This window comes from Lissotriton vulgaris, chromosome 9, assembly GCF_964263255.1.
Source record: "Lissotriton vulgaris chromosome 9, aLisVul1.2, whole genome shotgun sequence".
Classification (NCBI taxonomy): Eukaryota; Metazoa; Chordata; class Amphibia; order Caudata; family Salamandridae; genus Lissotriton; species Lissotriton vulgaris.
In genome coordinates this window covers 196,941,009-197,229,366 of record NC_141697.1, presented here as the reverse complement: position 1 = coordinate 197,229,366, position 288,358 = coordinate 196,941,009, and positions in this window count along the sequence as shown.

The following is a 288,358-nucleotide window of genomic DNA, read 5'->3' as shown; positions in this document are numbered from 1 at the left end:
AGATGTGGATGGAGAACTGTGGGTTGATGGATCGTGTTTGAGGCTGCCAGATGGCACGACTTCTGCAGCATATGCGATCACGACACTTAAGACAGTGGTAGAAACAGCACGAATACCCCAGAAATCAGCCCAAGCAGCGGAGCTGATAGCCTTGACAAGAGCCTGCGAACTGAGTGCTGGCCTATGTGTGAATATCTACACAGACAGCCGGTACGCCTTCGGAGTAGCGCATGATTTCGGCTTACTCTGGAAAGAGCGTGGGTTTTTGACTTCTCATGGAGTACACATTATGCACGGAGAACTAGTGCGTGATCTCCTAAACGCGTTGCTTTGCCCAAAGAGAGTAGCGATAATTAAATGCAGTGCACATAAAAAGGTCACTGACAAAGTGGGACAAGGCAATGCCTTTGCAGACAGTATAGCACGACAAACAGCTATGTCTCGGAATGACTCCCCCATGTATGTAGCGAAGTCGCAGGCCGAGCGATGGCATGATGCTAGAGCAGAGATACTAGACATCCAAAAATCAGCGACTGAAGCAGAACTTGTAACATGGGCAGCAGAAGGGGTATTGGATGACGAGGGTTGCTGGAGGAGTACGGACATGGAGAGATGGAAATTGCCTGCAGCTTACTTGCCGGCGATGGTCCAGATGACACATGGGTTGGCACATGTGGGGGCTCTTGCAATTACTCGATTGTTAACACGAGTTTGGGAGCATCCTGAGATTGCCAATACTGCTAAGAGAGTAGTGCAGACCTGTTTGATATGTTTACAGCACAATCCTGCAAAAGGGACGCATACTCCGAAAGGAGGTTTTGTTCCACCTTCCGCACCATTCGAGGTACTTCAAATGGATTACATCCAGCTTGAGCGTTGCAATAACCTTAAGTATGTCTTAGTGGTGGTGTGTGCCTTTAGCAAATGGGTTGAGGCCTTCCCCACGAAAGATAATACAGCTTTGACAACAGCAAAGGTTCTGCTCAAAGAGTACTTCCCTCGATTTGGAGTTTGCAAATTTTTGTGGAGCGATAATGGTCCTCATTTTGTTGGGAAAATTGTGGAGTATGTGCTAAAGGGACTGGGGATCCAGCAGAAGTTTCATGCTGTGCTTCACCCTCAGTCAGCAGGTCTTGTCGAGCGGTACAATGCCATGTTGAAACTAAAACTGGCTAAGATTGTGGCGTCCACGTCATTGAAGTGGCCGGATGCCTTACCGCTAGCATTACTCTCTCTTAGATCAGTGCCCCACTCTCGAACTGGCCTCACACCATATGAAGTGGTGTTTGGAAGGCCTATGAACATATGGGGAGTTCCTAAGCCGCGATTGTTACATGATGTACCTTGTATAATGATGAACGATTATTTGGCACAATTAACAAATGATTTGCTTTCTATTCATCAACAGGTTCGAGAAGCGCTCCCTGACAATTCCATTGGAGAGGCCCATAGTCTCCGTCCTGGGGACTATGTGATGGTGAAATCGTTTGAGAGGGCGAACAGCTTGGAACCGAGGTGGCGTGGCCCCGAGCAGGTCCTCTTGGCGACTCGAACGGCTGTGCGAGTGACCAACAGAAAGCGGTGGGTGCATTCAACTCACTGCCGTCGCGTCTCTCCGGACCTGGTGAGTCCTACTGTGTTGTCCGACTACAAAGAGATCCTGGATAAAGAAAAGAGCCCAGCTGTGACATCGGCCGAATCTGAGGGAGCCTTCCCGGACCACACTGTTTCTGGACGACAGCGCTACGATCTGCGGCCAAGATTTTTTTTGTGCGAGACTGGTTGGTTACCGCTCTGGGGTTTGTGAAACGGAAGCCGGGAATCTCAAGGGGGGGGATCAGTTCTGCAAAGAGTAGCGACACCCGTCTTGACCCCGGAGAAGAAAACAGCGGCTACCTCGGAGCTCAGCACCATATTTTTTAATTTTTTCTAGGTATATACATCTGAGACATTGTGAACTCTTTGAACTATGGCGTCCTCTGCATCACGAGACAAGAGAATTCTTGGTGCTATCTTGTTTGTACTGACAATTGTGGTGATAGCAGTGATAGCCTGGGTAGTAGAACTTGTGGTGCCTGTACGAGAACATTTGCTGCCGACTACCCCGGCCCCATCTGAACATTTTCATTTTACCTTACCCTACCATGAAGAACGGCACCGACAGACTTATTTGAACAACCGCTTCATTCAAATTCTGCATCATACTCATAATATGACGAACACTTCTAACTGTTGGGCATGTGGGATGTTGCCTGGACATCAAAAGAAAGGAGGCACACCGCTTATCCCACTTCCGTTTTCTCATAATGGATCCTGTAATGCCTGGTATACTCTTTTATTCACTCTACGGTGGCCAACAAAAGGGGGGGGTGCTTTTCCGTTTGAACAAGATATGTTATCATGACCGGGATGGTTATCCACGAGCTGAGGGTACTCGATTTGAATGGGAAGAGTACCGCCCCGATAATGTGTCTGCACCCCGAATTTACAGCAATCAAAGAAACATTAATATGTATAGTTCACACGTCATTAATGTTATAAATACCAAGGCCGATCTCTGTATACGTAATAAAGGTACAATCCCGGTTGGAAAAAGTGAATGTAACACCACACTTACATTTGACAGTCCGAATGGCATATCATTTGTGGCATCCCGAAATACATACTTTATCTGTGGTAATAAAGGCTATCATCAGCTCCCTTTAGGATGGTTAGGTACATGCTATGTATCTTTTGTATTGCCCCCTGTATTCATTGCCCCACCAATGTATCCCAATGACTATGTGCTCTACCACGATTTTGTGTTAAATCGAGTTAAACGTACTGTGGTCTTGGACGATATTGACCAGACCGATACTGCTTTACAACAATATGTAGACTTTAATTTGGGATTGTTTTCTTTTGTGGGGGCTGCGTTGAACAGTCGGAAAATATGACGACTGACTCGTGTTGTCGAGGCTGTAGCTAATGACACTGCTATTGCACTAGGGAATATAACGGAAGAACTTCAAATTTCTAGAATTGTTATGCTCCAGAATCGCATGGTTCTTGATGTGGTTCTAGCTGATCGGGGGGGGCATGGAGAATCATCGGAAGTAGCTGCTGCGTTTACGTGCCAGATAATTCGCCATCTGTTTATGATGCAATTTCCAAACTTCACAAAATCGCTGCTGAAATACACCCGGACAATGGTACATGGACGCTCTCAGGGTGGTTCTGGTCAATGCTTAGCACTTGGGGCTGGAAGCTGCTGACGATTTTATGTATTATAGTTGGGATGCTATTCTTTGTATGTTTATGTATACAATGTGGCCCTGCCTTATGTTCTATGTGTTTATCAGCTTGTATTCCATCTAGACGAGCTTTTGCCCAAAATGAATTGATGCTTCATAAAGAAGTAGCTCAAATAATGTTAATTGATATCGAAGATGAGTATCCCGACTACGTCCACTATGAGGTAGCTTCAGCTAAACGCTAAAAGGGTCGTCTGTCGTAATTTGACAATGGCCGGGTTAGCGCTTAGCTTTTGCTACACGTTATTTCCCTTAACTTAGCCTTACTCGAAAACGCCATTTTGTATGTACGGCGGCCATTTTAGGGAATGAGCGGCCTCGTGGTCAGCATGCCCTTTAGTCCTTTGTCCGTGCCGCTGACCACTCGAGTTTGCCCAGCAACAGGCTATTTTTAGTAACGGTCAAGCCTGTACATGCGCAGTCCTAACTGACCAGTCACCCCTCAGGAATGTTCCGCCAAACTGACCAGTGGAGTTGTAACCCCTCCCATGAGTTGGCTGTGCTCCAAAAATGACCATATATGTACATAAACTCTGTAATCTTGTACCGCCTAAACTTTTTATTACCTGTAAAGTGTGCTGTAGGAATGTACCACCACCCCATGGGGTCTTAATAAACTTGTCTTTTGTACTTTTCAGTTTCCATGCCAACAGTTCTTTTGGTGTAAGTGGGTATTTCTGCGGAGCATGTAGGCCTTGGGAACACAATACCACAATAAGATGGAGCATCGACTAGCCAAAGAGCACCCTGTTTGCATAGGAAAGCCGTCTGGTAGTTCCTGAATGAGGGAATGCCCAGGCCGCCTTTCTCTTTTGCTAGCTGCAACTTTTTTAATGATATCCTGGCTTTTTTCCCTCGCCACAGGAACTCTCCAAATAAATTATCCACTTTCTTGACGAATTTGTCTGTAAAAGTCATTGGTAGCATACTAGCTAAGTAATTAACCAGTACTGTGCACATCATTTTAAGGGTCTCAGCCCTACCCCACCAGGACAGAAACTTGGGTGACCAGCCATCCAATAATGTGGATATCTTTTTTAAAGTTAGATCCTCATTCACCTTCAAGGTTGATATTAAATCTTTCTTGAAATCCAGACCCAGGTATTTAAATGCTTGTGGTTGCCAAGTGAGGCCAGATGTGCCAAGTATTTCTTTATTTCCAACATTATTTAGAAGCTTGACCTCCGTCTTGTCCTTATTCAGTTTGTAGCCTGAAACCTTAGAGTACTCATCAATTGTAGTCATTAGCGCCGGGATAGCCTCGTCAGCCCTTTCCGTCATGATGAGCACATCATCTGCGTACACAGTTAATTTTACAGTGTATCCACTAAACGGCACCCCGGCAATGGCTTCATTATTCCTTATATGATATAGAAACGGTTCAATTGATAGCAAAAACAAGGATGGGGAGAGAGGACATCCTTGTCTCGTTCCTTGTTTCAGACAGAAGGATGAGGAGAAGGAGCCACCTGCTCAAACCCTAGCAGTGGGACAGGCGTACAAGGCCATTACGAGTTTAGTGAATGTTGTTCCTAAGTTGAATTTGTGTAAAACTGCCTCCAGAAAGGCCCAATCTACCTTATCAAAGGCTTTCTCGGCGTCCAACGTGATTGCCGCTGTGGGGTATGTAGAAGCTTTGCTTTCTCTAATTCGTGGGCTAATACTCTGGTGTTATCGCTGCACAGTCTATGTTTTAGAAATCCAGCTTGAGATGAGTGTATCAGGTTAGGGAGGAATCGCTGTAGCCGAGCTGATAGAATCATAGCTAGCAACTTACAATCTAGATTAATCAAGGAAATCGGCCTATAAGTTTTTTGGCAGTGATGGATCTTTGCCTTCCTTAGGGAGTACCGCAATAATCGCCTCCGCTAAAGTGCCTTTTATCTCACCTGTGTCCGTGATTTCCTGGAAAAGGTGTAGAAGAGGGTCTATTAGATCCGATGCAAAACTTTTGTAAAAATGTAGCCGTAAAGCCATCAGGGCCAGGCGCTTTTCCACACTTCAGACCTTTGATCGCCTTCTCCACCTCACTAGTCGTGATCGGGTCATTTAGACTCCGTTGTTCCTTTGTTGATAATTTTGGTAAGTCGCATTCTTGCAAGTAACCCTGAATCTTACCCTCATCAACCAATTCGTTTTTAGCATATAGGCCCTCATAAAAGTCTTTAAAGACTTCAGTTATTTCGTGGGGGTCAGAGTGGCTTACTCCTGCAGAGTCTCGTATAACATTAATAGAGTTTTTCTGAACCTTGAATTTTAGATAGGCGGCCAGGCTTTTGCCCGCCTTATTAGATTCGCAAAGTTTAAATTTCAGCCTTCTGTCCAGCCATGCTCCCGCCCTTTCACTCCCCAACTTGTTGTACTCGTATTTCCTATTAGTCATAGTGTTAATTGTCTCCCCATCCCTATTCATCTGGTGTCTGCTTTCTAAGTCGGCTATCTCTCTTTCTAGTGTTTCTAATTTTGCATTGTAGTCTTTGTTCATTGCAGAACGAATCTTGATGCACACTCCCCTCAGCGTGCTTTTCAAGGCTTCCCAGCGAACAAGGTCTGAAGTGTCCCCTCTCACATTTATTTCCAGATATGACCGGATGGCTGTTTGAATGGCAATTCTATGCTGTTCTTTGTTTAAGATTTCTTCATTAAGTCTCCATGACGTTTGTCTAGGGGAGGGCTTAATGTTGCTGATGGAAAGGGAAATGCACGAGTGGTCTGATAGGACTCTCGGCTTTATGGATGTGTCCTCTATCCTTGGTACCCCATTTTGTGTGACGAAGATGTAATCAATACGTGAGTATGAATCATGTGGGGAAGAGTAAAGTGTGTAATCCCTATCAGTGGGATTTTGTATTCTCCATGTGTCAACTAGATTAAAACGCTGGCGCAATTTAATGAATGCGCTATGTGATTTGTTTGGCTTGAAAGTGCACTTCGAATCTCTGTCTAGGGCAGGATCTAAAGGGAGGTTAAAATCCCCTCCTAGTATGTGAACTGCCGTGTCAGGGATAGTTTCAATATGTTTCACCAGTTCCTGCCAAAAGTTTAGGTCACTAGTATTAGGTGCATAAATATTTGTGACAAAAAAATTCTGTGTTTTTCCCTGGCGAATTTAGCTGTGACCCAGCGTCCTTTTTCGTCAGCTGATGAGGACAATAACTCTATCTTGGATTTTTTTTACTAACAGTATCAATACCCCGTTCTTTTTGCCTAATGCATTTGAACCCACCACCTCCGAATAGAACTTATTACGCAGCGTGTAGAATTGTTTTGTGTCTAGCTTGGTCTCTGACAATGTCGCCTTTCTGTCTGCGTGCATAGTCCAATACCTTCATGGCTTCTATAATATTTTTGAACAATGTACGTCATGGCCGCTCTGGTTAAAAAAACAGCATTTGGGGAGAGCATGTCCTGCCTGCAACCGCAGGCAGGAGACAGTAATGTAAGAAAATGGTGCTAATAGACCGAAATTAAAACCTCTAGAATTACAACACATGTAAAAGGGGCAGTCCTCATGAGAGGTTACAACAGGAGAAAAGGAGGTACTAACGAGGGTCTATTAAACCTATTCACCAATGAAAAGCCACCATTTACAAAGGAAAGTAACAGGAGCCGATTAAAAAGATGTGTGGAAAGTGGGCGTGGGCTTAATTCTCATATCCTGAATACAGCATGTCTCAAAAAGACAAAGCAACCTCTGCCCAGGCGAGATTTAACAAAGCTCTTGAAGCTGCTGCCGATGTCCCTACATGCTTTCACGCCTCGTAATGCAGAACCTTAATACAATTAGATGGAAACCTACTCTCTGCAGGGGTTTCCAGTGAATTGTTTGCATACCATGTCATATCGTCTCTTCACCGATGGCCGTGTCAAGGGAGCCAATATCGTCTGACACACGGTGGTGCGGTCTGAGTTGGCAGGTCTATAACTCTTGTTCTGGGATTGAGATAATCAAGGAAGATGATGCATCCAAAGGCAATTCTGGAGTCTTCAGTGTGTATGGTGGTCTAGCATTCTTGTGTCAGAAATAAGCATAGGAAGAGACACTAACCTCAGAAAGACTCTCACCAGCCATGAATCAACGCAGGAACCAGGGTTTAATCAAACTTCTCTTTTTGCATGAGTGCTGGTGATGCCCACACTACTGCAAAAGGTGGGTTGGTACAATTATAATTGTCACTTGTTATTGGTAAATGAGCAGGCTACAAATGTGCACCAATCACGAATGAGAGCCTCTCTATGTACTACATTGTTTTGTGCCCAAAGGTTGGCGACATCATGGAGATCTCGTCTCCCCAAGAAGAGTTGTCTTGTGTAGACAGTGTAGACCTGCCCTCCTGAAACTCCAAATGTTAGAAGATGAAATGTCAATCAATCAATCAATCAATCAATCAAGACATTTATAGAGCGCACTACTTACCCGTAGGGTCTCAAGGCGCTTGGGGGCGGGGGGTGCCGTTACTGCTCGAACAGCCAGGTCTTGAGCTTCTTCCTGAAGGTGAGGTGGTCTCGGGTCAGGCGCAGGTCGGTCGGGAGGGAGTTCCAGGTCTTGGCGGCCAGGTAGGAGAAGGACCTTCCTCCTGTTGTCGCTCTTCGGATGCGGGGGACGGCGGCAAGGGCGTGGCTGGCTGAACGGAGGTGGCGTTTGGGAGCGTAGAAGTTGATTCGGTTGTTGAGGTAGCTCGGGCCTTGATCGTGTAGGGCTTTGTGTGCGTGGGTGAGGAGACGGAAGGTGATTCTTTTGTTGACGGGGAGCCAATGCAGGTCTCTCAGATGTCCGGAGATGTGGCTGTTTCGTGGGATGTCGAGGATGAGTCTGGCTGAGGCGTTCTGGATCCGCTGGAGTCTCTTCTGGAGCTTGGCGGTGGTTCCGGCGTAGAGGGCGTTGCCGTAGTCAAGTCGGCTGGTGACGAGGGCCTGGGTGACAGTCTTCCTGGTCTCGGTGGGGATCCATCAGAAAATCTTCTGTAGCATGCGCAGGATGTTGAAGCACGACGAGGAGACGGCGTTGTCTTGTCTGGTCATGGAGAGGGAGGAGTCCAGGATGAAGCCCAGGTTGCGTGCGTGGTCCGTCGGTTTGGGTGTGGTGCCCAGGGCGGGGGGCCACCAGGAGTCGTCCCAGGCGGAAGGCGAGGAGCCCAGGATGAGGACCTCCGTCTTGTCTGAGTTCAGTTTCAGGCGGCTGGGCGTCATCCACTCGGCTACATCTTTCATCCCTTCGTGCAGGTTGGCTCTGGCGGCGGCGGGGTCGTTGGTCAGGGAGAGGATCAGCTGGGTGTCGTCAGCGTAGGAGATTTTGTTGAGGTTGTGTGGGCGTGCGATGGCCGCGAGGGGGCTCATGTAGACGTTGAAGAGGGTGGGGCTCAGCGAGGATCCTTGAGGGACGCCGCAGATGACTTTGGTGGCCTCTGACTTGTACGGTGGTAGGCGGACTCTCTGTGTTCTTCCGTCGAGGAAGGAGAAGATCCATTCCAGTGCCTTCTCCTGGATTCCGACATTACTGAGGCGCTGCACTAGGGTGCGGTGGCAGACAGTGTCGAATGCCGCGGAGAGGTCTAGGAGGATGAGGGCCGCTGTTTCTCCGTTGTCCATCAGGGCTCGGATGTCGTCGGTGGCAGCGATGAGGGCCGTCTCGGTGCTGTGGTTGGCTCGGAAGCCAGACTGTGAGGGGTTGAGGGATCCATTTGTCTCGAGGAAGGCGGCCAGCTGTTTGTTGACGGTCTTCTCGATGACTTTGGCTGGAAACGGGAGGAGCGAGATGGGGCGGTAATTCTTGAGTTCGGTGGGGTCCGCTGTAGGTTTCTTGAGTAGAGCGCTGAGTTCGGCGTGTTTCCAGCTCTCCGGGAAGGTGGCGGTGTCGAAGGAGGTGTTGATAATGTCCCGCAGGTGGGGTGCGATGACAGGGTCGGCCTTGTTGAAGACGTGGTGAGGGCAGGGGTCGGTCGGAGAACCGGAGTGGATGGAGTTCATCATGCGGACGGTGTCTTCGGTGCTGATCGGAGTCCAGGCGCGGAGGGTGGTGGTGGGCGGCGTTGCTGCGGTCGTGGCGTGCGTCGGTTGAATGCTGAAGCTGTTGTGTATGTCCGCGATCTTGTTGTGGAAGTAGGAGGCGAGGGAGTTGCAGAGGTCTTGCGATGGGGTGATGTCGTTGTTTCCGGCGTTGGGGTTGGAGAGCTCTTTCACGATGTTGAAGAGTTCCTTGCAGTTGTGTGCATTGTTGTCCAGCCGGTCCTTGAATGCAGTTTTCTTGGTGGCGCGGATCAGTTGGTGGTGCTTCCGGGTGGCGAGCTTGAGGGTGGTCATGTTGTCCGGTGTTGGTTCCCTTCTCCAGACTTTCTCGAGGGCTCGGCAGTTCTTCTTGGAGCTCTTGAGTTCGTCGGTGAACCATGGTGCTTTCTTGCTGCCGGGTCTGCTGGGCGGGGTCGTCAGAGGGGCGAGTTCGTCCGCGCAGTTGCTGATCCACTTCGTGAGGTTGTCGGCGGCCTGGCTGGGGTTCGCTGAGCTGGCAGGAGGGTGCTGGCTCAGGGAAGCGGCGAGCTGGTCGGCTGTGATCTTGTTCCAGCTTCTTCGGGCAACCTGTTGCTGGTGGTGGTGGATCGTCGTTCTCCTGAAGGTGAAATGGACGCAGCTGTGGTCCGTCCAGTGGAGTCCTGTGGCGTGGCTGAAGGCGATGTCTTTGCTGGATGAGAAGACGGCGTCATGTGTGTGTCTGGCGAGGTGGGTGGGGGTGGACACCAGCTGCTTGAGTCCGAGGTTGGCGAGGTTGTCGAGCAGGGTGATGGTGTTGCGGTCGCTGTTGTTCTCCAGGTGGAAGTTGAGGTCCCCCAGGAGGATGTAGTCAGCGGAGGGGAGGGCATGCGGGCTGACGAAGTCGGCGATGTCCTCGCTGAATTGTGTGCGTGGACCCGGGGGTCGGTAGATCAGGATGCCTCTGAGGGTGGTCTTCGGGTCGGTGTGGATCTGGAAGTGCAGGTGTTCGGCGGTGGTCAGGGTGTCGTCGGTGTTGGTCGTGATGCGGACGGTGTCCCTGTGGATGATGGCGATGCCTCCTCCCATCTGGTTGGCGGTGCGGTCCCTCCGGGTGATCTTGTAGCCCTCTGGGATGGCGATGGTGATGTCGGGCGCTGAAGAGTCGTTCATCCAGGTTTCCGTAAGGAAGGCAACGCCAGGGGCTGTGGTGTCGAGGAGGTTCCAGAGTTCCATGGCGTGTCTGTGGACGGAGCGGATGTTGAGCAGGATGCACTTGAGGTGTTTGCTGCTGGTGTTCGGCTTGGCGGGTGCTGGGGGGGGCAGGTCCGGATGCAGGTGAACTTGCAGGCGTGGCAGCTGAAGGGTCCGTGGGTGCGTCTCGGGGTGGCTCGGCAGCATCCTGGGATTCGGCCGGTGTTGAGTCCGTTGAGGGTGGCGGCTGTGTACATCAGGCGGGTGGGCAGGGGTCCTCGAGGGCCAGGGGTCCTGGCGCTGGGCGCGGTCCAGGCGCGGAAGGGCGTAGACGGGCTTACCTTCGGCGCGCCTTCGGCGCACAATCGGCGCGCCCGCTGCGCGTGACCGCTGCGCGTTCGCCCGGTCGCCATATATGGCGAAGTGCGAGGGGGGCGGAGCAGCTGGGAGTGGGAGCGGGGAGGGTACAGAAGGAAAAAAGGGGCGGGGTTAGCGGCGGTGGCGGGAAGCGGGGAGCGGGGAGGCAAGAGACGATGGGCCACAACACAGGCAAACAGGCACTACAAAAATGTAAAAATAAAAACACACAATGCAAATTAATACAAGACAGTAAAAACAGGGGCACAGGGCAAGAAGCGGCGCCCAGGAGCCTGCAGGTCAGGCGAGCACGGACTACGCCGCTCGGAGGCAGGGGGCGTGGTCACGCGGCGGCAGCCGGGGCAGCGAGGCAGTCAGGCGGGGAGGCACACGCAGCAGCTGGTGGCCGCGCGGCGCGGGGGTGTCCTAAGCTAGGTCACACTCACCTGCGTCGCACGGTCGCCATATATGGCCAAGTGCGAGGGGGGGCGGAGCAGCTGGGAGGCGGGAGCGGGGAGGGTACAGAAGGAAAAAAGGGGCGGGGTTAGCGGCGGTGGCGGGAAGCGGGGAGCGGGGAGGGAAGAGACGATGGGCAACAACACAGGCAAACAGGCACTACAAAAATGTTAAAATAAAAACACACAATGCAAATTAATACAAGACAGTAAAAACAGGGGCACAGGGCAAGAAGCGGCGCCCAGGAGCCTGCAGGTCAGGCGAGCACGGACCACGTCAATGTTTTTAGTACCTATGTTTTAAAAGTGTTATTCGATGCAGATTAACAATGCATTGAACTCTAAAGAGAACTGCATTTCATATTGCTCTGTACAAATGGATCTTACATTTTTATCTTTTTCTTGTGTATTTTATTGTCTTTTTGTGATTTTAAATTGAAATCGAATAAAGCTATCTTTGACTTTGACTTTGAAGTTGTCTTGTGTAGCTGTGTCCTTCCTGGACTGGACATGGTTGGCATGATTGGTCATCCTAATGCCCTCATGAGTGTTCAGCCACTCAACCGAGTCTGAATTTCCAATGTGAGCTAAAGTGTCCAAGGACATTTCCTTAGCGGTGTCACCCAGAACATTGATAGGTTCTCCTCTAAAGGCTACTGGGAATCATACTGATTTACCTTTTACTGACAGATTTTGAGGATTTCCACATAGCATAACTTTACATGCAATTAATCTAAATTGAACTAATCTACATAGTAATGGTTATCACGAGAATCTGTATGCCTATACTTGTCCTTGACTTGCAGTGGGCACCCATGGCCTAGACAACAGTCACAACAAAGAGTATTACCCATGCTTGTTTTAAATATAACCAATGTATTTTTATTTATCCCTGCATCCTGCAGCACCACTGGTAAAGTTAAGTTTAATGTGCACTAAAAATAGTGCATGAGTGGTATTTCACCTCCATTAGCCCGCAGGCTGCTGGATTTGAATGTTGGGGCAAAATGAAAGTAAGCATGGTAAGTCTCTATCCACAATACTAATCCTGCTGTAACATCCAAGAGTTCAGTTGCTGCATTTTGAAGGTTTTTATCTTTCTCTTTAGCAGTGCTTGAAATGGACAATATCCTGCCAGTGCCAGGCATCCTTGCTGGAAGGGACCTTTGCAAAGATGGCCTAGTGATAAATCTCACAGCTTGATAGGAAGTCAGACAGGCTAACAAACAAAGTGGGTTCCTCTCGAAGTGGAAATCAGAACTCACACAGGCATAAGGAGATGAAGAGGACAAACACTGACTTCACCTTGAAACTTGCACTTCCTAAAATGTCCATGCAACTGTAGTAAAATGGCTGTTTGTCACACTCCAGGTGGAGCACGGTAGATTGGATAGTGATAAATACATGCACGTTCACCTCTAAGCCTAGTTTGCTCTAATGAAAGGATGGGTGTGTAGTTGACTGATAGTAGAGACAAGCCCAGATGATTGTAGACTTCCACTCATAGAGACTGTTCCTCAGGGAGACAGTAAGACTGGGTCAGTATGTCAGGAGGGAAAGGGGGAAATGCAGGGTAATCCTGCAGTGATGAGGTGTAACACAATGAATCTGTAACTGTTCCCTTGAGTTCAGATGCCTTTAACCTGCGGAAGGAGGGTCACAACACTGACCTAAGGTGCATCTCAGTGTTACCTGAGTTAAAGTCAGCTGCATGTCCAACTCAGGAGAAAATCTACTGCATGTGGGTGCCTTACATTGAAAGCCAGGACAGTCTGCATTTCAAGAAAAAGGTCCATATTAAAGCTAACAATGCAGCAAGATACTAAAAGGTTTGTAGAGCCCCAGTGCTCAATGACACATGATATTCCTGATGAAAGGATGAAATCAGGTTATGTCGGCTGTCACCCTAGGATGAACAGGACTGCTAAAAGACTCACAAGCAATTGGTAATGCGTACAAAAAATAAATTAGGTACATTGTATAGCTTGTGTGACTTGCCCAGAAAGTGAGGATTCCTGCATAAGGTTCTCCTAGTACCACTATCCCTGGAGAGGACACATTTAATGAAGGCAATTTTCTCTGATCAGACTTCAAAACATCTGCCCAAGCCTGGCCCATTCTCTGCTGAACAGGGTAAATGCCACACTTTCTGGTGCCCATGCACCACGCATGATCGTCGTTCACGCCACTGCCCGATGGATCAAGCCACTAGTACATTTGATAGATTTTCATGTGTCCTCAAAGTCCTCCATTTGCTCCCTCTACCAGGTTGCTCCATGTTCATAATCTGCTGAATCACATATAAAACTAAAAACTGTTGGCGACACACTTGAACGATATCTTGGAGAATAATGGGAGGGCCATGATCAGTCTGCAGTTGTCCAGTATATTGGTGCCAGCACTGGTTTCTTGAGAATTGGGCGAACGTGGCCCATTTTTATAAAATATTAGAATCAGCCATGATTCAGCGAGGAGTATATGCTGTATAGTAAAGGGAAAATTCCAACACTGTCGACATGTACGGATGGGCTTTCTGGATAAAAATGAGCAATAAATCTAGACACATACTGATACAAAGAGGTTCAAGGAAAGGCCTCTAATGAGACAAATTTGTCTTTACACCTTTTTAATTTTACACCCCAACTCACAAAAAATGCCTCTTTTTGTAATTTCAAAATTGTTAGTGGTCTGTAATAGGAGATAAAAGAGCTCTGGCGATCAGTGGTGGCTGGTTGCATTTGAAAATGGTGAGGCGCTAAAACCGTTGATGTGCGTTGCATCACAAGTAAGCTAGGCTTGTGGGCACGACCGTCACAATGGGAGTTCAGGGGACTCTCCCCTGAGAAAACTCTGAAAAAAGAGTGGGAAAATCATAGACCCCAAAGCAAACTTGATGACCACAAAGCAATAGTGGTGGCATGGACCCGAAATATATCAAGACATGATAAAACTCCACATTTTGCAGAATAAAAATTGCCCAGTTACTATAGTGTGCAAATTCTGCAGTGCCACAAGCTAGGACTTAACTATCTCACCTGCACAGTTAACGCACACTGTCCTGTCTGTCCACTCTCTGCAAAGCACCTGCCTGACACCCTCCTCCTACAGTCTTGCCATGATGACATCCAATGAAAACGACGTAGCTGCTCCATTATGCAACTTCCCAATGGACAACAGTGCTTTGTACCTCATACATTTCTTCATTCACTCATTCCCAATGCCTGCTCCACAAACCCCAAAGACATATCCCACAATCCAAACCACCAAACTTCCCTTCATGCGATCCATCGGACCTGCAAGGTTTGGGCTGTGAGTGGGTCAGAACTGAGTCAGAAGCGATGGAAAAAGGGGGAGGGAAGAACAGCGAGGAGCTTCAGCCCCAGGGAGGCACCGAGGCCAGACCCCATCCGATCTGTTATCAAGCTGAAGAAACACTACAACGCACGGAACACAATACAATTGAAATGAGACACCTGGGTTGAGAACAAAAGAAATAATCGGTCCCTGGCATTGCAACCTCAGCCCTGCTCGTTTAGTGACCCCTGTACAGAGCCCAGAACATCCATCTTGATGTAAGTCCTCTCATGCTGCGACGAGCAGGTGAAAGGAACGGAAACATGCAGGTGCGCCGCCCATAGTACGCAGACACAAGGCACTCTGCAAACGATTGACACAGGAACAATGCATTGCACCTGCTATCTGCCAAAGAGTCCCTCCAACCAGTTCGCAATCGTGGAGTTTGAGCAAACCTGCAGCTGCAACACTTCAACAACTAGCAACAGCCAAAGGAAACGAAAGGTGCAGGCAAGCAGCCCACCTCTCTTTCCTTCTTTCATTTGGTGGCTTCCCTGTGAAATGGATCCAAAAAAGAAGAAGCCCGTGAGTGGTGCGCGCGCGCTTGCCACAGTGAGACATGTGGTTTCAAATATTGCGCCCCTTTCTGGGCACGATAATTGAAACCACATGGCAGCGGTGCGCGTAATAGACACCAATAGGCCATGGGAGGAGCAATGCGCCCGCCTTTGGCCAATTGCATGCTGTCTTTGATAAAAAGACGCACGCAAAGGCCAATAGCGTGGGCCAAAAGGAAAAGCACACGCACAAGCGTGTGCGATTTCTGGGGCCGTTTTCAAACCCCCTACATGAAGTCTCTCACTGCGCGAGCAATGCTGTGCACTGCAATGCTAGGCGCAGACCTAAAAAGGAACATCAATGCAATAGGTATTTTGTTATAAAATTGCTTATAATACCTTTTTATAATGTGCTTCATACCCCACATCTGGCTTTTTTAAACGACCTAGTAAAGAACAGATATTGCCACTGAACATATACCGGTTTATTTACAAGTCTCTTGTGCCACGTTTGCATCATTGTTAACATTGGAAAAGTGACGTAAGGGTGGCACAAGAGGCTTGAAAATAAGCCCAATAGTATTCTTTAGGTATTTCTTTCTTATACCTTGCTGTGCTAAATGTCTGTACAACAATGTTTATTTTCTTAGCTCTATGATTTCCCTTCAGGCTGTTTCTTTTTATTTATGGCACTATGGGTTTGTTTCCCTTTCGCTGCACCTTCCGAGTTTTCTATTGAAACATTTTTTAAAGAGGGGTGACCTTTCTCTCACAATTGTTATTTATCAGTACAAATTGCACTCATTCCGTTGATTACAATGAGACATTTAACCCTGTTTTAGTGAGGACAGTTACATATTTTTATCTTTTTTATTTTCTGCGTCATTAAAGACTTTGGTATAATCTGACAAGCAATCCAAATGTGCCTTTCTGTGCTTTTAAAATAAACCACAGACACATTGATCTACTCGGAAGAGCAGTGACTTCTGTTGCAATACTACACAAATGCCAGTAATGAACTGACTTTAGATTGTTTTACTCTGAAAGCATGCGTGTAAAGGCCATTCAAAGGATATGTCAGGAACATTAAACTCTTTGTAGGTCAATGAATGAACTCTAGCACAAGCAGATCAGATTTCCATCAAGTGCAGCTTAGCATCCAAAGCAAACCCTCTTTCTCTGTCAATACTGAAGGCAGTATTTTAGTGGGTGATTTTTACGAAACAAATTAAGTTGTTTACTCGATTAATCCTTAATTCTTTTCATCACAAGGACAGGCAAGGACGATGATTTGAAGAAAAAGCACTTCTCCCTGACATGTTTCCTAATGCGTTCTAAATGTATGCCTTGCCATGTGCAGGATTTAGAAATTACGTTTATGCACTAAAACTGAACGAATCAGAACATTGACGCATACACCAGAATGTAATTTTCTTTAATATATTGATTTAATTATCAAGATCTATCATCAAGACTCATTTTTTGCTTGTAGTATCAGAAAAGAAAAATGGTGTTCTATTTAATTTTGCTCAGCCTCCCATCCTTCATCAAATCCAATTAACTAGATAATGTTACTGCTACAAATTCATACTGAGAGCCCATTACCTCAACAACTGTATTGTCTTTGAAATGCTTACCATGTCAGAACATGATTTGCTAGAAAGAAAATATTAGAAGAAGACTTCAATGTAATGCAGTTAAAGTAGGCTCAATCGAGTTTCAAGTGCTATTGGCAAGGTGGATAATATTGTTACGCTTCTATTAAAAAGAACAATGCAAGCATATTTATGAACGTATTCTATATATATTAAAATTAATTATGAATGATTGACTCTCGCCATTTTAATTGCGTTTGGTGTGTAAAATTGAGTGACATGGCATTGCTGAATTGACTTTGCTGTGAATATAAATCCAGTATGCTTTTGCGGTGACTGTGAGTCTGATGACATAGCGTACACATGAATAGGTGCAATATTGAATCGACACTTACACCAACGTTTTCACCAACCAGTGGAAGATGTTCCACTTACATTGATAAATCGGTGCAAATGTAACTATCAATGCAAAAATGTGGTGGCACCAGTGCAATCCAGATAAATCCAAATTGCAAAATGTGCGTAGCACAGAAAAATGATCAAATACTTTTTGGTTTTGCTGCTTGTGTATTCGAGCATGTACCAAACAGGGCTTGCACAATGCAGTCATGAAGGAAAATAATTGTATTTTTTTTTTCGAGCTTTAGTATCAGGTATCAGAGCGCTTTACATGTGCAGCAGTTACCTTACACAAAGACACATTAATTTTTATTAGGCAGGGAGAGATTAGGTGATTTGCTCAGAATCACAGGATGTTGAGCATCATTGCCGAGACTTGAACCGGTTCCCCAGATTTGAGATCGACATCTCTAGCCCATTCTGCCACATCCTCTCCACTGAATTGTTAAAATGTAGCACCACTTGTTCCCCACTTCCGATCCGAACAACTTGAAAGGGCTGAAAATGATCAGTGTTTTTATGAGCCCCAATGTACCCCAATATATCCCTAGGCAGTTGCACAACCTTTTACCTACATTGGTCCTACCTTGCTTTACATAACAGCTCCGGTGCTGACCTTTTACCTAGTTAGGTGCTGAATAAATGTTGCATGGTTTTCATAGAAAACTATCCTCATTTATGCATGAGGATTCTTAGTATCACAGAAGGATTACCATCTTCTGCATAATAACTTTGTACAAAAGTCACCACTATCATCAATCTTGGCCGACAGGCCAACAGTACCTTGACACATCTAGGTAGAACTCCTGAGGGTACCTTTCGGGTATATTAGTACCACATCTTTGCTGGGCAAACAAGAGGAAAAGCTTCCATGCTGACACGAGACGCTGAAGTCCCTGTACGCAGACACTCCAGGACACAATGGTCTGACATCCTTTGCAGGGGGTTCAACTCGAGATCAAAATGGGGTCCTTTGTTCTCTCTCATCAGGTAATGGGGTTGGCTCTTTCCTGTGAGGATTCTTGGCTATACACCTACGTACATGCTAGGTACACTTAGGAACATCTACTTAGGGTTTGATTCTAAGGAGTACTCATGATTACTACCATGTATCTGATCCCTGCATATATTTATTGCTTTTGCACCATAGTAGAATTCTACATTTTATTTACTCTGCTGCAGCACGTGCATTTTATACTAGAATGACGCTGGTACGCTGGTTCAAAAAACGTCCCCTCCGTTTATTCTGTATATTTCTATGAGAACAAGTGAGTGCGAGTGACTGAGTGAAAATCACTGTACTGTTTCCATGATCCCTGAGGGGTCTGGGCTGTCTTGTTCAATAGGTGCCAAAAAAATAATCATTCCTTTGTAAGGGTGTGGGGCTTATAGTGGCACTGTGAGCTAGCTAGTCTACAGATTAACATATCCATTGGGGTGTCTGGAACCAGTCTGGATACCAATCCCTTAGTTTATGTTGTCTAAATGAGCAGATCCTATATAGATTTGTAGAAACTACACGACATGGTGTTGCCAACGTTAGATTGATTCTTACTTACCGGTCAAATCTGAGTAGATTAGTTGTGCTTCTCAGAGACCCCTACTCACATTTACCCAGAGATGTCTGTAGTGGGGAGGGAAAATCTGTTGCAGCTGAGTAGGTATACCCTATGCATTGGCTGTAGGCTTATTAAAGCTTGAAGGATTATAGTTTCCTATATTGTGCATTAACCTCATCTCTATTTTCGTTGAAACTCCTTTTGCAAAGTCTGTTCAACATGATGCTGCAGCTGCATTAAATGCAGCAGGGGAAGGAGACCAGGAAGGTGCTATAAATATTTCAGAAAATTGCAGAAATGCATTTACTATAAAATAAGCAGGTTTTGGTCCCTCATCAATAGGCAGGCTGTTACCTTTGCGATTGAGGCACACCAGACATACAGAACGGAGGTGTTCAGTATGTCTGGTGATGTCTGCAGATGCACACACACACACACACACACAAACATTTCATTATTACACTCTGGGTGATCCATCTGAAGAATATTCTCCATACGAGGACATGGAATTCCCGTTCACTGTCAACAGGAGAGCTGAGTGTTCTTCTTCCACGACTTGCACAGGAACAGTTGGCTGCTCTTTTCCCAACTACCTCTCTAGGACACCCAGAGTCAGTATTTCTGCAACGTTACCCTCGAGAGTCCCTGAGGGGGAATGGATAAAATAATAAACGAAGAAGAGACTTCTCAGGATCTGTTCTTCTCTGCTTCTTGCTACTTATTTTGTAGTTTTGAAGCTTCAGGAGTTCTAATGCCCACAACAAGATTATTAGCTTCCTCCCTACTCTCTGTATCTATTTCTAATGCTCTTAAAGTAAATCCTTACCAAACAGTTCTGAGACTAAGCTACTCTTCTGTCTTTTCTTGTTCAATATTTCTTTCTATCTAGCTCTTGGAGTTTACCTACAAAACACAATAACATAATAATAATAATAATAATAATAATAATAATAATAATAATAATAATAATAATCTTTATTTAGATATAAAACATATCTTTAAAAGAATTTGCAAATTCACAACCTGACCAAGTATAAAGATAAAAACTTCTAAGAAATAACCACACAATATAAATATAAAAACACAATCCATTGGCAATCTTTAAAAAAACAGGAATTTGTGTCTCATGGTGTACTTTAAAATCACAAAAATTGAAACAGGGCACTAGCTTGGATTGAGTATCACCAGATTATGTCTAACATTACTGAAAATAATGCCAGTTGTTACTCATTTCGGTGTGAGAGAAAGGAAAATTAGGCACTTTAGCATGGTCTCCTTAAATTAAAGATGTAATATGCTCGCTGAACAAATTTAGTACATTTTATGTTTAGCACTATGTTTTCCGGGTTTAAGGCTGCCATGATGGCTTGCCTGCAGGTCCGAACGCCCAGCCTATTCCATTCTAATTTTAGTCCGGACCTGCGTTCTGTATTAATGGCTGGGCAGAGGCAACTTACATGCAACATGGTTTCCGCTGTTTTCCCACACCCTCTACAGGAGAGATCTTCCGATGTACGTCACCATGATGGTAAGTCCTGCAAGAAACGCCAGTCACCCAGTCTGATGGCAATAAAGCCACGTTTCAAGTATAATGGGTATGTGCTGGCCAAATAACTGACTGGGGCTGGGTGTCTGTAGGAATTTATCATGGCCCAGGCGTGGCTACGTTTCAGAAAAAGTGCTTTATCAGTGAGACAAGAAGTCATTCTCACACATTTTTTTATGGCTTTTTTAAAAGCTATCTGGCCAGGGTTTAGGGCCCACAGATCGCTTGCTGACATTTGCTTAATGGCGTCTGTAAAGAGTAGTCCGTACAAACCCCCCGGGTTAATCTGGCTGATTTCCTGCCAGACTAGGGTTTCTAAAGTTCCTGGCTCAGCTTGTCTTAACTTGTGACACAGGTTAAGGTACACCCCGGTGGCTGAGGCCTCGTAGTTTGTCAGCCCCATCTCCAACCTAAACTGTGCTGCAGAGGATGTCTTTGGCAGCCGAAGCACCTTTTTATAAATTTTAGTTGTCTGTTGGTTCAGGGTTGTGTTAATTTTACCACTGAAAATCTCAATCCCGTAGGATAAAGTGGGGCTACCTTTTGCTCTCATTACCTCCAAGAGAGGGGCTAAGGTTGGGCCGGAAAGATCTTTAGCAAGTTTGCCTAGTGACACCATTAGGGTCACTGCTTTGGCTCCGATCTCTCTGCGCTGTTTATCTAACATTAACCTTCCTTATTCTAAACTTGTATCTTTTCATATTTTGTCTTTCGTTTCTATTCTTACCTCCTAAAAGAGTCTTTTAAGATTTCTTTATTCCTTAAGGTCTATTCAATGTAGAAATTCTTAGTTCATTAATTTCTCTTCTTTTTGTCTTACAGGAGACAGTCCAGAAGCTCTAGGTGCGTGCTTAGGTAAGTATTTGATTCTTTCATCTAATGAATTTCCTCTATATTCCTCCTTGAGAAACTTTAACCTTTATTCTCTAACTCTCCTTTTCTTCCTAAGATTAAGCGTTCTTATTATTGAACTTTAATACATTCAAATCACACAGTAGTTCTTTAGTCTTTTCACTTATCTGAATCTTCCGCTAAATTCTTTCTTTGTATTCTGTCCTTGTAGAACGAGGAGTCGACTCGCTGAGTGAAGTCTTCCACAGCTGCTGAAGCTCCTGCCGGTGAGTTGGCTGAATGACGGTCAAATGATAATTGTGCTTTCGTGACTCAATTACTAGCGCGTCTCAAATCAAGATATCTCTATAATTACTTTTCTTTGTTTAAACTGTAACAGCTAGGGATTTCTAAAAAACAGATAGAGCACGCAATACTCCAACGGTCTTCCTCAAGAACTATAGTGAAGTGCGTAGTTGTTTGAACTTGCGCGCCTCACCAAAGCCGCCAATCTAAAAGGTAGCGAACGTCTAGACCGCCGACTCGTCTCCCAAGTCAGCGGCCATCTTGGAATTCCGCCTACACATTAACCAAGACCAACTATGACCTAAGGTTCTGTTTCTGGTTAAATGCCTCTTAGTCTCATTTTGGGCACTGCAAACTGCTATGTGGGCTTTTGTGTTGAGGGTTCTGACATTCACTTATAGAGAGCATATAAATTGGGTTAGAGGCACCCCCCCACATACCAAAGAAAGCGTGAGACTCGGCCCGCTCAGCAGAGACAAAACCACTTGCCGGTTCTAGATGCTTACACACCAGAAATTGACACATTGCCACCAGTAGACTTATGTCCAGTTCACAAAGAAATAACAAAGCTAAACAGACATCTTACACAGTTCATTTTGCAAACACTCACACTTCACCCCACAAGGGTAACTCAAACAGGTCAAATACAAGGGATCACAACTAAAATCACCCCATAATTGCTAAAAGCAATTATGGGAAGAATGCACACTATATGTGGGCAAATGTCATTCTGGTTAAACAGAAAATATCACAGCTTGAGGCAGTGTTTCTACACACAGGCATGCAAGAAAAACACAGGGGGATATTCTCAAGAACGTGTGATAACTATCGCAAAATTAGCTTAACGCAGCTTTTCACATCGCAGTCTATCACGGTAAAATAACGCTGTGTTAACGTTGTATCCTCAACACTTTGTTACCACGCAATAGTCTCACGATAACGCATCAAATGACTGCCTAAAAATTGTGAAACACGAATGTGAAAAAAGCGGCAATGTCCCAAACCGCGATACAAAAATCAGTGATAACAATCGACAGTCCTCCAATTTCCACTTGTCATGCAGGAAAATGCACCATAAAAGCAGAGAAAAAAACTGTGAGATGACAATGTACGAGTACAACCTCACATCTGTGATGTAGTACAAATGTCCACTGTCTCGTATAAAATAGGCATCTCCTCACAAACAGTCACAAGTACATTGTCATGCAGTCTGTATGTAATTTTTGCCAATGCGTAAACATACATTGAACACACTGTGAAACTGCATCTCCCCTTTACATTGCAGAGGGACAATCAACACCTCCTGCAGAGCAGACCCTATATCACGTCAGTGATGATGGAGACCACCCCCAGGACAACAACTAAGATGAACTCCAGTGGTTCATGGACAAACTCCAAACCCCACCTCCAATATCATCGTCAGGGTGAGCCCACCCCCTACACAGACCACACAGCAGGAAGTACCCACCACCACGTCTGGCTCCCAGCACCGCACCGAAGAACACAGGGCGTTCCAACACCGTGTGTTAGACCGCCAGAAGGAGCTGGCTGAACAAGTGCAGGTGGGGTTTGACCCCATGGCAGCCAAACTAGATGCCATACATGGGTGTCTTAGTCCCATCAGGGACCACGTCCACTCCTTAACGGACATCCACAGTCCACCTCCTGCCCTCCAACAATCCACGGCTGGCATTGCTGGAGTCATGACTCGGAGACAACAACAACTATCTAGGCAGAGTGGCTACAGCGATGTCATCTGTGATTAGGGAAACATAAAGCGGGTCATGGAGAACATGGTGCGGATGCAGGTACAAACAAAGGCTACCACCGCTGCAAACGAGAAAGCTGTAGATGGGATCTTTCATGCCCTACAGATTCTCATCATGGGAGTGATGCCACAAGACATTGCACAGATGAATACTGATGCTACTTCTACATCCACATCTCTGGCCCCTGATGTGTCAGTGAAGCACATGAAATGTCAGAGGACGAAGATTAGGATGAATCTGCCTTAGTGGTAAGAATGTGGCTTGTTTCTGCTTGGTTCTGCTCTCTGCATCATGCCCTGGAATAACACCCCCCACTGTCCCCCGATACACTCTGCAACACTAACCTTGGACCTCAACATGGAATGCCATATTTTATTTGCTTAACAATGACACACCAGTCATCCTGCGGACTGGGCCCTTCCCCTTCCGAGTAACTTGTCAACCCCTAAAGGACTCTGGCTGGCTCTCCACAGGGCAACATTGTAAAGTGTTGTCTGCATGACCCTGTAGTAAGACAGCTTCAACACTCCACTGAACGTGAATAATACATAATAATACACACAGACGTGTCATGTCTATGATTAATTAATTATGAAAGCATGGTTGAATGTAGAGGCAGTGATTCCCCCTCACGTCCATGTTGCGCATGTTGTGGGACTTGAGTCACAGGGTGCACACCTGCATCATGGTGGTACATATTTGACCCCAAAAGAAGGCAGGTTGTCATTTGTAGGTCACAAATGACAGCCTATATACAATGTTTTGGGACATATGTGAAATGCTGATGAGTGGGATTCTGTACTAACTTTGACACACAGAAATGGCATTTCGAATAAGTGACACCCTGAACAGCCTCTCTGTACAGAGGTGACACACCCACCATCTGTTTTCAAATAATGAGATTGTTAGCACTACATGTTGCACTTACACTTGTCAGAGTTATGTGCTTGTACAGAGGAGTGATATGCACTCAGGGAATGTGTGTTGTAATGAATATATTTACACATACTGTGCCTGTGGTCATTTTGTACTGTCCCATGATTGCTAAGGACTGTGGCAATGTGACATGCTCATGTGAAGAAGTTGTCAATTATGGTGTTCCTACGGCTGAAGCTACTTTGGGGTGTGGTTCACCTGCCACATCTTCCTCATCATCGTCTGGTCCATCTGGCACTTGTATCCATGGGGCATGGGTGCGTACACATATGTGATGCAACACACAGCATGCAACGATCATCTTGCACGCAATGTCTGGGCTGTAAAGGAGCCTTCCACCTGTGATGTCAGGCACCTGAAACGTGACTTCAACATGCCAAATGTGCCTGCAATGATGCCCCTGGTGCGTTTGTGGGCCGCACTGTACTGTCTCTGGGTCTGTGTCTCATCCAAGTTCAGAGTGCATATCCTTGATCACCTGTGACAGTGCAGAGAGACATGCGTCAATAGTTCGTTCTGCATGATGTGTTGGCAGACTCACTGGTTCATTGGTGTGTGATATGTGTGACTTACTGATTCCTGTTTGACATGTACTGCTTGTAGCAAATGAGCACTATCAATGTGTATTACGTAGCCTCACTGCTGCTCCTCCCTCCCCCGAGCCTATTTACTGGTGTGCGCAATGCAGTTGCAACACTTTCACTCCTTCAGCACACCATTGTCATGCCTGTCTGCGTATGTCCACAAGCCTGACAACAACAATGTGATGTTGTGCATTGAAGGTGGGCAGCCACGTGTGTGTAGGCCTATGGTAAGGATAGGGCGGACACACATGTAGAGTTCATGGCTGATTGAACTCGCAATGCGGTTGATGGTAGACCTTTGGCTTATGCTGTGGTAATAGCAACACACACAAATGTTGGCATGTATGATCACGGACCTAAAGCTGACTTCTGCTCCTTCATTGACCCCTTCGGTCATGTCCGCACTCTGGGGGCATGCTACATTGCAACATTGTCCATTGTGGGATGGGTGGCGCCAACACTACAACAGAGACCCACGCATTAGTTACTTCCTTGGCAAGGCTAAAACTTAACCACACTCAGAGCCCCGGGTTGTTTAACAACACCCTACGCTGTACTGTCATACGCCAGTCCACTCTGCTTATGCTTACAGGGGGTACCAGGTCTTTTCCACTGCCTAAGGTGACATGGTTGCTTCCACTGTACACAGCACAATGTAATGTGGTAGGGCCCGGGGCCCTCATTCATACATAATGACCACACGGACACACTTAGATCATTTGTGGAACTAGCTACGGGCACATGCGCCCGGCCCCTTTTATTGCCAGGGTCACATATTCAGTGACGCCTGTGCTGGAAGGGTGCGGGTGTTGTAAGCAAACCTCAGCCAGGCAAACTTAGTGCAAGGGTTTGCCCTTCTCTGCAATGAAACTGGAAATACAAAAGCAAAGTTTATTAAACCTTTAAAGGTGGTACTACAGCCCACACAACACCCTTCGGTATTGTATCAAGTAGCACACCGAACTAAAGCACATGGCCCCTTTTATACACAATGAGGGGGCTCAAGAAAAGGCGGTACAAAAGACAAGAGCAGATTTATGACCATACAAGGACATTTTGGAAGGCACAAACGATGAGTGGGCGGAGTTAACAGTCTCCGATAACTGGTAGGCACATTCCTGTCTGGAACCAATTCATAACAGTCACTGATCCTACTGAGCATGTCTGGGCATGCTGGAAGCGGAGACTACTAAAAATAGCCTGTTGCCGGGAAGACTCCAGGCGCAATGAACAAGGAGGTAGGACCAAGCACATGACGAGCACATGGCAATGCATGGCATATAAAATGGCCGCTACAAATTCAAGATGGAGTCAGCACATTTATAACGATAATGGTTAAAACCGAAGCATGTCTTCTGCTAATGCTTGGTCTAACCGCTGTTGATTTACAACAGACGACCCTTTCAGCATTAGCTGAAGACATTCGACTTCCTAGGAAAGGCCAGATATTCATCTCTTATATCAATGGCCATCATACTAGCTATTTCCTTTTTCAGATCATTCTGCATTTTGACTTCTGTAATATTATTTTTTGTTGGTATACAAGCATTGACACACATAGAACAAATCATTGGGGTGTATTGAATACAGACACAACAGGAAAAAATTATTACAATGATTATACATAGGACTGTTAATATTTTCCAGCCCCAAGCAGAGATCAAAGTTCAAAGCCATCCTGTAAAAGTCCATGTACCATTTTCTGTGTGAATGTCTGCAGCGATTTCATGAAGTTTATTAATTGCTTTATACACTGATGAGGTATGGTCAGGGATAAACATGCAGCAGCTACTACCAATAACATGGCATGCACCACCTCTATCTGCTAACATGACATCCAGAACCATTCGGTTCTGCAAAGCTACAATTCTTGCAATCTGCAATTCTTAATATTTCCTAAAGCTGCAGCTGTCTGTTCAGTAACACCTTCCACTACTCTAGTCAGTCGTCGTATTCTCCTGCTATTTAATGCAGCACCTACTAAAAAGAACAGTCCTAAATTGAAATCTATATACTGTTGAAGGCTAGTGTCAGACTGATCAACATCATCAGTACTCAACGTTCTCTTATACCTATTTACAGTAATATTATTGAACAATTTAAGATTTCGGTGATACATTCGAGGAGCTAAAAACTCAGGGGGTAACAGAAAAGAAACATAGCAAATACCAGTCCATCCGGCTGGCAATCGATAATATCCACGATTTCCGCACACAAAATAGGTATTGTGTGAAGCTAAAAAAGTACTGTTGTTTAAACCATCTATATTTAATACAGTGATACAATCGCTGATTCCCACAGGGATACGTCCAATGCTCTGTACACATAGTTCTGCTTGTGTCTGGGTAACAGAAATAACAAAATGCTCAGCCTCAAATGAGTCTCTCGTATTGGTGAAAATATATGGTGTTGAAACATTGTTCGGTCGATATTCTTCCCACTCCCATATAGTTCCATTCACTTGAGGATACCCATCTTTGTCCTGATGGCACTCCTATTTAACTGGAAAAGCAGTCCGCCCACTGTAGGCTTCTTAGTCGTAAAGAGCAAAGTATACCAGGCTCGACAAGAGCCATTATGCGAAAAAGGGAGAGGTATAAACGGTGTACCACCTTTCTTTTGGTGTGCAGGCATCATCCCACAAATCCAACAGTTTGTCCCATTAGTAGCGATGTGGGTCTGATGTAACATTTGAACAATTGTGTTATTCAGATAAGATTGTCGGTGTTTCAAATCTTGATATGGGAGCGTAAAGAAATAATCCTCCTCTGGTGCAGGTGTAGTAACAATGAACAACTCACGAGCAGGAGTTGTTTCCTCAACAGACCATGTTATTGCTGCCACAATCATCAAGGCAACAACAAACCCTATAACACAAAAAATCTTCTTCTTCTTCTCCATTCTCAGTCACGGCACAAAACAAATCTTCCTGTAACTAAAGTAGTTGTCAGAGCTCTTACCCCTGGGTAGCCGTTGATTTCTTCACCACGGGCCAAGACGGGTGTCACTACTCTAATGCAGGGCTGATCCCCCCCCTTGCCACATTAGCACTCTGTTTCACTGACCCAGGGAATGCTCAGACAACTTTCATAATGCTGCAGATTTCTCTCTCTGCCTCAAATTATATTTGGTTGCTCCAGGGACTGTCTGGTCCGGGAAGAACTCCTCAGATCCGTCAGGCGTCACAGCACAACCTTTTTATGCAGTCAGAACCTCTCGGTGGTCGGTCAATACAGCAGGCTCCACCAAAGTCAGGAGTACTCGGCGACAATGGTTCCCATGAACCCAGTTCTTCTGATTCGTGACACGAACTGCTGTTCTTGTAGCGAGTAACACCTGCTCCGGCCCACGCCACCTCGGTTCCAAACTGCTCGACCTCTCAAAGGATTTCAGTAGAACAAAATCACCAGGTCAGAGGTTATGGCCCTCTCCTGTGGATCTGTCGGGTAGTGCTTCTCGAACCTGTTGATGAATAGAAACCAAGTTATCAGTTAATTGTGCAAAATAGTCATTCATTAAGACACACGGTACATCATACACAGAGCTTGGTTTAGGAATTCCCCAGATATTCATTGGTCGGCCAAAAAGGACCTCATAAGGTGTGAGGCCCATTCGAGAATGAGGTACTGATCTGATTGACAACAATGCCAGTGGCAACACATCTGGCCAAGCCAGTGAAGTAAGAGCCTGTATTTTAGCCAGTTTCAGTTTCAGTGTTGCATTGTATCTTTCCACCAAACCTGCTGATTGTTGGTGGAATACTGCATGAAACTTCTGTTTGATCCCTAATCCTTTCAAGACATACTTTATAACATCCCCTACAAAATGAGGTCCGTTATCGCTCCACAAAAATCTGCAAACACCATAACGAGGGAAAAATTACTTCAAAATCACCTTTGATGTAATAATTGCAGTATTGTCCTTGGTAGGATACGCCTTTATCCATTTACTGAAGACACATACCACCACCAAGACGTACTTCAAATTATTACAGCGTTCAGGCTGGATATAATCCATTTGCAGAACCTCAAAAGGTGCAGTTGGTGTAGCAAATCCTCCTGCTGGAGTTCGTGTCCCTTTTCCAGGATTAAATCGTAAGCAAATCATACAGGACTGTACTACTCTCTTAGCTGTGCTAGCAATTTCTGGATGCTCCCAAACTTGTGTAAGCAATTTCACTATTGCTGAAGCTCCAACATGTGCTAGCCCATGTGCCATCTGAACCATAGGTTGTACAAAAGCTATAGGCAATTTCCATTTATCCATCTGTTTGTTTCGCCAACAACCTTCATCATCCAGCTCTCCATCTATGGACCATTGCTCCTGTTCTTTGTCAGAAGCGGTCCTTTGTATCTCTAGTACTTCTTTCCTGGCATTGTGCCACCGCTCAGCTTGTGATTTCACTACATACATGGAAGTAGTGTCAGGCTGCATCGCAGTCTCACGTGCCACTCGATCTACAAAGGCATTTCCTTGTCCCACCTTATCAGTCACTTTCTTATGTGCACTACATTTTACTATAGCTATTTTCTTTGGGTATGTTAATGCAGCCAAAATATTATGCACTAATTCTCCGTGCATTATCTGTATCCCATGTGATGTCATAAAGCCTCTTTCCTTCCAGAGCAGGCCAAAATCATGGGCCACTCCAAAAGCATAGCGGCTATCTGTATACATGTTCACACACAATCCTTTACTAAATTCACACGCTCGTGTCAAAGCTATCAGTTCTGCTGCTTGAGCTGACTTCTGTGGTATACGAGCTGTCTCTACTATCGTGTGAAGCGTAGTAATTGCATATGCGGCTGAAGTTGTACCATCCGGTAACTTCAGACTAGATCCGTCAACCCACAGTTCTCCATCCACATCTGGAAGGGGCGTATCTTGCAAATCAATACAACCCTTTGTCTGTTCCTCAGTCAGAAAAATACAATCGTGTGTTTCCTGCGCCTCAGGGTGAGTCGCCGGAAATGGCAACAACGTAGCTGGGTTTAACGTTGTACATCTCTTCAGTGTAATATGAGGAGCCAGCAGCGTCAACTCATATCCTGTCAGACGAGCACTGGTTAAATGCTGCATCTTTTTTTGATTCAAAAGAGCATCAACAGCATGAGGTACCAACACCCAAAGTTTATGTGATAAGACTATCCCTTCACTCTGGCGTATTGACACAGCTGTTGCTGCAACCGAGCAAAAACATCCAGGCAACGCTCGAGCAACAGGATCAAGTACTGCTGAAAAATATGCACAAGGACGTTGCTTATCGCCGTGTGTCTGTACTAAAACTGGCAATGCATATTCATCCCTCTCGTATACATACAATGTAAAAAGCTTTGTATAATCTGGAGTGCCTAACACTAGTGCTGAACAAAGGGCTTGCCGTAACTGTCGGAAAGCATTCTCACATTCATCTGTCCAGGGGAGGGGTACTGGAGTATCTTTTGCAATAGTGCTAACAAAGGTTTAGTCATGTGTGAAAATCCTAATATCCATTGCCTACAAAAAGAAGTAAGACCCAAAAATGCTCAAACCCCTTTCTGTGTAGAAGGTACTGATGTATCTAAAATTGCTTGAATGCGATCTGAGGTGAGCGCACGTCCATCCTTAGACAAAAGGTGACCTAGGTAGGTTACCTTTGGTCTACAATATTGCAGTTTTTTTCTGGAGGCTTTGTGGTGGTGCGAAGCAAGGAAAGAAAGCAAAGACAGCGTGCATTTCTCACATTGTTCGGGGGTATCAGCTGCTAACAGAATATCATCAACGTACTGAATGAGCGCCACACCCTCGGGTAGAACAAAAGAATCAAGTTGTCTTTTCAATGCTTGACTGTAAATACTAGGACTCTCAGTATAGCCTTGGGGAACTCTGCAAAATCTATACGATCGATTATTCAAAGTGAAACCAAACAAATATCGGCTATCAGGATGAATAGGGATCGAAATGGAAGCGTTCTTCAAGTCTATAACAGAGAACATTGTTGCAGTAGGAGGAACTAGGGTAAGGAGCGTTGTGATGTCAGAAACCACTGGATATTGTGGCACCACTATCTTGCTGACCTCCCACAAATCGATAATAAATCTGTAGATCCTTGTATCAGTATCTTTCTTCAAAATCAGGAGGATCGGACTGTTACAAATGTTAAATGGAACTTCCTCAACAACCCCAACTTCAATAAGATCTTGTACAATTCGTGTGAGTGCTTCCTCACCCTCCTGTGAAATTCGATATTGAGGCAGGCGTGGCAGCACAGCTCCCTCCTTGACACTAATATGTACTGGTGGAATAACCATCTGACCCACATCTGTATCTGAAGTGGCCCACAGAGTTTTAGGTAGGGAAGATAATACAGTATCTTCTTGAACAATGCAAACTCTGTCTGTTATTGGGTGATTGTCATTCAAAATCACACGCACTCCTTCAGGGGAACATCGTATTGTGGCTCTGAAATACTTGAGCATATCAAGACCCACAATATTATCTGGCGTGTTCGGGGAAAGCAGAAATGGGCATGGGGCAGTAAATTTATCAACATGAAATGCAAGTGGTTATGACAATAGGCTAAGGGAAGGAGTTTCATCGAACCCTGTCGATGTAATCGTTAATCCAGCAGGGGAGCCCTTGGAACCAATTGTTTAGACAAAGTGCTACGAGTAGCTCCTGTATCAACCAGAAACTGATCAGTAGAACCCAAAACATGTGCTGTAACATAAGGACCCCTCTGATCTACTGGACGTTCAACTTATTCCTACCCAATCCTACGCAATCCTATGCAAAAGCAGAATCATGCAACTCAGGCTGCACATAATCAGACATTTGGTATTGGTTACGCCTATCAAAAGCATTAGACCCATTATGCACTCGCACATTAGAATCAAGCCTAGCGCGATCATTCATAGCGCCTCTAAAACCTGAGTTCCCCGAGCGATTCCTCATGGATCCTCGCCCACGGGCATAGCGCTGTGAGCGCAACAATGGGCACTCATCTGCCCAGTGACCACATTTCTTACAATAAGCGCATTGATCACTAGCCAAAGAGTAACGAGTAGAGGAGGAGTTAGAAAATCCTCATCCGTCTCTATCATTACCTCAAAGAGGTCTACCATAGACCTGAGATAGCATGACTTTTGTTTTTAATTCCTTAGATTTCTTATCCTCATTGCCCTTCGCTTCAAGTTCCTGACGCTCGTAATATTGAGCCATTGTCAGGACGGATGCCAGAGAAGAAGTTGTCCAAGAGCTTTAGCTAGCTTTCAAGCTGTTAGCCACTCCTGGTAATAGATTCGTAATGTACTTGTCTACAAATAAATGACGGCCCGTGTCGTCCATTAGCGACTGGCCACTAAAATCATGAAAGGCCTCCTCAAAACGCGTAAAGAAATCTGAGACCGATTCATCTGTCTTTTGTTTACAGGATGCTAGAATAGTCCAATCAATCTTTTTAGGGGGAATAATCGTTTTTAATTTAGTCAATATTGCACCGGGGAGATCTAAAATCAATTGACATGGCTTTTACGCTGGTTCCCTATCCGTATCGTCCCTCTCTATCTCTTTTCATAACGCCCCATATGCTGCGCAGTCGGCGACTTTACGCACGGAGCGCCGCATATAGGGCGGCAATATGAGCCCGAAAAACAGATCGATATCAGCCAGCGTCATGGTACAAGAATTTAAGGCTCCCTCAACTTCTTCATAAAAGGCAGCAGGGTTTTTACGCGGGTCAGGCAATGCAGCTTTAAGTGACATAACATCTGCTCTATTCCAGGGAGTATATACCCAATTATAAATAAAATTCCCTTTTGCATCTGCAGAATATTTATCATCACTAGTACCTGCTACTTTAGGAGGAACATATAAAGGCGCGCTCTCACGCATAGGCTTTGCATGCACTATCGCGGTCTTATCTGTTTTGAAAATAGATTATTGTTTCCCGTCGATCAATCCCGTTCGGTCATCTGTTTTAGTATTTCGTTTCTCCTCCCGTAGCTGAAGCGCATCGTTTTGAAGTTTAACCAGTCGCCTGATTATATCAGTCACCTGGGAAAGAGGGAAAGAACCATTACTTAATTGCTTACAATCAGTTGCCACATCATCAGGTTCAAGAACATCAGATACTTTTCGAACCATTCCAACAACTTCATCTGCAAAATGTTCAGTAAAATACATCTGCTCTCTATCATGCCATCCCTTAAGAGCGTCTAAAAGCTCTAAAACAGTAACCGTATCCTTGAGTGACTTCCGAGCCAGGTTCCTAAGTTCAGCCGCCCGTTCGACCGAAGTCATGGGGCGGGTACTCGGTTTCGTTTGATCAGCATCAGAATCCTCATCATCGCCGGATGGGGCGGACGGAACGATATACGGAGGCGGAGGGTGATCTAACAAAGAAAAATCATCTTGCGGTTTATTAAGGATAGGATAAAGAGGTTGTCGAACAGCATATTGGCCAGATATCTGTAATCTACGCTCCTTTTCCTGCCTCTCTTCCTACTCTTTCGCCTCCTTTTTCCTCAGTTCGTGCGTTTTTTCATACACATTCTTCCGTTGCTCTTTCTCAATCAGTGCTTGTTCACGTTTCTCACGCTCAAGTACTTCTTTCACCCACATTCGCACACTTTCAAACATATCTTCTCTAGATTTTCGCTTAAACGGACACTGTTCCACATACTCAATTTTTCGCATATCAAAAGAACCATACTTAGGCCAACACAACTCAGGATCCTTTCGCTTGTATTTCCTCCACAACGTGCTGTACATTATAGAAGAAAGACCATATTTTACGTACATTTCTCGATGGGGCCTCCCTTCTGGGGGAGCCGGTTGCGATTCCTCAAGTTTTAACCGGTTATTCCCACAAAAGCAGCGCATTCTACTAAGTGCGCTAAAAACAGGCTTGCCAAAAATAATGCAGAATATGCAATATTATCATCAAAGTAGAACTTAAAGTATCTGTAATACGTTGTGCCGTTCAAATCAAAATCGTATTATGGAGAAAAATCTCTTCATTACCTGCCTATATGTATTGCAACACATATATTTCACATACACATACACATACACATCAGGGACTAGTCCTTCCAAAATTGCCACAGCAAGCGTATCCTAAAACTGCCTTGCCACTCACAGGCTTCCAAAACCCACAGCAAGTACCGTATAACGGTTCTTACCACTCACAGGGTGTCCAGTCTCCAACTGCCAAGTTCTAAATTTGAGCAAACGGCCACTGCACGGCAAGCCAACAGAAGAGATCTCAGTTGAGGACCGGTACCACCTGGATGGTCAGATCGGAAAAAAAGGAAAATACACCTTGGATACCGAGACTCGGGTCTCCTCTGGCATGCGTACGCTTCCGCAGCGAGATTCCAATGCTTTGTCACGACTGTTCCTTCGGGCATCCGAGTTGCCGATGAGCCGCACGTGTCGGGCGCCAATTTGTTGTAAGCAAACCTAAGCCAGGCCTACTTAGTGCAAGGGTTTGCCCTACTCTGCACAGAGTCCTCAGACCTTAGGAAGAAGTTGGCAATGAAACTGGAAATACAAAAGCAAAGTTTATTAAACCTTTAAAGGTGGTACTACAGCCCACACAACACCCTTCGGTATTGTATCGAGTAGCACACCAAACTAAAGCACATGGCCCCTTTTACACACACTGAGGGGGCTCAAGAAAAGGCGGTACAAAAGACAAGAGCAGATTTATGACCATACAAGGACATTTTGGAAGGCACAATTGATGAGTGGGTGGAGTTAACAGACTCCGATAACTGGCAGGCACATTCCTGTCTGGAACCAATTAATAACGGTCACTGATCCTACTGCGCATGTCTGGGCATGCTGGAAGCGGAGACTACTAAAAATAGCCTGTTGCCGGGCAGACTCCAGGCGCAATGAACAAGCAGGATGACCAAGCACATGACGAGCACATGGCAATGTATGGCATATAAAATGGCCGCTACAAATTCAAGATTGAGTCGGCACATTTATTATGATAATGGTTAAAACCGAAGCATGTCTTCTGTTAATGCTTAATCTAACCGCTGTTGATTTACAACACAGGGTGGGTGTAAGCCTGCCGTCAGGGAGGGGATGGTGCTGGTAACAACTACAACAGTGATCAGACAATCAGAAGTTCAAGTTTTAAACAGCAAAGGTCCATGACTTGAGCTGCACAGAGTTAGTGGTCCCGGATGCACTGCAGCCGGCAAAGGCACACCGCCACTGGACGGTGACTTGCAGTGCACTGAGGTAGGGCCACAAGAGCTTAGCGGGTCCTTGTCGATGTCGAAGCTGAATGTCACGGAGTGTTTTGGGGGACAGTGGAAAGTGTTCTTCCAGGACATGATGCAGAGGGCAGAACCAAAAAGAAACAGGCAATATTGACAAGATGAATGATACAGAAACATTTTTGCACCAAGTCAGTGTCAGCTACATGATGATGAAGACAACCCCCAGGCCATAGACTCAGACGCCACCAAAGTTCAACCTGAGAGTGTCTGTGAATTTTGGGGCACAGAGTTATTGGCACCAGAGGTGAAAGGGGATGCAATCTACAATATGGCCTGTACAATGGTATAAACTCTGCTACAAATAAATCAAGACTCAGTTCCAAATGTGCGACCTACTTGACCACAGTGTAGGCCGGAGGCAGCAGTCAGCAGGGGCCCGCAGCCACGTGTCATTGGCTAGCGATGCACAGAGTTAGTGGCACCAGAGCAGTTGTTGGTAGTGTTCGATCACCTCCATCACGATGATCCTATTTTCCTCCGGACTAAACCGAGTCTTGCTCTTACTCCTCTCCTTGCATACAATGATTTGAACTCGGCCATTGAAAAATCAAGACTCAGTTCCAAATGTGTGAGCTACTAGACCACAGTGAAGGCCAGACGCAGTGGTGGAGTATGTCAAAGCGAAAGGAGTGCTGGGGGCCTGTGTCGCGGAGGCCAGCGATGGGCTGAGGAGACTGCTTGGAGCTTGCACTGGCACATGGTGGGCCCTCTTTGACACTTGCTGGTGTCTGCAGGTGCGATATATAAGGGGGTGGTGATGGACGGAGCATCTGAATCAATCAAACACTCACACTCAGTCAAAAGATCTGGGTTTAATCCATCACCGTTCTTTAGCCCACTCTGCCACCCCAGTTCAGACATGGCTGTATTCAAATCAGTCTGACCCTGTGCCTCATGGGAACAGTCCAGCCCGAACTGCCAAGCCATGTCTTCCCTGGACCAGAAACAAGCTTCCGAGGACTGGTTTCTGGCATTCCAGCCGTCCTCAGCCCGGCTTGCTTGAATCCAGTGGCAAAGTGAGCAAGGGACTCACGTCTGAGCATACCCTGCCACACTTATGGCGGCCAAAAGCGATACAAAAGGGGGTGGTGATGGACGGAGCATCTGAATCAATCAAACACTCACACCCAGTCAAAAGATCTGGGTTTAATCCATCACCGTTCTTTAGCCCACTCTGCCACCCCAGTTCAGACATGGCTGTTTGCAAATCAGTCTGACCCTGTGCCTCATGGGAACAGTCCAGCCCGAACTGCCAAGCCATGTCTTCCCTGGACCGGAAACAAGCTTCCGAGGACTGGTTTCTGGCATTCCAGCCGTCCTCAGCCCGGCTTGCTTGAATCCAGTGGCAAAGTGAGCAAGGGACTCACGTCTGAGCATACCCTGCCACACTTATGGCAGCCAAAAGCGATACAAAAGGGGGTGGTGATGGACGGAGCATCTGAATCAATCAAACACTCACACCCAGTCAAAAGATCTGGGTTTAATCCATCACCGTTCTTTAGCCCACTCTGCCACCCCAGTTCAGACATGGCTGTTTTCAAATCAGTCTGACCCTGTGCCTCATGGGAACAGTCCAGCCCGAACTGCCAAGCCATGTCTTCCCTGGACCGGAAACAAGATTCCGAGGACCGGTTTCTAACATTCCAGCCGTCCTCAGCCCTGCTTGGTTGAATCCAGTGGCAAAGTGAGCAAGGGACTCACGTCTGAGCATACCCTGCCACACTTATGATCTGGGCTGGACTGTTCCCATGAGGCACAGGGTCAGACTGATTTGCATATAGCCATGTGTGAACTGGGGTGGCAGAGTGGGCTAAAGAACGGTGATGGATTAAACCCAGATCTTTTGACTGGGTGTGAGTGTTTGATTGATTCAGATGCTCCGTCCATCACCACCCCCTTTTGTACCGCTTTTGGCTGCCATAAGTGTGGCAGGGTATGCTCAAACTTGAGTCCCTTGCTCACTTTGCCACTGGATTCAAGCAAGCCGGGCTGAAGACGGCTGAAATGCCAGAAAACGGTCCTCGTAAGCTTGTTTCCGGTCCAGGGAATACATGGCTTGGCAGTTCGGGCTGGACTGTTCCAATGAGGCACAGGGTCAGACTGATTTGCATATAGCCATGTCTGAACTGGGGTGGCAGAGTGCGCTAAAGAACGGTGATGGATTAAACCCAGATCTTTTGACTGGGTGTGAGTGTTTGATTGATTCAGATGCTCCGTCCATCACCACCCCCTTTTGTACCGCTTTTGGCTGCCATAAGTGTGGCAGGGTATGCTCAGACGTGAGTCCCTTGATCACTTTGCCACTGGATTCAAGCAAGCTGGGCTGAAGACGGCTGGAATGACAGAAACCGGTCCTCGGAAGCTTGTTTCCGGTCCAAGGAAGACATGGCTTGGCAGTTCGGGCTGGACTGTTCCCATGAGGCACAGGGTCAGACTGATTTGCATATAGCCATGTCTGAACTGGGGTGGCAGAGTGGGATAAAGAACGGTGATGGATTAAACCCAGATCTTTTGACTGGGTGTGAGTGTTTGATTGATTCAGATGCTCCGTCCATCACCACCCCTTTTTGTACCGCTTTTGGCTGCCATAAGTGTGGCAGGGTATGCTCAGACGTGAGTTCTTGCTCACTTTGCCACTGAATTCAAGCAAGCCGGGCTGAAGACGGCTGGAATGCCAGAAACCGGTCCTCCGAAGCTTGTTTCCGGTCCAGGGGAGACATGGCTTGGCAGTTCAGGCTGGACTGTTCCTGTGAGGCACAGGGTCAGATTGATTTGCATATAGCCATGTCTGAACTGGGGTGGCAGAGTGGGCTAAAGAATGGTGATGGATTAAACCCAGATCTTTTGACTGGGTGCCAGTGTTTGATTGATTCAGATGCTCCGTCCATCACCACCCCCTTTTGTACCACTTTTGGCTGCCATAAGTGTGGCAGGGTATGCTCAGACGTGAGTCCCTTGCTTACTTTGCCACTGGATTCAAGCAAGCCAGGCTGAAGACGGCTGGAATGCCAGAAACCGGTCCTCGGAAGCTTGTTTCCGTTCCAGGGAAGACATGGCTTGGCAGTTCGGGCTGGACTGTTCCCATGAGGCACAGGGTCAGACTGATTTGCATATAGCCATGTCTGAACTGGGATGGCAGAGTGGGCTAAAGAACGGTGATGGATTAAACCCAGATCTTTTGACTGGGTGTGAGTGTTTGATTGATTCAGATGCTCCGTCCATCACCACCCCCTTTTGTACCGCTTTTGGCTGCCATAAGTGTGGCAGGGTATGCTCAGACGTGAGTCCTTTGCTCACTTTGCCACTGGATTCAAGTAAGCTGGGCTGAAGACGGCTGGAATGCCAGAAACCGGTCCTCGGAAGCTTGTTTCCGGTCCAGGGAAGACATGGCTTGGCAGTTCGGGCTGGACTGTTCCCATGAGGCACAGTGTCAGACTGATTTGCATATAGCCATGTCTGAACTGGGGTGGCAGAGTGGGCTGAAGAATGGTGATGGATTAAACCCAGATCTTTTGACTGGGTGTGAGTGTTTGATTGATTCAGATGCTCGGTCCATCACCACCCCCTTTTGTACCGGTGTCTGCAGGTGAGCAGTGAGGCCTGGTTGTGCAGGAGTGGCCAAGACAGATCTTGGGACCAGCGGCCTGGGGTGCAGCAGGCACACAGGAGCGCATGCACTACCGCTCACGGCATTGGCCTTGTGGTGCTGCCCTGGCAAACACATTAGCATTACGAAAGACAACCACACCCAGAGGAACTGGCATTTAATTCACACCCCTACGCTGGTCTGGCGTATGCCGGAACAGCCCACTCTGCTCGCGCTGACAGGGGGGGACGTAACAAGCTACATTTCTGTGATCTTCCCCACTGCATTGGATAACATGGTTGCGCCCACTTTTCACTGCACTCCAAACACCAGCAGTATATGTCGACATGGACATATCTGTGGTCTGCATACTGCAGTCTGGCTAGCACATCCACACCACACTTGGCATTGTGTGCATTCTTTTTCATGGGTTACTTACCTCCTTCGCACATGCCTGGTTCCCACCTCTCCCCACATTCTGCTATTGTCTGGTTGAGGTACCATGCTTTTGATTTGATGGCTTGTATACATGGCTAGCCCAGGTTACCACAATAAGTTGTGATGTTGAATTCCGAACGAGTACACAGTAGGACCTACCCTGGACTTAGGGATGAAATTGATAGGGAATTTTTCCCAATTATCTTCAATTATCTCTGCAAACATAAAAGAAGAGGCAGCAGCGTTGGATATATGTCTATGCTTGAGGAAATGCACTCCTGCACAACAGGAGCAAGTATTATTAAAAATTATCGAAGAAACCTATTCTTCAGGGAGGCAGACCTGTGAAACCCCAATTATTGGGTAATCCTGATAAGAATAACTCTAAGCAAGCACTTGATTCTTCTAAAAAAAAAAAAGCAGAAAACATCACAGTCACGTGATGGGTCTCCTCATTAGGAGCCCTCCAACCGGAAATATAATCTGAGACATTGTGATAATATTACAAAATCCTACAGGTATCAGTATACTTATACACTCTCCTCTTGTTCCATTCAGGGTTCATCAAAAAACTCACAGAGGGAAGGATGGACAGAATGCAGTTCAGAAGAGTGAGCAATGTGTTTCCCAGAGACACACATCTCACTTCAGACGTTATTATCAAAAAAGAAGATAAACCCTAAAGTAATCCTCAATTTAAAAATAAGAAGGTAGCTAGCCTTAAAATAAGAAATGCCCATGATACCGAGGACTTAACTTCTGAATGGGGAATAGGCTCTGTTGATGCTAGACAGTGCAGAAAAAGTAACAAGCTCATCCAAACCTGATGGAATTTTTGGTGACAGCACTGTTGAATGAACACATCACGATGGAAACACCTGATACTAGGGTATGTGTCCCGCATAGGTTATACAAAATAACACTCCAAATGGATGGGGACATATCCAGAAAAGTGAAAGGTCTCTTTGGGAAAAACCTGACATATGGATACAATATCCTATTGGCTGAAAAGGATTGGCCACCTGAATCTGTTATGCACTACCCAAAAGGAGAAGCTGTAACATTACCAGCCTTCTCCGACCTATTTCCGGAATCAATTAAACATTCATATATAAACATTCATAGCGATAGCTACAGCATTATACCGCAATCATGTAGGGTGGGATTCTGAGTCACTTCACCATGAAATTCCATTAAAAAGTTCTCCAACTCAACAGAGGCAATACCCAATAAAACATGATGCAAAACAACAAGTCAGGGAGATCTTAGATCAACTTGAATATCAAGGGGTGATTGAGAATTGTACCTCTTCTATGAATAATCCTCTGTTTACCACAATGAAACCCAACAATTCCTACTGTCTGGTTTTAGACTAGAGACATGTAAACACATGCACAAAACATTTGCAGCACAAAATGCAACGATTGCCGCAATAATGAATAACATTGTACGGAAAAAATACAAAACAACACTAGATATCTCAAATGGATTCTTTTGCCAAAATATAGCACCTGAAAGCAGATATTTGACAGCATTTTCAACCCTAGGCTCTCAACGCGAATTTTGTAGACTACCCAACGTTATAAGAATAGCCAGAGGTTATTCTCATCAAGAATATCGGAGCTGTGAAATTTTGATGAGGAGGCATCGTCCTATGTAGACGATATTAGGCTGATGGGCAATGAATTATTGGATCATATATTTCAGATAATGCAGAAAATAAGAATACTTTCATTGACTTAATCAGACCTGAGTTTTCAGTCTGACCTTGCACACAGAAATCCTCCGTTCCTTGCAAGCTGACATGATAGTTTCCAAACAATTACATACACATGTTAATACCATGAATTTGGTGATCCGTGTAATAACGGGTCAATCAGGATACACCTACCTCACCTTTAATGAAAGCAACACGGTACTAATTGCATACAACTCACATTTGCAAACAAAGGCTGAAATGTGTTTTGCATCCACAGAGAAAATACTGACAGTAGTGCAAACTGCTGTAGTGAGAGAAAGAGCATTAGCTCAGGAGAAACGGATAATTGTGGTAACACCATTACCAACTTAGAGGCTGTTGCAAAAGCAAGTGTTCCAAATGCAAAATCACTGCATCCACTATGGATACAATGGGCTAATTCTCTCACTACAACATATGTAGGCTACAAGTTTGACTCTACAATACATATACAAGCATTCCTGCAGTAAGAACAAGAATATCCTCTCCCGAATGAAATAATGCCTCTAGATCAGCATGAATACATAATTTACACTGACGGATCTGCTCAGGCTGCCTATGAAGTAAACAGTAATAAGCGCCACATGTACAATTGTAAAAGGATGGACGGAGGAGGGCAAGTTCCGTCCTAGCAATACGCGGATGCAGTGTCTAGGAGATTGCATGGCACAGTGGGCAGAGCTAAAAGCCCTGATACTAGCACTAAAAAATACAGATCGGGAATTACCTACACCTATCATGTGTGATTAATTTTACTGTGTGCAGTCATACAATGAATATCTACACTATTGGGGTCAGAATGGGATTAGAGATTCAAAAGGTTGCTTGATAAAGCAGAAGCTACTTTGGGAACAAGTGGCACACCTGAAAGAAGGCTTGCCACAGGCTTACATGATTCATACTCTGAGTCATCAGCATGTTGCGTGCAATGCTGAAGGGAATTAATTGGCTGATGAAGCCTCCAAGGAGACTGTGATAACTATTGCCGTTGCAGCAATCACTCATGCTAGCACAAGGATAGATGGACAGATAATGGTAGCTATCATCGCTACGTGTAATAACAGCTCAGCCTTGCCAAATGGTTTTCCACTCAAGTAGTACATGTTAGATGCTTAAAATATTCTGTATGCTCAAATTCCAGGAGTGGGGAATAGAGTAATACCAAACATGGATTTCAGATTAGATTTAATTCTAGCTGCCCGCTAAAGGGCACCTAATAACATGCCAAGAAGTTCCCTAGGAGGCCGTACTCCATATGAGGTCCTGTTTGGGACTAGAATATGGGTACCAGACCGCGATTGTGGAAACACAGTGGCGAATGAAAAAGCAATTGACATCAATGATCGTTTGGCAGTTTTAAAGGAACTCAAATGATTCCGGGCAGTCCAAACCAAAGTCTAAGTAAAATGCTCCATCACTGGGGAAGTGAAAGCAATTCCAGCAAGACCTGCCTGGATCCCAAAGAGCAGGGACCTGGTCAGAGAAAAGATTGTGGACAAAAATATGGTTGGGCCATCTTCCGGAGTGCTAGTACCTGTCCTGGTTGTCCAAGGAACAAGAACAGTACTTCTTCCACTTCTTGCTGGCAAGAAAGAAATGAAATCTTCATTGATCCGCTCAAACATCACTATGTGGATGATACTGAATAGCAGGCTGTGCGGAGTACTGGGTAGCCGTCGATCACCTCTCGCTTCCATACAGGAAGTTCAGAAAACAAGCACTGGCGTTGCCAATAGGTCTCGCATTAATTAAGTTTGAGCTATTGGCATTGCTAAATATTGCAACACCAATTGCAACAAAAGTCTATAAATTGTAGGCCAAAAAAAATGTGTATTTATTTTTGTAGCAATTTAATAATGCGAGACCTATTGCATTGCAAATGCTTTTTTTTGCTTCTAGTTAATCACGTAAAGTGACACTGCCCATAAATTGCTAAATTATCGGGTGTGTTTGCTTAGAATCTCTCAAGTAAAACAGCTGGTGTTTCCACAGCTTGAAATTAGCATGCTCGCAGCTTCTGAGAAACCAGGTAAGCCTGTTTCATAGCGTCAGCGCTTCTCGGAAGGCATGCTTGGTTTACACCTGCGGTGTTGGGTAAGCGGCGCGCACAAATGAAAACAAGTGCATTTTTTGTCACCCAGTCCCAGGAAATGTTAGTTGTTTTAGCACCTTCATGCTGCCACAATATTTAGAAATGGTTGTACATGGGGCTGCCAGCCCACCGATGATGTGAATCTGTAATTGAACATTAAAAACATGTTTTATGTGGAAATTATTTTATGACTCGCTAGGAAATGCCGTATTCTGATCCCTGGTTCTCAGAGCGGGCTAGTATATTTTAGTAAACAAGTCACTGTCTTCCAATTAGGAACTGTTCACAAAACAAGAGTTGTCATCGACACACACTTGAATGGTGACGGACGAGAAGCGGGAGCTTCAGGACCCTCAGTGTCTCTCCGGAGTCCATCCTCTCTCTGTACGGGATGAATGAATACATGTATAAATATAGGATTTGTAGAGCACGAAACTTGGCCCAAGAGCGTCAAGGCGCTATAAGTGGAGCATGAGGGTGCAGACAAAAAAACATGCTGGCGTCTGCTTGCTCTGGCCTTCCTTTCGCCTTTCCTGGCGGCGGTCTCATTAGTGTCCTCTGTTCAGGTTGGCGTCTGATTACTCTGGGCTTCCTCTCGCCTTTGCCGGAGCCGGACACACGGGGTCGCTGTGCTCTCGGTGACGGGACGCTCCTGCCCTTCCAACAAGACACTTTAACCAAGAGTCGCCTTCACTGAGTTCCTTGGGCCCTTCGTGTGCCTGGGGCACCCTGAGGTACGAGGCACCCACCACACCCCAGTGCCCCTCAACCTGCTGCTATATAGCTCTTTCCCTGCCAGTCACCCTGCTGGCACGGTGTCTGTGTGCACAGCGCCTGCCACACGCGGAGCTTGTGTAAAGTGTGAGGTACCCGTGGTGTGCCTAGAGCACCCTCATGTACGAGTCCCCCACCATTGCCCCCAACCACCTGCTATTGCCCTTTCCCTGGCATTGACCCTGCTGCGGGCGCTGTCTGTGTGCACCGCGCCTGCCACACGCGGAGCTTCTGTACAGGGCACTGAGCAGACACTTTCCCCTCTGCCCGCCTCGGGTGTCAAATAAACAAATAGTCGCTGCACACAAACAGTTCGAACCGAAGGCGATCAGAGGCCGGAAGCGTGAATAATGGATGGCCACCGCTTCCTGTGTCTGATTACACTTCTCCTGTATGCGGCCGACGGGCCCCACATAGTTCACAGGCTGGGCCGCTAGATAGCTCCTTTTCATACACTCCTGTGACTATAGGTGCTATTAATCCGTGCTCACGTTTCTATATGTAGCGCTCCGTCTGAAGGTCCACAGCGACACCAGCAGTAAGCCCTGGTTGATAATATCTAAGGTAGACGAGCCACAATGACAATTCACATATTAGGCATAGACACTGGAAATGAAACCAAATAATTTGGATGTGGGTTCATTAAATGTCCGTTCTCCGTGCCTGGCCCTGCTCCTTCAGTAGGGGACAAATACAACGTTTCTCATAACTCTAGCGCTTGCGGTGACATCACCCCTAGAACCCGGTTCACAGCGCTTGCCCCTAGGCGCAGATCTGTATTTCCGAAGGTGCGTTAAAATGCACGTGTGCTAAATGCTCCGATTTAAATCCAGATTGAAGACACAGACAAGATAACTTCTGGTTACATTCCTCTGTGTGGGGTCAAGGTCGCTGTGCATGGGTCTCTGCCCGTTCCCCTGAAATTCACTACAGTGGTAGTTTGAAGAGATCAGACCCGTTATAGATGAGGTATCCGAGCAAGTTTGTCAGGATTCCCCGGCCGCTGGTAAATCACTGCCTGCAGCTCGAATCTGTACCGAGCATGAAAACTACAATTCCCATGATTCCTAGCGCGGCGCGTAGGAATGACGATATGCGACCAGGAAATGGGATATCACGGCGCTAGTGGAGAGACGCCTTGCCGATTATTCCTTCCTGGCGAGCAAGAAGGATTGCTCGTGTGACTTGCTCTTCGTTGGTGCTGTCTTTGGTGGGCTTAGGTAAGCTCACACCGGATTGTACTTTGGACCCGTTGGAATACTAGGTGGGGCTTAGGAAGCGCCCGTATCGGTAGCTGGTATTCCGATTCTTGGAACTCCGTTTTCACCGCCTTGTGGATTACTTGGGAGGGGTTTAGGAAGCGCCCACATCGCGTTTGGCGAGCTACGTATTCAGGTTTCCCCGATCAGGGGGGTGCTTGTATTGTGCTGAATTATAAACTAATGTTTCCGTTATCTCCAACTTCGTTGGGTTCTATTTCCCGGTCGGATACTGAGGCTAAGTATCCTTGTACTTGTGGAGAAGTGTGGTTCCTGCTTTTCCTTGAAGAGACGTATCTGCAGGGGAGTTGAGTTCTTTACAACCTTTGATTTATGCTGGGCTGTTTTCTTTTGGTTCTTTGTTCTTTGAAAAGTACCCTACAGACTCCCATTCTAGGTGGTTGAGAAGACGCATAGGGTGCTCTGTGCACTTGCCTGTACTATATTTAACTCCACATCGGAGGGGATGTTGTTTTCTTTTCACTAGACTGAGTGATAGGTGATGTGAATTCTTATTGGCCTTCAGGTCCTCTTCCATTCTCAGTAGGGTAGGTGTTTAATGTCCTTCCTCATATAACTGTGCTTTTGAATCCTATCCATAGAGGCGGGCAGAAAGGGGCATATTTATGGTCTTCTTTATGTATTTAAGCAGGAAAGTCTGGGAATTGAGAAGACGCCTGTTCTGTCACTCTTCGTTCCAACATACCTGTATGATCTTTCAGGTGGGTGAAAAGCATAACAGATATGGTAGAGAGAATTTAGGTCTAGAGTGACTCTCCCATTTATCCCATGCTTTATATATCTTTCAGGTTTCCAGCTCCAGTCGCCCAGCTGTTCCCCTCCGGACTTCCCTATTTTTTCCCCCGCTTGATCTCCTTCATAGTCTGTGTTACTGATAGCCAGACTTGGGATGATCTAGAGGTGGGCCCCTTTTACAGCATCAATCCAATCCTGAGGAGCAACGACGACAGGCCTGACAGAATAATCGGCCCACGAATTCTTCTCCTCCTGGTTGTGTTGATTAAAGGGATGGCCACCTTAGACGATGTCCTGGCAGCGTTAGCTTTAGTGCAAACGGAATTAGCCACCTCACGTCAAGAGACCGCCGCACTGCAGGCTCGGTTTGATGCCGCACAGCGTAACCCTTTTGATGCAGGGGCCCCTGCCCCTCAACCTGCCTCAGTAGTGGTAGAAATGCCTTCCCCTGTTCCTTCGGCCCCCCCTGAACGATTTTTGGGTGATAGAAAAAAGGTACAAGTCTTCATGACCCAGGTATTGTTACACTTCACTTGTAAACCTAAGTGTTTCTTAACCAACCAAGCCAGGGTTTCTTTTCTGACTTCCTATCTGGGTGGAGATGCAGCTCAGTGGGCGGTCCCCATAGTGAAGAGTAATGACGCTATTCTTTATGATTGGGATCTGTTTAGAACAGAGTTCGAAAAGACCTTTGACCGGAGGGCTGAAACTTTTTCCGCTGATAAGGAATTACTTGTTCTGAAACAGGGCTCTTCCGACTTAGTCACATACCTGAACCATTTTAGGAGGTTGATAGCGGAAACTGATTGGCCTGAGGCAAAGCAAATGGTTCTGTTCTACCAGGGACTCACAGAAAACCTAAAAGATGTCATCGCTCAGGTTGAACCCCAACCTACGACATGTGCTGCCTTTATTGATTTGGCCTTACGTTTGGACCACAGATTACGTGAACGAAAAGGAGAACAAGGAAGAAAGGACAGACCACTACTTTTGGGTGAAAAACCGGCCACTGGGGAGAAGCATGAAGGAAAAGCAGAACCGATGGAAATCGGAGTGGTACGGGCATCCCTAACCCCGAGTGAAAGAGAACATCGCCGTTAATTCGGGCTCTGCCTTTATTGTGGAAAGAAAGGACACTTCTTAAGGGAATGCCCCGTGAAACCTAAGGGTGGTCGCTACCGTTCAGGACAGGTGGCAGTGTCCACAGTTGAAAAGGGGTCGGAAAACTTCAACGCTTGAGTTTACCAGAAGGGAGAAACTCGAGCACTCACTTCATACCTTCAGTGACAGAAGAGGACTACGTGGGAAACCACCTATTCTTTCTGGACATGGAGTTGTGGATAGACCACACCCCCAAGAACATCAGAGCTATGATAGACTCAGGAGCCACTGGCTGTTTTATGGATCTAGCGGAAGCACGGCGTTTGGGGGTGATTCCTGTCACCAAGTCTGTTCCTGAGGCTGTCTTTGCTGTGGACGGACATGAACTGGAATCTGGCCCTATCAACCAACATACGCCTGAATACGAGATGTGGTATGGGGAATATCATACAGAAAGTATATCATTCAACCTCATTCATGCCCCTACATACGGGGTAATATTGGGACTCCCATAGTTGAAAAAACATGAGCCCACCATCAGTTGGACGGATCAGTCTTTGAATTTCCGCTCCGCTTATTGTCAAGAACACTGCCTTCGAGAGGATTCGCGACCTTCCATGGCTCTGGCAGCTACTCATCACATTTCCACGGCCGCAGAGAAAGATGTAGCACTACCTCGTTGCTACCAAGAATATGAAGAGGTGTTCAGTAAAACAAAGGCCGAAGTGCTCCCTCCGCATCGTGAATACGACTGCCGTATCGATTTGACGCCGGGGTCTGTGATTCCCTGTGGCAGGATCTACGCTCTATCACAACCAGAAACTGAACATCTCCGGGAATACTTGGATGACCTCCTTAAGTTGGGATTCATTCGGCCCTCCAGATCTCCAGCGGCTTCCCCGCTTTTTTTTTATCCCTAAAGCAAATGGGGAGTTACGTTGCTGCATTGATTACAGGGCATTAAATGCCATAACGATAAAGAATCAGTACCCGCTCCCATTGATACCAGTGTTATTGGAGCAAGTGAGATCCACCACCATCTACACCAAATTGGACCTTAGAGGGGCCTATCATTTAGGGAGAATGCGAAGTGGTGATGAGTGGAAGACTGCTTTTAAAACACGGTACGGGCTCTTTGAGTACCTAGTGATGCCTTTTGGGCTCTGTAATGCCCCAGCCTCTTTTCAATTTTTTTTGAATGAGGTGTTAAGAGACTTTTTAGACATCTTCGTAGTCGTCTACATTGATGACATCCTGATCTATTGCAACGGGGAACTAGAACATCAAAGACATGTATGTCAAGTCCTTCACGCCTTACACCAGAATCATCTGTACTGCAAATTAACGAAGTGTGAGTTCCATGTTACCACTGTTGAATTCCTAGGAGTTATGCTCACTCCTTCAGGTCAAGTGATGGCGGAACGAAAAATACGTGCAATAGTGGAGTGGCCGAGACCACACAACATCAAAGACATTCAACGACTCCTTGGTTTTGCGAACTTCTATAGGAGGTTCATCGCACACTTCTCTGACATGGTAACTCCACTTACTAAGCTAACCAGGAAGAACACTCCCTTTGTGTGGGGTTTAGCAGAACAGACCGCTTTTGAACGATTGAAAACTGCTTTCACTACTGCACCGGTGCTAACCCATGCCGATCCGAAACTCCCTTTTGTGGTGGAAGCGGATGCTTCCGAGCTGGCTGTCGGAGCGGTGCTCTCCCAAAGGAATGAGAGTACAGGTCATCTCCATCCCATTGCTTTTATGTCTCGCAAATTGAACATCGTGGAACGCAACTACACCATTGCGGAAAAAGAACTGCTAGCAATCAAGGATGCCTTCACAGAATGGAGACATTGGTTGATGGGAGCCTCTCAGCAAATCACGGTGTACACCGACCATCGTAACTTACAGTTTATGCAAGCGGCTCGTCACCTTACTCCTAGACAATTACGCTGGATGCTGTTTTTTGCCGAATTTCATTTCATGGTTACATTTCGTCCAGGTTGTGACAACCGGAAGGCAGATGCTCTCTTGCGTCAAGAAAACAGCCCAGCGATAACTGTTACACCGGAGAAAAGCATCATTGATCCCAAGAAAGTGGTAGGAGTGATACACACGGAGGAGTTTCTTCACAAGGTCAAGAGAGGTATACAAACCTTTGTTTGGAAAACATGGATCCGCCTACATCCAGAGTGAAAAATTCGACAAGGGTTGCCAAGAAAAGGCACACAGCTGCTCCTTCCTACGCTAGCTTTAAGACAACAGGCTTTTCAATGGTGTCACGATCTGCCGTGTGCAGGACACACAGGAGGAAAGAAAACATTGGAGAAAATGCTACGCACGTACTGGTGGCCTACTATCCGTCCTGATGTATTTGCATGGGTACAGCGATGTGACACTTATTCTCAGGCCAAGAGTGATCATCGTCCGACGCAGGGACTTCTGCAAAGTATGCCAACTCCTGTGAGTCCTTGGGAGAGCTTTTCTGTGGACTTTGTAGTTGGTCTCCCTAAAGATCGGGGGATGACAGCTATAGTGGTAATTGTGGACTACTTGACTAAAATGGGTCACTTCATTGCTTGTAAAGGGGTCCCAACTGCCAGCCAGCTTGCCCATTTATTGCTCCTTCATGTAGTCCCGTTACATGGACTACCAAAGGTTATTGTTACAGACAGGGGAGCCCAGTTCACCGCTAAGTTTTGGAAGGTTTGGTGTGACAGGTTAGGCATTGCTTCTTCCTTGTCCACCAGCTTTCATCCCCAAACAGACGGTCAGTCCGAAAGGCTAAATCAAACACTCAAGCAATACCTGAGATGTTTTGTTGATACTACTACTGAGGCATGGGTTGACTGGTTATGGACTGCTGAAGTGTCATATAATGATGCTACACATTCTTCTACTTCCTACACGCCATTTTTCTGCACCTACGGGTTTCACCCTAGATTCGCCCCTTTGAGTGTCCCATCCTCAGAAGTTCCGATCCCTCAGTTACAGACACGGTTGTTGCAGTTGCGGGAAACCGTAGTACTAGCAAGGAAGAATCTTGAGAAAGTGAAACAGAAATATAAGGCACAGGCTGATAAACATCGTAGGTCTTGTCCTCTTTACAGCAAAGGAGACTGGGTATGGTTGTCCACTAGAAATATCCGCTTCTGCAAGTATAGTGTCTTCAACCCTAGGTTTATTCGCCCTTACCAAGTGATTCGCCACATCAACCCTTTGGCTGTGAAACTGAGCCTTCCAGTACATTTCAGGATTCATCCGGTGTTCCATGTGTCGCTGCTCAAACCAGCGAAGGGTCCCCGTTCTAAAGCCCCTGCGCCTGTGAGAGTACAACAGGATGTTGGGTACGAAGTGAGGAGCATCTTGGACGCACGTAGGGTGCGGGGCAAGCTCCAGTATTTGGTGGCATGGAAACCTGTTGGTGCTATTCATGCCCCTAGACTGGTAAGGAAGTTCCATCTGTCTCATCCGGGCAAACCTAGTGGCAGTCAGTGAATCTTGCAAGGGGGGGTGTTCTGTCAGGATTCCCCGGCTGCTGGTAAATCACTGCCTGCAGCTCGAATCTGTACCGAGCATGAAAACTACAATTCCCATGATTCCTAGCGCGGCGCGTAGGAATGACGATATGCGACCAGGAAATGGGATATCACGGCGCTAGTGGAGAGACGCCTTGCCGATTATTCCTTCCTGGCGAGCAAGAAGGATTGCTCGTGTGACTTGCTCTTTGTTGGTGCTGTCTTTGGTGGGCTGAGGTAAGCTCACACCGGATTGTACTTTGGACCCGTTGGAATACTAGGTGGGGCTTAGGAAGCGCCCGTATCGGTAGCTGGTATTTCGATTCTTGGAACTCCATTTTCACCGCCTTGTGGATTACTTGGGAGGGGCTTAGGAAGCGCCCACATCGCGTTTGCTGAGCTACGTATTCAGGTTTCCCCGATCAGGGGGGTGCTTGTATTGTGCTGAATTATAAACTACTGTTTCCGTTATCTCCAACTTCGTAGGGTTCTATTTCCCGGTCGGATACTGAGGCTAAGTATCCTTGTACTTGTGGAGAAGTGTGGTTCCTGCTTTTCCTTGCAGAGACGTATCTGCAGGGGAGTTGAGTTCTTTACAACCTTTGATTTATGCTGGGCTGTTTTCTTTTGGTTCTTTGTTCTTTGAAAAGTACCCTACAGACTCCCATTCTAGGTGGTTGAGAAGACGCATAGGGTGCTCTGTGCACTTGCCTGTACTATATTTAACTCCACATCGGAGGGGATGTTGTTTTCTTTTAACTAGACTGAGTGATAGGTGATGTGAATTCTTATTGGCCTTCAGGTCCTCTTCCATTCTCAGTAGGGTAGGTGTTTAATGTCCTTCCTCATATAACTGTGCTTTTGAATCCTATCCATAGAGGCGGGCAGAAAGGGGCATATTTATGGTCTTCTTTATGTATTTAAGCAGGAAAGTCTGGGAATTGAGAAGACACCTGTTCTGTCACTCTTCGTTCCAACATACCTGTATGATCTTTCAGGTGGGTGAAAAGCATAACAGATATGGTAGAGAGAATTTAGGTCTAGAGTGACTCTCCCATTTATCCCATGCTTTATATATCTTTCAGGTTTCCAGCTCCAGTCGCCCAGCTGTCCCTCTCCGGACTTCCCTATTTTTTCCCCCGCTTGATCTCCTTAATAGTCTGTGTTACTGATAGCCAGACTTGGGATGATCTAGAGGTGGGCCCCTTTTATATCATCAATCCAATCCTGAGGAGCAACGACGACAGGCCTGACAAAGTTACAGTGGCCATATCAAGGTAGTTGGAGACTTTTGGCTCTCTTATATTAAAATAGGAGCAAGGAGCAAAAGAGATTATAACAAGAGTGACAGAGAGGAGGAAAGGTGGGAGGGAACACGGCCTGGGGAAGCTGGCTGGGGAGGGGGAGGAGAAGGGACAGAGAGGAGGAAAGGTGGGAGGGAACACGGCCTGGGGGAAGCTGGCTGGGGAGGGGGAGGAGAAATCCAAGTAAGGCTGTGTGCGGGGAGAGAGAGGGTAGGTGCTGGAGCTGGGGAACAGATGGCTGTGAAAGTTTATGGCCCAAAAGCGCATGCCTGTGGCCACGTGAACTCGAAATACCGCACCAAAAAGCCCTTTGTTTCACGAGTATTTTGAGCACTTGAATTCTCGCTACGCTCAATGCGCATGCGCATTGATAGGTCGCGAGACCTAAAAAACTAATAATGTTTGAGGAGTTTACGATACGAAATAATGGAGTTACCCACAATGGAATGGAACTCATGCCTATTGAAAATAAACAGCAACAAAATACAAATGAAACACAGTTCTCAATTTGGCCTAATATTGATATCCCGGTGATTATATCTTCAAACGAGTCATCTGCCAGTTCTACACAACCTGCTGAGCTACCAAAGATAGATCGAACAGCATCTTTCTACTTCATTGATTTTGATATCTTTTCTCTGGAACCTAGTGAACCTGAGTCACCGCCAGCTTCTGTTACCCATAAGGAAAACATATATGATCTCTACCTTTGGCTGAAAAAGACTTACTTTGTTTTGCCATGGCCAGAGCTCTGGATTGCAATTGGTCTACCTTTCCTAGTCTTTTGGATAGGTGTAGTGACTGTCTTTTTCCTGCTCCTTAACAGACACTATTTTCCAGAATGCTCTGCAGTACCACATGTGAACTTGGTCCTGAAACCACATACACCTTCTCATCATGAATGAAGAGACATGTCCTTTGTGAATGTGGCAGCAGTTCCAGTTCCTTAAGGGATGGTTTGGGATAGAGTTCCATGTAATGTATTTGGTCCCACGGAACTTTTGAAAATACTATATGTTTTTACATTTCTTTGAATGATATCATTACCTCCAGTACTTTCTCTGATGATTGGTGTTAGAACTGGCTATTTCTGGTAGGCTAAGGCTGACGCCAAAGGCAGGCAGAAACCACCATTCTAGTCAGGGCAAGGAAGTCACACGCCAACATAACCTCTGCTCACCCCCTTGGTAGCTTGGCACAAGCAGTAAGGCTAAACTCGGAGGCAATGTGTAAAGCATTTGCGCCAGCGCACAACAGCAACAACATACTAGGCACACCACAAAAAAGACTGCACACAAGGTTATTTTAAAAATAACTTTTGTATTGTAAAAACACATCAGATAAAATCACCCATATACATTGTGCCAACTGGCACGGGCAATATTCACAGGGATTATGTACACCAGACAGGGCCACAAGGGCGCCTGTCAGAATCAGATTGAATAAATGTAACATAAAATAATAATCAAAGATAACAACCAGTAACCACTGGTAACAGGAACCAGGACCTTACTAGGACCACCTGTAGTAAGAAAGAAGAACCACCTAAGTATCACACAGCATTTAGGGGTCTAAGAAAGAATACATTACTCATGATGCAATAAACCTACATTCAGAGGAGTAGAAAAGACAACCACCTAAGTATCACTCAGCTTTTAGGGGTCTAGGAAAAGAACACCTTACCCATGATGCAATAACCTACATTCAGAGGAGTAATAAAGAGAAACACATGATGCCTAAAACATTCAGAGGTGTTAAGAATAAAGCACATGATGCAATAAAATTACATTCAGGGGTGCAGCGCAAGAAGACACATGATGACTAAACATTCAGAGGTGCAGCGCAAGAAGACACATGATGACTAAACATTCAGCGGTGCCAGAACAACACAATAGCGCAAAAACACACAGTAGGCAATCACTATTAAAAACATAGGAATCACATTGCGCATAACTTACATAGGCCACCACCTGTGGCAGTCCCTAGGCCAACTGGCCTTGTTGGGGCTCAGATGCCCTGTGTCCAATATCAGGGCGCCCTGCCATGCAGCGCCAGTCACAGAGTACAAAAAGCCTAAACGTGGCAGATGCCCACAAAGTGCTGGGCAACTGTGTACTAACAAGCTGTGGCAGGGCTCTCAGTAGCCCCTAGAACAGTCTGCGCCACCTGAGCCACACAGGCTCTGTCACTAACACTGTGGCCAAACGTTGGAGCCCTCAGGCTCTGCAGACAATGCCCCCTCAAGCCTTCTCATGGCTCTGGACAACGTTGGGGCGACCCGCTGCCAACTGGGGCCGCCCTGACTCTGTGCCTTTTCGACAAAATGGCCCTCGAGCCTTGCGGGGCTCGTAAATCAAAAGAAATGGTCCCCTAGAGCCTCTCTGGACTCATACACGTTGGGGCGACCCACTGCCAAGCGGGGCCGCCCAAAGCGTCCTCGCTCCGTTGGAGTCCCTCACGGGGGACTCTGCACAAATATTGCCCCCGGGTTGTTGGAGCCTCCACAGGCTCTTAATCACGTTGGGGCGGCCCACTGCCAACCGGGGCCGCCCTTGAAGCCCTCGTGGCTTCCCACATCGAGCGCGAGCTCGCGCTACTGCGGGGGGGCGGACACCGACAATGTGTCCCGGTGCCCCTCCCCTGCTCTGCCCCACTCCGCCCGGCCCCAGCCCAGACTCACCGGGCCTCAGGGGCGGCTCCTCCGGGCGGCGGCTCTTCTCTGCTGGTGGTGGGGGCAGGCACCGACAATGTGCCTTGCGCCCCCGCGGCTCCTCTCCTCACTCGGGCCCGGCGGTGATTACTCGGCAGCTTCACTCCTCTCGGGCTGCGGGTGCGGGACTTCCGGCTGGCTGAGCTGCGATTGGCCGGCCGGCCAAGCCATTCCGGGTCACCGCGGGCAGCGCGGCAGCCCGTTTTCAGTCAGGCAGGCTGGCAGGCAATAAAGATATCGGCGTGGGCAGCCGAAAATAAATAAAAGTCAAAAATAAGCGAGGTGGGCACTCGCCATGTAAATAAAGCGCTCCCAGCGCTAAATGACGACCCATAGCGCTATAATCCAAATAAAGTGCTCTACAGCGCTAGAAATCAGGCAGAGCGCTCCCAGGCGCTCAGGGGGAAGCACAGCGCTTCCTGCAGGCAAATGCAGCTCCTCCATGCTGCAACACAGTCCCAGAGATTCCAAGGGGGCAAGCAAAGTCCCCCCCCACAGCCCAGCAAGGCAGAGGGGTCCCCCAGGAGTCCAGGAATGTCCATCAGAGGTCCAGGAGCTGGGCAGGGCCAAGGGATTCCCCTGAGCCCCAGCAGCAGCATGCCCCTGGCAGATTCAAGTCAGAAACAAGAACATTTTGGAAGGGGACACAGCCCCTTCTTATACACAGAAAAGCCTTTGAAGTCCTTGGAAGTCCTTTGAAGCAGGCAGTGTGAGAACCAGCTGGACTGGTTTAGAGGGAAGTCCCCTTCAGTATCAGGGTCAGAGGTGCCAGTCGCCCAGCGGGAGGTGGAGCCAGCTTTGTAGTCAGGCAGGCACAGCCCTTCACTATCAGGTGCCATCTCCTCCCACTTCCCTGGCAGAAGATGCTGCCTTTCATCCATAGGCTGACTTCAGACAACCTCCTGGGCTCTCTAGCCCCTGTCATCCTCAAACCAGACAGTCAATCCACAAGCAGGCCCAGGCACTCTGGGCCAGGCTCACCAGCCAATCACACGCTAGCACCAACTTACACAAATATGCCAACTTCCAAAAGTAGTACTTCTAGACTAGACACAGTCATGCCGCATACATCATTTTGCAGCATTCACTCTCACGAGTTCATACATACCAAACTCGCCCCTGCACTCCCCACACATCAGGAACTACCATGGGCATACATATTCCCCATTCATTCCTATGGGAGGGCAGGTCACTCACCACACATACAGAGAGCTCAAGCACTTTACACTGTACCACAGTGAAAAAGTGCGCAGAGGCCTAAAATCACCAACACCAGGTTCCATAAACAGGCTAGGAAAAAGCAAAAAGTCTAGGGGTGAACCTGCCCAACGGGCCGGGTCCATCAATTGGGATTTGAAACCGTAAATACTATGCTGTCTGATTTAGAACAATATGCTTCATTCTCTAGTAACGAACTGTATGATTATACATCTGATTATGAAACCATGTATTGTTAACAACACTATGGTCATCATGTCTTGCACAAAGAAAGTTATCCATGTCATGTTTTCACTTATCATCAATGGGAAAGTTGCCTAACACCACCTAAAGGTAGTTTACAAACGTTTGCACAGAAACTTGCTTATTTTTTAGGCTTTAACACGTCAGAAATTATATATTTTTATTATAATGTTGCACCTACACTTGCAAGGAAAAATATGGTCACTAACATGAAACAGATATACTCTGCTTCCTTTATTTCCCGGCTGTCTTTACAGGGTTTGGACTTTGGAAGGGCACCATAGACACAAAATCAGGCAAGAGGAATTGTAGTGTAGTTCCTATATTCCCAATAGGCTCTGCGCATTGTAATAATATATCCTATAGATTAGACATAGGACTCAATCAATGAATCAGGGGATTTGTAGAGTGCACTACTTACTCGATAGGGTATCAAGGTGCTGGGGGGAGGAGCTGCATCTAGTTGTCAAAGAGCCAGGTCTTGATCAGTCTTCTGAAGGCCGGGAGGTCTGCTGTCTGTCGTAGGTAGAGGGGGAGGGTGTTTCAGGTTTTGGCGGCACGTGGGAGAAGGATCTGCCCCCGGAAGTGGATGTCTGCTGTCTGTCGTAGGTAGAGGGGGATGGTGTTCCAGGTCTTGGCAGCACTGTGGGAGAAGGATCTGCCCCCGGAAGTGGATCTGTGAATGCGCGGAACGGCGGCCAGGGACAGGTCGGCAGAGCGGAGTTTCCTGTTGGGGGCGTAGAAGGTTAGTCGGCTGTTGAGATAGGCTGGGCCGGTCTTGTGGAGTGCCTTGTGTGCGTGGATCATGAGTTTGAATGTGATTCTTTTGTCGACAGGGAGCCAGTGCAGGTCTCTCAGGTGTGGGGTGATGTGGTCTCGGTGTGGGACTTCTTGGATCAGGCATGTGGAGGCGGTCTGGATTCTTTGGAGTCTGTTGCTGAGTTTGGATGGGGCTCCGGCGTAGAGGGCAATTCCGTAGTCGAGTCGACTGCTGACGAGGGCGTGGGGGGCGGTTTTTCGTGTGTCCGCCGGGATCCATCTGTAGATCTTGTGGAGCATACGGAGGGTGTGGAAGCAAGAGGAGGAGACTGCGTTGACTTGGTTGGTCATGCTGAGCTTTGAGTCGAGGATGACTCCTAGGTTGCGTGCATGGTTGGTTGGTGCCTGGGGGTTCCCAGTGATGTTGGCCACCAGGAATCGTCCCACGCTGAGTGGTTGGACCCAAGGATGAGGATCTCTGTGTTGTCCGTGTTCAGCTTGAGCTGTGTAGCCTTCATCCAATCGGCGACGGCCTTCATACCCTGATGCAGGTTGGATTTTGCGGTGAGGGGGTCCTTGGTGAGGGAGAGGATTAGCTGGGTGTCGTCAGTGTAGGAGATTATGTTAAGGTCGTGTAGTCTGGCGATGCCAGCGAGGGAAGCAATGTAGACGTTGAACAGTGTCGGGCTGAGGGAGCATCCCTGCAGGATGCCGCAGCTGGTTTTGGTGGTTCCGGATTGGAATGAGGAGAGGCGGACTCTCTGGGTTCTGTCGGAGAGGAAGGAGGTGGTCCAATCCAGGGCCTTGTCTCGGATCCGTGCGTCGTGGAGGCGCGTGCGTAGTGTGTGGTGGCAGACAGTGTCGAAGGCGGCGGAGAGATCCAGGAGGATGAGGGCTGCTGTCTCGCTGTTGTCGAGTAGGATTCTGATGTCATCTGTGGCGCGATGAGGGCGGTCTCGGTGCTGTTGTTGCTGCGGAAGCCTGACTGGGAGGGGTCCAGGATGCTGTTGTCTTCTAGGTAGCAGGTGAGCAGGGTGTTGACGATCTTTTCAATGACTTCCGCTGGAAATGGGAGCAGGGAGATGGGCTGGAAGTTCTTGAGGTCGCTCGGGTCCACCTCGGGTTTCTTTAGTTGGGCATTGATCTCGGTGTGCTTCCAGTTCTCAGGGAAGGTAGCGGTCTCGAAGGAGAGGTCGATGATGTTACGCAGGTGAGGTGCGATGAGGCTGTCGACTTTGTTGATGATGTGGTAGGGAAGAGCATCAAATGGGTAGCCTGAGTGGATGGTGCTCATGGTCTTGATTATGTCTTTGGTGCTCACGTTGGTGCTCATCTTGGTCCATGTGGTCAAAAGGTCGTGAACGGTGGGGTTGGGAGTGTTCATCGTGGGGGGGTCAGTAGAGTTCAGCCGGGGGTTGAAGCTGTTGTGGATGTCGGTGATCTTGCGGTGGAAGAAGGCAGCGAGGGTGTCGCACAGGGCTTGTGAAGGCGGAATGTCGTTGGTGCAGGAGCTAGGATTGGGGAGTTCTTTCACTGAGGTCGACTAGGTCTCTATTGAATATTTTAAACTTAATAGTGAGTGCCAGCTAGCTCAGAGGTCACTAGAAACTTTCTAGAATTCACAAGAAGGGATTTGTTACTGACAACTGCATAAACATGACAAATTTGTTTTCCGGAGTTGCGGAAACAATAGATAAGTATTTCACTTAGTCAATCATGCATGCTTCATTTCTACAGAGTTGCAGAGAAATAGAAAGACGGGCATTTTCAATCAAAAAGGTTTATTGAACAGTCTTCTTTCTCATACATGAAAAGTGAACTGCTACAATCATAATGCAGACTGCAAAGTATAATGTGTACGATGAGAACAATAATATAAAATAAGACTGTAAGCGCATTGTATGGTTTCTAAACCATATAAAAATACATACATCAATAGCAATGTCTAAAAACACTCAAGTGGTGCTTCTAAAATACGCCTACCCCAATGTACCTAACCTAAGTCTAGTACACTGGAAGAAGTAATTATTGTGTAGCATAGGTTTGGTTTTCTTTGTCAAGAAACTATCCAAGATTTCTCTAGGTTCTAATCAGCTCCATACCTTAGTTAGAATGAAGGAGGTCTAGTATCTCCGTCTCGGGACTCGATTTCCCAACACCCCACAAGGGGAGCTTGAAAACACTGGAGCTGGATTCTCGACGAGAGAAAGGGAGCCTCTTGATCAGTGCGTCAGCTGGAGAGTCAGCTTCCTTCGGCACTTGCTGTAGCGAGCTGCGTCGGGCAAGTAGATAGTGCTCCGAACCACCGTGTCTTGCTAGAGCAAGTGAAGATATATTTATACCTTGAAGGTGTCTAGAAATGCCATACTTGGACGAAAAGTTGGGCATAAAAACGTCAGGAAAGAATCCATAGGGAATAGTCGTTCTTTGCAAAGTACATGAGTTCTTGGACAAATCAATATTCCAAAAGTTCCCTAACTGCTTAAGCTGATTTTCCAGGAAATCGTTGTGACGTTTGGTATGGGTGGAAGTAGCCATGCCTGAATTTTCTCTGCATGGGCTATGTCTAAATAAGAGATTGATTTCTATGCCTATATTAGGGCAATGTGAATTGTACCTATATAAGGACATGAATTGGGAAAATTTACTCGGAGCCTAAAACGCCACACAACAGAATAAAGATTGACAAGTTCATGGAATCAAGACAATATTTAGAGCATGTTTAATTTTACAACAGATTATCTTTCCGAACAACACAGTGCAACAGACTTCCTGTCTTGGACTAGCCAAGATTAAGGACCTGAAAAGTAGTGGCTCCTTGAGGGAGTGATGCGTGCTTTGGGGTGGGGTGGGCGATGGAAAAGTTGGGGGGTAGTAAACTCCGGAATACGGCTGAACCGAGGAAATGAATAAATAAATAAAAAGAATTACATTGCGCACACTGCAACGTCTTTTTTATTTTCCAGGAAGGCGTTGATGCCATTTTGACCGTATCAATTTACCAGGTCATCATCAGGACAAAAACAGGTAGAGGGCAACCATCAATTGTTCAGGTGAGATTAATTCCATCCTGAACATCATATAGATGCAAATCATCTATGTGATGTTTAGGATGATATTAATGTCCTTTGTGCACTGAAGCTGTGGTGGGAGTTACCCAGTTGGATACATCTGGAGCAGCCAGTACCTCACAAGATAAGATGAATGCAAGTGTCCACATATCAATATGTGAACATCACCTCAGTTCAGCTCTAGTGTACATATACTAACTCCAGTCCACATTTTCCTTCAACACCAAAATGCATTATGGGAGTTACAGGCAGGTTAGGCAAGTTGGTAGGCAAACATCCTTTAAGAAAGTTAAGCATGTGATCACTGTGTGACAGATAGTAATTTAATGTGAACCAAAGTATGCTTAATGTGACACAACTTTACCCTTACAACAAATTAACTGTTTAACATCACAGATGCGGCAGAAGGAAAGTGAATGTGGAAACACACAGGAGACTCTAGCTGAGGCAGACGTGGAAACACCTGTGGCCCCACAATGCACAGCCCCTGACCCCACTATACGCAGGGCCCCAGTTCCACCACTGCAGTTCATGGACCCTGATGAGGAGCATGAGCACCAGAGACAAGCCAGCCTAGAGGTACCCCTACAACGACACCCCAGTCACAGGTCCGGCACAGCACAATCTAAAGGCGGAGGTGCAGGTCAAGGCCACGCATAACATCACAGGACGACTAAAGATCAAATGTCGGTGGAGGGCTGGAGAGCCAGATGCTGAGGGTGCAGCACCTCCAGGCAAAACATATGAGGTCAATTCAGACACAACTCAGCAAAATGGCAACCAACATTTCAGGCATGAGCGATTTTGTGAGAGAACTCACAACAGCTATGGTGGAAGGCAACAGTCAGTCCAATGCGGCCATGCAGGAGCTGAGAAGGGTGATGCAGGAGGGCCAGGTGACAAAGAGAATAAGGCATTGCCAGTTAATGACACGCTTAGAAGGCTGAACTAAATCTAAAAATCGCCTGAGCAGCAACACTGCATTGCTCTCCCGTTGGTCCGTGGCCATGCAGATAGAAATGAGCCATAGTTGTGGAGATGTGGCCAGGGCACTGGTCCTGGTACCTAATGCTGTGGAACAAATCCAGGCTGCTACTGCTGGTGGCAGCAATCTGACGGGGGAAGAGGGGAGTGAGGAGGCGTCCAGCCTCAGTAACCTGTCAGTGCCAGTCCCCTCTTGCAGGAGGCATACCAGTCTGAGCACAACACCTTCCGGAGCCTCCATGAGGGATAGAGATGATGCTGGCAAAAGGCATTTGGGGGTGCGTGGTAGGAAGAGATAGACTGACTTGTACTTAACAATTCAACCATGGTGAGGTAACCATTGACAATACCATCCTAGTGACTGAGATGTAAGTCAGAATATGAGGTATTGCTCTTTTTTCTGCGTGCAATCACTGTGCTACTTTGCACCTGCTATGTGTGCTTTAACACAACTTCATGGTTTAATGCAAGTAAATACAGTACAGCTAAAACATGCTGTGTCGTGTCTCATCATTACTCACCTCAGAAATAATGTTGTGTAATTTCTGAACATCTCCTTCGCCCTTCTGCTGAGCTTGCCCCATTTGCTGGTCGTATTTGTGGCCCTTGCTGGTTGTCCTACTCAGGCTCACTGTCGGTCAGTGCAATGGGTATGCCTATCCTGGTAGCAATATTCTGCAACATGGCACATGCAGCCACAATCCTGCAGCCGGTCTCAGGTTGGTACTGCACCGCTCCACCAGTCTTGTGGAGGCAGCGAAAGCGACTTTTCAACAGCCCAAATGTGCTTTCGATTACATTTTGTGTGGTGAGGTGCGCTGCATTATACATCTGCTCATTTGGGGGGACTGGGTTGAGGTATGGTGTCAAAATGTAGTTTTGCTTGGCATATGCGCTGTCATCTACAGGGTAGTAAGCAAATGGTTAGTGACAATCATGCATTGCCATTTGTCCATTGTATGAGATGAATCATTTTATATGTTTACCAAGCAGTTGTCCTTCGCCAAAATCACCCCTAAGCAAACAGGTATGTATGCCACTGTGTGCTTCCAGGGTATTGAGCCACAATGTCTGTTATGACATTCCATTCAGGAAAGATTCAAAGAAACGTGAAAGGGAGCTTTGTGGTACTCCTTCAGCTACAGCTACTACCCCCTGGAAACTGCCTGACGCAAGTAAGTGCAGGCAACATAGGACCTGCACATGTGTGGGTATTGTATGGGTCCTACGAGTTTGGCACTGCATTAGGGGTTCCAATTCTGCAATTAGATGAAGGATCATGGTACCATTCAGCCTGTACTTTTCGTATATTTCATAATGTGTTTGTCCCAACAATGTGATGCGCACTCTGAAAATGCGCTCCTATATTCTCCTTCTTCACTGGGCTGCTGCATGGAGCGTCATCTTCCTTGCCATCACGTAGAGTGTTGCCATTGTGAAAGATTCTGAAGCCTCATGGGTCAGTTTATATAGCTTCCTAAGGATTAGCACCTGTAGGGCTTTTTGCTCATGCTTACCACCTGATTGTGATTATCTTTATATTACACTTGCAAAATTATAAATTTCATAGAAGTTGCTATTTGCGGATTTTCATGCATGTGTTTTCGAGTCCTTAATTGCAAATCGCTATGTGGTATTCGCAATTAAGGAGTTCGGAAATAAGGAATCGCTACATTGGAGTGCGCAAATTTAGGGATTCCTTATTTTATCCAATTTCATGGTTTTTCACAGATCAAGGTTCATGCATTGGGAGTAGCTAAAATGCACTCACAACAGGTATTTTTTGCAATTTGCTAATTTTGCAAGCGCAGTTTAGCTTGATGCATGTGCCTGAGTTTTATGGGAACGGTCTTATTCTTGTAATTTAGCATTGGTCCTTTTCCATCACAACAGAAATAGCAATTATCAAAATGACCCGATTTCTCCAGCGTAATTAAAATTTCACCAAGACCTATTAAAGCTCTAGCTTGGCCTTTATCTGTATATTGAAATAACAACCCATTACTGAGTAAAAGATCTCCTTTTGGTTTCCATTCCTTCAGATAATAATTTATAAATACACTTACTACATTTGCAAAAGCAATATATTAATTGCAATACAGGGTCATATTCAAAATAACAGACTCTCTCCTGTCTTTAAATTGGTGAAAACAGGGACCTCTGGTCGCACCATGCTTAAAGTCAATAGGACATCATCATCATCATCATCAAAACACCACCTATGAGCATGAACGCAGCACCTAGAAACAAGACATCAGCAAAGTAACACAAAAGGGTACGGGGCTGATTACCTACAAATCACAGGATATTACTGGATTTGAGTTACTGGTGGAGTAATTATTGCCCGTCTTTTTCCATAGCATCATGTTAACTAAAAAGCTGACATCTATTGTTTAAAGTCAGTAACTTAAAGTACTAACAAACACCCAGTAAAAGTCAGTCTCCCCCAACTGTTGGACATTCTTCCGGTGTCATTGATGCCACTACTTTTTTGTAATTTTTTTTTAGAGATGATGTACTTGTGTAAATTAGAAATAACAATAGCAGAGCTGCTTAAGATATTCTTCTCTGTCGTTCTGACAGTTTACCACTTTTTCTCACATCTCCTAAAACAATGGCTTTATTAAAACTGCACTTTCCTTGTAAATCCTTCGCCTTCCTGATGCATTTTCACATATGCATTAAATGAAACATAAACGACGCAACATTACTTTGCTTTTATGCAGCACACTTAGAAGTTGCAAAACGTCATTGTTTTTATTGCATTGTTTATGTGCAGGACAGAACACATTTCTGCACATGTAAATGTATTTATATAGCGCAAATCACCCACATCGCAGGCATCTATGCACTTGCTTAGGGAACCCGTCCTGGTATTCCCCTGTGAGATAGCCCCGGCAGGGTATCCACAAGGTGAAACCCAGGCATCCCGCCACGAGGGGCCGTCAGGATTCAAGCAAGCCGGGCCGAAGAGGCTGAAATGCCAGAAACCGGTCCCCGGTAGCTTGTCTCCTTTCTGGTAAAGAATTGGCTTGGTAGTTTAGTCTGCCCTGTTCCCATGATGCACTGGGCCAGGGACAGACTGATTTGCATATAGCCATGTTCTGAGCTGGGATGGGGCAGTGAGATAAATAACGGTGATGGATCAAGCCCTGATCTTTGGACTGGGTAAGAGTGGTCTGCTCAATTCAGACACTCTGTTCATCACCACCCCCTTTTGTAAATCGGTTGTGGAGATTAAGCAAGCTATTGCCCAGAGTCGCAGAGTGTGAACCCGTGAGTCGAGTTGGCACCGGAGCGAGAATTATCGAGTCCGTGGAATTATTGAGCCCAACCCCCGTCGAGGCGGGGAATTGAACACTGGTCCAGGGCCGATCTCAGCTTCCGGGTCTGCCGCCTCTAACCCCTGAGCCACACTTCTCCACATAAACAATCAAAGGCCTTTTACTGTTTCTATGTGTGCTTCCCAAACCAGTACTCAGGGAAACAGATATTGATGCATTTGTGTCCTAGAAGTGGTGCAGTGAAATCATATAGATTTCACTGCATCACTTCTATGACCCTTTCTTGCATCGGAATGCCCCCCTGCATACATTATACCTGGCGCAGATATAATGGGGCTCAGGGGTTTACAAAGTGACGCATCTAACTAGATACATAACTTTGTAAATATGGCTCAACATGGCACATTTTTTACGCCAATGGTGCGTCACAAAAAGTGACACACCGGAGGCGCAAAAGTGATGAAGGGCCCACAAATAAGCCCGTGAGTGTATTTATGGCATTGAATAATAACGAATGTTGGAAAAGGTTTGTTCCCTTTCGAGGTAATTCAAACAAATATTGATGGTGAGTGTTGTGTACTAAAAAGGGTGAACAAAGTGCATAAAAGATTGATTATAAGACATTACTGTAAGCCTGTAAGCTATAAGGTTTTTCTTTTTGTTCCCTGCAAAGGAGCATGTTACCAGACAGCAAATGAAGCATAGCATTTCCCAGACAAGACCGTGATATAAACCAGGTGGAGGGTGCACAATACATACAGTGGTCTTTGGGTTCCATCCTCGTCTCCCCTCTCTCAAAATTCCCTTCCCCCTTCCCCTAATGGCTAATTGCCTGCATTTGTGTATACATGAGTGCTGAGGAGGACTAGTCTGTAGGTGAGCATGAGGCTTGCTCTTCGTTACAGCAGAACCTGGATTTCAGGTGAGTCTTTCCTGGTGCGTGACACATTTAGTGAAAACATTCAAACACTTCAGCAATCATGTGTGTAACTTTTCCGGGTGTTCATGTTGTGCAGTGGGGCTCTGTATGGCGGCAGTAGTGGGGAAGAAAGTGGAACAATTATGGTGGAAAAGAAATAACTTGGGCATGATTTAGAGTTTGGTGAATGGGATAGCGATCGTAAATGTAACCGATAACACAGATATCATGCTTGTGCTAGAGTAACCTGTCTGCCAAACTTTAAACCTGGGCCGGTGCAAGATCGCTTTCCCGAAGGTGTCAAAAGGGGGGCCTTGCCATAACACCATATGCCCAGGCCCACCCTGGGCACTACCCACAACTGTTACTACTGCTGGGTGCCAACACAGAAAAATAACAGACACTGCCACACACATTCATATGTATAAATATCTTTCACTACAAAGAAGCAATTGATATTTTTGTGTGTTTGTGTGTATGTGTGAGTATTTGTGTGTGTGTGTGTGTGTGTATTAAACAGTGCTTATCACCACTCTGTGATCCTTAGGTCAGGGTTTCCTAGGAAGAGTGTTGTTTTGTTTTGCTTATACCTTTGCTGCCATATGATGAATCTGCAAACACTTTCCAATAGAAAAAGGCTATTCACGTCAGCTGCTCCCTGGAAAGTTTCAAGCCAATTCCTTAAGCGGGACCAAAATGAGAGGGAGATTACTCAGAGAGAGAACCGCTATACTATGAATTTCAAAAAGAGGAACATCTAAATGTGGGTGGGCTATCTGTTGGGGATGGACACCACAGGGCTTGAGCCAGCCCGAATGCTACATCCATCCCTCTTCTCTGCTAATGCCATGAACAGCAGGGGGTTGGTTGATTGTGAAGGTTGAGCACTGGGCTTGTCCGGAGGACAGCTGTGCATTCAACGCCCCAATGTGCAGGATCAAAGGCATTGGTAAGCCACAGGTTTTGAGCACAGGGCCTAGCTTGAGACCTACCCAGTGACCATCCTTCCATGGCACTTGCTAAAGGACAGGCACAGCAGGGGTTAACCTCCTGCAGCATGGTTGAGTGCAGGGCGAGCAGAGGCCAGGCTTTGCAGTCAACCACATACTATGCACAGCCTTTGGCCATATACATCAGTTGGTTTGCCACCCAATGCAAGGTTGCTGCAAGGTCTGCCTTAAGGACAGGCCCTAAGGCAAACAACCTGCTCCGCAAGGCTGAAGGTCGTGCACAGCTTTGGGGTTGGATGAAGTGTGTGGCCAGACCCTGTGGCCAACATTTTGCTGCACTTGGTCAAAGATCACATGAAACAAACAAGTTTGCTGAATATGACCTAAAAACAAGCTGAAATTCACCCCGAAAAAAACTAAGTTTAAAGTGGCATTATACTTTTGTATGGTAGTAAGATCTTACCTTGCATTAAAATAAAAGCCCAGAAATTCACTGAAAAAACACAATGGTGAAAGTGACGCTATAGTTTAGTATTAAAATTAGACAAAAACTACAAAAAACACACTGCAAATTCACCAATTATAGTTTACTGAGCAAACTATAACTTGTGATGTCATCAATGATGTAATTTAGCATGATTTAATGAGTGAGTCATAAGTAGAAGCTCAGTAATCTATATCTGGTGAATTACTTTTGTTTTCTGATTGTTAAACATTAATTTGTATCCTATTGCAACACCTAACTACAGCAAAACTTTAACCTTCGTTTTATAAAAAAGATTTTGCCTCTGTGAATTTAGATATATATAAATTTTATTTCTTAATAAATACAAAACTACTGAACAAATTTGCACCAAATTACAAAAAGCACTCTTTTTGGACCAAGACCTACCTTTCTGGCAAATTTGGTGTAATTCCGTTCAGCGGTTCGGGTTGTAGTTGTGTTCAAAATCACCATGGAAAATTGCATTCAGGAAAATGCGTTTTGGGACACCCGTTTCTCTTGGCACCCACTTAATGAATCACCGTACAACTTTCCAAAACAACAGCTTTAGCATTTAAGAAACCATAGAAATTCATTGAAAAAAAAACAAAGATTATAGGGGCGTTATAGTTAGGAAATAGAATTTAAAAGACCTAGAAATTCACAGAAAAAACAAAGGTTACAAGGACATTATAGTAAGGCTCACATTTCACTCATACAAAACCAGAGAAAATCAGCAGTTATATTTACCTGAGCTAAGTGTAACTCACGTCCCCACAATGCACTGCTTATGACATTGTATACTGTCATGGTCAGTGACTTCACTGATGACATCTCAATGACTTCAATGATGACATCACTGATGCCATAATCTAGTGATAGGGAGTGTTTTTAAAAGGTTTATGAGTGTGTATTGGTGATCAGTGGTTGAATGAATGCCTGTATGGATGATTCAGTGGGTGGGTGACTGATGGTATAATTGAGTGATTAGGTGTCTCAGTGAATGTATGGGTGTGTGACTGTGTGAATGTTTGCATCAGTCTGTCAGTTGGTGTCTAAGGGGCTGTACAGGTTTGTGAGTGGGTATGTGAGTAGCTTAATAGGTCATTGATTGGTTGTCTGAGTACCTGTATGAGTGTCTGGGCGTCTGTGTGTGTAGGTGAGGGGATATGTGGCTGCCTGTATGGATGAGTGAGTTGGTGAGTCAGTGGGTGTATGAGTTAGTGAGTGTGTGTCTGTGTATTGCTGTGTGGGTGAGTGAGTGAATGTGTCAGTGGTATATGGGTGAGAAACTGGGTTTGTGAAAAGCAGTGTTGGTGAATGATGGGTATAGGAATAGTGAGTGAGTGATTGTGAGAGTGGCTGTATAGGTGATTGTGTACTTGTGTCAGTGACTGTATAGCTTAGTGATTACATGTTAGTACGTGTATGAGTAAGTATGTGAGGTGCTGTGTGACAGTATGTGTGAGAAAGTGACTGTGTGATTGAATGTATGGGTGAGTGGGTAGGTGTGTGAGTAGCTCTATGGGTGACTGACTCAGTGTGTGAGTGGCAGTATGGGCATTTGAGAGGGTATGTCAGTGATTGAGTGGGTGTATGAGTGGTTGTATGAGTGAGTGAGTGGATTCATGTGTAAATCTATACTGATATGGGTCTGTGAATGTGTTTGGGAATGGTTGCATGAAAGTGTGTGTATGAAAGGTTCCATGGGGGTGTGAGTGGGTGAGTTAGTGATTATGTGGATGATGTCATCAGTAATGTCAAGAGTGATGTCACTAACCATGTCATGAGTGATGTAATATGTGAGGTCATAAGCAGTGCATTGCAGGGGCAGAAGTTATAGTTAGCTCATCTAACTATAGCTGCTGAATTTCACTGGTTTTGTTTGAGTGAAAAATGAGCCTTACTCTATTGTCCCTGATACTTTTTTTTTATTCCGTAAATTTCTATGTTTTTGTTATTCCATTTCCAATGTTCCTGAAACTTTTGTTTTTTTTCCGTGAATTAATTTTGTTTTTTAAGTAGTAATGGTGATTGCAGAGTGGCGGAGAAAGGGGGCGGGCCTCTGACCAGCTCTCCTGAATCTCGTTGTGTAGGACTTACAGAAAGTACCAGGAAGGCTTCTTGCACCCAAGGTCCTTCAGCATCCCAGAGGACCAGAGGATTTAATTCCCCAGCCATTAGTTTGCCAGGAGACACATTTGCACAGTGGTTTAAAAAAGGGTGCATGGCCTCCAAAGACCTCTAAGCAAATCCCACAGTGTGGGACTTACTGGAGGTAACAGGAGAGGTTGTTCAGTCCCAAGGACCCTTAACAGCCTAGGGTAATCCATCCCCCAACTAGTGGTCCTCTTTCTCCACCATCGGCAAATATACCTCCAGGCGCACTGATGGTTGAGTCATGAAGTCCTATTGGCTTCAGAGGGTTCTTGTGTGCCAGCTACCTCTCCTGTTACCTCCAGTAAGGCCCACTCAGCAGCATTGCTGAGAGGTCTAGCGAGGCCATTCCCCCTTTCTCCACCACTCTGCAAACGTACTTCTTGGTGCACTACTGGTTGGGGGATGAAGTCCACTTTAGTCCCGAGGCCCTCCGGAGGTAAGGTGACCTCATTTCCCCACCAACAGTGCTGGTGGTCACAAGTGGGTATTATAGGTAGGTCTTAGTTCCCAAATGAAAACCATTTTCTGTTTTGCTAATAACTTTAGGGCTGTTTGATGAATCTTCACAAAATGTTCAAAACTCATTTGCCAGTCACTTCAGCTGCTATCTGAAAAGTTGTGTGGTGAATCATCAATCAGGGACCAAGAAAAAGGGGTGGTCCCAAAACATGTTTTCCACATCTTAATTCCAAAAGGGAATTTAGACACGACTCTAGCCCAAATCGATGGACTGAATCACCCCAAATTTGGCAGAAAGATAGATCTTGATCCAATGTACAGATTTTGGTATTTTGTGTAAATCAATTTAGTAGTTTAGAGCTATTAACTGAAATCCACATTTGTATATCATGGGGTGAGGATCCTCTGCAGATCAGATTGTACCTGTGCTGAAATCTAACTGGCTGCCAATACATCAACCGGGAAGTGATGGCACCCATATTGGTACTTGGCATCAGCACTCAGCAGAAGCCTACAAACAAATGTTAAATAAAGAAAAAGAGGGCATGGTAGGAATACCCTAACTTCCTAGATATGTTGGTGGGGTCACACAGGTACCCCGCTGGGTATTAAACAAATGTGTGCACATTTTGCTGCCAATTTGCAGGTGGAGCCGCAAATTCATGGCACAATTGGAAAAGAACAAGCACGGTATACCATGCTTGTTTACAATATAACCCCCTGGAGGGCCAGGTCCTGGGGAATGCAGGCATTCAAAAAAGAAAAGGAAGGGGCACACAGGGTCCCCTCCTAGGGTCTTATTAGCCTCGGGACCACCACCTCCCCAGGGCTTTATTATTATAATGAAGGGGTGCCACGCAGACCCCAATTCATTGACTCAAGAGAGCCCTGAGGAACACAACCTCCCCACTGGGGCAAAATAAAAACAATTTAAGGGGGGCCGTGTGGATAACACGGGTGCCAGGGACCTCTACCTCCTCAGGGCCTAAAAAATTAACAGAAGTAAGAGGATGCCAAGCTAATCCCCTCCCAGGCCATATACTGCCTCACGATTACCACTTCATTTGGGCTTGTGCCTTGAAAATCAAAGGAAAGGGTGAAGTGGGCCCCCTCCTGGAGTCAATAATGGCCCAGGGACCCACAACCCTACTATGTCCCAAGGTGCTGAACACAAGGGCATGCTTTTGCTTGGCAAGAGCATTGAAAGCTCCCATCAAGCCCCAGCAAACACTTCAGTTCCAGCAGGCAGGAGCTGTGAAAGTGCTCCCGCACACTGGAAGCGGAGGTTTCATCTCTTTCTCTGCCCGCAGAAATGTGAGCACGGAAAGAGATAAAAGTATTGGTCATGCATGGAAGGGCCTGCCTTTCCAGAAGCACCCTCCAGGGCAGCTGCAATGCCGGCTCCCACAGGAGGTGGGGAGCTGGCTGGGACAGTGGGGGTCTTAAGACATGATAAAGGACAGAAAGAAGTAAAAAGTAGTTCATACATGAGCAGAAAGAAGCAGAATAAAGGTAAGCAACGAGCAGAATCGGCAATATAGATGTCAGAAATAAGCAGCAAGAGGCAAACTAGAGATCAGAAATGAGCAACAAGAGGCATAATAAAGGTCAGGAATGAGCAGAAAGAGGCAGAAAAAAAGCAGAGGAGGCATATAACCAAAGGCAGGTGAGGGTAGCGGAATGTAATCAAGTTGACCAGGAGTACCATCAGAAGAAGCTGGCACAAGGACCTGCTGCGTGTGCCCAACTCATGTACCTACTGATATACACACTCAGACACTAGTGCAATCTCTTACTGATCCATTCAAGCACTCATTGGCATGCTCAAAGACCATTGAGAGACTCACACACACTCACAGACTCACTCAGAGATTCTTGCACGCACTCACAGACCCACTCAGATACTCATTCAACTAATCACAGACCCAATTAGACACTCATGTTTCCATTCACGGACCCACTCAGAGACTCATGCACCCTCAAACAGATCCACTCAGAGATTCACACACCCACTCACTGACTCACTCATTGGCTCAAGTTCCCACTCACTCACTCACTCACTCACTCACTCACCCAGAGGCTCATCCATCCACTCAGACTCATGCACTGAGACACAGACCCACTCAGACACTCACACACCATTCACAGAACCAATCACACACTCATGCACCCACTCACAGACCAACTCAGGTACTCGCAGATAAACTCACAGACCCACAATCCACTCACACACACACACAAACTCACTTACACACCCACTAAAATGTTATAGTTAGGAAATGGCATTTTTTAAACATAGATTGTTACTGAAAAAACAAACGTTACAGGGATGCTTTTTTTAGCAAATAGAATGAATTAAATCTTAGAAATTAACTAAAAAAACAGAGGTTACAAGCACATTATAGTTAGGACCGGATTTCAGTCATACACAACCAGTGAAATTCAGCAGTTATAGTTACCTCAGCTAACTATAACTTGCACCTCCCACAGTGCACTGCTTTTAGTCTCACATATTACTTCACTCATTACCTAGTTAGTGATATCCCTGATGGCATCTCAAATGAAATCACTGATGACATTAAGTAAGCTGAATAAATATGTCCTGAGTCCCGCACATCAGGATGGTTAAGAGGTCTTCGGAGCCCACGCTTCCTTTCTCCACCTCTCTGTAAATGCAGCTTGTAGTGAACTACTGTTTGGGGGATGAAGTCCACCTTACTCCTGAGGGGTCTTGAGGGTCAACAAGCCCTCCTGGTACCTCCTGTAAGTCCTACAGCACAGGATTCCTGAGTCTAGTCAGAGGCCAAGCCCCCTTTCTTCACCACTCTGCAAACATGACAACATAGAAATTCTTTGGAAAAAACCAAAGGTTACAAAGGCATTTTAGTTAGGAATTAGCATAAAAAAACCTTAGAAATTCACTGAAAAAGCCAAAGGTTAGAGAGACGTTAGAGTTAGAAAATGGCTTAAAAAACATACAAATTAATTGAAAAAAACAAAGGTTACATAGACAGTGTAGTTAGGCTCAGATTTCACTCGTACAAAACCATATAAATTTGGCAGGTATAGTTATCTGAGCTAACTATAACTCGAACCCCTTCAATGCACTGCATATGACCTCACATATTACATCACTCATGACATCTCAAATGACATCACTGATGACATCCACAGAATCCCTGATGCACCCACTCACATATGCGTATAACCTTTCATACACCCAGTCCAGTTTACATTCTCAAACTCATTCACACAACCATACCAGTACTTGCACAGCTACTCCCTGATTCTTAGGACTACACACAAATCCACTCACTCACCCATACAGCCTCTTATACACCTACTCACCCACTAATACAGCCACTCACACATTGAGTTAGTCACCCATAAATCTGCTCACTTACCCATGCAGTCGATCTCACAGCCATTTACTCACCCATACACTTACACACACACCCACTCACTTACTCATACAGAAGATTGCACTTATTTACTCAGGTAAACAGACACTTTAGGGGAAACTGTGGGTTCCCGGTACCGCTCTTGTTGTTTAGAGTGGGAGGTTACACATTCTGTGACAGACATCCTTCTTCCACTATCCCTTCTGTCAGAGCAGCAGTGACACTCTGCTGCTGAACAGCTATCTGCCTGCTCAGGACTTCCTTGGGTTCAGGTCAAGTCATACTAGTGGCAGTTCTGGACTTCAATCAATCAATCACTAAATGATTTAAAATGCATGGCAAAACATGTGAGGGTCTCAAGGCGCTGGCATTGCTAACGGCTTGATGGTGATCTGTTCATTTGAACAGCCAGGTCTTGAGTTCTTTCCTGAATTGCTGAAGCAACATGGCTGTCCTGAGGTGCAGGGGAAGATCGTACCAAGCTTTGGCCACCAGGAGTGACATGGAGTGTCCTCCACGGTAGCTTCAATGCATTCAGTGGGTGTCTGCAAGGAAGAGGGGATTTATTGCAGGTGTCTGGTCGGTTAGTGGAAGGTCAGGCATTTCTCGATGAATACTGGTACTTCACTATGCAGCAGTTCATTTGCTTGGGTTGATATCTTGAACTGACATCCCTCCTGGATCAGGAACAATTGTTGCTTCAAGAGGTGCGGTTTCATGTGGGTCCAGCTGGGGAGGTCGAGGATGAGTCATGCAGATGAGTTTTGTATTGTCTGTAGTCGCTTCAGGAGGCATGAGGTAATTCCTATGTAGAGTGTGTTCTTGTAGTCGAGCCTGCTGGTGACGAGTGCCTGTGTTGACTGGGAGCTACCTGAAGATCTCGTAGCATTTGTACGGTGTGGAACAAGCAGCTTAGGATTGCCTAATCTGCTTCTACATAGATGGCTTGCTGTCCAAGATGAAGCTGAGGTTGCAGGTATGGTCTGTTAGGGTGGGGGACGTGCTGAGTTCATCAAGGCACCATGCGTTGTTCCATGGTGAGGTATTCCCAATGATAGGACTTCTGTCTTGCCCGAGTTAAGCTTGAGACAGGTGTCCTTCATCAAGTCGGTGATGTTAATCATGCTAGAGATTGCTTTCTACAGGGCCTTAGTGGGAAAGGGAAGCAGTGAGATAGGTTGGTAATTCTTGAGCTTGCGGGGTTAGCAGAGGCTTCTTCAGGAGGGAATTAACTTCTGCATGTTTCAATGCATCGTGGACAGTGGCCATGGTGATGGAAGAGTTGAGGATGTTGGCGAATGCACTGCTTATTTAAGTCTGTCCCAAGTTTTTGTTTGGGCAGATGTCTGTCAGTGTGCTGGAGTGAATCGAGGTCATGTTGGCTTTGATGCTTGGTGTGGTGAACAGATTCCAAGTAGTGAGCAGGTGGTGGTGTGTGGCATCCATATGTTCCATGAGGTGTCCTAAGTCAGGGTGTCGAAGTTGCATAGATGTCTGATATCTTGTTGTAGGAGTAGCAAAGAGAGCTTGGGAAGGGCTGATCATATTCTCAGTGGCAGAGCGGCAGGAGCACTCTCTGACGATGCTGAAGAGTTCCTTCGTGTGATTGGCACTTGCCTCAGTGTGGTTTGATCGGGTGCCCTTCTTGGCAATGGTGGTATTTGCTGAGGACTGATTTGAAGGTGTTGAGGTCTCTGGGAATCCTTCTGGAGTGCCATCATCTCTCCAGTCGCTTGCATTCATGTGTGATGGACTTGGATTTACTGGTGCTGGTCACTTTCAGGGGTGCAACTGTATCAGCACAGTTGAAGATCCAGTCGGAGAAATTCTTAACTGCCAGTTCAAGGTTGCTTGTGGTGTCAGGCATGGTGGTGTTGAGGGCAGTTGTCCATTGTCCATTGGGTCTCTGTGATTTTGTTCCATCGAGAGGAGATGGGGGCTTAGTAGTGGGTCCCAGTGTGTCTGCGATGATGAAGTGGACAATGCTGTGGTTGTTACAGGTTAAGTTAGTGACATGGCTGAAGCTGATTCAGTCACTGGCTCTGAAGATGGGGTCCAGTCTGTGTCCTGCACAGTGTGGGCTGGTGACCAGCTTTGCGAGTCTGATTTTGCTCATGCTCTCCAGGAGGTTAGCGGATTTGGTGTTGTTTGACTAGTTGATGTGGAAGTTGAGGTTGTCAAGGAAGATGTAGTGCTTGGAGTCGAATGCTAGGGAGAGATGAATTTGGAGATGGTGTAGCAGAAGCTTGGAAGGGGGGTCAGTTCAGATTTGTAGGTTGAGGTGTTCCATGACTGATATAGTGTTGTCATCCTTTTAGAGGATGGCAATGCCTCCTCCGGGCTTGTGGGTGCAGTGTCTGTGTATCATCTTGTAGCTGTGGGCATTACAGCTGCAATGTCAGAGTTTGAAGAAGGACTGAGCCAAGTCGGGGTGAACTGCAGACCTTGCAATGTGACAGGTTTACTAACGGGTCAAAAGAGTCCACAAGCACACAAATTACAAATAGAATAGCTCGGGAGCAGTCTAAGATGTCACTATATGAACACAGGGGGATCTGTAATAAGGCAGCAGTATTAGATGCATAAAGAAATGGATAAATAAAATGATGCTCAGGGAGGTAAAATTGTAAAAGATTGAGACAGAGCAAGGTTCAACTTATATAAAAGGCAAAGTCTCATCTAGAGAACAGCCACATAAACCACTGTACCACTGTATATTGCAAAAATGAACCACCTAGACACAAAACAAATCTTGAGCGTGAGCTGAAAAAAAACTGCTTCATGCCCAGAAGGCGAAATTCAGGAAAATCTGCAAGCAGAGCAGATTTTACCGCCTTTTTGAACCGCAGGCAGCAAAATAGTACATGATAGTATGTGATCTCTGCTATCAAGCCTGCAACCAGGTAATTAATGAAGTGTCTTTGCTATTTATTTTCATGGCCACTGGCCAAATAGTACAAGATCTCTACTAGTTAGTTGGAGGCCAGCCGGGGAAATAGTACATTTTTTTGCTGTTCATACTGTAGTTAGCCAAATAGTACACGATTTCTGCTATCAAGCCTGCGAACTGGTAACTAGTGAAGTATCCTTGCTATTTATTTCCATGGCCGCTGGCCAAATAGTACATGATCTCTGCTATTTAGTTAGCGGCCAGGTAAATAATGAATTTTCTTAGCTATTTGCACAGAGATTGACCAAACTGTAAATAAGCTCTGCTATTTACTCAGGGACCGGGTAAATAGTGAGTTTTTGATTGTATTTCTATGGCTGTAGACTGACAATACACATTCTCTGCTGTACTTAGTTGGGAACTTTATTGTTTTAATTGGATCATACAGTGTTTTAACCTTTATAAAAATAACCCGTTTGTACTGTCGGCTGCATAAAAATAACATCATAAATGTAGAGAAGGATTAGACACTTTTAGGTTGCTTCTGCAAGGATAGGAAAATAAATTAAATATGTTGCAGTACTGGTACCCACATTTAATTTTCTATGGACTTTGCCATGAGTACAAATTGCATAGGACTGAGGGTTGAAATTGCAGCCTTGTAATTCTCACAAACATGCTTGTGAATGGGTACCTATTTCTCTTTTAAGTCACCCTAACTCAATTGAGCAGTATATTAAAAATGTGCTTGTGCACTATTGTAAAAGAGATTATACATCTTGCCTGGGAACATCCTTCTCGAAACCAAGGGGTCCATTATAATGGCAGGCGGATCTGCCCGCCATTATACACCGCCCACCTCCCATTTCCCCCGCCATATTAGTATGGCGCGGGGCCACAGCGGATGGAAACACTGTGCGCCAGTTTTCCGCCGGTCAAACCGGGCAGAAAAGGGGCCTGATATGGTGGTGGTGACTGCAAGACACCGCCATCCATATTATTATGAATGCAGGAAGCAGCCTTTCCGTGGCTCCATTGCCGCCAGTAAAGGCATGTGGGGTTCGCAGTTGGGGGCCCGTTGCAGCCCCAGGATTTTGGGGGGTGGGGAGGGGCACATGGGGGGTATCTATGATACCCTCCTGCATTTGCATGCACAACTTGTCAGGCACCACGCAGTGCCTGTCACTTTGTGCATGCACAACATGCCTGTTTAACATTGTGGCGGGTGCTAAATACAGCACCGCCTGCCACCATGTTAAATATACAGGATGCGACCGCCATGATGGCGGTGGCATCCTGATAGGCACAGCTAGACCGCTGCACCTCTTGTGGTCGTTCCCGTTGACCGTTACGGTGGCGGGCGGACATTGTCCGCCCGCCATATTAATAGATGTCCCTTCTATCATGCTGTGCCAGGCATCTTCCTATTTGAAGGACAATGTATTTTTTTTTAAGGAAACATTTGAAATGTGGAAAAGACAAGGGACCCATTATGATGTCAGGCTGATCGCCACCGCCCGACCAGCAGTGGCGATCCGCCCAACATTTTTCCCCGCCCACATGCCATTTACCCCTTGCCATATTGGCGGGGGCACAGCCGTGGAGGGAAAGACTATCCGCCACTTGTCCGCAGCTTTTCTGCTGGCCGTCCGGAAAATTCACACATTATGGTGGCAGTGCCTTGCAGGCTCCGCCATCCATATTATGATGCTTGCGGTGGGTATGCCTTTATATGGCGAGACTCCACCATGGAAAGGAATATAGTAAATAGCTATGGGGTCCTGAGGTGGGCCCCAGGGGCGTGGGGGACTGCACTTGGGGGGTACCCATGGTACCCCCCTACAGTGGCATGCACAAGGTGGCAGGCACCACGCGGTGCCTGTCCGTTGTACATGCCAAAACACAACATGCACATTTTAGATTGCGGTGTGTGAAGATTACAGCAATGCCTGCCACAATGTAAAAGATGTGGGATGCGACCGCCAGGGTGGCTGTTGCATCTTAATTGGCCCCTCGGGACTGCCGGAGCTCTGGCGGTTGGTCCCATTTTCTGTTACGGTGGGGGGCGGACAAAGTCCACCTGACATCATAATGGGGCCCCAAATTCATTGAAACAAGAAAGCTCTAATTCGATACAATAAAGTCTGCATTGAAATCACACAGCACCACGTATGGTTAGACTAATTGCTGGCAAATTGAATTGGTGAGGATGTCTTTCATTGTAAGCAGTGGCATTTGAATTTTAATTAGCAAAGGGCAAGGAGCAGACCCAAGTACGGTTTTACAACACAATGCCCCATTCACACATTCTGTCTGTACACAATATGCACATTTGCAGACACTCAGAATTATAGAGCATAGTCACAACCCCTTTTGCCAGTGCGGTGAACCACAAAAATAGAAAATCCTTCCAGGGTGATGTCATTTAACATATTCTTTCTTAAAGCAGAGAGCCAACCTTCTGCAATGGCCAACCTATTTAAGTTCAAATATAAGATGAGATCTCTGATAGAGCAGGCATTCATAAAATTGGACCGGGCATTAATCCCAAAAAATCTATATCCATTGCACAGTTGGATTTTTGAAGCACATATAAGGTAGTGTCTGCCTTCTTTCATGTCCATGCTTTTTTGAAATCATACTGAAAGGTTAATGCATTTACTCAACTTCTGCACCATATTACTAATGCAGGCATGTTTCTTGGGCAAAGTATAATGTTTTTGATATTGTGGTGCCAGAATATCACCACAAGAATATCATAATATGAAGAACGTTGGCAGTAATATTGCTAGTGAAAATACATTGTGGTAAAAATATTGTTATAAGTACTATAATTTTTTCAATACTATTTTATTGCTACAAGTGTTATTGATTACTTCATGGTTTTTGTGTTGAAAAATTTTACATCTGTAATTAATTTCGTAGTTATGTTTATAGTAGACTATCATTTTTTGCTTGGGAATATTTTGTTTTAAAACATATTATTTAATTTTAATTGTATTTACCTAGTTAGTTGCTGGATGTTAGGTTTATAGGGCAAAGGGGACATTTTTAAGCATATGTTACAACATGTAACATTTAAAATATTTTTACTATATTTAAAAAATATTTTTTTATATATATTGTTTTATTTTTTATGTGAGAAATTATTTAGTCAATTAGTTGATTAACATGTGAAATCAAAACATTTTGTAATTTTTTATTTATTTTTCATTCTAATTGGGAAATAACGCATGTATATATTTTTTATTTATTAATGTTGACATTTTGTAATGCTTTATTTTTTTAGTATTTTGCTATTTATACATTTTAGGAAGTGTTTAATGTTACTTTTTTATTATTTGAATTCTTAATCTTTGGGGCCGATTCACAAAGGTAATTTGAGACAAAAGTCTAACTTTACGACTTTTGGTATTCACAGAGATCATTTATGAGTCATTTCTTTACGTCTGCAGTCAGGCCGGAATCCGCGCACCCGGGCTGTACTTTGTAGCTCAAGCAGTACGTTTCAGCTCGAGCCGTACTCTCCAGCTCAGGCCGGATGAAGTGCAATCAATGGGCCAGAATGCAATTTTTACAAAAGGGAACAGACGGAACGCGTGATAAATGGAAGAGGAGGTCATGCAAATCAGTTTGGGCAGGGAAAAGGGTTTGGCCAGGCACTACATCCTATCCCAGAAAAGTTTGCTCCTTTGCCTCATGGTAAACACAGTCCACAATTTGTGCTCCCCTTAGTGTTGACTGTAGTGTTAACACTACAGTCAACACTGGGGGCAGCACCCTTTAGTGTTGACTGTAATACTGAGTGGCGTGCAAATTGTACCATTGGCCAACACAATCTCGAGGCACTGGAGCACCATATTCAATGAGAGCGCTGGTCCACCCCCTTTGGTCCTTTTCTGAGGTATATGTGGCCATTGTATTGGAATTTATATTGCATTAATCCCCAGGCTTTATCTTACTCTGTTAGCAGTACATTTACCTTAGTACAATGAGGAAGAAGAAGGTTGAGAGCCCCTCATATTTAGCTATGGCCACTCTGACTTCATTATCAATTAACAGAATGCTCCGAAGGGTGTTACGTTTCATTAGTAATGAGGTTGACCTCACCAAGAGAAGACTCTTCCTTAATTCATTGAGTATAGCGCAACCCTCTATTGCCATAGACTTGGATCCTCCTATTGCAGCAAGGTTACTCGACTCACCAGCCCAGACCCCAACTCTGGCCAGGAAAAAGCCTGTTCCTAGTCCTGTGCCAGTCATTAAGTGTACAAAGGGTCAGACCAAGCCTAGAAAAAGGGGAATAGCTACCCAGATGGATGAACTTTCACCAAACTCAGTCTTAACCACAGCTCCCAGCTGCGATCATCCTCCTCCTATGGCAAGGAAAGCTAGACCTGCTGACTCATGTTACAAGCCCTTAGAGGAAGTGCATCTACTGGAGGATTACATCACAGAATTTAAAGTTATACTGCAGGCAATGAGTTCCCTTCTTATCACATGGCTAGATGACATTGAACACATGTTTTTGGCCCTTAATTATTTGAGGGTTGGAGTTTGTCCAAATTCCACTGTTTTAACAACACCTATTCTTGACATTGATGCAGGACAATGACTGGCTGAAAATCCTCAAAGCCTATTAACCCGAGTATAGGTAGGCCCCACCATAAGGAAACAATCTTCCCGCCAAATATCTGTAATCACCCCAATACTGGAAGATAGTTTTGCCATAAATCAGAGTAGACCATGCTAAATGGATCCCATGGAGAACTTTGATAGACAGGGACTAGGACAGGTGGAGATCATAGCCTAAATCATTAAACCATCGGTGATCAACCTCCAGCCAGCTTCCTGTCCCTATGTGTTGCATTGTATTGTATTGTATTGTATTGAGTATTTGTATAGCGCACTAAAACTGTCACCCTACGGGTATCCTGGCGCTTGACCTTGATGGTAAACAGAACGTTAACAGCCTAGCGTTGATAGTGGGAGGACTAATCTGCCATCCTAGGGAACAGCCACATTTTCAGCTTTTTTCTGAAACAGGTCAGCGAATAGGCCTGTCTAATGGTCTGGGGTAGATTGTTCCATTGTCATGTGGCTGCTACGCCAAACGCTCTGCCCCCCCATTCTGGATTTCTTAAATCTGGTGGTCTGGATTAGATTTACATTAGAAGAACGGAGCTGCCTGTTTGTAGTATACCATACAAATCTCTCCTGTAGTGGAATAGGGTCCACATTGTGTACTGCTTTATACACAATGCACAGGGATTCGAAGCAGACTCTCTCTATGATGGGCAGCCAATGTAGGTCTCTTAGGGCTAGGGAAGTAGAAGCCCTACGTTGCTTATTCAGTGCCAGTTTTGCTGCCATAGCCTGGACTCTCTGCAAGCTCCGTAAGATGTACCGTGGAGCTTGCAGATACAGAGCATTGCAGTAGTCCAGTCTACTAAGGATTACACTCCTTACTACCAGCGGCCGAGTATCTTTCGGCAAAAGTGGGAGAATCTGTCGCAGCATCCGCATCAGAGAGAAGCAGACACTAGCAGTTTTGTTAACTTGAACTTCCATTTGAAGACTACCATCCATTTGTACCCCCAAATTACGACCTGTTTAGGCAGGGGGCAGGGGTTCATCTTCCGGTATAAGCCTAAACTCCATTTTAGGATGTAGCTGCATACTAATGGGTGGGCAGAATATCACTTCTATTTTCTCCCCATTAAATTGTAAGGAGTTTTGTCTAAGCCAGCCTACTGTCTGGCGCATACATTCCTGAAAGGTGTCCATGGACACTGCCTGTTTCCCTTCCAGGGAAAACACCAATTGGCTATCGTCCGCGTAATTACCCAAATGAACTCCGTAAGACTTAATTAGGGAAAGAAGAGGATGCAGGTATATGTTGAAAAGGATGGGGCTTATCGCTGACCCTTGCGGAACCCCATGATGTACTGGAGATTTACTGGACTCAAAGGATGACATAGTCACAGCATGTTGTCTCCCTGATAGATAAGATTTCAACCCCTGCAGGGCACGCCCTTTTACACTCAAACGTCTTAATCTTTCCACCAATATAGTATGGCTCACCGTGTTGAATGCGGCCAACTTGTCTAGTAACACTAAGACAAAAGAATCTCCATTATCGGCACGCATCCGAAGGTTGTCCTTTACGATGACCAAAGCAGTCTCCGTGCTGTGGCCCATACGAAAGCCAAACTAATCTCTATCTAGTAGGTGATTGTCTTATAAGTAGCAGGACAAAGTCCTGCAGACTAACTTCTCAAGGATTTTAATTGGATATGGTAATAAAGAGATGGGTCTGAAATTAGCCGGAACCATAGTGTCTAAGGAGGGTTTATTGAGCAGGGGTGTAACTACTGCTTGTTTCCAGGCCTCCGAAACCACTCCTTCTTCCAAAGATTAGTTACGATTTAGTCAGAGCCACAGAAGGCATTCCTGCCCAGATGTTTTCCAAAATCTATGTGGGAGAGGATTCCGTGGAGAGCCTGAGGTAGTACTGTGAGCTAGAGTGTTGAAGAGATCCTCCGCGGGGGCTTGAAAGTGTTCAAGGCAGGTATCTATTCCAGATCCTTCCCCTAACCTCTCGGATCTTCAAAACGTATGGCAATTGAGTCGCAGAGTTTCTGTGACGTGACCACCTTGCTGCTAGTGCAGATAGGGTGGGAGAGATCCCTGACGATATTAAAGAGTGCCTTCATGCTGTTTGGGGCAAGCAGGATGGAATTAGCATAGAAATCCGCCTTTGCTCTGACTATCGCCTCCTTATATCTTGTCTTGGCCAATTTCAACTCATTTTTGTCACTTTCTAGGTGCTAACTGGAGTTCTTCCATTGTGAATGGACCAGAGGGAGTCACACAATGACTTGTTTAATAAAACTCTGCACTGCTTAACCCGACGAAGGAACTTTTCACTTAAATTGAGAATTAACATTTTGTTGACAAGAAAGGTGAGATGGATTGGTCCCAGGCCTGTGGATCGGCAAGGTGATTGTAATATTGTAAATTTTAAGTCACCGTCTTTGGTTGAGTATTTTCTCTTTGGGCAAGAAGGAGCCTAACGCCTCCTAGTAACATAGCGACCTATGACCCTTTTCGCAGGTAGGTCGCTCCCCACGCTGCTGCATGGCTCTGCCTGCATTGTTTCTGACAAATCTTGTATTTTTCCCCTGTGCCTAACTTGCTTTCTTGCCCAGACTTGTTTTTATTCCCCTGTGCCAGTGCTTGGTTTCTTGCCCAGACTTGTTTTTATTCCCCTGTGCCTGTACTTGCTTTCTTGCCCAGACTTGTTTTTATTACCCTGTGCCTGTACTTGTTTTCTTGCCCAGGCTTGTTTTTTTTCCCCTGTGCCTACCTTGCTCTCTTGCCCAGACTTGTTTTTATTCCTCTGTGCCTGTGCTTTGTTTTTTTGCCTAAACTTGTTTTTCCTTCCTGTGCCCAGTTCTCCCGTGGCCACCGCCCATTTTTCCCGCCGCTGCGTCCCTGCGGGCCGCCCACCTGCAATCCCATTCGCCGCCCCGCCTCCCAGCTGCTCCTCCCTCCCACATATGGAAGCAGCTACGCGGCCGCATAGCGGGCGCACTCAGCGGGGACGCCGCTGGCACACCGTTGGCGCACCTAAGGCAAGCCCGTCTGCGCCCGTCCGCGCCTGGACCATGCCCAGCACCAGAAACCCCGGCCCCCGCGCCCCCCACTGCACCCGACCCAGACCCAGCTACGACGCCGACTCCCTCCACGCTCTCAACACCAGCCGAGACCAACACTGCAACCAGGCCGCCCCGAAACAGACCCACGGACCCTTCTCCTGCCGCAGCTGCAGATTCACCTGCGACAGAACAATCAAACCACCAAGAACCAGACCCAACCACCTCTGCTGCATACTCCTCAACACCTGCTCCGCAAGTGAACACCCCACCGAGGTCTGGGACCTGCTCGATACCACAGGCCCGGACGTTGCCTTCCTGACCGAGACTCCTCTGCACCAGACATCGCCGTAGCCATCCCAGACGGATACAAGATCACCCGTAGGGACCGCACCAATGGCATCGGAGGAGGAATAGCCATCGTCCACAAGTCCACCCTCAAGGTCACCACCCACGCAGACGGCTCCCTCAACACCGCCGAACACCTTCACTTCCAGATCCACACCGACCCGAACACCACCCTCAGAGGAACTCTCATCTACAGATCCCCCGGGCCCGCGTCAGCGACTCCATCGTCGGCCTCGCCAGCACCCACACACTCGACTCCACGGACTACATCCTCCTCGGGGACCTAAACTTCCACCTCGAGAACAACAACGACGCCAACTCCTCCATGCTGATCAACAACCTCGCCAACCTCGGCCTCAGACAACTCGTCACAGCGCCCACCCACACCGCCGGCCACACGCTGGACGCCATCTTCTCCACAAGCACCCACGTCACCTTCGACCACATAACCGAACCCCACTGGACCGACCACCGCTACATTCACTTCACCTTCAAAAAACCAACCACGCACCATAGCACCCAACAGCTGTCTCGCCGCTACTGGAGCAAAAACACCGGAGATCAGCTGATCACCACCCTCTCCAAGAACCCACCGACTGACCCCACCAACCCAGATGCCGCAGCCCGCAACCTCAGACAGTGGATCAACGACTGTGCCAACACCCTCGCCCCACTGAAGAAACCCTCCAAGAACCACGCCAGCAAGAAAGCCACCTGGTTCCCTGACGAGCTCCTGTCCTCCAAGCGCGCACGCCGGAAACTGGAGAAGAAATGGCTCCACGAACGCACACCGGACAACCACGCAGCCCTCAAGGACGCCACCGGCAGACACCACCACCTCATCAGATCAGCCAAGAGATCCTCCTTCAAAGATCGCCTGGATAACAACGCACACGACAGCAAAGAGCTCTTCCGCATTGTAAAAGAACTCTCCAACCCCAGCGCCAACACCATCGACATCCCGACCTCACAGGAACTGTGCGACTCACTGGCCATCTTCTTCCACCGCAAGATCGCCGACATCCACGAAAGCTTCAACACCACGACTGACCCAACCACGCCAGACTCCACCCCTCTCCCGAACACCAACAGCACCAACCGCCTGACCTCCTTGTCCAACGTCAGCGACGTCGAGACACGCAAGGTCATGAACTCCATCCACTCAGGATCACCGACAGACCCGTGCCCACACCACATATTTAACAAGGCAGACGCAGCCATCGCACACCAACTACGGAAGATCATCAACATCTCCTTCGAAACAGCGACATTCCCGGAAAGCTGGAAGCATGCCGAAATCAACGCCCTCCTCAAAAAGCCCAAGGTGGACCGCAAGGACCTCAAGAACTTCCAGCCCATCTCCTTGCTCCTGTTCCCGGTGAAGGTCATCGAGAAAATATTCAACATGCAACTGACCCGCCAACAGCATTCTGGACCCATCCCAATCCGGTTTCAGATGAAACTACAGCACCAAGACAGCCCTCATCGCCTCCACAGACCACATTAGGTGCCAATTAGACAACAGCAAAACATCTGCCCTCATCCTCCTGGACCTCTCGTCCGCCTTCGACACGGTCTGCCATCGTACTCTAAAAGCACGCCTCCAAGAAGCCGGTATCCAAGAGAAGACCTATTCACCTTCAGAAGACTCCTCAAGACCTGGCTCTTCGAACAGTAGCGAAGCTTCCACCCCCCACCCTCAATGGTAAATAGCGCGCTCTACAAATAGATTGATTGATTGATTGATTGATTGATCTTACCACTTCCTTTGGGCTATTTTTATAAACCAAGGGTATTTGCGCCCCACAGTGAACACATTCCGTTCCACAGCAGCTTTGAAGTTCTGGCAGATGTTGACTGACTTGGTGATCAAGAGAAGAAAGGCCCTATGTCTCTAATACTCTCTGGCGTTATGAATCCACCTTTGGCCTCTTCCTTTAAACTGGCCTCTTGGAACGTTGCAGGATTACCTCTCAAATGTTCTATCCCAGAGTGGTATTCACTTTATAGATTCCTATGATGTATGTTTGTTCCGTGGTCCACTGCTCCTGTCCACTGCTCCACTCTCCGTCAAGGTATTGCTTCCTATGATGAGATGGCCATTTTTTCATGTAGAAGCAGGCCCTTGGGAGGAGTTACAATTTGGGTCAAAACTGATCTGAGTGCCACCATTTAGGAAATAAAGTTGGGATCACAAGATATCAATTGGCATTAGCCTTAAATCATCAGATTTTATTCCTAACTTATGACATATATTGTGTATACAGGGGTGGTAAACCTGATTCAGACGCAATTAATTTGCTAGCTTCACACCTAGAACACTATCTACTGAGATAATGACAATTTTAGCAGGGAATCTCAATACCAGTTTGAGCCTTTAGATGTTGATTTTAGACTACACTCTCCTGATGAAGATCAAGGGGCCCATTGTGATCACGGGCGGATCTCCACTACCGGCCCAGCAGTGCTCACCGCCGGCCTGGCTCACCCGCCAAATGACCCATTTTCACAACCGTCATATTAGTATGGCGAGGGGCACCGCGGCGGATGGTGAGACCGTCCACCACTTTTCCGACGGTCGAATTGCCGGCCAGGCAGAAAAGCCCCAGGTAATGGTGGCGGTGCCTTGCATGCAGCGCCATCAATATTAGCATGAGGAAAATACAGTGGGGGCCCATTGCAGGCCCCCAGGGGATGGGTGGCTACACTGGGGGGTACCCATGGTACCCTTCATTCTTGCCATGCAAAAAGTAGCCGGCACCCCGCTGTGCCTGTCACGTTGTGCATGGCAATGCAAAACATGGGCTTTAAGATTGTGGCAGGTGCTGCTTACAGCACCATCCACCGCAATGTTAAATTCACAGATGCGCATGCTAGTGTGGTGGGCGCATCCAAATTTGCCTGGCGGGACTGCCGCAACTTCAGCGGTCAGTCCCGTGCTCAGTTGCGGTGGCGGGGCAGTCCACCCAACATCGTAATAGGCCCCAAGTCTGGTTCATATCTCAACTGTCATTTTCTTCAGCAGTTACATGATCTCCCTTGGCAGTTCAGCTAAATGCTTTACCCTAAATTAGGGCCTTAGGGGTTGGAATGGCAGGTCCCCCTCATACAGGGAGGGAAATCATACATTTAAACTATCCCAGGGGTCAAGCCTTTTGGATTACTTCTTATTGGATGTCAGACTGTGACCTAGCCTACCCTTATAGATATGAAGGTGATCCCTTGGATTGATAGATGATTTGAAGATTGGTCTTGTCCACCAACAGATGTTGAGTGCAATGGAGCACTGTCCAAATATCAGAAGAGGTCATTGAGGATCTCTTGTCACTAATAGAGCAGCCCCAGTTAGAGATGGGTAACTGGGCAGACCCTGTAGATATACATCTGCAACTGTTTTGCAAATTCCAAGATTTCTTCTATGTAAAATCATGTTGCCTGAGCAAGTGGCCTATAACTCCCACCTGGTATAAGCAGCAGTATAAAACAGCAGGTGTGGGCTTCTTATCTGCTACTAAGCAGCGAGTTTGTCTGAAAATCCAGGAGGTTAGAATGATTTATAAAGGTGGTATCTGGGAGGCAAAGAGAGAGTGGGAAACCATGAAGTGGGAACACCTGCTGGCTGCAGTAAAAAAAAGAGTCTTTCTCACTTTGGAATATAATCACTTCTGGCACCATGGATGATAGTCCTCCATTTGAAAACCATATTCCAATGGCATTTTTGGTTGAGCATTTTTCTAATTTATTTTAATTCCAAGACTGTAGCCTGGATTCTGAAATTGAAAATATCGTCAAATCCAGTGACTCCTTGTATTTATAGTGAGTTTCCTTTATCTAACCATACATATGAAACCAGTTAAAGTCCTGTGTTCCTTAATATCTGATGGGTATAACATTGAAGTTTTATTTTAATTCTTTGAATTTTGTATAAACAATTGTTCTTACACTATGACGTGTTTTCACTTTGTTTTTAAATGACATGATTTTGATGAATCAACTTTTTGAGTTTTGTGTAAAGAAAGCGCCCTTACCTTGTGGCACTCATGCAGTGTGTCTGTTGTAATAATGTCTTTATCAAAAACCCTTTTCTTCTCCCCCCCCCTTTCCCCATCGTTCCTTGATATGTGGGTACTCTGTGATTTGCATTATGTATTATCAAATGTCTCTTTGGAATCAAGTTATGGCTGGTATCAAGTAATGATGACAGTAGGAAGGTTTTTTAGATTTCTATTGTATGATAAAATATATGAAGTTTACTGTGATAATATTGCTGATTGAATACTATTGGACTGTCTTTGTTAAAACAATTCTTTTATGTATATGTTTCAGACTAAAACTGTGTGGCTCCTGAAGAAGGCGTTGTGTACGCCGAAACGCGCGTCGAGAGTTTAATCGCCACTGCTTTTCCTGGACAGCGTTTATGTAATTCGTTTGGTTGTCCATGATTTTATGATTAGTGTCTTTTTATTAAATGTATGATTTTTATAAAAAGATATATTTGTCTGTTATCATATAGTGTTTACCTTGCGTTTAATATATGATTTTAAACATGTTTATTAAAATTTGGTCCTTTTTTATATTAATTTTTTTGGGTCTTTCCTTTGCTGTCATTATTTGCCACTTGTTTTTCCAGTATATAATTGCCTAGGAATTTCTATTTCACAGATTGTTTTTCCCTGTCCTAGGAGTTGTTTTATGCTACTACTCAGGGGGTCCTTGTTTTTTACAATCCATAATTAGGGGCACATCCATTCCCCCAATATGGACTAGGGCTGAAATTGGTAAGTAATCATAATATCAAGTTTGTAAAATCTATATACAGAAATATTGAGTTTTATATATCGATAGTATTAAATATCAATGTTCTGTATATCAATGTAAATAATATCAATTTAATGTACTATCAAAAATATCGAAGTATGTAAAATCGACTGGAAAAATATCGTCATGAGAAAATATTGTTATTGTATTATATTTTAATGTATTTAGAGTCTGATTTAGTAGCATATTAGTTCTTTATTTTTATGAAAAAATTAATTTATATTATATTTTCTAGGAGCTGGATGTTGGGTTTATAGGGGATAAGGATGGGGAGTGTTTTAAAATAATTGTTAATTTATATAAAATTTACACATTTTAGTTAATATTTAAAAATTAGTGTCCAAATTTTGAAAAATATTTTATAGGGGTGGGATGTTGGGTTTTAGGGGATAAGGTTGGGTAGTGATTTAAAATATGTGTTGATTATTTATAATACATTTCTACATATTAATTTTAAAAATCATTTTCGAATTTTGAAAAATATTTTATAGGAGCGAGATATTGGGTTTATAGGGGATAAGGGTGGGGAGGGTTTACAGTAAGTTATTTTTATATTATAATATGTTTCAATGTTTTAAATATTACATTTCAAATCTTGACATTTGAATGTTCAGATAATGAATAGTATTCACTATCCTTGCTACCAATAAGATCCCCCTCTCCAGAGTCAGCTTTATTTACTGTGGTAGAAGTCAGTGTAGGGGTAGATATTAGAATGGTAGCATGGGTGGTAGCTGCTTGCATGGGCCTAGGGGAGACTACCAAATCTGATAATGCCTCAGTCAGGGTAGTATCTACCATATTTTCAATATTCTCTGTGTGTTCTATACCCTCGGTAATCTCCTTTTGAGACTTGGTCTTATTTTTCTGTATCGAATATGGCCTCTTTTGTCTCTAACTTTGCAAAAATATCATTCTCAGAAGGGACTAGTGATTCAACAGCAGGAATTGCAGAGACCGATGCTACGGTCATTATTTTTGACGTTGATGTTGTCGTTTTGCCCATAGGTTGAAACATTTGCGTGATCTTCGGAGTACCAGCTTGGAATCCATCAGCCTCTGTAATATTACTGGGATCCTGCTTGCCTTTAGCTGCTAATGCTGCACGTGTACCAATCTGCATCTCTCCAGTCGCTCTGGTTTTTCCGCCACGCGCAGTTTTTGGTGCCATGGTAGAGCCGTAGTTATATCTTTATCACAGGGAGTCTATCTATTTCTTCTTGAAGGCAGTCTTTATATAGCTAATTTCGTTTGACAGATAGATGAAAAAATAAGAAATGTACCTGGTAATTGACTCTTACTCTTACAATGTATATGTGCTGGTGCACAATGCGCATACGTCCCAGGCACAGATCAGCAAAGCTCACTCCGACTCCTCTTCGATTAGCCACGAGTCCAGGTAACGCAGGAAGAGGGCAGAAGTCGGTGTATTCCCTCGGGTATAGCCTGCAAACTCCACCAAACGCCGCCAGGGATTTAGCTCGTCAATACCCGATATTCCTTCACTCCATATTCCATTACTCCGATGCTCCGCTGCTCCGTGGCTCCGCCCGCAACCTCAGCTCAGCTCAGCCCACACCTGGGTTGGCGTGGCTCCACCTATACCTCCGCTCAAGCTTCCGCCAGAGCTCCGGTGCCGTCAACACAGAAAGCTTTTCGTTGAAACGGTGAGTGTCAACCGTTTTACATCGCCGCCGCCGCCGTTTCTATAAAGATGATACGCGGGGGTTTCACAATCCAAACGCCGTCACAGCCGCAACCAGTTTGATCCCCAAGCCACAGTGGGAGCTCTCACACTCGCGTCTGACCGGCAGACACCATCTTGCCCCACACCCTCATTCAGAACACTCCTACGCCTCGGAGGAGATAGAGGAAGAGGAAGAGGAGGAGGAAGAGGAGGGGGACCTGGAGGACGATGGCGAAAATACTGGGAAACTATCTCTCGACCTTACTGCCGTGGAACAAGGGAACGTGAATTGGGCAGACCTGACCGCTGGCAACAAGGTTAACGATAGTGGTGGTCAATCTGGATCTACGGAAATTCCCGAATGGGCACTAATCGAGAACAATCCTAATGCTGATCAACCTGCTGGGGCTGTGTATAATATGGGCGCAACGGCGCAGGAGGCATTGGATGTAGTACTGAAGGCCATCTCTGATCAACGTGTAGAGGCTAAAGCGGACCATCAAAAGACTCATAATGCCTGCAAAAAGCTACAGAATACTGTCCGCCGATTAGCAAAATCCTGTAATGATTTTACGGATAGAATGATTGAAGCAGAAGGACGCATCTCTGCACTCGAAGATCAAATGGTGCAGAACCAAAGTGATATTAAGGAAATCAAGGCTCAAAAATTCGATGTTAGCTCAAAGTTGACTGACTTAGAAAACAGGCTACGGCGTAATAATTTACGCATTTTGGGTGTGCCCGAGGGCCGTGAAAGCCAAGATGTGCGTCAATTTGTTATAGATTTATTTAATGATGCATTTCCTGAAGTTAAGGAGTGGCAATGGGCGCAAGAAATTCAACGGGCCCACCGTTTTCCATTTCGGTCACAACCGGCACGAGCGAACCAAGGCGCTCGATATCCACGGGCTATTTTAATTTCCTTAAATAATTTCTTGGCTAGACAGTTACTTTACGATCTCGCACGACCAGATAAAAAGAGATCAGGTTTGGGGGTGGAATTTTTCGTCCGCCCTGATTATTGCCATGCTACTGTTGAGAACCTGTGGCGACTTCGCCAATTAATTCCTGCATTTCAGGCGAAAGAGGTGCAAGTGTTCCTTTTGCAACCTGCTACTTTGAAAACGATATATAAAGGGCAAAATCGATTCTTTACAACTGAGGACTCAGCCAAAGAATATTTGAATTCACTACCCTGAGATGACATAGACTTGATTATTATGTGACTATTGTATGTTTAGCTATATGGAATCTCAAGGTTTTCTGTTCTCGTTTTCGATAAGGATCTCCATAGCCACTGGAGGTACTCTCACACGCATCAAGGGGCAATAGGCCCTACTGCCTCATTGTTGGGGGAGGGTCACATGGGTGGGGGAGGGGGTGCTTTGGGGAGTGCTGGGTGGGGGGAGGGTGTAGGGTGGTGGGGGGTAGAAAAGGGGGAAAACTCAGTTCAAGACCGACAAGATGTAAGAGCTATTGAGATGAAAGGGTTTGGTTTCAAGGGATTGCTATCATTTACTGCTTTAAGTAAAAAAAATGGCTGGTACTAATTTTCGAATATGCTCCTTTAATGTTTGTGGGTTGAATAATGTTGTAAAACGTAGGAAAGTGATGCACGAAATACGTGATATTATTTGTCTTCAGGAGACACACATATCATGGGGAAATCGTAAAGTGCTGAACGAATTTGGGTATACTGTTCTAGTTGTATCACAACAGTCTACCATGAATCGGGGTGTTGCTATTTTGGGGCGCCAATCAATTATTGTAAACTACAAGAGTCAAAGCTGACAATATGGGCCGCTGGGCAATCTGTGAATGTGTGATAGGGAATATTCCTGTGACAATATGCACTGTATACGGCTCAAATATTGACGACTCCGCTATACTTGAATTTCTGAATGTTGAACTAGCACGTTGGCGCACCCCGTGTTGGTAATGGGAGATTTCAACATTCATGGGGATATAAATACTTGGGATCCAACCTTTAAAGATTACAGGGGTCGAAAACCGAAGGTATTTAGGGGGTTAAAACAACTATTGCTGCAACATGGTTTGGTAGACTGTTGGCCTCTCTCAAATCCACTAGATCCTGGTTATACTTTTTTTTCTTTCCCACATAAAAAACTTGTCCGGCTTGATTATATTTTTTCAACACGAGACTTGACAGTAGGTGCCCGGATGTCCTTAATGCCACGTATCACATCTGACCACGCACCCGTAGTGTTAGACATGTTAATATCCAGTATACCTCGCATGCAAAGACTTTTCACATTTAATAAGAAACTTTTGGGAGATACGGTGTATGTTTCTCAAATGTTAGAATGGGCCCAACAGTTTTTCGATATTAATAGAGGATCCTCAACTTGTGCGATGGTATGGGACTGCTTTAAAGCGGGGCTATGTGGCGAGACATGCAGCTATGGTTGGGCACTGCAACGTAAGGAAAAGGAAGTAATGAAACAGCTACTGCAAGACCTGGCCAACGCAGAATGTGACTTGATAGGTGATATAAGGAGAGGACAGGATTGTTGTAATACTCAAGATAATGTGGCGAAATGCAAAGCGAAAATTACGGGGGTCTGGTGCCAGAAAATTGCATCTCAATATAAATTGTATAGGGCCGAAAGGTATGAGTATGGTGAGATGGTGGGGAGGCGTCTTGCTCAAAGAATGCGACAACGACAGACTATGCAATATATATCCTCTATTGAAAATAGACATGGTTTGAGGTTAGAGACACCTGAAGGTATCTTGAGAGTTTTTCAAGAATTTTATACCGAGCTGTACACTCAAGACAATGCCTCCCTAGATTTAATAGAGCAGTTTGTTAATAGTTGCTATACGGGACAGGTTGTGGAGGATATTCAAAGAGAGGAATTGGAAGCTCCAATCACGATGCTAGAACTTGAGACAGCTATTAAAAGTCTAGCTTTGGGCAAAGCTTCGGGCCCTGATAAATTGCCATTAGAGTTATATCTTAAATTGTTCCCAATTATTAAAAATGACATGCTAGAGACATTTATAGCTGCCCAGTCAGGACATCCACCGCCATCATGGGACGACGCTATTATAGCGGTCTTTAAGAAAAAAGATAAGCCCTCATATCTGCCTGGTTCATATCGGCCCATATCGCTTATCAATGTCGATGTCAAAGTCTATTCTAAAATTCTTGCGAACCGGCTGATCTGTGTGGCTCCTGGAGTGGTTTCTAATCAACAGCACGGATTCCTACCTGGGCGGGATACAACTAATCACATTCATCGAGTCATTACAGCCCTTGACTACGCCGAGACGACGCATAACAATATAGGTTTAGTATTTTTAGACGCAGAAAAGGCGTTTGATCGCGTCTCATGGCCGTATTTATGGGCTGTCATGACTAAAGTGGGGTTTGGACCTCGATATTTGCAGGCCATTCAGGTTATGTATAGGCATCCAAGGGTGCAGATCTCTATTTCAGGGCAGCTTTCAGGATATGTAAATATTAGTCGTGGTACACGTCAGCGTTGTCCCTGTTCACCACTCTTATTCGCTATATACATTGACCCACTGCTACAGGCGTTAACTACGTCACCGCATATACCGTCTATGATGCTTCCGGGGGGCAGTGTGCGTGTGCTAGCATATGCAGACGACATTGCAGTTGTAACATCAGACCCGGAAGCTGCAGTTCCCGAGATTGAAGCTATAACTAAGGAGTTCGGTCGGGTAGCAGGGTATAAACTCAATATCTCAAAAACACAAATTGTATGCACGACAGGATTATGCCCTAATGATAGCCGAGCGACCCCAGAAGCCAAGTACCTCGAAATTAAAATCAGATTGTCTCTTCATGATCTGGTTATGGTCAATTGGACCGATATTATACAATCAACAAAACAACAACTAGAGAAACTCGAATGCTTACATTTATCTATGGTGGGACAACGCAATGTGCTTAAAATGTCCATACTCCCTAAAGTACTGTATTTCTTTAGGTTAGTACCACTCGAGGTACCACCCCTAGAAGTGCGGAAACTTCAAACAACGGTTGAAAGATTCATATGGGGATGGAAATCCCCGCGTCGGGCATCTAAATTTATGACACTTCCTATGTTGTATTATATTATTTGTCTTGTTTGTTACAGAATATTAAGTTTGCTGTAAATGGGATCGACCCACCTCAATTTGAGGACCCTGATATTTTTTATTTATTACTTGGCCCACAAGCACGACAGATGCTTCTTCGTTTTTACGAACCTAGTTACTACAAGAGAACCAAATTTAAGCTGGTGTTAACTGCTTTTAAGGGTTGGCGTATGATTAGCAAAATTATGCATTTGCGTCGCATTAACTATCACACTCCTTGCGACTCCCCGGAACTGCTACCATCTGTATTTTGGGATTATAGAATGCATATTTGGGGTGAAAAAAGCTTAAAAATGGTTGGCTCGTTGTTTAAAGACGGTGTAATGTCATCTTTTCAAGAGCTTAAAGATACCTATGCAATTCAACAGAGCGTTTTTTTTAAGTATCTACAGCTACGGGACTTTATTTCTAAACATTTAAATTTTATACCTATCTTGCCTAATGGGCTACTGGCAATTCTCAATAAACCGACACGGATTGGTATTATATATAACTATCTACTCGATCTACATCAGGATGACCTGGCACTGCAGGAGTCCAAATGGTTGATGAGGTTAGATACTAGCTCTGTACCTTTACAAGATTCTATTAATACCGCGGCTGAAATTATTCTATCGGCGAATTTACATTCTCAGCACTACAAAACTGTATTTAATCTTTACCATACTCCTGCAAAAATGGCAAAATGGGGCAATAGTTATACTGGGAAATGTTTTAGATGCCAAACTAACATGGTTGACATTGTTCATATATTTGCTGATTGTAGTGCGCTAAATCCATTTTTCGCATCCATTGTACAATTTCTCTCAAATGTTTTAAAAGCTGATGTCATAATCTCCAGGGAAATGGTTATCTTTGGTTTATCTAGTGACCTGGATGTGTTCTTATCGTATCGCAAGTACAGATACTTGCTATTCATGGCTATAGCAGTTGCTCGCCTTTGCATTGCTTCAATGTGGTTGAAACCGGAAGCTCCAGCTTATGAGATGTGGAGAGCAAAATTCTATAATGTGTTCTACTTGGAATACAACCTATATTATACTAAGTCAATTAAGAAAAAGCAAAGGGGGATCAAGGTTTGGCAGGCGATGATTGATCATATGGGGGTTGAGGAATGATGTATGTAGGTATTGAGATCAATGAAGGTTTACACTGTAGCGTAATACCAATATTGTTTTATATTTGGTAATACTCATTTATTGTATTGTTTTTATTTATGTATAGTCTTTATTGCTTTCCCCTGCCTTTTGGAAGTGTATAACTGTATAACTGTATTATGAACATGAAATGATATCGGTTTTGAACTGAACCAATAAAAAAAAAAAATAATAATAATCAAATCTTGACATTTATTTTTTAGGTACAGGATGTTCAGTGTATAGGGGATAAGTGTACGTAGTGTTTAACATTTATTATTTTAAATTTATTATATATGGGAACCTTAAAAAAATAATTTAAACATTTGAATTTGAATTAAAAAAAATATTTTTTAGGAGTGAGATGTTGGGTTTATAAGGAATAACATTGGGGACTTTTTAAATAGATATATTAAAACTGTAAAAATAATTTGTATATTAGAAAATAAAATTGTTAATTTTGAAAATGTAAGTGTGGGTTGTTGTGTTTATGGGGATAAGTATGGGAAGTGTTTTAAAATATAGTTTTATATTTATTATAAATGTAAAAAATATGTTTATAATTTACAAAATAAAATGTGTAATTCATAAAAAAAATATTTTAGGAGTGCATTGTTGTATTTATAGGTATACAGGTGGGGACTGTTTTAAAAAACAAAAAATAACAAAAATAATTAAAATGCTAATTTTGATGTACAAATAATATGTTTTATTTGGATATAATTTTTTAGGAGTGGGATGTAAACTTACTAGTGGCTAAAGGAGGGGAGCAGTTTAAATTAATACATTAAAATGTAACATAAGTGTACTGTCCAACACCTACTCCAATGTAATACTGGTTGGAGTGGGAATAGTAATTTAATTATGTTTAGTGTCCAGCACCTACCCCAATTTAGGAGCTGTTTCCATCTTGCTGGGAGGAGGATCCGTCCGACTCGTATCCGGAGGGCTTTCCTACCGACTCGTGCTCCGGAGCACTGTATGATGTAAACAAGTGCTGACAGACACACGTCCCTCGGAGTCATTGAAGTAAATGGGATCCTATTGTAGATAAGCTCCCATTGACGAAAAAGGTACATTGAGCACAAGTGTACCCCCTGTAGTGGGGACGTGTCTGCCACCCGCACAGTACATGCCATGCATGTGTAGGGGAGACCCTCGGATCCCCCAGTGATCAACTCATATCTATGACTGCGGGTAAAGGGGGGGTCCGGCCGGACCCCAAAAGTCCACTTCCTGGAGCGTTCACATGTCGGAGGCTCTGACTCGATCCGACTATCCGAATCATGTGTAGTACTGGCTCGGTCGGAAATCGCCTCCATTGCACGGCACGGTTTGCTTACGGATGAGATGTACTGAGCACAAGATGTACGGAGGGGTTCGGACACGGAAATGACTCGGTCGGCGATATCACATTTCCTGCATCGTACTTGCTCGCTTGTACAGCTGTATGAGTTGGTCGGTAAACAAGCGTAAGGCTCGTACTTTTTCCGGCGGGATCGAGTTCGCAGCCCTTCTGAGCAAGATCGGAATCGGACCCTTAATAGTTACTGGAGTGGGAACAGTTAATTAATTAAGTTTAGTTTCCAGCCCCTACCCCAATGTATTACTGACTGGAGTGGGCTTAGTTAATTATTTAAGTTTAGTGTCCTTCACCTATCCCAATTTAATACTGACTAGAGTGGGAATAGTAAATTAATTAAGTTTAGTGTCCAGCACCTACCCCAATTTAATATTGACTGGAGTGGTAATAATAAATTAAATAAGTTTAGTGTTCAGCACCTTCCTTAATTTAATACTGACTGGAGTGGGAATAGTAAATAATTAAGTTTAGTGTCAAGCATGTACCCCAATTTAATGCTGGCTGGAGTGGGAATAGTAAATTAATTAAGTTTAGTGTCCAGCACCTACCCCAATTTAGTACTGACTGGAGTGGGAATAGAAAATAATTAAGTTTAGTGTCCAGCACTTACCCCAATTTAATACTGACTGGTGTGGGAAGAGTACATTAATTAAGTGTAGTGTCCAGCACCTACCCAAATGTAATACTAACTGGAGTGGGACTATTACATTAATTAAGTTTAGTGTCTATCACCTACCCCAAATTAATAGTGACTGGAGTAGGAAATGTAAATTCATTAGGTTTAGTGTCCAGCACCTACCCCAATTTAATACTGACTGGAGTGGGAATAGTAATTTAATTAAGTTTAGTGTCAAGCACTACCTTAATTTAATACTGAATGTAATGGGAATAGTAAATGAATTAAGTTCAGTGTTCAACACCTACCCTGTATTTATGATAATTGGAGTTGGAAGAGTAATGCATATAAAATATATATAATAACACTATATATATGTTTAGAACATATTATTTCAATACAGTACAATTAATAAAATATATTTAATATGAAACATTGGGCCTCATTTATGAAAAGTGACGCATCACTGCGTGAAAACAGAGATGCGTCACTTTTCATTGCGCCCTCCTTGTGAGATGCTGGATGCATCATATTTACAATATGACGCATTATGTTGAAAGGAACTACAGATACGTCAGTATTTCTGACGTATCTGTGGGTGCAAAAACAACGCATTGCTGGAGTTTGTCAAAAAAGTGAAGCAACCCCAGCAATGTGTCCTTTAACATGGAACAAGCCCCATGTGAAAGGGCCTGAGTCAGTCTTACGCCAGCTGTGAGGCAGGCGTAAGATATTGATGTAATGACGTCCTAGAAGTGATGCAGTGTTATGAGTCATTTCGACTCATAACACTGCGTCATTTCGAAGGGGAGAAGCTCGGGTTTGGAAGCTGCTTCATGTTGAGCAAGGTAAAAATAATTTTCGTTCTTTAAACTTCCTTTTTAATTAATTTTGAAGGTAGTTAGGTTGTAGATAGTGTGTGTTGAGTTAGGTTTAAGAAGTTATGGCATTTTTAATAAATTAGCTATATGTGTTACTATTGTGTGTATAATGTTTCTGATATTGTATTTTGGTATATTATGTTTGTATTTGTGTGGGTAGGAATGTTTGTGGGTTTTTTTTCTAGGTTTTATTCAAAAGAAGTTACGGGTGCCGGAAGATTTCATTTTTTTAAATAAGGAAGTGTATATTAGTTTTATTAACTCATAATTATTTAACACTTTCTCAATTTTTCAGGTTTCACTGAGTGTTTCTTTTTTTAAAACATTTTTTTGGATTTTTTATGGTTTCGGGATTGTGGATTTACGGACGGAAGATTTATTTTTGATACAGTTGGATTTTTACATTTCTTTGGGCAATTTTTTAATTTGTTTGGTTTATAAGCTACCTGCAATAATTTGAAAGATGTTGGGTTTTTATCTACAAATACGGAAACAGTTAATTTTTATAATTTTTTAATTGTGGGAGGGAATTAATTCAAATGTAATTGCTGTTTATTTATTCACATATTTAATGAAGGTGTCTATATATATTGATTTATTACCAAAAACATATTAGACAAATTAATTAGTTTTGTGAATAAATAAAATTGTTTTGTTTGTAGTTTAATATTTTAACTGAAATGAATTATACAATTTGGCAGTCATTCCTAAGTATTCTATGCCACTTGTTGTAGCGCAGAGGTCTTCAAACTTTTGGATGCCGAGACCCCCCTGTCAACATTTTCAAGCGTAAGGACCCCTCCTGACAAAAATTTCTAAACGTCTAGGTTATGATGATGGTGAGGACCAAAATATGCGACAGGCTTGACTAAATTGTGTGAGTAGTAAATGTAAATAATGTTCTGTGATGCTGCATATTTTGGGGTAGCATTGCTTTATTTAGAATTTTTTTAAACACAGTAATACTGAGGAAAGATTTCACCCCACCAGTACCAGTTTATAACCAAAATACAGCAATTAACATCAGAAAGATGTCTAGTCAACCTCTGTGAAGGGCCTCCCAATCCGCAGGAATACGCGCTGCCACATTAGAAGCTCACCTGGCCATGGCCGGGAGCAGCAAGTGTGCATTCAAACCGTGGCGGTCTTGTGCAGAGTTAAGCAGTTTACCCATGCCCCTTTCCTCTCACCCCCTTCCTTCCACTTCCTTCCATCCCTCTCTTCTCTCCTCTCCCGGCCCCGGATCCCTCTCTCACATTGCAGGCAGATGGGTATTAGCCCCAGGACACCTTTTGGTAACAGTAGCGCACTACAATGTAAATAATAAGCAGAAGCAGGGTATCCACTAGACCCGAAATTCGGGGGGGGGGGCTTAACACTCCCAGCCAGGGCTTGTCCAAGCACTGTTAGCTTACGGTGCAACAGTCTTTCCACCTTCTCCATGAATTCCCTCACTACCACTCACCAACAATACACCTCATCTCTCTATAGCACCTGTCTGACAAACATTTCATTTTTTTATAGCGCTACTCATAGTTTACTCGCACTCAGTTCTGTGATGTGCATGGTACATCTTCTTTGTACCAGGCACTTTAACCTTCTGCACTGTGTGGGTGACAAGAGTGCCCATGTGACTGCACGGTGAGCAATGCAACAGTGTGAGAGTAGGGTAAAAGGAGTGACTGCAGGGTGAGTGAGGTGACCATATGAATTTGGGTTCAGCGGTAAGTGCAGAGCGGGACAAATTAGTGCATGGTTAGTGATGGCCTTGTTTGAGTTAGCTACAGATTGAGCAGTAAGGGGGGGACAGGTGAGTGAAGTGTCACATGAGTGCAGGGTAAGAAGTGTGCTCGTGTGACTGCAGGGTGAGGTACAGAGTGAACAATGCAAGCAAATTTTTCGTGCAGTGATCACTTTGAGAGCAGGGTGAGCGGGTGATTGGTGTGAGTGCATGGTGATTGGTGTGAGTGCAGGGTGAGCGAGTGAATGATGTGAGTGCATGGCGATCAGTGTGAGTGCATTGTGATCAGTGTGAGTGTATTGTGATCGCTGGGAGTGCAGGGTGAACGTGAAAGTGAAGGCGAGAATGGAAGTGAGTAGTCTGAAAGCAGGGTGCATTCCCAGAAACTTGAAGCGTAGGGTTTCAGATATAAGTTAAACTATTGCTATAATGGCATTAATCAGGGTTCGAGGGTGGAGGAAATAAAGAATGTGCTGATCCTGCAACAAACTTCCAGTCTAATGATTAGGGTTACCAGCTCATTATTTTGATGGCCCAGAAGTAAACAGTCACCTACAGCTGTATTTTTTCACTTATCTGTGAATACTTAGAACAGCAAATATAAATAGAAAGCACTTTTAATTGTGTTCTAGGGATGCCTCAATGATCCATGACTAATAATTAAAGAGAATAAAGACAGAAAAGTCACATAACTAATTAATACATACCTTTTTATTTATAACTCAATTTAGTGTCAAGAGCAGGTCTCTGCAGGATCTTTAAACAACACATAGCAGGCATGTTTCTTTTGGCAACCCAACTTTATATTTCTTTTCATTAAATGCATTCTCACACTACAGCAGTAAGTGTAAAAATACAAATGTAAGGAATAGGCAGAGTGGGGGACCAGGGGGATCACATTTAATGAGTGTCTGCCGTTTTAAAAGCGATCATGATATAACTTAATTCCCAATGCAGGTGAGGCACTTTTCAGCTCTCAGATAACAGCGGTCGCCGCACAGCGGGAGTCAATGTGTGCCACTCATTTATTAACACTTCGCCCCCACGCATGCAGGCTGTGGATGGCTCCAATGCAGGATTCAATCAACAAGCATAAGTGGTACATAAACAGACTGTGATATCACTTCCTGAGTTTTCACTCATAGATCATGTGCACTTTTGTTTCACCCCAAACTCGATCTTCATTTAGAATGCAGAAATACATGCAGTCATTTCTTCTTTAAAAAACTATCCCCTGAAATCGCATTTCTTTGTCTGCTCCTAGCCATCCCCTCACCACCACTTCCTGCTGGTCAATTTAACTCCATCTCCCCTAAAGCATAGTTTAATGTGAGCGTGTTTAGCTTCGGCGCCTCGCTATGCCTTCCCCACCCATCACTGCTTGTAAGGTGGCTGTTCTGTGTTTAAATAAAAGAAAGGCGCTGCTCTTCAAACGCTTCAGCAGGTCTTTAAAGACCATTAGCATATTTACATGCCTTTGTTAACTGATTACCAAAGCTTAGTTTTTTTATGGTTCTAGTACCCCCTGGGCCCTGGAACCATAAAAAAACTAACCTTTGGTAATCAGTTAACAAAAGCATGTAAATATGCTAATGGTCTTTAAAGACCTGTGAAAAACTCGGGATGGAGATAAGACTCCAGACACTGCCCAGCCGAGGCCCCAGGAGCGCGAGCTGCAGCGCAGCAGCCCGGGCTGAGACACAGGATGGGGGAGGAGGGGGGCTGAAGCCCTGGAGGCCAGGGCAGAAGTGACACTGTGAAGGCGCGACCCCCTTTGCATCGCTCCACGGCCCCCCTGGGGGTCGCCCCCCACAGTTTGAAGACCCCTGTTGTAGAGTATAGTTTAAGTTGTTGTTGCAGGTATCAATTCATTTGCTTGGTTTGTTTGGATAGTTTAGGCTTGAGTTGTGTGACAGATTCCTCCATTCTGAGTTTTTGGTAGCTTTGTTGTTTTTTTAGGGAGACTAGGATGGCGGACGATCAGCCGGCCATCCCAACCTGATTTACCCCCATCCATATTATAATGGCGAGGGCTATCCCGGCGGATGCAAAGTCTGTCCGCCGCTTTCCTCCGGTCAAAAATCGTTACGATTGCCAGCCGGGCAGACTTGGCCACTAATATGGAGGAGGTGCCGACAATGCACCACCATCCATATTAGGATACTGTAACTGGCTACTGGGGCCCATATGGGACCCCTGGGGAGTGGGGGGTACACTTGGGTTCCCCCCTGCAGTTCCCTGCACCATGTGGCAGGCACGTGGTGCAGGGACATGCTGTGCATGTCCTTTTACCATTGCTGACTGTGCTGCAGCCAGCAGCACCATCCACAAGGGCAGGATGTGCCCGCCAGTATTGCGGGCACATCCTAATTGGTAGGACCGCCGCAAGGTAGGACCGCCGCAAGTCTGGTGGTTGGTCCAATCACCATTACGGTGGTGGGTGGACTGATGTCCGCCCGCCATCATGATGAGCGCCTTAGTGTAGATTTCTGTAGGTGTCTCCATAGACACTGATTGAAATGATAGTAACAACCTTGTATTGATGTGTGTGTGTAAGGTTTTAGAATAGCAGAAATTATAGCCTGCTCAAACTCTATAATTATTTTCTGTGGAAAATAATTATTTGTCTCTTGTTTCATTTTATATTGTTTTTCCATATATGTTGAATTCTTTGTATTGGGTAGTGAGGCGTAAATAAAGGGGATGTTAGTGTTCAGAGCAAGGAGTACAAAGTCTTGTTTTGTTGCTCAGGGAAATAATGACATGCAGGTGTTTATTTCTTTGGTGATAAATTGCATGAACTTGAGATAGCAGGAAGTCATTTGGCTGGAATCACCTTTTAGGCAGACATCCACTTCAGTTGCGCATGTTCTGGTGGACAGACGCCTTAACTTCGGCTTCGGTCAATATTTCCCCCAGGCAGCTACAAGGTTAGGACAGATACAAATAATATGAACGAATGACTAGAAAATCACCCTGCACAAATGACAGGAACAATTCGAGCCCGGCCCCAGTCTACCATTCCTAAAGGCTCTCAAGGGGATATTTCATCAGAGTTATTTCTCTTCAAGTGGCAAGGGTTGTGTCAAATAGTGAGGGGCCATTGAGAAGTCATGAAGAGAGAGTGCATACTTAGCATGAGATTTTTCGCTCGGGTTATCAGTGTCCAATTTGACAAATAGCAATTTTGCCTGGTTATTCACTGTTTTGGAGAAACGTTTATCTGGCAGCCCCTTACTTCATGTTTCTGCTGTTTCTAAGATCTTTCCAGGGGGCGTGGCTTAGGTGCCGGAGGGAATGGCCGACTCTCTGTGGAGCTCCGAGAGAGCGTAGAGCTACGAGACCTCTCCTGGCCCTCACAGTGACTACGAGGGCTCAAGATTTTCTCCACAACGGGCGGAATATCTCCTGCATGGACCCGCGATATAGGGAAAATGCAGGGTGAGCTCGCATGATGTTTTTTCCTCATCTGAATACTGGCCGAGGCTCACAGTAGCGCTCCGGCCGTGATTTTGTGAATTTGCGGCTCCCTGTGTGATTGGACCGTGCGTGTGTACGGGTCATTTCACTATTACAATCGAGCCATAAGCGAGCGGACCATACCCCACCATTGCGTGTGTGTGTGCCGGACGTTTCACTATAGAAAAAGTTGCATTTGCGAAGGAAAACGCACCGTACTGGTGTGGGGATCCCAGAACATACATAGGGAACATCTAGGGTACGAGTAGAATGCCCAGAATGCAGGCTAATTGTCAAGGAAACAGAGATTTGACTGTGTACTACAGGTGTTCTGAAAAATTCAGTTGGCCAAAACTATACAATGTTGCAATATTTGTTGTGGAGCTCAAGCTCAATTTTTAAACCATGCAAATGGGTGTCATGGCCTTATGTGTACTGGGATTGGATGTAACATAGGATGCAAAGTAATATGGCCTATCACACTGCACTCCTTGGACTGGCAGGCCCTTAGCAGCACTGATTTAAGGCTGCATGTGGCTGTGAGAGGGCACTTGCCTGCACAACATTGGAGTGGACAACACTGCTGCTGTCTCTGCATTCCCTGGACTCTGATTTTGCTACACATGGAGAGGGCACCTGCATTCAGTGAGGAGGAGAACCAGGCCCTACTGGGGTAGTTAAATAGTGTTTACTGCTTACCTGCATTGTGCTAACTGTGACATTCAATGCAATGTGAATCAGACTTTCTGTGGTGCCATGCCTTGCATGTTTTTTAGCCATGATTTACTGAGGTTTAACAGTGTTCCCATCAGAGTGACAGATGAATGTACTCACTTTTGTGAATTGTTTTTCGTGACCAGTGTGGATGTTGGACAAATGCATGCTTTGAAGTCATGGACATTGAAGAGTGTTATTGTTCTGTCACCTGGCTATTTGTGTATGTGATGTTTGGCAACACTGATGCATGGTGTATGCCACAGCTTTACCCATCTGATGTGACAAATATGCAGTGCCCTGTACATGACTTGGACAGTTAGCATGACACCTGTGTCACATCTTTGTAAAGTGTGACATGTGCAAAGTGAGGTTGTTCTTAGGTGTAGTGTGATATGTGACAGCATGTCACGTGCTGTCCACCACCCTGAAGTTGCATATCTTGTTCAGTGTGTGCGAAAGCTCAGTGAGTGGTTTGCACCCCTTAGGCATCTGTTGCCTTTCAAAGGCATGTAGTGCATTGTTTTTTGCTTATAGGCCACATTCACGTGGACAATGTTGCAAGTCCTGTCAGCATCCTATGCCCTGTTGTCATCGTCAATGTGGTGCAAGTGTGTGTCTTTGGGACATGGAGCAGGTGTACTGATGTTGTTTCACTTTGTCTTCCTCACAGGTAACTGCCTATAAGAAGGGGGAGATCTGGCTGGACATATCCAGGGCTGTCAGGTCTGCGGGGGTCCTCGCCGAAGGATCCGGAACATCCGAAAGAGGTGACAGGACATGTGGTGCTAGACCCGCTGTATCGCTCGGGTCCAGCTGAAGCTTGAAGCTCCACGCCGACATGGCGGCACCCGTCACCTCACCCCCCACATGCTCTGGGTCCTGGAAGTGGTTTTACCTGACCTCCATAGGCAGTTGCAGGAGGGAAAGCAGCAAGGAGGGGGTAGGTACATGTCTGTTTGTTGTCATGTGTGTCACATGCTACCTGCAGTGCTCAGAAGCCTGGTAACACTCCCACAGTTGGGGTGGTCTGGTCAGGCAGGCAATTTATGCATTGTCATTTCAATGCCCCATATTCAGCTGATGCTCCTTCATATCCCTTCCCCTCCTCCACATGTGTCCCCTGCTTTGGGTATTTCATTGTTGTACTTGTACTCTTAGGGTGCAATGTATTAGTATGCATATTGCTTAACACACCATCATGTTGGAGGGAGGTCTTTGACACGTGTTGGTGCCTTACCTGTTCCACGACCTGTGCACTGTGTTTGGCCTTCATGATTTTTTGGCACTGATCTTGAGTCTCAACATGGAGTTCAGCACGGGTCTGCCTCAGTGGCCTTTGTCCCTGGTATACTTTGTATTTCTCATGTGTTAGCTACATGTGCACACTGTCCATGTATACAATGTTTGGCTTGTGCATACTCACACTGGGCAGTGCGTGTGTGCATATTCACAAGAATATGTTGCTGGTTGTTTGTGACTAATATGGATGGGCAGCCACACGAGGTGACCTTGGGTTAATTTACATCGCTGCACAGTTATTGATACCCTGATACTGAGTTTTCACTACTTGAGCTGTATCACTCACATTTATGGGGTGATGGGTGTGTTGTGCAGGGGAGGTGTGATGGGCCTGCTTGTTTAGCCTTGTCAGTGGTGAGCTGTGTATGTAGTTTCTGATGTGACCTCATCACTATGCACTTACCCTGTGATGCTGGACAATGATGTCATTGTTGGATTTAGAGGCTATGTTGTTGGCTCACAGAGATGATTGTTCCACGTAGATTTGTGCAACATGTATGTATTGGTGGTGCAACGCAGGTTTGTCTTGGTGTGCACATTACTGTATTCACTTTTACCATGTGGTTGAGGAAGTGTCAACAATTCAGCGATGTTTTTAATATTCACAATTCCAGGCACATTAGCTTAGGCATTTTCAGGATTTTGGACATGTGGCCCACTTCACCTGAAAGCCAGTTTGTGTTATGTGCTAGCAACTGTATGATCTGGTGATAGATGCCCCTGTGAGGAGTGTCACATTAGTGTGTGGTAATGGAGGGAGCCTCTGTACCAATCATATACTCACACCCGGTCAACAGATCAGGGTTTTATCCACCACCTTTCTGTTGCACACTGCCCCCCAAGTTCAAACATGGTCATGTGCAAATCTGTCTGTCCATGTGCCTCATGGGAAAAGTCCAGCCAAAAATGTCAAGCCATGCCTTCCCTGGACTGGAAACAAGGTTCCTGGGACCACTTTCTAGCATTACTGCCGTCTCCAGCCATGCTTGTTTGTATACAAATCTGTGTTTCACGCAAGCCTGGCTCTAGACGGCTGTGATGCCAGTGAAGAAAGCTTGTTTCAGGTCCAGGGATGGCATTACATGGCAGTTCGGGCAGGACTGCTCCCATGTGGCACAGGGTCAGACAGATTTGAACATGACCATGTCTGCACTGGTGTGACAGAGTGAGCAACAGAACGGTGATGGATCAACACCTGACCTGTTGACATACAATGGCTCATCATTGTGACTCTCATTCAAGTTGTGGCCTGGTCTATTACTTGTATCTTTGTATACAAGGAGCGTTGTGTCTATTACAACTGCGCAGTACTAGACTTAAATAGTTATGTGACATGTAACTCATGATGCATGCCATGATTAGAAATGTCCACAAATGATTTATTGCTCATATGTCTGATATGTACAGGTGACTGATATATATTTTTACTCTCTCCTTTCCAACAGCATCATCACCCGAAATTGGAGGAGACACAAGCACCGACCAGGCAGAGGGACCCGACCAGAGTGCCACCAGCTTTGTGGTGTTGGAGGGAGGCAGTAGCACAGAGGGTGAGGGGAGTCAGGCGGCCAGACCTCATAAGCAAGACACATCATATCATGCGGACGGCTCGGCTTCGGACTACCAGGAGGAGGGAGAATAAGCATCCACGGCGTCTGCACCCACTATGTCTGTCCCCTCCTCCTCCAGACCCATCTTCACCCTCCCAGCTGCTATGGCCCCTTTGGTCCATGCTGCCCCCCTGTCTCCTTCGTCCCCGGCACCGCAGCCCCTGCCCCTGTCTCCCTTGCTGCCCTCAGTGCTGAGTTTGTGGACCTACTCCGGCAGATTCAAGTTGGTCAGGCGTCAGTGCTGACTATCCTCCATGGCCAAACAAAAATCATGACACAGTTGTTGTCATTCATGGAGGGCATGCCATCTGACATGTCTGATCAACGTTGTAGTTTGTCGTCCATAGACTCAACCCTGACAGCAGCACGTGCCATCCTGTAGCATCAACCCCCCCACTCCTTCGGACCCATCCACATCCCCCTCTACCATACCTGTCCACCATACACGCAGACGCACCAGATCACACACCCCAACAGAGACACCCAGCACACCCACACGTAAGTCAAAACGCAGACCTCCAGGCACCCAATCTCAGGGGGATGTACGCACACCCACAGGGACAGAGGACAGACATCACACACCCACCCACAGACACATTACACCTGACTCACAGCCCTCTACCTCCACTCCCATTGTGTCCTCGGGTTCAGGTGGTAGCCTGTCAGCACTGGCAGCAGTGTGCAGCCCAGAATATGTTTCATCCTTTTGCGCTGCACCTGCCACTGTGGAGGAATCCTCCCCACCTGCACCCACTACACATACCCTTCCCTCTCCTGTCCCTGCGGTGCCGGACACTGACTCCGATGATGCCCCCCATGTGTCCACAGACCTCTAACTCCACCATGTGCAGGCAAGTTTGGGGGTGACAACCTCCACAAAGTCACCACTGTTAGGGACAGTATTTTGGACTGGCCATTGGCCTCTTGTGAGCCTGGACTCATTTATTTACTCATTCACATTAAGGCGCTGAATAAAGCATTTTATTTTTCATTCTGAACTATTGCATTTCAGGGAATTGCTTTGGGTGCTGTGTGCCTACGAGGTGGTGTAATGTTAATGTATTGGTATTGTGAAAGATGTCTATTTTTTAGATGGGAATGAGGTGGACCATGGTATCTCTGTGCTATCCAATGTTGCAGCAAATTATCTAGATTGGTGTGTGTGCAGTTTGCATACAGACATTATTTGAATGAGTGTCCCTTCCTCAGTGTCACATGAGATCCTCACTACAGAAAGTTGCATAATTGTTGTGGTGACTTTTGTATGGATTTGCCATAGATTTGAACATTCCCTTCGGCAATGGCCATGCCTGCTGACAAATGAAATCCGGTAATTGGTGAGTGCCATCCATGCTACTCACTGTGCTTGGGTTTGTAGTGTGTAGTATTGCCTTCAGGGGTCCATCTTAATTTTTCACACTATGCATGATAATGTTATCCGCCTTGACCTCATGATTCTGATTGTAAACATTTGAAATTTGTGCACACAAAACACATTTGGGTGCTTTGTATCTAGGGGTTTTCTACCATGTTCTTTCCATGAGGGAGTACATGTTTCACCACCTGGACATTCACATCATGTCCGGGATGTACCTGACACTTTATATGTCCATTTGTGCTTCATTTGTTTGGTGGTCTGATACATGACTACACACTATTGAGTCATGATGGAGGGGGGGGGGGGCAGAAAACTACATGGGCTGCACCCACCCCCCCTATGTCTGGGCACTGCTGGGAGTCATATCCACACCCCCCTCCTATGTCTGGGCACTGCTGGGAGTCATTCGAGACACCAAAAAAAGAGACTACCCCAATTATTTAATATTTATTTATTTATTTATAGTGTTTTATATAGCGCGGACAAGACCCGTGGGTATCAGAGCGCTTTACATATGAGATTACAGATTGACAATAAGCAATTATAACAGCAAACATATATGAAGGTAGAAGGCGATATATTATCTAGGATGGTTACAAACTGACATATGAAGTTAATAACTTGACATTATAGTAGCAATTATAACAACAAAAACAAATATGGAATGAAGGAGGCAATATGCTATCTAGGGTGATTGAGTAAATATATTCTTAACGCCTGATCACTTAGCGATAAGTGGTGCATATGGTTTCGGTTGTGCCATAGTCGTACAGTCAAGTTCGATGAGGTAGGATTGTAAATTATTATCAGAGCAGTGTCAGAGTAATTACCAAAGGGTAAAATGGGTATAGCTAGTTATAACGATCATAAATATTCACATGACAAGATAGGGGTAGTAACTTTGGTGTGATACATAGTGCAGATAACACCTAAATATGAGGTAGCGATAGGGTGTATAGTCGAAGCTTGAGTTATAGTCATAGTCATAACTAGAGTGTTTAGACATTTGTCTTATTGGTCTTCCAATTGTTTATGATGGCTCCCGTCATCTTTGGCATAAAAAAAAAAGTTTGCGCCACTGGTCTGTGGTCATCTCTATGTAGGGTATTTACTCATCATATGGCTTTTCAGTTCCCTTTTAAATGCTGCAATATTTTGAATCTTCCTGATATAGGGTGGGAGTGAATTCCAGACTCTGGGGGCGGCTCCCGAAAAAGCTCGGTCATAGGTCTTTTTTTTCCGGAAGAAGGCCGGCCGTAGGAGCAACTCTTTAGCGCTTCTCGTTGATCTGTTACCTCCCGATAGCTTGATTTTCTTGGCTAGATATCTTGGCGTGTTGTAGTGGACCGCTTTGTGTGTAATACAGGCCATCTTCATTTTAATTCTAGCATCATAGGGTAACCAGTTTAGTGCCTTCAGGTGGGGAGATATGTGATCAAATTTCCTCGTTCCCGTGATAAGTCTTGCCGCTGCATTGAGACAGGCGTTTAGCGGGGCAGTGGATGTTTTTGGTAGGCCAGCTAACGTAGTGCAGCCATATTCGATCCTTGAGATAACTAGCGATTGGATCGCAAGTTTTAGATCTGCTTCTGAGATAAAGGGTTTCAGTTTCCTTAGATAGTTCAAATGGAAACGGGTGCTCTTAGCCATTGCATTGATGTGTTCTTTCATGTCTAGGTTCTCGTCTAGTGTAATTCCTAGAGATTTGGCTGAATTAACAAGTGTCGGAGTGCAGTTAAGCGCAGTTATCATTTTAGCCCATTCCTTTACCTCTGGTTGACTTCTTGTCGGTGAGATTAACAGGAATTCTGTTTTGTTGGCGTTAAGTTTCAAATGGTTGGCTGTTAGCCAATGCAACGCTTTCTTTAGAGTTTCATTCATAAGGTCAATGTCATCACTGCAGGCAATCTTCATGTATATTTGTGTGTCGTCTGCGTACATGTGGTAGGAGATCTGTGTATTCCGAAGGATCTCTGTGAGAGGTTCTACATATAAGTTGAAGAGATCTGGGGATAGCGTTGAACCTTGAGGGACCCCTATTGTGTTAGGGCAAGGGGAGGAGATTGCTTGGTCGACCAGGAATAGCTGAGTCCTGTTCTGCAGGAAGGAGTTAAACCACTTCCAAACATTTCCAGATAGACCCATCCTGTCGTGTAATCTGGTCATCAGTATCTCATGGTTTACCGTGTCAAATGCCGATGACAAGTCTAGTAGAATCAGTAGGCATGCATGATTTTGGTCAAGGGCCTGTAGGGCGTCATCAACAATATGTAATATCGCAGTTTCAGTACTGTGTCCTGTTCTGAAACCAGATTGGCAGTCATCTAATAGTGAGAACTTAGCGATGTGTTGACTCAGTTGGCCTTGCACGCATTTCTCAATAAGTTTGGCCAGTAAAGGGATGTTGGTCACTGGTCGATAATTATTTGGGTCAGTTGCATCCGCTGTCGGTTTTTTGATGATGGGAACTACCTGCCCCATTTTTAGGCAGTCAGGTAGGGTCCCTTGTGATAGTGAGGCATTTATTATCTCGGTCCAGATTGGAACTAGAGTGTGGCTGATTTCTCTTACACATTTTGCCGGTAGCGGGTCTTGGTAGTGGTTGTTGGGTCTAAGTTCCGCTAGAGTTTTGGCGATCTTTTCCTGGTTGTATAGTTCGAATGTATCCCAGCTTGCCTTATTTTTTGTTGGGGGATCTTCCGTTGTCGCGTTCGCCTTATTTTTGGTAACGGGCTGGGTCGTGAGGTTAGCCGCTGCATTTGTGAGCTCAGCTTCTAGCAGTTTAGTTTTATCCATGAAAAATGAGGAGAATTTTTCACAACTTATGGGATTCTTTGGGTTCTCTTGGGCCGTTTTGGTTAATTTGTTTGACTGTTGTTTTAAGATCTCGAAGAGTTTTCGAGGTCTGTTTATGGCATTGTCCAGTTCAGCCCTTATAAATTCTTTTTTGGCATTAGTTATCTTTAAATTATATTGTTTTCTTGTTTTTCTGAGGGCCTTCAGTTCGGGGGAGGAGGGATGTTGTCTCCATTTCCTTTCTGCCATTCTCAGTTTTCGCCTGTCCTCGTTCAAAGCCTCATTAAACCAAGGATTTTTTGGCTTTTCCGAGACACTTTTCAGTTTTTGCGGTAGGGTGTCATTGACTATATTACCGATTGAGGTTATGTAATGATCAGTCAGCTCATTTACATTCTGCTCGTTGATGCCTGGCTTCAGGTCTTTCACACATCTTTCAACCAATCGTTCAATATTAGCTTCTTTTGTATCTCGTATCAGTTTTTTGACCTTGCGAGGTTGCGTGTTCCTGCCCTTTTTCATTGTCGGTATCACAAATGTTATGGCGTGATGATCAGACCAATCACACGGGTCTATGGCGGTAATTGAGATTTCTTTGTTTCTAGAAATTATCCAGTCTAAAGTCGCTCCTTGTGAGTGAGTGGGCTGGGTGCATATTTGCGTGAGGTTTAGCTCCTTGAGGAAGTCTTTGATCGAATTGACCATATTATCATTGCCGTCGTCCCAGTGGAGGTTAAAGTCACCTAGGAATATGTTGTTGGCATCTGGGTTAGAGTTGGCAGTTATGATCTCCATAAGATGCTCTGTGAACTTTGCGTTATCTCCTGGTGGGTGGTAAAACGCATGTAGGTTGTAGTTTTGATTATTTGGTGATCTTATGTTAAGACCAAGGTATTCACATGAATCTATATGGTCGGATTGGAATTGGTTGACCTTTATCTCCGAGCGATGGATGCACGCTATCCCTCCTCCCACTTTCCTGGGTCTGTCCAACCTGACAATGTTGTATTGTGGTGGTACTAGAAGATCCATGGTAGGAGAGGATGATTCGTTGAGCCATGTTTCCGTGAAGATGGCCAGGTCGATTTCTTTGTTGAGGATTAAGGCGGCTATGTCTGATGCGTGTTTATTTGCCGAGCGACAGTTAAGCAGTAGGCAGTTCAATGTTTTCTGTGATTTGACGCTATTTCCATTTTCTACTTCGGTTGTATTTACCTGAATATGTTGTAGGTTATGGTGGATTGCTTTCCTATCATTCTTTCGGGGCAATCTATTCGGGTCAATAGGTACAGTTTCGATATGTACAGTTTCGATAGTCTCTTTCTTTCTCGGAGCCTGTTGTTCATAAGATCGAAGTAGGGCATGAGCTACTTCTTCTGGAATGGGGTTGGTCCGGTTTGGTCGGTTGGGTCGGAGTATTAGATTCTGGATGTGGGTGATTTTGGAATTCGTGTTTACCGTCATCTCCCAGATTTTCCCAATTGTCTGTGAAACTTTCCGCGAGTCTTGTGCCATGTTGCTTATTAGTTTCTTTAGTTCCTTGGTTTCTTTCTGTGTTCTGGGTGATTTCTTAAGGGAGATAGATCTGGCAGTCTGCGTTCTGCCATTTGCTCTCCTCTGAGCGTAGTCTGTTCTCGTTGTCCCATACCTTGTCGTTGTATCCTTACTTTGGTTGTGGTTCCTGATTCTGTTGAGGGTGTCATCATTGTTTCTTATATTGTTCGGAGTAGGGGGTGTTTTTGTAGGTGTGGATCCGTGGACTTCTAGTCTCGTATTCGAAGGGTGTTGGGGAGGGTGTATAGCCTCTACTAGGTTCCTTTCATTGTTCTCATCATAGGGGTGCTCACTCAGATCTGAGCTACCCTCTTCCGTTGGAGTAGCCATGTGAGATGGCGGCAGTGGTTCTTCTCTTACGGTCTGGTTTGTCTCTTCATTTGCAATGATATTATACACCGTTATCATTTCAGTCTCATTCTCCGGTGTTTCCATCTCCGTAATAGATAAAGCTCCGGTGTTAGAAATTTGATTGTCCGGTGTTGCCATCGCCGTAACAGATAAAGCTCCGTCGTTGGAGATATGATTGTCATTCAGATTGACATCTCTAGTGACAGGGTAGTTGTTGTAGGGTGTGATGTCTGGTGGGGTCATGTTTTGTTGATGATTTGTTCTTACTATATTATGTTGGAGATTAGGTCCTACTATGGTTTCCTTTAATGTTTGGAAGGTTATCTCAAATTTCTCGAGTTCTTTGTTGGTTGCTTGTATCAACACTATTCCCGTTTTGTATATAGTAATGCATACTTCTGAATTACCTCTTTTGGTTATTGAGGTCGTTATTTTTGTGCCATGTGGTATATTTTTCACCACTTTTGTGAACAGCATTTTTGTAAAGATATCACGCCATTTGGCGGTTTTGTCTGTGTAGAATATCAGGTCGTTCATCAGGATACCTTTAACTCTATCAAAATAAGGGTCCGCGAACAGAGTGTCCGGATTTTTTCTCAGTGTAGTATGTTTGAATTTTTTGGCAGCATTTTTGGATAGGGTGGAAGGATATTCTATATTCTTTGCATGAGACCCGGACGTCCCTCGGTAACTTCCCTCCATTTCCGCTTCGTATTCACGTTGGGGGTCTCCAGGAGCCTTTAGGCTATTTGTATTGCGTAGTTCCCTAGAAGCCTTTGACTAAGTTGTATTACGTAGTTCCCTGCTGGAACACACTACACACTTTTTATTTCGATATGTCAGTGATGCTAAATGCGCTTCCAGAGGTGTTCTTGGGGCCTTGTATTTGCGGTGACTGGTAACACTAATAATAGTTGGCCCTTTATTGAGGTATATCGGTTAAAAACTAGATATTCCAAGATGTCCGCCGTTTTTGTACTTGCTAAAGTCAGGGGACTTTCTCTTTATACTTATTCAATTTGGTCCACTTTCCCTTTCTCGCCTCATATTATCTATGTTTTAGGCTCCTTTCTCTGTGTTTCTTTGTCCTTTTTCACTTTCTAGTCACCAGGTTGTTTACTTCCTTCGTTATTCCATTGGTCCATTTTCCCTTTCTCGCCTCATATTAACTTTGTTTTTGGCTCCTTTCTCTGTCTCTCTCCTTTTTCTTTGTCCTTCTTCGCTGTCTAGTCTCCAAGTTTGTTTACTTCATTTATTGTGTGCAAGTTAAATGTCTCGAGCGGCCGCCATTTTAAGGTCAGGCGCGCCGCTTCGAGAGCTCCCTCGTAGGCTTTATTCCATTCCGCTCTCCTTTCGCCGTGTCGCTCACCCGCTGGCTCTCTCCACCTCCAGGTCTCCTTGACGTCGCTCTTCCTCCTCATCCGTTTCTCTCTCCAAGCCTCCAGCCGCGTCGGCAGTGCACACTCACCGCTCCTCGCACCGCACCGCTCCCGGGGCCAGCCCCCGGTCCCTGGGCCCCCGTCTCAGTGGTGCGCTGCAACAAGCGTTGGCGCCAGGGCTGACCAGCTCTTCAGCACCTCCCGAAACGCCTCCAGGGACATCCAGCATCTGGGCAACATGGACGCCTCCCTTTCTTCGTGGCCACCGACACAGCGTGGGTCGGGCACGCCACAGTCAGACCTCCGGGCAATTGATCAAGGCAATTGATCCTCCGTCCAAGGCGCCCCGGTCGATCCTCCAGGCCGAGGATCCTCAGTCCGTCCAGGCTGTCCAGTCGATTTCCCAGGCGGACAGTCTACAGTTCAGCCAGGAGCAGTCTCGATGAATTTTGCTTTCTCGATGCCCGGTATCTTCAGGTAAGTTGGCGTTTGTTCCTCGTGTTGTGTGGGGGGGAAGGTGGGGGCGAAGATGGCTTTTGCTTAGGTTTTCCGGGATTTAAACTAAGGTCTAGTTATCCCTAACCCAGGAGCTCTTACAGAGAGCTCCTATGTAGCGGTCATCTATATAGTGGCTCAATTAGAATCCCAAATTTATACAATGCAGAAGTGAGCTCACTGACACCAGAGACTGGACCACAATTTAAAGGAAAATACAAAAGTCATTTTATTTCATTTTGATTCAAGGGTTTTTCCAATATATGTGTTTCATAAAAATACAAGATCAATCAGAGTCAAAAAAGAATTAGAATAAATCATTAAATACACACCCCACATACTCCTGCACTTCTTCAATCATCATACATCCTCAGTGGTCAAACATACCCAAACATTCCTCAATCTTACAAGGTCCATCATACTTCCAAGATCAGATGTAACACAAATATTCTATCCAGATAGTTCTCCCTAGAGCAAAGTGGGAGATCAGATGTCAAAAATATATATCCAGACAGAGTACAAAACACCAACGCGCATTTCGGTGCAGTGCCAGGTCTAAGGCCACACCTTCGTCAGGGCGATCAAAAAGAGAAGGGGGGAGTATGAAGAAACTGCATACAGTAAGCAACGAAGAAGGGGCAGCTTTCCAAGGATCACGAAGCTAGGCTCAAGTTCTATGGTCCTGATAAGAAAAGGGGGACTCAGCGTGGAATAAAGTCAAGGAAAAGACAGTGGATTTTCTGAAATCAACAGCAACAGAGTCTCAGAGATTTCCTCGTGGTTTTAGCGATATCAAACGGAATCGTGAGGGTACCCCCCAGGTGAAACGCCACACAAAGGCAAAGCAAGTGGATACGCTCGCATATACTCGTATCTTACGCCAGGGTCTTTTTAACTGCATAACAAGCCATCCGTTGTAGGCAGGTAGCATGGCAGCAATGGTGGATTTTCAGTAATTTCCACTCCTGACCTGTCAGAGGGCATCACAGAATCTGCTGGGAGTTATATCTACACCCCCCTCCATTGTCTGGGCACTGCTGGGAGTCCTACGCACAACCCCCTCCTATGTCTGGGCACTGCTGGGAGTCCTATGCTCACCCCCTCCTATGTCTGGGCAATGCTAGGAGTCCTATACAGCCACTCCTCCTATGTCTGGGCACTGCTGGGAGTCCTACCCACACCCCCTCCTATGTCTGGGCACTGCTGGGAGTCATATCCACACCCCCCTCCTATGTCTGGGCACTGCTGGGGGTCCTACGCACACACCCTACTACGTCTGGGCACTGCTGGGAGTCCTATGCACACCCGCTTCCAATGTCTGGGCACTGCTGGGAGTCCTCTGTACCCACCCCTCCTATGTCTGGGCACTGCTGGGAGTCCTACCCACACCCCTCCTATGTCTGGGCACTGCTGGGAGTCATATCTACACCCCCCTCCTATGTCTGGGCACTGCTGGGTGTCCTACGCACACCCCCTACTATGTCTGGGCACTGCTGGGAGTCCTATGCACACCCACCTCCTATGTCTGGCACTGCTGGGAGTCCTATCCAGCCACCCCTCCTATGTCTGGGCACTGCTGGGAGTCATATCCACACCCCCCTCCTATGTCTGGGCCCTGCTGGGAGTCATATCCACCCCCCTCCTATGTCTGGGCACTGCTGGGAGTCCTGTGCACCAACCCCTCCTATGTTGGGGCACTGTTGGGAGTCCTGTGCACCCACCCCTCCTATATATAGGCACTGCTGGGAGTCCTTTACACCCATCCCTCCTATGTCTGGGGACTGCTTGGAGTCCTGTGCACCCACCCCTCCTATGTCTGGGCACTGCTGGGAGTCATATCCACACCCCCCTCCTGTGTCTGGGCACTGCTGGGAGTCCTGTGCACCCACCCATCCTATGTCTGGGCACTGCTGGGAGTCATATCCACAACCCCTCCTATGTCTGGGCACTGTTGGGAGTCCTGTGCACCCACCCTTCCTATGTCTTGGCACTGCTGGGAGTCCTGTGTACCCACCACCAATACTGTTAGGCACTGCTGGGAGTCTTTTCCACCCACCACTCAGATGTGACGCACAGTACACATACATTACTGACTTGTGTGCGGCACTTATCACTATTACAATGGTCATGTGCGCTAGCGTGTGGCGCACCGTACCCCGATATTAATGGCGTATGTGCTGCCCGTATCACTATTGCAATGGTGATATGCGCTAGCGTGTGGCACACCCTAACCAGACATTACAGACTGTGTGTGTGGCACGTATCACTATTGCAATGGTGATATGCGCGTGCGTGTGTCACAACGTACCCCGACATTAATGGCGTATATGCGGCACGTTTCACTATTGCAATGGTGATGTGCCCATGTGGCGCACCGTACATGTATACTTGGGTTGTTGCTGTATGTTGTACTCATCATCTGCGCTGTCGTCGGTTTCTATGTACGAGGTCGTAGGCGTTCAGGACTGGGATGACACGGACAATGGGGTTCATGTCGTGTATGTCGCGTATCCGGTGCGGTTTGGGCCAGACTCTGCTTTTACGGCTGTTTTCAGCTCCCGTAGCAAAAGGGTAGTACGGAGTGTCGTCAACACGGATCGTACTTCCTGGTGCAGAAAGAGCGGCCTATTTACATTCAGACGTAGCGTACCGTGTCACCCGGATACAATCCGTATGTACTTTCTAGTTGTATGGTGTTTGGTACGAGTCGTACGGAGTGGCGCTTTGGGTTAGGATTGAACTTGCTCGTACGTACGGGGACGTTGTAGGTGTACGATTCGTACGGGAAAAACGCTCCGTACAGCTAATCAGAGATCTTTTTCCCGAATCAGAATCGACCCCTAAGTATGAGTTACTATCTATATGAATAAATGAAGTGGTGTTTGTATAAATGTGTAGCTGACTAAATGTAAGTATGATCCATTATTTGCATAAGTGAGTAGGATGACTGCATAAGTGATACAGGTGTATTAGTATATTTGATAGTGTTCTATTGATCCTTGACAGCATGTATGAGTGAAACTATAGGTACGTGATTAGATGTGTGCGTAGATCTAGGAATCACTGAGTGTATTTTAGAAACTTGTATTTGTGTGCCAATGGATTCAAATATGGTACTTTACAGTGAGCGATGAAATGTTATACTCGTGGATGATGAGGAGTATCTAATTGTCACGTGGATGATGTCATCAGAGATGTCATCAGTGATGTCACTGGCCATGTCATGAATGATGTAATATATGACATCATAAGCAGTGGATTGAGGGCGCGCGAGTTATAGTTAGCAGAACTAACGATAACGGAGGAATTTAAATGGTTTTGTACGAGTGAAATGTCCAGCTAACTATAACTTCACTGAAACCTATGTTTTCTTTTTAATTTTTAAGGTTTTTTTAAATGCTAATTCCTAACTATAACATGTCTGAAACCTATCGTTTTTTTCTAAGATTTTTTAAATGATAATTTTTAAATGTAATAATAGTTATATGTATTTTTTATACTGATTTTCTACCATTTTTAACTGTTTATTTTAACATATTTCATTTTTTAAATTACATTATATATTTTTAATATAAATGGAAATATTTTTTTTTTTAAATATTGAAACTGACATTTACTTTTTTGTCATGGTCACTGGATGAGTACTTGGGTACTGACTGAATGATTAGAGTACTGCAAGGAGAGTGCCTGGGTGAATTTATAAGTGTTTGGGTTTTGGAACAGTGAATGAATTAGTACATGGTGCTGAATGGATCACTAGAGGAGTGCAAGGGGCGTGACAGGGTGTTTGCTGGAAGTGTATGGATACTGACTGGGGAATTGAAGGTTGAAAGACAAGTGTGTAGGTGGTTAGAGGACTGCACTCCTAGTGGATAGGCGTTTGAAGCAGTCCATGGGCTAAGGCCTGACTCAATGCATGAGTACTTGGGTACTAACTGAATGATTAGAGTACTGCAAGGAGAGTTCTTGGGTGAATTTATAAGTGGTTGGGTTTTGGCGCAGTGAATGGATTAATATATGGTGCTGAATGGGTCACTAGAGGAGTGCAAGGGGAGAGGCAGGGTGTATGCTGGAAGTGTATGGATACTGACTCGAGAATTAAAGATGTGAAAGAAAAGTGTGTAGGTGTTTAGAGGACTGCATGCATAGTGGATAGGGGTTTGAAGCAGTCCATGTGCTAAGGCCTGGCTCAGTAGATGAGTACTTGGATACAGATTGAATGGTTAGAGTACTGCAAGGAGAGTTACTAGGTGAATTTATAAGTGGTTGGGTTTGGGCGCAGTGAATGGATTAGTACATGGTACTGAATGGGTCAATAGAGGAGAGCAAGGGGAGTGACAGGATGATTGCAGGAGTGTATGGATACTGACTAGGGAACTGAATGTGTGAAAGAAAAGTGTGTAGGTGGTTAGAGGACTGCATGCATAGTGGTTAGGCATTTATAGCAGTCCATGTGCTAAGGCCTGGCTCGCTGCATGAGTACTTGGATACTTACCGAATGTTTAGAGTACTGCACGGAGAGTGCCTGGGTGAATTTATCAGTGTTTATGTTTTGGCACAGTGAAAGGATTAATACATGGTGCTGAATAGGTCACAGGAGGAGTGCAATGGAAGTGACAGGCTTTTTGCTGGAAGTGTATGGACATTGAATGGGGAATTGAAGGTGTGAAAGACAAGTGTGTAGGTGGTTAGAGGACTGCATGCATAGTGGATAGGAGTTTGAAGCAGTCCATGTGCTAGGGCCTGTCTCGCTGCATGAGTACTTGGATACTGACTGAATGATTAGAGTACTGCAAGGAAAGTGCCTTGGTCAATTTAAAAGTGTTTGCGTTTTGGCACAGTGAATAGATTAGTACATGGTGCTGAATGGGTCACTGGAGTGGTGCAAGCAAAGTGATAGGGTGTTTGCTGGAAGTGTATGGATACTGACTGGGGAATTGAAGGTATGAAATACAAGTGGGTAGGTAGTTAGAGGACTGCATGCATAGTGGTTAGGCGTTTGAAGCAGTCCATGTGCTAAGGCCTGGCTCACTGCATGAGTACTTGGGTACTGACTGAATGATTAGAATACTGCAAGGAGAGTGCCTGTCTGAATTTATAAGGGGTTGGGGTTTGGTGCAGTGAATGGATTAGTACATGCTACTGAATGGGTCACTAGAGGAGTGCAAGGGGAGTGACTGGGTGTTTGCTGGAAATGTTTGGATTTTGAATGGGGAATTGAAGGTATGAAAGACAAGTGTGTAGGTGGTTAGAGGACTGCATACATAGTGGATAGGCGTTTGAAACGGTCCATGTGCTAAGGCCTGGCTCAGTGCATGAGTACTTGGGTACTGACTGAATGATTAGGGTATTGCAAGTAGAGTGAATGGGGGAATTTATAAGTGGGTGGGTTTTGGCGCAGTGAATGGATTAGTACATGGTGCTGAATGGGTCACTAGAGGAATGCAAGGAGAGTGACACAGTGTTTGCTGGAGTGTATGGATACTGGCTATGGAACTGAAGGTGTGAAAGACAAGTGTGTAGGTGGTTAGAGGACTGCATGCATAATGGATAGGAGTTTGAAGCAGTCTCTGTGCTAGGGCCTGTCTCGCTGCATGAATACTTGGATACTGCCTGAAGGAGTAGAGTACTGCTAGGAAAGTGCCTTGGTGAATTTAAAAGTGTTTGGGTTTTGGCACAGTGAATGGATTAGTACATGGTGCTGAATGGGTCACTGGAGTGGAGCAAGGGGAGTGATAGGGTGTTTGCTGAAAGTGTATGGATTCTGACTGGGGAATTGAAGGTGTGATAGACAAGTGTGTAGGTGGTTAGAGGACTGCATGCATAGCGTATATGCGTTTGAAACAGTCAATATGCTAAGGCCTGGCTCACTGCATGAGTACTTGGGTCCTGATTGAATGATTAGAGTACTGCAAGGAGAGTGCCTGGGTGACTTTATAAGTGGTTGGGTTTTGGCGCCGTGAATAGATCAGTACAATGAGATGAATGGGTCACTTGAAGAGTGCAAAAGGAGTCACAGGGTGTTTGCTGGACGCATATGGATACTGACTGGGGAAGAAAAGGTGTGAAAGACAAGTGTGCAGGTGTTTAGACTTAGACGCCAGGGATGGTCTAAAGCCACTACTTTTAGACTGGAAGCCCAAACAAAGATTCTGGACTTACGTTATGATGGGGATTCTTTGTTTGATAAGCACATTGGCATAATGGATCGGGATTTGAAGCAGTGCATGTGCTAAGGTCTTGCTTACTGCATGAGTACTTGGATACTGACTAAATGATTAGAGTACTGCATGGCTAGTACATCGGGTGAATTTATAAGGGGTTGGGTATTGGCGCAGTGAATGGATTAGTACTTGGTGCTGAATGGGTCACTACAGAAGTGCAAGGGGAGTGACAGGGTGTTTGCTGGGAGTGTATGGATACTGACTTGGGAATTGAAGGTGGAAAGAAAAGTGTGTAGGTGTTTAGAGGACTGCATGCATAGTGGATAGGAGTTTGGAGCAGTCCATGTGCTAAGTCCTGGCTCACTGCATGAACACTTGGTTAGTCACTGAATGATTAGAGTACTGCAAGGAGAGTGCCTTGGTGAATTTATAAGGGGTTTCATTTTGGCACAGTGAATGGATCAGTACATGATGCTGAATGGGTCACTAGAGGAATGCAAGGGAAGGGACAGGGTGCTTGCTGGAACTGCATGAATACTGATTGGGGAATTGAAGGTGTGAAAGACAAGTGTGTAGATAGTTAGAGAAATGCATTCATAGTGGATAGGCTTTTAAAGCAATCCATGAGCTAAGGCCTGGCTCAGTGCGTGAGTACTTGGGTACTCACTTAATGATTAGAGTACTGCAAGGAGAATGCTGGGGTGAATTTATAAGTGGTTGGGTTTTAGAGCAGTGAATGGATTAGTACATGGTGCTGAATGGATCACTAGAGGAGTGCAAGGCGAGTGACAATGTTTTTGCTGAAAGTGAAGAGATACTGACTTGAAAATTGAAGGTGTGAAAGATAAGTGTGTAGGTGGTTACAGCACTGCATGCATAGTGGATAGGCGTTTGAAGCAGTCCATGAGCTAAGGCCTGCTCAGTGCATGAGTACTTGGGTACTAACTGAATGATTAGATTATTGCAAGGAGAGTGCCTGGGTGAATTTATAAGTGGTTGGGTTTTGGCGCAGTGAATGGATTAGTACATGGTGCTGAAGGGGTCACTAGAGGAGTGCAAAGGGAGTGACAGGGTGTTTGCTGGAAGTGTATGGATACTGATTTGGGAATTGAAGGTGCCAAAGACAAGTGTGTAGGTGGTTAGAGGACTGCATACATAGTGGATAGGGTTTTCAAGCAGTCAATGTGCTAAAGCCTGGCTCGCTGCATGTGTATTTGGATGCTGACTGAATGATTACAGTAGTGCAAGGAGAATGCCTGTGTGAATGTATAAGCGACAAGCGAACACCTACCAGCAGGACGCCGCCACCGCCACGAGTCATTTTGAGGCAGACAGTAGCCTTACCATCACGCCGCCACCGCCAAGAGTCAAGCAACAGCAGACTCCACGCGCCGCCGCTCCGGGACTACAATTCTCGGCAGCCTACGCGGCGGCGCGCGTTCTGACGACGCGAGGGGAGGCGCACTTAAGCGGCGCAGATACCGGCAGAGCGGGGGAGACAAGCGAACACCTACCAGCAGGACGCCGCCACCGCCACGAGTCATTTTGAGGCAGACAGGAGCCTTACCATCACGCCGCCACCGCCAAGAGTCAAGCAACAGCACACTCCACACGCCGCCGCTCCGGGACTACAATTCCCGGCAGCCTACGCGGCGGCGCGCGTTCTGGCAACGCGAGGGCGCCAGGAGGCGCACTTAAGCGGCGCAGCTACCGGCAGAGCGGGGGAGACAAGCGAACACCTACCAGCAGGACGCCGCCACCGCCACGAGTCATTTTGAGGCAGACAGGAGCCTTACCATCACGCCGCCACCGCCAAGAGTCAAGCAACAGCAGACTCCACGCGCCGCCGCTCCGGGACTACAATTCCCGGCAGCCTACGCGGCGGCGCGCGTTCTGATGACTCGAGGGCGCCAGGAGGCGCACTTAAGCGGCGCAGCTACCGGCAGAGCGGGGGAGACAAGCGAACACCTACCAGCAGGACGCCGCCACCGCCACGAGTCATTTTGAGGCAGACAGGAGCCTTACCATCACGCCGCCACCGCCAAGAGTCAAGCAACAGCAGACTCCACGCGCCGCCGCTCCGGGACTACAATTCCCGGCAGCCTACGCGGCGACGCGCGTTCTGGCGACGCGAGGGCGCCAGGAGGCGCACTTAAGCGGCGCAGCTACCCGCTTCGCGGGACGCCCGGAGCGAAGCCCGGGCAAAGGGCGGGCCCTCTACGGCCCTCATCGGCACGAAGAGGCAGGAGCAGGGCCAAGACCGCTGCTCAAACAACATTCAAGTAAGTGAAGCACTCCCTTCATTCCTGTAAGAGTCTGGGATACCATATTGATTCTAACCCTACGGACCAGCATTGTTGCTACCATGTAAAATGTCCAAAGCTAAAGCATCTTCAGCTCCACTTAATACTATAGACAATTACATGGTACAGAAAGTTGCCAAAATTAACCAGGATAGGAGATCATCTTTGGGTCTTAGCTATTCACCGGACTTGCTTATCGACAACACGCCTCTACCAACCTCAGTTCTTGATATTAGTAATGAGGTCTTCCAAACTCCAGATAACAACCCTCTGACCCAATTACTAGTTGCAATCAATGAACCAGTTCCTGAATGTATAACTGATACTGACATTATTACTTTAGAAGAAGAAACCCCTATACCGGTCCCAGCCCCTAGAGTAACAAAGGGAGGGGGAAAGAATATACCAAAAAGGGGTGGTCTTCGATCAGGTAAAAAGCGTCTTGAGGCTTCTCCTCAGGAGAAAACTGGGGATGATACTAGGAGTAATGGGGGAGGAAAGGTTTACCTGGATGAAGATCAATTTAAAAAGCTACTGAATGCCATAGATAACTAAATTAAAACTATCACTAAACCACTCCTAAGCAAAATTGACCAGCTCACAGAAGAGGTTACCAGACTGGGGGTACTTTTGCAAAAAACTACAGAAGAAAGATCAAAGTCTGCTCTAACAAATTTGGTTATGGTTGACCCGAAAACTACCAAAGCTGCACTTGGGCCAGATTACCCAGCAAATACTTCCCAGAACACCATGTGGAGGCCTGCCCAAGGGGGAGAGGGGTCGGGAATCCCAAACCCAGCTACCATTGATGAGGTTTCTGCAAGGCCCGTCTCTAGAAGTACAAAAGAGATAGACAACATAGATAAAGGGCCTGTAGAATTAATAGTGGAAGCTTCCCCACTAATATTGGTTTTAGCAAATGTCCCTCAATTAGAGCCAGAGCAAGTAGAGAACATCCCTTCTTTGATAAATAAATCACTTCATTGGTTATCAAAGAATATGGCTTTTAAACCAGGAGGCAGGGACCAGTTGGCACAGGAAGTGGTAAAAGCTAGAAGGGTTGAATGGATCGGGGGTGGCATCAAAAAGTTCAAGGGGGATTGCGTGGTGTTGCACTTCTCAGATCCCGAAGTCCTACCAAACATTCTAGCTAATATATATCCCCCTCAGCGTAGATCTACCGAAATAGTGCCACTAACGTTGGATTTCTTTTATATAACAAAGGGAAACAACATAAATCCAACACTGTTAAAAACCAAATGGAACCCTGTAATAAGAAAAGCCAATCTCCCTGTAAATAAAAACAATTGGGGAACTTCGATAGAAAACAGGTTCTCTGCCCTTTCAGGGCTAAGTCAATGTGATTGACTGGAAAAATCAATGAGTGTAGGGAAACCAAAGATTGCAAAGGTCAAACACGGGAATACTAGTATTTTCATGTCAATAGGAACAGATTGTTGTGAGTGCAAGATACCTGACCCTAGAGATTACACCTTTAATGCAGTAGAGAACAACTCACTACTTGTTCATACTGGTATTAATGTAGATGAAGTTAGTTCTCCACCTTGTGCGCCTCTCCCTAACCTGACTATTCTCTTAAATAAGAGGAATATGGAAAGGGAAGGTAGCATTAAGATCATCTCATGGAATATTGCGGGTATCCAACATAAAATAGAGACTCCAGAATGGTGTGACTTTATAGACTGTTATGACATTGTGTTACTACAAGAAACATGGTCAGTGTCACCAGTCTTTCGTCAGGGCTTTTTAAACTCTTATGTGCCCGCGAAAAAGAATACCAACGGACGCCCTTCAGGGGGTCTAGTTATTTGGATACGTCAATCTCTGCAATGTACTATTGAGCAGAGCCATATTACTAATAGCGACCTACTTTCTATAGTGCTCACCTGTAATGACGGTTACAAGTTGGCAATATATAATATCTACGCAAGGGGAACCCAAGGGGGCACGTCCGCTGACATAGTAGGAGCTTTAGACAATGACCTAGAGATGCTACCCACGCAGTACACTATCCTGGTGGGTGGGGACCTAAACACAACATTTGAACCTCTAGGCTGCGAGGATAATGATCTGACACATGAGGAAGACACCAAATGGGGAATTCCCCAGTTAGACCTTCCGTTGGTAAAAAAGTGGACAGAAGTAGCAATACAGGTTAAAAGTTTATGCCTATCCAGAGGACTGAGGGCAGCCAATGGCCGCACCCCTTCAGACCTTCAGGGCAGGCATACCTTTGATAACCTAAGATCAAGTAGTAGGATAGACTATATTCTGATAGATGTTAGAGGTTGGAGCAAAGTGGTTGATAAACAAAGTGAATAACAAGGACCCCCTGTTTAAGTACTGAATATGTAAGACAGGGAAAAGGCAAATGTGTGAAAATCAAACAAATGATCATACAACAGGGGAAGAGACCACTATGTCAAGCACAAAATTAAAAATGTAACAAGTTCGATTTATTAATAAAATAACAATCACAAAAATTATGTAGAAACATATTCAATACAGTACAGTGTTAAAAAAACTGACAGATTAATTGTATTGTATGCCACCTATGTTTTAAGTAATTTCCTGTAAAATTGTGTCACTAATACTTTAGCTACACATACTTTTATGGTTTTTTTAACACTGTACTGTATTGAATATGTTTCTACATAATTTTTGTGATTGTTATTTTATTAATAAATCGAACTTGTTACATTTTTAATTTTGTGCTTGACATAGTGGTCTCTTCCCCTGTTGTATGATCATTTGTTTGATTTTCACACATTTGCAAAGTGGTTGATATGCAGGTCATATCTAGGTTGGAGAGTGAGCACAATCCTTTGTCTTTGCTATTTAACTTAGAACAAAAAGCAACTATAGGAAATTTAGCTAGGAACTTTACGACCTTAGATGTTGTTCCATCTAATAATCTCCGTCACATTAGATGGCTAACTTTAGTAGGCAACCTAGAGGATATGCAGGTCCTTGAGGGGTTAGTTATTGATGAAGTCGCCAGACTACAGGTTTTAATCAATGATGAAAATTTTAAATTAAGAATTGAAGAGTCACAGCCAAAGTTTTTTGCTAATATCCAGAAGCTATTCTTTAAAACAAACAAGAAGAGGAAGGGTATTGGACCACCCACAAAGAAGGGATGGTACGACCAATCCTGTAGAATAGCAAGACAAAACCTTAGCATAGCATTAAGATCTAAAACGGGAGTCTTAAATGCCAGGGACGAATATAGAAAAATCCAGAATAAGGCAAAAAAGCAATTGGATGAGAACCTTTGGCTAGATTTGAAGAAAGCATGTGCAGATAAACACCACAAAGAGTTCTGGGCCATACTAAAGTGGGGCTCAGGGGGTGTAGCTGACTGCCCGAAAAATCACGTAGCAAAGGAGTCCTGGGTGGATTTTTTCAAACCCCAATATGCAGACAATTCAGGTTCGCAAGCGGTTCCCCTCCTAGAAAGGGTATTTTTCACCAATGAATTATTTTCATTAAAAGACGTACACGAGGCAATGGATGGAGTGACCAGAGGAAGGGCGCCAGGAATCGATGGAATACCGGCAGATGTTTTCCTATCGGACAGGGATAGCTGGTGTAAATACTTTGTATGGCTTGGAAATGCCATTGCACAAGGGGCAAAGATACCAGAAACATGGAAAGGAGCAGAAATAATCCCAGTTTACAAAAAAGGGGACAAGGCTCTACCAAGCAACTACAGGCCCATCAGCCTCATCGATTGCGCCCAAAAACTGATGGGCAGGATGGTTCAAAATAGGATACAACCCTGGATAGTTGATAAGGACATCCTTTCCCCATACCAAGCGGGATTTCGCCCTTTAACCAGCTCTGTCGATCAGGTATTCCACTTTCTAACCATATACTGGAAAAATGTAACCCTTCTAAATGGTCCTCTGTTTGCTGTTTTCGTTGACCTGAAGTCTGCATTTGATTTAGTTCCCCGGCAAAAACTCTGGGATGTCTTAAGGGATTTCGGAATAAGTCCTGAATTACTAACTCTGCTTGTAAGGCTCCATGAGAACAATTATGCCCGGATTAGGTGGGGAGCCCAGGGAGAGGTCACGGAATCTTTCCCTGTTGAGAGAGGCGTGAGACAGGGCTGCGTCCTGGCCCCAACCTTATTCTCCCTTTACATTAATGGCATAGTGGACTTTTTGAAGCAATTTCCGACGGATGCTCCATTATTAGACGGGAAGCGAGTTCCAGTACTAATGTTCGCAGATGACACCCTGCTGGTCTCGCGGACCCCTAGTGGTCTACAAAAGACAATAAACGCTTTTGGTGACTTCTGCAGGATTCGGGGCTTGGAAATAAATACAACCAAGACTAAATTTATGAATCTGAATCCCTCTAAGAAATTCAAGGGGAAAATGGTTTACAATGGGGCCTTTTTGGAAGAAGTGGATGCTTTCACCTACCTAGGCATCTCTTTAAATGCTAACATGAACTGGAGATCTCATATGGACTCGGTAGTGTTAAAATGTAACCAGTTGGCAGGGGCAATAGCCCAAAAGCACAAATCTTCATTCACAAAACCAATACAGCCAATAATGGAGATCTATGGCATGAAAGTGCTGGGTGCATGTCTTTATGGATCAGAATTATGGGGTTTCACCAATTTGAACACTTTAATAGTGGCAGAAAACAAGTTCTTGCGGCGCTTAATTGGTGTTCCACAGAGCACGCCCTCGATCCCATTCCACTACGACCTTGGTAGGAAAAGGATCGAGGATATGGCCAGACTGCGTCCCCTCCTATATTGGAGGCGCATAAAAACCACTCCTGAGTTGAGCCACTACGCAGCCGCCCTCTTGGATGTTGACAACTCTGATATTTTCCATAAAGTACTTTGGCTTAAAGAAGTGAGGAAACTACTCCAAAAACTGCACCTTGAACACTTGTGGTCTGCAGCAGACCCAGATGATTTTCCTTCAAAGACTACACTAAAAAAGCTATACTGGGACATGATAAACAATGCTGCATTGACCTCTAGTCAACCTTCTGTCCTGACATCCCAGTTCCTAGAAGTTAAAACTTCCCCAAAATTTGAACAGTACTGGGACTTGATCTCCAAGCCTCTAGATAGGAAATTGTATTTCCAGTTCAGAACTGGCACCTTACCCCTAAATGCTTTTACTGTCAAATGGTCTTCTGATAATGTAAACACATGCTTTTATTGTAAAACACATGTAGAGGACATTTCGCATTTTCTATTTGTATGCCCCTTATACGCTGCCCCAAGGAATAGATGGTTGAAGCCCGCATGCAGAAATTTGGGCACAAGGAAATGTCTAGAGGCCTTAAGCATCCTGAAATCAAATTGTGCCCCTAATCTTGTAATTGCTGTGGCTAAATTCTTGGGGTGGGCTTGGATAATACGCACGCGCACGTTAAAACTCCTATGAACTATTTGAGCAACTAATCTATGTTTTTAAACTTTGTGCTGTGATGATATTCTTCTAAAAAAGTGTATTTTTTAAAATTGTTATTCGCCAACAAAGTACAAATTGTATGGTATTTAATTTGTTTTTATTATTAGATTAGTATTTATACTGTTTAGCTTAGGGATACATGCTTTTATGACAATGTTGTCGAATAAAGTATTTAAACTTGTATAAGTGTTTGGGTTTTGGTGGAGTGAATGGATTAGTATTTGGTGCTGAATGGGTCACTAGAGGAATGCAAGGAGAGTGACACAGTGTTTGCTGGAGTGTATGTATACTGACTGTGGAACTAAAGGTGTGAAAGACAAGTGTGTAGGTGGTTAGAGGACTGCATGCATAGTGGATAGGCGTTGGAAGCAGTCCATGTGCTAAAGCCTGTCTCGCTACATGAGTACTTGGATACTGACTGAATGATTAGAGTACTGCAAGGAAAGTGCCTTGGTGAATTTAAAAGTGTTTGGGTTTTGGCACAGTGAATGGATTAGTACATGGTGCTGACTAGGTCACTGGACTGGTGCAAGGGGAGTGATAGGGTGTTTGCTGGAAGTGTATGGATACTGACTGGGGAATTGAAGGTATGAAAGACAAGTGGGTAGGTAGTTAGAGGACTGCATGCATAGTGGTTAGGCTTTTGAAGCAGTCCATGTGCTAAGGCCTGGCTCACTGCATGAGTACTTGGGTACTGACTGAATGATTAGGGTATTGCAAGTAGAGTGTCTGGGTGAATTTATAAGTGGTTGGGTTTTGGCGCAGTAAATGGATTAGTACTTGGTGCTGAATGGGTCACTACAGGAGTGCAAAGGGAGTGACAGGGTGTTTGCTGGAAGTGTATGGATACTGACTTGGGAATTGAAGGTGCCAAAAACAAGTGTGTAGGTGTTTAGAGGGCTGCATGCATAGTGGATAGGGATTTGAAGCAGTCCATGTGCTAATTCCTGGCTCACTGCATGACCACTTGGTTACTCACTTTATGATTAGAGTACTGCTAAGAGAGTGCCTCGGTGAATTTATAAGTGGTTTGATTTTGGCACAGTGAATGGATCAGTACATGATGCTGAATGGGTCACTATTGGAGTGCAAGGGGAGTGACAGGGTGTTTGCTGGAACTGTATGAATACTGACTAGGGAATTGAAGGTATGAAAGACAAGTGTGTAGGTACTTAGAGAACTGCATGCATAGTGGATAGGCGTTTGAAGCAGTCAATGTGCTAAGGCCTGGCTCACTGCATGAGTACTTAGGTACTAACTGAATGATTAGATTGTTGCAAGGAGAGTGCCTGGGTGAATTTAAAAGTGGTTGGGTTATGGTGCAGTGAATGGATTAGTACATGGTGCTGAATGGGTCACTAGAGGAGTGCAAGGGAAGTAACAGGGTGTTTGCTGTAAGTGTATGGATACTGACTGGAGAATTTAAGGTGTGAAAGGCAAGTGTGTAGGTGGTTAGACGACTGCATGCATAGTGTATAGGTGTTTGAATCAGTCAATGTGCTAAGGCCTGGCTCAGTGCATGCATACTTGGGTACTGACTGAATGATTAGAGTACTGCAAGGAGAGTGCCTGGGTCAATTTGAAAGTGTTTGGGTTTTGTCGCAGTGAATGGATTAGTAATTGGTACTGAATCTAGAGAAGTGTAAGGGAGTAACAGGGTGTTTGCTAGAGTGTATGGATACTGGCTAGGGAACTGAAGGTGTGAAAGACAAGTGTGTAGGTGCTTAGAGGACTGCATGCATAGTGGATAGGCGTTTGAAGCAGTCCATGTGGTAAGGCCTGGCTCAATGCATGCATACTTGGGTACTGACTGAATGATTAGAGTACTGCAAGGAGAGTGCCTGGGTGAATTTGTGAGTGGTTGGGTTTTGGGGCAGTGAATGGATTAGTATGTGGTACTGAATGGGTCATTTGATGAGTGCAATGGGAATGACAGGGTGTTCGCTGAAGGTGTTTGGATACTGGGGATTTGTAGGTGTGAAAGAAAAGTGTGTAGATGGTTAGAGGACTGCATGCATAGTGAATAGAGATTTGAAGCAGTCCATTTGCTAAGGTCTTGCTCACTGCATGAGTACTTGGGTACTGACTAAATGATTATAGTACTGCATGGAGAGTGCCTAGGTGAATTTATAAGTGAATAGGTTTTGGCGCAATTAATGGATTAGTTCATGGTGCTGAATGGGTCACTGGAGGAATGCAAGGAGAGTGACAGGGTGTTTGCTGGAGTGTATTATACTGGTTGTGTAATTGAAGGTTCGAGAAAAAGTGTGTAGGTGGTTAGAGGACTGCATGCATAGTGGATAGGCGTTTGAAGCAGTCCATGAGCTAAAGCCTGGCTCACTGCATAAGTCCTTGGGTACTGACTTAATGATTAGAGTACTTCAAGGAGAGTGCCTGGGTACATTTATAAGTGGTTGGGCTTTAGAGCAATGAATTGATTAGTACATGTTGCAGAATGGATCACTAGAGGAGTGCAAGGGGAGTGACAGGGTTTTTGCTGGAAGTTAATGTGTACTGACTGGAGAATTGAAGGTGTGATAGACAAGTGTGTAGGTGGGTGGAGGACTGCATGCATAGTGTATAGGAATTTTAAGCAGTCCATGTGCTAAAGGCCTGGCTCACTGCATGAGTACTTGGGTACTGACTAAATGATCAGAGTACTGCAAGGAGAATGCCAGGGTAAATTTATAAGTGGTTGAGTTTTGGCGCAATGAATGGATTAGTACGTGGTTGTTGGACCTGGGGTTACCAGTCTACATAGGGTAGCTTGGCACAAGGTAGGTAGGCTTATCCCAGTGGTACATGTGTTAAGTTTGCGTCGCATCCTTCAGTAACATAACGTCCATCCACTCAAAAATAAGGACACTACACCAGTCTTAGGAAAATATGTTCCACTTTATAAAAATCTCTTTGCAGTTTCTCTATACACCCTTGCAGTCCTCAGTTTCTGTTCATTAAATGGCTCCACACAGGGTTATTAGCATATACACATTTACAGGTAACAGTATTTACTCAATGCTCTGTTGCTGGGTTGTGATCAGCTTTCTTCAACTTTAACATGGGCTAATTACTTTACCTAAATTGACACTCTCGAATATTCAATGAAGTAATACTTTTAGGACCAGCTCAGCAGATCATGGGGAGCCCAATTACAATGACTTATCAATTATATCTATTGTCTTCAATTCGTCTATACTCAGTTTGCTTGGTTGGGGGTCAATGAAACACCATTTCTCATTTATTCAATTAAGCAGAGGCAACCATTAGATCTATTTGGTGACCATGGAGAAGCCACTCAGCTAGGCTTCTCAATATGTTTCCTCAACAGTTGCCTGAATTCACCCTTAGGCTTCTCCCCCTCCTTAATCCCTACTCAGGAAATCGGGGTCAATACTGTCCAGCTTTGTGTGAGATTTCCTCTGTCCCTGGTTTTCCTGAACCTCGTTTTTAACTTGCCAGGTTTAACCCTAAAACGATTGAGTCTGAAACCTTAAGTCAATCAGAAGTCCCGCAAGCTCAACTTGCGCTGGTTTACACACAGTTCCACAGAGCTCCTCCTCCTTAGCTAATCACCAGGGACCGTGGCGTAGATTTCTGATTCCACGTCCCCTATCAAGCCCCACCGTTCCCTGCTTACTTGCATTCAGGGCGGTGGTTTCTCTACCAGCGCCGAAGTCCGGAATCCTCTCACCTCACAGGCCAAACTGTACCATCTCGACGCCTGCAGGAGAAAAGGGGGGGAAAGGACACACCCGTTGTTGGTGCGCTGGTTTATCCTCGATCCCCGGTCTTCACCGAGGCGCAGCTACCGGCCTGTTGTAGGTCTGCGCGGCCGATTCTGCGCAGTAGATTAGTGTCCTTCTTCCGCAGAACCGCCTTTCTCCACAGACTGCAGACAGGCCCTCCTCCGGACCCGCCTACCAATAGCTAATCCGGACCGTTGCTCCGCCTCCTCACAGAGAGCAGTGTTTCCCTCACTCCGGGACCTGCGCAACTGCGGGCCGCTATTCTAGAGCCCCTTTGCTTGTCCCGCTATCACTGCTACCAACTCACGCTCTACCCTCAACACCTCAGGGAGGGGCAGCCAATGATGAGGCAGCGCTTCTCAACACAGAAAAGAGGTGAGCACTGAGGGGGTATTCGAATCGGAAGGCCTTGGATTGGTTAAAGGCTACAACCTCCCCTTTTTAATTACTGGGGCATGTTGTTGATGACGGGACCCTTCAGGAGTTCCTGCCCAGTTCGCCAGCAATCTAATGATTCCACCTCAGCGTTAGGGAATGGGTCCTATTAACTCGTGGGGGCTTTGCGTCCCACTGCCGAGTATAATCCAAAATGGGGCCAGATCTATAGTTTGCGGGTTGGTGTCAGCAGTAAGGCAGCAATCCCTAGGAAAGGATGTCAACCCTCTGAGAGTCCTAGCCCCCTAGCGCCACAGCCTGCACTCCCACTGATTCTAAGGTCACTCCTTCACCAATCGGTTACAATGGCCGCCCTGGTTCTGGCCTTATATAGGCTGGCTCTGGCTACCAGAACCCTCCAGGAGGTTCTAGTACCTTCTTAGTGTAATCCTATGGTCCCTTCTCTTGAAGTGTCAGTTATGGCAGTTGCTGACCACCATTTTGCGTGTCCCAGACTTTCTAGTCAGAAAAGGCACCTAGGCCTCAGGGAAAAGGACTATGAGGGCAAAGAGCATCTAACCCCCAGGTCAACATCTCAAAAATCTAGTGGACACAAAAATTAAAGGTTTTGAGGGGCAAAAAGGGGACAAAATTAAATGATAATTAGGAGGGACTACCCAAAGGGCAGACAGGTCTAACAATGGTGCTGAATGGGTCACTAGAGAAATGCAAGGAGAGTCACTGGGTGTTTGCTGGAATGTTTTATACTGACTGGGGAATTGAAGGTGTGAAAGACAAGTGTGTACGTAGTTAGAGAACTGCATGAATAGTGCTTAGGCATTTGATGCAGTCAATGTGCTAAGGCCTGGCTCACTGCATAAGTACTTGGGTAATTACTGAATGATTAGAGTACTGCAAGGAGAATGCCTGGGTGAATTTATAAGTGGTTGGGTTTTAGAGCAGTGAACCGATTAGTATATGGTGCTGAATGGATCACTAGAGGAGTGCAAGGGGAGTGACAGGGTGTTTGTTGGAAGTGAATGGATACTGACCCGAGAATTGAAGGTGTGAATGACAAGTGTGTAGGTGGTTACAGGACTGCATGCATAGTGGATAGGCATTTGAAACAGTCCATATGCTAAGGCCTGGCTCACTAAATGAGTACTTGGGCACTGACTAAATGATTATAGTACTGCAAGGAGAGTACCTGGGTGAATTTATAAGTCGTTGGGTTTTGGTGCAGTGAATGGATTAGTACATGATGCTGAATGGGTCACTAGAGGAGTGCCAGGGGAGTGACAGGGTGCTTGCTGAAGTGTAGGGATACTGACTTGAGAATTGTAGGTTTGAAAGACAAGTGTGTAGGTAGTCAGAGGACTGCATGCATATTGGATAGGTGTTTGAAGCAGTCCATGTGCTGTGGCCTGGATCACGGTATGACTACTTGGGTACCGACTGAATGATTAGAGTACTGCAAGGAGAGTGCCTGGGGGAATTTATAAGTGGTTAGGTTTTGGGGCAGTGAATGGATTAGTACATGGGGCTAAAGGAGCAGTAGAAGAGTGCAAGAGGAGTGACAGGGTGTTTGCTGGAAGTGCATGGATACTGAATGGGGATTTGAAGGTGTGAAAGACAAGTGTGTAGGTGTTTAGAGGACTGCATGCATAGTGGATAGGGGTTTGAAGCAATCCATATGCTAAGGCTTGGCTCACTGCATGAGTACTTGGGTAATGACTAAATGATTAAAGTACTGCAAGGAGAGTACCTGGGTGAATTTATAAGTAGTTGGGTTTTGGCGCAGTTATGGATTAGTACATTATGCTGAATGGGTCACTAGAGGAGTGCCAGGGGAGTGACAGGGTGCTTGCTAAAGTGTAGGGATACTGACTTGAGAATTGTAGGTTTGAAAGACAAGTGTGTAGGTAGTCAGAGGACTGCATGCATAGTGGATAGGTGTTTGAAGCAGTCAATGTGCTAAGGCCTGGATCACTGTATGATTACTTGGGTACTGACTGAATGATTAGAGTACTGCAAGGAGAGTGCCTGGGTAAATGTATAAGTGGTTGGGCTTCAAGGCAATGAATGGATTAGTACATTTTGCAGAATGGATCACTAGAGGAGTGCAAGGGAGTGACAGGGTTTTTGCTGGAAGTGAATAGGTACTGACTGGAGAATTGAAGGTGTGATGGACAAGTGCGTAGGTGGGTAGAGGACTGCATGCAAAGTGTATAGGAGTTTGAAGCAGTCCATGTGCTAAGGCCTTGCTCACTGCATGAGTACTTGGGTCCTGAATGAATGATTAGAGTACTGCAAGGAGAATGCCTTGGAGAATTTATAAGTGGTTGGGTATTGGCGCATTGAATGGATTAGTACATGGTGCTGAATAGGTCACTTGAGGAATGCAAGGAGAGTGACATGGTGTTTGCTGGAGTGTATTATACGGACTGGAGAAATGAAGGTGTGAAAGCCAAGTGTGTATGTAGTTAGAGGGATGCATGGATAGTGAATAGGCTTTTGAAGCAGTCCATGAGCTAAGGCCTGGCTCACTGCATGACTACTTGGGTACTGACTGAATGCCTAAAGTACTGCAAGGAGAGTGCCTGGGTGAATTTATAAGTGGTTGGTTTTTTGTGCAGTGAATGGATTAGTATATGGTGCTGAAGGGACACTAGAGGAGTGCAAGAGGAGTGACTGGATATTTGCTGAAAGTATATGGATTCTGACTGGGAAATTGAAGGATTGATAGACAAGTGTGTAGGTGTTTAGAGGACTGCATGCATAGTGGATAGGCGTTTGAAGCAGTCCATGTGCTAAGGCCTGGCTCAGTGCATGCATACTTGGGTACTGACTGAATGATTAGAGTACTGCAAGGAGAGTGCCTGGGTGAGTTTATAAGTGATTGGGAATTGTTGCAGTTATGGATTAGTACATGGTGCTGAATAGGTCACTACAGGAGTGCAAGGGGAGTGACAGGGTGTTTGCTGGAAGTGTATGGATACTCACTTGGGAATTGGAAGTGCGAAAAAAAGTGTGTAGGTGTTTAGAGGACTGCATGCCTAGTGGATAGGGGATTGAAGCAGTCCATGTGCTAAGTCCTGGCTCACTGCATGAACACTTGTATACTCACTGAATGATTAGAGTACTGCAAGGAGAATGCCTTGGTGAATTTATAAGTGTTTGGGTTTTGGTGCAATGAATGGATTAGTACATGGTGCTGAATAGGTCACTTGATGAATGCAAGGAGAGTGACAGGGTGTTTGCTGGAGTGTATTATATGGACTGGAGAATTGAAGGTGTGAGAGCCAAGTGTGTATGTGGTTAGAGGGATGCATGCATAGTGGATAGGCTTTTGAAGCAGTCCATGAGCTAAGGCCTGGCTCACTGCATGACTACTTGGGTACTGACTGAATGCTTAGATTATTGCAAGGAGAGTGCCTGGGTGAATTTATAAGTGGCTGGTCTTTGGTGCAGTGAATGGTTTAGTACATGGTGCTGAAGGGGCACTAGAGGAGTGCAAGACAAGTGACTGGGTGTTTGCTGAAAGTGTATGGATTCTGACTGGGGAATTGTAGGATTGATAGACAAGTGTGTAGGTGGTTAGAGGACTGCATGGATAGTGTATATGCTTTTGAAGCAGTCCACGTGCTAAGGCCTGGCTCACCGCATGAGTACTTGGGTACTGAATAAAAGATTAGAGTACTGCAAGGAGAGTACCTGGGTGAATTTATAAGTGGTTGGGTTTTGGCGCAGTGAATAGATTAGTACATGATGCTGAATGTGTCACTAGAGGAGTGCCAGGGGAGTGGCAGGGTGCTTGCTAAAGTGTAGGGATACTGACTTGAGAATTGTAGGTTTGAAAGACAAGTGTGTAGGTAGTCAGAGGACTGCATGCATAGTGGATAGGTGTTTGAAGCAGTCAATGTGCTAAGGCCTAGATCACTGTATGATTACTTGGGTACTGACTGAATGATTAGAGTACTGCAAGGAGAGTGCCTGGGTAAATGTATAAGTGGTTGGGCTTTAGAGCAATGAATGGCTTAGTACAAGTTGCAGAATGGATCACTACAGGAGTGCAAGGGAGTGACAGGGTTTTTGCTGGAAGTGAATAGGTACTGACTGGAGAATTGAAGGTGTGATAGACAAGTGCGTAGGTGGGTAGAGGACTGCATGCATAGTGTATAGGAGTTTGAAGCAGTCCATGTGCTAAGGCCTTGCTCACTGCATGAGTACTTGGGTCCTTAATGAATGATTAGAGTACTGCAAGGAGAGTGCCTGGGTGAGTTTATAAGTGATTGGGATTTGGTGAAGTTATGGATTAGTACATGGTGCTGAATAGGTCACTACAGGAGTGCAAGGGGAGTGACAGGGTGTTTGCTGGTAGTGTATGGATACTGACTTGGGAATTGGAAGTGCGAAAGACAAGTGTGTAGGTGTTTAGAGGACTGCATGCCTAGTGGATAGGGGATTGAAGCAGTCCATGTGCTAAGCCCTGGCTCACTGCATGAACACTTGGATACTCACTGAATGATTAGAGTACTGCAAGGAGAATGCCTTGGTGAATTTATAAGTGGTTGGGTTTTGGCGCAATGAATGGATTAGTACATGGTGCTGAATAGGTCACTTGAGGAATGCAAGGAGAGTGACAGGGTGTTTGCTGGAGTGTATTATACGGACTGGAGAAATGAAGGTGTGAAAGCCAAGTGTGTATGTGGTTAGAGGGATGCATGGATAGTAGTTAGGCTTTGAAGCAGTCCATGAGCTAAGGCCTGGCTCACTGCATGACTACTTGGGTACTGACTGAATGCTTATAATACTGCAAGGAGAGTGCCTGGGTGAATTTATAAGTGGTTGGTTTTTGGTGCAGTGAATGGATTAGTACATGGTGCTGAAGGGACACTAGAGGAGTGCAAGAGGAGTGACTGGATATTTGCTGAAAGTGTATGGATTCTGACTGGGAAATTGAAGGATTGATAGACAAGTGTGTAGGTGGTTAGAGGACTGCATGCATAGTGGATAGGTGTTTGAAACAGTCCATGTGCTAAGGCCTGGCTCAGTGCATGCATACTTGGGTACTGACTGAATGATTAGAGTACTGCAAGGAGAGTGCCTGGGTGAATTTATAAGTGGTTGGGTTTTGGGGCAGTGGATGGATTAGTACATGGTACTGAATGGGTCATTCGAGGAGTGCAAGGGGAGTGACAGGGTGTTTGCTGGAGGTGTTTGGACACTGACTGGGGAATTGTAGGTGTGAAAGAAAAGTGTTTAGGTGGTTAGAGGACTGCATGCATAGTGGATAGGGGTTTGAAGCAGCCCATGTGCTAAATCCTGGCTCACTGCATGAACACTTGGATTCTCACTGAATGATTAGAGTACTGTAAGGAGAATGCTTTGGTGAATTTATAAATGGTTGGGTTTAGGCGCAATGAATGGATTAGTACATGGTGCTGAATAGGTCACTTGAGGAATGCAAGGAGAGTGACAGGGTGTTTGCTGGAGTGTATTATACAGACTGGAGAATTGAAGTTGTGAAATACTAGTGTGATGGTGGTTAGAGGACCGCATGCATAGTGGATAGGCCTTTGAAGCAGTCCATGAGCTAAGGCCTGGCTCTAGTGTATAGGCGTTTGAAGCAGTCCATGTGCTAAGGCCTAGCTCACCGCATGAGTACTTGGGTACTGATTAAAAGATTAGAGTACTGCAAGGAGAGTGCCTGGGTGAATTTATAAGTGGTTGGGTTTTGGCGCAGTGAATGGATTAGTATATGGTGCTGAATAGGTCACTTGAGGAATGCAAGGAGAGCGACAGGGTGTTTGCTGAAGTGTAGGGATACTGACTTGAGAATTGTAGGTTTGAAAGACAAGTGTGTAGGTAGTCAGAGGACTGCATGCATAGTGGATAGGTGTTTGAAGCAGTCCATTTGCTAAGGTCTTGCGCACTGCATGAGTACTTGGGTACTGACTGAATGATTGGAGTACTGCATGGAGAGTGCCTGGGTGAATTTATAAGTGGATGGGTATTGGCGCAGTGAATGGATTAGTACATGGTGCTGAATGGGTCACGACAGCAGTGCAAGGGGGGTGGCAGGGTGTTTGCTGGAAGTGTATGGATACTGACTTGGGAATTGGAGGTGCAAAAGACAAGTGTGTAGGTGTTTAGAGGACTGCATGCATAGTTGATAGGGGTTTGAAGCAGCCCATGTGCTAAGTCCTGGCTCACTGCATGAACACTTGGATACTCACTGAATGATTAGAGTACTGCACTGAGAGTGCCTGGGTGAGTTTATAAGTGATTGGGATTTGGTGCAGTTATGGATTAGTACATGGTGCTGAATAGGTCACTACAGGAGTGCAAGGGAAGTGACAGGGTGTTTGCTGGAAGTGTATGGATACTGACTTGGGAATTGGAAGTGCGAAAAAAAGTGTGTAGGTGTTTAGAGGACTGCATGCCTAGTGGATAGGGGATTGAAGCAGTCCATGTGCTAAGTCCTGGCTCACTGCATGAACACTTGGATACTCACTGAATGATTAGAGTACTGCAAGGAGAATGTCTTGGTGAATTTATAAGTGTTTGGGTTTTGGCGCAATGAATGGATTAGTACATGGTGCTGAATAGGTCACTTGAGGAATGCAAGGAGAGTGACAGGGTGTTTGCTGGAGTGTATTATACGGACTGGAGAATTGAAGGTGTGAGAGCCAAGTGTGTATGTGGTTAGAGGGATGCATGCATAGTGGATAGGCTTTTGAAGCAGTCCATGAGCTAAGGCCTGGCTCACTGCATGACTACTTGGGTACTGACTGAATGCTTAGATTACTGCAAGGAGAGTGCCTGGGTGAATTTATAAGTGGCTGGTCTTTGGTGCAGTGAATGGTTTAGTACATGGTGCTGAAGGGGCACTAGAGGAGTGCAAGACAAGTGACTGGGTGTTTGCTGAAAGTGTATGGATTCTGACTGGGGAATTGTAAGATTGATAGACAAGTGTGCAGGTGGTTAGAGGACTGCATGGATAGTGTATATGCTTTTGAAGCAGTCCACGTGCTAAGGCCTGGCTCACCGCATGAGTACTTGGGTACTGAATAAAAGATTAGAGTACTGCAAGGAGAGTACCTGGGTGAATTTATAAGTGGTTGGGTTTTGGCGCAGTGAATGGATTAGTACATGATGCTGAATGTGTCACTAGAGGAGTGCCAGGGGACTGACAGGGTGCTTGCTAAAGTGTAGGGATACTGACTTGAGAATTGTAGGTTTGAAAGACAAGTGTGTAGGTAGTCAGAGGACTGCATGCATAGTGGATAGGTGTTTGAAGCAGTCAATGTGCTAAGGCCTAGATCACTGTATGATTACTTGGGTACTGACTGAATGATTAGAGTACTGCAAGGAGAGTGCCTGGGTAAATGTATAAGTGGTTGGGCTTTAGAGCAATGAATGGATTAGTACAAGTTGCAGAATGGATCACTATAGGAGTGCAAGGGAGTGACAGGGTTTTTGCTGGAAGTGAATAGGTACTGACTGGAGAATTGAAGGTGTGATAGACAAGTGCGTAGGTGGGTAGAGGACTGCATGCATAGTGTATAGGAGTTTGAAGCAGTCCATGTGCTAAGGCCTTGCTCACTGCATGAGTACTTGGGTCCTGAATGAATGATTAGAGTACTGCAAGGAGAGTGCCTGGGTGAGTTTATACGTGATTGGGATTTGGTGAAGTTATGGATTAGTACATGGTGCTGAATAGGTCACTACAGGAGTGCAAGGGGAGTGACAGGGTGTTTGCTGGTAGTGTATGGATACTGACTTGGGAATTGGAAGTGCGAAAGACAAGTGTGTAGGTGTTTAGAGGACTGCATGCCTAGTGGATAGGGGATTGAAGCAGTCCATGTGCTAAGTCCTGGCTCACTGCATGAACACTTGGATACTCACTGAATGATTAGAGTACTGCAAGGAGAATGCCTTGGTGAATGTATAAGTGGTTGATTTTTGGCGCAATGAATGGATTAGTACATGGTGCTGAATAGGTCACTTGAGGAATGCAAGGAGAGTGACAGGGTGTTTGCTGGAGTGTATTATACGGACTGGAGAAATGAAGGTGTGAAAGCCAAGTGTGTATGTGGTTAGAGGGATGCATGGATAGTAGATAGGCTTTGAAGCAGTCCATGAGCTAAGGCCTAGCTCACTGCATGACTACTTGGGTACTGACTGAATGCTTATAGTACTGCAAGGAGAGTGCCTGGGTGAATTTATAAGTGGTTGGTTTTTGGTGCAGTGAATGGATTAGTACATGGTGCTGAAGGGACACTAGAGGAGTGCAAGAGGAGTGACTGGATATTTGCTGAAAGTGTATGGATTCTGACTGGGAAATTGAAGGATTGATAGACAAGTGTGTAGGTGGTTAGAGGACTGCATGCATAGTGGATAGGTGTTTGAAGCAGTCCATGTGCTAAGGCCTGGCTCAGTGCATGCATACTTGGGTACTGACTGAATGATTAGAGTACTGCAAGGAGAGTGCCTGGGTGAATTTATAAGTGGTTGGGTTTTGGGGCAGTGAATGGATTAGTACATGGTACTGAAGGGGTCATTCGAGGAGTGCAAGGGGAGTGACAGGGTGTTTGCTGGAGGTGTTTGGATACTGACTGGGGAATTGTAGGTGTGAAAGAAAAGTGTTTAGGTGGTTAGAGGACTGCATGCATAGTGGATAGGGGTTTGAAGCAGCCCATGTGCTAAATCCTGGTTCACTGCATGAACACTTGGATTCTCACTGAATGATTAGAGTACTGTAAGGAGAATGCTTTGGTGAATTTATAAATGGTTGGGTTTAGGCGCAATGAATGGATTAGTACATGGTGCTGAATAGGTCACTTGAGGAATGCAAGGAGAGTGACAGGGTGTTTGCTGGAGTGTATTATACAGACTGGAGAATTGAAGTTGTGAAAGACTAGTGTGATGGTGGTTAGAGGACCACATGCATAGTGGATAGGCCTTTGAAGCAGTCCATGAGCTAAGGCCTGGCTCTAGTGTATAGGCGTTTGAAGCAGTCCATGTGCTAAGGCCTAGCTCACCGCATGAGTACTTGGGTACTGATTAAAAGATTAGAGTACTGCAAGGAGAGTTCCTGGGTGAATTTATAAGTGGTTGGGTTTTGGCGCAGTGAATGGATTAGTATATGGTGCTGAATAGGTCACTTGAGGAATGCAAGGAGAGCGACAGGGTGTTTGCTGAAGTGTAGGGATACTGACTTGAGAATTGTAGGTTTGAAAGACAAGTGTGTAGGTAGTCAGAGGACTGCATGCATAGTGGATAGGTGTTTGAAGCAGTCCATTTGCTAAGGTCTTGCGCACTGCATGAGTACTTGGGTACTGACTGAATGATTAGAGTACTGCATGGAGAGTGCCTGGGTGAATTTATAAGTGGATGGGTATTGGCGCAGTGAATGGATTAGTACATGGTGCTGAATGGGTCACGACAGCAGTGCAAGGGGGGTGGCAGGGTGTTTTCTGGAAGTGTATGGATACTGACTTGGGAATTGGAGGTGCAAAAGACAAGTGTGTAGGTGTTTAGAGGACTGCATGCATAGTTGATAGGGGTTTGAAGCAGCCCATGTGCTAAGTCCTGGCTCACTGCATGAACACTTGGATACTCACTGAATGATTAGAGTACTGCAAGGAGAGTGCCTGGGTGAGTTTATAAGTGATTGGGATTTGGTGCAGTTATGGATTAGTACATGGTGCTGAATAGGTCACTACAGGAGTGCAAGGGGAGTGACAGGGTGTTTGCTGGAAGTGTATGGATACTGACTTGGGAATTGGAAGTGCGAAAAAAAGTGTGTAGGTGTTTAGAGGACTGCATGCCTAGTGGATAGGGGATTGAAGCAGTCCATGTGCTAAGTCCTGGCTCACTGCATGAACACTTGGATACTCACTGAATGATTAGAGTACTGCAAGGAGAATGCCTTGGTGAATTTATAAGTGTTTGGGTTTTGGCGCAATGAATGGATTAGTACATGGTGCTGAATAGGTCACTTGAGGAATGCTAGGAGAGTGACAGGGTGTTTGCTGGAGTGTATTATACGGACTGCAGAATTGAAGGTGTGAGAGCCAAGTGTGTATGTGGTTAGAGGGATGCATGCATAGTGGATAGGCTTTTGAAGCAGTCCATGAGCTAAGGCCTGGCTCACTGCATGACTACTTGGGTACTGACTTAATGCTTAGATTACTGCAAGGAGAGTACCTGGATGAATTTATAAGTGGTTGGGTTTTGGCGCAGTGAATGGATTAGTACATGATGCTGAATGTCTCACTAGAGGAGTGCCAGGGGAGTGACAGGGTGCTTGCTAAAGTGTAGGGATACTGACTTGAGAATTGTAGGTTTGAAAGACAAGTGTGTAGGTAGTCAGAGGACTGCATGTATAGTGGATAGGTGTTTGAAGCAGTCAATGTGCTAAGGCCTAGATCACTGTATGATTACTTGGGTACTGACTGAATGATTAGAGTACTGCAAGGAGAGTGCCTGGGTAAATGTATAAGTGGTTGGGCTTTAGAGCAATGAATGGATTAGTACAAGTTGCAGAATGGATCACTATAGGAGTGCAAGGGAGTGACAGGGTTTTTGCTGGAAGTGAATATGTACTGACTGGAGAATTGAAGGTGTGATATACAAGTGCGTAGGTGGGTAGAGGACTGCATGCATAGTGTATAGGAGTTTGAAGCAGTCCATGTGCTAAGGCCTTGCTCACTGCATGAGTACTTGGGTCCTGAATGAATGATTAGAGTACTGCAAGGAGAGTGCCTGGGTGAGTTTATAAGTGATTGGGATTTGGTGAAGTTATGGATTAGTACATGGTGCTGAATAGGTCACTACAGGAGTGCAAGGGGAGTGACAGGGTGTTTGCTGGTAGTGTATGGATACTGACTTGGGAATTGGAAGTGCGAAAGACAAGTATGTAGGTGTTTAGAGGACTGCATGCCTAGTGGATAGGGGATTGAAGCAGTCTATGTGCTAAGTCCTGGCTCACTGCATGAACACTTGGATACTCACTGAATGATTAGAGTACTGCAAGGAGAATGCCTTGGTGAATTTATAAGTGGTTGGGTTTTGGCGCAATGAATGGATTAGTACATGGTGCTGAATAGGTCACTTGAGGAATGCAAGGAGAGTGACAGGGTGTTTGCTGGAGTGTATTATACGGACTGGAGAAATGAAGGTGTGAAAGCCAAGTGTGTATGTGGTTAGAGGGATGCATGGATAGTAGATAGGCTTTGAAGCAGTCCATGAGCTAAGGCCTGGCTCACTGCATGACTACTTGGGTACTGACTGAATGCTTATAGTACTGCAAGGAGAGTGCCTGGGTGAATTTATAAGTGGTTGGTTTTTGGTGCAGTGAATGGATTAGTACATGGTGCTGAAGGGACACTAGAGGAGTGCAAGAGGAGTGACTGGATATTTGCTGAAAGTGTATGGATTCTGACTGGGAAATTGAAGGATTGATAGACAAGTGTGTAGGTGGTTAGAGGACTGCATGCATAGTGGATAGGTGTTTGAAGCAGACCATGTGCTAAGGCCTGGCTCAGTGCATGCATACTTGGGTACTGACTGAATGATTAGAGTACTGCAAGGAGAGTGCCTGGGTGAATTTATAAGTGGTTGGGTTTTGGGGCAGTGAATGGATTAGTACATGGTACTGAATGGGTCATTCGAGGAGTGCAAGGGGAGTGACAGGGTGTTTGCTGGAGGTGTTTGGATACTGACTGGGGAATTGTAGGTGTGAAAGAAAAGTGTTTAGGTGGTTAGAGGACTGCATGCATAGTGGATAGGGGTTTGAAGCAGCCCATGTGCTAAATCCTGGCTCACTGCATGAACACTTGGATTCTCACTGAATGATTAGAGTACTGTAAGGAGAATGCTTTGGTGAATTTATAAATGGTTGGGTTTAGGCGCAATGAATGGATTAGTACATGGTGCTGAATAGGTCACTTGAGGAATGCAAGGAGAGTGACAGGGTGTTTGCTGGAGTGTATTATACAGACTGGAGAATTGAAGTTGTGAAAGACTAGTGTGATGGTGGTTAGAGGACCACATGCATAGTGGATAGGCCTTTGAAGCAGTCCATGAGCTAAGGCCTGGCTCTAGTGTATAGGCGTTTGAAGCAGTCCATGTGCTAAGGCCTAGCTCACCGCATGAGTACTTGGGTACTGATTAAAAGATTAGAGTACTGCAAGGAGAGTGCCTGGGTGAATTTGTAAGTGGTTGGGTTTTGGCGCAGTGAATGGATTAGTATATGGTGCTGAATAGGTCACTTGAGGAATGCAAGGAGAGCGACAGGGTGTTTGCTGAAGTGTAGGGATACTGACTTGAGAATTGTAGGTTTGAAAGACAAGTGTGTAGGTAGTCAGAGGACTGCATGCATAGTGGATAGGTGTTTGAAGCAGTCCATTTGCTAAGGTCTTGCGCACTGCATGAGTACTTGGGTACTGACTGAATGATTAGAGTACTGCATGGAGAGTGCCTGGGTGAATTTATAAGCGGTTGGGATTTGGGGCAGTGAATGGATTAGTACATGGAGCTGAAGGGGCACTAGAGGAGTGCAAGAGGAGTGACAGGGTGTTTGCTGAAAGTGTATGGATTCTGACTTTGGAATTGAAGGATTGATAGACTAGTGTGTAGGTGGTTAGAGGACTGCATGCATAGTGTATAGGCATTTGAAGCAGTTAATGTGCTGAGTTCCAGCTCACTGCATGAGTACTTGGGTACTGACTGAATGATTAGAGTACTGCAAAGAGAGTGCCTGGGTGAATTTATAAGTGGGTGGGTTTTAGAGCAGTGAATGGATTAGTACATGTTGCTAAATGGATCACTAGAGGAGTGCAAGGGGGGGTGACAGGGTGATTGCTGGAAGTCAAATTATACTGACTGGAGAATTGAAGGTGTGAAAGACAAGTGTGTAGGTAGTTACAGGACTGCATGCATAGTGGATAGGCGTTTGAAGCAGTCCATGTGCTAAGGCCTGGCTCGATGCATGAGTACTTGGGTACTGACTGAATGATTAGAGTATTGCAAGTAGAGTGCCTGGGTGAATTTATAAGTGGTTGGGTTTTGGCACAGTGAATGGATTAGTACATGGTGCTGCTTGGGTCACTAGAGGAGTGCAAGGGGAGTGACAGGGTGTTTGCTGAAAGTGTTTGGATTCTGACTGGGGAATTGAAGGTGTGATAGACAAGTGTGTAGGTTGTTATATGACTTTCTCGGGAAAGGTAGTACTACATGTGTAAGCAAGGCTGGTCCTCCTGGAGTAGATAATACAAGGATTATATGTACAAACAGGTTTTCGCCCCTTATAGACCTGCAGGAGCAAGAAAGGGTAGATGAGGCTATGATTAGTCCAGTGGTGATACCGTGTGGCACTTCCTTACCACCTGTAACACATACTGCTCCTGAACTTCAGGGGATGCATAGTCTTATATCCGAGTTAAAAGTGGAAGTTACTTTAATACGTCAGAAATTGGAAGACTTAACTTTAAAATTTGATATTTTATCCAATAGGTCTTCATATACTGCAGGAAGCTGCAACTATAGAGCTAACCAGTTGGTGCTACCTAATCAAAGACTCAGCACGGGTGGTCTAGCTGCCTTAACTCCTAAGGTACTCAGCCAAAGATATTGGTCCCCCAACAAGTTAGTAGGACCAGTGTAGGTATAAACAGCTTTAGAAAAGATCCTATACCATTGGCTGGCGCCACCTATGTAACTTCCGCAAAAGCAGATATAGCACAGAAATTAACTAGGCATACCCCAGTGGTTGGGGGCTTCCCAACAATTTCAAATAGGCGTGATGGTCAAAGTATACTTCCAGGACGTGAGGCATACCAACCCCCAAGGATTTTTATGGTTAATGTCCCAAAATATGATAGTGGGATCATAGCAGAAACTGGGGATTCCCTTACAAACAAGGCAATCCATTGGATTTGACATGTTAGGGGATGTCGCTCTGTTATCAGAGAACACATACTTAGAGCATGAAGACTCTCTTTCTCAGGGAATTCTTTTGACTCTATTGAATTAACATTGAAGGACCATGACATGGTTAAGAATCTGCTAGCCTTAGAGTTCTGAACATCGTCCCCAGATTATTCCTGAATACAATTTAGAAATTCTCCTTTTGCCTCTTGTAGCTATGTAGGGTTAAGTGTTCGTCCCCTAGAAGGTACTTCAAATCTTGATCTCAATGATTGACTTTATATTGCACCACATAGAGCTATACATTCTGGCATAGATTGCTGCAATCTCATGCATCACTCAAGTGTGGAGATAATCAACCCAAGCTCCATGTCAGCACCAAACAGCCTATTGCCAACAACGGAAGTCCATGGGTTAATTGATTCTGACATCTTTTCGAGTCCCACCCCCCTTGAGGCAAGAAAAATACTAGATAAGGGAGGAAGTGATGCATTTAATGGCCCGCCTAACACCCGGTCTGTATTGCCCTCAGCGAGGACATCAATGATCTGTTTGTCTGTCTTGTCATGGAATATAGCGGGCTTGGGTTCTAAAACCAGCTCCCCTGAATGGCAATCTTTTATTTCTGGGCATGATGTGTGCCTGTTTCAGGAAATTAGGGAAATGGAACTGATCTGTTGTGTAGGCTTTTTGAATGTTTATGTATGTTCTCTTGTATTGTGCCCTTGATGATAATGATTTAACAATCCGAAGGAAATGTAGAGTCTTTTTGATGAAAGAAATTAAAAGAGAACTAAAAATGATGTCACAAATAAACCTATTTTATTAATCCACTTGATTCCTGGATTACTACAATGTATCAGCTATTGCAGGTTGTAAACGCCGGCCATCGGGCGGTCTAACAGTCTGGGTTCGCCAAGATGTTGGCTTTGCGGTGCAGGTTTTAGAATCTTACAGTGAGGACATTTAATACTAAGATTCACATGGGGTGAGGGCAAAAGGCTTGATGTGTATCACATCTATGAGAGGGGCACTAAGGGAAAAAAGTCGGATGTACTGGCAGCCCTAGACTCACAGCTTGACCAGCATTCTAGGGGCTGAGATGATATTAGTAGGAGATTTTAACCTGACTTTTGAACCCCTTTTAAACGGCACTTCTAATTTTTATGATCTTGAGGATAAATTGTGGAATATCCCGAAATTAGAACTAATTCCTGTAAAAAAATGGACAGGAGCCATAATTCAGATGAATTCACTCTGCATGGAGAAAGGCCTGAGGGCCAAGAATGGCAGAACTCAGTTAGACAAAGACGGTGCGCCCACATTCAACAATGGCACCAGTCAAAGCCGTATTGATTATGTTTTAATTAATTGTCAGTTATGGCACAAACTAAGAGATATGAATGTTGTTGTTCGCATCGAAAGCGATCACTACCCGCTAGTTGTGGTCTTTGAAATTAGAGCAGACATAGTTACATCTCCCTCTGAAGGGGATTTGTTAACCCTTGATCCAATTCCATCAAATAATATGAGGCGCTTGAAATGGGCAAATCTCCTAGTAAAACCGGAAGTCCTAGGTATGTTGACAGTAAATGCAGTTAATGCAACTTCAGTTATGGAGGAACTTTTGCTTAATAGGGCCTCGTCTGAGGAGGTTATTAGATTCCACGCGGAGTTCTTTAGACAGCTTTGCACCTATTTTCTTAAGACTGGTAAAAGTAATGGTACCATCCGGAAAAAGGGAAGTGCCTGGTTTAATAGGAATGCAAAGAAGCCCGCAGCTACCTGGGGAAAGCAATTAAGGGTGGTAATATGCCCTCAGTTCGGTATGCTAGGCATAAATATAAGAAAGCACAGGAGATGGCAAAAAAATCCTGGGTTGAAAAAAAGGTGGCAGGAACTTAAAAGCGCCTGTGAAAATAAAAATTGGAAACTCTTCTGGGATGTAGTAAAATGGGGCAGAGGTGGAACCCATGCAGAATCAATTATATGAGCCAAGCTCAATGGGTCAAGCACTTTGAATCAGAATATAAGTCTAGTAATGTTGATGAGGAACAGTCTGCATCTCATAGGTTTATTATGACGACCCTGCCTTCTTATAAATGGGCGTTGACATATCACTAGGTACCCTGCAGGGAGGTAAAGCATCAGGCCCTGACGGCATTCCAGCCGATATTTTTCTCCATGATAAAACTATATGGAGCCGTTACATCTTACTTCTAATGAATGAAGTTGCAGTGGGTGCACCGATACCTGACTCTTGTAAAGGTGCTGTGATCATCCCAATATTTAAAAAGGGTGATAAGTCCAATACGGGAAATTAGAGACCCATAAGTCTAATTGACTCAACCCAAAAGATCATGGCTCGCCTTGTTTTAGATAAAATCCAGGACTGGCTTATTGAGCAGGACATCCTATTCCCCTTTCAAGAAGGCTTCCGCTCAGGCGTAAGCACTATTGATCAGACATTTCGCTTCACTCTCCTTTGTTAGAAAACAGGGGTCTTGGAAAAAGGCAGCCTGTTTGCTGCCTTTGTAGACCTAAGAGTTCGGTCTGCCCTGTTCCCATGATGCACTGGGCCAGGGACAGACTAATTTGCATATAGCCAGGTTCTGAGCTGGGATGGTGCAGTGAGCTAAATAACGGTGATGGATCAAGTCCTGATCTTTGGACTGCGTAAGAGTGGTCTGCTTAATTCAGACACTCTGTTCATCACCACCCCCTTTTCTGAATCGTTTGTAGACCTAAGGGCAGCTTTTGATCTAGTGCCTCTAGATTGTGGAGATTTTTGTCTGATTTAAAGATGCCCCAAGATCTATTATCTCTTGTAGCTGGACTCCACGAGGACACCTAAAGCGAATATTAGGTGGGGAAGTCAGGGCCAGGTTACACCTGCATTTAGAGTGGGCAGGGGGGTGAGACAAGGTTGCGTTATGGCCCCCACTTTGTTTTCCATCTTTATAAATGGGGTTGCAAAATTCTTGGAGGACACTCCAACGGACGCACCTAAATTTACGAGCGTAAGAATTCTGATTCTTATGTTCGCCGATGACACCCTCTTAATAGCAAAAACTCAGAGTGGTTTACAGCGAGCGTTAGTTCTCTTTGAGGAATTTTGTCATATACGGGGTCTTGAGATAAACGTCTCAAAAACTAAATACATGACATACAACCCACAAAGATCCTCAGGAGGAGTAAAGCTATTGAATAAGCGTCCCTTGGAGATGGTGAATGACTTCACATACCTAGGAGTTATTATCCAGGAGAATATGAAGTGGGATAAGCATCTGGACATGGTCACATTAAAACATTGTCAGTTAGGGGGTACCATATTGTCTGAATTTAATGCGTCCCTTACCAAGCCAGTAAGCCCTCCTTTGACTATTTACAATATGAAAGTCGTTAGGGCAGTCCTATATGGGGCAGAACTTTGGGGCTTTAATAACCTGTCTAAATTGGCTGTAGCAGAGAATAGCTTATTTCGAAAACTAGTGAATCTTCCGCAAAGCACCACGGTAAAGCCCATGCTCCATGATCTAGGAAGGAATGCACTCACAGATTGCGCTAGACTACGCCCCTTGATGTACTGGCAGAGAATCTGAATAACCCGGGAACTGGCTCACTATGCTAAGGTCACTATTCTAAGGGCTTTAAAGATCTGATTCGCTGTGACCGTTTTAAAAAGATCTCATGTTTACAGCAGGTTAGATCAATTATGCTAAACATTAGTTTGGTGGCCCTGTGTTTGCTGGAAGTCAATGGATACTGACTAGGCCTGGGCAAACCACTACGCTACGCTCGCGTAGGTTGTGAAGTTTGCGTAACTTTGCACTACGCGAGCTGCACGTAGCACAGTGCGAACACACGTAGCGTAGCTTAGTGCAGCAGTCATTTTTTGCGGTCCTCAACGTCAAGTTGGCGACCGCAAGCAAGCAAAATTACATCCTGGAGAGACTTTTTCCTCGTTTGCGATCAGCAACATCAAGTTGCCGATCGCGAGCGTGGAAAATAAACCTCGCTGCAAGATTCTCAACGCGGGGAGGTCTGATTTCTCATTGCGAGTAGTCGCGTATGCTCGTGACCGCTCGCGATGAGAAACTACCAGTCAGCGTTGAGAAAGCTGCCGCTCGATGAAAAATCTCCTCGAGCAGCAGAAAACAACAGCTCGCATTTTCAATGATTGCACAGTGCCGGGTGCTTGTCCGCACTGTGCAATCACTGAAAACTGCATCTTGCACAGTGCGAACATGCTACTACGCAGTTTGCGTAGTGCTACGTGTAGCTCGCGTAGTGCAAAGTGCACTTCGCGTAGCTTCGCGAATCGCTACTTCGCAAACTACGCCAAGCCCTAATACTGACTGGAGAATTGAAGGTGTGAAAGACAAGTGTGTAGGTGGTTACAGGACTACATGCATAGTGGATAGGCACTTGAAGCAGTCCATGTGCTAAGGCCTGGCTCACTGCATGAGTACTTGGGTACTGACTGAATGGTTACAGTACTGCAAGGAGAGTGCCTAGTGAATTTATAAGTGGTTGGGTTTTGGCGCAGTGCGTGGATTATTACATGGTGCTGAATAGGTCACTAGAGGAGTGCAATGGGAGTGACATAGTTTTTGCAGGAAATGTATGGATACTGACTGGGGAATTGAAGATGTGAAAGACAAGTGTGTAGGTGGTTAGAGGACTGCATGCAAAGTGGATAGTGGATAGTGGATAGACTCATTATTCTCGCTCTCGACCCCGGTCCGCCCCGGCAGTGTGCCGTTTGTGCGGAGGGTCCTTCCTACGAGCGACACTTCCTGCTCGGCTCTGCACCACTTCCGCCCTGCCTCTCCACCGTGCAGGTGAGCGGTCTAGTGACTGCTGAAGCTTTTCTATATCTTGATTTCGGTTTGGCTACGCAGGTAGACAACCGTGGCAGGCAGGCTACGGGCATGTTCCAGCGTTGCTGACACTTTTAACCTGCAACTCAGCTGACTACGAGCTGTGTTGTGTATTTTGTGTATTTTAAACTTGTTATGTGACTTATGCAAATGCGCCCGCATATTCAACTTTGCTCATTTGGTTAGCCAGCTCACCTCATTATTCTCGCTCTCGACCCCGGTCCGCCCCGGCAGTGTGCCGTTTGTGCGGAGGGTCCTTCCTACGAGCGACACTTCCTGCTCGGCTCTGCACCACTTCCGCCCTGCCTCTCCACCGTGCAGGTGAGCGGTCTAGTGGCTGCTGAAGCTTTTCTATATCTTGATCTCGGTTTTGCTTTGTAGGTAGACAACCGTGGCGGGCAGGCTACGGGCGTGTTCCAGCGCTGCTGACACTTTTAACCTGCAACTCAGCTGACTACGAGCTGTGTTGTGTATTTTGTGTATTTTAAACTTGTTATGTGACTTATGCAAATGCGCCCGCATATTCAACTTTGCTCATTTGGTTAGCCAGCTCACCTCATTATTCTCGCTCTCGACCCCGGTCCGCCCCGGCAGTGTGCTGTTTGTGCGGAGGGTCCTTCCTACGAGCGACACTTCCTGCTCGGCTCTGCACCACTTCCGCCCTGCCTCTCCACCGTGCAGGTGAGCGGTCTAGTGGCTCACGTCAGACGGCATAAATGGCAACCTGGAGTAAGCGCAGCGGACGATTGAGGCCCGGGGTCATGCATGCTGCCCGCCGCATTACTTATTCCTCCCAAGCTCTCCATTCTCTCCATTGCTTTGCCCCTCTTGCCCCCCACGTGGCTACCATTGCCCAGACTTGTGGCATACTGTCTTCCCACCCTCCTCATACCTCTCTGGCCCCCATCCCTGCCCCCTCTCTTCACTGCAACCCCGCCCCCACTGCCACCAGGATTAGCTCCCCAGCTGCCTGCTTCCTCTCGATTGTTTACCTCAACACCCGCTCACTTCCCAAACATCAGCTTGAAGTATTTCAATTACTAGATAACGATAATATAGATATCCTGCTTCTCTCAGAAACTTGGCTCCATGAGGACTCTCTTCCAGACATCCTGGCCGCCATCCCTACAGGGTTCTACATTCTTCAATCTAACAGGACCTCTGGCAGACCGGGTGGTGGTGTCGCCGCCATTATTCGCTCCAAACTTCATTTCACCTCCCTTACTACTACTCCCATATTACATTCTGACTTACTAACTTTAAAATTCATGTCTCCTAAATTGTCCTTCACTTGTGTCTTAGTCTACCGTCCCCCCGCTAATATGCACTCTTTTTCGTCCTTATTTGGTGATCTTATTTCTCAGTTGGTCATCAACTCCGCCAGGGTATTGATCATAGGCGATTTTAACTATTGGCCACTAGATCCCCACGAAACCGCCTCATCAACCGAATTCACAAACCTATTACTTGGTCTAAATTTTCTGCAACATATCTCCACTGCTACCCATAACAAGGGTCATATCCTTGATCAGCTATGGACAACCAATGTGGATATTTCTCCTCCCCTTGTCTACCCTTGCACTTGGTCTGACCACTTTTTCATTTCCTTTTCGTTACAACTGTCACTACCTACCCGCCCTCCACCAGTATCGAATTTTTCGGCACGTAATTGGAAATACGCAGACATTTCCCTTTTTCTCTCAACCCTCGCCACTACTCTCCCCAACGATCACTCCGACCTGAACTTTCAAACCACTATTGTGGACCAATGGTTGTCCCAAGCCAGCGATGTGGTTGCTCCGGTGAAAACCATAAAATCCAAACGCCATCACGACGCCCAGCGTTGGTTCACCAAACAACTCAAGGCAGACAAGCTATCTCTTAGACATGCTGAGCGCCGTTGGAGGCGAAACTATGACCCCTCATCTAAAATTATTTTTACTGATCTACTAAAATCATATAAAAAATCAATTATCTCGGCCAAATCTGCTTACTATTCTCATAAAATCCTCAGTTCTGCATCAAAAACTAAGGAGATCTTCTCTATTGTCGCCGAACTTTCCCTCCCCGACCGTGTCACGGCTCAGCCCCAACCCTCGCAGACTTGGTGTGATTCCCTTAACTCCTTTTTCATTGACAAAATTTCCATCATCAAAAACAATATCCCCCCCCCCTTCCCTTTCCCCTGTTAGTGTCCTCCCTCCCTCGAATCCTTGCAGTTTGCACGAATTTCCCCCCATTTCCCTAGATGTATTTTTCTCTCTTCTACAGGAAGTCAGTTCTGGCTACCCCCATGACTGCTGCCCTCCCCAAATTTTAGGAGACGCTTTCATGGCTTGCCCAGGCCCTCCCCTTGATCTGCTCAATCGTTCCCTCGCTACAGGCTCTGTCCCCGATGCTTTAAAAAAAGCAGTGGTTGTCCCCATCCTAAAAAAACCTGGATCTGACCCCACTGTTTTGGGGAACTATCGACCCATCTCCCTTCTCCCCTATCTGGGCAAGGTACTGGAGACCTATGTCACCCGCTGCCTTAGCGCCTTCATTGAGAGAACCCATTTCCTTGATGATCAGCAGGCAGGCTTCAGACCGGCCCATTCTACGGAGGCAGTGGTGGTAGCGGTCATGGACGCATTGAGACAGGGGGCAGATAAGAACTTGGCCCAGGCCCTGGTGTTGTTAGATCTTTCGGCTGCTTTCGACACGGTCGATCACAACATCTTGATCGACCGCGTCAGAAACGCGGGCATCCAGGGCCCTGCCCTGTCATGGATTGGGTCTTTCCTCCAACACCGCTCCCAATCGGTCCACTTGTGCTCTTTCTCTGCCCCCCAAATCTCACTTTCCTGTGGTGTCCCTCAGGGTTCTGCTCTGTCCCCTCTCCTATTCAACTTATATATGCAGCCCCTTCTTGCTTCTCTTCGTCACTCCCCTGTTACTATTTTTAACTACGCAGATGACCTGCAACTAATCTTTCCCATTGACTCTTCCCCTCTTTCTTGTAAGAAACACGGTGGTGCTTGCTTTTCTTTTCTTGCCCCTTCTACTTGGAACTCTCTTCCCTTTTCTATTCGCCTTGCTCCGGACAACATCACTTTCCATAAACTTCTGAAGACTCACCTGTTTCGTCTTGCTTACGACTAGCCTCTTACACCTCCAGAGTCCCCCCCCACTTTTCTTTGAGCGCCATGAAACCAATTGGTGTACGTGCACGGTAACAAGCATTTTTAACATAACATAACATAACATAGTGGTTTGAAGCAGTTCCTGTGCTAAGGCCTGGCTCACTGCATGAGTACTTGTGTACTGACTGAACGATTAGAGTACTGCAAGGAGAGTGCCTGGGTGAGTTCATAAGTGGTTGGGTTTTGGCACAGTGAATGGAGTAGTACATGATGCAGAATGGGTCACTAGAGGAGTGACATGGCGTTTGCTGGAAGTGTATGGATACTGACTGGGGAATTGAAGGTGTGAAAGAGAAGTGTGTAGGTAGTTAGAGGACTGCATGCATAGTGGATCGGCATTTGAAGCAGTCCCTGTGCTAAGGCCTGGCTCACTGCATGAGTACTTGTGTACTGACTGAACGATTAGAGTACTGCAAGGAGAGTGCCTGGGTGAATGTATAAGTGATTGGGTTTTGGCGCAGTGAATGGATTAGTACATGGTGCTGAATGGTTTACTAGAGTAGTGCAAGAGGAGTGACATGGTGATTTTTGGAAGTGTATGGATACTGACTGGGAATTGAAGGTGTGAAAGAGAAGTGTGTAGGTGGTTAGAGGACTACATGCATAGTGGATAGGCATTTGAAGCAGTCCATGTGCTAAGGCCTTGTTCGCTGCATGAGTATTTGGATACTGACTGAATGATTAGAGTACTGCAAGGAGAGTGCCTGGGTACATTTATAAGTGGTTAGTTTTTGGCTCAGTGAATGGATTAGTACTGTTGTATAGCATTTTAGGACCCTAGTGTAATTTTCCCGATTCAAGCCGTTATGGAGGTATAAATCACCTGTGCCTTATATAGGCATAGAAATCATAACAATATTTAGACATGACCGATCCAGTCCAAATACGGCATGGCTACTTCCACTAGTTCCGAAAATCCACACTGATTTCTTGGAAAACTCTGCTGCGGCAGTTTGGGACTTCTCCTTGCTTGAATATGGATTTGTCCAAGAACTCATGGAGTTTTCAAAGAACTGAGACTCTTTGATGACGTTATTATGTCCACCTTTACGTCAAACTCGGCACCTTCAAGGTATAAATATGCCCACACTTGCCTAAGCAAACACAAAGTGGTTTGGAGCAGTTCGACTATCTACTTGCCTGACGCATCTCGCTACAGCAAGTGCCGAAGGAAGCTGACCCTCTAGCTGATGCACTGAGAAAGACGCTGTCTTTTCTCTTGCTGAGAAATCCAGCTCCAGTGTTTCCAAGCTCCCTTTGTGGGGTGTTGGGAAATCGAGTCCTGAAACAGAGAGATACCACACCTCCTTCATTTTAAACCAAGGTACCGAGCTGATTAGACCCTAAGAGAAATCGTGGATAGATTCTTGGCAAAAGAATACTAAATTTATGGTACACCACACTTACTTCTTTCCTCGTACTAGACTTAGGTTAGGTACATCGGGGTAGGCGTATTTCAGAAGCACCAGCAGAGTACTTTTAGTCTTTATTTAATTATGTAGGTAATTTGTGGCTTAGAAACCATACCATGATTTTACAGTATTATTTTATAATACTCTTCCTGCTGTACGCATTATACTCTACAGCCAGTATTACGATTGTAGCAGTTAATTTCTTCTGCATGAGAAAGAAGACTGTTCAATAAATACTTTTATTGAAAACGCCCTTCTCTCTATTTCTCTGCACCTTCGGTGAAACGAAGCATGAACGATTGACTGAGTGAAATATCTATCTATTGTTTCCATGACTCTGACGATCAGTTCTATCAGGGGGAAACAAAGTTGTCATGTTTATGCGGTTGTCAGAAACTAATCCGTTCTTGTGAAATCGAGAAAGTTTCTAGTGACCTCTGAGCTAGCTGGCACTCACAATTAAGTTTAATATATTCAATAGAGACCTAGTAGATATAAGTCCTACGTCACATCTATAGGATATATTATTCCAATGCACAGAGCCTATTGGGAATATAGGAACTACACAACATAGCGCCCAACATGGGGCAAGGCACTAATTTAACGGTAGATACTAGAGTAACTCAGTCGTGCTTTTCACAGAGACCCCTTTTTTTCCCCAATAGACGTCTGGAGTGGGTTAAAGGATAAAATCCGCCATAACTGAGAAGGACGAAAATCCTATGTATTAGTGTTTGGTTTTGTTCAACGTTGAAGGATACAGTGTTCCAAAAATATTGTGCACCTTATCTTTGTTTCCTTGAAACTTGCTCTGCAAGACTTTCAAAAAATGTCGAATAACGACAACAACACACCGGTGGAGCTGCAGTAAATATAGCCTAACCGGGTTTAGACGTTACAGGTTTCCAACAAGAGGATGCAGATGCTATAATCATGCCGGAAAATGTATGGAAAACAATAGCTATAAACTTATAGAAAACGGCCTATCACAGAGAGGGGGTAGGGTAATTTTTGTCATAGAGGCACACGAATATCGGCAAACAGAAGTATTCTATTCATGGAATATCTTCCCTGAAGCAAATCAAGAACATATGTGTTCCACTTCTATAAGATAGACGAACATCCAGCGGAATATGTTCCTTTCAAGGACATTGAAATTCATCTACCTTACCAAGAGCATCAGCTCTGGTTTAAAGGTGCCCTACAACATCAAAATCACATTACCAGGCTCGGTCCACTAGTTAGACCAGGAGCAACATGGCCAGTACTAGCCAGCTATACACCACATCCTAAAATTGAAAGAATGACAGATGTAGAATTATTAGCTCAGCTAAAACAATTACTTAAAATCCATAGACAATTGGTTCAATATGTCATGTGGACTCTAACAGTCCAACCTGCTATAAGAATTCCACAGCACGCCCCTCATCAGGGGAACATGAACTAAATTATACCACAGACTATACAATCAGTCATAGTTAAATTACCCACAAAAAGGGAACAAATTCCATTCTGGTTAGCTCAGAAAATTACTCAGATCGAGGTAGTATTTCCCAATAGTACACCTCATGAGAAACACAGAATTCTAACAATCTGTTTACCAATTGGGATCATACCACACCTGGAGGACTGCAACACTTGGGGTACAGTCATTGCTGCAATCTACACAAAAACACATGGTGTTCTGTCTATGGGGGTAATACCAGACGTCCTGAAACATATTCAAAATGAATACGGGGCAGAGCCTGCTTTAAATCCTGGTATGAAGTTACTGAAGGATTTCAAACAGGTCTCGGCTATAATATTAGCTAATATTAAAGGTGAAGCAGCATCCGTTGTAATCCGCCAAAAACTAAAAGAACTTGATGTAACTGCGCAACCATATGTACTGGCCAGAATAATAGAAAAATCGTATGAAGAACTAGGTAGAGATAGTTTGGGTGGTAAACCAGTAAAGCCTGAACTAACAGAAAATCCTGAAAAAGTGTTTATTAAAAACACTCTCACAACTCCTAAAAAGAAATGGGAAAATACTAGACAGACACTTCCTATGCAGAAGATTTCTCAATCAAGAGGAAGGTCTCCTCAGAAGGAGCCCTCCGAAAAAAAGGTATTACCTCAGAAACAGGGATAATTTGAGAAAACCTGACAGATATCAAGATACTGATACACGCTCCTCTCGTACCTTTCAGACTTCCTCACAGAAATCGAGAAGAAGAGGACGATCAGAACACAAGGAAGAGCGCGTGAAGTCCAAAGACAATCAACATGTTCCAAAAAATAAGAAAACTCAATTCACCAAGAAGAAGGTAGCAAGTCTAAAAATCAAACATGCCTAAGATCTTGAGGACACAACTCTAGAACGGGGAGTAGGCCCAGACAATGCTGGACAGCGCAGCAGAAGTTACCATAGCTCACAGGATCCTGAAGGATCATCTGGAGACAGTGGACCTCAAAGAATACATTCAAGTTGAAACTGCTGATACCAGGGTTAGTGTACCCCATAAGTTATATGAAGTAACACTCTGGATAGAGGGGGATATAACTAGAAAAATGCGAGCACTCTTTTATGAAAAAATATTTAAGGGTTATGACATCCTTCTAGCTGAAAAAAACTGGCCACCTGCATTTGTCAGGGAGTCTCCACATGGTGAAGAGATCCTTATGCCATACTTCTCAAATCATATTCCTATTCATAAAAAATGCACCTATGCAAGAAAATGGGCTGTGTGGGATGGGATGAGGACTCTCCTCACCATAAAATCCAGTTAAAAAATCAACCTACTGCTCTGAGGTAGTATCCAGTTAAGCAAGAAGCTAAAAAACAGGTCAGGGATATCCTAGACCAACTTGAACACCAAGGGGTGAATAAAACATGCACCTCGTCCATGAACAATCCTTTGTTTCCTGTCTCCAAACCAGACAATACCTACTGTCTAGTTTAGGACTACAGACATTTAAACTCTTGTTGCAAAACTTTTGCAGTACAAAATGCACACAGTGCAGCACTGATGAATAACATTGTGCGCAAAAAATATAAAAGCAGATTAGATATTTCAAACAGTTTCTTCTGTCAAAATATTGCACCTGAAAGCAGGTACTTGACCGCTTTCTCAATAATGGGGACACACCGTCACTTCTGATGTCTCCCCCAGGGATTCAAGAATCAGCGAGAGTAACAGAGTTACGGCAAACGTATGATGATGATGCATTAGCTTATGTTGATGACATCTATCTTACAGATGATGACTTGGACATGCACTTGACCAGGGTGAACACCATAATACTTGGATTAGCATCTGAAGGGTACGAATTCAAGTTTAAAAATCAAGAATTGCCCATCTCAGCGTACTCTTCTTAGGATACAAACTTTCAAGTGAAGGCAAAAGCCTGGCAGCAAACTTTTTAGAAAAATGTGCGCTGCTCCAACCTCAAAAAACGCTGAAAAACTTACAATCAATTCTAGGATTCCTGAATTTTGGAAGAACTTAACTTCTAAACTATGCAGAAAGGGTTAAACCTCTCTACGAATTAATCAAAGATGATTTCAAACCTACTAATTGGACTCAAAAACACACGGAAATGTTGCGTTCAGTGCAAACAGACATGTTAGCAACAACCCATTTACAGACATGCATAAACGTACGTAACATTGTAATCCGAATCATCCCAGGAAGATGCGGATTCACGTACCTAACCTTTAATGAAAGTGAAAAGGTACCAATAGCTTATAAATCACACTTGTACACACAAGCTGAAATTAAATTCACTTCTACAGAAAAAATTCTGACAGCGGTTCAAACTGCAGTAGCAAAAGAGAGAGCTCTCGCACAGGGAAAACAGATAAAAGTCGTTACTCCTGTACCTGCCTTAGAGGCAGTGACAAAAGCAAGCATTCAGAATTCGAAAGCTTTACATCCGAGATGGAACAATGGGTTATCTTTCTTGCTGCAACAGATGTTGAATATATTTTTGACCCCTACTTGAAAACTCAAGAATTTTTACAATATGAACAAGAATGTCCTCTGCCCACTGAGATTTTGGCACTAGAACATTAGGGATGTATTATTTATACAGACGGATCAGCAAAGCCCGCAATTGGGGGCAGGTAAGCTTATAGTGCTGCATGCGCGATCGTTAAAGGTCGCTGGCGCGATGGTAAATTCAGACCTATGGTCACAAAAACACAATCTCTAGGAGATTGTACAGCTCAGCGAGCTGAACTTCAATCTTTCAAGAAGGCACTTGAAAATACAGATCGCGAATTCCCCACACTCATAGTGTGCGATTCGTATTATTGCGTCCAATCTTACAACGAATACTTGCAGAATTGGGTTCACAACGGTTTCAAAGATGCAAAAGGTGGCACAATGAAGCATTAATTGCTTTGGTAACAAGTAGTTCTATTACAGAATGAACTACAAAAGACTTATATGATTCATACACTGAGTCATCAGCATGATGGCGTTCACGTTGAAGGGAATTCATTGGCTGATGTAGCCGCGAAGGCTGCTGCACAAACGACTTCTGCAGCTGCAATCACTCGTTCAAAAACAAAAATAGACAGAAAAACAATGCTAGTTGTCAATGCAACGAGCAAAGGCAGCGGTTCACCCTTATTTCTAACCTATCCACCCAAATATTCATACATAGTTGATGCAAACTCCGTTCCTTTTGCTCGAATTCCTGGAGTGGGGAATACGGTGATTCCAAACAGGAAACGTAGAGGTGTTTTGATACAAGAAGCAAATATGGGGGAGGGTCTGAGACATCAAAGGCTCTCTGAATCTATACTAGAATTAAAAGAGACGTACTAGTGTCCGGGGATGAATGCCCATGTTCATGAATTTGCAATTCATTGCCATGACTGCAACAGAGATCCCAGCATAGAACGCCACCAGATAACTGACTACCGTGTAGCCAGCCACGTACAGAAACCTTTGTTAGACAGCATTAGACTATCTACACGCAGACGAACCTATGGACAAATGCGATCCCATAAATATTAGGACAGATTCATTTGGATTTGGCTTCAGCGCACGGCTGACGCCCGAACTATTATAAAAGATTTGCGAGTCTTTATCGGCACATATGCAGTCGGCACGCTACATTCTGACCAGTGTCCTGCGTTTAGCTATCGAGCTTACAAGGTGGCCATGGCCAGCTTTGGCATTGCAATGCGGTACTCAAGTCTATTCCATCCTGAGGGAAATTTGGTTGTGGAAAGAAAAAACTGTGACATAAAGCAATCTATAACAGCTAGGGTATTAGGCTCGGGTGACGGGTGGGTCAAACATCTAATAAGTGTCCAACGTAGTCTTAACAATCTGCCAAGAAATTCTCTGGGTGGAATCACTCCATATGAAATTCTTTTTGGTACTAGAATGATGGTCGAAGACCTTGATCGTCAAACCTCAGTGGTAGAACAAAAACCCTTTGATATCAAAGACCATTTGGCTGTTTTGCAGGACTTAAATGAAACAAGAAGAAGTCTAAGCAACACATTACAGAAGCCAACAACCACTGAAGAAAAACCACTAGTCCCAGCAAGACCTGTCTGGATTCCAAAGAATGGGGATCTGGTCAGAGAAAAAATAGCAGATAAGAAGGAACTTGGGCCTTCTTACAGAAAACCAGTAACTGTCTTAGCAATCCACGGATGAAGAACAGTGCTACTGCCGCCGCTTGCTGGAAGAAAGGAGAACCGGTTCGTATCAATTGACCTGGTAAAACCACACCATGTGGCCGATAATAAGTAGTAGGCCCAGTGGACTCCAAAGGTGTAGCAGACAACCAAATCTTGCTACTATCCAAGAGGTTCAAACTGAAAGACTCCTCACCTTTGAAGAATCTGCAGTGAGAAAAGAAGGACTATGCAACAAAGCAATGGAACTTGTGCCTCTTGAAACCGAAATAACAGTTTGTCAAGAAACTCCCATCTACAATGATGTAACATCTAACTATACTTATATGTCAAGGGAACAAGCAGCTCCAGCGATTTCAAATAATCAGGATGCAATATCAACAATTGACAGAACTGCCTTTGGCTATTTCATCAACTTTGATACCTTTTCTGAGGACCCCAGTGAGCTTGAAACAACGCTAACTAATAAAACGTTCAAGGAACAAGCAAAATAACTTTTTCACCAGTTTGCAAATATATATCTGGTTTCATCATGGGTTGAATTTTGGATGTCCTACTAGCCCACCAGGTACCTCCACTAAGCGCCAGAGAGCTGCGTTGCAGAGAGGTGTTCGGAGGCCACGCTCCATTTTACAACACTCTGCAAAGCAGCTCTGTGGTGCTTACTGAAGGTACTGGGTGGGCTAGTTGGCCCCCAGGGACCCCAGAATTGAAGAGTTATTAATTCCTCAACTTAAAATGTACCACAGGGCGTGTTTGCACACATGTCAGCTCAGGCCCCGCTCCCTCCCTTCACCACTGTGTAAAAGCGCCCTGTGGCACGTTTTTAGTTGGGGGATTAAGTCCCCTTGAATCCTGAGGGTCCCTGGGGTATAACTAGCCCACCAGCTACCTCCATTAAGCGCCACAGAGCTGAGTTACAAAGAGGTGTATAAAGGGGCGTGGCCTCAGAAAACCTCTCTGCAACGCCGCCCCCTGGCGCATACTGAATGTTCCTGGTGGGCTAGTTGGCCCCCAGGGACCACCAGTATTCAAGGGGAATTCATTCCCCATCTGCAAACGCCCCAGGGGGCGAGTTTGCAGAGTGCTGAAAAGAGGGGGCATGGCCTCTGATGCAATACCAGTCTTTTTATTTTTTATTTTTTAAGAAGGGGGACTGTGTGGCACCCCTCTTTTTCTAATTTATTGACCCTGGGGACCCCATGCCCCAGGGCCTGCCTGCTAATTAATTTTTTTAATTAAAAAATGTTGAAGTGGGCCTCGTGGCCCCCCATCCGAGGCCTTAATCGGCCCCGGGGACCCAATCCCCCGGGGCATGGCCTTTTATTGTTTTACATTTTTGGGGGGTCTGCCTTGCCCCACTTCTAAGACCACTTATTGCCCTGGGGACCCCATCCCCCAGGGCCAGCCCTTTTTTGAAAAAAAATACCTTTTGGGGAGGGGGCCGCATGGCCCCCTCCCGGGCCACTCTTTGTTGGGGGCCGTGGGGGATCCCCAATCCCCCCTGCGGTCCCGCCGGCTGCCCGCGTCCCTCGGGATCTGGCATTGCTTTTCCACTTGGGGAGCTGCAAAGATGCAGTTCCCCATGTGGAAAAGCAATGGGTAACTCCTGTTCTGGCACAGAATCATTGGAGTTGGAGGATAATAAAGGGATATCTAAACAGGGTGAAGAAGACAGTCTTGGGCCCCTGCTTGTAGTCCCATTTATAACCTGTGAAGAAGACACCGAAAGGTTGGCTATTTGCACTTCATCCATTGCTGAGCACAGTACGTCTGTTGATAAATCCAATGTACTTGGTGGTTCATGGGGTATTTTAATCCCCTTCTCCAATGACAAATGTGCTCCATTATTAAAATGTTTGAGAACGAAATTCTTTATTGAGGTAACAAGAGATGAGCATAGAGATTCCCCATTTGATAGAGTACTTTGATTGGGTTCAACAGACACATTCTTCCCTCCTGTTTTCCTCCTTTTACAATTTCTCCCCTGAGATCTACCCTTAGGAGCGCTAAGGAGGGCTCTCTTACAGTGAAGCACCGGAGGTGATGTACAAGAGAAAGTATTAATTGTTCAACCAACAGACAATTGATAAAACTATTGTTAGAGAAAACAAACATTGCACTTACCTCCTTCTTGGACATGCCCCCAACTGATGCTGCCTCACCTACTTTTTTCAAAGTCTCTTTATGCTCCTCAGGGACTGTTGTATACCCCCTTCCTATTCATGGGGATAAAGGTGTAGCTATCTTCATCCACAATAAATGAAACTGAGAAGGTGTGGACGGAAAATTATAGCTCTGGTTCCAGGGAACATTGGGCTCTATGAACCTCCCTGGGCTCGTAATAAATAGATCAGCGCAGGACAGCTTGAAACGTAGGAGCCACCTCTCACCCAGTCGCACGCCAACCCCGAGGGGACAAGACAAAGCGGGGTGAGTGTGAAAAATGACAAATGTAAATGTACATAAGCGGCGTTCATTTGTGTTCACCATATCTCTCACTGTAAACGAAGCATTAACCGCCTCATCCCAACGGCGTAGGCCCATGCACGCACATACATGACAGCCATTTTAGATACCACTGCCTCCCTGCCCCATTTGTTAAACCCCAGGCCATAACACTCCCTCCCTCTGCGTGACCCTGCTCTAAAAGCGACTCCCCGCCTGACCCACACACACCCCCCGCCTTCCTCCCAGGAACACCCTTCTCTTCTTCTGATGACCCCCCCCCTGGCCACGCTTGGCCTCTCGACCCGGTCCCAAGTCATGAGACCAAGCCTCGTGGATGTACACCCCCCATAAGGCCCTGCACAGCAAAATGCGATACATCAGCCGAAGTGCCCTATCGCCTACCCAACCTTTGATCTGACCATCCCCTCTTGCCCTCGTGTCCTGTTGGAATGTCCGGCTGCAAGATTACAATCACTTGTTACATATGGGAGGGGAATGACATCCGAGCGAAGGGTATGGGAATAGGCCTGAAGCTGGGATTCCAGACATGTCTTTTCGTACTTCAAAGTGTCTTTTATTGCAATAAGGAATGTTTGTGCGTCATAGACCTGTGTATAAAAGACGAAGCCTCAGTAAGACCTTTAGAGCACCTCTTGAAGACACTGTGTGCGTGTCCGAAATGACAGGCTCTCCTCATGAGAAATAAAACTCTGTTCTTGCGTTCCTGCTTCCAGCGCCTGTCTCTTTATTTGGTAATTGTTCAAGATGGGAACTAAGAGGCGTCTTGCGCCAGCAGCCTGGGCATCGGTTGTACTCTGGACTGCTTTTTCCACATGAGGACTCCCTGGTGGCTGATCAACAGCAGCTGCCCTCTAATACAAGTCACCTGGCCTGGTGTATTGAGTACTGAGCTCTACATGTACCTTCGAGCTGCAAGGTAGTAGAACAAAAAACTCCTTGTGGTCACTGTCCCAATCCCGAACTGCCAGCTGCACCATGTGTCCACTCAGGACCTTACTCGGAAAGCCACCGAGCCGGGAAAACAGTTCTACCCCAGCCTGTTCGGCCGCACTGCAGGATGCCGATATCAGGAGTACCTGGCCCAGAAGCGAGAGTAGCAGATTCATTGAAGACCGGCAGCAGGCAAGAAGGAGGCAATTATGCTGTTGCTGGAGTAGTGTTCTCACGCTGTCCGAACAGAGGTGCTATAGCACCTGGTGAGTCTGAGCAGAAACCTGTCCAGACATTTCAAGGCCCTCTCCTACTCCTAGGGCTGGGGTGGGGCAGGTGCAGATTTAATGTCTGAGGGAGGGTGGGGGAGTCTGAAGATGAAGATAACTGAACAGACAGACAGGACGTCCTTCTTCCTATGCAGCAGGACACAGAGTGAGAGGCCGGAAGTTGCATCAATAAGAACCAATCATAATTCAAATATTTAATTATGTACAACAAGCACAACAAGCTCACTCTTGAAACTGTTCCAGGTTTATTCAACTAATAGAAATATTGCATTTATAACCAACAGCTACTTAAAATGTGGAGAAAACACAGTTCTGCTAGCTAGCCAAGACATTATTCTTGAACACTGAAATATTACATGTGTGTTCCTCCAGCAGCAAGCAGGGGCTAGTGAAATGTTACAGCAAAAATAAAACATCACCACCAAACAAACCATGAACTGCATAAGTTGGGTACACATGTATCAATACAATCATCCATCACATTCAGTATGTCTTATGGACATTATGGTTGCTATCCATATTCCTACCCCTCTAAATTGGAACCTTTGATACGCAGGAGAAAGGTTACCTCCACTTTCTCATTCATTTCACTTGCTTAATGTTTCAATGCATAGACATCAGTTGTGCTTTTTGCCCTATATAAACATGCATCCACCCTCCATCTTTTGTGGGTGCAGTGCAGTACTTCCATATCAGAAAGCCTCATCCTTGTACCCATGTTAACATTACTTTTTATTCTCCTATTAAATCTAGCAACACACTTGGACCCGTCCCAGTCCAGATTCAGATGCAACCACAGCACCGAGACAGCCCACATCACCGCCACAGACGACATCAGGCTCCAACTAGATAACGGCAAAACACCAGCCCTCATCCTCCTGGACCTGTTGGCCGACTTCAACACAGTATGCCATTGCAATCTAAAGACAAGCCTCCTAGAAGCCGGAATCCAAGAGAAGGCCCTTGACTGGACCACATCCTTCCTCTCCGGCAGAATCCAGAGCGGACACCTCCCACCCTTCCGATCTGAAGCCACCAACATCATCTGTGGCGTCCCCCAGGGCTCATCCCTCAGCCTGCGCTGTTCAACATCGACATGACCCCCTTTGCACAAGTGGCCCGCCACCACAACCTCAACATCATCTCCTACGCCAACGACACCCAGCTCATCCTCTCCCTCACCAAGGACCCACACACCGCCAAAACCAATCTCCACGAGGGAATGAAGGCCGTCGCAGACTGGATGAGGAGCAGCCGCCTGAAGCTAAACTCTGACAAGACGGAGGTCCTCATCCTCGGACCCACCCCCTCAGCCTGGGATGACTCTTGGTGGCCGACCACACTGGGAACAGCACCAACACCCACCGACCACACACGCAACCTAGGATTCATCCTTGACTCCTCCCTCTCCATGTCCAAGCAGGTCAACTCCATCTCCTCCTCCTGCTACAACACCCTCCGCATGCTCCGCTGGATTGCAAGTGGATCCCGACCGAAACAAGAAGAACGGTGACACAGGCCCTCGTCAGCAGCAGACTGGACTACGGCAATGCACTCTACACAGGAATCCCAGCCAAACACCGTTGACGACTACAACGCATCCAAAACGCCTCCGCCCGACTGATCGTCAACATCCCCCTTCCGCAGCCACATCACCCCCACCTGAGAGACTTACACTGGCTCCCCGTCAACAAAAGGATCACCTTCAAGCTCCTTTCCCATGCACACAAATCACTCCACAACGCCAGACCAGCCTACTTGAACAGCAGACTCAGCTTCCACACCCCCATCCGCCAGCCTCGCTCTTGCCGCTGTTCCCCGCATCCAACGTACCACCTACGTTGGCAGACCCTTCTTCTACCTCGCCGCCAAGACCTGGAACACCCTCCCTACCCACATACGACAGACCCAAGACCTACTAGCCTTCAGACGGCTCCTCAAGACCTGGCTTTTTGAACAGTAGCAGAACTCCCCCCTCCTCTCAGCGCCTTGAGACCCTCACAGGTAAGTAGTGCGCCTCACAAGTACTCTGATTGATTGGTTGATTAATTTGGTATGCCTGGACATTTTGCTTTTTTATCACCCATTTCTGGAGTTTTTACTGCGTCTGAGTCTCACTTATTATGTCTTACCCATGGTAATTACATGGTAAATGGCCTACGCATGCTTACCCCCTATGTCTACATTTTAATCTAAGGCCACTGCAATGCAGGTAGGGTAAGGGGCACTTGCCTACTAACATGTAAAGAAGTTTACACATGCGTGGTACACATGTGCAGGCTGTGCAAGTAAGACGACCATCATCCGCTGCCCCATAATTATGCACAGGTAGCCTGGCCCTTAGGGGATCTACAATATGTTGACCTGAGGTAGGGTGCATTCCAAGGTAAGACCTGTGAGGTTTACTGGTTCATCTGCAGTGTCACTGTATTATACACATGAGGAGGATCTGCCTTAAAGTGCAGTTTTACTTCCATTGGGCCTACGAATTTCCACAAGGTATAAAACAGTGGTTAAACATAGGTGCCTAGTTTGAACAAACAGGTCCCAAGAACCTAAATGTATACCTTATGGGTTGTCAAAGAATTTTCGTATTTCTCTGGCTCAGCCCAAGATCAGAATCTAGGCTATTTGTCACCCTGCTAGGCCAAGTTCATTACTCTGCTCCCGAGCAGTTGGATCAAACACCTGCTCGAGTAATTGCAAGTGCTTCACACAGCTCCTGAAGAGGAAGGGGTGGGGAGAAAAATCAGCATCTGTTAATTAAATGTCACACTGTACTGGGATGGGAACAGCCCAGGCCTACTGACAAAGGGAGGAAACTTTGACGTTTTGGTGGGGAAGTTTCTGGCTTTGATGTCAGCTATAGGCAGTGCTGAGGCCCCAAAAGAAGATATGAACAGAGACCTCTTGATGGCACCTTCTCATTCAGCACTAACGCATAGGTCTTAGTAACCTTGAACTTTTCAAAGAGATGTTTGTAGCAAAAAGCGAAGGGTTGTTTATAAAAAAATGATAAGAATGCTGCACATTTCCATGTGAAACATGTTAAAATACAGATATTTGTGTCTCTGCTAGCTATGTGCCATGCATGATTTATAATTGAGAAGACTATCCTTCCATTACAGGGTCAAACTAATCATATTGCAATTTCCCAGTAATATTCTTTTGTTCTAACAGTTAAACAGCAAAATGATCAATGATGAAAACTCTTCCAAACTATTATTACAAATATAAACTTCAGAATATTCTGAAAGTTTACATTAAGCTCTGGAGAGTTTAAAAATAGTCATACGTTTTGAAGTTGTTATTGCAGTATAATATCTAATGTAATTCAGATGCTTATTTTCTTTATTGCAGTATTGTTATTTTGCATTTTATCTTTGATATATTTCAACTTAGTGCACTGTGGTATATTAACAATCACCTACACGCTTCCAAAGCCTACAAAATGTCTTACAAGAAAAATAGCTCAGAAGAATACATTATTCTGAGCTGCTTGAAACCGTTATTCTGGTAGATTCGTTGCTCTGCACAATTTAGCATTCAAAACACAAATCATAATTTTTCAACTGGAGACATTCAAATAGAGGCTGTCCACATTAACCACAGTAAAAAATGCACCAAGAAATATTTAGTAATTTATTTTCCTAATTTCTTTGTGCATTAGTCAGCTAGTACATTGACATTTAAAATATGAGCTCCTGGTTAGTGACTGCTTGATTTGTATTTCACTTTAATTATTATCTGTTATTATTTTGTACTGAGTACTGGTGCCTTGAATGCTATACCTAAACTTTTCCTGCAAAGTAAAGTTTCTAACACATATTTATTATGTCTTTAAGCTCTACAGCAAATGACTCATATTGAAAAGGTTAGTCACCCAAAAAAGTAGGCTTCTTTCTTAATATTTTTGTTAAGAATTCTACATGTCTTGTGAAAACGTCTCATCAGTCCTTGAGGAAAAACTGGGGGGCATATTATCAAGCCTGTGCGCTAAAATTATCGCCGCTTTATCGGCCAAAAACGGCCGATAAAGCGGCGATAATGGGCTTGATAATATGCTCTATGGAATTCCAATCGAAGCACATGTTAGATGTGAAGACATCTAACATGGGCTTCGATTGGAATTCCACAGAGCATATTATCAAGCCCATTATCGCCGCTTTATCGGCCGTTTTCGGCCGATAAAGCGGCGATAATTTTAGCGCACAGGCTTGATAATATGCCCCCTGTATGCCTTAAACCAATACTGGATGTAAATTAAACACTACCTATAGTGTCAAAGCCAGCACATTATAAAGAGGGCAAAATATTTCATATGTGATATCTGCATTATTTAAGTGTCTCAAAATATGCTGAAGAACAACTTTGAATGGAGAGCTTATTCTTAACAACACAAAATCAACAAATAGAAAGGTCAACACCAAAATCTTGCTATTCAGTAATCTTAGCACACATTGAGGGGCATATTACGATGTTGTCAGACTTGCTTCTGCCCAATTCTGTCGAAGATACAGGTCCCAACTGCTTAATTATGATGTTGTGTGGTCGCAAACTCCCTTTTCTGTATGGGAGCTTGTGCTGCGGTCAGAAATCAGCCACATCACAAACTCCCATACAGAAAATGGAGTTTGTCTCTATCCCTGCACAGTGTGGCAGGAGCAGGTGCATGCCACGCGGTGCAGAGATCAAATGGCCACCAACCTGATGCCGCTGGTTAAAGGGTGCCCTGCTAGAGGCCACCAAACTTCGTTTCAGAAAGGTTTTATCTGCCGGAAAGCCCGGCATGGGTAGCCTGCCGGAAACCAAGCATCGTAATCCAGACTGCATAAAATACAGTCCATATGAATGAAAACTAAAACATTTCCTCCCCTCAATAACTTTAAGCATACAGTACAAGCCCTAGTGATTTCCAGGTTGGATTTTGGTAGTACAACACTATCCGGACTACCCAGGTCCTAACTTGCTCCTCTAAGGGCCTCGCTGAGTTCTGCCGCTAGACTCATCATTGGCTCCTAAAAATACAAACACGTCACCCTGGATCTCAAATCCCTTACGAAGCTAGAATCCAACTTACAATTAGCTGCATGACTCATAAATCCCTCCGTCACAATGCCCCCAGCATACTTGCTCAGAAGCTTGAGCTCTCTGGCGGTTCTTGAACATCCAGAAGCTCCACCACCTTTCTTCTAAAACCTCAAAGAAGAAAAAAACCTACAACTGTGCCTTGTCTGGGATTGCAACAAGAGTCTGGAACTCACTACCTCCCAAAATCAGAACGAATCCCTCAATCATATCATTCAAGAAAAAAGTCAAGGAACTCCCTATGAACAAACTTCCTCCCTATATCCCATGACTCTAGTCTCCTCAGGCGTCCACCATATTACCTTTCTCTGACTACTTTTATTGTTGCACTTTCCCATGCGGTAATGTCTTTAGTCCGCTACTGCTCCACACGGTCTGGGATTTGCAGTGGTTAGTGTGAGAAGTTGGCCTGGTATATAATGCTCACTAATTCTAGTGATCACTTTGTACCATGCCAAGCAACCCTTATGATGATTGGTTGTAATTCAACCTTGTAGAGCAATTATCCTAGTGGTAACGTGGACAAAGCAGTCTTAGGCTAAACTCTGAAAGGCATGTGAAGCCAGCTGTATTACCATACACAACCCCCTTGAATACCAAATGAAAGGACACCACACAGATAAATATTGAAAATATATATTGATTTATTAACTATAAAATCCCCTGGACTCTTTATGATCACAGAAGCACAAGCGTTAAATCACAAGACAGTTTAAAATACACAAAAGTTGCTCAATATGGATGAGCCCTAGGGGCCACCTAAACCATATACTAAGAAAGTGGTATAAGAGATACCACTCAGAACGGAAACAGGCCTAGGGCCTTGGGAATCGCTGGAGCTATTCGAGACTAGCAGTGACTAAGTAAGGAAAGGCCCGCGGGACTCGGGTGCAGTGTTTAAAGTGCACGGACTCACCAATGTAAAGTCTATGGTGCGTAAAAAGTATAAAGTTAGTTAGTTCAGAACCTTCCGAGTGACCTAGAACGCTGAAACTTAAGACACAGGCCCTTGAGATGTGTACCAGTGTAGGAACACTGGCGGAGCTGAGTTACCTCACCCACAGCAAGCGGGTGCACAGGGTCGAAGTAGTGTCGGGTTTCGTCACGCTGGTCGATGGTGCTTGGAGCTGAAGATGCTGCAGGCGGCTCGATGTGAAGAGTTCCGGTGGATCCAAGGGTGGATCTGAAGTTGTGAAGACCTGAAAGCAGAGGGGACAATGTTCAAAGTCACTAGCCAGTGACTACCGTGGAACCAGATTGGAACCCGGCGATGTCGGGTGCAAACAGGCGTTGAGGTGTAGCTTCTCTCTGCAGCCACGTGGACACCGGGGGTCGAGGACGTCCAGGAGTCGGTCACGAGCTGTCCCACGCAGGCTTTTCGTTGTTGGCGGTGTCGGCGACCTGATTGGAGCAAACAGGCTTTGGCTAATGCAAGCCATGCAGGAATTGAAAAATGCTTAACACTCGGACCAGCAAGGTCAGAGCGGGTGCTCCTTTTCACAGGAGCTAGGGCAAGTCTGGAGCACCCAGACCCGCAGAGTAGTTTGTCGGTTTCGTTGCCAAGATGGCCGCTGACCACGTGGCTAGTGGCCGGGATGGCGCGTCGAGTGGCACAATGCAAAAGGGGCCCACGCAGATCGTGGAGATGCTGGGGGGCTGATCTTTGGTGCAAGGGCTGCTCGGTGGTGGGGGTTCTCAGTCCCAAAAGCACAACGTCGAGGGTGCCTCGGTTGCTGCGCAGTCAGCTTTTCGAGTGTCTTCCAAGAGGTCCAGTCCCACGTCACTCGGTGCCTCCACGAATACCCTTCTTTGTTGGAACTGTGGATCGGGCTGTAAGAGGTCTGGGAGTCTGGGTCTTGTCAGGCTCTGGGCTCCGGCTCCAGCGGGAGGCGGCTGCAAAGCAGACGTCAAGTTACTGGTTGGTGCCTGTGTTCACAGGGTGGCCACTCCTAGGCCACAAGGGAGATTCTCTTCAGTCTTCTGAGCAGCAGAATGTCGAAGTCCAGTCTTCTTCTTTGTTTAAAGTTGATTTCAGGATGATCTGCTGTGCAATGGCACTGCTCCCACTCTTATTCCCAATCTGAGGGGTGGATCACCTACTAGGTCCCTCCTCTGGGAGGAACCAGGAAGGGGGGCGGTTACACCCTCTTTCCTTTGTCCAGCTCCTCGCCAGGCCTGGGTCTGGAAAGTCCCAGGACCGGTTTGGACTGGCTTGTGCACGGGGACACCTTGTGTGCCCCGGGCATGTCTCAATCTATTCAGCCCTGTCCTACCCAATACACAAAACCCTGTCTGGGGAGGTGCTCGCACCTCCCAAGGCAGGAAACCCTTTGTCCAAGCCTCCCTCGCTGGAAGGACTCCCAGCAGCAGGAGGTCAAACTCGTGTCTGTGGTGGCAGCATCCATTTTGTGATGCTGAGGCTCTGGTTAACTTTAACCGGGGTTAAGGCTACACACATGTCGTGTCCCTCTAGAAGGGTGGAATGCTATCCCCGTCGACTGAACTGTCATGGGGATAGTATTCCAATTCGTATGACACCTCACTCGACATGTTTTGATAAAGCCAAACCAAAGATAGCATATAACCGCGAGGATTATAATGCACTTAAGAGTATATGGTATGGTAATATCCCGGAACAGCTTAGGGAGTGGTTCCGGACAGCTGCAGACAGGCTCAGCTCATGCTAAAGCACCATCTCACATATTTCCAAGCACTCTGCCTCCAGGATTGAATAGGCCTTCCATAGGAGTGGCTGATAGGAACATATGTGTCCAGTTTAAGGTCAGGCATAGGGATACTATACCTAAGTAAGAGGTTATTACACCGACTTACCCCAGCTGAGTGATCAGCCAGTTGTGTCAAATATGGAGGCCAGGCCAGGGGTGGCACAATACATGCTGCAGCCCCTGGTAGGCCTTGGAAACACCTATGCCCTGGGTAACAAGCGTACACTGTTACAGGGGCCAATAAGGTGAACCAGTTCCAATTGTGTATGCACCTAAGGTACATGGAGTCCATTTTAAGGAGAGAGCAATCAGCCTGGGGCCCTGAATAGCAGGATCCCAAGCCAACTATGTCAAAAACCAGCTAAACACCAGGCAGAAAGTTTGGGGGTAACCATAGTCAGATATCCACCTTCCTACATAACCCCCCCACCCCCCAAACGAAAGGAGATAAGGCTATCCTTGACCAGGTAAGCCTATATTGCCTAAGTGGCCATATAAGGAAGTACCAGCTCTGGCTTGGTTACCCCCTGTCTCATGGTCCACTAAGCAATCCCTCACCCTAAGGGTATCTGAGGGTCTCCACCATAGGGAATCTCTACCTGTGGTGTGTCTTTGCAAAGTTAAAGGCTGGTGTTGGGATGGAGTACTGAAGTGAGATTCCTCTGTACGACCCACTTTCCTCCAATCACTGTCCACCATGTGTGCCTTTCTTTCTTTGACGGAGTTGCACTGTGCTCTCAGGGTCAACCTCTGGCTACCTAAAGCTGGAGGCTGAGTCCCTCTGTTTGGCTTACTGGAGGGACAGTTCAGGTTTGGGCCCTTAGGGTCCCAGGTTTGGCTGTGCCCAACAATATCCATCTGGGGGAGGTCCCTAACTACTTTTAAGGGGATCCCTCAGGAGTTTTTAAAGTTTGCACCTCACTAGGGCTACTAGTTTCGGTGCCCCTAATCTGTTGATGGGGGCGCTTTATTTGACAGGGGGCCCTTTGGGTCTCACTGTCCTTCTTGTCCTCTGCAGCCCTGGGCTGAGTAAGGCAAGGTAGAGAGGGGCAGGTTACCTGCTCCAGACTGGGTCCCACCTGAGAAGGGTCCACTGCCATCAGAGGCTCTGTCAGACCAGGCCTAACAACCTCTGGGACAGTTCCTTCATCAGGGGTAAGATCAGTTCCCTGAGGAGGCTGATCTTTTCCTAAAGTCTGGTGGGAGGGAGATTTCTCTTCCTCCTCAATGTTCTATGCTTGGGTTGAGTGATCCATCATTTCAGGCTTCACTACCCATGTATCAGTTTGAGTTTGGGCTGTGGCCATCACAGCCCCATCAACCTTTTCAGGAGGAGACTCAGTTTGGGTATGGGCTGTTACCATCACAGCCCTGCTACTCTTTTCAGGAGGGAAGTTAGCTAAAGATGGGGTTGAGGTTTGCTCAGCCCTCCCAACCTTTTCAGGAAGGACATCTTGGATTGGGGCTGTAGCCATCACAGCCCCACTAACCTTTCCATGGAGATTTACCATTCTAGAATGGGTTTGCTGTTCAACCTCAGCCCAGGCTGAGATTTCCAAATCATTACCCAGTAGGCAATCTATAGGCAAGTTTGCTGACACTGCCACTCTCTTTGGGCCAGTGACACCTCCCCAGCTAAGATTGACTACTGCCATGGGATGATTGGTTTCTATGCCATCAATGTTTGTCACCTGATATTTGGCATCAGGTAAAAGTTGCCTTGAGGGGACTAGACATTCAGCCACCATGGTGATGCTAGCCCATGTGTCTCTGAAGGCCTCAACTTTCAAGCCATTGATGAGGGGCTCCTGTCTATACTTGCTCAAAGTGTTTGGGCAAGCAGTGAAATTGGCAAACCCCATGCCAGTCTCATAGACAAGAGTATCTGAGTTAGGGGACCTGGATAGGCCAGAGTCCACCTGTCCTCCAAAAGTAAACCCACCCAAATTCTTGGGGGTGCTCCCACCACCTGGGGGACCACTGCTAACAGTGACAGGAGGTGTTGGAGCCTTACCTGGAGGTATATTCTCTTTATTACCATTCTTGGGACAACAGCTATCTGTTTTGTAATGCCCCACCTGTTTACAGGTATGACAATAAGGCTGTTTCTGGGTTGTAGAAGTGTCTTGGGACCGACCCCCATTGTTGGAGTTTTGGGGCCCTGGGGAAGTCTTTTCCTTACTTTTATCCCCACCCTTCTCTTGAGGCTTGGTAGTCACTTTCTTTTGGTCACCACCCTGGTTCTTAGGCCTGATCCAGGTTCTGACCCATTTGTCTGCCCTCCTACCCAATTCTTGTGGGGAGGTCAGATCAGAGTCAGCCAGGTGCTGATGTAGAAGCTGATTTTGACAATTACTTAAGATTTGCTCTCTCATAATTAAATTATATAATCCTTTATAGTCAGTAACCTTACTTCCCAGCAACCAGCCTTCCAGAGCCTTAGTGGCACATTCAACAAATTCAGACCAGTCCTGAGTCTGTGTCTTCTGGGTATCTCCGAACATTAACCTGTACTGTTCAGTGGTTAAGCCTAACCCATCAATCAGAGCACTCTTCAGGAGCATGTAGTTTCTGGAATCCCCATCACTAACTGTGAGGAGTCTGTCTCTGCCTCTACCTTCAAAGGAGAGCCACAAGATTGCTGCCCACTGCTCCTGAGGGAGCTGCTGTACTCTGCAGGCTCTCTCCATTGCAGTTATCCATTTATGGATATCATCCCCAGCTTTGTAGGGGGGCACAATCTTACTCAGGTTTCTGTTATCAAAATACCTGTCTTTAGCCTTGTGGATATTGCTGCCACCAGTGGGTTTTAATACCCCACTCTCTCTAGGCTGTCTTGCTCTAGCAAGTTTTTCTTGGGCCAGGGCAACCTCTAACTCTTGTCTCCGGATCCTCAATTCAGCCTCTCTCATTTTGGCCTCATGTTCCCTTCTCTGAGGGCTAGTCATCTCCCTTCTGGAGTGACCATGAGAACCTCTAGAAGCATGGGAGTTGTTAGAGTCACCTGATTGAGTCCTTCTCCTCCTAGGCTTCTGGTTAAGTCCACCTGGGGGTCTGAATGGGTTGTTACCTGATTCAGTCTCAAATAGGCTTAAGTTAGCCTGGTTCAGTCTACTGACCAGCACCTGACTATTTCTGTCATCATCTGACTCACTGCTCCCCCCTTCTGTCTCTTCTTCCTCTTCCTCCTCCTCATCTACCTGAGGAGCTCCAGTGATGGGGGCTTCCTCATCTACCAGGATGATAGGGACAGGGGTTTCTACAGTGTCATCCTCAGAAGGATGGCCTCCTTCAGCATCCCCTGTGGGGTCTGCCTTAGAGGTCTTTAGAGTCTCAGACTGGTCCAAGATCTCTCTAAGGTGGTCTGTGGTAGGGGAAGGCCCTGTCCTCAGACCCCTTAAGACACAAAGCTGTCTTAATTCCTTAAAGGAAAAAATAGCAAATTTGGATGGTGCCCTTGGACGGTCACTCTCAACAGGGATGTTCCCAGTGGAACCCTCTGCTCCAGACATTGCTCTAGTGTGGGTGGATGTGTTGCAATCTACCTACACTGGTGTTTACCTACTAAACCTATCTAGTAGTTGTAGTCAGGGTGTGCTACTCCCTTTGCTCTACAACAACTAAGTTCAGTAGAACTTAAGTATACTAGTCTTGTTTTATATGTACCTAGCAGGTACCTGTATGATCTTTCAAATGATAATCTCAAAGATTGTAATGGTAAAACAACAGCAAGCTCAGATCCCAATCCGCTGCTCACCAATGTGAGAAGTTGGCCTGGTATATAATGCTCACTAATTCTAGTGATCACTTTGTACCATGCCAAGCAACCCTTACGATGATTGGTTGTAATTCAACCTTGTAGACCGATTATCCTAGCGGTAACGTGGACAAAGCAGTCTTAGGTTAAACTCTGAAAGGCATGTGAAGCCAGCTGTTTTACCATACACAACCCCCTTGAATACCAAATGAAAGGACACCACACAGATATATATTGAAAATATATATTGATTTATTAACTATAAAATCCCCTGGACTCTTTATGAGCACAGAAGCACAAGCGTTAAATCACAAGACAGTTTAAAATACACAAAAGTTGCACAATATGGATGAGCCCTAGGGGCCACCTAAACCATATACTAAGAAAGTGGTATAAGAGATACCACTCAGAACGGAAACAGGCCTAGGGCCTTGGGAATCGCTGGAGCTATTCGAGACTAGCAGTGACTAAGTCGGGAAAGGCCCGCGGGACTCGGGTGCAGTCTTTAAAGTGCACGCACTCACCAATGTAAAGTCTATGGTGCGTAAAAAGTACAAAGTTAGTTAGTTCGGAACCTTCCGAGTGACCTAGAACGCTGAAACTTAAGACACAGGCCCTTGAGATGTGTACCAGTGTAGGAACACCGGCAGAGCTGAGTTACCTCACCCACAGGAAGCGGGTGCACAGGGTCGAAGTAGTGTCGGGTTTCGTCACGCTGGTCGATGGTGCTTGGAGCTGAAGATGCTGCAGGCGGCTCGATGTGAAGAGTTCCGGTGGATCCAAGGGTGGATCTGAAGTTGTGAAGACCTGAAAGCAGAGGGGACAATGTTCGAAGTCACTAGCCAGTGACTACCGTGGAACCAGATTGGAACCAGGCGATGTCGGGTGCAAACAGGCGTTGAGGTGTAGCTTCTCTCTGCAGCCACATGGACACCCGGGGTTGAGGACATACAGGAGTCGGTCACGAGCTGTCCCACGCAGGCTTCTCGCTGTTGGCGGTGTTGGCGACCTGATCGAAGCAAACAGGCCTTGGCTAATGCAAGCCACGCAGGAATTGAAAACTGCTTAACACTCGGACCAGCAAGGTCAGAGCGGGTGCTCCTTTTCACAGGAGCTAGGGCAAGTCTGGATCAACCAGACCCGCAGTGTAGTTTGTCGGTTTCGTCACCAAGATGGCCGCTGACCACGTGGCTAGTGGCCGGGATGGCGCATCGAGTGGCACAATGCAAAAGGGCCCCACGCAGATCGTAGAGATGCTGGGGGGCTGATCTTCGGTGCAAGGGCTGCTTGGTGGTGGGGGTTCTCAGTCCCCAAAGCACAACATCGAGGATGTCTCGGTTGCTGCGCAGTCAGCTTTTCGAGTGAGTTCCAAGAGGTCCGGTTCCACGTCACTCGGTGCCTCCACGGGTCCCTTCTTTGTAGGGACTGTGGATCGGGCTGTAAGAGGTCTGGGAGTCTGGGTCTTGTCAGGCTCTGGGCTCGGGCTCCGGCGGGAGGCGGCGGCAAAGCAGATGTCAAGTTGCTGGTTGGTGCCTGTGTTCACAGGGTGGCCACTCCTAGGCCACAAGGGAGATTCTCTTCAGTCTTCTGAGCAGCAGAATGTCGAAGTCCAGTCTTCTTCTTTGTTTAAAGTTGATTTCAGGATGATCTGCTGTGCAATGGCACTGCTCCCACTCTTATTCCCAATCTGAGGGGTGGATCACCTACTAGGTCCCTCCTCTGGGAGGAACCAGGAAGGGGGGCAGTTACACCCCCTTTCCTTTGTCCAGCTCCTCGCCAGGCCTGGGTCTGGAAAGTCCCAGGACCGGTTTGGACTGGCTTATGCACGGGGACACCTTGTGTGCCCCGGGCATGTCTCAATCTATTCAGCCCTGTCCTACCCAATACACAAAACCCTGTCTGGGGAGGTGCTCACACCTCCCAAGGCAGGAAACCCTTTGTCCAAGCCTCCCTCGCTGGAAGGACTCCCAACAGCAGGAGGTCAGACTCGTGTCTGTGGTGGCAGCATTCATTTTGTGATGCTGAGGCTCTGGTTAACTTTAACCGGGGTTAAGGCTACACACATGTCGTGTCCCTCTAGAATGGTGGAATGCTATCCCCGTAGACAGAACTGTCGAGGGGATAGTATTCCAATTCGTATGACACCTTACTCGACATGTTTTGATAAAGCCAAACCAAAGATAGCATATAACCGCGAGGATTATAATGCACTTAAGAGTATATGGTATGGCAATATCCCGGAACAGCTTAGGGAGTGGTTCCCGACAGCTGCAGACAGGCTCAGCTCGAGCTAGAGCGCCATCTCACATATTTCCAAGCACTCTGCCTCCAGGATTGAAGAGGCCTTCCATAGGAGTGGCTGATAGGAACGTATGTGTCCAGTTTAAGGTCAGGCATAGGGATACTATACCTAAGTAAGAGGTGATTACACCGACTTACCCCAGCTGAGTGATCAGCCAGTCGTGTCAAATATGGAGGCCAGGCCAGGGGTGGCACAATACATGCTGCAGCCCCTGGTAGGCCTTGGAAACACCTATGCCCTGGGTACCTAGGGTACACTGTTACAGGGGCCAATAAGGTGAACCAGTTCCAATTGTGTATGCAGCTAAGGTACATGGAGTCCATTTTAAGGAGAGAGCAATCAGCCTGGGGCCCTGAATAGCAGGATCCCAGGCCAACTATGTCAAAAACCAGCAAACACCAGGCAAAAAGTTTGGGGGTAACCATAGTCAGATATTCACCTTCCTACAGTTAAAAGTATGACAATATGTTGCTTTGAATGATGGAACTATGATACTAGGTTGTTAGTTAATTTAGAACTTTTACTGAATGTGATATTACTGTTTTACTGTTTTACTACTCTGTTTGCTGAAACTCTGGACAGCGCTCTGAAAACCGCATGGGTCATCTTCGCGCTATATAAAACTATTAAAATACAAACAAAAATATATATGGAATATGTGCTCGTCTCCAACTGGCCATTGGGCTCCTTGGTCCCCTCGGAATCCAGCCGGTTTCACTTCCGACTGCCTAAATTTTAATTTGGTGGTTGGAAGTGAAACCAACGATCTCAGTCTGAAAGCCTCCAGGCCCTTAGTGTCCAATACTAACAAAATGATAAAGCTCTTATCCTAAATGATGTTGGGTTTGGAGTTACAATGGGTTACAATGGTAAATCAACCCAGATCAATATTTTGGTAGTCAATATTAAATGCACTTAAACATTAATCAATGTTTAGAAAAATAGAAAACTAGAGGTGATGGTATTGACCTAAAAGCATTGATTTTCCAACTCAGTGAAACTGTTGCCACTAAATGGCCTTTGATGCTTAGGCACATCTTGTTGCTCATAAGCCCTCTATCTGTGCTGGTGCACTTAAGGCTGCTTAGTGCCAACACACACACCATTGCGCCATGATACAAGGATGCCTGTGTTAAGGGCAGGATTATGTTTGTGAAGGAAGGACTACTTTCCTACACAAAAACTATCCTAGGAGGACATTTTTTTTCTATGCATGTTGCAGAATGCATTATGCATTGAAAGAAGAAGTAACAGAGAGAAGTACCAGCCGTGGCCGCTGCAGGCGAGAGTGGTGGGGAGGTGGGGCCGGCTGGAGGGGATTTCGAGAGACGACCACAAGGGAAAACTAAATAAAAATGCATTTTCCCATATGGTTATCTCTCAAAATCCCCCCCAGCCAGCCCCTCCACCCCACCGCTCTTACCTGTAGCGGCCACTGCCGAAAGTAGGTATAATTCCCCTCAATACAATGGTCCGGGGACGTACCATTTTGATGCAATACCAGGTTTAATGATTTCATTAAATCTGGTACTGCATCAAATTCCATTTGTGAATACACAGAAATGGCCATGCTCCACCCATGAAATGCCTGACACTACAAAAGGTAACAAACACTGTGCATGCCACTCTGTTGGGTACATTTCTTTACAAAGTCATGCAAGGGTGCGTATATCCCCCCTGGCCTTGATTTGTTAGACTTACTTAAGCCCTTATGTTGTCTTGTGTGATGCAAGGCCAATGCAAAGGCTTAGTAAATCTGGGCTTAAGTAGCTTACATTGATGTTTGGAATCCCAGGCGTACAAAAGTGTAGGTACATTACTATTGCTAAGTAGACCCAGGCAGAACTCTGAGAATCATTCTCCACAAATGCCACAGAGTTCCTAAAAAATAAGCTACATTCAGCGGTACACCACAAATGTGCAGAATAATGATTGTCAGCCCATTCGTCCTGCTTTTCCATTATTTTTTGCAGTTTATTTTGTTTTCCCTTTCTTCCTTGGGTTCTACATCCTTTCCTTCTTCCTATCTGCATTGCTGTTTACTTGTTCATACTTTTTTTTCACCTCAGCCCATGTCTGAACAGGCAGCAAGCAGCAGCACCAGTGTGGCTGCAACAAGCCAAGGGGTGGAGCCCTGCCCCATTTTTTCAGAGGAGGAGGAGGTGATTGCACTTGTTTTTTTTTGTGCAGTGCCACCTTCCCTCCATGCTGGCAGCAGGCAACACGCCTCATAGAGGGTACCCCCTGTGGGACCATTGGCTGTCGTGGGGGAGAGTGTTCTGGTGTATGCGCCGGAAAACTGGGGTGCAGCACATGACCCAGCAGTTGGCACACTGTTGGGTGGACCTGCTAAACTGAACACAGGACCTGCTCAACCTGCTGGAAGTCAAGGTTGCGAGGCTCGGTGAGCAATGATTTCTTTTCTAAAAATGGTAACATTTTAATTTCAACTAGCATTCTGCTCACACTCTGGTATAAATTAGTTTTAGGTTATAAATAATATCTAATCCAGCTTGAGCTAGCCAGGTGCTCAGCACTATTTACTAATGTTCGACGCCCACTTAGGATGAATATTTGAGAAGTCATACAGACTCTTCTGTCCTATCACTGAGACTTTCTCCTGTAGAATATCAGTGAGTTAGCATTCTCTGTGCCATATTTTATGTAGCTCAGACAATCCCAATCGTCCAGTGATGTGTACTATTTGTGCATTGGATACGGAGAATGAGCTGGCCCTTCAAAGGAGTTTGAGAAGCAAAGATTGTTCATTGCAATGCAATAGCAGTGCAAAATGTAGTTTAGGTTTAAGAAATCAGGAATAGGGCTTAGATTTATGAAATTACGAATAGGTCAACTCAATACTAGCACAGTAGGTGTTAGAAAAGTAAAATTATACTGCGTCTTCCTGTCAAAATATTTTTTATCTTTATTTCTTACATCACCACCCAAGGGCAAGAAAACATCACAGGTGGGTGGAACGGCTCCCACCACCAGTACTGCAATGGGTGGAACCACTGCCACCAGTGCAGTGACTGCAGCAGATAGTTCTGCTAGCCCAAGTGAGTCTGATTATTATTATTAATTCCCTAACTTTTACCACTTCCCACTATAAGAATAATTGTGCCTTGTTTTATTTGTATTGTCTCCTTTTTTTCAACTCCTCTATCTCATGTTTGTTAAATTCTTGGTATCCCCGTGTGATACGTTTCTATATTCCAAGTTTCTGTAGCTGAATTCCTCCTGTCTGTACTCTGTAGATGTTGTCTGCTTTTTAGTAAGGTTTCCCTCTCCCCTTATATATCTTGTGGTACTTCAAGTCTAAGCGAACAGATTGTTGGTGCTCTTATGTGAAGCTTTCAGGCCGAAGAATCTATTATTTTTCATGCATGTTTGTTGATAAGGCTTTCATGCTCATGCTCAAACAGTCAAACAAGAGAGTGGTCATAGTCATGGACCAGTTATCAAAAATAGAAAAACGGACACTAGTTACACCTTATGACCATTGGCATAAGGGATAAAGATCAGAGTAGCCTCAAAAAACTCTATGTTACGGTTGGAAGGAGGTGCGGTATATTTGGTTCGTCCGCCCCACATTAGAGTTGTGGCAGTTATCATTGGCTACTCCGAAGTAGTGAATTTGCCAGCCTCACCCGAGGCGCCTCTGGTCTAGGGTGCAGTGTCCAGAGATTTTGAGTGAAAAAAGGTGTAAAGTAAAATGTGCGAAAAAAAGGAACTAAGTTTAAAAAGGGTAAACAGCCCGAAAGTTCTTTAATGGGGGTTGTTTTTTACCACAATTAAAAATTTAAGTGGTACGATCTTAGACCGAGTTACTGGGTCTGATAGTATAGTTAATAAAATACGTCGACATGTTTCAGCTCCTAGGGCCTGGAAGGGTCTGCGGAGCTTTCGTCAGGACTCACAAACATAAAGGTATTGTACTCACACAATTAGTGTAGTCGTATTTTGTGTACAAACACTCTTGTTTAGATTGTGTATTGCTAGGAAATTTTCCTTCATAATCTGTAAACAAAAGTTACTCTGCCTCACCGGAGTGTCGCTTTTGTAGCCGCATGAAGCTCAGAGCCGCGTGTGCGGAGGATTTCGCCTTGTGCTGACTCTGCCCCGGGGTCCTGGACCACCAATTTTGTGTTATCATTCATTTATACAGTAAACCAGCAGTTTCTATGACAGTGTAGCATGACAGGAAAGTGTAAGATCCCATTGCATTTGCCAACAAAGACCACATATCCTTCATTGACCATTCCAACCCTCCATTGCGCTTCATTGAGTCAAAGTCATCATAGCTCTGCCTCTCCATTATGTGAAGTTTTTGGTTGGCTTGACTACCTGGCTTTGCTAACATTGTCAAACAACAATCCTCCCAAAGTTATAGTTTTTTTTATAGAAGATACTGCAGGCTGAACTGTAGTGAAGTATTGCGGTTGTACTAAATAATAATAATTACGAGAAGGCAAACCTGGCATCTAACATTTTATAATTTTTTTAAAGCCACACAGACCATCAGTGCTGGAGCTGGCAGCATCATTAGCATCAGTGCAATGGAGGGAGGCCAAGGAGGAGATTGGAGGGGGAGTCCCAACGTTGTCAGGGATGGTTGGTGGTAAGTCACATTGCTTGCTTCTTTACAAATGAAGTATACTGTAATTGTTAAGTGAGGCAGATATTCCCCCCATCATAACTCCTCTCCTCCTTGCTCATGGTATTTTGCTACCTGTGAGTTAACTGCAGCATGATTCAATTGAGCACTGCAGTGTTGGCTGTTCATTGTGTGTCTTCTTCAGTTAATGCTCCATTACAAGGTTTTCAATGCCATACAAACTGAATACAATGTATGTTATCCAGTGCCCACTCAGTCACCTCCTACTAATATTTCACTCCTTTATTACTTCCTAGGATTTGACCCATTCTACCAAAAATATTAAAACATCCATTCTGGCCAAGTAATTTATGTATATATATATATATATATATTTAATGGCTTCAATAACGAACTTACACCTTTTCAAACTGTTCCCTCTTCTCATTTGTCAAATACAGTGACTGACTAAGCCAAAGCTTAGCACATGATGATCAGTGACACCCACTATTGGGTAGCAAAACCTCTACTTAGCCTAATCCTTCTAACTTACCCTGCAGTAGAGTAACCTTACTTACTGCCTAGCAAAGGTATTAATGGGAAATAATTGGCAGTGGAGGGACTAAGTACCTGATTTAGAGTTTGGCAGATGGAATACTCTGTTACGAATGTGCTAAATTAAATCTATACCCTGTCCCTTTCACTGTACAGCTCTACTTTCAGCAAATGGGATATTCACATTTTATATGTGACAAAGTATTATTATTATTATTATTATTCTGCCTCTTTTGACTAAGGGTAGAATTGAAAGACAGTTGGAGAAAAGAAGGACCATTCGAATTAAGGTAAAATAATACATTGCCCATTACAGCTGTGACAGCTGCAGTCTGCAGAGAGTAACACAGTGGTCAATACTTGCATGCCTTATTAATGTTGCACAATAATAATACTATTAATTGCGCTGCCGTACTCATTAATGAGAGACAAATTGTCTATTTTATTTTTACAAGGAAATCCTTTAAAAGAAAAAGATCACTTGGGAAAATGTGATCCTGTGACTAATCACATCAAAGATTCAAATGGCCTTAGGGGACTAGCAATGTACTGCTACTGTCCTACTATATAAATAGGTGTTTGCACTAAGCATTATTTACAATCTGTCTTTTTTTCATTCTTGATAAAGCTACTCCTGCTGGTCCACTATCTGGGCAGCAGATAGCAGCCCGGCTGCCGCAGCAATAAATGAAGGCCTTCAAGGGCAAATATCACTGGCTGGTAGCTCTAGAGGAGTAGGACAGAGAGGCATCTTCCATTTTCCCAGGCCCCATTACCTCTAGTCAGTCACAGCACCTCCGTCCCAGCAACATCGTCAGCAGTTGCACCAGCAGCTGGGTTCCCGATTCACCACTGCTGCCCCCCCTCCTTATCATACTAAGACTGCTTCCAACGCAGCATCCTCCACGAGCTGGGGCTGATTTACTGCTTGGTGGCCTGCTTTCAGGTACTAATTGTTGCCCTCTAAAGCCCTTTTTATTATTTGCTTTGGTGGGAGGGTGGAAATTGGGAAGAGATGTTGGACTTTGTACTTTAGTTTTGTATTTTGGACATTGGTTGAGTTGATTTGTTTGGGGGGGGTGTTTTTTTATTGTTAAACAAAAATTAAAAGGACATTTTTTATGCCTAAAATCTTATTTTTGTGTTTTACTGTGCACTGTCGACTTTTAGCACAGCCTGCTCTTTTTGTTTTTTAAATCCACTCATCTAACTGTATACCAGTTAGGTATACCCTTTTCCTACTACACTCTGTAACTATAGTGACCACTAGGGGAACATGCCTATATCTATATTGCCTACAATAACCTATACTAAACATCTAAATCTTCAATAGAAGAAAGTTACTAAATAAACTTGTTCACTTCATTCCATAGTTCTCTTATCTCAGTAGATGAAACAACGACTGCAACCTCTCTCAGTCTTCCAAAACTTATTGCAGGGTTTTCCAAGGTGCCTACTTAATGTAAGTTGCCGCAGGCTAGCATGCTAACAGGGAAGACATCACAAGCATGGTCCCACACCCACCTAGGTGAACTTCAACTGTAGGATAAATCATAAGGAATATCTATCACAGGCCACGAGATTGAAAGAAAAAACAGAGTTAGTTGGTAATTTATCTATATAATAACTTACTAAAGAGTAGTACCTGTGACTCTTCATGACACAAAGGCCAGATATTATAACAAAACCTAGAAGTAGGAACTTCTTCTGAGCAATAGGGAGCTAGTCTATAATGTATTAGTACAATTGAAACTAAACTTACAAAATCCTCGAGAAGAAGTGGGCTCAGAAAAAAGTTAAGCATGTACTCAACACAAAACCAGAACAATGATGTTGATGAATGATGTTATATATGTAAATGATGGATCTTTTTCACGTTTGGTTGGGTAAGGGGAGCTGGTGTGGGTATTGTTCAGGTAATTGAAATTCCTGCTGTGAGTTGGTCTCACTTTCACCACATTCACCCCACCAAGTGTGTGATCTATTCATGGTCTACACATATAAGTCCCACCTCAATATATATCACATAGCCTGGGGATAGAGAATTTGGGGTGTGATGAGTGGATGGGAATGGTAGTTGGGGAAAGGTGTGGCAAAGACAAACACTAGACCACAACAATATTCATCAGGCAGATGAACAGCACATCATCATCATCATCAAATATTTTGTGGAAGGAAACGAAGAAATGACATTTCAATTTTATTGCATTGCAAATAGTCCTTCCGCCCCAAAGACCCAGGTTATTGTATATCTAAATGTACTGTCATTTAGGTTTGAAAAATACAAATTCATGGAGGTATGAACCTACACAGTACTAGCAATAATGATTGTATATTCCAAATTGGGCAAAGCATCCGCATTCTTTTAAGAAAGTTTGTCTTTTTGGGTGCCTGGCTGAATCGGTTTGCTAAGGTAAGCAGGAGTGCCATGGTGCTTTCCGCTTTCGTGCAGGAGAAGAGAATGCCTACAGATTGTAAAACAGAAATGATACTTGAGAGTCAAGGAAAAGGACAGTAGCTAAACTTCAAGAGGAGTGTACCAAGTGGCTGAGCAAGTGCATAGGCTACTGAAATCATTCATTATGACTCATGTACAATTACCTGAAAAGTAAGAGGAATTCTGCAACTAATCACAGACAAGTATCTGCTTGTACTCGACTGATCAATCTCACAACTGTCATCATGATATTTATCTAAGTGCATGCATCATGTGATGATGTGACATCATATGTCTGTCTCCAGGTACAACAGGTACCGTCTGACCACAACATAATAGGGGAGTTTAGAATTTGAGCCAGCACGCATACTCAGCAGCATTTGCCAAATCTGCACACCTCTCTCCAGTCCACATGGCTGAGTAGAACTCTTAGAATCATCAACATGTTGTCATCTCTTTGAGATTGATAACTTACTTCTTCTGGCCTTATGTTCTGACTCCAAATAATGAATCCGTCCAACTCTGTCTCTCCGCCAGACTCAGACCCGACCCAAATGAGATTGAGAGAGATAGACCTGTAGTGCACTGCTGTTGATGAACAAGAAGAAAAAATTATTGCAACATTTTGTGTAAATTTATGTTTGTTAACTAAACTGACTGGTGTGGTTTCTGAAGAACTAAAAGAAAAGGCCAGCAATGAGTGGACCCTGCAAGTAAACCTAGCTAAGATCGCAAGGGCCCATCACGTTCAGGCAAAATCACTGTCTGCCACCACATGAATCATCAATCAGCACTCACTATCACTCACTATTATATCTCTCATTGGTGCAATTGTTACCTGTTCAAATCCAAGCATGGTGGTGCACAATTGCATATCCTCTTTTGATGGAAGCAACACATTGGTGGTTTTCTAACCAAATCATTTTTAGTTGGGTAGATCTTCTAGGGACTGAAAAAAAGGAGGATAAGAATGGGACGGGGAAGGCATTGTATCCAATAACCGTAAAGGGAATTGGGAGGAATTTTTTACTGCACCCTGGTCCAGCTCCAAACCAGCCATATGTGTACCTAAAATGGTGTGGCTGCATTAGCCAGACAACCAAAACATTAAGGGGCAGATTTATGTTAACTGGCGCATCCCCAGGGATGCGCCAGTTAACATGCGCCACAGTGCGCCACAGCTCCGCCAGCCATGGTGCGCCTCATTTATAATGCGGCGCACCATGGTGCAAAATCGGCACAGATGCGTGACGCATCTGTGCCGGAAATGTGGCTCATTGCTGGACTTGCGTCGCAAGCGCGACGCAGCTCCAGCAAAGCTCGGGGGTGCCCCATTTTAACAATGCTGCGTCAAGACCTACGCCTGCTTCAAGCAGGCGCAGGCTTTTGACGCAGCATTGCCTTAAAAGTGACTGAGTGAAATCTCATAGATTTCACTCTTGCGAGGCGCACCTGCCCCGGAACGCCCACCCTGCGCCGGAACGCCCACAAGCGGCGCAGGGCTTTACAACGTGACGCATCTGCCTAGATGCGTCACGTTGTAAATCGTTCGTAGGGATGCGCCACGTTTACGCCGCCTTGCGTGACGCAACAGCGGCGTAAACGTGGCGCAAGGGCATCATAAATCTGCCCCATAATGTTCCTCCAGCTATATCCATTTTTTGGGGAGAGAGAAGTTCAACAATAATGAAAACGTTCTGTGGTGGCCTACTCAGTACTCAGTCAAGAAAGTAGAAATGATCCTCAGCCTCATGTGGGTGCCCCAGAAGTTGGTCAGCTAACCAGCTGTGGCCCATGCAGTTAAGAGTGGTGGGGATGGGTATTGGGAGATTTCGACAGACGACAATGAGGGAAAAAATGTATTTAAGTTTTTCTCATGGTCGTCTGTCAAATTTCCCCAACCCAGCCCCGCCACTGCCCACCACTCTTACCTGCACGGGCCGCAGGTGCAGCTAACACACGTCTGACCTTTAATTTTGGGCAGATGGCTGTCAAAAATTCTAAATATCCCTCTCCTTCCACAAAAGATAAAGGCAGAATATCCAATGCTAAAATTTTAGTAATCTTCCAGTTGTGCAAACGTGCCATTTGGTGGTTGCGTTCATGGAGCTCCTCCTGCCTAAATTTTGCTGGTATTAGTAGCCTGGATTTTTTTCATTTCTGGTGCCACTGAGGCAGATTACTTCCGGAGAGATCCATGAGGTGGTAGACTGAATATGTATTTTGGGGCAGTCGTCATATGACTCATGCCTTTTTGAGGTTGCTGTTGTAGGTGATACTGGTGTACCGCTAGTGTTGTGTAGCATTTTAGGATCTGTTGGACTTGGCCCTTTTGGCAGGTTCACCCCTAAATTTTTTGCTTTTAAATGTGACCTGGTGTTAGTTGTTTTTGTTTCTGCGCAGTTTAACACTATGTCCCAGTGTAAAGTGCTTGCGCAGTCTGAGTGCGTGTGGTGAGATTAACCTGCCCTCCCATGGGAATGCATGGGGGATATGTGTGTCAATGATAGTTCCTGATGTGAGAGGAGTGCAGGGGCGAGTTTGATATGTGCGAACTCGTGAAAATAAATGCTGCGCAATGGTGTGCACAGATTTATCGTATCTAGTGGAGAAGTGCCACTTCTAGAAGTTGGCATGTCTGTGTGCAGTGAATGTGGATTGCCTGTCTGGCTTGTGAGTGACAGGAGCTGGCTGGTGTGCTTGACTTCAGGAGTCAGGATGGGTCTGCCCGGTGGTGAATAGGGAGATCTGCATGTAGATGGGAGGGAGGAGTGCACCTGGGGCCTGAATAGGGCTGTGCCTTCCCTCCACAATGCTGGTTCCGCCCCCTATGGTGCGTCTGATGTCCCTAGCCTGTCCTGTGAATAGGGAGAGGGGCTAAGCAAAACAAAGTGCTCAAGAACCAGTTGTAACTGGTTCTCTCCCTGCCCTACAGCCTTAGACAAAGGAAAACGCGTATAAAAAGGGGCTGTGACCCCAGGTAAAATGTTCTCTCTGATCCTAACTTGAGGGGGGCCTGCTGCTGGGCACCAGGAGGAACCGCCACTGGGGACTGCCTTCCTGCTGGAGGGCCCTGTGAGCTGGCCCCTGGGCACAGACTCTGCCCCTCCCCTGCATTCTTCAAGAGACTTTCCCTAGATTTTGGACTTCCAGCGTCTGAAAGGGCTTGGCTGACTTTTTCTTTTTTTCCCAGGAAAGCGTGTGGGCTGCGCAGCGCTGAGGCTGCAGACCCTTTTGAGATGGATTCCCCCTGCCTGGGGATCCCCCTCATTGTGTTAAGAGCAGGTGCCCACCCTGCATTCTGGCCGTTTATTTTTCCGACTTGATTACGGGTGCCACCCCGCTTGTTTAACTGCTTTGGTGCGTGGGTGCCCACCCCGCAATTTGCCGCATTTTTGTTTTTTCATATATCCCTAGCAGGTGCCCACCCCGCCAGGGACCTTGTACTTGAAGCGGGAGCCTACCCCGCATTGCCCAAGATCGGAAACTAGCCTCGGCGCCACGACCCGAAAGGTGCCGGAAGCCAGGCAATCTGTGTGCGACGTGGGCGGGGCCGCAAGCAAAGAGGAAGTCAGGAAGCGGATGGGAGCCTACCCTGCGTTCCTGCACCACCGTTGAGAAGCCGGCTTCTCTCCACGGGGTTCCCAAGAGCGACGGAGAGCCCCAGACTGCCTGCTGGTCAGAGAAGTGCTTTTCTATCCATGAGGCTCCCCTAGCCAAGAGAGAGCCCCGCAGCTGAAGCCGAGTACCGGCGAGAAGAGCACCGGCCGCCACAGAGAGAAGACAGCACCGAGAAAGAGTAACCCAGTGAGTGTAGAGGGGCTGGGGAAGCTCCGGGCATGTTCGTAGTGCCTGGGAGAGGCACAGTGTTCTGCCGGGTGTTGAGCGGCCCGTCTTTTCAGCAGGCTGCTCCAACAGGAGGCACCTTCGCTTCGTGAGTTCCGAGTGGCTCCACCAGTGGGCCGGTCCTGTTCTGGAGTGCAAGTCAGCTCCAACCTTTGGGGGCATTATTTAGTCACCGAGCTCCGAGTGGCTCCAACGTGGGTGGCATTTGTTTTAGGGCCCCCGGTGTGCCCAGAGCCTGTGCATGACCCCACCACTTGAGGGCATATTACTTTAAGGGTCCTGACGATAAAAAGGGGGTCTATTGATTTAAAAAACCCCATGGAGGGGCCCTGAGATCGAGCGGCCTCGGATGCCAGTGGGCCACTCCTGCGAGTTCATAATTGTTGAGAGCGCCAGAGGGGCCCGTGATCTCACCCCATGTTTTGCCCCACTGTGCTGGGGGCCATAGTTCCTGCAGAGCCCCGTGGGGCTCCCCACGTGGGCTAATTAATCTCCTGAGTCCGGGATACTACCACAGCTAGCACAAGTTGTTGGAGGGCCACACAGAGCCTGGGCCTCACTTAAGCATCTTCAGCTGCCCAGGAAGTAGTGGGCAGCTGCACCGTTTAGGTTCCTAATTTTTAGGGGACCTGTTCTTTGGGATTACACAGCTGCCCAGCAAGTAGTGGGCAGCTGCCACGTTTAAGGCCCTATATTATTGCGCATTCTTCTTTGGCTGCCTACGCAGCCTGCCCAGACACTGCTGGACAAAGGGCGTTTGAGCCCCATGGAAGGCCATTTGACCTGGGATCAGTATCTAATGTGATTCTTGCACAAGATAATTGCCTACTGTAGTTTTGCTGATAATTGCCTAATGTGATTTATGGGTAATGTGCAATGCCTTTATGCCTATACCTCTAAATGTGATTTATGATTAGGAGGTTGTTTTGCCTAGTATAGTTAATGCTAGTCAGTTTATGTTTCACTGTGTGAACTATGCCTAAGGTGATTAGTATTGCGAAGTGTGTTCCTACCTTTTACCAGTGGTTACTGGTTGTGTTCTACAATTGTTATTTTATGCTACAGTTATTCTATGTGCTACATCTACTATTTCTACTAAGTGCTGATTCTGACAGTGGCCCACGTGGCCCTGTCATGTGTAAATAATCCCCTGTAAATACTGCCCAGTGCCAGTTGGCACAGTGTAATTGTGTGATTATGATCTAATGTGTTTATGGTAATACAAAGGCTATTTTTATATATAACCTTGTGTGGAGTTCCTTTTTATGGTGTGCCTAGTGTGTTGCTGCTGTGTGTGTGTTGCGCTTTACACATTGCCTCCGGGATAAGCCTTACTGCTCGTGCCAAGCTGCCAAGGGGGTGAGCAGGGGTTATCTTGGCGTGTTACTCCCTTGCCATGACTAGAGTGGAGGTTTCTGCCTGGCTTTGGCGCAAGCCCTTAGCCAACCAGAAATCCCTTTTCAAACAGGATCCAAGCGTAAGTTACCGATTCATGCCCTTATATAGGTATAATTCACATTGCCCTTATATAGACATAGAAATCATACCCATATTTAGACATAACCCATCCAGTCCAAATACAGGCATGGCTACTTCAACTAGTTCCAAAAAGCCACAACGATTTCTTGGAAAACTCGACTTCAGCAGTCAGGGACATCCCCTTGAGTGAATATTGATTTGTCCTAGAAATCATGGGGTTTTCAAAGAACTACCATTCTCTTGGGGTTCTTTGTTGACGTTATTATATCCGACTTTATGTCAAACTAGGCACCTTCAAGGTATAAATATGCCTACACTTGCCCTAGCAAACACACAGTGGTTTGGAGCAGCTCGACTATCTACTTGCCCAACGCAGCTCTCTACAGCAAGTGCTGAAGGAAGCCGACCCTCCAGCTGATGCACTGACAGAGAAGCTGTCCTCTCTCTCGCTGAGAATCCAGCCCCAGTGTTTCTAAGCTCCCCTTGCAGGGTGTTGGGAAATCGAGTCCCGAGACAGATACCAGACCTCCTTCATTCTAAAACCAAGGTACGGAGCTGATTAGACCCTAAGAGAAATCTTGGTTAAATTCTTGGCAAAGACAAACTAAACCTATGCTACACCTCACTTACTTCTTCCTTCGTACTAGACTTAGGTTAGGTACTTTGGGGTAGGCATATTTTAGAAGCACCAGTTGAGTACGTTTTAGCCTTTGTTATTTATGTTTGTATCTATCTATGGTCTAGGGAATATACAATGCTTTTACCGTATTATTTCATAATACTCTTCTTACTGTAAGCTTTATACTTTGCAACAAGTATTATGACTGTAGCAGTTCATTTCACCTGTCTGAGAAAGAAGACTGTTCAATAAACCTTTTATTGAAAACGCCTGGCTCTCTATTTCTCTGCACCTCTGATGAAACGAAGCATGCACGATTGACTGAGTAAAATATCTATCCATTGTTTCCATGACTCTGAAGATCAGTTTTATTCTTAGGGAAACATGTTCATGCGGTTTTCAGAAACGAATCCCTTCTTGTTTATTTGAGAACTTTTCTAGTGACCTCTGAGCTAGCTGGCACTCACAATTAAGTCTAATATATTTGATAGAGACCTAGTAGACATAAGTCCTACATCAAATCTATAGGATATGCTATTTCAATGCGCAGAGCCTATTGGGAATATAGGAACTACACTCCATGGCTCACAACATTTGGTAAGGCACTAATTCAATGCTAGATACTTAAGTAACTCAGTCGTGCTTTTCACAGAGACCCCTTTTTCCCATAAAATACTCCAATAGACGTCTGGAGTGGGTAAAAGGATAAAATATCTGCCATAACTGAGTAGGACGAAAATCCTATGTATTAGTTTTTGGTTTGTTCAATGTTGAAGGATACAGTGTTCCAAAATATTGTGCACCTTATCTTTGTTTCCTTGAAACTTGCTCTGCAAAACTTTCAGCCAACAAAAATGACTGAAAACAAGATCGGTGGAGCTGCAGGAACTGCAGCCCAACCGGGTTTAAACATAAAAGGTTTCCAAGAAACCGACCCGGATGCTATAATCATCCCGGAAAACTTAAGGATAACCATCGCTATAAAGTTTAGAATAAATGGCCTATCACCTAAAGGTGGTAGGGTAATTTTTGTCATAGAGGCACACGAATATCGGCAGACAGAGGTATTCTATTCATGCATAGTCTTCCCTGAAGCAAATGTAGTATCGCATGTGTTTCACTTCTACAAAGTAGAGGATAATCCAACGGAATACGTTCCTTTTGAGGACATTGAAATTCCACTAACTTACCAAGAGCATCAGCACTGGTTTAAAGGCGCCCTACAACATCAAAATCACATTACCAGGCTCATTTCACTAGGTCGACCAGGAGCAACATGGCAGGTGCTAGCAAGCTATACACCGCACCCTGACATTAAAGAAATGTCAGGTGCGGAACTATTAGCTCAACTAAAGCAACTAATTAAAATACATAGACAATTGGTTCAATATGTTGTGCGTACTCTAACAGTCCAACCTCCTAGAAGGATTTCACAACAAACCACTCACCAGGCGAACACAAATAAAATAACACCACAGACTATACAATCAGTCATTGGTAAATTGCCAGCAAAAAGGGAACAAATTCCATTCTGCATAGCTCCAAAAATTACTCAAATCGAGGCAGTATTTCCTGACAGTACACCTCATGAGAAACACAGAATTTTAACAATCTGTTTACCAATGGGGATCGCACCACACCTGGAGGACTGTGACACTTGGGGTACAGTCTTTGCTGCAATCTACACAAAAACACATGGTGTTCCGTCTATGGCGGTAATACCAGTCGTCCTGAAACAGATTCAAAATGAATATGGGGCGGAACCTGCTTTAAATCTGGGTATGAAATTACTGAAAGATTTCAAACAGGTCTCAGCTATAATATTAGCTAATATTAAAGGTGAAGCAGCATCCGTGGCGATCAGCCAAAAAATAAGGGAAATTGACATAAATGAGCAACCATATGAACTGGCCAGAATAATTGAAAAATCCTATGAAGAACTAGGTAGAGATAGTTTGGGTGGGAAACCAGTAAAGCCCCAACTAACAGAAAGTCTTGAAAAGGTCTTTATTAAAAAACACTCTCACTACTCCTAAAAAGAAGTGGGAAAATACCAAACAAACCTCTAAAGAGAAGTGTTCTCAGTCCCGAGGAAGGTCTGAAAAGAGGTATAAGCTCAGGAACAGGGATAATTTGAGAAAACCTGATAGATATCAAGATACTGATACACATTTCTCTCATACCTTTCAGACTTCCTCACAGAAATCGGAAAGAAGAGGACGGTCAGAACACAAGGAAGAATGCGTGAAGTCCAAAGATGATCAGCGCGTTCCAAAAAATATGAAAACCCAATTCACCAAAAAGAAGGTAGCAGGTCTAAAAATAAGACATGCAGAGGATCTTGAGGACACAACTCAAGAACGGGGATTGGGCCCAGACAATGCTGGACAGCGCAGCAGAAGTCACCACAGCTCGCAAGATCTTGAAGGATCATCTGGAGACAGTGGACTTGAATGAGTACATTCAAGTTGAAACAGCTGATACCAGGATTAGTGTACCCCATACGTTATATGAAGTAACACTCCGGATGGAGGGGGACATAACTAGGAAAATAAGAGCACTCTTTTGGGAGAAGCTCTCTAAGGGTTATGACATTCTTCTAGCTGAAAAAGACTGGCCACCAAAATTTGTCAGGGAGGGCCCACAAAGCGAAGACATCACTATGCCAGCCTTCTCCAATCATATTCCAATTCACTTAAAATACACCTATGCCAGAAAATGGGCTGTAGCCCAGGCTCCAGCATTATATAAAAATCATGTGGGATGGGATGAGGATTCTCCTCACCACAAAATCCAGTTAAAATCACAACCAACTGCACAGAAGCAGTATCCAGTTAAGCAAGAAGCTAAAACACTGGTCAAGGAGATCTTAGATCAACTTGAATACCAAGGTGTGATTGAAACATGCACCTCGTCAATGAACAATCCTTTGTTTCCTATCTCCAAACCAGACAATACATATCGTCTAGTTTTGCACTACAGACATGCAAACTCTTGTTGCAAAACCTTTGCAGTACAAAATGCACACAGTGCAGCACTAATGAATAACATTGTGCGCAAAAAATGTAAAACCATGTTAGATATTTCTAATGGTTCTTCTGTCAAAACATTGCACCTGAAAGCAAGAACTTGACTGCTTTCTCAATTATGGGGACACAAAGTCACTTCTGTCGTCTCACCCAGGGATTCAAGAATAGTCCGGGGTTATTTTCAGCCAGAGTAACAGAGTTACTACAAACGTATGATGATGAGGCATTATCTTATGTTGATGATATCTATCTAACAGACAATGACTTGGACAGGCACTTGAACAGAGTGCATACCATTATACTTGGATTCGCCTCTGAAGGGTACAAATTCAACTTTAAAAAATCAAGAATTGCCCACCTCAACGTCCTTTTTCTAGAATACAAGTTATCAAGTGAAGGCAAAAGCCTGGCAGCCAACTTTTTAGAAAAGAGTGCGCCACTCCAACCTCCAAAAACGTTGAAAAACTTACAGTCAATTCTAGGTTTCCTGGATTTCGGAAGAGCTTACATTCTAAACTACGCAGAAAGGGTTAAACCTCTCTACGAATTAATCAAACCTGATTTCAAAACTACTAATTGGACTCAAAAACACACAGAAATTTAGCATTCAGTGCAAACAGACAAGTTAGCATCATCACATTTACAGACACGCGGAAACGTACGCAACCTTGTAATCAGAATAATCCCAGGAAGATGCGGATTTACATACTTAATCTTTAATGAAGGAGAAAAAGTACCAATTACTTACAAATCAAACTTGTACACACAAGCTGAAATGAAATTCACTTCTACAGAAAAAAATCTGACAGCGGTTCAAACTGCTGCAGCAAAAGAGAGCTCTTGCACAGGGTAAACGCATAATTTTACTCCTGTACCTGCCTTAGAGGCAGTGACAAAAGCAAGCATTCTGAATGCTAAGGCTTTACATCCAAGATGGATACAATGAGTTAATTCTCTTGCTGCAACAGACGTTGAATACTTTTTTGACCCCTACTTGAAAACTCAAGAATTTTTACAATACGAACAAGAATGTCCTCTGCCCACTGAGATTCTGCCTCTAGAACAGTACGAATGTATAATTTATACAGACGGATCAGCACAGCCCACAATTGGGGGTAAACAAGCTTATAGTGCGGCATGTGCGATTGTTAAAGGTCGCTGGCGCAATGGTAAATTCCGACCAATGGTCACAAAAACTCAATCTCTCGGAGACTGTACATGTCAGCGAGCTGGACTACAGGCTTTCAAGATGGCGCTTGAAAATACCGATCGCGAATTCCCCAAACTCACAGTGTGCGATTCGTATTACTGCTTCCAGTCTTATAATGAATACTTGCAAAACTGGGTGGAAAACGGTTTCAAAGATGCAAAAGGAGGCACAATCATGCATAAGTTGCTTTGGGAACAAGTAGTTCAATTACAGAGACAACTACAAAAGACTCACGTGTGCCATACACTGAGTCATCAGAGTGATGGCGTTCACTTTGAAGGGAATTCATCGGCTGATGAAGCCACGAAGGCAGCTGTGCAAACAGCTTCCGTATCTGCAATCACTTGTTCAAAAACAAAATTAGACAGCGAAATAATGCAGGCTGTCGCCGCTTCCAGCAAAGACAGCGGTAAAACGTTACCAAAAGGCTTTCCACTCAAGTACTCATATGTACCAGATGTAAATAATGTTCCTTTTGCTCAAATCCCTGGAGTGGGGGATAGAGTAATTCTAAACATGGAACATAGATTAGGACTGATCTTAGCAGCACATGAAGGGCTTGCCTCTGCACACACAGGTGTTTCTGCTACAGTGTCATTATTAAAACAAAGATACTGGTGGCCGCGCATGAGGAAACAGACCAGAAAATATGTTTTGGAATGGGAAATCTGCCAGAAAATGAAGGTTTCAACAGTGAAACGCCCGGCACAGACGCCCTTTTTAATTTCAGATCAACCATTAGCATGTGTTTACCTGGACCACTGTGGTCCCTTACAAAGGGAGGGTAACTATAAATATATCATGGTCGCAGTGGGTTCATGCTCAAGATTCATTTGGATGTGGCCTCAGTGCTTGGCTGATGCCCGAACTGTGATAAAAGATTTGAGAGTCTTTATCGGCACATACGCAATCGGCACGCTACATTCTGACCAGGGTCCTGCGTTTAGCTCCAAAGCTCACAAAGAGGCCATGGCCAATCTGGGCATTGCATTGCGGTATTTGAGTCCATTCCATCCTGAGGGAAAAACTGTAGTGGAAAGAAAAAACCATGACATAAAGCAATTTATAACAGCTAGGGTATTAGGCTTGGGTGACGGGTGGGTCAAACATCTAATAAGTGTCCAACGCAGTTTAAATAATCTGCCAAGAAATTCTCTGGGTGGAATCACTCAATATGAAATCCTTTTTGGTACTAGAATACTTGTCCAGGACCTCCATCGTCACACTTCAGTGGTGGAACAAAAACCCTTCGATATCAAAGACCGTTTGGCTGTTTTGCAGGACTTAAAGTAGAAAAGGAGAAGTCAAAGCAACACAATACAGAAGCCAATGACCACTGAAGGAGAACCACCCATCCCAGCAAAGCCTGTCTGGATTCCAAAGATTGAGGGTCTAGTCAGAGAAAAGATTGCGGATAAGAAGGAATTTGGGCCTTCTTACAGAAAACCAGTACCTGCACTAGCAATCCACGGATCAAGAATAGTGTTACTTTTTTTTTTTTTTTGTATAGCGCTTGATCACCTGGGGAGGTATCTCGTCGCTTGCCTTGGGAACCCGTCCTGGCTTTTCCCTGTGAGATAGTCCCTACAGGGCATCCCCAAGGTGAAAGCCAGGCATCCCGCCGCAGGGGGGCCGTTGTGGAGATTAAGCAAGCTTAATGCCCAGAGTTGCAGAGTGTGAACCGATGATTAGTTCAGGCACCAAACGAGAATTATCGAGTCCATGGACATTTGAGCTCAAGACCCTGCCGCGTCGGGAATTGAACCCTGGTCCCGGGTCTGACCTCTGCTTCAGGGTCTGCCTGCTCTAACCAGTGAGCCACACTTCTCCACTGTTACTGCCGCCCTTTGCTGGAAAAAAAGAGAACAGGTTTGTATCCATCGATCTGGTCAAACCACATTATGTGGCCGATAATATGTAGTAGGCCCAGTGGACTCCTCAGATGTAGCAGAAGACCAAATGTTGCTACTATCCAAGAGGCTCAAACTGAGAAACTCATCACCTTTGAAGAATCTGCAGTGAGAGAAGAAGGACTAAGCAATAAAGCTATGGAACTTTCACCTCTTGAGACCCAAATAACAGTTCGACAATATACTCCTGTCTACAACGATGTAGCATCCGAATATACTAATATGACAAAGGATCCGGTAGCCCCAGTGATTTTGAAGAATCCTGATGCAATTCCAACAATTGACATAACTGCTTCTGGCTATTTCATTAACTATGATACGTTTTCCGAGGATCCCAGCGAGCCTGAAACGACGCCAGCGAAAAGAACTTTCAAAAAACAAGTAACAGAACTTTTTCGACAACTTGAAAAAACTTATCTGGTTTCACCATGGGTTGAACTTTGGATTGTGCTTGGCGTACCTTTCCTCCTACTTTGGCTAATCATGTTATTAACTTTGGGAATGCGAATAAATGGAAAATATAGTAAAATGGACACAGCAAGTAAGAACATCAACTTGCTCCTGAAGCCACACAAATCATCTCATTGTGAACAAAGAGACTTGACATCAGTGAACATCACAGCCGTTCCTCTACCTGGTGGTATAGCATGGGATAGAACTGATTATGATATCTATGGTCCTGCAGAGCTGTTAGAAATTCCACATCAATTTAAGGTTTTCTTCAGTGACTTTGTTTCACCCAGCACATTTTCTGATGATTGGGACTTTGAGACTGTTAATTATATGATGTCGGATTTAGAGATGTCTGTAAAATTTACAAAACATGAATACTTAGAAGGATCATAAGGTTATGCTCAAATGTATTGTCATAATGACTATGGTCATCATTACTTTCACAAATCTGCAAACCCTAGAAATGTTTATACTTTCAATCAATGGGAACATTGTCCAACGCCACCAAAGGGTAGCTCAAAACATTCTATGATAAGTTTCCATACTTCTCGGGTTTTAATGTCTCAAATGCAGAAACATTTTACTTCAGAAATGTTAATAAGACAGGAATGAAAAGTATGTTAACCAATACAAAACAAATTTATTCAGCAGCCTTTTATGCCCAGCTGTCTTCATTAGGCTTCGACTTTTGGAGTGACAACATAGAAACAAAAACTGTCTAGGCTCAAAAGACTGGCAAGTGCAAGGAATAGAAGCTTCATTTCGAGCCTACATTTGCCCTGAATAAATTATGTTTTTAAATGACACTGTGCAACAGACATCCTGTCTTGGACTATCCAAGATAAAAATTTGAGCAAACCGTCCATACCTACACCTACACCTGATAGCAAAAACACTTCAAAGGGAGGGGTCAACGTAACATTTTTTTTTCTAAAAATCAGAACTGATCCTGATTGGAAAAAATGGTTAATCTGGCCCACAGACTAGAATAACTGTCAAGATAGATTCCTGAACAAGACACAAGGGTTTACAGTAACTAGGCCAGATCCAAGATATGTCCAGAGACAACATCCAGGGATAGTAACAACATACAGTGTAGGAAAACTGTGCCTTGAGTGGCTACAAAAATATACACTTACAGAGGTTGAACAACACTTATTTTTTCTGAAAGATGGCGTTGATTTAAGGGACTTCTTATCAGGTCCGGCACAACAACGTCATAAACGTTCCATATACGCAGGTATATATGCCATTTATATTGAAGCTTGGAAAGCGACATAGGCAGAGACTGCAGAAAGAACACGAGAAATTGATCGTATTAATTTAGAGAAAGCACTCTCTGTAGAATGGGTTAACGAACCTGTCATCCAGAATTTATTCTTTGGACAGCATAGTATCCTCTGCCATGGACATAATGGAACAGGACTTGCTCATGCTACAGCATGGACAGTCGCAATTACGTTCTATAATGCTTTTAGACTGGATGTTGCAAATCTTCGTTCTGGATATGTGCCATGGCGTCTAATCAACCCCATGCCATTGTTTTCTGTATTTAACCTTACAGATAAACAAATCACTTTGGCACAAAGAGGAGCAGACTATACGGTGCTGAGCATTGAAAAACTAGAAAGATTACCATTAACTGCTTCAGAAATACTACAACAGAATGGATAATACACAGGATAATCACTCTGCCTGTCACAATTTTCAATTTTCAATACTGTTTGAAACATATACCAGTTGCCGTGTATGAAAGGTTGGGTAAGAAATAAATAAAGTCAACCTGGGAATTACCATACACACACAAATGTTGAAGTGGGGGAAAATAAGTATTTGTTAGTGGTACACAATGTAAAAGCGCACTATGCTGTACACTTTTATGCCAGGGTATTTATTTACATGGAGCCTGTGAAGGTTCTTCGGACAACTTATCCTGCCACCTGCAAGGTTCACCAGCTGCAGTGATTGATCCAGTTTTTAGGCAACTTTCTAATGGAAGTTACATTATGTTGAATGAGCACAGCTGCTGTGGCATGTTGCCAGGTTTAGCCTCTCTCGTAACTGTGTCAGTCAGGGTCACTTGTTGTATGCAAGTATTGTTTCCTAAAACTAAGACAGACAGGGAGTCGCCCCATGGCCTTCACTGAACATCTCTTCTATTCAAATTGATACTTTAAGCAGAATGGAAGCCATTCTTTTACAAAAAACGATGCCACTGCCCTTGTCCAAAGAGACATATGAACTACAAGTTGCAAGGTTCTCTGCAGAGATACATGCCCTAATATCAAAAAACTGTCCTGTACATTTTGTAGAAATGTTAGGTCGTATCTTAAACATGTCTGATACCAGTGGTATTGTACATGTATTCAAGACAGTTTTGTCAGGACTGTTAGCACCTTTTGAAGCAGTCCTCGGCATTTTTCCAAACTTTGTGCACTCTGTGTTTGGCGGCCTGCCTCTCATTTTGGGACACGTAGCAGGAATACTATTCTTGTTCATTCTGCTCCGATATGGCAATTCCAGTCAGTAGCGACACCCAGATTACCATAGAGAACACACTCCTGGCAATGAATTGTCATGAGTGCATGATGCAGATTCTAGGCCTGGCTCGTCTATGAGACCTGAATACCACATGATTCTTATCATCCTGACAAATCTGGCAAGATTGCATCTTACCTGTTCTACAATGCCTGCTATGTGGAGAAGAATGCATGTTGGACGTCTGCCTAACACTTCCAGCAGCGCTGCCAACAGATGTTGATGTTTTACTTGGTTTAGTAATGGCCCATGCATCGTGTTGTCCCCAGCGGCTACCATTCCTGATGACGTCATTCATTGAGATCTCACAGACGCAATCTGCTGAAGGTGAGATACGTGGTTCGACAGGCAAACAGGTGCCATCTCCTTCGAACATTGCTACTGCGGCTAACGCTGACGGCGATGCGTCACATCTTTGTGCTATCGGTTTACTTAATGAAGTGGTCCAACTTTCACCTACTATGGTAGACGATTTCTTTACCAGCCTAGAAAATGTAATGTTTTCTCCAAACAACGAGAATGCCATTTGAAGTTAGCACACAGCGTTTTATGAGACTCTGTATTCGACCTTCACTTTTCAAAACAAAACTTCCAACTTTAGAACTCTATTTTTCTGCGATTTGACTTTTTCCAAAATGGAACTTTTTTTTGGTACAAAGTAATCTGCTTAAAGTAGAACTATTCTTAGAGAACAGGAAATTCTTTGAAACACTTCCAAGTGACAACATTTGACCTTGTCCACAACCTAAACAATGTATGTATTCTGTCATGGAATGGTCTTGAACTTTTTTCTGTATATCAGAGCCATTTCATAAATGTTATTTCAGGACTCATTCTGAAAAGCATTTTCGAATGTCACACTACATGCTTTGAATGAAAATATTGCCTTTAAAAAAAAATGCGTACATTACAAATGCTCATCTTTTGTGTACAACCATTTCAAATGCTTTTTATGTACTTTGGGAGGTTTTTTTTAACACATCATGCCTTAGATATGTTTTAAATGCTTAGAATTTAATAATATCAAACAAAATAAAGTGGAGTGGGTGTTGTGTAGAATTTTAGGATCCAAGCGTAATTCACTGATTCATGCCCTTATATAGGTATAATTCACATTGCCCTTATATAGACATAGAAATCATACCCATATTTAGACATAACTCATCCAGTCCAAATACAGGCATGGCTACTTCCACTAGTTCCAAAAAGCCACAACGATTTCTTGGAAAATTCGGCTTCAGCAGTCAGGGACATCCCCTTGCTTGAATATTGATTTGTCCTAGAAATCATGGAGTTTTCAAATAACTACCATTCCCTTGGGGTTCTTTGATGACATTATTATGTCTGACTTTACGTCAAACTAGGCACCTTCAAGGTATAAATATGCCTACACTTGCTCTAGCAAACACATGGTGGTTTGGAGCAGCTTGACTATCTACTTGCCCGACGCAGCCGCTACAGCAAGTGCCGAAGGAAGCCGACCCTTCAGCTGACACACTGATAGGGAAGCTGTCCTTTCTCTCACTGATAATCCAGCTCCAGTGTTTCCAAGCTCCCCTTGTGGGGTGTTGGGAAATTGAGTCCCGAGACAGAGATACCAGACCTCCTTCATTCTTAAACCAAGGCCGTAATCTGATTAGACCCCAAGAGAAATCTTGGTTAGATTCTTGGCAAAGACAAACTAAATCATTGCTACACCTCACTTACTTCTCACCTCGTACTAGATATATTGGGGTAGGCGTATTTTAAAAGCACCAGTTGAGTACGTTTTAGCCTTTGTTATTTATGTATGTATCTATCTAGGGACCATAAAATGCTTTTACAGTATTATTTTATAATACTCTTCTTACTGTATGCATTATACTTTGCAACCAGTATTACAATTGTAGCAGTTCATATCACCGCCCTGAGAAAGAAGACTGTTCAATAAACCTTTTATTGAAAATTCCTGTCTCTCTATTTCTCTGCACATCTGATGAAAAGAAGTATGCACGATTGACTGGGGTTAAATATCTATCTATTGTTTCCACGCCTCAGAAGATCAGTTTTATTCTTAGGGAAACAAAGTTGCCATGTTTATGCGGTTGTCAGAAACGAATCCCTTCTTGGCACTCATAATTAAGTCTAATGTATTCGATAGAGACCTAGTAGACATAAGTCCTATGTCAAATCTATAGGATATTTTATTCCAATGCTCAGAGCCTATTGGGAATATAGGAACTGCACTACACTAGGGGCAGGCATGTTTTGTCTAAAACTGGAAACCTCTTCTTCCTCATCATCTTCTACCATGATCAGAGCTGATTCCCCTCTCTCATAACCACCACCATCAGCATATTTTTCTTTTTAAATTGCACCTCTCACTTGTTTGTGTGATGTTTTTTCATATGGGTCATTTGGCCTCTAGTAACATAGAATAACCAAAGCTTACCTCGACGAACATTTCTATGGTAAGTGGAGAATATTGCAATATTACCCTGCTGCTTGCTAACAATAAAGAAGTCCCAAGCTGGGGAGGAGAACTGATTTAGTTGGCCACTGGTGCCACTGCATGTCCAAAGAACTGGAGGTAGGTAGGTGTGTTGTTAATTGCCACTCTTCAGTGCATTCTTTAACCGAGGTAGTGGTTGATGCAGGTATTGGGGGCCCTACAAATATGGAAGCTAGGGTTGTTGTTGGTGGTAGTGCAGTGCCAGCAGGTTGAATAGTAGGGATAATGTCAGTGTCCTCTGAACAGCTTTCATGACAATGACTGGCTCGTTCTTCTCACCCCGTCCATAATTGTAAGGCTTTCAGTTCTTTCCATTTTCCTTGTCTCTTGTGGCATGTCTCAGACTCAGCCATGGTCCAATCCTTCGCCAGTTCATCAGAAGGGGGGCTTGGAGAAGATGGTGAAGTACCCATCCTTTGTCTTGCTGGGGATCAGGAAGCCAATGGTTTAAGAAGAGGTACATCTTGCTCAGCAGGAAGCTCAACCTCCTAGTCTGCTCCTACTCCAGGAAGATCTACTGTTGCTGGTTGTGGTTCATGTTGTCCACTTTGCTCAATGTCCTGCTACGATTGGTTACTAGTTTGCAGCAGAGACAAATTCAGACTCATTGCTCATCACCTTTATTGCAGTGACTGCCTACCTGAGTGACATGACCTTGGGCTTAGGTTGGGGTGCCAACTTGCTACCGAGAGGATGGATGGTGCAGCAGGCACACATCTCCAGAAAAATTTTGGGGTCCCGTGCAATAGGTGAAAATCTATGTCTTCTCGTCCTCACTGATCACTTTCTTGGCTGCACCTACTGAAAGGTCAACTTCAAGATCTGTCAGTTGTCAGTGGGACTAGATGAACCATATTGCGGTCATGCAATTTTTGTGCCAGCCCTCTGTCTGGCAGCACTGTCGGTGATGTCTCTTGTGCTCTTAAATGCATATAAACAAGAAAAACATTTAGTGAAACATAGTATTTTTGCAGTTGAATTATTCATATTAAATACAATAAAATTTAGGGTGGTTACTTATTATACTAAATAATTAACAAAAGTAGTGTATATAATCCAAAGTTAAAATACATTACCCTAACATAATATTTCATTTTCAATCAGGATAACAACATATTAATATAACTCTTTCCTTCATGTGCCTCTAAGGGCAGTCAGGAAAAAAATGGTATAATCCTTAAAAAACAAAATACTGGTGTGTACTATACATCTATGACAGGCAGGGTGTCCAGGAGAAAATGGAGTAATCCTTACAAAAGTGAATGGTATTGCGCGGCTGCATGTCTATGCAGGCAGGATGTCTAGGGTAAAAATAGTCATGTATATCCTTAAAAAATTAATACTGGTGTGTGACAGGTGCCTATGGGAGGCAGGGGGTTAATTGAGAGAAAATGTAAAATAATGCTTTTTGAATAATAAATTAAAAGAGAAATTAAAATAATTAAGAATAAAAAAATGAATTAATTAATTTAATTGGTGGTAAACTAGGCGACTATGAATAACCTTTTGGGAGGCAAAGAGATGCAGGTCAAAAATGGAAAAATGCATTTAATATTGACCACTGTTATTATGTACGTATAACACAGTGATCCTCAAGTATATTAAACTGCTATCAGGGAAAAGTACAAAAAGCAAACACAAAGAATTCATAGCCCACTCCTATCAATCTCCCTTACATAGCTTTCAAAACAAATAGCCAAGGGCCAAATGGTTAACTAACAACACAAGCAAAAATGCATGGACACAACAAAGAACACATGGAGGCCTATCGAAAAAGCACACTGGCTGGCTATAAAAAATGGCCACATGGTCAAACTACAATCAAGAAGGCATGGACAAAACACAGGCAGGCCTATGGCAAATGCATACTGACTGGTGCACTAACTAGCTGCAGTGTTCTCTAATTATTTCTTAGCAAAAACCTCACACTCCTGTTCTACGTCTATTCTGATGATCTGTTGCTGTCTGCAGTTCCTGTTGTTGACTTTCCTGCAATGATTTGGTTTGTGGATGCCACAATTTGATTTCAGATTTACTGTCATCTATTACTGCACTAATTTCAGTGTTGGGATGTGGCCTTGGGTTTTGGTGGTGGTAGAGCCACTGATGAAAGAGTGATCATCTTTCTGCCTAAAGGGGAATGTCATGGGTACATCATGTTTCCTGATAAAGGATAATGGCTTGATGCCAGTGGTAGCAGTCAGCATGTTATCCTCCCCACTGGCCACTTTCTTGGCAGGAACTTCCTACTTTGGGACCATCTTCGGTTGACTCTATGGGATGTCGGGGGGAGGAAGGAAAAAATAAAACAAATGATAAAAACAACAACACCGAACAAGAAAGTGACCCAGCACACCCCACTTTGGAGAGGTAGCTGGCTGGACCATACAACACTAATGGAGGATTTTCTGCATTGGGACCTGATCGGTATGACAGTATTGTGGGACACTTGACAGGGTTCTCACATGTGCTGCTTCGCAGACATGTAGGCACTCTTGAACTTTCTCATACCCAACTGTGTAGATATTTGCAGTTGACAAATGCACCAGAATGTTATAAGACACACCTGACAGACTTACCTACAAATAGCCCATTTGAAGCTAGATTATTGATATGTAGGGTGTGCTATGAAGGGATCTCCCTGCTTTTCCGCCCCCTGGTCTGCAATGCCCCTGAGTTGTTGGGCCAGCTCTGGTGGAGGTGGTAGGGTTGTGTCAGGGACTAGATGCTCCTTTCGGAGCGACAGCTGCGCTTTACAAATACACAATACAAATACAAATGATGCAGAGTGACAGGTAGCATGAATGGCTCCTCGGGCACTTGCCATTTCTGCTTGGCTCAGACTAGTTCAGCGACACTATCTGCATATCACATATATGGAACCTCAAAAATTCTGGCATGCTGGTCTCCTAACTGATGCTGGATGCTCCTGACGCTTCTCTCCTGACGCAGATTTCTTTCATATAGTGTGGCAATATCCATTGATTAACTGGCATTGGAACCAAATAGGCAGAACCCTTTTAAGAGTCCTGGATAGACCTGTTACATTGACACTGAATTTGGCTTTCCTGGGGCTTCTGGAGGAGATTGGGGGTGCAAGTGGTGACTGAATGCTGGTTGGTCTTGCAACGCAAGTAGCTAAAAGGGACATTACTAGGAAAAGAAAGGTACCTCAGCCACCTAGCCTGGCACTGTGTTGCTCTGGCATAGACGGGTGAGCTAAACAAGAAAAGTGATCAATAATGCCAGAAGCTGTCTGAATACATTTTATAAGGTTTATGGCAATCGTGGGAATATTATGGTTTGTCTTTTACTTTGCAATTTCTGGGGATTGGGGTGGGTGGGAAAGAGGGCCTGATTGCAAAGCAATTTTTCTTTTTTTCTTTTATCATGAATACAGTCAAGTACAGCAGGTCAACTCTGAAATCTGTCATGAAAAGGAAAAAAGGAAAAAAGTGTGGGAAGATATAAAACATTACATCTATGTGCAAAATATTGTTAATTGGATAGTGTCTCAAGAGCTTGTCATCAATTTCTCTTCAAGTAGACAGTACGTGTTACATTTCACAGTTTTAGCCAGCACAATAGGCCAGTGGTATTCTTTCTGTTTTCTAATGACACTGTAAAAAGATTCAAGGAGCCATGTCACAGGAGCAGGTTGTTCTACACAATGTGAATAGGGGTGGCAAAATTTATTCTGTTACTACGACACAGTGAGGTGGGTTGGTGGTGATTTTGACCGGAAGTATCCGTGGATCTCAGATAGGCAAGTAAATGTTCCCAAATGCTTCTAGGACGGGACCTTGGCAACATAATACTCCAGAAATGTGACGGTTGGAGAAATAAGCAGCAGCTAGCAGCCAGTCCTTTACTTTTAGAGCCTGTCTTCTGCCCCAGGTCATAGCCACCGTACGCTTGACTAGGAGAAGGCGCATGGCCGGAAGTTTCTGACTGTAAGTTGGAACATCTTTAACATATCCCTGTAAGCAAACTATCGGTGTGCACTGAGTATGTGTTTCGGTTATTGAGTGTATAATCAGGAAAACCGAATTCCAGAAAGCAGTCACTCTCAGGCAGTCCCATTCCAAATGAAAGAATGTCGCTTGTGGAGCCGTGCATCTGAGGCAACTGGAGTCGCCATTCAGTCCCATATTGTGTAGTTGCAGTGGGGTCCAGTAAATCCGGTGTCAGAATTTAAATTGTATCAGCCGGAGCCTATAATTAAGTGATGGCAATTCCATCTGTCTACAGCAAAATATCCAGTAGGCATCTGTCAATGCAGGGCCAATAACAGTGTCCCACAACCTTCTAGTATGAGAAGGCTGCATTGAGGTGTTACGCTGGACCATTGAGCATAACCGCATTATCAGTTTACGTGGTGACGCCCTGGTGAGGATGTGTGCCAGTGCTGGAAGTGTCGGAGGGTGTTTTGAGAAGGTTTCATTCAGTACACGGCATGTGGCTCTAAACTGATAATATAAAAAGAGGTCTAGTTCAGTAGGTGAGTGTGTGGCATCAGTTAGCATTGTTTGTAGGACTTTGTCATTGGGATAAAGGTCCAAAAAGGCATAGATGTTTAGGCAAATCATCATCTGCTTTGCCCCCTTGTCCAGCAGTGGCGACATCATCGGGTTGTTGTGCAATGGGATCGACGGTGCTCATAGGTCCGCTAGTCCACTTCTTTTCTTATGCCTTTCCATGCCCAACTGACACATTCTACCATGTTGATTTCACATCTAGGCGCCTTGTATGGAGCATATAGGTCTATATTTAGGGGCCAGGGATCTGCTTAGGCAAAAAATGGATGCAACATATTTATTATTGGGGGCGGTATATAGACGATTGCCTTTTAATTTGGACTGGTTCAGTTGATGAACTCAAAGGTTTCTTCGACTATTTGAATGACAATAGGCTGAACCTTGAATTTACAACCCATTATGATACTAATAGCATTACTTTTTTAGATAGTGAGTTGTTTATTGAAGATGGTAAACTGTGCAGTCACATGTATCGTAAGTCTACCAGTTGTAATGCCGTTCTACACGCCCAAAGCTGTCACCCTACGAGCCAAATAAATGCCATACCATATGGCGAAATGGTGAGGGCGAGACGCAATTGTTCAATTGACAGAGACTTTGAATCTAACCTTACAGACCTATCACGGAGGTTCATTAAGCATGGTTACCAGAGTAAAGTGGTCGAGAATGCCGTGGTAAGGGCAAAGAAACTTAAGAGATGTAAAACTTTAGATAAAAGACCATGTGAGAATACCACTAGGGACATGAAGATACGTTTGATTACCAACTTTAGTACTGATAGTGCTAAACTGTATAGTATAATGAAAAGACATTGGCATCTATTGAGCATGGATAAAGACTTACTACCCTTTGTTGGAAACAGACCAGGACTGACCTTCAGGAAGGGTCGCACTTTATTTAATTTTATTAGTCCCAGTTACCCTGTGAAAAAAACAGAGTCCAATTGGCTTACTGAAAGATCAAAAGGTTTTTTTAAATGTGGTAAATGCAGCTCTTGTAGATGGGCCAAAACTTAAGTAAAGACTTTTAACTATAATGATACTGGAGATCACTGTATTGACATGTTCATCAACTGTGACACTACTTTTGTAGTTTATGTTATAGTGTGTTCATGTAAACAGATATATGTTGGGAGCACTATCAGGAAACTGAAAGAAAGGATGGTGGAGCACTTTAGAGCTTTAAAAACAGGAGATACCCGCTATCCTATTGCTTCTCATATTGTCAGGAATTATGAAGAAAAAGAGAAACATGTGTTTAGTTACCACGGGATTGATCATGTCAAACGCGATACCAGAGGTGGAAATAGACAGTTACAACTGCGACGCAGAGAGGTAATGTGGCTAATGAAACTTAAAGCTGTTGAACTAGGTTTAAATATTGACCACGAATTTGAATTCTATCTGGGACATGAATAAATCATAAATACTGTTAATGCACTTGCTCTTAGGTAATCTGCGTAAGACATAATGTTATTATAGATTTAGCAATCTGTAAAATGTACAAATGTTATCAATAACAGAGTTGTAACCCTCTTCTGACTACTCTATTCTCTCCCTCACCCTATATCCTTCTGCCTATCTTTTCCCCTATCCTGGTCTTGCTGATATTAGCATTACTTATATAGATCGTAATGACTAATGATTATTTTCACCCCGATGCCAGCTCGTACTTTCGAAATTTTGGATATTTCATGGAGAACTTGATGAACTGCTCTATTTTAATATGTAGTGCAGATAATAATTTTAATGGTATACACCATAATTACTATTGACGTGTTATGCATGAGACGATTGATAAAAACGTAAGCTGTTTGCTTACGGTAGCAACAAACAGCGTAAAGTTTTGAGAATAATCGTATACATGTGGCGTATTCGTCCATGTATAGTTGAGATTTGAGGAATTACTTGCTCCTCTATATTATGGATATGTTCTGTCGTATTACTAATATTGCTACAGTGGCCGAACATTTACTTAAGGTTTTACGAAAATTAGGTACGTACTTAGCCACTCCAAGATGGCGCGCCAAAATAATACTATATAACACCATTACAAGATGGCGCCCGGGTAGCACGCGGAACAACTAATGACCGGTCCTAGCTGATATGCGGTAAGTTTCGCTTTAGAAGGGAGCGGAGTTAGTAATAGAATTAATATGAAATATTGTAGTTATCCCTTAATTTACAGCACATGGACGAATACTGAGTTGAGGTTACTTTTATTTTTTCAGTATACGGACCAAGATTCTTAATCGATTCCCTGAACATGGGCAAACATACTTATCGCAATTGACAGGTAAGACAGTGGTTGCGATTTGAGCATAGTGGAGTGTCGCGTTATTTTGGTCACTTTAGCGAATTGTTCGTACTTAAGGTTGAAATACTTTATATCTACAGAGTGAATTACTTACTCGCTGACAGTAACGCGAAATTGAGTTTATCAAATTATACGTTGATTTAACGAGGAAGATACCTTTTAGATTCGTGCTACATGATTCATTGATTCTTTTGTTCGTGAGTTATTATTTCTTACATGGATTTTTCATACTTACTTAAATCTCGAAGGATTGGCTTGTGATCAGGGTATTCTTAATTTTTTAGAAAGACTTGAAGATTTATTTACTGTGGCTATTAAGAAGAACTGGAAGTTCTAGGGGTATGTTTGTTACTCCGCCTAAAACGGACTACTTTGTTTGTTTATGGGATTCAAACTTTGGTACTGCCTACTTGGCAACTTCATTCTGTCACATTTGGGTGATTTAGGTTTCCTCTTGGAGACAGGCACTTTCTTTCGTTTTACTTTTCCTTTTCCCATTGGAAATTCGGTGACTCTTAATTTTGTTGTAATTATTGTAATTGTTGATAATGTTGTTGAAGTATACGTTAATCATAGAATTAAGGTCTAAACAATGGTTATTGTAATTGTTTACAGCCCTGAAGAAGTCTAAATGTCAGAGACTGACAAGACAAAACACGTGTTGGCTGTGTTTTGAAAATTACATTGGATGAAGGAATAAAGAGAAGAAAATTGGAAGAAATTGACTTTATTACTGTGGACTTTGATTTAACAACTTTGAGTGCTTGGTGGAAATTTTGGTATTGTTTTAAGCCACTTGTTGGCTTTACATGAGAGTCGTGGTAACTGGCTCTTGCCCACCTAGAGCACCAACTGGACTTGTATTTTGAGACTTACTTATACACGCTGTGCGCTCCTGTGTAACTGTTACCGTTGTTTGTTGGTTATCTGCTCTAACCTTCTCTATTGCAACGTGGATTCAGAAGTGTAGGAATTGTGCTTGCGCACAAAAAGCATGGATGGTGAAGTCTTGTGTGGCCATTCCTCCCTGTGTGAGAGGTAATGTGAGCAGTTCCTAGGATATATGGGGCTGCCTACTTGCCCATAACAAGGAGATCAGATTGGAATGGAGGCGTTGCATGAAAGCACTCGTTGGTCGAAAGGAAAGGCCCACCACTGTGGAGAACGGCACAGACCAGGGAAGCACAGCTGGCCTCCTCATGCGCTTCCACATATGTGATTGTATTATTAATGATATTGACTGTGTTCAGGACCCGTCCACAGGCATTTTGGACACAATGTCCACTTTTTATCTCAAGCTATACACTTCCACCCCAACTCAAGACAGGGCTGAGCTAACTGGCATCTCTGCTTAAATATTGTACTTCTTGCTTTGCCTCATACATGCATTCTGATATTTTCTCCCAGATGGTTGTCAGTATGCTTGGGTCATTAGAACGCTGATAGCCTGACTTTAAATCTTGCATGACAAATATGTGCCCCAGATAATACCGCCATAAATGCAATAATATTTCCTGCTTATATTGCCTCCCTGAACACCACCCATGGGGTAAGGCGGCATGAGAAGGCACTAGTGGGAGGGGTTGCGGAATCAATAGCTCCAGAAGGATGGGGGCATGATCCGATTATATACGAGCCAAGTGTGCAGCCTTAGCACCCCACATATTTACCTCCTGCGATATAAGCCAATAGTCTTTTCTTGACCACATGCTGTAATGAGAGAATACACATGTGCCCTCACACTGCCCTCCCCGGGACCATCGCTATATGTGAAGTTGATGGTTGTCCTGTATGATTGTGTTGAGTATGGATGCGGCAACAATGTGCGGGTGGTGGGACAGACCAGATCTATCATAGTTATCATCCATGACCACATTGAAGTTCCCTTCCCATAGCATCACTCTGCACATCCTCCCTGATACCATTCGCCACAGGTCGGCGAAGAAACACAGATTATCTGTGTTCGGCCCATATACTGTCACTAGAGTTAAGGGTTATTATTTATACAGTGTTCCTTTTGCAATGGCATTGACATAATGCCCCTCTGTCTCTACAATGGTATCCTTGGTGCGCCAGGGCAACCCTTTATGAAACACATAGCTACCCCCTAGCATAATTAGAATATAATGAGGTGTAAGCCTCCCCATGCCATCTGACTTTCAGACTTGGAGCAGTGTGTGTTGTGAGGTGTATTTCTTGTAAAAAAACAGTACCACATACGCATGGACGAGGTGGGATTTGCGATTGTCATTGAGATCGTGGATGTTCCAGGTGAGGCATTTTATAGACATTTAATGGAACCAATGTATTTTGCTTAATATTGTGCTGTTGTGTTTGTTTAATTTGTGAGGTGTTATGGGTTGACCGTGTGGTGAAATGTCACTGAGTACCAAAGATGAATTTAAAAACAGAAAAACTGAAAATGAAAGTAGGAAAAACCCCTATCCGACCAATCCCCTCCCACTCCCCCTCATTTCCCCCAAACAATACAGCCAGAAACATCTCAAGAATCAGAACAGGACCGGGTAAGCTACCCCACCATCAGGGTCAGTTGACCAGATGGACCAAATCTCCATGTATACACACAGCAAAAATGTGAATGCAGTAATACAATGTTCATCTTGGGTTACCAACGAGCTTTGTGTAGAAAAAAAACCTGCGTACATTATCTGGAGTTAATCTCAGCTGGTGTTCACTGTAGTGATACTACCATTATGCCTACATGTCTGGGCTAGCTCAGTCATTTTTATTTAGGGGATCTTCTTTGAAGACCCTCACTTATCTCAACGGGATGCCTGTTTCTTGGTGAGTTGCTTTGCAAACTTGAGAGCTTCCTTGGCATCTGTGAAGAAATGAGGTCTGCTGTCCTGTGTGACGCAGAGCTTTGCTGGACAAATGAGCACATAGGAAATGTCTGCTTGCTGGAGAGGTTTCTTAACAGGAACGAATGTGCATCTAGCATCTTGAACATCAATGGGGAAGTCCGGGTAAAAGGATATGGTATTACCCTAATCGGTTCTTGGTTGTTTCTCGTGGTCCAGCCGAAGGATTGTATCTCTATCCCTATAATTTAGTAGGCGCGCTATAATGGGTCATGCTGGTGCACCTGGGGTAGGTTGTAGACCGAGGGACTGGTGTGCCCTTTCTACAATAAATACAAGTGACAAGACCTCTTCAAACATGTAACAGAGGAGCAACTCCACAAAACCTTCCATGGTGGTGATAGCGGTTGATTTAGGGATGCCAGTAATACGAATGTTGTTGCACCATGATCATGATTCCGGATCTAGTTCTTGGCTCTGATAAAGTAGATGATCTTGTCCATCCACAGATGTTCTTTAGACTTTGCTTGAGCTGCCTCGATGCCAGAGACTCTGCTTTCTACCTGGTCACATCTGAAGTTGTGTCTGTTTCCTCTATGCTTCATATGATGCAACCTGGTGGTAAGTGCATCCAACTTAGCTTCAATGGCTCTGAAGTTGGTTTTTACATCAAGTAACAGTTCTTTAATGTCGGCATCTTGCGTATTGTCACTTGTCTGGGTCTCTGATGCTGTTTCTGATGGTGTCTCCTGGTCCCTGTGGCAAGTAGATCATTTGCCCTTGAAGGTGAGTTTAGACTGCCTAGTGTCCTGCTTACCATGTTTGCCACAGGAATCGGAGTAGTAACAATGGATGTGCCAAGGCTCTCACTGTACAGAGCACCACAACATACAGCGTTGTGGGCTCCTCAGTCCTTTGTCCGTGTGACAAGGTGGTGAGTCTGTGCCCTGGTGGTCCCCGACACACCCAGCCTCCAACCGGGCAGGACATTTCTCTGCTGAGTGGTGAGTCATGAGCCCCAGGTGGTCCAGGTGCTCACTTTTGTCACAGACTTAGGAGTTGCCAGCTGAGTGTAACAGTATGTTAGCTGGCCAGGGGTCAGTTCCCAAACTGCATAGCCTGTGGCCAGCTGTCTCACCAATTCCCAAGCTGCTGCTGGACATGCAGGGTGTTATCTTATTTCTTGGACTTGGGCCTCACGGGCAGACATCCAGTACGACCAATGAAACAAGCAGGCTGGCAGTCTTCCCCTCAAACCAGCGCATTGATCCAAGGCCGCCGGCAATGACTTCTCTGTGCCTCAGGCTGACTCACTACAGGGGTAGAGGCATCCTCAGAGCCATGTGATCTCCTCAAGGCTTGATCCCACACCAGCGCAGTGCTTCAAACCTCAGCTTCAGAATCCCAGTCCCAGTTAAAGTCACAGATAAACTTCTCCAGAGCGTTGGCCGCTGATCGTCTCCTGCAGCTACGCTTGGTAGGCCCCATAGGCCACTCCGGCAGCCATAGCGAGTTCTATTGATCGATAGGTCTAATGAGCCCAAGAGTGCCTCTATGTTGTCACGTCTTCGGTCCCCTAATGTCTCCCCTAAGATTAGGAGACTCAATGCAGTGCTTGTGTCAGAGTTTGAGGGGTATAGTGTTCCTGTCGGCAGAGCTTCTCTATCCAGTGGCCATCTTGCAGCTCGGCCAGAAAACAACTTTTCTTTATTTCATTTTCTGCTGTTATTGATGCTTATTTTCAAAATAATAAAAATGGTTTATTAAAAAACAACAACACTACTACAATCAGCCACAGGCATAAATAAGTATATCAGGAAAAAATAAACAAATTCATAAAAATGGCAATATTCCTTGACAATGTGATATAAAGGGATTGAATCACACACTGGCTGCACAACATGGGGGCAAACCTGTGTTTTCACGACTGGTTGACAGCCGGTTTGGATGGTTGCATCCCGGCCAAACGAGGTGGCAAAGGTCGCTGGCCTTCGAACCCATGGTTTAATGACTTACTAACTCAGGCAAAGAAGGGGTGCAAGCAGCTGGAGCGTGCCTGGCGCCGCTCCTACGAGGCTTCTGCAAAATTAGAATATTGAGCAGCGGTTAAGGAATACCATAAGTTTATCCGAAGAACGCGGGAGGAGTTTGTAGCTAATAAAATCTTGGCTAGCTCAAATCCCGGCAAGAGAAATTTCTCCCTGCTCAAAAATATGAAGAGTGCGGGTGTGACTAGTGCCTCCCCTATAGCTTCTAACTATCGATACGAGGCATTACCACACCACTTCCTGAATAAAGTAGAGCTGATTTATCAGGGCCTTTCTAATGAGACTATTCCTGCTAAGAATGACATGTCTGGTGGGGTGGATATTATGGAGGGCAACTGTCTGTCATTCTTCCCTTTGCTGACGCCCCAGGAATTTGAGGCCTTGTGCTTCAAAATTAAGTCCAGCTCTCCAGCTGACTCAATGTCATCTACCCACTTCCGCCAGTTCCATTAATTTATTGCTCCTGTGGGTCTACAATTGGCCAATTGTCTCTGAAACTATCCTCTGTCCCCAGGGTGTGGCAGCACGCTAAAGTCATTCCGTTGATAAAAAAGTTGTCTCTTGATCCGGAATACCCTGGCAATTATCGCCCCATATCTCAGCTGTCTTTCCTGGCCAAGCTGGTGGAAGCACATGTAAACTCCATCCTGTCCAAATTTATCGATGAGTTTAACATCTTCGATTCTTCTCAACATGGGTTTCGCCCTTGCCATAGCAACGAGTCAGCGCTCTTGGCTGTGACAGAATCTATTCGGAGTAGGCTGGATGTGGGAGACTCCGTGGCCTTGGTCCTATTGAACCTAAGGGCTGCTTTTGATACGGTGTCTCATGCGATCCTTCTTGAACATCTCCGTGCAGTTGGAATCAGGGGTTTTGCCATGGATTGGATCTGGTCCTTCCTGGTAGGGCAGTCCTTCCAGATTTCAGTGCCACCTTTCCAGTCCCAGGATTATGCCCTGAGCCACGGGGTTCTTCAGGGCTCTATTTTGAGCCCGCTGTTGTTTAACCTTTATGTGAGACCCTTGGCGGAAGTGGCTAGAGGCAGGGGGCTGTCCTTGGTGTCGTACGCTGACGACACCCAGCTTGTGATTGCCTTTTCTAAAAACTGCTGTGCCAACCTGGAGAAGTTTAAGGAGGATTTGTCGGTCATCTCAGATTGGATGAGGGCTAACTGTCTTCAATTAAATGCCAGCAAATCAGAGATCTTACGGTTTGGGAAGGACCAGGAACTCTGGTCCGAACAGTGGTGGCCTGACCATCTTAAACACGCCCCGTCACCCAAGGAGGCGGTTAAGAACCTGGGTGTCTGGTTCGATAATGGATTGACATTTGAGAAACAGACAAAAGCTGTTGCCGCTGTCTGTTTTGGGCTCTTGAGAAGACTGAGCCCCTTGCTTGTTTTTTTTCCTCCCAGAGTGTGCCAGACTATCGTGCAGGCTTCCATTCCTGCTAGGCTTGACTATGGAAATTCTCTATATCTAGGTGCCAACACAGCTAGCATCAAACGCCTGCAGAGGGTTCAGAACGCGGCAGCGCATCTGTTAGTGGCTCTACCCAGATCCTGTTCGGTGGTGCATGTGCTCCCTAAACTTCATTGGCTGCCCATCGAACAGCGTATTCAGTTTAAGGTGCTGTGCATCTCTCATAAAATCTTGATGCACCAAGCACCTTCTGGGTTATCTTGTTTACTGAAGCCCTATATGCCCAGATGCGCTTTGAGATCCTCCGACCGTGGGCTTGTATGTGTCCCTCGAGTGTGGAGAGTGAGGGCTGGGGGCCGTTCGTTTGGCCTTTTAGCGGCTAAACTCTGGAACTCTCTCCCAGCACACATCAGAGGTATTCCTAATCTCTTGATGTTTCGCAAGACCATAAAAACCTGGCTGTTTCCATTATCTGATGTTTAGGCGCCTGCAGCTCTCCCTGTCCTCTCTCTGGTTTCTGGTTTGCACTTGGACGCCATCGTTGCTGAGGCAGCCATGCGCATTACAAATCCCAAATAAATAAATAAATAAATAAATAAAACATGGTGGAAAGCTAGCTCATCCACCACATGGTCACTGAAGAAGGAGAGGTGGAAAACATGAGACAACATGGCCACCAAATACACACACACACACACACATTAACTGGCTCCACTAAATGGTGGTGATCGCATGGACAGTAAAAAAGGAGGCAGAGAGAACAAAGAGAAAATTGTCATCACCACGCACCACCAAATGACCAACAAAGCAGAAGCATGAGGAAGAATGTACGCATGACAGCCTATGGCAAACACCCACAGCAACAAAAACTAAATAGCCACCGCTGCATGGCCAACAAAAAATGAGACATGGAGAAGAGAGAAGACAGTAGCCCTCACCTGCCTGGAGCACTTTCTCTGCATGTCAAATGCATCTTGTAGGAGCGTAGGAAAAACATATTTTTACTTAATGTCTCTGGGACCACAAATGCAGCTGCACTTTATGAACCAACATGAATCATCAATGCCAAACATGAAAATGTATTTAGGTTTAAAACTTCCCCCTCCTCAATATCAACGATGTAATATACAAGTAAACTCACTTCACAAAAATGGTGAGCAAGAAGAAGGCAGCTGAGAAGGAAGATGTCTGGATGCATCGGTCTGAACTACAAGAGGCACTCCAAACCTAGCCAGCAACAGGCACATGCAGACAAAAAATAAAATACCTTACTTTTGTATTTAATACAAAGCCATCCACAACCCAATAAAGGTATATAATACAGCAGCAGTGGGAAAGTGAAATATACATGAAAAGCTAACTCAAGGCCTGGTGAATGAATGAAATAAAACTTATAAACGCGCAACTTTGCCCGGAGGCATCAAGGCGCCTACAAAGAAAATGAGAAACGAAAAGGCGAAACCAAGGAGCTAAGGGTAAGCTTTGCCAAAGAGCCATGTTTTCAGGGCCTTTCTGAAAGGTTGTATTGAGGTTAGCATCCTAATTTCTAAAGGGACAGTGTTCCACCATCTTGGAGCCAGATTGGAAAAGGCTCTGCCTCCCCATTTAGCTCTTCGCACTCGAGGAGCGGTGAGGAGCAGCTTCGAGGAGGAACGAAGGTTCCTGGCAGGAACATAAGGAATCAGGGGATCTTTTTTGTGCAGAGGTGACTAGGTCCTAATCACAGTAAATGACAAACAAATCAGTGCAAAGTTCTCTAAAACCACACAGGAAAATGTGCAAGCATTTCCCCTAAGAAAAAATGCTAATCCCACGTACCCTCCCCTCACTTCACCAACAAAGGTACAACATAAATAACTCAAAATGGAATAACAAAAACTGGCACATGCCCTCCCTCAAATAATAAACTTTTTCCAAAGCATTGCATTGAACGTACTTGATTTTTCCCAAAATGTTATGATTCAAATGGTGTAGATTGTGCACAAAGAGAGTGATGCTCGCCCTGCAGAGTCTAAATTCAAAGGGACCAATATCTAGACAATGCAGACACCAGAGACTTCAGGAAAGGTAGTTGCTATTGTGAGTACAGTAGCTTTCCAGCCTTTATTGCACTTCTTTTCTGCTTAGGAATAAATAAATAACAATTTAAAATACCAAACTGTCCATTAGGGTATAATATCTACTCAAAAATGCAGGTTGAGTTGATTTTCCGACAGCTGGAGTAAAGAATATCCTGAAATGCTGAATGCAGCTGCCTACAATATAAAACTGATGCTTGCTTTTGAAACAACCGCCGAACATTCTTATCTTACTTGCCAAAAGATTAATGCAAGCATGTGTGCTATTGCATTGTTTCACTGCTTCTTGCTGTCTGATTTCCCCAAAATGGGAGAATTGTTTACGCAACGTTTCATTTTTGTGGTAAATTCAGTGATAACACATCACAAAAGTAACCCAGAGTTAGAAATGTACTCCAATTATTCCGGCGTAATTAAAATTACACCCAGGCCTAAAAACAACATAGGAGTATTGAAGCACTGTAGGACTTAGCCTTTTTGGCTGAAGTTCCCCAAACTTTTTGCTATCCCCCTAGACCATTCTCCTGACATAGAGTTGCCAATTTAGATGCTTTGGGTACTTTGCCACTGCTGATCAGTGTCAAAGTATGAGTGTTCCCTATGTAAAGTATAATGGTAATTGGTTGGCAAAGATTTGTATGTTGCTCAACTAGTAAAGTCCCTAGTGATGTGCACTGTGTGTGCCAGGGCTTGTAATGCAAAGGCGGCAGAGAAGGGAACTCAGGCCTGCAGTGTAGGGCCTGCACGCAATGTACTAAGTTAGCATGTTATCCTGAAAAGTGCCACCACTTGTCAGGCCTTACTTTCCCTTTTGCATACACAGTGGGCACCCCTGTGGTAGGTGCTGGGTAACCCCTGGGCAGGGTGCAGTGTAGGTGAAAGGCAGGACATATCCTGAGGTGTGTGCTATGATCTGACAGTGAAAAACACTCAATTTCGCTTTTTTACTGGTGAAAGGCGATTCTGCCCGTAGGACAGAATGGGGGAGGCTGGGTATTGTGTTTGTTAGCCTAGTTTCCTATATGTTTATAATGGAGAGGTTACATTTAGTATGTATGAACTCACAGTGTCATAACACATCTTTCAATGAAAGTGACTTTGTCACTGTGTGTTCAGAAACCACTCTTTGAGAAAGTGGTTGAGTTTTGCGCTTTAAGCATTTCTGTGTGTCTCTGTTGAATGTGGATTGACTGTCTGGATCTGGGAGGTGAGAGGAGCTGGGGGTGGTCTTGACCCAAGGGAGTGGTGAAATGTCACCAGCCTGACCAAAATCTGGAGAGTAGGCTAGGAGAAGCCCTGGGAGGTGAAGAGGCCTGGGATGCTGCTATAAAACAATTGACTCGTCACCTGCTGAGTGATTAAGGATCCAGACCCCCAGTATCAAAGGGAAAAAGGTGACACTGGGAGGGAGAAACCCAGAACTGATTTTGCGAGGGGTCAGGAACCCCTGAGTACAACAAACTTCAAATACATTACATTAAGGGGTGTAACTATGAGAGCTGAAACCCCTGAGCGTTGGAATGAAACAGAAATGTATTGGGACTGAAAAAGCTTGGACCCATTTTGTGGTTAGGAGGAACCTCTGCTAAGGAGGGAGAACTGCTGTTCTAACTAAGGAAGAGGCTGTTGGGACTGTACTTGGAGGTACTGGGTCCCCCTGATTGACGAGGATTTTGCTTTGTGCTGTGTCTTGTAACCCCAAGGGCCTGAGTTGAGATGGCTCTCTGTTTGGAAACACAGGAACATAAAAGTTTCCAGAGAAGTTTCAAGAGACGCAGTGGGCACGTGTTCTGGCAGCTTGAGACCCTCGGAAGGTGTGCCCTGTGATCTTGGACACACAGAGGTTAAGTGAGACTCACATGCGCTTGGTGTGTGTCGTGGTGTACCACAGGCGTTAGTGAAGAGCACCTGGTCAGTGTGTTCACCGAAGCTGAAGTGAGACTCGGACATGTAGGGTGTGTGTCGTGGTGCACCGCGGGCGCTGGTGAGGAGCGCCTGGTCGGCGTATTCATCAGAGCTGGAGTGAGTCTTGGACACGCAGGGTGCTTGTCGTGGTGCACAGGAGACGTTGGTGAGGAGCGCCTGACCAACGTGTGCATCGGAAGTGGAGTGAGTCTCAAATGCACAGGGTGCGTTTCAGGGTGCATCGGAGGTGTTGGTGAAGTGCGCCAGGTCATCGTGTGCACCGGAGGAGAAGTGAGAGTCGGACACAGTGAGAGTGTCGCGGTGTGGCTGAAGGTGTTGGTAAAGAGCGCTTGGATATTGGGACACTGGAGTTGGAGTAAGTCTCAGTGAAGCAGCGTGCATGCTTTGGTGCATGATCGGCTGATCATTGTGTGCATCGGAAGAAAGTGAGTTTCTGCAGCCCTGTGTGCTTGTCTTGGTGCCTGGTGAGCGGGCACTCGGAGTCAACGTAAAGTCCCATCAGCGTTGTGTGTGTGGCTTTGCGCCAGAGGACACCCGGAGGGTGCGACGGTGAACGTGCACCCTGAGTAAAAGTAATCTCAGGGGTGCAAGGTACTTGTGCCCTGCGGCAGCCTGAGACCTTCCTAACAGTCGCAGCCCAGACCGGCAGCCCCGGGGAGCTGAGCTGTCAGGCAGAGCCGCTGAGGATGGTTGAGAGTGTTCTGCACAGAAGGCCCAGTTCGAGGAAGGAGGAGAGGAGAGTGGGGTCGCGCCCACAGGTAAGGTGGATTACTACTTAGGCAGCGAGCAGACTCAGAGGAACACTCTCTCGGCCTCGCAGTCCTTCTGACAATGTGAGTCTTTGCTTCAACTAAAAGTGGGGCAAGTACTGACGAAAGGAGTAGCAGTACAGGGGCCAAAGTAGGAAGCTGTACTCTGTGTCATAGCTGAACTGTGTGGGTGGCAATTGTTATTGAAGAGGCTGATTGTCGTAATACACATTGCTAATACTGCCTTATAACGCCTGACATTATTATTGCATACCGAAGTACACAATTGTAGTGCTACGCACTGCATTATTTCTCCCTTGCCATGTACAGGATTGTAGCGGCCTGCATTACATTATTTCTTTATTGCAAAGTACATGTTTATAGTTACGCATTGCATTATTGCATAATTGCAAAGTACATTATGGTAGCTGTCTGCATTGTATTAATTCTTCATTGCAAAGTAGGTGATTGGGGTGTGAGGCATTGCATTATTCCTCCATTATGCAGTACATAAATGTAGCGGTACGCATTGCATTATTTCTCCCATTGCAGGTACCGGGGTGTAATGTTCCGCATTGTATTATTTCTCCTTTGCCCAGCACAGGATTATATCGTTACGCAGTGCACTATTGTTTGACCATTGCAATGTGTGTGATTCTAGCATTATGAACAGCAAAGCATTTTGAAAGCGATAGTTGGGATTTGAACCTACCAGCTAGCTGGAACGAATATTACCCTTTATTCTATGTTGGCTTATGTATCGTGTGGTCTGATCGTAAAACTTTTTGTATAAAGTTTATACTCTTTTTTTATCAAACTCATGTGGAGTTCATTTGTGGTGTCACCAGGGGGTTGCTGTGGGCGTGGTTGCACATACTGATCACACGTGTCTTGGAGAGAGGCCTGGTTGCTTGTGCCAAGCTGCGGTGTCCTTATTTGGCCAAACATTCAGTGGGGAGCCCCGGGTCTGGCACTTGGTGACAGTAGTGCGGGACTGGGACTGTCTTTGAAAGAGGGGGGCCCCTGCCTAAACTGGATAAACCCTGGCAAGGAATATACGTCACATTTCATTTCCGTAGCTAAAGCATACTAAAGTTGGAGAGCAACACAGTTACCAGTAATGTGAAAGAAACACAGAATTCCTGACGAAGGTGCATGCCAAAACGCCTTGAATTAATGGAATTGTGGTTCTGTATATTAATATGAATTAATTTGGTGTACTATGTATAGCTCATATCCAATAATGTTTGTATAACAAATCATTTATCAAATATTTATACAAAAAGAAAAAAAGACAAAAAAATTGTTGTTTGAAAGAATATTCATGAAACAATAATGTAATAATAAAAATAATATAAAGAAGGAATACATTATGTTATTTTTTAGATAGTGTCATAGGTCAACGTCATTTAGACAAATTTGTAAAATGCACAGAACCCGGTGCTGAATTTCCCTTTTTTTTCTAAAAGTGCGGGACTGGGACTCCGGCTTCCAACATTTGGTGGCAGAGCGGTGGGATACGTTCCTAACGTAATTAAAACGCGTATGTGCAAAACGACTCACAGTAATTGGTGTACTTCATAAATTGATTGCAGACCATGACGCCACAACATATTGTTTTGATTTGGTGGTTCTTTTGTTGAGTATATTTTAAACCACACATCACGTCTCAGGGGGGGAGCCAAATATCCGGTGAGGCTGAGGCTGCAGAATTAGAGTTTAAAATTGAGACTTTGTTTACCTACAAGGTTGATCAGTTGATGAAATTCTGCAGAGCTTTGGGATGTCCCATGAGGGGTAGCACCAAGAAGGAGGAGCTGCAAGGGGCCGTGAGGGCCTGGTGGAAAGCCAAAGATTCTCAGGAAACGGGTGATGTTGAGGTGGATGAGGATGACCCAGGAAATGGATTTGGTCCACAGGATTTGCCAGTGGAGGGACCAGCTGCAGAGGCTGGCTGTAGCCATTTATGGAGGGGTTTTTCTCCAGAGGAGTTGGAGGAAAACCAAAGGGTCAGACTGCATGAGATGGATGTGCTAAAACTTAAAACACAAGCAGAGGAGAGCAGGAACGCTCTCGCATTGGAAGAGAAACAGATTCTCTTCGCTTATGAGTTAATAATGAGAGAACTGAACATTAAGGGTAGACAAACAGAGTCCAGTGTGATTGGTGGCAGCGCACAGCCAGTGCCAAGTGTGATTGAGTAAAAGTGTGCACTGCAAGATTGGGTAGTGGTTAGCATGGTAAATGTTTTGGAGGGGTTATCTCTTTTGGCCCTAGGGTAGCCTAGGCTCAAAAATTATTTTCCAGGATTGTGCCACCCTGGGTTACGGTGTGAGCTCCTTGAATACCGGGAACCTGCATGTGAACCGGACCCCTGGTCATGGGTCCAGAGGCCTGAAAAGACCCCAGAGATGGAAGAAGGGTGAAGTGGCGTGAGGAGATCCCAGAGTAGTGAGGAGGGGTTGCTGGCTTGTCCCTTCTCTCAAAAGAGGGTGAGAAAGAGTAATCACCCAGGGATCAGCAACACCACCTAGAAAACTGTGGGGGCCGTAGGAGAGCCCCTGGGTAGAGGCCTAGTGCCTACACTTAACATAGAGAACAGGATGACAGGAGGTAGTATCCTGACCGATGGGCCTTCCCAGGGTACTGCTCCAGCACCCCTAGAGGGGTCCCTCTGGCTTGGAGGGTTCCATGGAACAGCATTGTTGGCTAAAGGAGTAGTGACAAAGGAGACCCCCTGTGTTCAGCAAGGCGTAGAACAGGAGGGTGTCCCTGTGGTAGAGGGCCACCTTCTTGGTTCTATCGCCCGACGCCTGGAAGTCCATCAAGGTAATTATTGGTCTCCCACGGCTTTTGGCTTGGAGGGGGTTGTGTAGGACTTGGCCTTTTTGTCAAAAGTTCCCTAAACGTTTTGCTTTACCCCTAGACCATTTTCCTGACATAGATGCTTGACAATTTAGATGCTTTGGGTACTTTGCCACTGCTGATCAGTGTCAAAGTACAAGTGTTCCGTATGTAAAGTGTAATGGTAATTGGGTGACAATGATTGGTATGTTGCCTTACTAGTAAAGTCCCTAGTGATATGCACTGTGTGTGGTAGGGCTAGTAATGCAAAGGCGCACAGAGAGGGGAACTCAGGCCTAAAGTGTAGGGTCTAAGCACAGTTTTCTAAGTTAGCATGTTGTCCTGACAAGTGCAACCACTTCTCAGGCCTTAGTTTCCCTTTTCCATACACATTGGGCACCCCTGTAGTAGGTCCTGGGTTACTCCGGGGCAGTGTGCAGTGTAGGTAAAAGGCACGACATATCCTGATGCGTGTGCTCTGTCCTGACTGTGAAAACGACTCCATTTCATTTTTCACTGGTGAAAAGCCATTCTGCCCATAGGACAGAATGGGGGAGGCTGGGTATTGTGTTTGTTAGCCTAGTTTCCTATATGTTTATAATGGAGAGTGAAGTTTAGTATGCATGAACTCACAGTGTCATAACACATCTGAGTTTTTTGCTTTAAGCATTTCTGTGTGTCTCTGCTGAATGTGGATTGACTGTCTGGATCTGAGAGGTGAGAGGAGCTGGGGGAGATCTTGACCCAAGGGAGGGGTTGAGATGTCACCAGTCTGAGCTGCATCTGGAGATTAGGCGAGGAGAAGCCCCGGGAGGTGAAGTGGCCTGTGATGCTGCTATAAAACAATTGACCGTCACCTGCTGAGTGATTAAGGAACCATTTTGTGGTAAAGAGGAACTTCTGCTAAGGAAAAAGCAACTGAAGAGACTGCTGGGGAAAGACCAATCCTTGCTTTATGATCTTTGGCTGGTCTGCAGTTTGCTGTTCTAACTAAGGAAGAGGTTGTTGGGACTGTGCTTGGAGGCACTGGGTCTCCCTGCTTGATGAATACTGTGCTTTGTGCTGTGTCTTGTAACCCCAAGGGCCCGAGGTGAGCTGGCTCCCTTTTGGAAATACAGGAACATAAAAGTTTCAGGAGAAGTTTCAAGCGACGCGGTGGGTGCCTGTTGTGGCAGCTTGAGTCCCTTGAAAGGTGTGCCCTGAGATCTTGGACACACAGAGAAGTGAGACTCAGACGTGATTGGTGCATGTCGGGGTGCACAGGGGGCGCCTGGTCAACGTGTGCACCAAAGCTGAACTGAGTCTCAGACACGCTTGGTGCGTGTCGTGGTGCACCACAGGCGTTAGTGAAGAGTGCCTGGTCAGCGCGTGCACTGAAGCTGGAGTGAGTCTCGGACATGGAGGGTGCATGTCGTGGTGCACAGGAAGCATTAGTGAGGAGTGCCTGACTAACGTGTGTATCAGAAATGGAGTGAGTCTTGGACGCGCATGGTGCGTGTCACAGTGCATCGGAGGCATTGGTGAAGAGGGCCTGGTCATCGAGTGCACCGGAGGAGAAGTGAGGCTTGAGCCAGAGAAGACCCAGTGGGTGCAGTGGTGAACGTGCACCCAGAGTAAAAGTAATCTCAGGGGCGCGTGGTACGTGTGTCTTGCGGCCACCTGAGACCTTCCTAACAGTCGCGGCCTGGACAGGCAGCCCCGGAGGAGCTCACCTGTCATGCCGAACCACTGAGGCCCATTGAGAGAGTTCTGCATGGAAGGCCCAGTTTGAGGAAGGAGGAGAAGAGAGTGGGGTTGTGCCCCCAGGTAACATGGATCACTACCTGGGCAGGGTGCGGGCTCTGAGGAACACTCACTCAGCCTGTCAGTCCTTCTGACAACATGGGCCTGTGCTTGGGCTCAGACTAGGGCCCATACTAATGAAAGGAGTGGCATTACAGGGCCAAAGTAAGAAGCGGTACTCTGTGTCATCGTTGACCCGTGCGGGGGGCAACTGTTAGCGAAGAGGCTGATTGTCGTATTACACATTGCCAATATTGCTGCTAACGAACTGCCAGACTTTCTTATGATGCCTGACATTATTGCATAACAAAGTACACAATTGTAGGTCTATGCATTGCATTATTTCTTAATTGCAAAGTAGGTGATTGTAGTTATGCATTTCATTATTCCTTAATTGCAAAGTACATGATTGTAGCAGCCCGCACGTAATTGGGGTGTGATGCATTGCATTATTCCTTCAGTGCGCAGTACATGAATGTAGCGGTACGCATTGCATTATTTCTCCTGTTGCAGGTACAGGGGTGTATCGTTACGCATTGTGTTATTTCTCCTTCGCCCAGCACAGGATTGTATCGTTACGCAGTGCAGTATAGTTTGTCTATTGCAACATGTGTGACTCTAGCATTACGACCAGCATAGCATTTTGAAAGCGGTGGTTGGGATTTGAACCTACCAGTCAGCCAGAACGAATATTACCCTCTATTCTATATTGGCTTATGTATTTTGTGGTCTGATCGTATATCTTTTTGTATAAAGTTTATACTGATTTTTATCAAACTCATGTGGAGTCCATTTGTGGTGTCACCAGGGGGTTGCTGTGGGTGTGGTAGCACATACTGAACACTTGTGTCTTGGAGGTAGGCTTGGTTGCTTGTGCCAAGCTACTAAGGGGGTGAGCAGGGCTATCTCAAATGGTGTCCTTACTTGGCCTATCATTGAGTGGGGAGCCCTGGGTCTCGCATTTGGTGACAGGAGTGCTGGAGTGGGACTCCGGCTTCCAACAAGCACCAATCAGAACATGACAGAACAAAGACGGGTAATTCATGAACCCAAAATGTGAACTGCTCAGAAAAAATCCAAGAACATCATTAATAAACAAGTGTGACAAGAAATTAGGTAATTAATTGCATGCTTTTCCAAGTACTTCCATATATGGTTAGAACAGGAGGTGACATAAAAGGAACGTACTCTGCTGCATTTTAGTTCGGAATATACAAATTATTCTCAGTAGCTAAACACCATCTTTGAAAGTGCATTTTAGAAAGTCCTGTTCCTCCCTCATGTGGAAACTCAGGACATTCTCTCTGCGTAGAAGAAGAATGCCACTTTTGTCATCATTAAGGCCATTCAGTGCTCTGGATCGCCAGTGTTGTCTTCTGCATTCTGCACTTCTTGCTAGCTGCATGAAACCCCTTTGGGTCCAGACTGGCATGACAACTCTGGAGTGGCTCGGGCAATAGGAGCACTGCAAGTCAGAAAAAAGCACAAGGTGCAGCAATCTGTTGACAATAAACATTTAGACATTGTCTAGGCTTCAGACTACCTAGATAATATTGCACACATCCTACATTTCTAATCTACACTACCCCCTATTCAGCCTTACTTGCCTGTTTTGAAAAATCATTTTTACAAATTCAACAGATTTTTTTCAAAATTATATTTTAAATTTAAAATAAAAGTCGTATTTCCTACCTTAAATTGTCTTCTTTTTTCGGCCCTTGGACTTAGATAACATCCCACATTTCACCAAGAGTCTTGTGCAGTCCATAAATCCAGGGAAAATAATCCATACATATTGTTGAAAACCATAACCAGAGTCAAACCTTCAAAAATAGACCACAGTTTGGCATAGTCATACTGATTAGCAAAGTTTGCGCTGCAAACAATACTGTGTTCATATGGGAAAAAAAACACCCCCCCCAAAAAAAAGTTTGGGGGCAAACTTCACAAGAAGTAATCCATCGATGCAATCCTCTATCCAGAGTAATAGACCATTTCGTTAAAAATCCAATCAGCAATACTTCTAAAAAGTCCAGGCAATCGATTCTGCCATCTCCTGTCCCGCATCTCACCGTGGCTTCCTCTCTGCCAGTATGATGCAGGTCGGCTGGCTGCTTTGCGGATTCCCGGTTAGGTCTATGATGCGCCCATTTCTGCAATTGAGAAGAGTGCCTGATGAAATTTTGGAGCGCTTAATATCCAGTCTTTGAATGGCCAATATGGGTTTGTTTGTGGAGGCCTTTTCCTTTACCTCCTCAGATGTCAGCCGATCCCTGGTGTCCCTCGGTGTGTTGACTCTGATCTTTTTCCTGATTGATCCTCAGGGGCTGATTGCTCTTTCTGCTGTTACATTGACTGTTGGGGAAGGCTGCCTGGACCTGCCTGCACTTTTGGAGGTGGTGTAAAAATGCACTGTAGAGTCTCGCAGAACAGCACAGCACAGTAGAAGTAGCGTTTTTTTTCTTGCACCCTGGGACTGCTTTGACCAGCTGACCTCTGGGCTTTTGGGATTCACCTTGTGCCTGAAAGTGGTTGGAAGGCACCACACCCTGATACAGCGCCTCAGCAATAACGGAATACAAGCCCTGGCCTTAGAATGGATCATCTCGTTCCTCGCCGGTAGAACCCAGAGAGTCCGCCTCCCCCCGTTCCGGTCAGCAGCCACCGAAGTCATCTGCGGCGTCCCACAAGGATCCTCGCTCAGCCCCACCCTCTTCAACGTCTACATGAGCCCCCTCGCAGCCATTGCACGCAAACACAACCTCAACATCATCTCCTACGCTGACGACACACAGTTGATATTCTCCCTCACCAACCACCCCCCCACCGCCAGAACCAGCCTCCAGGAGGGAATGAAGGACGTTGTGGAATGGATGAAGCTCAGCCGTCTGAAACTGAACTCAGACAAGACAGCAGTCCTCATCCTCGGACCATCGCCCTCCGCCTGGGATGACTCCTGGTGGCCTCTTGCCCTGGGCACCTCCCCCTTACGCACAGACCACGCACGCAACCTGGGCTTCATCCTAGACTCCTCCCTCACGATGACCAAGCAAGTCAATGCCGTCTCTTCGTCTTGTTTCAACACCCAACGCATGATCCGAAAAATCTTCCGATGGATCCCCACCGCAATCAGGAAGATGGTCACCCAGGCCCTCATCACCAGCCGACTGGACTACGGAAACACCCTCTACACCGGAACCACAGCCAAGCTCCAGAAAAGACTACAGCGCATTCAGAACGCCTCGGCATGACTCATCTTGGACATCCCCCGCCACAGCCACATCTCTGCCCATCTGAAGAATCTACACTGGCTCCCAGTCAGCAAGAGAATCACATTCCGACTCCTCACCCACGCACACAAGGCTCTCCATGACACGGGCCCCATGTACCTCAACAACCGCATCGCATTCTACACACCCACACGCCAGCTCCGCTCCGCCAGCCTCGCCCTTGCCACCATCCCGCGTATTCGCAGAGCCAACGCCGAGGAAGCTCCTTCTCCTACCAGGCAGCCAAGACATGGAACTCCCTCCCCACCCACCTCCGGCTGACACAGGACCATCTCACCTTCAGGAAGCAACTCAGGACCTGGCTGTTCGAGCAGTAGCGCCCCACCTCAGTGCCTTGAGACCCTAACGGGTGAGTAGCGCGCTCTACAAATTCCTTGATTGATTGATTGATTGATAAAGTGCACTGTTAAGTCCCACAGCATCAGTGAAGCAGCATTTGAACAGCAGGCATTGGGCTTTAGGAAGCAACCTTTACCACACTAGCACCTGACAGAAGTTGGGAGGTGCTATTAAGCACACTGTCTAGCACGGCAAAGTACCTTTTTGGAATGCCTTGACGAGAAAGCATTTGACCTCCAGGAGACAGAATTTAGAGGCCACTGGAGAGAATACAGCCCCAATCCATCTAGAGCCCCTCACTGCACCAGTCACCTTTGCCGTCTGACAGGGGACTCTAAATCATAACCTGCTTTGTGACTGGAGCCACCGCCAACAACCATTAACGCGCGAGGAGGCGCACATAAGCTGCTTGGGGCTCCCATGTAACGGGAGCCCATCACTGTACCAGTCATGTTTTCCGCCTCACAGGAGACTCCAAATCCCATCCTGCTTTCCAGCTGGAGCCGCCGCTAATGACCTTTGACCGTGCCAGGAGGTGCACATAAACTGCTCGGGGTCCCGCAGGACAGGAGCCCCTCACTGCACCAGTTACTTTTGTCGCCTGACAGGGGACTCCAAATCCCATCCTGCTTTCGGCTGGAGCCGCCACCAGTGGCCTTTGACCACGCCAGGAGGCTCACATAAGCTGCTCGGAGCTCTGGCGTCATGGGACACACGGGCCTGGGCAAAGCTCAGGCCAAGGAGAGCCAATCTACGCCCATCAGCAGCAGGAAGAGGCAGGGCAGGGCCCCCTCTTTTAGCTCCGATAATCTAGCAACCTCCTGATCAAGGTGCGGTTGCCATAATCATTTTTTCCCCAAACATTACAATTACAAGTAACTGTGTTCCATAGACCATGGGGAAAAGAAAAGTTCTGTGCTAGCTAAGTCCCATCCAAGATCTGGACAGTCAATTATGAACTACATCACAGGGGCTATGGGGGCTTTCGCGAAACAGATTTTAAGCGTGGAAGAAAGTTTAACTACGTGTGCGGAGGGTGGCCCCAATCTATCAAGTCTGTGTTCAGTTTCACCAACCACCGCTCAACCCTGTAACTCAGAAACTGTGGGGTTTATTACTTTGGATAAGGATGATATTACTCAGAAGTCCACTCTCCCTGACTCTTTGATATTTCACCTGCCCCTTAAATGCCCCAAACGTCCAAGGAGACGCAGTGTTGACTCTGCCATGGCTTCTCCCGAAGGGTCATTAAAGTCCAAAAAAGAGGCACAAGTACAGAAAAGGGCAGTCATCCCCAAGCCCAATGGAGATGGCTACACTTCACCATTAGCTGCACTTCCGGCACTTCCGAACTATACATCAATGGCAGTATCAACTGAAGCCTTAACAGAACTAGTCAGGACAACTTTTTGTTCCATCACGGACAGAATTAAATCGATTGAATGTGTAGTGCAAACTTGTCTAAAGCGTTTGGGTGTTGTCAATCTGGGAGGATCAATTGACCGCTCTAGCAACAATGGTTCAACTTCCAATCATTATGTAATCCTCCCACTACACCAGTCTGCCCGGGGAATTCCAAGTTACCCACCCGCTCTGTGCCAAACCTGGTGCCCCAGCCACAACTATCAATAATTACAGAGAATAGGGTTTCTGATAAAATGTCTTCATCCACCATCCAGCCAAATAATCATAGCTCAAGAGCAGTCCCTGCCCCCTTTTTGCCTATCCACAACAGATTATATCTACCACCTGCTGTGACTCCCCACGTGGTTTTTTCTGGCCAACATCCCGACTATGCGTGCATCCACTGAAGAAGCATGGAACTTGCTAAGAAATAAATCAATTCATTGGCTAGACATTCTGGGGGGAGCTTTTTACAGACTTTAGGATGAATTGGGTGGGTTGGAAGAGACCCTAAAGTATTGAAGGGGGACTGTGCGGAACTTTCTTTCAAATCGCTATCAATAGTTACATATATATTTAGCACAATCGCTTCAGCACTTTTAAACCCAAACCAAATCTCAGTATTACAGCTGTTTTTTTTTTACCAACTTTCCTTGTGGCCTCTAATTCAACCTATTGTACCCATTCAATAACCCTGCCTTTACACAACCCTTACTTCAATCATTCTCTAATGCAGAGTATGCCTGTCCTTGTATGTATCCCATTTCCACGTCCAACAGGTTCGGCAGTCTCTCTAACCTCATTGGGGTGGATTGACTGAAGGTAGATATACGGAACGGCGATATCATCTGTGGATCTTCCCCTACAATCGTGACCTCTGACAGCCGCTTTCAGATAGCTGATGAACAAATTAAATCATTACCACAGGAGGAGCATATCCCATCCATCAAGAAGCTTTGAAAACATGTATGTAATAACATCAATTACAAATGGTAATCACCCATTGACAGAGGAGGACCTTTTTAACCCACAACAATCCGTGGAACAGCTTTTTGTGAGAAGTGAGATTAGTATGGATCCTCTAACAACATCTGTGGATGATATTACTGTTTTAAGCTGGAATGCAGTGGGGCTCCGTATCAAGCATAGTACACCAGAATGGTTAGATTAAACATTATGTTTCAGCAGGAGACATGGGCTATTGTACCTATTCTTCTTAATGGGTTTAGGATGTTCCACTCTCCAGCTATCGCATAAAGGCATGGTAGGCCTAAGGGTGGTCTCTGTATTTATATTTCCAATAAACGTACCTCCACTACTGTATCTCTAACGTCCTCCACCTTTTTTATCAAATTGTCCAGGTCAACTACTCAGCATCCTTTTCACTGATATTAGTCAACATTTACAATAATGCACTTGACTTAGATATATTGGGTGACTATGACAACTAGACTCTGACCTGGAACTATTATTCAACAAGGGACCAGTGAGAAAATCATAATATGGGGGGGATACTTTAATATTCAACCCAGCCAGTTGTTAGCTAATAAAATATGTGGCATGACAACCCCTGTGGGGGATGACGTTACGCACTTTCCTCATACAGATTATGGAGAGATACTTTCTAAATATGATTTGGGTTTTAGCAATGTGTTTTGAGACAAGCCAGTCAAAGTATTCTGCACATTCGATGTCAGTAGGGGAAAAAGCGTAATTGATATTTTACTTTTTCCTAAGCACTATAATAACCTAGTTAAAATAACTAAACAACATTGCAAAGAGCGACCACTTTCCACAGAGCCTAGTGCTGGACACTGACTATGTAACTAAGCAGGGGGTCTGCCACTGTGCCTTAGCCGTGGAAAATATAGAGCTCTCCCATATGAATGGGTTCACCATGCGCTTGTCTATGGTTGACCCGTTTAGATTTTTAGAACAACTAATCCTCAAGAAGAGAAAACCTACAAAACAAATTATAAAAATATGTATAGAGTATAGTGCAGTTGCAATGTTTCTTCCTTAAAATTAATTAGAAAAAAAAATGTATTTCTATAATATATCTTGACATTTAAGTTGATGGTCTTACATTTTTAATAATATAAATACACTTTTTAAAAATGCATTTTATGTTGTCTTTTTTTATATCTATATTTTATATTTGTAATTAAATAATTAACTACATATACTCTGACTTAAACATGTTTACTTTTCATTTATTATTTTATTAAATATCTTTTTATTTTAATTCTTTAAATTTTGTATTTAAAAATGTATTATAAATCAATGTCACCGGGCCATTTGTCGAGCCCGTGCGGCATTCTACGCCGCTGAATTTCGTAACAGCTCAAACCTGTCTAAGACCATATTCAAGGCCGTGAAAGATCTCTTGGCGAAGAGGACTTCCTCTATGGCTGTGGGGTCTATCTCCCACTGCGAGTCCTGGCTTCTTTCTTCTTGGGAAAGGTCCAGGCTATCTATCGGGCCTTCCCTAGTAGGGGGACTGACTTGGGAGTCTCAGAGGGGGCTCAAAGTCACCTTACCCTGCATTCTTTTCCCCCACTACTTCTGGAGGGGTTTGACAAACTTGCCTCGCAGGTTAAATCTGGCTCTCCGTCGGATCCAGTAAGACCCGCTCTTTTTAGAGAACAGGCCTTTTTGGGACGCTCTGCAGTATGTTCCCTAGTCAATCTCTCACTGGATTCGGGTGTGGTTCCAACTAAATGGAAGCAGGCGGTGGTTTCGCCAATCATCAAGAAGTCTACTTTGGACCCCTCGAAGCCTGAAAGTTACCGCCCCATTTCATTGTTACCCTGGCCGGGGAAGATAGCGGAGGCTCATGTCAATCTGGCTCTGTCAGAACACCTTGTCCGGACCAATGCCCTAGACCCCACGCAGAATGGCTTCCGTGCTGGGCACAGCACGGAAACTTCCCTCCTCGTGATGGTAGAGCATCTACGAGCGGTGTTGGATGCTGGTCAGACGGCGGCGCTGGTATTATTAGACCTCAGAGCCGCCTTTGACACGGTTTCCCACAGCATCCTTTTGCACCGGCTAGAGGAGATCGGTGTTGGGGGTCAGGCCCTGCAGTGGTTCCGCTCGTTCCTCGACAATCGTTCTTTCTGTGTGGCCATCCCTCCCTTCAAGTCCAAATTTCAGCTGCTGGCCATGGGGGTTCCGCAGGGAACCTCGCTGAGTCCCACATTATTTAATCTGTACGTGAGACCGCTAGCTGAGGTCGCTAGGCAGTGGGGCCTGACTCTGGTCTCATATCTCATATGCCGACGACACTCAGCTGGCGGTTACTCTCAGCGGGGATGCGGAACAAGAGGCCCCCAAGTTTCAGAATGGACTGAAGGCGGTGGCCAGCTGGTTGACGGTGAACTGTCTCCAGCTTAATGCCACCAAGACAGAAATGATGGTTGTCGGGAAGAGAGTGGAACTATGGGGTGACCAATGGTGGCCGTCAGAGTTGGGACCGACTCCGACTCCGGTGTCGGAATTAAAAAACCTGGGAGTCTGGTTGGATGCTGGTCTCACTTTCGTTGGCCACACCAAGAAAACAGCAGCGTGCTGTTTCGGCCTCCTTCGGGGCTTAAGACAGGTCCTTAAATTTTTCGATGCCCCAACCAGGCAGCTGGTAATCCAGGCCACTGTCATCTCTCACCTGGATTATGCCAGCTCTCTCCTGGTGCGGGCCAACCTGGCAGAAATCACCCGCCTACAACGGGTACAAAATGCTGCGGCTAGAGCGATAGTCGGCCTGCCCAGATTTTGTCCTGTTTCAAACGTCCTCCGCTCCTTGCACTGGCTTCCAGTGATGAAGCGAATCCATTTTAAGGTCCTTTGTCTGACCTTTAAAATTTTGAAGGGAATAGGCCCCCAGATCATGTCTAGCTTCCTGTCCTTTTATGTTCCTACACGCACTCTGTGTTCCCAAGGCCAGGCTCTCGCCGTGGTCCCTAGATTCAGGCTCTGTCGTGCGGGTGGACGCTCCTTTGGTGTCAAAGCTGCAACCATCTGGAATTCTATCCCGGTTGAAATCCGCCTGCTGGAGGATCTTATGCTTTTTCGGAAAGCTATTAAAACATTCTTGTTTTAGTCATTCGTTTTAGTGGTCTTCCTCTGTTCTGTTCTTGTTATGCTATGTCCTACCTTGTCACTGCGCCAGGACGCTCCTTCGCTGGAGCAGCTGTGCGCATAACAAATACCGATAACATAACATAACATAACATAACAAAATGAATACCTGGTTATTAATACACCCCCCTCACACACATAACCCCTGGTTCCCTTGCACCCTGTCCCATTGGATAAGTGTTAAACCCATCTATTAGTTTAACATTTTTATAAAGTAAGATACAAATAAAACATTTATAAAATGATAACAGTATACATCAATACTCAGTTATTCATTTTAATACCTGGTTATCAATACACTATCCCACCCAAAACCCATGTTTCCCTGGCATCCCACCCCAGGGGTTGGTTGTGAAATATAATTTTAAATTAAAATTATTATTTTTATTTTTGGAACTTAATGAATATTTTTACATTATTTAATTTTAAAATTAGTCAACTTAAACAAAAAGTATACACAAGTATTATAATTAATACCTGGGTATTAATACATCCCCCCATCCATAAACCCTGATACCCAATTATACTGTCCAGGGAAAAAGTGAAAATACTTCAAACAAAATAATATTTATATTAAAAATTGGAATACTAGTACAAAATATCATTGAGAGAATAAGACTAGGTGGCTTTCCACCAATTTTAGAACAGATTGTAAGGTATTATATGCCTCTGGACTAAATGCACTCTACATGTATTTACATTATGGATTATTTAAGCTCTTGTACTTTACTGTTGAGGATACATACGAGTTAACTTGTCATTTACCGTAACTCAGAAGGGTAAATAAAACAATATTATTGCACTTGATTGGTACTAAAGTTATGATAATTAATATTCAAAGTATTATTGTCAATTACTAATGTACATTACAGCCATAATCGAACAGTATACCTCAAAATGTAACATTCAGTAAGGCTTAAACTGATAATTGAGTGCTGTTTAGACAGAGCATTGTAGTGAAATACCATATCTTAATCGATGTATTGCCACTCAAATATGGCAGTGATATTTACTGTGAAATGCCTTTGTTACTTTCTGTGTTTCTTTAGAATCACCTGACATATATGCAGAAAATGATGATGCTTGTATGTCATGAACAAGGTTGTCACGTACAACCGAAATGCATTGGATAAAATTCATCTTCAATAAAATCTTGAGGAGCCACGTTTGGAGTGCCTGTTGTTTTGCAATTACGAACAGGAGTTATATTTCAGATTTGGAGGAGTCTGCAGACACCTCCCTCTGCAGCACACCAGCGCTTTGTTAGCAAGTCGACATCCGCCATTCATATATTGGGTTGGTTGGAGCAGTGGTAGCAGCTTACCAGCTCTGTGTCTGTGCATATGATGCATTCCTGCCTTCTAATGCCAAGTGGTGTTATTCTAGCTCCTAAAGCCTTAACTGTCTTAATAAAGATCTCATAACCATTCTTTTTGCATGTGCAAGATTAGTTATAGCAAGAACATGGATATCTAAAGATCCTCCTAACGTTGCAGAATGGTGTGCTTTGGTTAGCGAAATAAGAATTATGGAACTTACATTAGCTAAACATAGAGGCCCAAAAGCCTCTAAAAAAAAGAAAAGATTTGGAAACATTTTTTTGAACTATAAAAGTGGAAATTTCTATTTACAAATGACTATCTACTATTTTGAGTATTTCTCTCAGCTAGCTAAAAAGTACTTCGTTTTCTCTTCCTCTTGCTTTTTTATTTTCTCTGCTGATCTTCTTTTATATTGTAAAACCTAATACGAAGCTAATACTATGTCAGTTTATTGTCATATGATTCAATGTATTTTTCTTTATTATTATGTCTTATGTCTTATCTTGCAATAATAAACATAATAGCTCCTAAAGCCTGAAAGCGTCTCATTCTGACATGACCCCCTTCGATGCCAAGTCCCAAATTGTACACAGCACTGTTGATCAGACGCTGCTGCCTGCAAAGACGCTGCTTAGTTTCCTTTTCCGCTAAATCTGCTGCATGCAATCATTCACACCTGCTGGCATGCAGGCTTTTCTTTCTCAAATGTCTGCTTCTTTCTGAGTCTTGTAATATTGAATTGCAATCAAAAGACTTGCATCTGTACTGAGGTACGGATAAAGAAAAGTTGTCTTTGTGGTCAGGCAGTCAAGACTTATTGATATTATCGTATTAAGAATAGTCACTTCAGAAAGCCCTTGGCTTGCAGGCCATACAGGCGAAAGACATGTCAGCTGTTCTTTTGCTCACCACTATTTATCACAATGAATAAATACATAAATATTATTTCTAAAATGCAACATTGGACTAGGATTCTTTTTTTGTTGCCATGAAGCTATATATATTACCTCCTTATGACACTTGATATCTGTTCCCTTTATACAAGTATCAGACACAAAGATGGGTTAACCGCAACTGAACATTTTTTGCAAACTAGATGTATATCTTTTTATAATCACAACAAAATGTTACTCAGTATGATGCGTTTGTGTCTGTTCAACAATCTATTCTTGTTTGATGGGAAAGTCTTTAATCAGCGACAAGGTGTCGCCATGGGAGCATGCTTCTCCCCCAGCTACGCGTGTTTACACGTGGGCTGGTGGGAGGAGCATGTACTCATGGGGCGGCATAGAAAATTGGCAGATAAACATCTGATCCACATCTGGAGGTATATCGACGATATATTTATTGTTTGGAAAGGGAGTGAATTCGAAGCACAGGCATTTGTCAATACCATCAATGACAATGACCTTAATTTGCAGTTCATCGCACACATAGATCGACATAAATTTAACTTTTCGGACATCGCAGTAATCATTTAGGACAATAAGATCACAACCCAGCTATATCGTAAACCAACAGCAGGAAATACTTTGCTGCATGCTTCAAGCTTTCACCCACAACATACCATCATGAGCTTGCCCTATGGTGAGTGTCTAAGAATATGGAGAGCCTGTAGCACGCCTTTTGAAATGGAGACAACACAGCAAGCAGCTAGGAGCAGACTCTTACAACGAGGTTATCCAGCTAAGTTGTTGGACTCCGCACTAGCTAAGGCAAACTCGAGAGATAGAAATGAACTATTAGAAACACCACAGAATAGGAGTGTGACAGAAGGAGTGACACAGCCTGGAGACAGACTGAATCCAGAGGCCAGTGTTAGCACGACGGTACCATGTAGGTTTATATCTACTTACAACAGACAAGCCAAGAGGATAAAGGGCATCATCAATGCCCAATGGCCTATTGTACTTACAGATACTGTACTGGCCCAAACACTACCCATAAGACCCAACCATACGTATCGAAAGGCTCGGTCTATGCGTAGTGACCTGGTCAGAACCAACCCAGAGTTAGATATAAACAAAAATTGGCTCACAGCTAGCTTGGGTTTCTATAAATGTAGCACATGTCGTGCATGTAAGTTCTGCATTAACACCAGGTCGTACACTACTGGCTTCTCGGATGTCCTGGTGAAGTTAAAAGGACATTACACATGCCGTACAGATCATGCCTCATGTTACATTGTGGCTGCGGACTTCGCTACGTAGGGAGCACAAAGCTACCAGTCCACCAACGAATATTACAGCACCTTCGGGCAACTATAAATTCGGACATCACTTACCCGGTGGCCCGCCACATAAACGAAGAGCATGGAAGTAATCTAAACATGCTCCAATATTTTGTCATTGATAATGTCCCTGCCAACAAACAAGGTGGTGATCGTGAGAAGAGATTGTGACAACTTGAGACTAAGTATATACTCAAGCTTAATTCAAAGACTCCCAATGGATTAAACATCTGTGAAGATATACACCACATTCTTTAGAGTTGCACCTGCAGCTCAAGATAGGTAATGGAAGTTTATAGGATCAGATAATATCTTCACACATTCTAGAGGGTCCATGTCCTCAAAGACTAATCATGGAGTCCCTCATTGGCCCCGAGCAGAACACCTTTTGGATTTCTTTGTGTCCCTTGACCAAACCTTTCACTATGTTTTTCTTCATATTTTTCTTGTTGATTGGCTTTAGTGTTTCTATATATATTATCTTTACTCACCTTTCAAGTGTGACCCTATATATCGAGCTGAACAAGAGGAAAGAACAATTCCTCAGGCAATGAGAGTCCATAGGTCCATGTGGTGAGTGACAATTTAGGAATACTGATTCAGACCCAACCTTCTCCACTAGCACAACTCAGTGTATGATATACACTTGTTGGTTCAGAATGATTATTTTTTTTAAACTACACTTCTTTGCACTAATCTTCACTTTGCACATATTGTTTATTTGATACTGCGATAATATTGTCAGTTTTTGGGCATTACCAGGCTGAGGGTCACCAATTGGTATTCGATACTTAGACTAGAGATTTATACCCGGCTAATTCGAGGTTATAATCACAAGATTAAATATCCAGGTAGCAGTTCATAGATTTTTTGCATTTGTGCATAGAATTGCCTTTGAGCTTATGTTTAATTACATTTAAGCAATCTTGCCTCTTGTGTTAATAATGTATAACATCTAGTCAATTATTTAATATTATCATTATTATGACTATTATGATTATTTTGGTTTACCCCACAGCTTGATTGTAGTTGTATTTGTACAAGAAAAAAACATTCTACCTCTAAATCAACATAAAGTTAAAAATTAAGATGAGCTTTTAATGACTACGGCATTCAAATCCTCAATGTAACCGAAAAAAGTTAATTTGTAGTTTTTTATACGCAGTATGTCTTCACTTTTTATTGTATGTGTAGTTTCATTAATCACGTGATCACCTACACCAATGTATTTAAATGTAGTTGTCTGAGCAGTCAAGGTATGTGAGCAAGGCTACACGTTAGCCGAAACGCATCATCCTGTCTGACAACATCTCGCACCTGGTTTAATAAAAGTCACTGCAGCCAACAGTGAGGAAGGTATTCTGGAGTCCGTGTTTTTCTCCTTGGGGTGGATCGAAGCACCAGAGCGGCAATTGGATATATATATATATATATATATATATATATATATATATATAGATATATATATATATATATATATATATATATATATATATATATATATATATATATATATATATATATATACATATATATACATACTTAAGGCATAAGCCTGTCACAGTTCTAAAATATAACCATTTACTCTGGAGGCCCTTGGGTGAAAACACCTTATAGGTTCATGCCTTACCAAGAATCTGGCAGCATTTGCCTATTCCCTCTTTCAGCTAAAATGAGATTAAACATGTTTTTTTTAAAGAAGTATCTATATAGTAATATGTGTAGCTCAATATGTAAATGGATTTTATTATTATTTATGGATTTTCTGAATGTCTGCTTTTGTTTTCCATTGTGGCAACATATTCGTGACCATTGTGACGTCACTGTGAAGATTCATAAACACAAGAAAACAGATCCCTATAAAACAATTAACAATATTTCAGATTACTTAAAAACACCCTGTAGCCTTCGTGTGTAAAGCGCACACCATCATTTCTCCAAATTCCATGCATGTCAAAATGCAGGTTGCTGTTATAGATACAGCCAACGTGATTGTCTCTGAGGAATGCAGAAACTGTTTCCTGGCTTTGCCAATCTGTGGACAGAATTGATTTGGCCACTTCCATTTCTGTCTTTGGCATATATTAGAATACACCAGACAGTGAGGGAAAAGCAACATCCATTCTGCAAAGGTACATTTCATAAGGATTTCTAGCCCTACCTTAGTCAATGTGCCTAGGTCATTGCCACCACAATGCACAATCATGAGGTGAGGAGCTCGGCAATCCACAATGGTTTTACCTAAAGCCAGCAACTGATGAAACTTTAACCCTCCCTGGCCAAACAAAGTAATCTCAACTTTTGGCAAACCCAAATCCCTGTCAATGGCACTCTTTTTTTGCAGCCTCTTTAGCCCAATAGATATAGCTGTGGCCAGCAAGCCACACTCAAAGCATTTTTAAGTGAAGGAGCAATAGCAGTCAGGAGAGGGCTGGAGCTGAATGTGGTAGTTTTCCAAATGAAAAACAGTTAAAATGGAGCTGTGTTCTTTGTTAAATAAAAAGATATATTTCATTGGATGCTGTCAGTAAGCAAGTGAATAAAATTAGGTAGCACGTTGGAGCCATTACTAAGAAGTTGTATTATTGACTGTTGTTTAAGATAAGGAATATAACACAGACTTGGATATGCTTCTTAATCTGTGCAGTAAACCACACCTGTTGTATCTCACTCAGAATTAGCATGTTCCTTCTAGAATGTGCTGTGAACTTGTGACCTATGGGTTCAACTGGGTAGCTAGATACACTGATCTAAGAGTGTATTGGGGGAGGGGGTTAAAGAAGCAGAATATGTTTGAAAAAGTTGAGGAATTATGACATAATTTAAGTAATGATAAAATGTAATTTACAATTGAGGGCTATGTAATAAACGGGTGTGCAGTTTCTAAATAAAAAAAAACTGAAGTTAAAGATAGGTTTCGATTCCAGTTTTTTCATGATCGCAAACATGTGGCTACAGGAACCTTGTTTAGAAAGCAAGGGAAAGGGTTAACAGATGCTGACCATTCACAAGTGGAGATAGAATAGTCGAAAATAAAAGACATAATATCATGTGCTGCCTTTCTCATTATAATAGAGTGGAAAGTTGAGGAGGTTGCCATTTTATAGTTGCTTTCTATGAGGGAGGTGTACCATTCTTGTGCTTTGCTTTTACAAATTTTAACAGTGTCAAAACTATCCAGAAAAAGCTAATACAACAATACAATCTATTGACGTGATTCATTAGGTTAAATATAACTTTTTAATTATTTAAAAAATGCACATTAGAAATGAAGATGTATGTGGAAGTTTGATATAAAAAGTGTACCACAGTGATGTGAAAAAAATATATGTGATGAACTGAATCTGTAAGAGGGTATGTGTTTAAGATTTTAGAATCAAATGTTTATGGAAGTAAGAGGAAAATGATTTATTGGCTCTTTACTCCATTGTGCAATTTATAGAATAACAGCAGCATAGTATTGTTAAACATCACAATGAGGAATATATTTAAAGCTAAGAATATTTTAAATGTCTGGGCATCATGTGCAGAATATATACATCTATGTTACTTGCATTCTGGGAGTTCTAGTACTTTTTGTCGCATTATTAACCAGGAGTACTTTACATATGCCTAGATGGCGAGATATTTTTTTGTGGTTGCTGATAGGTATGTATATTTTGGGACTCTTGAAGTAATTTAAAGATGTGGAGAACTATATATTTTTGGAAAGATGGCTTGAATGTGTATATCTATTATGGAATCATATATATATATGTGTACACAGTAATCTATGTTCTTTAAGGCTAATTAAAATGTCATATATGTAGTGAGGGTAGTGTACTTCTTTAAACATGCTCTGTTAAAATTTAGGATAGTTTATAGTGCAGAATGTCTGTTCCTTTGCTACCTTCATGTGGCATGTGATTTTTCTTTGAGAAATGCTAAATATATGTTTTAAACACACACAAAACATTTGAGAAATGATGTAGGTATGCCATTAAGAAAAGTGTTTGCACTTTGAAAAAGTGAGATTTGCTGTTATCAATTTTGGAAACTTACTGATTATGTGCTTGCTGAGTAACTGAGCAATGTATGCTTGTAGAGAGGCATGTATTCAATTACATATGAAGTGTGATTTCTAGGCTTTTCTGAGCAATATGTCATTAGAAAAGGATATATAAACTAAAACAGAGAGGTTGATACTCACATAAAGAGTTAAACAATGAGTTACAGATATAGAAACAACTGGTATGTATCTAACAGTAATGGAGATACTTTACAGCCACAAAGGCATTATTGGGGTACTCATCAAGTCACTCAACCACTACTCAGACAGTTTTTGAATCACTCCTGCACTATGTACACAGTTATTCCATCACCCAGGCACTACATATGCACTCTTCCAATCATGGAGCTACTAATTATGTACTCATTGACTGACGCAGGCAACACCACTGCATTCATCTAATCACCCAGATAGTAGCAATATAGTCATGTGAATACACAGGCTCTAACTACGCAGATATAGAACCACTGATGTAGTTTCTACATACTCAGGGAATCATGCAGGCACTGCCTATATTCTGAGGGAATTACTGAGGCACTAACTAGGAATATGTACTGTTTTAGAACCATCAGATAAATTATATATGTAACCTGTCACACATTGTTTGCATGTACTCAGAAGAAGTAATGAGCTATATGTTGTGATACAGATTAATGTGCAGATTTTTAAATGCAGTGTTTCGCAAAACTTAAATCCAACACATTTAAGTAGAAGAGTGCCAAAACAATACATCTACCAGTGAGACAGTGGTAGAGAGGCACCAAAATAGCTCTTCTGTTGTGTTTTCAGATTTAAAGTATTGTGACTCTGTATGTACTTGTATACTTTGTTTGCTGTTTATTTTAAAATTTAGTACAAAAGGCATAAAGTGGTCTTTTAGCATCAATAAGTGAGAGGGTGCTCCATTATTAAAAGGTAACTAATAAAATAAGCTTTGTGTTTTGGTTTGGATTTGGTACGTTGAAGTAAGTGCTTGTAGTTATGTAGCTGGGTTCATCTGTACATTTAAAACTGCAACATGACATAAAAACTGTTTTTGTATTATGTGTAAGCCAGTAGTAAAGTAGTTGGTACATTGGCTAGAATAAAAATTCAAATATACCTATTTGTTTAGAGAACAATATCTGTATAACTACATACAGAATGCCTACAAAAGCTTGTAGGAAAAAGGAACAGAAATAATTACAGTATCTTTCAGAATTGAGGCAAAAAAGGGGCAAAATGAAGAAAAAGTGGTGAAAGAAAAAAGAGCTAGAAAGGACAAAGTAATTATAAAACTAGATATGTGGACATTTCCAACGATTACAAAATAATAAAAATAAAAGTCAAACTATGAGAAAGTATAACAGTGGATATATAACAAGAACGGGACAGAATGTAGCAAAGTTGGACACACCGTAACCAGGAGACAAGCAGTTTAAGGAAATCAGAGCTGAATGTTTCATAGTAGAGAAGTTCTGAAACAGAAAGATTGAGTTGATAGAGTAGTTGATAAGGCATTTGATTTGAAGAGGATTTCTTTTACTATAAAGGAAGACTCTTGACAAAATGGTGTTGTGCATGAAAAGACAAAAACAGAACAAAATAATAGTGAATAGAAGTACCTTCTGTACAGTTTGTAGTGAAGAATACACATACTCTTCTAGTACAGAGCCTTTCTTTAATGAAGAAAGCTATCTCCAGCATAATAGACTAGTTCATGCTATTGAACACAGAGGCGATGTTATGAAATGAAGATTGGCACTACTATAGCGAAAGAGGCTATGGTACCTACAAAAGTTACAATAAATTAGAATAAAATAAAAGCCTTGCTAATATAGAAAAACTATGAAGGGCCCAAAATAAAAAAAATCAACATTTATGATTCTTTGCTGCATTGCGTCGGGCTGTTATGGCCTGCTCTCCATCACACAGTACCACTCCACGATCCATGCAGTATGATTTAATACGGGGAAAAATGTGGAGGCAAAACTTGAAGTTGAGATTAGTCCTCTGAAGGGATTCTCTGCCCTAGTGTTGTTGCAGCTGCTATTGAAGTTGAAGGTCCTTTAGCCTCATGTTGCCTTCTTGCTGCTTTTAGACGATTGCCATTGAATGTTTTTAGATGGTAAAGCATGGGCGTAGTCCAGCAACAATAGCTTTTTATTTGCACCCCTTGACAATGTTCTATTCATGAGTTCCGATGTTGAAAGTTATTTTTTGAAACTGTATATATATGTTGTTAAATAAAAGTTAAACCATTAGTCTACTAAACAGCTAGACCCAAACTTTGGGAAAAATATGTCTGTATATCTATTTAACACTTTGTCATTTGTATTCGTGACTACTGACATCATTGTGAACTCTAAATACAAAGGGGAAAGCTAAAGTACTATCTTACTAAAGAGCTACACTGAAACGTTATATAAAGTATGTCTATATGTGTGTTTTACACTTTTTCAAAAATACCTTGTATTCGCAGTGTGTCCTTTGTAATTGCACTCATATAATCACCCAGGCACTACTCATGCGTAGTTTCCCAGACATTACACACTCACTCACAGACCCATACAGCCTCTCAAACAACCAGTTACTGCCCTTTATAGCCACTCACATAGACATTCTCAAGGTTTACATGTTACAGTTAGGAAATAAAATTAAAATACCATCGCAATCCACAGAAAAAACAAAGGTTAAAGGCTCCAGTTTCTCTTTGTACAAAAAAACTACTAAACAGTGAAATTCAACAGTTATATTTAGCTGAGCTAACTGTAACTCATGCCCCGCAATGCACTGCTTATGACTTCACATATTACGTGAGGGAAAAGCATAATCAATTCAGTAAAGGCATCCTTCATTAGGATTTCCACTCCTACCCCAGATAATTTGCCTAGGTAATTGCTGCCACAGTGCACAATCATAAGGTCAGGGGGTTGGTAAATCCACAAGGCTTTTAACCAAAGGCAGAAATTGATAATACTTTAATCCTCTCTACCCAATCCAAGTAAGGGCCACATTAACCAAACCCAAGTCCCTGGTAATATTTCTCTTTCTTTAAGCCTCAGAAAGATGACACAAACAACAAGTGGGGAACGTTGCATATGTAATCTTCAATATATAATTTTTGAAAATAAAAACAAGTTATAGTTCTGCAATAGAATAAAAAAGGAAATTTATATTTAGGAAAGTGATGTAATATGTGAGGTCATTAGCAGTGCATAGTGGTGTGAATGTTATAGCTAGCTCAGCTAACTGTAAATGCTGAATTTGTTTTGTTTTAAATGAGTGAAATGTCAGCCTAACTATAACTCTCAAGTAACGTTTTTTCAGTGAATTTCTACGTTTTTTTACATTTTAATTTTATTATTATGTCATTTTTGTAAGCTTTGTTCTTTAAACTAAATTATTATAGTTTTTAGAATTGTGTTTACTAGGTATAATATCTCTCTCATTTATTTTGTCAATTTTTAGTAGTTGTTTTTTTATCTAATAGATTGGGTACATGAGGTCTGCTACAATTAGAGTCAGTGCCCAGTTCCCTGGATTACTACACGACAATGAGTAAGGAATGCTTATGTAGACACGGAATATGAAAAAAAGGTGATAATATTACATTTATGGAAAAGCACAATGAGAAAGTATTATAAATAATATAAAAGCAGTAACATGAAAGAATCAACAATGAAATAAGTTTGAAATTAATATAGTATATCTTTGTTGTTGTTGTATGTACTTTATTTGATAAAACTTTTTATCATAAAAGTATGTACATCTTCCAGCTATAAAAGAGAAATCCATTTACACATACAAACATTTTACAAAACATTAAAAATACAATAAAAAAATATATACATGTAAAAACCTGAGTGCTGCTATAATACAATCAAAGCAAGGCAGTCTACGTGGGCCCGCTATCTCCTAAAACTTTTTTCCTTTAACAGCTTTGTGCGAGCCAACCAGGCACTACCCATGTACTTTGCTACCCCACAGACAACAACCAGGGACGTAGTATCAGATGTTAAGATGCGTTGTGCCATCCTGTAGTTCCTGAAGCCCAGCTCTTTACAGATGGGTTTCAGCCATATTCTTCTCGCCAAACCTATATGCATTGCACGCAAAAAGAAAATGGGCTAGTGACTCCCTGGGCGCTGTGCAACCTGGGCAGGAGACAGATGGGGATTTGCACTGTTTCCAGCTTACTGTAATTTCAATAAGCGGGAGGGTACCATACCTCATCTTTAGATAGAGTGACCTGTCTCTAGGCTTTTGGAAAGGGGCGACCACTCGGTCCCCCCGAACGTATGGCAGAGTGCCTCGATCCCCCCGGGAAGCCATTTTGGGCGGGAGGCGCGTCTCGGCTGGTATGCCCGAAGCGGCGTAGCCGGGGCGCGCTTTTTCCCGCCCTAGAGTGGGCTGGCCTAGACACTGACGCGGCTGGCCACGCCCTCGGGGCAGGCAGGGGCAGGTTTACGCCCGCCCTGAAGACGGATAAAAGGAGAAGCAAGACCAGAAGACATCCTCTTGTTCCTGTGCTCTGAAGCTGCACCTCCTCGCTGCACGTGAGCTCGAGACGGAACGAAGAGCCAATTTTGAGCGTTTTAATCGTTCTTGTTTGTTTTACAGTTACTTTGTTGGAGAATGCCGAAGAAGGTGGGAAAGCGCATGACTACTGACCAGATGCTGCGCGTTCTCATGAAGGAGATGTCCGAGCTAAAGAAGCGGGTGGACAAGAATGAGGAAGGGGGTCCAAAACGTCCTTTGGCGGGAGCAGCCCCGGGAGGGAAAAACAAGAGGCCCAGGAGGGGGGCAGCGGGTGAAGACATCCCGGGTCCCAGTGCCCCGCTCGAGGCTCCAACTCCCGTGCCGAAGGAGGGGAATCCAATTCCCGTTGTGGTCACCCCCGTGTCCGAGGATGATATGCCACCCGAGCTGGCGGCACAATTGGCAGCGTGGTTGGGTAAAGGTAACGAGGGCGCCACGGCTGTCGATGCGCAGGCGCTGATAAAGCAATTGCGTGAGAAACGGGAAGCAGCCAAGGTGCCCGTGCCGGCTGCAGTAGGGGACAAGACACCAGGGACGATTGCGACCACAGAGGCAGCGTCAGGTGCAGGTAAGCGGCCATTGCCGATCGCGAGGGATGAGTCAACACCCTCTCGGAGAGAAAAGTTGGGGCAACATGTTCCTTTGGCAATTAAGGAAAAGATTTGGGCGGGGGAGTATGTGAACATTTTCTCACTGCTTGTTGATCATTATGAGGTAGAGCATGTGAAGAGTCAGAAGGATCTCATGCACCCGAGTGTTTGGCGCGCAAAAATGGCCGCCTTTAAAGTGAATGAGAATATCGGCAATTGGGGCAATGCTTGGGGAATCTTTACATCAATCTTGGGGGAACATAGACCTGAGTTGCTTTCCGAGTTCCCAATCTATCAATCACGAATCATGGGGTACTCGACATCGCACCAGGGTAATCATTGGTTCTGTTACGATAATCTGTTCAGGAAGGAAAAGGAGCATAATAAAAGTTTAACCTGGGATTGTTATGATTCCTTGACTTGGGATAAAATGAAGGAGTCAGGAATGTTAAAAATGCCGTTGGTGGGAAGTAATGTTGGCGAATCCTCCCGGCAATATGCGGGGACGCCCTTTCGATCAGGTACGGGTGCCGACGATTACTCGAAACCTGCCGTCAATACCGGAAAAAGGGGTTTCTGCTTTAATTACAACAGAGGTAAATGTACTAGACCCCAGGGATCGTGTAAATTCAAACATGAATGTAGTGGTTGTGGGTCGTCCCATCCTGAGTCCTCGTGCAGAGCCAAAACGGGTGATAACGGGGGGAGAGGAGGTGCCAAACAGGTCTAATATAGTCCGAGGGGCGCCTTTACCTACCCCAATTGATACCCTGGCGATGATTCCCTGGCTCAGTGAATACCCGGATCGTACTTCTGCTGGGGTGCTGCGGAACGGTTTTTCGTATGGTTTCCGCATCCCGGTAGGGGACTTTCAGGGTGTGGAAAAGTGTAAAAATCAACTTTCCGTCCTGCAGCATACGACCGTAGTACAGGATAAGATCCGGAAAGAGGTGACTCGAGGTCGGGTCGCCGGCCCGTTTAGTTTACCCCCGGTCCAGAATTTTGTTTGTTCTCCCTTAGGGGTAGTCCCCAAGAAAGACCCCGGTGAGTTCCGACTGATTCATAATTTATCAGCTCCACGAGGTCTTTCCGTAAATGATGCAATCGATCCAGAAGTGTGTTCGGTGCGGTACGCATCCTTCGATGAGGCCGTAGCCATTTTAAATCGCCTGGGGCCCGGGGCGCTGATGGCGAAGTCAGATATCGAGTCAGCGTTCCGATTGCTCCCGGTACACCCAGACGACCAGCGTCTCCTAGGATTCATGTTTCAGGGTTGTTATTACATGGATAGGTGTATGCCAATGGGGTGCTCTATATCCTGTGCTTATTTCGAGAAATTCAGTAGTTTTCTACAATGGGTCTTCACAAAGAAAACAGGTTTCCAAGATGTAATGCACTACCTTGATGATTTTCTGTTTCTTGGGGCAGCCGGGGATCTTGAATGTGGCCGGGCCTTGGCCGAATTTTGTGTGTTAATGAAACAGTTTGGTGTGCCATTGGCGCCGGGTAAAACAGTGGGTCCTACGACTTGCCTCGAGTTTCTGGGGATCGAGTTGGACTCCATTGAAGGGTGTTTCCGTTTGCCAGCTGAGAAAGTGTTGAAGTTCAGGGCTGCGCTGCAAGTGTGTATAAATGCATCAAAAGTTACGCTGCAACAATTACAGCAGTTGGTGGGACAGTTGAATTTTGCCCTGAGGGTAATACCAATGGCCCGCCCCTTTTCCCGTTCAATTGCCCAGGCGATGGTCGGCCTTAAAGAGTGCCATCATCGCACGAGACTATCGGCCGAGATCCGCCAGGACATGCGTATTTGGTTAGCATTTCTGGCGGACTTCAATGGTAGAATCGTCTGGAATGAACCAGCCGTGTCTTCTGAGGAGCTGGGGCTGTGGACAGATTCAGCAGGAAGCATAGGTTTTGGCGCCATTTTCGGCACGAAATGGTCGGCACAAAGATGGCCGACATGGTGGCATGAGAATGGTCTGACGAGTAATATTGCTTTCCTGGAACTGTTTCCCATCTTGGTGGCCTTGAGAACATGGCCCGATGGGTTGAAAGATCACTCTGTCATATTTTGGTCTGACAATATGACCGTGGTCGAGTGCATCAATAGTCAGGCAGCACATTGTAAACTGATTTTAAGACTGCTTAAGGAAATTGTTTTACTATGTATGCAATTGAACGTGCTATTCAGAGCAAAACATGTTCCGGGGGTGATGAATCAGGCAGCTGACGCACTGTCTCGTTTTCAAATGCAGGCTTTTTCGGGTTTCCTCCCCTCAGCGGACCCAGAGCCGGCACCCTTTCCCGAAGCTCTCTGGTCTCTCGGTGCCCCGAACTTCGTCACCTCGTGGGAGAGAGTCTAGCACCAAGGACGAGGAAGGCATACGAAGGGGCGTTTCGGGCCTATTTAGCCTTTTTGGGGAGTGATAGAGAGCGACTTTGGGGTCACGAGGAAGGGGTAGTGAATTTCCTGATGTCCTTACGTAGGGCTGGGAAATCGGTGGCTACGGCACAGAGGCATCGTGCTGCCATTTCCTTTGTTGCCAGAGCACACGCTATCCAGGACCCAACAGCATCCTTCGTTGTACAGAAAGCGCTGCGTGGGTGGCAACGCCTTGAGGGTCGCAGAGTAGATGAAAGGCGCCCGATAGGTTTGGATAGATTGTCCCAGTTGTTGGCCACACTCCCGGCCACATGTTCATCTCAGTTTGAGGCGGTGCTGTTCCGAGCCGCTTTTACGCTAGCATTTCACGGAGCAATGCGGGTAAGCGAACTAGTTGCAAGGAACAAACTGGATGTGGCAGGGGGTTTGTGCCAGGAACACGTTCAGATCAGGGGAGAAACAATGACTGTCTCCTTTGTAAAATCCAAGACTGATCAAGATGGGATGGGTGACTGCGTCATCATACGCAGGATTCCTGGGTCCTCCATGTGTCCGGTAAAGTGTTTAGAGGATTACCTAGCACAAAGGGTGGCATCATGGGGGTTGACTTTGTTAAGACACGCTGACGCCACCCCACTGACGAAATTTCAGTTTCAGCGGGTGCTTGCGATGTCAATTGCCGCTGCGGGCTTGAAGCCGGGCGAATTTGGGACCCATTCCTTTCGGATAGGGGCTGCTACGGAAGCTACAGCCAGGGGTCTTAATGTTGAGCAAGTGAAACGAGTGGGGCGTTGGTCCTCCAATTGTTACAAAAGATACGTGCGGTTGCACATGTTGTGAAGCTGTAATAATGTACTCACGCTTCTTGTTTTTGTTTGGTTTTCAGTTACGCAAGCCTACGAGGCGGGGCGGACTATGCAGTCGACCCTACACCGGGCCAGCGGTCAGACATCACCGGCTGTGAAAAAGGAGGTGTGGGTCGTGGGCCACTCATACGTGAGGCGTGCCGCAGACGTATTCAAAGCAGGTGACATGATTCACGTAGCTGGGGAATACGGGTACAGGATGTCCTTCTACGGAAGGGGCGGTCTCTGTATTGACCAGTTTCAAACATTTTTCGAGGGTTTGTTAGGGCGGACAAGGTCACCGCCGTCTATAGTTATAGTACATGTTGGGGGTAATGATTTGGTCACCATCGGTAGACGACTACTCCTGGAGGCAATGCTTTCCACCGTAAGTTGGTTGGCGAGGAGAGTTCCGGGGTGCACGATTGCATGGTCCCATTTGATTCCACGAAAGGTGTGGCGGGGGGCTATCTCTATTCCTGCTTTGAACCACTCTGTTAGAAAGCTTAACAATAAAGTGAGTAGGTTGTTCCGTTCCAGGGCATTGCATTCTATTTCTCATAGCTGTATTAATGATGACAGTATGTATTCGGGGGATGGTGTGCATTTGTCTTGGGTGGGGAATGAGTTACTCTTAGGAGACTTCTTAGCATGGTTAAAATCGTTGAAACATGACCTTTAGGTAGGAGTTGTGTGGGGGGTCCGGATAGCCGGTCAACTATCCGGCCTGTGGCGGTAAGGTCATGATCGGTGAGCACTAATTGGAAGATCCCTATGAGTGGGCGTCACCCAACATGGATGGGAGCGCTCGGGGGAGGTGGCCTTTGGCCCCTCAACGGGGAGGCGGTCCCTTCTAAGGATGGGTCGCCGAAAGAAGAGGAAAGGCGGTCAAGGCCCCTTCCTGTGTAGGAGGGGTTACAGCCCCCTCCTGGGGAATTTCCCGGGGCCAGTGACATCTGCGACGGCAGATGCGGTAAGTTGTGTGGGGTTGGGGGGAGGTCTACGATACCTTCTAGATACCTCACACGAGTCTTCGAACGACCTTTAACTGGCGTCGAGTTGATAAGTGCCCCCGTCAAGTCAAGGGAAATTGGTAGTAGTTGCACTTGAGTACGCCTCAGTGCTGTCGCCCCTCCAAGTGGGGGGGGTATGTCTGGTTAGGGATCTTGACACCGGTTACGACCTTGCCGTTGGCCCTTAAACGTTAGGATGTACAATTTCAATATTTCAAGTAAATGTTTTGTAGGATGTTAGTTCGGCTAGGAGAACCTCTGTATTAGAGAATCTGTTAAGGTTAGCCAAACATCGCAATGTGGTATGAAATTGTACATTAATGTTTAAAATGTTTATAATTTGTTGTTTTTTAATAAATACGGCCGGGAGGGTCACTCCCTGCCACTTCCAAAAACTTCAAGAACTGTTTCCGGTTTCCCTCCTTTGGGGATTGTGTTGAGAGGGGGTGGCGGGTATCTCAGCCATATGGAAAGGGGCGACCACTCGGTCCCCCCGAACGTATGGCAGAGTGCCTCGATCCCCCCGGGAAGCCATTTTGGGCGGGAGGCGCGTCTCGGCTGGTATGCCCGAAGCGGCGTAGCCGGGGCGCGCTTTTTCCCGCCCTAGAGTGGGCTGGCCTAGACACTGACGCGGCTGGCCACGCCCTCGGGGCAGGCAGGGGCGGGTTTACGCCCGCCCTGAAGACGGATAAAAGGAGAAGCAAGACCAGAAGACATCCTCTTGTTCCTGTGCTCTGAAGCTGCACCTCCTCGCTGCACGTGAGCTCGAGACGGAACGAAGAGCCAATTTTGACCCACCCACCAGCCCCTGATGACAGCAAGTGGTTTTGAACAAAGTTGATGGATAACTCTGATTTTCGTTTACAGGTTGTGGTATTATCGTGATGATTTTGAGTATGTAATAAAGAATGTCGATTTGTGGTACGTTTTGCAAATAAAGAAATTCTGCTTTAGTGTTCATTGGTAGCATGCTTTTAATGAAAGTATAGTGGCTACTGTGATTTTAGTTTAGTCATTTAGTTAGCATTGTCGTATTTATTTTGGTCGGGCGGTAAGGTCATGATCGGTGAGCACTAATTGGAAGATCCCTATGAGTGGGCGTCACCCAACACGGATGGGAGCGCTCGGGGGAGGTGGCCTTTGGCCCCTCAACGGGGAGGCGGTCCCTTCTAAGGATGGGTCGCCGAAAGAAGAGGAAAGGCGGTCAAGGCCCCTTCCTGTGTAGGAGGGGTTACAGCCCCCTCCTGGGGAATTTCCCGGGGCCAGTGACATCTGCGACGGCAGATGCGGTAAGTTGTGTGGGGTTGGGGGGAGGTCTACGATACCTTCTAGATACCTCACACGAGTCTTCGAACGACCTTTAACTGGCGTCGAGTTGATAAGTGCCCCCGTCAAGTCAAGGGAAATTGGTAGTAGTTGCACTTGAGTACGCCTCAGTGCTGTCGCCCCTCCAAGTGGGGGGAGTATGTCTGGTTAGGGATCTTGACACCGGTTACGACCTTGCCGTTGGCCCTTAAACGTTAGGATGTACAATTTCAATATTTCAAGTAAATGTTTTGTAGGATGTTAGTTCGGCTAGGAGAACCTCTGTATTAGAGAATCTGTTAAGGTTAGCCAAACATCGCAATGTGGTATGAAATTGTACATTAATGTTTAAAATGTTTATAATTTGTTGTTTTTTAATAAATACGGCCGGGAGGGTCACTCCCTCCCACTTCCAAAAACTTCAAGAACTGTTTCCGGTTTCCCTCCTTTGGGGATTGTGTTGAGAGGGGGTGGCGGGTATCTCAGCCATATGAATAAAGTCAAGGAAAGGTTCAAGCTTCCTGCCCGGTTTATGCTCCATGAACTGCTCGGTGAGAGGCCCCCATTTGGAACTATGCAACTCCTCCGCCTGCACCAAGTCCCAGTATGGTTTCTTGATTATTTGTTTGGGCAGTGGGCACTGGCTAACCCAAGCTTCACATAGCCCTATAATTGTGACAAGCTGTCTAAGTTTGCTTACCCACTTGATCTTGTTACAGGTATTCAATTTAATGAGTTCGTGAAAGGCAGCTGCATAATTTGCCAGTTCAGGTGTCCTTCTTAGACGTACCCAAAATAATAGAGGGCGGAGCCGCACTATATCTTTAATCGAGCGTTTTCCCAAATCCTGCCGGGGGGGCTTAGAGGGGGTTGAAGTAGGAAGGCATACCAGACCTCTAAAGAGTTTATTCTCAGATCTAACCAGGTCGGTGGTGTTCTCAAACCCCCCTAATTCCGACCCGTATGCTGCAGAGGCTAATGATTTCCCTTCGTACACCACAAGGGCCGGAGCTATAGGTTTACTGGTGGAGGCTTGCTGCTCTCTTAAGATTGCTCCTGACACTCGCTTGTGGTTGAGAAGCATTTTGGCCATATGGGGGTTCCAATTCATTTGGTTGTTAACCCGAACTCCCAAATCGTCAAAAGATGCAACCACCTAAAGTGGAATACCAGTCAGGGAGATGTTATTCCTAAATCTTTTTGATGGTGACAGGGTCATTAGCTTGGTCTTACTGGTGTTGATGGTTAGTCCCCTTTCAACACAGAACAAATTAAACCTATCCAGCAGTTTTTGTAAGCCTGCTGGGCTTTTGGACATCAGGAGGGTGTCATCGGCGAAGAGCAGGGCAGGTGTTTTCTCCCCGCCAGGACTGGGGCATCGGCTGGGTCCTCTTCCAGGTGGTCTACCACCCCATTAACAAAGAGAGAAAACAAAGTCGTGGCCATCACGCAGCCCTGGCGTACCCACCCATTCACCGGCAGCCTCTCGGTTAATTGTTCCTGAGTCCCCCATCTGACTCTGGTGTAGTTCCCCTCATGGAGTCACTTAACAAAGTCAAGGAGTGAAGCAGGGAGGCCCAAGTCATGCAGCACCCGCCAGAGTTTGTCACGGGGCACCAAGTCAAAAGTGGTCTTTAAGTCTATGAAGGCCAAGTATAAACTGCCTTTCATGATGGACATGATTTTCCAGTAAACCATAAAAAATCTGAAGACCTGGTCCATCGTGCCTACCTTCTGCCTAAAACCTGCCTGGAAATGTGAGAGGATATTCCCATCCTCCATCCAAGACCCCATCCTGGAGACAATGACCCTGCCAACTACCTTCTGGATTACGTCTATAAGGCTAATCGGCCTGTAGTTGGCAGGGTCCTCTCTAGTGCCTCTTTTATATATCGTTACCACCTCAGCTCCCTTCCACGATTCAGGAATGGCGTGGCCCCTCTCAATAAGATTCATTAAGAGGCAAATAAAATTGTCCCAAGGCATTGGATCATGTAAGAGTAAATCTCCAGAAAGGCCATAGGGCCCTGCTGCCTTTCCCGGAGATATACTCTTAATGGCCAGATGTGCCTCTGAAATTGAGGAAAGGCTCTGTAGTATATTATATCATGCTCAGAAGTAGGTGTCAGAGGACTAACAATGATAGTAACATTTAACTAATAGTAGTCATTTTTTTCAAAAACAATTGAACACTTTTCTCAATATGTATTATAACTGTATGGTTTTTGTTCCAATCTCGTGATAGCATCTGAACTTGCGGATTCAATCAGTGGATTCGGTGAAATACTAAACAATTATTTTAGAAGTAAACAGCCTTTATAATTACATTAGAGTATTAGGCTGAACATATTTTAAGCATGTTGTTGGAGAGAGCTGCAAAGATATTTGATTATTCCATTATGGAAGAGGCAAATGTATCAGCTTTTGTACCTGCACAAGAGGATGAACAAGGAGTGGAAAAAGAAAAAGTTACTTCCACCCGAAAGGAGAGTGATGTCTGGTACTGGTTCACTGTGCAAACTGGAGAAAAGAAGGCCACTGCCAGGTTTTTGAATGCAAGTTGAGATAAAAGCAGCTTTCAAGAGGTGCTATTAAAAAGTACAGTTATGGCACATCATTGATGAGGAAGCACATCAAATGTAGTCACAAATGTGAACATCTTAGAAAGCTGAAGAAGAAAGCAACAAGTTCTACTGATGTAGAACCATGAACAGCTACATGCAACCAATCTCCTGCAAATATCAGCATTCCACTGACTTGCACAGAATTTAAGGATATGATTGTGCATTGTTCTAAATGTCAAGAACTTGTTCTAAAGTAAAATGATGACATTATCAGCATATTGGAAAAGATGAAGGCACACCATTGTTGTTTTTTTCTTTATTCTCTTTTGTTGTAAAAGCACAAGGACATCTGTTTATGTTGCAGTTGTTGAAGACATTAACATTTCCTTAAGTGACTCAGAACCAGAAAGATGTACCACCAGCCAACCCTATATAAAGTTTAAATAGCGGCTGTTGGAAGACGTCATTTCAAACTATGAGGATATTATTTTCATGTTACTGAAATAAGAGACTCTTCTTTGTTAATTTTTCTCCTTTTTTCACTGTTTAAAACAGTATACTGAATCTTTATTTGTATCAGTTAGGTACAACCATTACAAAGAGATAACAACTTTAAAAGCAGCAAATTAATTCATACAAGTGTATGAGTACCATTTATCCTGACATGTGATTTCTCCGTCAACTACTGTAACAAATATGTGCCTTATTTTATTTGGATTATGTGATTGTGAGTACCTCTTAGAACACAATAATAATCTTAGGCTAGCAATGTAAAGTACTATTGCATGCTATATTGGCTAATTTCAGTAGAAAGATTAAAGTGTGTTAGGGCTTACTAAATGTATGAGTTCTTAAAATTGATATTAATTACAGTTGTTCAAAAGTGGCTCTAGATGCCCAGGGAGGACCTGCCATTGGGTTAACAGAGGCTATAGACAGCAAATTTACACATGGGTATTTCTCAAGCTCTTGAGTCTTTTCCTAAAGTAGCAGGCACTATAAGTTAGGTTATTTAACTCCTGTTTTCTTTGTATAGTCATCTATTATAAGCTTCTGGACTTTGTGCTGGTGCTGCAGAGGTTCAGGACGAGAGTGCATGACACCGCTATGCCTTTTTACAAATCTCCCACAACAAGGAATTATCAGATTGTGAGAAACATACTGCTAATGCCTCTGTACGGACCCCCTGTCTCAGAAATATTTACCTCAGTAGAACTCTCCTTTCTTTGATCATGCAGGTCAGCAACACAATGGTGCAGCCATGATTTGTATTTATAGTTAAATAACCTACAGGCAGCTCTCTTGCTCTGGTTGGCCCATGCAGGATTGAATTCTAGTATTGGTAGGCCAAGCAAACGTAGATAAATAATATCTCTTTGCGTTCTGCAATTGATGGCAACTGATAGGTAAGGCTGGGCTTTAGAAACCAAATATGAAGAGTTTAGAAGGTGCAAGGTCCCCGTATATTTGAAAGAGGCTTGGTCTTGCTAAAATTAGGCCTATTGTACTTGTTTATTAATTGTCTTTTTCCATATTGTGTTGGAGATAGACTCCAATGCAAGTCCTGCACGGTTTATTGTAGTGGTTGCTACCGCTCTCCGTAGTTGTTTATTCCACGGGTTCCTGATTCTATGAATATGATTCTAGAAGGGCATTAAGCGACTTCTCTTGTGCTTTTAATGTGTGAATGTAAAATTTCATAAAATCTGCCTCAATTCTTAATGATTGTTTCACCAGCTCAAGTTCTAGTCTGAGTCTCGATCTGTGGAGATATTTTGGCAGTTAGAAAATGTTCTTGTATCCAATGCACTCAGCATGTTTCAGGCATTCAGAGCATGCTCCAGGGAAGGCTTGGTGGCCATATTGTAATGCTGGTAGGAGGGAGGCTTGAATGACTTTGATTATTCCTTCAGCAGATGGGTTGTTTCGTTTGTTAATAGGCCTGGCTAGGCCGTACATGATTGCTGTTGATTTCTTTTTTGATGCGCTTTTATGTGCAGATGGTTGGGCGGATTCGGTGAACCACACCCCCAGGTAGCTGTATTTGAAAGCCAAAGTGATGGTCATCGATCCCATGATACATGAAAGCATGTTTGTTCTTATAGTGGCCAAATACTAATATTTTTGTCTTATCTGGGTTGATGGTAAGAAAGTTCTTCACATTGTATGTGTGGAGGCTGGTAAGTGCTCGCTGGAGCCCCACTTTTGTGTGGTCCATGATAACAATGTTATCCACGTATTGGAAGATGTGAAGTAGACTGTGGCCTAAACGAGGGAGAGCAAGGCTATTTTTTGCCATAGACTTCCCCAGATCTGCTGTATATAAACTGAAAAGTATGGGCGCTAGCCCACAGCCTTGTTACACGCCCCCAAAAGTGGTAATTTTGGGACTAAGTGTAGTTGGACCAGTTCTCACATGAACCCACGTTGCAGACTACAAAGAGATTATGGCTCTTAAGAGGATCGGTGGAATACCCAATTGTGCTAGCTTTCTCCCAAAAATTTGGTCTGTCAACTTTATTGAATGCTTCAGTAATATCAAGAAAACAACAGGAGAGTGAAGTAATCTGTGTTGCATGGCTTGCTGACCGAGGGCAGCTATTGCAATAATTTTGTCAGTGGTGGCTGCTCCTCCGGAAAAACCTGTTTGGAAGAGGAAGCAGCTCGTTTTCTGTTGCCCAGGTTACCAGATTTTTTAATAAGATCAGGGCATAAGCTTTTGCCTCTAAGTCTAGCAAATCTTTTAGTGATAATTACTAGGCTTATATGGATTGCTTATTTGAAATATCGGGCATAGGGTGGAGCCTCTCCAAGTTTCTGGAATTTGACACCTGCTATATAGGCTGAGTTGAAAAGTGGGGTCAGAAGAGAAGCCCAATCCTCTGGTGCACATTTGTGGATACCGTCTGGGAGACCTTTGGGGCCTGGCGCTCTGGCGCCTTTCATATCCTTAAGAAGTTTTACGATTTGAGATGGTGACCTTAATTTCTGTTGGTCGCCTAGTAGCTGCTGTGTGGAATCTTCTTCGTCAGTTTTGTGGGGAGCGGAAAAAAGGCAGGTTACATAGCTCTCTCCCTTCTGGTTTCAGAAACAGTGATTTCCTTGTTGAGTAAGGTGTTTTTAGTTTATTCACATACCTCCAGAGGCAGGCAAGGGATCAATCCTTGAGCATCCCTTATTTCTTCAGCCATTCCTTTTCTTGTGAAGCAGTCTTAGTTTCCTATGCAATTTTTTGTATGCTTTCTGAGAGTCTTTGACTGCCTCTAAGTTTTTACTTGACGGGCTATTCTTGCATATGTGGATACTTCACCTTAGGTTCCACAGTGATGAATTGGTGCTCTGATTGTGTGGCTTTTTATAGGGGGTGGGTTGTGGTGAATTTAAGGAGTGAAGATGGAACCGGGTCTTCAAGACGGTATCTAGTAGTTATTTAATCATTGTGTCCCATTCACCCCACTCAGTTGAGTTGCTGTAGCTGATGGTTCTGCTGTTGTGCTATTTGGCTACATGTGCAGAGTGAAATGGTTGGCATTTGATTCTCTTGACTAAAGTCTTTGTTTCTGCTCCAGTTGAAGTACCTGCCCCGCAATATTTGCCTGCTGTCAGATGCCCAAGGTCCAACGTTAAGGCTAGGGGAATATATCTCGGTTTATTGTTTCAAAGTTGAGAAGGTGGTTTGCCAGGGAAAGGAACATGATGATATAGTCAATTGTTGAAATACCTTTGAATGTGGAACAAGGGATAATCGAAGGGTGTGTTGTAACTTGGTCCGCCGACTTTAAGTTGAATGAGTCAAGCAGATCAATGTCTTGTTCCTTTTCTTTGTTCATTTGTACCTTCTTGTGGTCTTTACTCAGGGACTTGGTGTTGAAGCACCATGCAATTAATACTTTGTGGGATGGATGGGCCACAAAAATGTCTTCTAAGCTTGTGAAAGAGAAACAATTGCTTGTCCTTTCATGGTTTTTGAAGGTTGAAATTGCAGTTAAGTAGGAGCAGAGGGACTTCAATTTTAGCTCATTGCTTTATGAAGATTGAAAGGCCACCTGATGGCCATCTGACTAGGATTGTACATATGGCATGCTTAAAGAACTCATAGAAACCATATAATACTGTGGAGTTTAATCCCAGGTTTCCTGCAGACATATATGTCACTGTTTTGAGGTATTCTCAGATAGATTTTGATGTCAGGGTAGATTTAAGGCCTTCCATGTTCCATGAGGTGATTAAGAAATCATTCTTCTTTGGTTGTTTTTTAACCTGGTGGTTAAATGATAGAAGGGGCAGATTGGGCATGACGCTAGGGAAAGGATTGTCACATCCCACCCTGAAAGCTGGACAGCCAGTTCTAACCATCTGGATTCTTGGCCCTTAACTGACATTTCTTTAGTTATTGGTATAGGATACTATCAAGGAGTTCGATCTTTTGAAGTACTTGATAGCCATTCATGAGTTGCACCCCATACACCCTTGAGGAACAGTCCTCCAGAAGTAATACATGCAGATATTTTGGCAGATGCATCTTTTGAAGCTCAATACCCCATCCCTCAAAGGTATGAGCTACTCTCAAAATGGCATCTCTAATAGCAGTAGATCCCCATTTGTTAATTGTGGTCTCTCATATCCCTTTTCCAGGAGTTTGCGCGAATCTCACAGAAATGAGCTCAGCCGATGTTACGTTTTTCAGTAATGGGATGTGTTGTAATAGTCATAGCAGATTACCTCTGTTGAGTGTGTCCAGGTGATATTAGAGTTGAAATGTGGGATAAACGCCAGGCCCTAGTCATCATTGCGCTCTGCTGTGGGTATTGCTCCTGTGGTGGTAATTTCGCCTAACTCCTGCCAATACGGCATGGTAAATGAATGGTTGGTCCCCCTTAAAGATTCATTTGGCTGGATGTTTTTAGAGAACTGATCGGATGAAATTGACTTGAGTTGTAATTAATGGGATCATGTTGGTAAGATCTTCTAAGATTCCCTCCAATTTTATTGCTACCTATCAGGACTAGGGTCTGAAATGGTTTGTTCCTGTTGTCCCACATTCTAGGGTAGAACCAGTTAGATTGTTACTTGTGGAGTCACTGATGTCCCCTTTAAAGGGGGAAAGACCCAATTTACCATGGGCCTGAGTGCTAAAATCCCTGAGAACTCCACTGGATTCCTGGCAGGTGAAGGCTTACTTGCTTGTGAGCCCTTGACTCGGATCTGGCGATCATAAAAGTATGTTCTGTGGTTTGGTGTGCCATCCATTCTGTATTGGAAGGAGGAATACATTATGGGGTAGATGGTGCTCTGTGGTCCAAAATGGCGCTTTCCTGGTGGCCCTTGTGACTTAGAGCAGACTCTGGGCTGGTTATGGGTCTTGCTTCGCCCTCTGGAATAGTATGGGATGTGGCTCTTGGATACAAAGTGTTAGCCAGTTCAGAAGATGCTTCTAGGGTGTCTTGACCTTTGGTAACTAACAAAATGGTTGATTTTGTTTCCGTTGGGTTACCTGTCTCAGGGACCTGTTGTGTGGTTTTCCAAGGTGGTTCCTCATTTTATGTGAACCCTTTGCTTGGTTTGGTGTTATGGTTGAAAACAGGAAAGAGCTTACCAGCTTTGCCTTGTTTGAATGTTTTTTCTGTGGTGTGTGGCCCATTTATCAGTAGTTTCCTTTTTATCGGGTGCTGTTTTTTTGAGAGTATTTTAAGTTTCTTTTTCTTTGCAAGAGTGGGCACAGTTACAGGTACATTTGAGAGTAAAACTTCAGGGCCTTGTAGAGCTTCACATTCAACCATCAGAGGACGGATGGCTGGCTTCTGATGTCTAGTGGAGACGCTGGTTTCCAAGATGGTTATGAGGTGGACTCTTAGATTGATTACTGGGAGTGGCGCTAACTCCACACTCAAGGAAGAGTTGAGGTTTGTGGTTACTTTTGGGGCTAGCTGTTTGTTCCCTGATGTTGGTTCCCAAAAGGGTTTTCCAGGTGTTTGTGTTGCATTTTTAGTGCTATCTAGGACTGCCCAGAGAATTTCCAGCAATGTGCTTAGTTTAGAAATTAGTTGGGTACAGGAGCATAATTGGCCGAACTCCATCTGGCCACGTTTATGTTTAAAAGTTTGTATCCTCAACCCTAGGTCCATTAAGCTTGAGACAATAGAATGAATTAGATCAATTTAGAGCTCTAATTTTGCAATTGCCAGAGGACAGCTTTGGCTATTGTGTCTTGTGTAAAAGGGAGGGTAGCCAAGGTTGCTGTACTGGGCTTAGGGGGCTGGCTGACTCATGGTCGCATCTAAGGATTTGGTGTGGAGAGTTGGGACTGTACACCTACCTAAGTACTGGTGTTTGTGCTAGTGATGCTTCCATTTGTGCTTCTGTTTGTGCTCCTAGTGTGGCTCGAAACTTGTCTGACAAAGTACCATGCTCGTATTTAGATTTGCTGCATCCCCTGGATTTCTTGGGTGACGAGTGTAAGATAGATGGCTCAGCACTAGTTGGTGTCACGGCCTATGCCTCCATGTCCATGGTTGGGTAGCTAGCTGATGGCAAATGAGAGTGTGAACTGGAATTCATGTGAATTTGAGTGGTTATCGGCTGTTTGTTTGAGGGGGGACGCACTTCCTTGGAATCAATCTTGGCATTACACATAGTGGGAATTTGATCGGCTAGGTTTTTACCCATTGTTCTTGCATCATCCGAGTCTGCCCTGTGTAAGGACAAGGACTGCCTGTTTTGTTGATTAGAGCTTTTTAGGCATCTGAGAGAAGGGGAGTGGGGTTTACAGAATTTTTTTAAAGTATTGTTGAATATGGCCACGGGTGGAAGGGTAAGTGTTTTCATCTCTGGGTCTGTTCAAGGGAGTGTTGGCCCCATGGTGTTTCCTGTGGTCACTCTTAATTTGTGTTTGAGTGAGCCCAATAGGCTCTAACCACTTGCATGTAAGAGCCCCTTGGTCTCCAAAGTCAGGCACAGGGCTCATATCAGTCAAAGCACTGAGAAACTGCTGAAGAGTCTCTTGGGGTGAAGTGGGAGTGACACCTGGAAGGTCAGTCTGCTTTTTTCGGACCATATTTCTCTTTTTTAGCATAGTGCACTTTAGGAGGCTGAGATCCAGTGAGCGAGCACCAACTGTGGGCAATATTGCTCTTTGGGACTGTGGGGTGCTCTTTGGTGCTCATATCAAATATTTGATAACGGATCCAAGTTGGTGTTTGGATGGTTAATTGTCAAAGAAATCCTCTTATCTCAATTTTTGCCTTTCTTCTCTCTCCATTAAGGTCATCTTCTTCGCCCAGGAGGGTGTCAATGGGAGGCTCAAAGTAAAAGGAGAAGAATAACATGGGAAGTACACATTCTTCTGTCTGAACTGGTCAGGATAGTTACTTCACCACACCAGTGAAATCGTGCCGGCTCAGCTCTGTTGTGATATGAGGTCTTAATAAGAATTATGGGAGAGAGGAACCTCTGAAATGATTCCTATAATTGTTCACCTGCTTCTCTTTGTGGGTTTCTGTTCCTTGGAACAACTTGTGGGTATGTTGTAACCCTTTGAACATATTATTGCAGTTATATATAGGTAGAAACTTCGAAGAAAATTCTAGTCCCTTTTCTCAAAATCAACCCGACCCTACCATGTTCAGGTTTCCCACTACCCCCCGCCCCAAATACTGCATCTCACACAACTCTCCTGAGTTGCAGTGGCTACAGAGCAACCTCTGTCATCGTTCACTGCACCTCACTCCATTACTTGGGTACCACCTCAGGTCCCGAGTTCTGCGTCTTCGGTTCTGGGCTTTCCTAGATAGTTACCTCTGAAAACCTCCGGACTACTGTTCCTCTCAGCTCCGGTCCAAATGTGACTCTATCACTACAGACTCGGGATGTAAACCCGCAACAGCTGCCTGTGAAAGGTTCTGGTGTGCTGTCTCTAGCAATGCAGCCAACCAGCTCCACATAGCTACTCCAGTTTGAGGCGGAGCCAGTACACCAATTCCTGAGGCTGGTTGAAAAGCAAAACATTGTGCTCTCGCAAAAAGTGGTGGGATGACAGCAAGAGCCCATGGTCAGCACAGTGTCTGTGAAATTACTCCGAGTGGGGAGACCCACTGCCAGCATTGGGGAGTGAGCAGGGAAATGCTTCAGCAAAATTCCTGCCACGCGGGAACGCCAGAGGCCAACACAGGGAACACCACAGCAGACTCAGCCTGGATGCAAACAGCAAGACACACCCATAGAGATTTTGAAACAGAAGTTTTATTAATATGCAACATTTTTGCATATAATTTCAGTTTTTGAACATTTACCTTTTATAAAACGTTTATTTTTTTTTCAACAAAAAACACCACATTTTCTATAAAGCGCTGTGTCAATGTTCCCATTATTATATGCCTGCATCAGGGTTTTAATAAGTGTCTGTGAGGGTGTTAGAGGATGTGTTACTGTGTGTATGTATTAGTGTATGGATAAATGTCTGCATGGGTGTGTCAGAATATTGGTCACTGTGTCCTTGTGTGTCCTTGTGAGTGCAAAAATAGATACATCAAGTATATACATCAATATGTGCTTCGCTATGTCACTGTCTCACTAAGTGAGTGCCCTGGTGTGTCAGTCAATCTCTGTGTCCTTGACTGAATAGGTCAGTGTTTAAGTAAGTCTGTGTAGATGTGCCAGTGTATGTCTCACTGTGTGAATCCATGTGTCACTGCAGAAAATGTGTGCGTATGGGTGTGTCTGTCTATCTGTCAGTATATTTATCAGTGTGACAGTGTTTGCGTCAGTGTTTGTTTGGGTCTCTGTTAATGAATGTGTGTGTATCAGTCTGTTCATTGTGTGTTAGCAAATGTCTGGGTGTATCAGTGCATGTTTAGATGTCTGTGCCTGGCTGTATCAGTCTATGAATGAGTATGTTTATACATATGTCATTCTATGTTTGACTCTGTCCCTAGCTGTGTTAGTGTACGCATGGGTGTGTACCTGCTTGTGTCGGTGTATGTATATATTTGTGTCCGTGACTACAAAAATTATTGTATGCCTAGATGTGTCAATGTATGTCTTAGTGTGTCAGTGGGTGTCAGTGTATGGGTTAGTGTATGCCTGTGTCAGTTAATGTATGCATTAGTGTGCCTATGACTGTGACACTGTAGGTATCAGTGTGTCAATGGATGTATTAGTGTATGTATCAAAGTCTCACAGGGTGGTTCAATTTATGCATGACTGAATGACTCTGTTCACACATAAGTGTGTGCAGGGGAGTCTTACTGTATATATTACTGTGCCCTGGGGTGCCTAATTCCATGTATTACTGAGTTACTATGTACATGTAGTACCAAACAAATTAGTGTATTTATGAATCTGGCAGTGTTTATATCAGTGAGTCTCAGAATGCTTCAATCTGTGTATGAATGAGTGGCTGAATATGTGAGTGAGTACATAAGTGTGTGCCTGAGTGTGTTAGTGGAAGCTTCAAAGAGTACTTGCATGCATCAGTGTTTGACTGTGTGACTCTGTGAGATATCAGTAACTGACTAGAAATTAGAAAGTGTTATATTTTTGGAAAAATACATTTCCTAGAACTGTAAATCCTACAAAAACAATAACATAAAATTTGAAACAATTATGAAACGTTATAAAAGAATCCAGTAGAAATAATTGAAAAATAGATGACAAAGAAGTAACAAAAATAACAAAATCTAAACCACAATTATAAAAATATTTCAACCAAACAGTTAAACAACATTTATAATTTACATACAACCATTAGAACTCTATTTAACTATGTATACGTATATACGTATGTATGTATTACAACTATTATAACTTTAATTATTATAACATATTGAATACTTTTTTAATGTAACAAATAATAAAACTGAAATCCTCTTTAACCACGCTTACAATGTTGTGAAAAACACATCCAAAAAAAGACACTGTCATCCTGTGGAAAACCTTTGGTGTACCTTCAGGAGACAAAAAACCAACTGCCAGATATATTGACTGTAACCTCTGTAGTAATCAGATTTCCCGAGGTATTCTCAATGTGGTAGCACATCAACAGCAACCATGAGCATGATTATTTGAGAATCCTGAAGCAGAATGTGACATCCACTGACATAAGAGGATTGTCAACTATGCCCAGTCAACCTTTTACAAATCCCACCCTTACAGCAGCTTGCACAGCGTTTGAAGAAATTATTGTTCACTGTTCTAAATGCTAACACCTTGTTTAAAAAGAAAATGATGACCCTGTCACCACATTGGAGAACATGAAGGGACAATTCTGTTTTGTTTTGCTGTAAAATCACAAACATATGTGCTAATGTTATAGTTGTTAAAGACTCTGGATGTTTATCAAGTGACAGTAAATCAGGAGGATGTACCATCAGCCAACTATCTCAGAAAATTTAAATGTCATCAACCAGATTTGAAGTTTAAATAATGCTTGTCCCAAGATGTCATTTGGAAATATTACAATATTATTTTCTTGTTGTAGAAATAGAAGAGTCTATTTTGTTAATTTTTCTCCTTCTTTCATACTATAAACTTAAACATACATTTAAGTAACTACATTTCTTCAATAAATGATTTCTTGGATCTTTGATATAGGAGAGAAATCATAAATATAAGTTAATGTTACATGGTACCGATTTACATAATAAACTTTAACTTTCTGCAATATAAATAGCTATGTTGATGAAGAAACATTATAGATCTGGAAATCTCTAAAGCAATTAAATATGTATCTCAAACATGTCATTAAACGTTTTTTGCTGTTATTAAGTTTCATACCGGTACAGTATAAAAAATGTACTGTATGAAGTTTAATCATTGAATAGTGGGGCAAAAACAATCCCATAGATAGTATAAAACAAACTTGTACAGTATAACACTGTAAATATATCAACCTATGCATGCACTCACTACAAACCATTAAAAGTATATTTCACTTCTACCTACTCAATTGCTATAAATAAGCTTTGCCAAAATAAAAACATACTATCAAATTAAAATAGCCCATTTATGAACATGATGTAATATATAACCATGTGAAAAAGCCCATTTTAAAGACATTACCCTTACTAGGCCAAATGATGTCTTACAGACTTATAATCCATAGAGTACAAACAAAATAATATACTGTTTAAAGAGAAATCCTTTTAAGAACTTTGGTTGCATAAACAAAGGTATGAATTTGGAAGTTTGAAAGGTAGTTTATGTTTAAATGTCAAGTTGCTGTCATTACTTTCTGTCCATCCACTTAGCATGTTTAAGTACACAGTGTAGAGTCCTAAGTTAATATATAGTCATTCATGAAAAATGATATCTACCATTTTGTTCGATCTTCCAGAAATGTAAATGTGCCCAGCTTTAAAGTCTGAAATGTTAGTGTCTATTTTTGATCCATCTAGCCTATATCATTGAAGCATCAATATAATCTATTTACCACTTATGTATATCTGTAACATAGACATACAATCAATTCTACAACCTGGACAGATCATGTTCTGGTCTGCATTTCATATCAGGTTGTCAAGTGGTACAGTTTTTGAATCCAGTAATTTTTAATAGATGAAACGGTCAGAATTTATGTTAGTTGCAGAAGTAAAAGAGCAATGCACACAATTATGATTCAATTTATATTTTATACCAAATAACTCTTAAAAAATTCACTTTGTCTTCTACCAAGGATAAACATAATAAACGTGTGTGCATCTTATTGAGAGTTCTGTGAAAATTGTACAGATTCAGTGATTGTGTTCACAGTATGTCGCATTCTTGAAGCAGAATGCAGTACAGTTCTACTACTATGTAAATGTTGCTGCAAACAATACAGTTCTGAGCAGATCCTGCTGTGTCCTTTATGCTTAATTGCATTCCTAGATGTGGCAAAAAAGGCAACATTCAGAGCTACGTTAGCATAGCAGTTGATACCATTTAAATTTTCCAACTGAAAGCCTACGATTTCTCCTTCCCTCGACTGTATTATCTTCTTCTTGTCCCTCGACTGTATTATCTTCTTCTTGTCATCTTTACCTTTCTTTTGCTTCCTTTGCAGAAGACCCATTGTTTGTTTAGTAAGTTTACATTTAGGAAATATTGTCTGTGTCTCATAAATGGGATACTAGCCTAAGTGAGGAGCATAAACACTTCTTAACCGATTATACTCTCTAACATAACCAGTGTCAGCACTAACTTTGTTTTAATCAAAATAAAATAAAATCAAACCGGACAATGTTCTAACTCATGACAATGCAACTTATGACATACATTCTTTGAATACACTGCTACCTATGTTAATAAAAGCCATATCTATACTTAAACCCTGAGAATTGTGGATAATTACCACATACGCTAGAGAGAATGGGAACTGGTGCCACCTGACATAAAAGTCTTTGACAGGCAAAAACCATACAACCCACTGGCCATTTTAATCACATTTTATAGCTACATATTAAACTTAATTTCTATTTGGAAAATTAATAAAATCAATTATTTTACCCATTGCTCCATTTACAAAGCTTTCCTCAAAATTAAAATGTTGCCGCAAAACTGCTCTACAAGTTCTACAAACATGCAAACACTTTTCTAGTCCAGCAGTCCTAGAAACAGATTTTTCTAAAGAATCTAGGGCCAGATGTATGAAGGCCCTGTTTTGTGATTTCCTAATTGCGAATCTTTGTGATTCGCAATTTGGAAATCGTTAAACGGAATGCATGAAAGTGTGTTTAACACTTTTAGCGATTCCTAGGGTATCGCAAATGACGTACCTCATGAATATTAATGAGGTGGGTCGCAATTTGCGACCCCGTAGGATTTTCAAAAATCATAGGGATGATGGCCGGCTGGGCTCATCAGACCACCATGTCAGTGATTGCTTCCTTAAAGAAAAACAGGTTGCTTTAAAAAAAAAAAGAAAAGTTTTCTTTTCATTTTGTAAGGGCAGGTAGTGGTCTGTGGGACCACTGCCTGCTCCTAAAAATGATTTTACTAACATTCACAAAGGGGAAGGGTCCCTTGGGGTCCCATTCCCATTTGTGAATGGGTTTCCATCTACTTGAAGTAGGTGGTAATAGGTGAATGTTTTGCGACATCATTCACCGTCACAAAACATTAATGCATACCGTTAGGATTCGCTATTTGGAAGGGATGCCCTAAACACGCTTCTTACAAAAGCGAATTGCAAACCCATTTTACGATTTGGTAATAGGTTACAGAAACACAAAATTGGGTTTGCTGCATCTGAAGTACATTTTTTGCAATCGCAAACGGGCCGAATCAATGAATCGGCTCATCTGCGAGGAGCATAATGCATGATTCCTCTGGCCTATTATGTTACTTGCAGTTTTTCAGTCAGCAGTATTGTTATTCCATGGTGCTCCATTTTGTCAATAGTAACCATGGGCGTAGTACTATGCTATGCTCGTGGAGCGTGTGTAGTTTGCGCTACTTTGCACTACACGAATTGCACATAGAACAGTGCAAAAGCGCTTAGAGCTGTGGGCATTTTTTGCTTGCTCACGGTCCTCAACATCAAGTTGGCGACCACGAGCGAGCAACATCAACATCCTGGTGAGTCTTTTACCTTTTCCGTGATTGGCAACATCAAGTGGAAAATAAACCTCCCGGCAAGATTCGCAACGCGGGGAGGTCAGGTTTTTAATTGCGAGTGGTGGCGTATGCTCGCAACTGCTCGCGATGAGAAACTACTAGTCCTCTTTGAGAAAACTGCCACTCAAGTACAAATCTACTCGAGCGGCAGAAAACAATCGCTTCCACTGTGCAAGACGCCGTTTGCAATGATTGCACAGTGCGGACAAGCATCTGGCACTGTGCAATCGGTGCGAACAGCATTTTCCCTACTGCACTACACAGTTTGCGTAGCTACGCGTAGTGCACGTAGTGCGAAGTGCACTTTGCGTAGCTACGCGTAGTGCTACTATGCAAACTACGCCCAGGGTTAGTCAATAGCTGTTAGTTCAAAAATGTACTTTTTTCCAGTTTCAGTAATTCTTCATTGAAATTACTGCACCCTTGAAGTGTAGGCATTAAACACAGTATTGCTTTTCTATCTTCAATGGAATTGAACATTAACTGTGCTGGTGTGTTCTGACAAGAGAATAGTTTTTTTTTTCTAAGAACTCCAACTCTAATGTCCTTTAGAATGTTTCCATATACCTCTTCAGACGCTTGATGCATATTTTTCAATAGTTTCTTGTATTCAAAATTGAGCCATATATTGACATTTCCAATACTTCCTAGTGAATTATGTGTTTGTTCATGGACAATGGTCTTGAAAACAGGTTCTTCTTTTTAGAGGGGTTAGCTGCAGGAGGTCACCAAACACGATCGAAATCTTTCTTCTGAAGAGAAAATTGTACTCTTCTTAAAATGTGTTGCATTCGTAGTTAAATAAAAGCAAGCATTGAGTTTGAGACCATGTTTACCTCATTAATAATCAAAAGTTTCATTCTCTTCAAAATTCTTACCAGCTTATGATATACTTCACCCAATTAACATTTGGTATTCCAGTTCACTGTCATATTCTACAAGTAGTATTAGTAGTAATGATATGCTTCACCTGATTAACTTCTGGTATTCAAGGTTATTGTCATGTTCTACAAGTAGCATTAGTAGTCAATGCAGAGTCATTCTTTTAATATTTTGTGCACCTAATCCTGTTGGTGCTGTCACTACAAATAATACATTTAATTCTGTTGTCCTCTGCAGGTAAGCAGTCAGCATTTTAATTAAAAGCGTTTCCCAGTATCAACTTGACCACTATGTAGTTTAACACCATCGCTGCTAGGGAGATTTTCCTCCTGTGCTGAGTCCACTCTTTTCCCATTTTTCATGATGAGCTCAGCTCGTCATAAGCACACGACCAGTGTACTGCATGACGAGCTGAGCTCGTCATGAGCAGGGAAGGGGTTAAAGGAAGAGTAACTGCATTCCTTCTTGTTAAGGAAAAATCCATGTTCTACTTTCTATTTTACTTCTATATCAATGTCTTTCTGTTTGTTGTTAAGTTATGCAACTAACTGTTCCAGATCTTCATTTTCCTGCCTAGCTTGTTCCATTGCAGTTTTCACCTCATTCATTGCTATTGCAGCTTCATTTTCAATAAAAGGTGCTCCAAGAGGATGTTGACTACGTGGTACAGAAATGACTGCTTTGAGAACTTTCCCTAGCTACCTCTGCAGTAATTTGTTCATCACTCAACATTTGCATATCATTTTTGAACACTGAATACTGTTTTTGACAGCATTTAATTAATCTTTATAGCACTCATAGCCTTCGAATAATTCAGATTCTGCAGGTTTTTTGTATTCCATTTACTAACTATAACGTCCCTGTTACCTTTGTTTTTTTCATTGAATTTCAACGGTCGATTAAATACTAATTCCTAATTATAATGTCCTTGTAAACTTTGTTTTTGTCAGTGAATTTCTATGGTTTTTAAGTAGTAGTCGCATTGCAGAGTGGTGAAGAAAGAGGCGGGCCTCCACCCAGCTTTCAGGAATCCCTCTATGTAGGACTCAGAGGAGGTACCAGGAGGGCTTCTTGGACCCTAAGGTCCCTCAGAAGTAAAGTGGACTTAATCCCCCAAACACTAGTGTGCCAGGATAGACGTTTGCAGAGTGGTGGGGGCGTGGCCTGTGAAGACCTGTTAACAATCCTGCTGTGTTGGACTTACATGAGGTAAAAGGAGGGGTAGATGCCCCCCATGAAGATCGATAGATAGGTAGATAGAACCAAATACACAGATACACAGATAGACAGACAGACAGACAGACAGACAGGAATACAGGAAGGTAGATAGATAGATAGATAGATAGATAGATAGATAGATAGATAGATAGATAGATAGATAGATAGATAGATAGATAGATAGATAGATAGATAGATAGATAGATAGATAGATAGATAGATAGATAGATAGATAGATAGATAGATAGACAGACAGACAGACAGACAGACAGATAGATAGATAGATAGATAGATAGATAGATAGATAGATAGATAGATAGATAGATAGATAGATAGATAGATAGATAGATAGATAGATAGATAGATAGATAGATAGATAGATAGATAGATAGATAGATAGATAGATAGATAGATTGAAAATGTCATGAGGGATGAAGTATGTGCAGTCATAAGAACAACAAGGAGGAGTGAAATAAACCATTACAGGTAACTTTCAGTGTTGTTTGTTTTAAAACAAAAGATTTAATATTATTAAATGACTTAACTATAAAGTTACTCTTATTTTTATTTTTTATTTCTTTAATGGAAATATACGTATTATTACCATGTTTAACTGAGTTGTTAACTTACAGTAAGATGTTGTACCATGCCTAACTATACCATCACTTTAACCTTGGTTTTTCAGTAAATCTCTACTTTTTTATTATCATATTCAACCATCTTCCTCACTGAGCATATCGTTTGACCATGCGCTGTAGATGGTTGGATGTAGGGCCTGTGCCCAGCTGCACGTGGGAACCAATATCCCGGTCCAACACAGCCTGTTGTGAGGTCCTGCACCCAACCCTTTGCAGGCAGCCATCTGACCCCGACTGTGCACGACCTTTGACCATATGCGGTATGAGGCAGGCCAGAGGGCCTGGCCTGTGATCTAGCCATGTTCCCCACCCCTCACAGATGCAAAAAACCCTTATGGGTGATCAGTACCGATTGCTGGCCGACTCCACTTAGTTGTATAACACCTACAGACGCTTACCTGTCAATTATATTTTATTTTTTTTCTTTGCTATATCATCGATCAGTTGCAGGATCGCATGGGAGGGCCACTCTCGATTCCACAATAGTCTTACGGTACTTCAAGGGGCCCTCGCTGAGTCCCCCGGGAATACCATAGGACCCACTGGGCACTTTGTTTTTATTTGGCTGTGAGCAGTCCCTTTGGGACCTCCCTAACAGCACCAGGGAGTACCCCTACTATGAGGCCTTGAACCTGACAAAGTCCCCAAGACCTGAAATGCTGACCGCAATATCTCTGTTTGTGTTGCAGCCAGCAAATCAGATTCCCTCAGAAGTCCTGTGGGAGTCCCACGAGATAAACTGTTGATATATCTTTAATTTTTTAACTGTAATTTCTCAAATAAATGTTGATTGGATTTGCACGAAATCACAAAAAGAACACTTTCATAGTGTCTAAAAATTCCTAGGGAAATTGCAAGTGGAAAACGTGTTTTGCCCTTCCCTTTTTTTCCCAGCCCACCCTTGTCAAATGCCATGGAAACTTCCCAGGAAGGAGCCGAGGTGGATGTTCCTTTTGCGGCTTCCAGGCAGCCACCACGAGAAGGGTAATATTTTCCGGGCCCATAATGGAATACGCGTTATGCTTTTCATCGTTGATAAACTGAAGATCACACACTGTTGAGAAACCCTGCAAGGCACAGAGCTAAGTGCTACGAGGCCAAAACATTTATGGAATGTGTGCTGTACAATCGACTCTAATGCCACAGAGAACAGTAAGGAACGCGCTAGGACCATACCAACTATTCTTGATTCAGTACAGAGAGATCGTTTCCGCTGCCAAAAACTAGACATTCTGACAACCGAGGACTACTTTACGTGATACAAAGCATCCCAATCATCCCTGCAGATGTATAGCATTGTTTAGTAGGAACACATACCTACTTCTCACTTATGATTAAGTATGGGACAAATAGTACATGAGCTCAGCCGCAAAGTTAATAAAAGTTGTGATGTAGTGTGAAGTCATTAATCACGCCTGTTTGGTTCAAGAACTGAGATCATTACTGTTAACACCTGATAAAAATTATGCCTGGGATCTCAAACAACCATTCTATATGATAAAACTGAATATTTTTATTTCTGCTTTCGACCCATTGCATACACGAATTCTGAGAAAACTATTAATCATGTGCAGTCTCAAGACATTACAACAGCCGAAATGTAATTTTTACTGAGATTAATTTCTGTCTTTAAAGCCACGCATAAAAAAGATGCGTTAGATGCTTTGCCCAAGGCATGTGCTTTCAACTATCTCAGTAATTAAATGATTCATTTATCATTTGCTCACTGTTTTTCACATGAGTTATATGCCTAAATAGTGGAATCTGCATATTAAATCATTTCATTGAAGCAGAGAAGTCACAAAACTCATTTTTACATTATTAAATGCTGTCACAGAAACAAAGTAATTTCCCACACAGGAAATAGAGCTGATTTGAATAGCATTAGGCTACAAGGAGATAATGTGACTCTGCTGTGGCTGTGATATGGCTTTGTTGATCCATTAGTGCACACAACATCCTTAAAGTCACCCTTGTCGGTGAATGCTCCTCACCTAAGCCTATGAGGTAAAGTTTGCCATTTGCTCATATTTTATCATATACTTTTGTATCAAAGAAACATATCTGGAAAGGACTATCCATCTATCTACCTGCCTGCCTGTCTTTCAATTTCAGCAGCTAAGTCCTCTGAAGGCTGCTGATAATAGGATCTGATAACACATCAGAATGTGAAAAGTTTATAAAGACTAAAGAAGCCATCTTTGAACATGAGGTAATGTAACTGTTATATAGCTCCTTTTTTACGGGTAATAACTAGTTCACAGTTTAATGTTTCCGAAATAATTGAGAAGGAGAAACCACCCGTGTGTTATATGAGAGAAAACCATGTCTCACTTTTTTGCAATAGTTTCTGCATTTCTCTTGAATAAAGAAACATGTTGAAATAGGGGCTGTCTTCATAATGTGTTATACTTGATGCCAATTTAAATTGTGAACATTGATTGCTTTGTCAATCACAGATTCAAGGAGATGCAGGAGTAGCAACATCATATAGACTTTCAGTATGGAGGATGCCATATTGACCAGCAACAAAAGACAACAATGGCTGGTTGCTCAAAATACAGGCACAGTGAGCATTTACATGGCAAGAAAATAGGCACCTCATTATTATCAAATAATGTAGCTTGTAAGGCAGCTCGATAGGTTAATGTGCTTGCTATAGAGATGTCAAAAAACTTAACAAAATATAAACTGCTTTGGGTGCATAAGAACGGATTTCACTCAAGGAAAACAATTCACTCTTGTGGATAAAACTTTAAAGTAGAATTCATTTAGTTGGCACATTCTATGTAAAAGGACATTTACTAAACTTAAGTACATCTAAATTGCTATGCAAGAATTAACATGCAATTCGCAAGGGGTCCATGGCTACTCGTGGATAGTTTCCAGGGTTGAACAATTCATAAATGTACATCCATTAGTAAAAACTTTGTTCCAAAGTATGCCTGGCTGTGAGTCTGGACTTTTGACAAATTAGTTCAAATGAAAAAATGGGGCATATTAACAACAAACAGCGATAATTATCGCTAAATCTGCTTAGCGCATTTTTTTTATTGCCGGATATTATCGCAGGGATAACCTGCTATTAGCAACGTTTATCTCCAAAGCGATAAAATATCCGGCGATAGCGGCTCAATGCGTGAATATCACTGGAAATCCAGGGATATACAGACCTCATCGCTAATGGGGACTTAACCTGAATATCCACCTCCCATTGGATATACAGGTTAAGAAGTGGTCTGAGCAGGCGTAAGGCTTTGGGGATAATCGCGTTTAGCGCAAGTTTTTTATCGGTTCGCTTGCCTTGCTAATAGGCGATAGCTGTGTTAACGACTGCTTTCAGCCGCTAACAGGTTGTGTACACCCACTTTGAATGTCATTAGCGATAAATATCGCTGACATGCGATGCGGGCCCCAAACTTGTAGCTATCGCCTACAAGCTGCCGCTAACTGCTGTTAGCAACAACTTGCTAATATGGCGGGAAAAAGTCCTGCTAAAGCGGCGACATCGCCCTTGCTAATATGTCCCCCTATTATTTTTCACCAAGTTGGAAACACCTTTATTGTCACAGGTTGACTCCCTAATCAGTTTCTTGAGGAACCTCCTCCAGGAAGGTTTTCTCAAAATCTTTATTAGACTATTTGACAGAAACTAAAAATGATGTTTTTGCATTAGTTTTGGATCACTTGACTATGCAATCACACTGTTTGTATGATGCTGTTCAATGTTAGTATTTAGTAATTCCTTGAAAAATTCTTCCACATACACCTTCTCCCTTTTTTTTTTTAATATACACCCATACCTTGGGAGGACAGGTCTATATCTGAATGAAGGCCACAATTTCCTAAAACTTTGTGATGGATTTTTGTCAAAAAAGCAACGCTAACCTGCAAAAAGAGTAAAATTATCAGTTACTTTTTCTGGAAAGCGGCCCTCAACTAACACAAAGTAGTACTATTACTTTGCACTAGTTTGCGCTAAGTGAGCATACTTTGGTTACCATGCACCCACATATGCTTTTGGGCGCAGAATCATATTTACTAAGAAAGGCATACATATATTTGCTCTGAAAATGTATGCCTTCTCAAGGGAGGCGCACATTTAGAGAAACGTTTTTTCTGCTCCAAACATTTCCAACTTTGCATAGTGTGGGAAATTGGGTTGTTGGTTGACTGGGGTATGATCCCTGGTCAAGTAACAACCACAGTCCCTTGTAGGGTGAATCACAAAAATTCACAAAATTAAACTGTGCCTAACCCTGGTTAGCTTGGCACAAAAAGCAGTCAGACTTAACTTGGAGGCAGTGTGTAAAGTATTTATGCAGCACAAAAACAGTCATAAAGTGAAACCACAACACAAGAAAAATGTCACACCATTTTATAACATGTAGTACATTTTAATAAATTATTTGACGCCAAAACAACAAAAATCCAATCAGTAGAACCGAAGCTATGAATTTTTTATATTTTGTTGTAAAAACTAGTGCCTAAAAGATCAAAGCAACAACAGCGGACATTTAGTCACGCAAGACCGGGTAACTTATTCCAGCAATTTTCTTCCTGTTACTGACCATGGGGGTCCACTCCATGATCTTTTAGAACAGACAAAGTCCTCTTTTGTGAAGCCTGGAGAGTGCAGCATCTGTAGTCCTTCTGAGTGCAGTCCTCTCTTTGTGCAGTTCAAGGTTTCAGCAAGGCAGTCTGTCTTTTCCAGATGTTTCAAAGCAGAGATCTAAGGAGCAGTGCAGTTCTCCTATATATATTTTAGATTCTAAGCTGGCAAGGGGGGCACACTCAACTAATGGGGTTCAAGTTTGCCACCCTCTGTTATGATCTGATGACAGCGTTTCCAACGCAGTCATCACATCACAGTTCCTTTACAATGCGGTTGTTACAACAACCGCATTGTTAGAAAGCGATGCCAATACAATGCAAGTCATTAAATCAACTTGCTGTAGATGGTGCTCTAACATAAGGAATAGTATAATTTACTATTCCAACACCTTCCCTACTGTTGCGTAGGCTGGAGTTGGAATAGTATTATTATACTATTCCTAATGTTAGAGCGCCCTGACAGCAAGTAAATGCAATGACTTGTGTTGTAATGACATAGCGTTCTATCAACACAGTCGTTGTAACGACTGCATTGTAAAGGAACACAATGTGATACCATGCGTTGTAGCATGCAATATCCGATATGATCACTTCCTGGGAAGTATGGCATAGTTCTATTCCAAAATACACATCTCCACAGAAATCAAAATGGAGAAAATCTCTCCTTGGAGTTCAGACCTGGCTAACCCAACCCACATATGTGAGTAACTTTTCCATATACTCTTCTTCCAGCCCCTCTCCAAATCTAATTAGAAGGGCTCCCATCTATCTGTGGGTGCAGACCTGTGCTAACTGTGCTTGTCCCTTTGAAGGCTAGTTTGGCTACCTGGCCCCTTTCCTGGCATCTGAGAGCAGCAGATCTCCTCCAACCAGATGCCTCCATAGTTTCAGCCCCTGGCATCTTCACACCTAATCAGGGAGAAGCTTGGCTCAGGCAATTAAAGGCTGGACAATCAGAAGAGGCTAATACAGGGCTGGTTTATGTAACTTCAGGGAAGCATGTTCTAAAATTACTTTACTGCAATAGTTATACACAATCAGACCATGGCATGTGGTTTGGTTAATTGTAACTAGTATTTTGATGCTTTAAATTATTGTTCTGGCTCCTCCTGTCAAACGTTAGACTTTATTAAAGTTTAATAAAGCCTTTCCGTGTTAGCATATGGAGCTAGCAACAGAAAAATGTAATTACCAGTTTCTCCCTCACTGGGGCATATTTTATGATGTCTCTGCTTTTAATTACAAGGCACCATACCCTTGGGGCACCTTGGGCAGATCTTATGGGTGATTTATATGTAATAAAAAGGTAGTTTACGACGTTAGAACTAGTTTCAATTCCAAAGTGGAATTTGGATATCGTTGTATTTTAATATCAGCCTGCAAGGCAGTGCTGGCTTTAAAATGACTTTAAACACCACATCAGTGCACACTTACGTGCATTAATTTCACTGGTTCCCTAAACCTCCCTACTCTATTATGTACTAGGGACTTACAGTAGGGTGCCTTGGCCAATTATAAATATACCAAACACTGTATTATTTTAAGGACAGAGCACTGGCCCTGGGCCTGGTTAGCAGAGCCCAGGGCACATTCAGAGTCAGTAACCACCAGTATCAGTCAATAATTGGGGGTAATAAGGGAAAAACTGATGAATATGCTCCACCTCCCAGGGTTCCCCGCAAGAGACCCCCGACTTGAGCGCCCTGACATTTCATTGTGATCCTGTTTCTACCATACCTTGTGCAGGGTTCTTTGGATCACAATCTTTGGCGGTAGTGTATCTCTACACTCGCTCGTTGGTGCAACACCAGCTAGAGATATTACAGTTGCTGGATGATGATAAGGTGGATATCCTTCTTTTCTCTGAGACCTGGCTGACCGAGGATTCTTCCCCGGACATCCTTGCCGCTACCCCCACAGGCTACTATATTTTACAATCCAATAGGGCTGGTGGGAGAGCAGGAGGGGGGGTTGCAGCTATCATTCGTTCTCAGCATAAATTCACTACCCTTGAGACTCTTACTCTGGCCAAAACTGATTGTGTTACCCTCAAATTCTCGTCTCCTAGAGTCTCCTTTATTTGTGTCCTGGTTTACCGTCCTCCTGACCGCATGCCCCTCTTCTCCCAACAGTTCAGTGAACTTGTCTCCCGGCTAGTTATCAACTCCACCAAAATTCTTATAATTGGCGAATTTAATTATTGGCCGGCGGATCTTCGTGAGAGCAATCTCTCTGAGGATTTCACCGACCTCTTACTTGGTCTGAACTGCAGTCAGTATATTACAGTGGCTACCCATAACAAGGTTATTCAGAAAAGGGGGTGGTGATGGACAGAGTATATGAATTAAGCAGAACACTCCGACCCAGTCAACAGATCAGGGCTTGATCCATCACCGTTTTTAAGCTCACTGCACCATCCCAGCTCAGAACCTGGCTACATGCAAATTAGTCGGTCCCTGGCCCAGTGCATCATGGGAACAGGGCAGACCAAACTACCAAGCCAATTCTTTTACTGGAAAGGAAACAAGCTTCCGGAGACCGGTTTCTGGCATTACAGCCGTCTTCGGCCCGGCTTGCTTGAATCCTGATGGTGCAGTGAGCAAGGGACTCATGTCTGAGCATACCCTTCCATGCTTATGGTGGACAAAACGATTCAGAAAAGGGGGTGGTGATGGACAGAGTATCTGAATTAAGCAGAACACTCCTACCCAGTCAACAGATCAGGGCTTGATCCATCACCGTTTTTTAGCTCACTCCACCATCCATGATGGATCAAGCCCTGATCTGTTGACTGGGTAGGAGAATTCAGATACTCTGTCCATCACCACCCCCTTTTCTGAATCGTTTTGTCCACCATAAGCATGGAAGGGGATGCTCAGATATGAGTCCCTTGCTCACTGCACCATCAGGATTCAAGCAAGCCGGGCCGAAGACAGCAGTAATGCCAGAAACAGGGTCCCCGGAAGCTTGTTTCCTTTCCAGTAAAATAATTGGCTTGGTAGTTTGGTCTGCCCTGTTCCCATGATGCACTGGGCCAGGGACAGACTAATTTGCATGTAGCCAGGTTCTGAGCTGGGATGGTGCAGTGAGCTAAAAAACGGTGATGGATCAAGCCCTGATCTGTTGACTGGGTAGGAGTGTTTATTTATTTATTTTATTTATTTATTTATTTATTTAACTTATATAGCGCGTTATAACCACCGGGGTCTCTAAGCGCTGTTTGTCCAGATTTGCATAGTGAGGTATGGCATTCACTTGATCCCACTTGTGCGCCTAGGGTCTGCTCCATGCTTGCTTAAACAGTACAGTTTTTAATTTTCTCCTGAAGGATAGTAGATTGCTTTCCTTCCTAAGTTCTGGGGCCAATTTGTTCCACAAGGCTGGGAGTGTGTTGGAGAAAGCACGGCCCCCCACTGTGGTCAGTTTAAAGCGGGATTGGGACAAAAGGGTAGCGTCCGACGAACGCAAAGTCCTGCCCGGTGTATAGGGGAGTAAGCGGGATTTCAGATATCCTGGTGCTTTGCCATACAGAGCCTTGTGAACGATGCACAGTCCTTTAAAGACAATCCTCTGACGAATCGGGAGCCAATGTAGCTCCTGCATCAGGGGGGAAGAATGGGCAGTCCTGGGTTTTTTATAGATCAGCCTAGCTGCATCATTCATAACCCCCTGTAGTTTATCCAGCAGCCGCTGGGGTAAACCTATGTATAGGGAGTTCCCGTAGTCCAGCCTGGCCAGAATTGTGGCTGAGACCACGTGTCTCAAGGTAGAGAATGAAAGTAAGGCAGAGATCTTCCTTAGTTGTCGTAACAGGCCTATACAAGTACCCACTACCGTGGTAACTTGTTTTTCTATGGATAGTTTGTCATCCACATATAGGCCTAGACTTTTGACTGCGGACGCTGGTTTCGGTGGCACACCCAGCTCCATAGGCCAAAATTTCTCACTCCAAGGGTTGCCCGAGATGGAAATGGGCAACACTTCCGTCTTATCCGGGTTGACTTTCAAGGAGTTCTCGGACATCCAATTGACCGTGGCTTTAAGTATGTCCTGCAACCTGGTGGATGCTCCCAGGCCTTCATCCAGCCGAATGATTATCTGGGTATCATCGGCGTAGTTGTACACTAGGCAGTCCATCCTGTTCAAGAGAGCGATTAATGGCTGCAGGTAGATATTAAAAAGTAGGGGTGACAAGGCAGAGCCCTGTGGAACCCCGCAGGTAATCGGAGCAGAGGTGGAAAGTAAATCTCCCAACTGTACTCGTTGCGTCCTGCCCTGAGTGTTCTGCTTAATTCAGATACTCTGTCCATCACCACCTCCTTTTCTGACCCATAACAAGGGTCATATTCTTGACCAAGTCTGGGCGGCCAACCTTGATATTTCACCCCCCCTCAGTGTATCCCTGTTCTTGGTCTGATCATTTTTTTATTTTGTTCTCTATCAACTTCTCTCTGCCTGTTCACTCTAGCCCCATCACTAACTTCACTGCCCGTAATTGGAAGCATGCCAACGTTGAGGAATTCCATGCCACCTTAGCCTCCACAGCTCCTAGTGACCTGGCCTCGCTGTCTGATCAGGCCTGCCATCTCGAGCAGTGGCTGGTATCGGCCAGTGATAAAGTGGCCCCGCTAAAAACTATAAAATCTAAACGTCCTCATGACGCCCAGCGGTGGTTCACTGATCAATTAAAACTGGGTAAACTGTCCCTCCGTCAAGCCGAGCGCCGTTGGAGGCGTAACTATGACCCAACATCTAAAACTGAGTATGCCAATCTACTGAAACAGTATAAAAAATGTATCTTATCGGCTAAAACCTTCTACTTTTCCCAGATGATCATGGACTCAGCCTCCAAGTCTAAGGACATTTTTTCTATTTTTGAGGAGCTCACCCTGCCAGATCGTGTCACTGTTCAACCTCTACCCACTCAAGCCCTTTGTGACTCGTTGAATTCATATTTTTCAGAAAAAATTGTCATTATCAAAAACAACATTCCTCCTCCTTCCTCCCCCATCCCTCCTTCGTCACCTCCCATGAATCCCTGTCGCTTGGAGGTTTTTCCCCCCATTTCCCCGACCGAGTTCATTTCTTTGCTAAACTCAGTGAGCTCGGGCTCCCCTAACGATTGTTGCCCCCCTCAAATCCTCAAAGAAGCTTTTTTGGCCTGTCCTGATCCTCCGTTGTCATCGCTTAACAACTCGCTTGCCACTGGCACGGTCCCAGATTCTTTCAAACAGGCGGTTGTAGTTCCCATTCTAAAGAAACCTGGTGCTGATCCCTCAGTTATGAGTAACTTTCGAACTATCTCCCTTCTCCCCTATCTGGGAAAAGTCTTGGAGACTTATGTCACTCATTGTCTCAGCTCATTTATTGAGGGCTCTTCCTTTTTTGGATAATCAGCAAGCCGGCTTTCGGCCAGCTCACTCTACCGAAGCTGTCATCGTGGCCGTGATGGATGTGCCACGACAAGGTGCCAACAAGAACATTGCCCAGGCTCTTGTATTACTGGACCTGTCTGCTGCTTTTGACACAGTCGATCACACGCCCTTGCTTGGATCAGATCCTTTCTGCACCAGCGTTCCCCGGCAGTCCGCCTGTCCACTTTCTCCGCCTCTTATTCCCCCCTCTCCTGTGGAGTCCCTCAGGGCTCTGCTTTGTCTAAACTTTTGTTTAACCTTTATATGCATCCCCTCATTGCTTCCCTCCATCATACCCCAGTTACCATTTTTAATTATGCTGACGACTTACAATTGGTTTTCCCTGTTGATCCCTCCCCCTCTTCCTGCACTAACTTTCAATCCACCATGCTTGCGATCTCTGAGTGGATGCACTATAGTCAGCTGAAGCTTAACCCTAACAAGACGGAGCTGGTGTTGACGGGTGGGCCCACCAACCCTTGGAACTCTAGCTTTTGGCCTCCCGCTCTCGGGACCTCGCCCTGCCCTGTCAATTCGGTAAAGAGCCTAGGCGTCATCATATGTAGTGACCTGTCTATGAGTCCTCAAATTAATGCAGTGACATCATCCTGCTTTTTCCACCTGCGCAGGATATGCAAAATTTGTAGGTTCCTCACTACTGAGGCGCTCACCCTTGTCATCATGGCTCTTGTCATGTTGGAATACCGGCTTACCATCTACATCGACTGCAGTTGGTGCAAAACCAGTCGGCCAGACAGGTCTTTCATCAGCCCAAACATCAACATGTCTCGCCCCTGCTGAGGAGACTGCATTGGCTCCCCGTGGCCTATCGCTGTATGTTCAAACTTGGCTGCACTGTCTTTAAGGCTCTTGCCGATCAGGCTCCTGCCTTCATCACATCCAGCCTTCAGCGATATACCCCCTCGAGAGATCTTCAGTCCATCTCCCAAAATCTATTGATGATCCCAAGGTACAAAAGAAAAAAGCATGGAGGCTCGTGTTTTTCCTTTCTGGCTCCCACTTTGTGGAATTCCCTCCCTATTTCTCTCAGATTATGCCCCAGTTATGTTCATTTTCGTAAACTTCTTAAAACTCACTTCTTCCAGCTAGCCTATTGAGTTATTCTGCTGCACTGTTCACCCGCAATTGTCTTTGAGCGCCATGAAACCATTTTGGTGTCCATGCGCGGTATAAATGTTTTTAACATAACATTTAACATAACAATACATGACTCATATTGTACCTAACCTAATAAAAATGTGTCTAAAACGCCTAAGTCTGCATTTCAGCAACTGAGAATACCCTGATGCAGGAGTCCAAACTCCCCTCCCCATTTCTCTGTAAAACGTTCTTATACCGTCTGATATTCCTTTGCAGTGACTTTCAATACAGTTGCTTTCCCATTTATTCTGGCTACCCACTCCAGAGTATCACTATTATTACCCACCTGGTCATTTCTTCTGTACACAGTGGTGATCGTATCCAAGGGTCGTATAGGTAAGTTAAGTATGGCAATCTGAAGTTTAGTGTATTGTATAATGTAGCTAGGAGGAGCACAAGCATTTTACCAGTGGTTAGCAGGGGTAATGTGCACATAGTTCTATAGCCTGCAAAAATAGGGTTCAGCATAAACCTAAAAAAATATGAGGCAACCCTGCAGAAACGGTCTATTTCCAACAGCTGCTTTAAAAATTGTATTTTGCAGTGGATCAAGCTCCTTCACTGAGCAAACATTTTGACCATGCACAGTAGGGAGTTTGATGGAGGACTTGGACGCAGGCCCTGCACCCACACCCCCCAGGCGGCCAATCCATCCTTTTCTGACAAACTCCCCCGAGGTGCGTAATACCCCATTGGTCACCAACAGCATCTTTACTTTTCTTCAGTACAATGTTACCAAGATGATTTCAAAAGACAAGTAGCCTAGTGCTGTTTTGACTTTCTTGATATCTAGTCTTGATCCTAGTCTAGGAGTCCAAGAGGGACTGACTGAGTTCCATGGACTTCCCATGGGACCTATCAATTATTCTTTTACTCTGTTCCTCTCAGAGACTCCCCCACCCACAAGTGCCATGGGAGTCAGGTCACTCCCTATCCTGTGCCCGTCTAGCTTATTTTTTTGTTAACTCAGGGACTTAGTCCCTGTGTACTTGCATTTTTGTTGATGTTGTGATGTGTGAACCTTAATTTCCCCCAAAACAAAAAGGGTGTAGCAGCTTTGCACCAAATATATACGTAGTTTTGGCAATTTCAATAAGATTTCACAAACAGTGGCAGAGTTTGGAGCGGGGTGCACACGGCCCCTTTCCTCAGGCTCTTTCGAGCCACCACTTTCCTGAGGCTTCATGTAGATAATGGAGGGGGCCAAGCGGACCAACTTCCTTGTGCTCTTTCCAGTGGCATTATTAGGAAATTGAAGGACCCTGGGGACCACCACCTCCCTGGGGCCCGAATGAAATAAAAAATGGGAGAGCCCAGGGACCACTAGTTTCCTGTGGCTTTGTTAATTTTTTTGAAGGAGGAGGGCTGCACAGCCCCAACCAGGCCATTCTCATCCCAGGGTATCACATCCTCCTTGGTGGTAGGCCCTTCAAACACAAAAAAGGGGGGCGATTAATGGCCCTGGGGTTCATCACCCCACAGGGCTGACTCCCTATCTCACGAGGTAGCAGGTTAATTTTGCTTGGCGGGATCTTTGACAGCTACCTCCAAGTGAAGACAAACATGAACTCCTCTCCCAGCAGGTGGGAACAGGAAAATAGCTCCAGCTCTCTGACATTGGAATTTTCATCTGTTACCCTGCCTGCTGTTAAGCAGGCAGGAAAGTAAATAACACAATTGCTCCCACATGTAGGGAGCAGTATTTTTTGCTGCTTCCTATATGTGGAAGCAATGCCTGCAGGGACTGTGGGAGAATTGAGGCTCCTCTGCGGTCCCCAGTATTCAACACTTTGTTCCCTGCATGGGCTCCAGGGCACCCATGGGATAGGTTCCATGTCGTCAAATTGGAACGAGGAGGGGAGTTGCATGGCCCCCTCCTCTTCTATAAAGGACATATGATCCTGACATACTGGGCTTAGCAAAGGCAAAGCAAGTGTGTTTTCCTCTGAATTGCACATCGAAAAATGATCTGAAATACTTTTTGGAGGTAAATACATTGTTGAGCTTGTGGGGTGCAAAATGTCATGAATGTGACTATTGTTTTTATTTGGCATTTCCTGATGAGAGCGCAGTCCATTGTTCTCCCTTTAAACTACTATGAGTATAAAGAAGTGTAAATTCACCTGGAAGCCTCGCCCTTTTGGCCTCGCCCTGTCCACCTTAGTAGTATTCAAAGGTCTTCCTTTTTTGCCAGAATAATGGACAGCTTATAACAAGACCCGCTAGCACATTTCCCTCTGATTTTGATGCTGTGCTCTTGATGCCAAAGAATATGCCGACATCTCCACCAAACAAAGAAACACTTGTTTTTATAAAGCTAGTAGAAAGTACCCTTGTTCCTCTTTGTAATCTCATTTCCTTCCCTATGTTAGGGTTTGTGTTATCACAGATTTCTAGATGTAGATGCACAAGGAACTGTTACATTTCCTAAATGCACACAAGGGCACCAGAGTATTTTCCTCATGTTCCACTACTCAGCTGTAGTTTATAATATGTGCTACGCCTCTTCCCAACGAGGTAGCCCTTACTAATTAATTAGTAGAAAGCACTCCAGTTGGGCAGAACATTTCTGCAACACTGTTGACTCTTGTCAGGAAAAGGGGCAGGTGACTTTCCATTGTGGCCCAGTCACTCCCTCAGCTGCTGACATACCCACATAGACACTCAGACACCCATTCATATACCCTTGCAGGTAAGTAAAATTAAAAATACAGTCAAAATTCACAAAAAAATCAATGGTTACAGGGATGTTATTTTTGAGGACACACAGACATGGCAGGCAGTGAGAAAACATGTTTATTAAGCTGGTACAAATACCCCTGGTTTGTCTGCCCTACAGCAACTGAACACAAGCTACAACTACTCAGAAATCCACAGTCTGAATTCCGGAAGTGGAAGTCACAGTTGCTCGGAGATAGCATCACAGTACCAGTGGACACACAGATGCAACACATCCCCTTTCCTGGCAAACTTTACAAACTATATTTTTCATAGAAACTACTACTACACTGTATGTGCTAATAAATTAAAACGTGACTAACAAAAAAAATCCATTAAGCACTTTACTTGGGCATAATCTTTATGTGTGTACTAGGTTTCCGTGCCAGCAGATCCCTTTCTGGATACTTCTTACATGACGCATCGGTTCCTGAAGCATCAGATCCATCAGACTTAATAATGCCATTTTTCCCTCTAACTTTCAACCATTCTTGTCGTTCCACCTCATTACAGATTGCATCCCTTCTGATGTTCCACCACTTGCCACCAGACAACCTCAAGGCATTACCTCTTACTTTCACCACCTCTCTTGGCTCAAATAACTTGAAACTACCCTTCCTCACCATGGTTCCTAGACACACATGCACAATCATACCTTTGCATAATTCATTTTGTTATTTCTGCATTTTTCATTATGTCTTTTCCGGTATAGTGACAAATATTTCTCCATCCTCTTGTGCAACCGGTCACAATGTACTTTGCACTGACCAGAACTTGCGATCCATGCAGTCACCACTACAGTGCATGACACCCTTCCCTTCATCAGAAAAAAGGTCTTTCTCCTGTTACAGTGTGCAGAGTGGTCCTGTAGCTCCATAACAGATCAATGACTTGGCTCTTCCAACCAGTACCACTTGAAATGGCCAATTGAATGATCTAGCCTAACATGTTTAAAGTCCTCAATCATGCCATTTCCACTGCAGGTGTTCTACAATGTTTAATTGCCCATTTCCGGTATCCGTACCTGCGGCAGTGCTGCTGCATCCAATTAAGCCATTGTGCTTACAACCTACTTGTTTGAACGATCGAGTTCATGGTTAATGCCCATCGGTTCCTGTTCTACTAAACACAGCAGCAAGCTCAATCAAGCATTGCGCAGCTCGGGACCTTGTGTATCCATGCGGTTACAGAAACCATGCACTAAATGTAACAAAAAGGCATAGTGCTTACAATTTAACTTCTGTTCAAGACAACAATGTTGATATTCCTTGTCCTGATGATGATGCCCCAAATGTAAAAAGGCATCAAAACGTCGTTGACCTTAACA